The sequence below is a fragment of the Mauremys reevesii genome, linkage group 6 (assembly GCF_016161935.1).
Source record: "Mauremys reevesii isolate NIE-2019 linkage group 6, ASM1616193v1, whole genome shotgun sequence".
NCBI classification, from domain to species: Eukaryota; Metazoa; Chordata; order Testudines; family Geoemydidae; genus Mauremys; species Mauremys reevesii.
Window position 1 is genome coordinate 75,513,637 of NC_052628.1, and position 244,960 is coordinate 75,758,596.

At 42.2% G+C, this 244,960-nt stretch overlaps 3 protein-coding genes and 1 long non-coding RNA gene across 11 annotated transcripts; 2 read left to right on the forward strand and 2 right to left on the reverse strand.

The window, feature by feature from the left end:
* Positions 1 to 32,300: 32,300 nt before the first annotated feature.
* On the forward strand, positions 32,301 to 66,994 carry LMNB1 (lamin B1). Its single transcript, XM_039545421.1, has 11 exons — positions 32,301 to 33,541; positions 44,234 to 44,390; positions 46,251 to 46,376; positions 47,321 to 47,491; positions 53,371 to 53,496; positions 60,642 to 60,862; positions 61,477 to 61,702; positions 64,119 to 64,223; positions 64,618 to 64,737; positions 65,433 to 65,549; positions 66,258 to 66,994. The coding sequence occupies exons 1-11, from the start codon at positions 33,189 to 33,191 to the stop codon at positions 66,297 to 66,299; spliced, it is 1,764 nt and encodes a 587-aa protein (XP_039401355.1). The 5' UTR covers positions 32,301 to 33,188; the 3' UTR covers positions 66,300 to 66,994.
* A 13,680-nt stretch (positions 66,995 to 80,674) lies between these two features.
* LOC120408030 lies at positions 80,675 to 87,641 on the forward strand. Its single transcript, XR_005600375.1, has 4 exons — positions 80,675 to 80,897; positions 85,208 to 85,233; positions 86,068 to 86,157; positions 87,560 to 87,641. It is a non-coding gene; the product is annotated as an uncharacterized LOC120408030 (long non-coding RNA).
* Positions 83,884 to 210,088, reverse strand: MARCHF3 (membrane associated ring-CH-type finger 3). Its single transcript, XM_039544514.1, has 6 exons — positions 210,030 to 210,088; positions 195,048 to 196,204; positions 118,005 to 118,248; positions 114,851 to 115,055; positions 91,102 to 91,311; positions 83,884 to 84,319 (listed from the first exon to the last, which is right to left on the reverse strand). The coding sequence occupies exons 3-6, from the start codon at positions 118,190 to 118,192 to the stop codon at positions 84,161 to 84,163; spliced, it is 762 nt and encodes a 253-aa protein (XP_039400448.1). The 5' UTR covers positions 118,193 to 118,248; positions 195,048 to 196,204; positions 210,030 to 210,088; the 3' UTR covers positions 83,884 to 84,160.
* Positions 210,089 to 214,840: 4,752 nt separating this feature from the next.
* Positions 214,841 to 235,362, reverse strand: C6H5orf63 (chromosome 6 C5orf63 homolog). Of its 8 annotated transcripts, none has more exons than XM_039545305.1 (6): positions 235,146 to 235,362; positions 225,977 to 226,176; positions 224,276 to 224,350; positions 220,110 to 220,231; positions 216,352 to 216,408; positions 214,841 to 215,308 (listed from the first exon to the last, which is right to left on the reverse strand). In XM_039545305.1, exons 4-6 carry the CDS (start codon positions 220,221 to 220,223, stop codon positions 215,129 to 215,131), a joined length of 351 nt encoding a protein of 116 aa, XP_039401239.1. In that variant the 5' UTR covers positions 220,224 to 220,231; positions 224,276 to 224,350; positions 225,977 to 226,176; positions 235,146 to 235,362; the 3' UTR covers positions 214,841 to 215,128. The 8 variants fall into 8 exon arrangements, with proteins under 8 accessions (XP_039401239.1, XP_039401238.1, XP_039401236.1 ...); XM_039545304.1 differs by lacking the exons at positions 224,276 to 224,350; positions 235,146 to 235,362 and adding exons at positions 226,793 to 226,949; positions 234,940 to 235,113; XM_039545302.1 differs by lacking the exon at positions 224,276 to 224,350.
* Between the last annotated feature and the right edge of the window lie 9,598 nt (positions 235,363 to 244,960).

Here is a 244,960-nt window from a genome sequence, read left to right on the forward strand (position 1 = left end):
ATCAAGTGGACAGTCACAGGTTACCCTGCTCTGCTTTCAAAGCCTCCCTGATGCATAGCTGGGATATTCTCTCAGCACGGGTGTCTGGCTGATTGTAAACAGCAGCCAGGCGATTTGCCTCAACCTCTTGCTCTCACAGAGATTGTGGAGCACACAGCAAGCAGCAATAACTACGGGGATATTCTTTCGCTGATGTCGAGCGAGTCAGTAAGGTCCGCCATCTCAGCACACTCCACCACCATTCTGCACTTGCTCAGCCGGTAGTTGAAGAGTTCCTTTTCAGTGTCCAAGGCACCTGTATAGGGCTTCATGAGCCAGGGCATTAGCGGGTAGGCCGGGTCCCCGAGGATCACTGTAGGCATCTGCACATCCCCAACCGTTATTTTGTGGTCCGGGAAGAAAGTGCCTGCCTGGAGGCGTCTAAACAGACCAGAGTTCCTGAACACTGAACCTTGCCCGCCCACCCGACGTTGATGTTGGTAAACGTCCCCTATGGTCCACCACAGCTTGCAGCACCATTGAAAAGTAGCCCTTTCGGTTAATGTACTCGCTGGCCTGGTGGGCTGGTGCCAGGATAGGGATGTGAGTCCCATCTATAGCCCCACCGCAGTTTGGGAATCGCCATCTATGATGGCCTGGACATTTCCGACAGTCACTACCTTTGAGAGCAGTTGCTCAACGATTGCGTGGGCTACTTGAATGACAGCAATCCCGCCAAAGTGGTTCGCTACTGACCGGTAGCTGTCTGGCGTGGCAAGTTTCAGAGGGCTATGGCCACTCGCTTCTGCACAGTCAGGGCTGCTCGCATCCTTGTGTCCTGGCGCTTCAGGGCAGGGGACAGCAAGTCACACAGTTCAAGGAAAGTGCCCTTACGCATCCTGAAGTTTCGCAGCCACTCTGTGTCATCCCAGACCTGCAGCACTATGCGGTCCCACCAGTCTGTGCTTGTTTCCCCAGAATCGCCGTTCCACACCATGAACTTGACCCATTGCCACCATGATCTCCACTGCCTGCTTTGTGAGAGGTCTGCGCCACTCTCCTCACCGTGCTGCCCGGAGGTTTCTCAGCATCTGACTGTGGAAGAGGTGGGCGATGGAGTTGACAACGGCCATAAGTGCAGCGATGATCGCAGCGGGCTCCATGCTGTGGCGGCCGCGTGCGCTGTCGACCAGAAGAGGCGCAAACAGATTTCCAAGGAAGAGAGGGAGGCGGGATTGACGGTTCAATGACGACACATTTTTCCCCCAGCATGCATTGGGGTGAAATCCACAATTCCAATGGGCAGCGGGCGGGAACTGTGGGATAGCTTCCCACAGTGCACGCTGGCCCCGTGAATGTGGACTCAGAAGTTCGAATTTGTGTATTTAGTATGGATACACAAATTCGACTTATTAAGGTCGAATCCACAAATTCGACTTAAGTAGATTCGAAATAGTCCTGTAGTGTAGACAAGCCCTAAGGTGCCACAGGATTCTTTGCTGCTTCTACAGAACCAGACTAACACGGCTACCCCTCTGATACTTGACACCATGCAAGGCACTGCATTTAGCCGTATGGAGTGGAAATCCATCAACCTCATGAAGAAACTTGCACAAATACAGACGGATATCATCTTCCTTTCCAAATGTAAACGGATGGACATCATACCTAATGGACTAAAGGTAAAAAATCCACTGCTATCTACATACTACACAGACCACAGTGAGAGATTATGCCATACTCTATCTAAGAAACTGAGGAACCACCTGATCAGCATACTATACAGCAAACAGGAAAACATCAAAAAAGAGCTCTCCAACCTAGAGACTCTCATCAATAACCAAACTTCCATACAAACGGACTTCACTAAAATAAGACAGGAGATCTACATTACCCACTTCACCTCTCTAAAAAGGAAAAAGGACTGTAAGCTGTCTAAACTCCTACCTGCCACATGGGGCCACAACCGTGATACCCCTAACCCACCCAGCAATATCGTCAATCTATCCAGCCACACACTCAGCCCAGAAGAACAGTCTGTCCTATCTCGGGACTCTCTTTCTGCCCTGCCACCCCCACCAACATGATACAGTTCTGCGGCGATCTGGAAGCCTACTTTCGCCGTCTCCGACTCAAAGAATACTTCCAGGACAACACTGAACAGCGCACTGATACACAGTTACCCTCCCACCAACAGCACAAGAAGAAGAACTCCACATGGACTCCTCCTGAGGGTCGAAATGACAGTTTGGACCTATACATTGAATGCTTCCGCCGACGTGCACAGGCAGAAATTGTGGAAAAACAACATCGCTTGCCTCACAACCTAAGTCGTGCAGAACGCAATGCCATCCACAGCCTCAGAAACCATCCTGACATTATAGTCAAAGAGGCTGATAAAGGAGGTGCTGTTGTCATCATGAACAGGTCTGACTACCAAAAGGAGGCCATCAGACAACTCTCCAATACCAAATTTTACAAGCTACTTCCCTCAGATCCCACTGAGGAATACACTAAGAAACTGCACCATCTACTCAGGACACTCCCTACACTAACACCGGAACAAATCAACATACCCTTAGAACCTCGACCAGGGTTATTCTATCTACTACCTAAGATCCACAAACCTGGTAATCCTGGACGCCCCATCATCTCTGGCATTGGAACTCTCACTGAAGGACTGTCTGGATATGTGGACTCCTACTCAGACCCTATGTTACCAGCACTCCCAGCTATCTCCGTGACACCACTGATTTCCTGAGGAAACTACAATGCATTGGTGACCTTCCAGAGAACACCATCCTAGCCACCATGGATGTAGAGGCTCTCTACACAAACATCCCACACACTGATGGAATACAAGCTGTCAGGAACAGTATCCTGATGATGCCACAGCACAACTGGTTGCTGAGCTCTGTGCCTTTATCCTCACACACAACTATTTCAAATTTAATGACAATATATATCTCCAGATCAGTGGCACCGCTATGGGCACCCGCATGGCCCCACAATATGCCAATATTTTTATGGCTGACCTGGAACAACGCTTCCTCAGCTCCTGTCCACTCACGCCCCTTCTCTACCTACGCTACATTGATGACATCTTCATCATCTGGACCCATGGGAAGGAGACTCTAGAAAAATTCCACCATGATTTCAACAGCTTCCACCCCTCCATCAACCTCAGCCTGGACCTATCTACACGGGAGGTCCACTTCCTAGACACCACGGTGCAAATAAGTGGTGGTCACATTAACACCACCCTATACCGAAAACCTACCGACCGCTATGCCTACCTTCATGCCTCCAGCTTCCATCCCGGGCACACCACAAGATCCATTGTCTACAGCCAAGCACTGAGGTACAACCGCATCTGCTCTAACCCCGCAGACAGAGACCAACACTTAGAAAATCTCCACCAAGCATTCTCAAGACTACAGTACCCACATGAGGAAATAAGGAAACAGATCAACAGAGCCAGATGTGTACCCAGAAGCCTCCTACTGCAAGACAAGCCCAAGAAAGAAACCAACAGGACTCCACTGGCCATCACATACAGTCCCCAGCTCAAACCCCTCCACCGCATCATCAGGGATCTACAACCCATCCTGGACAATGATCCCACACTTTCACAGGCCTTGGGTGGCAGGCCAGTCCTCGCCCACAGACAACCTGCCAACCTGAAGCATATTCTCACCAGCAACTGCACACCGCACCATAGTAACTCTAGCTCAGGAACCAACCCATGCAACAAACCTCGATGCCAACTCTGCCCACATATCTACACCAGCAACACCATCACAGGACCTAACCAGATCAGCCACACCATCACCGGTTCATTCACCTGCACGTCCACCAATGTAATATATGCCATCATATGCCAGCAATGCCCCTCTGCTATGTACATCGGCCAAACTGGACAGTCTCTAAGGAAAAGGATAAATGGACACAAATCAGACATTAGGAATGGCAATATACAAAAACCTGTAGGAGAACACTTCAACCTCCCTGGCCACACAATAGCAGATTTTAAGGTGGCCATCCTCCAGCAAAAAAACTTTAGGACCAGACTCCAGAGAGAAACTGCTGAGCTCCAATTCATTTGCAAATTTAACACCATCAGTTTAGGACTAAACAAAGACTGTGAATGGCTTGCCAATTACAGAACCAGTTTCTCCTCCCTTGGTTTTCACACCTCAGCTGCTGGAACAGGGCCCCATCCTCCCTGATTGATCTAACCTCGTTATCTCTAGCCTGCTTCTTGCTTGCTTATATATACAAACCTGCCCCTGGAAATTTCCACTGCTTGCATCCGAAGAAGTGGGTATTCACCCACGAAAGCTCATGCTGCAAAACATCTGTTAGTCTATAAGGTGCCACAGGATTCTTTGCTACCTCAAAGTCTGAGTGCTTGGAGCAGGGGTTTGGTTCCATTTATTTCAGAGGTATGTCCCTTTGAGGTGTAACCTGTGCCATGCTTAGCCTCCTTCCCTCCCTCCCTGAGTGGAGGGAAAGAATAGGTGTCATATGATGGGGGACATCTGACTAAAAATCAGTTTTGCTGGGGCATATGAAGGTAGCCTGAGTTCATTCAGGAGAAAATACTCCATTAAAGAGTAGCGGAATAGCCAGGAAGGAGCCAGTGATGAGGTTTAGGGTGGCTAACTTTCCAGAGCTCCTAGGTAAAAATGTTTGGCAAGGGAGCAGGAGCCAGCTAAAAGGAAGGCTTCACTAGGGACAGGCCTATCCGTGGATCAAGGGTGTGAGCCATCTGGGAAGATTGGGTGGAAGATGGTCTCTGTTGTTTTGAACTTTATTTTAATACACCAGACTCCCAAAAGGGGAGCCGTACTGAGAAACATCTGCTGTCTGAAGTTTGATTCCCTGTAATGAGACAGCATAGGGACCAAAGCCAGAGTAGGTAACCCCGGTTATATGGTGCCTTAGGTGCTACCTGTAAAACCTAAAAAATCAAAGTTTAGGGGTATTGCGACTTGTCTGTATTTTTAATTTGTCACATCTACAGGAAAATGAAAAATAGCAAGACATACGAGAATAGAATAATGTTGAGAAACACTATTTCTCCTCTCCCTCCACTGAGTGTCACTCTTACTCCAAGCTTTTATTAGCTAAGCAGCATTCTGATGAAGCATGCAAACAGCTTCTTGAATAGGAGCGGGACTTGCTGGTCAAAGATTTTGTTAAATATTTACTAGGGCTGTCAATTAATCGCAGTTAACTCAAGTGATTAACATAAAACAAATTAACCAGATTTTAAAAATTCACTATTAATCAGTTTTAATTGCACTGTTAAACAATAATAGAATACCAATTTAAATGCATTCTAAATATTTTTTGATGTTTTTCTACATTTTCAAATATATTGATTTCAATTACAACACAGAATACTAAGAGTACAGTGCTCATTTTATATTATTTTTATTACAAATAATTGCACAGTAAAAAGATAAACAAAAGAAAAATTATTTTTCAATTCACCTCATAGAAATACTATAGTGCAGTCTCTTTATCATGAAAATGCAAATCACAAATGTAGAGGGTTTTTAGGTAACTTCACTCAAAAACAAAACAGCCAAAACAGACAAACATGTTTGTTTACATTTATAGGAGATAATACTGTCTGCCAGAGCCGTAACAAGGAATTTTTGCACCCGAGGCAAGGGCCTGCTCCAGGCTCTTCCGCAGCAATTCAGCAGCGGGTCCCTGAGTCCCTGTTGGAGGGAAGGACCTGACACCGAATTGCCGCCGCCACTTCATTCATTCTTCAGCGACAATTCGGCACGAGTCCCTGAGTCCCTCTGGGAGAGAAGGACCCACTGCCAAATTGCTGCCAAAGAATGAATGAAGCGGCGGTGGCAATTCGGTGGCAGGTCCTTCCCTCTGAGAGGGACTCAGGAACCCGCCGCCAAATTGCTGCTGAAGAAGCGGTGGTGGTAGAGCTGCCGCCAAAGCGCCGCCAATTGTGGTAGAGCTGCGCTCCTCCACTTTGTGCGCCTGAGGCAAGTGCTTCGCTCTTGTGACGACACTGCTGCCCACTTCTTATTTACAATGTCACCTGAAAGTGATAACAGGCATTTGCATGGCACTGTTGTAGCTAGTGTTGTGAGACATGATGAACATTTGTATACCCTTTCATGCTTCGACCACCATACGAGAGGACATGCTTCCATGTTGATGACACAGGAGACAGGCGAGGGGGTGGGGAGAGTTTGCGGCCATGAGAGAACACAGAAAACCCCCACCCTTATCTTAACGCTGTTGGTAGTGGTCGCCCTGGGCTCACACAGATTCTGAGTTCAACACCGATCCTGGCCAACCAGAACACTGGCATGTTAGGTAAGCCGTAGTTGAGGAACCCAGAAATTGCAGTGGGTGGTGGATCACATGCTCTATTATTTGCGGTATGAGCGCTTGTAATGAAAACTTCCACTGTCTACCGTAGGTGACCCTAAGTGATATCAGTCTCCTAAGGGTGACAAAGGCAGCAAGGGAGCAGATGCTGGAAGGGTCTGGGTACAGATCTGGTTTTTATGCTGCTCTTCTGTGCACCACAATGATGCCAGCAGAATTAATACTGGAGTGGTGTGGGAAAGTGTCCTACTGTGGTGGAAGAAATAAGGCAGCTCTCCCCCAAAACCTTCTGCAAAGGATTGCAGAGTACCTCCATGAAAGTTTCCTAGAGATATCCATGGAGGATTCCCAGGCCATCTCTGTACACATAAACAGTCTTTTCCGGGGGCCACCTTCTGCTTAACTGGAACAGCCACTGGGAAGCAGATACCCACTGCACTTCACTTTTTTTTCTTGATATTAAATATAAAATATAAAAGCATTCCCCAGCATCACACTCGGCCACCATGCTGTCCTGCTCCGGGATTAAAAATAGCTCTTGGCTCTCAGGGAAAATGGATTCCATGCTCACCTGTCTCCCATTCTCCTCCTCCTCCTCCTTGTTCAGAATGTCCTGCTCATTGTTGCCTGAAGTGGCCCTGGACTCAGACTCCTGGGAGGTGTCCACACTGCATTTGGATGTAGTGGTGGGTAGCGTTCCCTTTAATTTTTCCCACTCATGTATGGAATGAATTTTATGTGCACCAATATGGAGGTGATGTGTGACCTATATGTGTTGGTTGATCACACTAATGTGATGTGGCTGTGAAAAAGGCAAATGCAATACTAGGATGCATTAGGCCAGGCATTTCCAGTCGTGATAGAGAAGTATTAATGCCATTATACAAGGCACTGGTAAGATCTCATCTGGAATACTGTATGCAATTCAGATCACACATGTTCAAGAAATGTGAATTCAAACTGCAGCAGCTGCTGAGAAGAGCTACTAGGATGATCAAGGAAATGGAGAACCTATCTTAAAAGAGGGTGTCATAAATAAACAGATCAGGGTTAAGGTCTCTTTTCCCTGGAAAGGGTTAACAAGCTCAGTAACCTGAGAAACACCTGACCAGAGGACCAATCAAGGGACAGGATAATTTCAAATCTCTGTGGAGGGAAGCCTTTGTCTGTGTTCCTTGTTGGCTCTGTGTTCTCTTTTTGGATCTAAGAGAGATCAGACATGTCTCCAAGTTCTCCTGGAGTAGTTCCTACTATCCAATAGTGAGTATTAATTAGAAAGGCGGATTAGTCTTGTAATTTAATTTCTACATTTGCAATTGTGTGTTTGCTAAAGGAAATTCTTTATTTCTGTTTGCTGTTACTTTGCTTTTACTGAGAAAGAAAAGAGGGGGGATTCTCTCCAGAGATTGATAAGTTTAAACTCTGTGTATTGTTCCATCTGGGTATTACAGAGACAAGTTACTTTCTTTTTATTCTTTAATAAATCTTTCTGTTAAGGACTTGGTTGATCTGTCCTTGGGTAAATTCTCAGGGAAAGGGGAGGAGGGAAAAGGAAGGCATCCCTCTGTAGTTGGATCCCGGTATCTCTCCTAGGAAAAGGGACGGGGGAGGAAGCAGGGGGGAATGGTTTATTTCTCCTAGGTGTAAGAACTCCATGGATTTGGGGCTCTTGGGATCCCCAAGGATTTTGGGGAAAGGACTATTGGATAGTAGGAACTACTCCAGGAGAACTTGGAGACATGTCTGGTCTCTCTTAGATCCAAAAAGAGAACACAGAGCCAACAAGGAACACAGACAAAGGGTACGTCTACACTACGGGATTATTCCGATTTTACATAAACCGGTTTAGCAAAACAGATTGTATAAAATCGAGTGTGTGCAGCCACACTAAACACATTAAATCGGTGGTATGCATCCACGGTCCGAGGCTAGCATTGATTTCTGGAGCGTTGCACTGTGGGTAGCTATTCCGTAGCTATCCCATAGTTCCCGCAGCCTCCCCCGCCCCTTGGAATTTCCGGGTTGAGATCCCAATGCCTGATGGGGCAAAAATCATTGTCGCAGGTGGTTCTGGGTAAATGTCGTCAGTCACTCCTTCCTCTGGGAAAGCAACAGCAGACAAGCATTTCACGCCTTTTTTTCCCTGGATTGCCCTGGCAGATGCCATAGCATGGCAACCATGGAGCCTGTTTTGCCTTTTGTGCCTGTCACCGTATGTGTACTAGATGCCGCTGACAGAGGCGATTCAGCAGCGCTACACGGCAGCATGCTTTTGCTTTTGCATGACAGCAGAGATGGTTACCAGCCATACTGTACCATCTACCATACCATAAATTGGTAATAAGATGATCATGGTTACCAGTCCTTTTGCACTGCACCATTTGCTGCTGTCATAAGTGCCCCTGGCTGAGATCAGCCAGGGGCGCAAAAGCCAAAATTGGGAATGACTCCCTGAGTCAATCCCTCCTTTTTGGTATCTAAAAATAGAATCAGTAAAGCCTAGAATATGGGCAAGTGTACTAGAGAACCACTGTATCATAGAACCAGAGAGCACAGCTGCTCTGTGTCAGATCCTGCTGAAATTATGAGCTGTATGCTATTCACAGGGGGTGCTCCTGCAACAACCCCACCTGTTGATTCCGTTCTTCCCCCAGCCTTCCTGGGCTACCATAGCATTGTCCCCCCACTTGTGTGATGAAGTAATAAAGAACGCAGGAATAAGACACAGTGACTTGTTAGTGAGAAATGAGTGGAAGGCAGCCTCCAGCTGCTATGATAGTCCAGACAGGACAGTAAGGAGTGTGGAGAAGAGGAGCCCAGCATCCCTCTGCTAGACCAGGGGCAATTGAATCTTTTCTTTACACATGAAGGGTGGGGGCTGATGGAGCTCAGCCCCCTGTTGCTATGATGACGATGGTTATCAGCCATACTGCACCATCTACCAGGAAAAATTAGGGCCAGGCGCCCTTGATTGACCTAACTGATGCTAGTTGGCATGGTTACCAGTCCTTTTGCACTGCCCCATGTGCCAATAGGCTGATGATGAGGACGGGTACCAGTTGTATTGCACCATCAGCCACCCATGGCGGGGAGGGGGGGAACAAGGATGTTGGTGTTGAGTGCTGCAGCATCACATCTATCTGCAGCATTCAGTAAAGATAGGGTGACATGTTAAAGAGTCAAGAGAGGATTTTTTTCCCTTTCACTTCTGGGGGTGGGTGTGGGGGGTGTGTATTGCCGAGCTATGCCCTGACCCACCGCGGACAGTGTGTTTGACCCTAGAAGCATTTGGAGTTCAGCCAAGAATGCAAATACTTTTCGGAGACTGCAGGAACTGTGGGATAGCTTGAGTCCTCCAGTCCATGAGCATCCATTTGATTCTTTGGCTTTCCGTTACGCTTGTCACGCAGCAGTGCGCTGAGTCCCTGCTATGGCGTCTGTCTGGAGATTTTTTAAAAATGATTTTGAATTTCGTCTTCTGTAACGGAGCGCTGATAGAACAGATTTGCCTGCCCTTACAGCGATCACATCCGCATGGTCCATGCGGGAGCTCTTTCTTTATTTTGATTTTTAACTGCATCGCCACACGTGCTGATCGGAGCTCCACGCTGGGCAAACAGGAAATATTCAAAAGTTCGCGGTGCTTTTCCTGTCTACCTGGCCACTGCATCCGAGTTCAGATTGCTGTCCAGAGCGGTCAGTGGTGCACTGTGGGATACCGCCCGGAGGCCAATACCGTCGATCTGCGGCCACACTAACGCTAATCCGATATGGTAATACCGATATTAGCACTACTCCTCTCGTTAGGGAGGAGTACAGAAACCGGTTTAAAGAGGCCTTTATACCGATATAAAGGGCCTCTCAGTGTGGACGGGTGTGGCGTTAAATCGGTTTTACGCTCCTAAAACCGGTTTAAACGTCTAGTGTAGACCAGGCCAAAGGCTTCCCTCCACAGAGATTTGAAATTATCCTGTCCCTTGATTGGTCCTCTGGTCAGGTGTTTCTCAGGTTACTGAGCTTGTTAACCCTTTCCAGGGAAAAGAGACCTTAACCCTGATCTGTTTATTTATGACAGAGGGAGTCTAATAAGAGTTTGGCTTGTTTAGCCTAGCAAAAATAAGGGGATATGATTGCTCTCTATCAGTACATCAGGAGATAAACACTAGGAAGAATGAAGAGCTTTTAAATTAAAGGATAATTTTGGCACAATCACAAATGGATATAAATTGACCATGAACAAATTCAGACTGGAAATCAGAAGAAGGTTTCTACTAATCGGAGGAATAAGGTTCTGGAACGTCCTCCCAATAAGAGTTGCGGGGGAATATAACTTAATTAGTTTTAAGAGGGAGCTGGACAAATTTGTGTGTAGGACTGTATGATGGGGTTGCTTGTGATGGTGAGGAGCAGGGATCGGCCCTGAGGGTCCCTTCTGGTTCAGGTCAGATATTCCTAAAATCTCATGCTTCAGGGCTTTTGCTGGTCAACTGTAGGGATTAGGAAGGGATTCCCCACCAATGTATTCTGTTTTTTTTGTCTCGTTCCTCTGAAGTGTCAGAGAGAGCCACTACTGGAGAAGGGACCTTGGATGGGGTGGGCTAGTGCTCCTAGGTGGCACTGAACATTCTCTCTCTTGGTGCTTAGCTGGCTGGTTCTTGATCATGAGCAGGGTCTAACTGATCAGGAAGGAATTTTCCCCCCAGGTTGGACTGTCAGTGACCTTGGTGGGGTTTTGCCTTCCTCTCTAGCATGGGGTGTGGATCACCTGGCTACATCTCGCTTAATCAGTCCCTTGCCATTACAGGGGCCTCTGGCTTTAGTGCACTTCAGTCCTTTCTGTTCTCTGCCAGTGGCACATTGTAATTTAGTCTCCTGAGGGCTGTAAGATGCTTGTCTAAAAAGTTCAGTTGTTGGCATTAGTGTGTGGGTGCTGGGTGGTGACTTCAGTGTAGCAAGATGTGGAAAGCAATGCTACATTACTTAAGAAGTACTCCTTACTGTCTGAGTCACACACATAATTACTGTGGCATTAGATTTCAGGGAGACCCAGTAACTGAAGTTTAGTGGAAGCCATTATAGTAAATGGAAATGAGAGAACATTTGCTGAGTAGCCTCGGAGCAAATTGCAGCTCGCACAGTCAATCGTAGGATCCCCAGAACTACAGTTTGATTCTCTTCAGCATTACAAGAGTCATCCCCCAGAGGGTCTCTGCTTCTACACCGCTCCCAACCCAGCCGCATGGCAGCATAGCTTCCACAAGAATCTTTCTCACCTCAGAACTGCAGTAATTGGGAAACATCACATTGTGTTTGGAGTACTTGCATAAATTAACATATTAATTTATGCTGGGATTCCCTGCAGTTTGAGGTGGATATAGACAATGGCTGCATGAGGATCCAGGGGGCTGGAAGATAGGTCTGCTGGTCTATAGACAACGGCCTTATCCACACTGCCATCTCTAGCAGAGCACTGAGTGGGCGGGCTGTGGGTCTTGTGGGCCGACACACCACAGGCAGTGCCCAATTGCCCCCCATGTGCCCAATTGCCAGTGCTCCCAGGGTCCCTGATTTGTCCAGGTGCAGTACTTAAGCCTGGAGAGCGGACACTAGGAAGTTGTCTGTGCAGCTAGATGGATCCTCAGTTGGCTGTTACGATAGGTCTTGCTTTGGTTCCCGGCTTCTGATTCTGGGCTCTGGTTCTGCCCACTAGCCTGACTGCCCACTCCCTGGCTGTGACAAGCTGTCTCTTCTAGTCTTGCTCCTGTCCTTTCCCATTCCCCAGAGCCCAAACCCACAGAAGTTGGATGAAGGCATTTCCATCAGATCTGGAGGAAGAGAGGAACATGCCTCAAACAAGATTACTGCTAGATTATGAATCTTCTTACGTTATGGCTCTCCATTGGATGTGTTTTAGAGGGTACCTTCTAGCAGACCCAGTCATTGCAAACTTTATTATAAAATTATTTTCTCTTCCATTTAAAGTAATGTTCTCTTACTGAACTAAGCCGGATGTGCCATTCACCAACTAAAAGGTCACACTCAGATGGCTTTGGTTTTAAAAACTGATCAACTGGTGATTGACTTACATGAGTGAGAGGTAATGTGGATTTCTTAGTGAGAAGCTAATTTGTTTTTCTTATGCAGTTAGAGCATGAATTTCCATAGTAAATCCATAGATGGCAGTTGAAGCTGTGTTTAGCAATGTGAGTGCTGTGTTGATTTCCCCCGTTTCATTTCCTTCTTTTGATAAAAAGGGACTGCATTTAATTTTATTTCTGTTAATATCAGCTGAGAATAACAACTGAAACTCCTGCCAAGACCCAAGTGTGGGATACAATGTGTGACAAAGATCCATAATGAGGGACACAGAAAAAAGTCTGCATGCAGAAAACATAACTCTACTGAAGTCCATGGGTTACTCCATCTTTACAGTGGCATATACTCAGAGTAGCATCTGATCCACAGATTCTAACTAGTCTAAACAGGTTTTTCTTGGTATAATAACAAGTATGATGCTCTTCCCTCAAGAAGAGGTGGAAGAAACCTGTAACAAGGTGGTCTGCCTCTTCAAAGGTCAGAGAAGCTGGGTAGTAGCCAGTTCTGTTATGGAGAGGAGCCTGGCTGGCAGGTACTAGGAATCATTTGGCCATCTGAGCAGCATCAGGTGATTAGGTCTGATGATTACCAGCTATAGATGCAGGATCCAGGGACCAGGAGAGGGGTGGGAGAACATGCTTGTAATTGTAGCAGAGGACTGTGAGAGGCCCTAAAAGATTCCACTGAGGGTGGAAAGCCTGACCACAATCTGTGTTGGGAACAGGATTATTACCTTATGTTGTCACTTAATGTTTCCATTTTTGTGTGTGTGTGTGTCTGTGTGTGTGTACCTGTACCCGGGTTATGCCAATGTACTTCTGAACATATACATTGTGCATTACATTACTCAAATCAGGGTTGTGTGCGCAAGTTATTGCAAATTGTATGAGCAACTCAGGTCCAAACAAAAATGTAAGCATACTTAAAAATTAGGATGAAAGTGACTGGCTCATTTCTCTCACTCCCTGATCTCTAATTCCGTATTGGAGATCCTGACATTCTAAGCTTCTTTCTTCCTCTCATCTTTGACTCAGGAGGAATGCTATGTTGAAAATAAAATGTTTTTCATGCTATTTTTTAAAATATAAATGTCATGTTTGTTCTGCTGCTCTGAATGTGTTCCTAAATTTATTTTGATTAAGTTGTGCCAATATGCAACTTTCTTCCCAAGCTATTACTCACTGAGGATGAAATTCTTGCATTTGCAAAGGACCAAAATTAGGCCATTGTCCCATCTGAGTCCCACTTAACCTATTTTGAGGTTGTAAGTGGGACTTTAGCAGTGTTGCTAACATTCATGATTTTACCATGACTCTTGTGATGTTTTGTGTTTTTTCTTAAAGCGCTAGGTTCTGCAGTGAAGTGATTATGTGAGAAATTCTGATTTTTTTTAAAGTGTCTAGCTCTCATTATTGCAGAGGAAGTTTTGAAGATGAGACTCCACAAGGCTCAAAAAACAGAAGACAAATTTAAAAACACGTACAATGTATTATTTTTTAAATCTCTTGTTTTCGGGGGCCTGACCCATGATTTTTGAATGCTTGACCTGGCAATGCTGGTTAAATAGGGCATAGGACTTGTACTGGTCCTCTACACAAGGCTGAATTTCTCTCTGACAGGAAGAAAGGAGAATGAATATCACACAGTGTATCTCCACTGCTCTGTGTTGTTAGCAATTAGTAATTACAGAGGGATTGGAGGTGCTTTGGCACAGCAAGAGCAGTAAGAAACCTTACCATGTTTGGACAGGAAAACTAAGCTAAATGAAGAGAAAGGAAGAATGGATGAGAGTGAGCAACAGCTCTTGTTCTGGATTTTTTGCAGAGGTGTAGCGAGGGGAGGGGGCCCCTAAAAGTGGCAAAAAAAATGTAAGGTATAACTAGGTAAGTGACATTTATTGACGCTATTGCACAATCCATGTCGGTTTTACTGACAAAACTGTGAAGTCATTATGATACATCATAATGCTATTGGCTACATCAGTTGTCTGTCGGTCAGTTTCAAATTTTAGTTGGACCCATACAAAGAATGTGTATTTGCGTTCATAATGGCGGTCGGCGGATAAATGTTATTAATTTAGTTGTTTAATTTTTTATCGTTTCCAACGCAGAAGCGTGCTTTGTGATGTCTAAGAGAACGTATAAGAGCGGAGCTAGTAAACGAAAGGCAGCAAAAGATGCCGAGAAGGAACTTGAGAAAATTCCAAAGTTGTCAACGTATTTTGCGCTGCAATCCAACGTACAGGTACAGGCACATGAAACAGACAGCGCTAGCAGCGACGAATCGTATCCAGAAGTATCCAGAAGTGCTTCAAGTGAGGTTGAAGGTGAAGCCAGTTGTTCTACCAAACAAACTGTGACAGATATTCCAGCTGCTGCCGGGAAAGAAGTATCTGAATCTGAACCACTGACTGATGATCCAGGAGATTGGCCGTCTATAATATCAGACAGGCAAGTGTGTGACATTGTTGCACATGGCCCACCGCAGCAGAATGAAAGTTACGAATTTCCATTTAACGAGGAAAGACAGAGGTTCACAAGTACTCATTTCTATCGAGCCATGGCAAATGGCGAGAAAATAAGACGTTCATGGTTAATGTACTCAGTTCAGAAAGATGCCATTTTTTGTTTTTGTTGTAAATTATTTGGCACGGGTGACATACCGCTACGTCGTGGAACATCTGCTTGGAAAGCACTGTCAAAAAGACTTCAGCAGCATGAAACAGGCAAAGGTCATCAAGACTGTATGGTGAAATGGTTTGACCTTCGGTCAGGCATAGTAAACCCTACATCTATTGACCAACTCAAATTGCAGGCTTTTCTGAAAGAAAGAGATTTCTGGAGAAATGTTGTCAAACGCATGGTTGATGTCGTTATTTTCTTGTCCGAAAGAAACTTGGCATTTCGAGGAAGTAATGAAAAGCTCGGCGATCCTTCGAATGGCAACTTTTTGGGACTGTTTGAATTGCTTGCAAAGTATGAAACTGTCCTCAGCGAACTTTTACAGAGGATTAAGAAGGCAGAGACACATGTTCAGTCCTCAGCTGATTCAACTTGTTGCCAGTAACATTCAAGAGGCCAACATAGCGCAGCTTAAAAAAGCAAAATATTATTCAGTTATTTTGGACTGTACTCCCGACGTGTCACATGAAGAACAGATGTCTGTGGTGTTACGCTTTGTTGAATGCAACGGTGAAGATGGTGTCAATATTCGTGAAGCGTTTGTTGGTTTTCTTAATGTCATGATACAACTGGCGAGGGCTTATTGGAAGCGTTTCTTGAAAAGGCAAACAACTTAGGAATAGACACTGCTGACATGAGAGGCCAAGCTTATGATAACGGCGCAAATATGAGAGGAAAGAATAAAGGAGTTCAAGCCCACATGCTAGAAATAAATGACCGTGCCTTGTATGTACCATGTGGAGCTCACACTTGGAATCTTGTGATCTCAGACGCGGCAAAGTCATCGAAATATGCCATTGACTTTTTCGGTCTGATTAACAGAATATACGTTATCTTTTCTTCGTCACCTTCACGTTGGGATATACTTCAAGAACATATGCCAATATCTGTTAAAGGGTTATCGGACACTCGTTGGGAGTCAAGAATTGATGCTGTGAAGCCATTGCGTTATCACCTTGAAGAATTGTGCAATGCTTTGTCATCTTTGCAAGAATATGCGCTCGAAAAGAAAGATGGCAATACAGCAACAGAAGCCGGTGCGCTTTTAGACCATGTTACTACGTGGCCTTTTGTTCTGACTGTGTACACGTGGTACGATATACTATTTCACGTCAATAAAACCAGCAAATTAATTCAGTCACCAGATGTGTCAATTGACGTACTGCAGGCAGAAGTCAGTGCTATAATGAAGTTTTTGGAAGACTATCGAAATACAGGATATAACTCTGTGGTCACAAATGCATGTGAAATAGCAAAGCATATGGGTATTGAGCAGGTGTTTCTAGAAACCAGGGTGCAATGTAAGAAGTGAATGTTTGATTACGAATGTGCTGATGATTCGAGTCGTCTTTCTGCCGAAGAAAAATTCAAATCGCAGTTCTTTCTTGTTCTCACTGATCAGGCCATATCTTCTGTTTCTTCGCGATTTGACCAACTCGTGGAGTGGTATAAGTTGTTTGGATTTCTGTACAATGCTAACAGCCTGAAGCAGTGTCACAGAGAAAATGAACTGGAGAATCACAGCAAAAATTTTGAAAGCAAAATGGGAGACACTGATGCCAACGAACTCATAATGGAATTGAATCGTTTTATTTATGTCATCAAGAAAGAGAGAGGACTTGTCACGGCAAACAATTTTTTAATGTACATATATAAGAACAGCCTTCAGGAGATATATCCAAATCTTTGCATTTGCATCAGAATTCTTCTGACCACACCAGTTACTGTCGCCGGTGCTGAAAGGAGCTTCAGCAGAATGAAACTGATCAAGAATATCCTGCGCTCAACCATGACAGATGACAGGCTTTCTGCGCTTGCAGTTATCTCAATCGAAAACAAGATTGCCAGATCTCTGGACTATGACGCATTGATTAACCAATTTGCGGAGAACAAGGCTCGAAAGAAGCGCTTTGCGTAAATACGGAATACATGTACACTGTAGGCCTATGTATACATAATATGAACCCTGTATATTGTATAAAATAAATACCGCATTCCAGTTTCTGCATTGTAAGGGGCCCCGGACATATGTTCGGAGGGGGCCACGTTCTTTGTTGCTACGGCCCTGATTTTTTGGGATGTAGATCTATGGAATAGACATCTTTCAGGTCAACTATTGCACTATTATATTGGGTATTTTCAAAATGTTGATTCATTACTGTAAAACGATGACCCAGAGGCAAAATAATTTATTACAGATGTCTTTGAATTAATCTGGTGAATCAGTTGTGCAACTATTTAACAGTTTTAAAGGAAGCTGGAATTAGATCCTTCAAAAGCATTTAAATGTATTTATATACTGTAACAAGAGATTCCTCTTGCAACATCCTACCATCACCTTAACAGTTACCTCATTTACTACACAGCTTCTTTATACCATCCTCTGCAGGAGAAGAGAGTTATTTAAATAAATAATTTGTGAGTGGAAACTGTTTCCATTTTTCCATATGTGGACTATAAAAAAGCACATCTCATTTTGCTCATAAGATGAAGTTTCTGCTTACTAAATATAAAATGCTTTTGCAAGCAGAGAAATTGTTAACCCAAGTTATTATGCTTTATTTTCTTTGTTCTTTGTGGTTCTTGACATTACTTGCTGTTACAATGCCCTCAAGAGAAATACACAGTGTTTGCTTTTGCAAATGCATGTATATGCACCAAGAGCCTTTTATAAGAAACATTAAAGGCAAATTCTGCCCTCTGCTGAACAAGTGAAGATCTTATGGAAGCCAGTAAGAACCAAGCTTCATGCCTCCCAGGACGGAATTTGGCCCTTTGTTAGATATCATTTGAAATTAATACCCAGATCCATTAAACTATGAGGAGCTAATCTTCAGGATTCCAAAAATTCTTCTTGTGCTAGCCAGTAAATTGGTGAGTGTAAAATTTAATAAGTAGACAGGTAATGCTATTTCCCAGGAGAAAACAGACATAACTTGAATCCAATTTCAGTAATGCCAAGAAATTGCAATCAGAAACACAGAGCACTTAACCTTTTTTCATTGTAGAGAAATTGCTACGCATATGGGCAAGCATCAGACTCTGCAGGATGTAGATCAGGGTAGGCAACCTATGGCACGTGTGCCAAAGGCAGCACACGAGCTGATTTTCAGTGGCACTCACACACCCGGGTCCTGCCACCGGTCCAGGGGGCTCTGCATTTTCATTTAATTTTAAATGAAGCTTCTTAAACATTTTAAAAGCCTTATTTACTTTACATACAACAAAAGTTTAGTTATATATTATAGACTTATAGAAAGAGACCTTCTAAAATGTTAAGATGTATTACTGGCACACGAAACCTTAAATCAGAGTGAATAAATGAAGACTCGGCACTTCTGAAAGGTGCCAACCCCTGATGTAGATGTTGTACTTAAAGTACTGCACAGGATCTTTTCAGGGGGAATAAGGCAAATGCCACATTTATTGGTAATAAATGCATCAATCAACACTGTATCATATGCATATGATCTATATTACACTCATGCAAACATACACACACACACATACACACTTCGTCTTGTAGTTACCAATTAGTTGATCCCTGTAGCAGGGTGGACCCGGCTCCTGCCCGGAGGGGCTTGAAATGCTGCCTGCCAGGGCTTGAGAGGCGTGGCTCTGCAAAGTGGCCACAGCTGGGGCCACGCCCCAAACTGAAGCCCTGGGGCTTATAAGAGGGCAGGGAAGCCAGAGCCCACACAGTCTCTCTCTGGCCATAGAGAGAGATGGGCCTGGCTGCTCTGGCTTGAGAAGCAGAGCTGGGGGAAGCAGAGGAGGCTGGGGAGCAGGCAGAGAAGAAGGCCAGCAGCCCCAGCCAGGGGCCCAGCAAAGGGCCAAAGGTACTGAGAGCAGCAGAGGGCAGGCAGCAGGCAGGCAGGCACAGCAGCCTTTTGCCTGTGATGAGTGTGTGTGATGAGTGGGGCTGCTGCCCCAGGTGGGGGGCTAGCATGATGACCAGTGGCCACTACTGAGGCAAAGTGGGGATAGTAGTAGTGGGGTTCCCCTGGGAGGGGGAGACCCAATTATAGCGAAAGGGGCACCGGGTCCTGGGAGGGACACGGGGCCGATAGGAAAAAGGGGGATCACCGGCCTGCAAAGGGCGCTCCGGGCTGAAATAGAGCGAATTCCCCAGAAAAACCAGCAGGAGGCGCCGCGGCGGTGAGTAGCCCGTTTACAATCCCCTTAACTTCACTGGCCAGGTGAGTTAGATGGGGGAGGGGTGGAGCCGGGCTTCTGCCGATCTGGATCGATGCTCCCATGTTGACAAGACGAGACCTGGGGTCGTCTGCAAGAAACCTCATATTTATAGCAGCTTCCCTCTCATGCAAATCTATACCAGATTCAAAATCTGTATCTGTGTCCGTTGGTCTTTTGTACTTCTTTTTTCTGGGTGTTGTCCCAATGCTGTTCAAAGAAGATGTTTTCAAAAGAAGGTGCTTGCTTCTAACCTCCAAGGTCATCAGTAGGTCTGCTCTTCTTTAGCGAGCCCACTTGACTAATTTTATTGGTTTTGGGTCTGGCTTCCATCTCGTCTCCAACTGTTGCAGCTGTCTGGAGGTGCTTGCCTTCCATGCCTCGCTCATTCACACCTCGCTCATTCAAGAGGGCAATTGATTAAAAAGGGGAGTGAGGGGAGATTTTATTCTACTCCTACCAAAAATACTTTTTTTTTTAAAAACAAACCAAGGCTAATACAAAGTTTTCTATATAAGGATCTGATACAAAATTGTATGAAAATAGAGGCATAATACAAATTAATATGAAAATTATGTGAAGATGCTTAATGCAGAGATTTTTATACATAGATACTGTGAAAAGAATCCAACTAGTTGCACAGAGATCACATTTGGGTTGCTGCTGTTGGTGTGGCTTATTAATTGCCCATTCACGCTGAAGTAATGTGCTGTCTGTTTTGAGAAAACTTACTCACTGGACACTAGAGGTTAGAACATACACATGACTGCAATCAGTGGTGCCAAGTACATGTTGCAAACGGTCTAAGAGAGAACAATTCTTCCTTTACTCTCAGTTAATGGTACAAACTCCAACTTAATTTTATATATGTTCTAATGCAATGAACATGGCATTCATTATTTGCTATGAGCATTATTACCCTTTCCTGTCATTCTATGAAAGGCAGCAATTACTAAAAATGACAAGGGACAGGTCATTTTTATAGCACCTCAAAGAATCTGTGGAAGAGTTCTTGCAACCTGGGGGTGTGGAAGTCATTTCTACTGAATACTTTGCTAAATGCATAACAGTACCAGGAAAAAATACAGGCTGGCTTCTGTGAGACTGTTGGGAAGCTAGGGTGCATCAGAGGCTACCTGTGCCTGGTGTCCAAAGTTGCATCATAAAACAGAGGAGGATTTTGTTCTTGTAATGTTCATTTAAAAGGATAAAATCTGATGGGAGTTTATTCAATTAGATCAAATTCTAAGTCTAGATTCTCACATGCATATAATGCTTATGCAATAAACATTGTTATAATGATTTCTTGTTTTGGTGAATAACAAGATCTAGGATCCCTTGAGTTAAATATTAAGCTCTGCACATATTTACCTCCTGAATCAATAAAACTAGACATTCTTTACTACAAAAATTTAATAAATCCTTATTATTGTAACCCATTTTGCCATAAAGTGGTTGTCTACATAAGAGTCTGCTGCGGCTTCCAATAGCAGATTTAAGAATTGTTTAGTAAGCTTATACTTTTAGCACAAGAGGTCGTGGGTTCAATCCCTGCTGATGACCCACAGTGGAGATCATCATGTTATATTTTATTCACTGTACTTAAAGTTGTCAATCAGAGCACAATTACTACCTCATTAACGTTCTCTGTTTTCAGAGATGCTGAGCACCCATAATTCTAGCCAAAGTCAAATGGAACTGGAGGTGCTCCGCATATCTAAAAATTAGGCCCTAATTTCCCAGTTATATAGCTCTCTGCTTTCCAACTGATTTACATAATAACTCTCTGCTTATATATCCTAGCCATTCAATGTCCAGATCTCTACACTCTGACTGGCTGAGAGACTATAGCAGTGTTGCAAGATATATGACCCTGCACACAGATGCACAGCTCTTCTGTTGTCCCACACTCTAGGGATTATCATCCTTCATACAGCTTCTGAGCTTTTTATCAGACTGCTTTTTACATTGATTTCATTATTAAATTAAACTGTACTCCAGGCACCTGGCACAGCGCACTCCGTAGATAAAACTATTAAGATGATTTTATTTTTTATTCTTTATTTTACAGAAGTCAGATGAAGGAAGTTCCAGTGTTTTTAATCTGAAATGAATTCAGATATCTTGGGGCAGAGGTGTACAAGAGCGAGATATAATTTTACTATTATAGCTAAGAGAAAATAAAGGCAGTATGGGGACTATACAGCAACATGCCAAATTGATCTTTTGCATTTTGTTTTCAAAATTGTAAAATTGACCATAGTAGCTTGTTTTAGTTACATTGTGGTATTTATATACACTAATCAAGGATTAGAAATGTAGCTAATAGAGAGAAGTTCTCATGTAATGTTTAATAGAAAATTACATTTGAGAATCTTTTTTTGCTCTCAAAGTATTTAAAAAATGCTTTCATGAGTGGTGATATCGCTTGCCAGAAATATCCATAATCCTTTCTGTCTCATAATTCACTACCACAGTAACTGAACTGTGAGAAAAGATTATTACATTTTCTGACATGGTAGACTGCTCTAGACTGAAGAACAGGTGGAAACAGTTGATTCCACAGATGTACCGGTAGCTAAGGCCGTGTAAAGTACTAGAACAGATTTATAGTCTGAACTGGATATGTCTGAAGACTTTTGTCTCAAGCAAACCTCCATTTACTTTAGTTCTTCTTAATGTTAAACTGAATGGCAGAGAAAAAGCAGCAATCAGCCCATAGCAAATTTCCACCAAAGGGAATATACTACTTTAGGAAGCCATACCCTTGCAAAGTGAGGTTTGTTCTGAATGCTGCAAGCTACCGTGGCACCAAAAATGCAAGAGGCTATTGATGACAGATGGATTTTATTGCTTTTGTTAGAATTGCCTGTTTATGCACCAGGAATATTGAGAAGTTGTATTATATTTATGTGCTACTAAATTAGAGTATATAGTGCTTAGGAAACCGCATTTTCCAGATTAATTGGTATAATGAAGACACTAAAAAGATTAGCTATGACCACAATATCATTAAGCAGCCTCATTTTTATGACCCAAATTTAAATATTATTGTCCATTGAATTGTTCAGATTGAGACTGCAATGACATAAATCTTCTCAATAAATGTGTCAATAATAAGATTAGGGTGGAACAAAGAGCTCTTTATTATTGTGTTGATTGCCCTGATCTTGCTCCTAGAAGTCAATGGCAAAAATCTCCTTGGCTTCAAATGGAGCAGAATTGGGACCTAAGAGAGAAGGAAGTGACTGGGGCAAGATCCTCCTGATCTTCTTTTCAACTAAAATCAAGTTTTCATCTTGTATAAAATGACTCAGTAAAAAGCCAATTTTTAATTGCTTTAACATAATTTTCAGCTTGCAAATGCTTACAGTGCTTTGAAGTTGTTACACCGTGAAAACACTGACATTCCTTATCTACCCAAGTACACAAGAGAGGTGATATACAATATAATGCCTTGTCTATATGGAGGTTTCAGCCATTGGTAGCCAGCAAATGGTATAGCTCAACCGGTGCAAATCCCTTGGGTGTTTGCACCAGTTCAGCTCACCTCAGCTTGAAACTGAGGGTTTTTTCCATTGATGTAAGTAATGCATCTTCCCGACCTAGCTGCATCTATACCAGGGATGAGGTCAGCTTAAATATGGTGCTTAAGTAAATCAATCTAAATTTTAAGTCTAGACCAAGCCTGAGGTAAATTGTACTGATGAAAATCAGGTGTTATAGGTGCTTTGTATGTCTATATTAGGTATTCGCATTAGTGTAGTTAAACTGATGGCTGACCACCAATACAGTAACACCTCACTTAAAGTCGTCTGGGTTAATGTTGTTTAGTTGTTATGTTGCTGATCAATTAGGGAACATGCTTATATACAGTTGTGCAATGCTCCCTTATAAGGTCGTTTGGCAGCCGCCTGCTTTGTCCACTGCTTGCAGAAAGAGCAGCCCGTTGGAGCTAGTTGGTGGGGGCTTGGAACCAGGGTGGACCGGCAGCCCCCCTATCAGCTCCCTGCTCCCCTAAGTTCCCTGTCCTTCCCCCACTGCCTTGTGCTGCTCCTGCCCTCTGCCTGGAGCTGCTCCCAGGAGCCTCCTGCTTGCTGTGCAGGCGGTGGGGGTGGGGTAATGTCAGGGTGTCTCCCTCCCCCCTGCTCCTACACCCCACTTACCCCATCTCCATGGTGGTGGGGGGGACGACACAACAATGCTCAGGACAGAGGGAGCTTCCTGGGAGCAGCTGCTGTCTCAATTTGCTGTTCTACTTAACAAGGCAGTGTACTTAGACTGGGGTCAGCATACTTAAAGGGGCAATCTCGCTTTCTCACACAGGGTGTGTGTCTCTGCCATCCTGTTTCTCCTCCCTCCATTCGTGCTGCCTTGTAGAGTGTGAGGCTACATTAATAACAATGGGTTAACCCTTGAGGGCTCAGCTGAGTGCTAGTTCATCATTTAGTACTAGGGCATTCCCCAGGAAATATCCCACCCACTTCCACCCTCTGACTTCACCACCTCAACCAAGCCTCACAATCATCATCGCTGTATACAGTATTAAATTGTTTGTTTAAAACTTATACTGTCTGTATGTATGTGTATGTATGTGTGTATATATAGTGTGTTTTGTCTGGTGAAAAAAAAATCCCTGGAGCCTAACCCCCCCTTACCTATTTAGATTGTTATGGGGAAATTTGATTTGCTTAACATCGTTTCACTTAAATTCGCATTTTTCAGGAACATCTACAATGTTAAGCGAGGAGTTACTGTATTTGTAACCAGGGCAAATCCTCAGTTTAGATAATGCTAAAACTTCCCAAAAACAGTGTTCAGGACAATGGTGAGTTGCACACTGGGATACCTACCCACAGTGCATTGCATTCACAATGATACAAGCACTCCTGTTGAGTATGCATAGTGCTAACATAAGGAACCAAGTATACACATGCACAAGTGATAAAAACATAAGAATGGCCCTACTGGGTCAGACCAAAGGTCCATCTATCCCAGTATCCTGTCTTCCAACAGTGGCCAGTGCTAGGTGCCCCAGAGAGAAGGAACAGAACAGGGAATCATCGAGTGATCTATCCCCTGTCACTCATTTCCAGCTTCTGGCAAACAGAGGCTAGGGACACCATTCCTGTCCATCCTGGCTAATAGCTATTGATGGACCTATCCTCCATGAATTTATCTAGTTCTTTTTTGAACCCTGTTATGGTCTTGGCCTTCACAACATCCTCTGGCAAGGAGTTCCACAGGTTGACTGTGTGCAGAAATGCTTCCTTTTATTTGTTTTAAACCTGCTGCCTATTAATTTCATTTGGTGACCCCTAGTTCTTGTGTTATGAGAAGTAGTAAACAACACTTCCTTATCTACTTGGGGGAACCTTTTCTAATTAGCTGTGTGTTCACAGTGACCTTGTACACAGGAATTATCAAATATAGGGAGCAGAAATTAGAAACAGAGGGACAGTGCAGCATTTACACAGTCAGTTATCTAACAGATACATTTCTGCTTGATTGAGTTCAAACAGGGAAGAACACGGTCACTATACCATGTGCTGAAGTGAGGATTCTTCAAACCACTCTATCTTTTGCAAACAACTTCAGAGATTCTTTTCCTTGCTACAGTATCCCAGGAAAAAAACAACAACAACAAAAAACAACCATGATTCTACTTCGTAGCAACTCTGCTCCATTAGTGCTTTTTAGGCACGTACTATGCAGACACTACTCACAAGACTTGCATCATCTAGAGAAAGAAAAGAAATATGAACACATATATATCAACTGCTGAGTGAACTTTTTATAGCAGTGGTTCGCAAACTAGGGGTGCACACGGGTGGGGGCACAAAAGTTTCTCTAGAGCAGTGGCTCGCAAACTTTTGTACTGGTGACCCCTTTCACATAGCAAGCCTCTGAGTGCGACCCCCCCTTATAAATTAAAATAACTTTTTATATATTTAACACCATTATACATGCTGGAGGCAAAGTGGGGTTTGGGGTGGGGGTTGACAGCTTGCAACCCCCCCATGTAATAACCTCATGACCCCCTGAGGGGTCCTGACCCCCAGTTTGAGAACCCCTGCTCTAGAGGGCACAAAGAAATTTCAGCCTTTTGCCCTTTTACAAAACAAACATACAAATAAAAGCACAGGCTGGCTGATTTTCAACAATTTGGTAAGTTTCATAACTACAGAAGGCCTACTATGCCTTTAAAATTAATTTTGATTCTCATTTTTAAAAGTCATGTAATGATTAATAATTGATATTGAAAGACATAAACCGGCAACATATATAATAATAGTTGAGAGCTCGGAACCTCTTGAGTGAGTCAGATGCTCTAACGCTAAACCAAATGAATTGTCTCATCTCTGTGTTTCCCCTCCACCTTCCGTTGTGAAAAACAGTTTCAGATTACAAGTAATGAAAAAAAAAACAGTTTCAGATTTGCGGGAGGGTGATGACAAATTCCATGAATGGTAAAGAGGGGGTGCGACTAGAAAAGTTCATGCATCACTGTGTTATAAAACCATCCATCAGTACAACAGGAACATCATATCTGTTGGAAAAGAGCAATACCAATTTAAAAGTAATTGACCAAGAAATTGTGCAGAGTCACAGAGATTTGACAAACAGAGGAAGGTCAGTCTGCATCTCATAATTTAACGCCTTTATAGAGCCTGGATACAAATGTGCAAAATGAAGGGTATTCACAATTCCTACATTATCAGAAGAAGCAGCCGCTAAACCATTATATTCTGCACAAGAAACCTTTCCTATTACCTTTCTCAGCATCAGACTTTGGACTTCATTGGACTTTGGATTAGCCCCATAATGAGGTGAATGAGAGCAGTGCTGAACATGTACAAGCTTTTCCTATGCTCAGAATTTTGTTTAATGTTTTGTTATGGTGTGTTTTTTTTTGGAAAGTACTCTTTATCCCGTATTTCCCTTTTTGCTGTGAAGCAATATTATAAATAAGGAACTGAGAGCCTGATTCTCTTCTCACTGACCTCAGTATAAATTGAGAGTAGCTCAGTTGAAATCAGTGAAATTAGACTAGTTCAAAACTGGTGTAATTGGGAGGAGCATTGGTCCTGACGGGTATTTACTAGCTACTGCTGTTACAAAAAAGTTCTGCCATTTTGTTCCTGTGATCTTCTGCTCATTTAAAGCACTGATTGCAGCACTTTCTCCTCCAGCCTCATCTGTAGTTTTTCTCAAATGAAAATTAATAAAATACTCCCTGATAAAATTGATACTAACATTGGATTGTATAACATGGCATTTCAAACATCTGCCAAAACACACTGCTTATCTTCTTCAGCACATTTTTTCCTAAATATTTAACAAAGGCATGACCCATTTTCAGATCAAGTGAGCTATTTGGTTCTTTTAACTTCTTAAAAGGTAGATAGGAAAATATTATTTCCCATTTTAATTAAATAACTCACAGAGAAAACTGGCAAAAACAAGTATTATTTATTTACTGTAGATTATGACTACTGTTAATCTTACAAAACTTCCAGACTTGGCCTGATTCTAGAAATTTAATTTATTTACAGCAGCTTACAAACTAATAATTTAGTTATAAACAGCTGCATGAATGCAAAGCTGAGGTTTCCAATTAAAGATTAAAAGGAACAAACAACACAGAGTTTAGAAGGACATTTTGTAAGTTTAGAATAGAAGAGTATTAATATAGTATGGTTTAACCAGTACACAAGAATGTGTTTAGGAAATATCTGGCAAGTATGCAATGGTCTCTACAATTTATGATAACCATAAATATATTCAACTATGGATGCAATTAGAATGCTATTTGAGTATATAATGTATAACAAATTAATTATAAGAGTTGTAAAGTATGCCAAAGAACTCAATTACTTATAATAGATTGAGATAGAAAAAAAAGTTGTAAACCAACAGGATAAGCACAGTATTCCTTGGCTTTTCTCTACTAGTTAAGTGTGGGGGGGGGGGGAAGTTGGTGGTTCCCTTGACCAGAGGAGTCTAGAAGCTCTGAGGTGTCAGTGTCCTCAGCCCCTTTATGCCTTATAAAGTCACTCTTGTTGATTTAGGAGTGCCACTGATAGGCTCCAAAAGTAGTCTATAGTACAATTGATGTGCCCCATATCAGGAACAAAGAGGTGCAGTACAATGTTCAGCTTTGCAGAAAAATATGTAACGTGTCTAATAATGATCTAATAGTAGCCTGAGGCACAGCTTAAAAGTCTGTAAATGAGTTTCCTGTTTCTCCATTCTGACAGAAGAAGATGAACCAGATATCACTAATGGGACAAGCAAGAAGTCTCAGACCTGTGCAAGTAACATGTAAAAATATAACCCATGATGTGCTAATTTGAAGAGCTACCTGGTGTTCTAACCCACATACATGGAACAACTTTTAAAACAATGGGGTGGTGGTTGCAGGATTTCTTTTAGCAAAAGTCCATTGTCTTTGACTACATATGGAGGAAACATCACCTACTTTTGTACTATTTGTTTTTTATTAGGCTGAGTCTTAACCTCGGAAATGGGAGCTGGTAGATTTGGTGTGAAAAATCTTTGTTCTTTTACTATGTGGTGTTCTCACAATATATAAACTGATCTGACCAGCCCCACTTACCACCACAATAGTTTTTCGAAACCAGCTAACCTGATATTTCACACAGTACCCATATAGTTCTCCTCAGGTGGAAAGATGGGGAGCTAAAATGTGATGGTCTCAATGACAAGTTAAAGATTACAACTGGAAACAAATTGAGCATCATTGGGACTCCTTAAGGGTTAAGGAGGATACCCTGAAGAAAAATATATCAGATCTCAAATCTGACCTATATAATTAGGAGGTAAAAGGAAACATACCAACACAGAGCTCCCTTGGCAAACTAGCTATTCTCTGCTCCAGAAATACCAAGACCAAAGCAGAACCACAAAGTTTTGTGGGGAAAAATTACCTCCATGATTAAATGAAGACTAAAGGTTTTTAAAAAAATAAGAAACATTGAATCAGAGCCAACATTAAACACCTTCAGGGGCCTCAGCTTGTCCTCCTATAAATATCCCAATTTTCATTTGGATCTGAGGTTGCGTGTGCACACTGTCCCTTTCACTATAATGTCAGCTGCAGTGTAAAACTACGTAATGCTGTAATCCTACTTTGCTGTCAATTTTATGTTGCAGAGTGTGCTGCAGAGATGCAACCATGTTTTGGGTTTTTTTCTGGTGTTTTCACTTTGAAATCAGCAGAGCTGCTGATTTCAAAAGACTGGAAAAGATAGAAAAAAACAGAATAAAGTTTGAGAGAGAGAGAGAGAGGAATTAAACAACGAAGGTGCTAACTACTGGAGAACTTGTTTGTGATTGTCCTTGGGAACTATATTACCCTTTTAATCAAGGAGGCCCCCTGGGAATGGGAAATCTTAAAGTAGGGAACAGCCTCCTGGTGCAGATGTATAGGAAGTGGAATGAGATACCAGAGTCCTGAGATTGGCACAGTAACAAACAGACTCCATATGGGTGACCCATCTCCTGGGAAAAATCACTGGAATTCCCAAACAGAACTATGGCTCATACTAAAGTGGGGTAAACCTGTGAAATTATTAGTGAAACTCCAGCGACTAGAGTTTTTCTCTCACCAACCCCCTCCCACAGGTATTTCCATGCGAAGAGGTAATCTGGGTTGGAATCAGGCCTTTCAATTTTAAAGGTTGTTCCCTTTTACTTTCTCTTCCTCACCCACTTTTTAACAGGGGTCTAGAGAGAAAGTATTTTTAAGAGTGTTTTTAAAACCATTTTGTAATTAAATCATTTTATTATTACAAAAATACCAAATTGGTTTGTTATGAATATTTTTCATTAGGACTGTACAGTATATTGCTTGAATTTGTGTTCTGTTGCTGGTGAGAGGTGAAAACAGTAAGAATTGGAATTGCTGCTACTCTTAGGCCTGGTGGCTAAAAAGATAGAGTGAACAGAGCACAATGTGGGCAAAACAAACAAACAAAAAAACACTGTGGGAAGGAGATGAGAGTGCTGGCTGCACTGATTTAGCTGCAACACCTGTAGTCCCCATCCTTCCCCCCCTCCCCCCCGCACTGAAGTAATTTGATTCAGTCTAGGTAGAGGAATTAAGACTTGCCTAGAGGAGGTACTATCATGGTGCTGGCAATACTTCTGCAATGTTGGGAGTACTTCCTCCCCTCCGCCCCCCATGGACAGGGAGTGTATTACAAATGATGCAGGCATCTTAGTCAGTGACATTTTTTTCTAGTATAGACAGGCCTAAATAATATATGTACACCTCTACCCCGATATAACGCTGTCCTCAGGAGCCAAAAAATCTTGCCACATTATAGGTGAAACCACGTTATATCAAACTTGCTTTGATCCGCCAGAGCGCACAGCCCCGCCCTCCCCAGAGCACAGCTTTACCACGTTATATCCAAATTCATATTATATCGGGTCGTGTTATATTGGGATAGAGGTGTATTTAAACTTCCTAGAGGGAACACTGTCAACTCAATCATGGGCAAAATCCTCAGCTGGTTTTAATCAACACAGCTGAATTCAGCTGCCACAGAATTTCTCATCTCATACACTCACAGTGCTGTGGAATCTATGCTCTTTGCCATAGAGTACACATTTTACCCATCATAATCCTTCAGTGGCCAGATGCTGTGCTATTTCAGAGAACTAGAAAAGGGAAAATATAGTGCCCATATATAAAAAAAGGGAATAAAGACAAGCTGGGAAATTACAAACTAGTCACTTTAATGGAGTAAATAATTAAGCAATCAATTTGCAAACACTTGGAACATAAGTAAAAGCAGCAAAGAGCCCTGTGGCACCTTATAGACTAACAGACATATTGGAGCATGAGCTTTCTTGGGTGAATACTCACTTCGTCGGAGACCCACCTTGGAAGATAAGGTGATAAGTAACATCAGCATGGATTTGTCAAGAATAAATCATGTCAAACCAACCTTAAAGCTTTCTTTGATAGGATAACAAGCCTTGTGGCTAAGGGAGGGAAGTGGTAGATATGGTATATCTTGACTTTAGAAAGGCTTTTGATACTGTCTTCCATGACCTTCTCATAAACAAACTAAGGAAAACCAACCTATATGGAGCTACTATAAGGTGGGTGCAAAACTGATTGGAAAACCATTCCCAGAAAGTAGTTATCAGTGGTTCACAGTCAAGCTGGAAGGGCATATCGAGTGGGGTCCCATAAGAATCAGTTCTGAGTCCAGTTCTGTTCAATATCTTTATCAATTATTTAGATAATGGCATAGAGTACACTTATAAAGTTTGTGGATGATACCACATTTTCACTGCGCTGGGGTGGATCCCTTTTCAACTGGGTGTTCAGTTGAAAACTGGATACCTGGCAACCCTAATTAACATTCAAAATTATCTGAACAAACTGCAGAAATGGTCTGAAGTAAGCAGGATGAAATTAAACAAGGACAAATGCAAAGTACTCCACTTAGGAAGGAACAATCAGTTGCACACACACAAAATGGGAAATGACTGCCTAGGAAGAAGTACTGCGGAAAAGGGATAAGCGGGTCATAGTGGATCACAAGCTAAATATGAGTCAACAGTGTAACACTGTTGGGGAGAAAAGCAAACATCATTCTGGGATGTATTAGCAGGAATGTTGTAAGCAAGACACAAGAAGTAATTCTTTCATTCTACTCTGTGCTGATTAAGACTCAGCTGGAGTATTGTGTCCATTCTGGGTGACACATTTCAGGAAAGATGTGGACAAACTGGAGAAAGTCCAGAGAAGAGCAACAAAAATTATTAAGGGTCTAGAAAACATGACACATATGGGAAGATTGAAAAATGGCTTTATTTAGTCTGGACAAGAGAAGACTGAGCGAGGACATGATAATTTTCAAGTATATCAAAGGTTATTACAAGTAGGAGAGATAAAAATTGTTCTCTTTAATTTCTGAGGATAGAACAAGAAGCAATGATCTTAAATGCAGCAAGGGAGGTTTAGGTTGAACATTAGGGAAAAACTTCCTGCCAGGGTGGTTAAGCACTGGAGTAAATTGCCTAGGGAGATTGTGGAATTGTTGTCATTGTTTAACCTGCTCTTTAAAATCTCCAAACACCTGCCTGGGATGGTCTAGATAATACTTGGTCCTTCTTTGAGTGCAGAGAACTGGAATAGTAGACCTCTGGAAGTCCCTTCCAGTCTTACAATTCTATTCTATTTAATAGAGAGCTTTCAAATGTCATTGCTAAGAGATAGCTTGTGCTAAAACAGATTGAATGAGTTGGTTTTTGTTTGTTTGAAAAAGCAAGGTTTATTTCAGTGAGTGTACTCACTTGAGTAAAGATAAGTTAAGTGTTTTCAGTGTTTCTAAATATATGCACAGACTACAAACTGGAAAAACAAATATTGAATGGTGTCTCCCTGAGATACATATAGCAAAAACCTTTGTTTCACAAGAGACAATTTCTGAATGAGTGAATCTTGACAGGTCTGCTGGGCTAGTCATGGAAGTGTATGTGTGTGTGTGTGTGGGGGGGGACGATGTGTGCGTGGAAGGGATAGATTGTGTGGCTCGTGAAGTGATAGGATGTGGCTGTGTGTGCGGGGAGGGTCGTGGGTGGGGTGATGGGTCGTGTCTGTGTGTGCGGAGAAGATTGTACGGGTTGCAGGATGCGTGACAGGATGGGGCCCTGTGGAGGGGTGGGCGCGCAGAGGAAAGCACGACGGGGTATGGGAATGTGCAGCAGCCGGGGAGCGTGCAGGTGCGAGTGTTGCGGAGCTGTGCAGGCGAGGGCAATGTTTGCATGGCAGGGTGGGACGCTTAACAAGGCGCGTGTGGGACATGGCTCACTTTGTTTCCAGGTTCAAGCAAACCCCTCTCCTCCCCAGCGCGGAACGCAGCTGACTCAGACCGGCATTGGCGGTATAAATAGCGGGGAAACTACCCCATGACGTCGCGCGCCTCCCACCCAACCCCCTGGACTGGAGGCGTGCGGCGGGGGCTGTGTTTGGGTTTGTAACTCGAGGGGAGTAAGACGTGCAGGGATGCAGCGGGACCCCGTCACGCAGGGGCACCCACCTCCCGTCACAGCCCCTAGCACCTCAGTTTGTACAACAGCCTCTCTCGGGGTGGGGACAAGAGAGGAAACAAAGACACGGCCAGGCTGCGGCAGCCGAGGCGGCCCCTGCTCTGTGCGGGGTCAGGGCCCCCTGAAGGGAGGAGCGTCTCAGCTAGCGCGCGCAGAGGCGGAGCCAGGGGGCGCGGGGCGCGCGCCAGCCATTCGCACGCCTGCTGACAGTTGCAGGCGCTGGCGGCTTTTGAATTTAGTTTCCAGTCTGCGAAAAAGAGCAGAGCCCGGCCCGTCTCGCTGCCTCATTGGGCAATGACGGGTCACGTGGGGGCCGTAGTTGTGGGCGGCAGCTGGGAGGGCTCGGCTGAGCGCGCGCCGGCCATATTGGAGGGGCGCGGAGCCCGCCGGTTTTGTGTTTCATTCTGAGCCCGACCCGAGGGGAAGGAACCGGCGCGCGCGGGCGGGCGGGTTCGGTCCTTGCAGCTCCAGGCGCCGGTCTTTCCCTCGGCGAGTTGCTGGGGCGGCTTCTGCTCCCCTGTTCCCGCTCTGCGCTCGTTTAACCCGGGAGCGCCCGGGGCCCCTTTATTTTCCCTCCTTTTTTCCCTTGTTCCAGCCTCGCTGCGCCCCCCCCCCCGCCGCTTTTGCACCGTCCGCTGCTAGCGCTGCAGCTGCCTCTTATCCCTCTGAACGGCTTTGGGGAGCTTAGATCAGCCCCCGCATCTCCTCTCGCACCCCCCCCCCCGCCAGCCTCCGCACCCTCGGCCCCCGCCGCATCGCCCGCTCTTCGCCATGGCGGCTTCCACGCCGGTGGGGCAGCGCTCCCGGGGCAGCGCGGCCAGCACCCCGCTCAGCCCGACGCGCATCTCCCGGCTGCAGGAGAAGGAGGAGCTGCAGCACCTCAATGACCGGCTCGCCGTCTACATCGACAAGGTGCGGAGCCTGGAGACCGAGAACAGCGTGCTGCAGCTGCAGGTGACCGAGCGGGAGGAGGTGCGCGGCCGAGAGCTCACCGGCCTCAAGGGGCTCTACGAGGCCGAGCTCGCCGATGCTCGCCGGGCGCTGGACGATACGGCTCGGGAGCGGGCAAAGCTGCAGATCGAGCTGGGCAAGATCCGCACGGAGCACGAGCATCTGCTGGGCAGGTGAGTGACCCCACGGGGGGCGGAGGGAGGCCCCAGGCTGGTGCCCTCGTGGAGGAGGGGAAGCCCCCATATCTGTTGTCGTGCGGTAGCTCTCGGGCGGGGGATGTAGCGCGGCCTGAGGTGGGAGAGTTTGAACGGAAATGAATGAATCTGGCCTTCCTCTGTGCCTTGTGTCCTGCATCGTGTAGCGGGGAAGCTGCCCCTCCCCCCATACAGCGAGAGGGAGGCGGGGCGCAGCTCTGTGGAGGGAGTTGCCCCATCCCGGAGAGCACTGGCTGCCCCGGCTCTTTCAGTCCTGGCTGGGGGCCTCGGGATGAGCCCGCAGATATCCCTCCCCGCAGCACTCCGGGCTCTTGTCCCACTGGAAGGGCTGACCGGTCTCTTCCTGGGCTATTCCTCCATAGTAGTGCTTTGCGAGGGAGTCGTCCTATTATTGCCATGCTGCCAGGCCCTCCTTGCCTGCACCCTAAATCTTTCTATTCCTCTATTGGCATTACTTCTGGCCTACGTTACTGTGGGGAACAGATCTTGGTCACGCCATAAGGAAGCTCTGCTCCTTCTCCCCCATTTCGGGGGCTTGATCTCCAGCAGACGAACAGTGCATAAAAATATTGACCTTCCCCTTTGCAGGAGACAAGGGAGCAGGCCTGCTTTGAAGGGATTGTATTCTTTCTTCCCATTCATTCTCTAGTTGTGAGTACAGTAGCCCGTCTGCTCCAGCTGCTGTCATGCGCTGTAGCTAATGACTGTATATGAATGAATGGAGAGGTCCCTGTACTTTCCTCTGTCAGCCCTGCATTCCCGTCTGTTGATGAGCCTCTAGCTCTCTTGGGGAGGAGGAATATTGTATGGAGTATGAACCTTCCTGGAACAGGGAGGGAAGTGGGTTCAGCAGTGCTAAACATAGCCATTCAGTGCTTCTGTAACCTTTCTAGCTACTTGTGGTACTCTAAAACACACTACAGACTTTTCTGGGTACCTACAACTGTCTGCTTTACAATGTATATGTTGTTTAATGTCCTTAATACATAGTATCATGAAGCATTTGAGTCAATCCTAATACATGGTATCAGTAAGCAGTATAGTCACTTTTTTAGAGGAGAAAAGGAAGGTTCGGTTCCTAGGCTAAGAATTCACATGGCGAGGATTGCCATTAGCTAGGCCTGTAGAGTGTGGGGAGGGCTCTGTGTTAAATCAGGAATTTAAAAAAAAAAGTATATTGCCAATTGTATTTTAGTTGGGGGAGGTATATAGTTCAAATAGTAAACATAATGTTAAAATTAAAGTTTTGGGAGAGAAGTGTCTAGGATTCTTCCTTGCTCTTCTGGTTGTAAAACTTAAATTAGAGCTTTAATTACGCATTTTTGGTGATGAAGGATGTATGTTTTTCTATTACAACTGTCATTTTTTTTAATAGTGGGTTCAGGGAAAATAAATTTTAAATTGGACTTAAAAGTCATGTAGCCACTAGGTTCAAGATGGTTATTTTTTTCTTCCAGGGTGCTGATCATTCACTCAGAGGAGTGATGGATAGTGTTTCTTTTTTTTAATAACTTTGTACATATGGCTTATTAGAAAACAGAAAAATCCACCTATAGAAAAATCTTTAGAATGAGGCATCGTGGTAGGTGATTTCCATGGTGAAATCTAGTTTTAAGGGGATGCTTTAAAGACTAAAAATCTTATGCAGCCTTTTTTTCCCTTATGAATCTCATAGGACAAATCATGCCATGTCCTTTTGTAGATAATTGATTTGTGCAACTTTCTCTTCTGTATATTTTTTGTTCTCTTCAATATGAATCCTTCACTTAAGTGTTTGACTCCTAACTTACATGTCATCTGTCTTCTGTTACCTGAAAGAGAGAATCTAATTTAATTTTAAACATTTTTGCAGTCAGTTGCCTTCCATTTGGTTTGGCCTGAAACAGTTAGTTTATGAACTTTTTGAGTGAATATCTCCATTTGTTTCTGCTCTAGCATGATGGACACATGCTATAGCAGACTCACTTTCATTGCAAGGAAGTCTTTCTGCTCAATTTGGGATTTCACTTAAAAACTATGTTTAGTCTTTGTGAAAATATTTTCATATGTAAACTGCTGCACTTGTGTCTTCCTTTGACTGCAGACAGCTCCAGAGCCTCCACTGCTCACAGCTTTGTCAAATAGCAGCAGTGTGTAATTAATAAGGCTAGTCAATGTAACTGCTAGTCCTGTGGACAAGCTGTGAAATAGTTAAACTGTCAAGATTATTGGCATTCATTGGCTGGGAAATCAAGGAGCCCTACAGTGAAGTAACTCCTGGATAGGACTGGCTCCCCCCCACCCCCCCAACAAACAAAAAAACCCGATGATGGAGAGTAGAGCAATGAAGACCTTCACAGTTTCCCTGGTGCTGGCAGTCTGAAGGGGCAAAGACAAGCCAAGGAAGCTTTCTTTTCTTGCAGTTTGGTGGGTAAGAGTAATTTTTTTTAGAGGCTGATACAAAAGTTGTAGGGGTCAGGGGTAGAAGCTGCTTAGCAGATGCCATAACTCCTTCCTCATTTGCTGAGGGCGCCACTGGGACTGGGCTTCTTATCAAAGCATACTTCTGGACTTTCAGGAGATGTGCTTAAGCTGTCCATCCTCATCTTCTTCAGGCCTTAGTCCTCCAGCTAGTTAGGAGCCTACTGAACTTTTCAAGTCTCATGTACTGTATTCTCTTAGGAGTTGTGTATACCTCAAGAAAGGTTCCCTTAGTTGTTTCTGATCTAAAGTGTGTATTTTTTCTTACGACTGAAGACCTTCTAGCAAGTGTATAGTTCCCTAGAGCCTCGTTAGATATTTTAAAGTACAGGCATCTGTTCGAGCTCAGATGTATTTCTGTTCCCAAAATCTTAAACTAAAGTAGAGGCTCTGTCTGGAGAGCACTTTCTGGTAGTCTCTGGAGAGTTGGCTGGCCATGTGTTCCTGGCTTCTTTTCAGCTGTTATGTTATAACCTGGGTTAGACTAAAGCATCACAGTTATTGGGCATCATACAGGATAATGTGAGGTTCAGTGCCTGTGATGTGCAGGCGGTCAGGCTGGGCGTTCTGATGTTCCCTTCTGGCTGTTAATTCTAATATTAAAAGATGGCTAAAATACTTCCTTAAAATGGTCTGAATAATAATGAATGGGAGGACTGGTGGTTCCACAAGATCTCAAATTGTGGTTCTCTCTGAAAGTTGGACATATCCTTTACAAGAGGTATCCTAGTTATCGAGTACTACATTTTATACACTGGTCCAGAGTGCTCTTACTGGTCATAAGGTGCAGGTTTCCTACTTCTTTGAGCTCTTCTACATGTTATTACATCCTCTGTTCTCACCACAGACATCTTTAGTCTATACAAAAAGCTGCCACTATACTTTTCTTCCTTGCCTGCTATTTTATTGTATAACTGCCCTCTTTTTGAATTCTTCCATTTGGCTTTCCATCTGAGGATTGTCAAATTCAAGCTTTTTGTCTCTTTGAAAGTGCTGTATAAGTCGGCTCCTGCCTATTTATCCTCCCTTGTCAAGCTTAGTTTTATGCCTCCTAGTATCCATCAGTGCTCACAACTTCATCCACCTGTTTATCAGATTTTCACACAATTGCCTTTGTGTAGTCCTCTATGTATATGACATGACTTCCTTGAGCTCATCTGCAAGGGCCCTGTCCTGTCTACGTTTAAGATATTCATTGCTCAATTTAAGCATTCTCTCTAGGAAGAGTGAGCTGGAATAAAATAAATGAGATTTCATAAATGGATTAGCATTTGTTTTCATGACAGGCTGAGATTTCACTATGGCAGTTGTCCAGTGGCTAGGCACATCATGGGAGTTTATGTGGTGAAAGCAACTTTTAAGCAAATGACATAGCTGAATGAAGATACTAGTAACGGTGGTAATTATCCAGAGGCACTACTATAGTCTTGTGCTTTGATTGTGGGTGTGGTGGTTTTTTTACTAAACGTTACCATGCAATAACAGTACCTTTTTTTGCTTCATATCTTAAACCAGCTTTCCTTCCAGATTCTTTGTTTTAAAGGGAGGAATTTCTGAGCTGGAATTAGACAATGAAATAGACTCAATGTGGGTTTGATAGATGGGGCTTGAGTGACTAGGCATGTGTTAAGCACAGTACAGCTGGTGTACAGGGCAACTGCTCAGAAGAACCCTGCTGTCTCAAGGCAAGCAAAGTTGAAACAGCTGTCCCAGCATTTCCTGAGTTGCCATGTGGTATGTTATGGATTGGAGGGCCTGGTTAGGGAAGTTGTCTTAATATGCTTTAAAAATAATATTGAAAAAACTGGAAACATATTGCAGGCAAAACAGATTAATTGTTCTCAATCAGATGTAACAATGCAAGGAGCTATTCAGCCTAAGGTGGCTGGCTAAATAGAAAAAGGATCTGATTTTCAAAGCATTAAGCTTCTGTAGCTCAATAAAAGACATTTGGAGCAATGAGTGCTTTGAACAGGCTCTCATCAAATTTTTATTTAGTCATTACAGTGGTATTTCTACTGTTGTTACTGTTGCATATATATGGGAAATAGGGGAAGGCCTTGATTTGATCTTAAGTTTGGGATCTAGGACTTCCATCTTCCTCACATGAGTGCCTGCCTCTGCAGCAATAGTGTTCCCAATAATCATGCCAATTTGCTGCTAAAAGTTTCCCTGTGGTTTCATGGGGTTCTGAATAGCAGCAGTGAAACTGACCTGAGTCTTGTTAACAGTCACACTGTTGCTGTTTGCTGCTTTTCATAGCTTTACCAGAGATACTGGACCTATCTGAGATGTCAGGATGATAAGTCAGTTAACATGTTACAAGCGTCTTCCATATATTTCTTCAAAAATATATTGCTTGGCATTACTCTCTAGCAGAAGTTTTCTACTTTTGGTGCATAAACTTCTTAAGTTCTGGGTTTGCATAGACACTCGTAAGATACAGGTATATCCAACGTTTGTCTAGCTAGCACAGGGGTAGGAACTTATGGCACGCGGGAGCTGATTTTCAGTGGCACCTCACACTGCCCGGGTCCTGGCCACTGGTCCGGGGGGCTATGTATTTTAATTTAATTTTAAATGAAGCTTCTTAAACATTTAAAAAGCTTTATTTACTTACAACAATAGTTTAGTTTATATATTATAGACTTATAGAAAGAGACTGTCTAAAAATGTTAAAATGTATTACTGGCACGCGAAACCTTTAATTAGAGTGAATAAATGAAGACTCTGCACACTACTTCTGAAAGGTTGCCAACCCCAATCCAAACTTAGTGGTTCAGAGGAGCTTTGCTTGAGTAAGGAGTGCTGAATAGGCCTCTTGAGTAGATAAGGTGGATTCAAGCACTTTTATTTCTGAATAGTTTAACAAATGAGACACATCTTAGCCTAGGTCAGTGGGGCCCAACCTCATTACCCAGGGTTGCCACACAAACCTAAGCACAATCTTCTGTGGGCCAAACAGATTCTACATGTTAAGATTTAAAGTCACCTGTATTGATTTATATTTTACGTTCAGCTTGTTTTGCATCTATTTAGGTAGAAACAACCTCTGTACAGTAGTGTGTGTAAACTAAAATGATGTAAATATGATGACAAAATGCTAATGAATCAGCCATTCGTTAGTATATTGTGTTGAAGCAGGCTGCGGGCCCTATGAGATGTCTGGTGGGCCGTTGGTGATTTAGGATTTGAATGAGGGCTCATCACTTAATTCTAATATAAGTTGCTAGCTTTGATTTTGTAGTTTGCTCTAATAAAAATATAAGTTGTGAGAGTGAGAACCAGAAACAAATTACCATATGAAAGCTACAGGAAAAGTTTATGGTGAGGAAGGAATTGGTTTATATGTCAAAACAGCAGTAAAGTTGCTCCTACAAACGCTAATGATTTTACATGAGAACCTCTCATCTGATCATTAAGTTAGATATAAATGTTTCCCTACTAAAAGTTGGCTTTACTGTCTTACTACTCTAGAAGACAAAATCTGGAAAACAGATATTACATATTTCTACTTAGGGGAACATGGTGACTCATTTACTGCATTGCCATGATCTTATATAATTGCAATGGAAAAAGAGTTCAATAAGTTTGCCAAAACAATCTATTAATCACTGTACCAAAGCAGTGAATGGCCAAGTGATTGGTCAAAAGTGGCAGTTCAGAACGCTTACTACTATTGACATTATTCCAATGTAGTGTGAGAATTCTGGTGAAATATGGACTGATCCCATCACTTTATGATGATACACCTGTGCAGCTGTGTCTACTCCAGTTTTATCCTTAAAATATACCTTCTGTGCAGTTCCACGGTATTTAGCAAAGTTGGGAGCATTAGTTCAGATAGGGCTTTGGTATCGTATTGTTTAACAGCACAATTAATAATTATTTTTTTAATTGTTTTACAGCCCTAATAATGGATAGATGCCATTCATGGCAGTTTCAAATCATCTTATTTGAGAAGGAATTAGACACTTGAGAGCCAAAGTACATGAAGGAGCACAGTTTTGAGCTAATCTATGAACATATTAGCAAATGGGTATTTACTTAAATATGTACTTTCCCTCTTTATGGAGGAAAAGCTCGATAGTGTGGACAAACAAGAAGAGCTTTTGCTGTTAAATAAGAACTATAAATATGCATACTGTGTATTGTCTTGTTTTATTTATATATATATATATATATATATTATAGTTTTTCTTGTGCCTGCAAAACTCAAACAGTTTTACTGAACTTGTTGAAACAAACTCTCAGGTCCATTTAGAGCTGGGGTGAATAACACATTTTTAATGGTTACAAAGATTTCCACTGGAATAGTTCTTTTGCAGTATGTTGTGGTGTCACTCTAGCAGAGCAACCAGGAAGTCTGCAGCTTTTTTTTAAATATAGGTATTAGCTATCCAAATACAAATCGACATATAGTTAGACTTTTTAAAATTAATTATACTTTTTTCCTTCTGATTTTAAATTTAACCAAACTCGTTAGAAATGTGAATTCTTAAAGTCACTCTTCTGAAATACACCTCTACCCCAATATTATGTGGTCCTCGGGAGCCAAAAATCCATACCGCGTTATAGGTGAAACCCCTTTATATCAGGGTAGCGGTGGCAGGGCTCCAGCAGTGATTTAAAGGGCCCGGGGCTCCCTGCAGCAGCCAGAGCCTTGGGCCCTTTAAAGTGCTGCCCGAGCCCCGCTGCTGGAGCCCCGGGGCTACCACACTATATGCAAACCTGTGGTATATTGGGTTGCGTTATGTTGGGGTAGAGGTGTATGAGGTGCACACGTGGATTGATACCATCAGTAGTATCAGTTGAAAAATAAATATGGATATTTTGCAACTGAACTTTGGGTTCTGGTCATGTTGTTGTCCTGTGGCTGAATCTATTTTTTTTTCCTTTCCACTGTTATGGCAACAGTTGGAGCTCTAATTTAAATGATCTCCCTGTAACTTACCATCATTTGTTTGTTCTCAACAAAAGGTGTATCAGCACATGTGGATTTGCATTGAAATAATTAAAGTTGAGTTATAGCTGGTGATAAATATTCTGGTTCCAGTTACTGTGTACACCGGCCCTAACTCTGCTTAAAGCATGTTTAAATATATGATTAAAATGCTGTGGCAGACTACTATATTTATTTACCCCTACTGATGGATCTGCTGTAGTGGTTGCAGTGATGGACAACTGTGGGGTGTTTTTTTTAAGTTTAAAGAGAGTTTGAAATCTCTGCATGTGTGCTATATTCTTACAGTGTTAATATTAGGCTGATGATAAACTGCAATGGTTCACTCTGTGTATACCTAAGATAGCTCAGATCAAAGTTTTAGTTGTACAAATAGTGACTTTGATTGCTAAATCTCTTAAATGAAAGCCCGCCATCTTGTGGTTGTAGTGAAAATGTGTTTTTGAGCTTGCTCTGTGATTGACACAAATCTTTTAGCTATTTGATGGCAGCAAACTGGGCTACAACTAAATGTGCTCTCTCTGGTGCCAGATCATCTTTCTTTTATTCCCGCAAGAATGTGTGTTCTTATTACTAAATAACCCTAATTCCTGTGTTTGTTCTTGCTGCTGACAAATACTGCTTATTGTGATCTTCAAAAGATTCTTTTTAATTGGATATGGCCTTTTTATACTATATAAAGAACAGGTCTTCTAGGTTTTTGTACTTTAAAAGTAATTCAGGAATATCAAATGTGCTTTTCTGGTTTTGCTGAGAAACTTTTTTTGCGCTTTTGGGAGCTCAGACATCTTAATTAAAAGGAGTACGAGTTATGAATCTTCAGCACAGATGTCCTTTGTTTATGATATGAAAAATAATTAGTTACGCTTTCAGAAAGGATGACTAAAATTACCTTCCTCTCTCTCTCTCTCAGAGACAAGGTGGATGAAGCAATATTTTTTTATTGCAGCAGTTCTCAACCGGGAGTCTGTGGCTCTCTGGTCCATGGGCAGAGTTGGGGACATGGAAAGCATTGCTCCACCTCCACCCGCCATACTACGCCTATGTCCAAGGCCCCTGCTCCGAGACGCCCCCACTGGGCCTTGGAAGTTTTTTATGTCAAGGGGGGCCTCAAAGAGAAAAAGGTTGAAAACCCCTGTTTTATTGGACCAACTTCTTTTGGTGAGCGAGACAAGCTTTCGAGCTATCTCACCCATTTTGTCTCTAATATCTTGGGACTGCATGGCTATAGAAACATTGCATTTCCTCTCACCTTTCAGTCTCTTTTGATGTCATTTTATGAGTTCTGTGTTCACTGTTTAGAAATTCAGGTCTTGTCCACTCTGAAAGACTAATGTAAAACAAAACTAAATCAGAAGCCGCCTCCAACTATTTTTTTTGAAGTCTGAATATTTTTTCTGATGGTACCACTCAATTTTTATTATAGCAGTTTGAACCTGCCTTCTGTGTGAAGCTATTCTAGCCAGTGGTTTGTTACTTGCTTCCCTCTTCTCTTGGGCACCCATGGGACAAAGGTGATGTGCTACTTAACTGTTTTTAAAAAAAGCTTTTGTTGAATGCAGCAGACAAATTTTAAAGGAAGTCAATTTAAATCATATTTGTCTGAAACACTTAAGTACTTTACGTAATCTGCGGCAATACTTGTAACTGAAAGATTAAACATAAACTGAAAGAATCTTTTTACTTTGTTTATATGACAGAAGATTGTATAATTTCTTTTTCTTTAGTCATTCCCCTGAAGCAGAATTGGAATATTGTTTACATGCTAGCATCTACTGGACAAAACTATCTTCATTACTGTTTCAGAAAGCATGACTGGCTGTGTCTACTTTAAGAAAATGGGGAGACCCATAGTTCTTCACCAGTGCAGTTCCATTTGTGGTAGTAACTGTAAGATCATACCATAGATGGGAGCTGGATATCTTTATCCCCATTTTGTCTGCTCAGATGTGTTTAGGCAGCATAGTGGCAAAGCTAGTTCTGTCTAGGCTACCACCTCTGTTGGTGGATACTTTGGATGTGGATAGTTATTAAAAGAAATCTCATCAGCAATTCAGTCTCTTAATTTGGACAGGTCTAGTTTGTTAAAGCCAGTACAGTGGGACAGGGAACTGCCCCGAATTCTGCAATTGCAAAATGGAGAGGCTAGTGTGTGTGGGAAAGAGCCACTGGACCAGTTATTTCTCTAAAGCTGCTCCAGGTAAGGAGCTGGCTTGGGCTTCTTTGGAGCAGGGAAGTTGCCTCTGAGCATTTTTGAGGTAATGGTCCTGGGCTAGCCTGTCTTGTCACTATTTCCGACCAGGGAAACTGGCAGAGTTAACACTCTCTCCTCCCTCCAGAAAGGTGCTCTCTCTCAGGCGTCTTACGGATGAGAGTTTTTTTTTTTTAAATTTGAAATTGAAAACTTATGTTAAAGCCTAAACTTGTAATTTACATTAAATACAAAAACAATTAAGCAGGGTATATTTGCTGCAGCATTTTAAGGAAATTCCATCTGATGACCTGATGGAAGTCATGAGCTGAACTTCTGGAACCAGGTTTAGTTAAAGTGCTAAACAAGCTTTTGACACTAGTAGCCTTTTTTGTAGGTGCAGAAAATATTTTCTTCACCTCATTTTAATTGACTGGTTCAGTTCAAAGACTAGTTAGTTCAAAGTTAAGCAACTAATTGGGAGCTGAAAGGGCAGAAAAGCTTGGAAGAGGAAAACAATCTGAATAAAACTAGGTGAGAGGATGAGATCTACTAGTTGTTCCTAGTCGTCATGTTCTTCCAGATTTTAGTCAGCTCAATTTACTAATTAAAGAAAGTACTTCATTTCTTTACACCAGTTTTATATGCAAAACATGTTTTGATCATATCAAACTTTTTTCTTCTGTATCCAGTATGTTTAAGGTATTTTTAGTTAGTAAAAAACCTAAAATGCTGTTTTTTGTTTTAAATTGAATTTCAATTTCCATCCAAATAGAGCTCATCACAAATTACAAAGAAAAAATATTTACCATTTTCTAACCTATTAATGTAAAAATTAAGAATCTGAATAAACTTAAATTAAGCTATGTAATTGATTAAAAGTGTATTCTCCTAGTTAGCTCAAAAGACCACATTTAGTGTATTTAGTTGCAAATCAACATATTTTAATGGCTACTCAGACAGCCTTTTATTTAATTTTTTAATTTTTTGGATATTTCTAGACATTTGTCTCACCAACTTCTCTGGTTTGTTCCAGCTATGCAAAAAAAGAATCTGATCATAATGCAGCCCAAGTCAAGCTTCGGGAGTTTGAAGCAGCCCTAAATTCCAAAGAAGCTGCCCTGGCTACAGCACTCGGTGATAAGAAAAGCCTGGAAGGGGAACTTGAGGATTTGAGAGATCAGATTGCACAGGTGAGATGACTGGATTGTGAATCACTTCTGCTGAACAGATTGGCTCTTTAGCCAGCAAACCACTCCTTGTGAAAGAGCTAAATTTTACTCTAACCAAAACTGAAACACACAATGCTGCGAACAGAAGTTGTAAATCAGTTATTCCTCTCCAACTGAATGAAAGCAAAGTTCTAGTGTTCTTATTTTTAAACTGAAAACACTATTTCTGGCACATTTGCTAAGCTGACCATGTTCTCCCCAGTCTTTCCCTCCATGAGGGGACGGACAGTAGATTCTGGTCTGAGAGAGTTTTTTGTAAAGGGTCATTTTCCTTGAAGGAAATTAGTTTCCTGTTTTTCCCCCCGTAGTTTGGGGGGAAGGGGAATGGTTGAGTTTGACACCCCCTTGTGCATCCTTCCTCCCCTCCCCTCCCCCCATGGCCATCAGTTGATTGCTCCACCTGGTCCCAATATCCCAAGAAGGCCCTAGCATCTCCTGGCTCAGTCCTCCTCTCTCCTATATTTTGGACTGCTTAATGAAATTCTACTCTTTGGAATTAAGTTCAGCATTTGAGAGGGATTTCTTCAGCATCAGAGGGGTCATCTATACCTTTTCTTCTGTCCTCCTGTCCTGACACCTCAGCACCACCAAATCTGTTCAATTTTTGGATGATTGTGGTGGTCTAATCCTTTTAGTAAACTGTGCCAATATTTATACACTTTCACTTACTGCTGGTAATTTTCCACAAATGCATATAATAGTGCTTGTCCTTTTCTTAAGTCACGGCAAAGCAGTCGTTGGTATAGCATGAAGTTCTAATAAAATAGTACATCACACTGATAGATGATCCACAGCCGTTAAATGACCAGAAGAGATGCCAGTCACAGAATATCTTCTGACTTTTCTTGTCCTCCCTTTAAATTTATTGATGCTCTTGTCCAGTTAAATCACATCTTATCTACTTCCTTCTCCCTGCCTCCTTCAAAAGAACCCCAAACAAACCATACACAAAAACACTTCACAGGGTCGAAATCTAGACAATCAGCAGTAGTGCCAAACAAACTTCTTTCCAGGTGCACCTGAGATGCATCTGTGCTCCCTTAAGATTGCTCTAAAGAGGGGTAAATCAAGACTCCCTGCATGATATGTGTATGCGACGTTCTCTACAAATATTTAAGAACCACAGTCAGGCTGTTCATTTGCATCTTTTTTCTTTTTCTTTTTTTTTTTTTCTTTTTCCACTCTCCCATTTACCACAAACTATTCTTATTCTCAGGCCCCAAATCTACTTTCCCATGATAAATATTGATTGACAAAATTCTGGAGGTGAGTAGACTCTTGCAAGTTTACTTTAGAACACAGTAAGTTATTAGACCACAAACAGTTTTACTGTGTTGACATCTAATGGCTCAAACTCTTAATTGACCTACCTTAGTTGTTTTCCCACTGTCTAACAAAGGGGGAAGAAAAGCTATGCACTAGTTTGCAGACGGTACAAACAAACTATAGGCTCTGCAACAGCAGTTGGTTGATGTTTTCCTAGAGCTGTAGTGATACTGGTTGCTGAAGCTACCCCAATTAGTCTTTACCAAATAGAAAATCTTGACTGCAGTCTCTCAACTAACTTCTGAGTGGATTAAAGGAAATTAATTACTATATTTGAAAATGATAGTCCTTATTAAGGTGAAGTACTCGGACTGTATCTGTAATGAACTACAAGAATTGTATAAAGTGATGGGTAAAACAGACTTTCTTGATGTAAATGGTAAATTTAATGTTTTTTATTTCAATGCATAGTTCATTCTCAACTGCTGCTTAAAAATGTCAATAAGTGATGTGTGAGAGATCTACTTAAGCCTAACTATACTGATATTTTTTTAGTTGGAAGCCTCCTTAGCTGCTGCCAAGAAACAGCTGGTAGATGAAACTTTAATGAAGGTGGATCTCGAAAATCGTTGTCAGAGTCTGACTGAAGACTTGGAGTTCCGTAAAAATATGTATGAAGAGGTAATTCTCTTTAATACTAAGTTTTTAGTTCTAGAGGAAGCAAATTTTAAACATTCTGAACCAATTCAGCTTGCTTATTGCGAATCCTGGTATGTGTTTATTTGTATATTATGGAACCATAAGAACTTAACCAGGAATGTGACATGACTGAAATAGCTGTTTTTAATATGTGAAATAGCTTAATTTTTTTTACACTGTACTCTTTTAAATAGTATAATCTGAAACTTGTTTAAGTATTCTCCTTAAGGTAAGGCCTTTTCAATTCCCTGTTATGTATGAGTGTTCAGGAGGAGCATGAGAGCAACAAAAAAATATGCTTGAGTACAGCATCCCTTTCTCTGTGTATGCATCTATTTCCTTTCCAGTTTCATTTTCAGCTTTGCTGCTATTAGTAGTGAACACCCTTTTGCAGAGTTTAAGGAAGAGTGTGCAAGTGTGCTGCCTCTCCTCCCAAGCAGTGATTAGTGAAAATTTATCAAGTGATGTCAAATGCACAAAATAAATGGTGAGAGACGCATACATTTTCCTCTCTAAACTTTAAATCCTAAAGTTTACTTGTAACAAAAGTATACAGTCCTCAGAAATGTGATATTTCAAGTTGAAGGTGCTCCTCTAACACTCTTGTGACTAGTTAATCTCATAGGATGTAAAATTCAGTTTATGGTGTCAGATATGGAATCTCTGTGAAATTTTTAGGTGTTTACCATAGTATAATTTATAACGATGTGCAGTGAATATGCTACTGGAAATATTCTTCTGAAATATCCCAACATTTATTCAGAACACTAGCTGAAAACGACATTATTTCACGTTCTAATTATAGCAGCTTAAAATTGGACTCTTTTGGCTGTTGGTCTAAAGCTCATCTTGGCCGAAATCACCAGAATATTGTTAATGTTATTCCCATGTTTTATTGAAAATTTTGCTATTTCTGTTTTTCTTAGGAAATCAACGAGACCAGAAGGAAACATGAAACTCGCCTGGTTGAGGTGGATTCTGGGCGCCAAATTGAGTATGAACACAAACTGGCTCAAGCACTTCATGAAATGAGAGAGCAGCATGATGCACAAGTGAAACTGTATAAAGAAGAGCTGGAACAGACTTATCATGCCAAAGTGAGAGCGTCTCTCTTTATACTGCTGCTTGACAGATTTTCTCTTGGGGGATTATAGTAATTCCAAATAACTATAAAACTATTTAAACTTCAAGGTGTATCAAGAACCTTGGGCTGGATTTAAAGTTTCATGTTTCTGGGTGTGAATTTAAATTTCTAGACACAGGTAAAATCTGATTTCCACTGGAAATAATTGTCAGGAAGTACCAGAATGTAGTGTCTTGGACTGCACTTGTGATATGTAAAAAAATGGGGAATACGACTAGTACTGTGGATTCCAGAAAATGTTTTACATGTGGATTTATATTAATATTGGTGGGCAGGATTTCCCAGTTTTATAAAAAAAAATATAGCTCTAATAGGTCTTGCTGAAAGGCTAACGTCCCTTGTGACAACACACAAAACATGGTTAAGCAGGAACTCTACCACACTCACCCTTTTCTCTACAGGAGGGGCAGAGTGGACCTTACTTGTACAGAAATATATCACTTTATACAGTTCAAGTGCTTACTCATGTTCATTCCGTTGTAGGTGTGTGCACGCCTACATGCACAGTCATCAGAGATTTTTGCCTTAGCGGTATCTGTAGGTCAGCTGCCCCCTTGAGTTCCATGCTCATGCGCTGGTATATTAGGTGCTGCTGACTCTATGTCCTCTCAGTTCCTTCATGATGGTTGGTCAGAGCGTCTCATCTTGAATTGCAAGAGCGTTAGTGGTTCTTTACAAGTTCTATCTTTTTATATAGTTTGTGGGTACTTTGTTAGCCATTAAGTTAAATATTAGCTTAGTTTAGTAGTTAGTCCCAGCTGGGACTTTGTCCCGGAGCGGGGCATGCTCTGTTCCCCCGGCTTCAAACCATGCTAGTGATGCAACAGGGCAGTGCCTATTAGTGACCCCCATGACAGTTGTTTGAAGTGCTTTGGGGAGTCCCTTAGAAAGGACAAGTGCGGGATCTGTAAGAACTTTTGCCCTAGTACCCAAAAAGAGCGGGATATCTGCCTGAGGGCCCTCCTCATGGAGGTTGCACTTCGTCCTGTGTTGGTGCCCTCCCGCTCGGATGCCACACTGAGCACCTCAGCACAGATGCACAGTGCACCACTGACACCTGGCTCCGCCCGGCACCATTCCACCTTGCCAGTGCCTAAGAAACAACAAAAGAAGAGCAGCATCCCAGCACTAAAGGGCAAAAGGGGCTTTGGCCTGACGTAGGTCTTTTGCCCAAGTGCCTGCCCCGGGGCTTCATGGAGATACTGCTTAACTCTGACCTCCCTCCAGCCCAGCCAGGGATCCGACTCTCAGGAGTGACAAGGGGACTCCAGGTTCTCTTAGGGCCTTTGTTGCCGAATCAGCCCCGGGGGCTAAAAAACAAGCAGGACAGCTAGCACCACAGATGCTGCACCAGACTCAGCTAAGACGGTAACACCTAAGAGCAAGCCGGTGATGGGACCCACTCCATAGGGCAGTGAAATACCTTTGGTCCCCGGATCACAGGCATAGATCCCCATCTCCGTGGTCTAGGACCCCAGCACCGCACCCTTGATCTCTGATCAGAAGGCCCCAGCTCCCTGAGGCTGCGCTCTCCCTCTGCAAGGCATGAGATACTGGAGTTGAGGCACCAGTCTCTGGTACCTGCAAACTTCCTGCCAAAGATTGCCATGGTGTAGGTCACCTTCACCTAGACAGTCTCCCAGATGTTGGTCCCCACCGGGGCTGGATTGCTCCCTATTATGGCACTGGTCTCCACCTCCCCGGTACTGCTCGTCAGGCGGGCACTGATCCTCGCCCTCATCTCACCGGTTGCTGATTAGGGTCAGTTGGCAGACTCAGGCCTCCATGGCTCCACCCTGGTCTCTGGAAGGGCAATGGCCACCGTTGGACTGGGACTTCAGCCCCTTGCCAAGGAGGGTTGATTTGCCACCAACCCATGAGATCAGTACGAGTCTGAGTATGGCATCTGCAGCGGCAGCAGGGACAGTGGCCCGCGTAATGGCCATACTGGAACCAGTGGGGTATGCCCGTAATGCTGGTCCTATATTTCCACCAGTCCTCCCTTGCTGCATTGGACAAAGCACCTCCGGCACCGGGGTTGGAACACAGTACTGAATCAGGTGCTGGGGAAATGCATCGGGCTCCAACATCGAAGGAGCCGTCCCGGAAAGGGAAGGGGATCCTGCCTTTCCCCTGGCGGTGCAATCGTTGTCTCCAGACGAACTGGTGGCGGGTCCCTCCCAAATGGGCAGTATCCCCAATGACTTCAAGGAGCAATGCCTTCCTTAAAAGGATGGCTACCAATTTGAACTTAAAAATTGAGTCTGCGGAGGAGTCTGACATCTTTAATGTTTTATATCCGCATCCACCCTGGTCTGGTTCGTGCTGCCTGTCCACCCAGGGGGCCTTAGGATTCCCAAATAGCTGTGGCAGACCCCCTCTTACATTCCGCCTACTTCTAAGAAGGCGGAAAAGAAGTAATACGTCCCTGCAAAAGGGTTAGAATATTAGTGTACACAGCCTCTAGCAGGGTCACTGGTTGTGTCCGCTGTTAATGTAAGGGACAGGCAGGGCCAAGTCAGTGGCATGCCAAAAAACAAACAAAAAAAAAAAAGACCCAAAGAGACTGGATTTGTTTGGCAGAAAAGTTTATTCGATGGCCAGCCTGCAGTTTCAGGTGTGTAACCACCAGGCCCTGTTAGGCAGGTACAATTTTAACCTGAGAGAGGGCCTCCTTGAAGTCCCACAGGACTGAGTCCAGGAGTTTGCTGCTTTAGTGGAAGAAGGCACAGCAATGGCTGACAAGGGCCCTCCAGATGGCTTGGGACACTACGGACTCGACAGCCATGGTGGTTGCCTCTGCAGTGGTCATGAGGCGCAGCTCCTGGTGCAGTCCTCTGGGTTATCCCAGGAGATGCAGGCCACCATTCAGGACCTTGTGTTTGAGGGGGCGGGGCTCTTCTCTGAGCTCGCGCACGGAAAGCGCTACAGCCTTAAAGACTCCCATGCCACCCTCTGCTTCTTGGGCCTTAATGCCCCATAGCAGGCCAGGAAGCTGTTCGATCCTCTGCCTCCTCAGTGTAGGTCTTGCGGGATTTCCCGGCTGAGTACCTAAAGTAGAAAGGATAGAGACAAGGGGTCTGAACAGCGACACTTGTGGTCTTTCCGTTCATCTGCTCAGCCAGTTCCTTCCAGGAACCAAGGAGGCCAGAAAAAGGCATTTTGAGGATGCGCTCGAGGATAGTGCCCCGGTAACTTCCCAGGATCCATCCTCCCACTCTTTCCTCAACTGCCTGTGCCCCTTCTAGTCAGCCTGGTCGTGGCTGACCTCAGACCATTGGGTGCTCGATATAATATCTAGGTTACACCCTGCAGTTCGTGTCCAACTCTGCCTCCCACCCCTCTTCAGGGACCTGTCTCACAAGCAACTTCTTGTCCAAGAGGTCGAGAACCTCCTGCATCTGGGGGTGGTGGAGGAGGTGCCTCGGGACATGAAAGGAAAAGGGTTCTCTCATACTTTCTAAACCCGAAAGCAAACATGGGCCTCAAACGCATTTTGTACCTGCGTCGCCTTAACAAGTCTGTCAAGAAGTTGAAGTTTCTCATGGTCTCCCTAGCCTCCATCATCCCCTCCCTGGATCCGGGAGACTGGTACGCCGCCCTTGACTTGAAGGACATGTATTTCCATTTTCCAAGGGCACAGGTGCTTTCTCCGTTTTTGTGCTGGGCCAGCGCCATTTCCAATTCATGGCACTGTCCTTCGGTCTCTCGTCAGCCCCAAGGGTATTCAGAAAGTGCATAGCACCAGTGGCCGCTTACCTGAGGTGCCGTATTTACCCGTACCTTGACGACTGGCTAATAAAGGGCTGGTCCCAGGATTAGGTTCAGCATCTCGATCTGATTTGCTCCACCTGTCGTGACCTGAGGCTGTTAGACTTTTCCTCGTTTATTATCTTAAACTATATGCATTGCACTGGAATTATTGGAGCGGTTCTCGACTCAGGCCAGAGCCTGCCTTCCTTCCACAAGGCTTGGTTCCAAGCCATGGCGGACCTCATCTTGTGCATGCAAGTCTACCCTCTCTACCGCTCATTCGTGCCTGCGATTGTTGGGCCAGATGGCGGCCTGCACTTGTGTGGTTCGGCACATGTGGCTCCACCTCAGGCCCCTGCAGACATGGCTGGTGTCTACGTGCCCAACAGACACAGTGTGGACTGTGTGGTCAAGGTCCTGGACCATGTATTGTTATCACTCACCTGGTGGCAGAATCCTGAATCATTGTTGGAGAGAGTTCCCTTCGCGGCTCCATCCCCATTAGTGACCCTAATCTCAGATACCCTAAACCAGGGGTGGAGAGTCCACCTGGGCGATCTCAGCACACAAAATTGTTGGTCAAGTCACGATTGCTCCCTACACATCGTCAGCTCAGAATGGTTTTCTTGGCCTGTCAAGCCTTCCTACCTCACAAGCCTTCATACCTTAAGAGTGGGTTAGATAAATGTCTATCAGGGATGGTCTAGACAGTATTTGGTCCTGCCATGAGGGCAGGGGACTGGACTCGACATCTCGAGGTCTGTTCCAGTCCTAGAGTCTATGAATCTATAAGAAGCAGGGTGGTCCAGGTCCTGACGGACGATGCAGCGGCTATGTTCTATATCAACAAGCAAGGTGGAGCCAGATTGTCTGTCTGCCTTTTGCCAAGAAGCAGTCAGGCTCTGGGGCTTGGGTACAGCACGACATCCATCTCATAGTGGCACACCTCCCAGGGCCAGGAACGCTTTGGCAGATTGCCTCAGTAAGACCTTCTAGTCTTGCCATGAGTGGTCGCTTCATTCAGAAGTGGTCAGCATCATCTTCCAGAAGTGGGGGCCTCCCCAGGTGGACCTGTTCATGTATAGGCAGAACAGGAATTGCCACGTTTCCTGCTCAATTCGGAGATCGATAGAGGCTCCCTTTCAGACCCTTTTCGGCCCCCGTAGATGGCAGCTTTGTTGTATGCCTCCCCCCCCCCCCCCCCAGTGTTATTAATTCACAGGGTCCTCATGAAGATCAAGCAGGATAGGGTGAAGGTGATCCTCATACTGCCGGCTTGGCTGCGCCAGCACTGGTTGAGCACGCTTCTAGTCCTCTTGGTGGCTGCTCCGTTACAGCTACCGCTCAGGCCAGACCTGCTGTCCCAAAACCATGGCAGTCTTCTGCATCCAAATCTGGTGGCACTGCACCTGATTAAATGGTTAGGCAGCATCACAAATTCAACTTTAAACTATCTACGTCACCTCTTTTGAAAAAAATAATTTCCACAGTTGCTAATATATTTTTTAAATAGCAAATTACTTAAGGAAGGTGGTGGTTGTAAAGAGAAGGAACGTGATGGCTCAAGGGACTGGTAATGTGGTATGAAGTCTTTTCTGATTTGGGACACCCCAGTATACTGATTGAAAAAGTAACACTAGATAGCTTGTGTAAAATCAGTTGGTGATCTTGGTCAAATGCTTGCACAGGCAGCACCACAATAGGCACCTTTGTTTGGCAGTCTTAGGTCCAAAAGAATGAAGGCCTTGAAAACTGAATTTGCCTCTGGATGAAGACTTTTTTTACAGTTCCAATTTGGGACATGTTGATGGGGTGAGTGGGGAAAGCTTGTACTACTGTTTGTTCCTAGCACTCCACCAGATTTTGACTTCTGGGAAAGTGAATCCAGCGCGGTAATTGAGCACTACACTTCCTCAATTATGATTACAAAAAAGGCAGCATGATGCTTTTCCTGTATTACAGTCAGGAACTTTGTGGTTTATTAGTAATACTACATGAAATTTCTTTAGGTGACCCAGGCTTGCTTACTTATTTAGTAGCAAGTCTTTTGAGACTGATGTGCAATTTGTTTTGTTGTAGCTTGAGAACGCCAGACTCTCCTCTGAGATGAGTAGTTCTGCAGCTAACACAGTAAGAGAAGAACTGACAGAAAGTCGCATGCGGATTGAAAGCCTCTCCTCCCAGCTTTCAAGCCTACAAAAAGAGGTAACAAATCACTTGGGATTTAGACTTAATCCCTGTAATAGAATTTGATTAAAAGTTTATACCTTTTTCTCTATTTTTAATTGCATGTTACATGGATTTTGTTACTCTTCCTGTTTTCATCTTACTGACCCTTTCTAAATTCCATAACTTCTGAAAATAAAGTTGATCTGTTCTACAGTATGTATTTGAGAAGCATTATCTAAATTTAAACTCCTGCCTGAAAATGCTTCACTGTTGCACGTAATACCAAAGATGATTATAACTGAAAGATTGGAACAAAATACTTTTTTTCCATTTGTTTACTTCATATATTTAACAGCCGTTTAAGGTCTTTTGCACTGTTTCCCTTGCATATTCAGTCTTTGTTCATCAAATGGGAAAAGAAATCTTTTTAAAAAAGGGTATTTTTTTTTCAAATACTCCCTTCAATCTTTTTGTAATTAAGTTTTTACATTGATATCTTTAAGACACCTCTTTCACTTTTCTCATTCTCCAATGAATCGTATATTAAAAATATACTGAATTAGTTTTGTTCTCTTTCCATTTCTCTTGTTCCCCTGGTAGCTAGCTAACTTCAGTTGATCTATTTCTCCATCAAATCATTCTGTTAATGACTTGTGAAGTAGTTTTCTGTTCTGCTCAGTCTGCAGTTTTGATCATTACAAGCAAAAAACTGAACAGGTTTTAACAAATGCATGTTCTGTGGTATTGACTTAGAAATGGCCGGGGCCCTGGTGTAGGTAGTGTTCCGCTTCAAGAATTACAATGTTTTATTTTCATCTCATGTCTCTACCCCGTTGTACTGTTTGTTCTCTGTGCTATATGGGTTCTTCTGCACCGTAGTATTTGAGCGGGTGGGCATTAAGCAATGTGATATTTGTCACATTTGTTCTCACTCTACATGCACTTGCAAGAGAATGAATGTTCTGTAAACTTGATTTTAAATCCACACACATTGCAATATGCTTGTTAGAAAAAGCAAGGTCAAATAAATGCATCTTGCACTCGGAGCAGAAGATGGTTCTGATGTTCTTTAGTTCCTGTCAGAATTCATTTCACCATCTTCGTCTGGCCCCTAAGAAAGTTCAGTCTCCTGATAGATGAGCTTTACCTTTATTTTGTGCAGTTCTGTTGTGCCAGAGAAGCAAAGTTGTTTGATCCAGGTTTTCATTCCAGTACTTCAATGGAACTTTTTTAGATACCTTGGGCCCAGGCCTTTAAATATTTTGAAGATAAGGACTGAGACATCAAACTCGATTTAATAGTCAGTCAGGAGAGGTGCATATATTATGGTGTGTTACTGTGAGAAACTACAAAATAACGTTTGAGGTGCGGTTCTTAAGAAAGCCACAATGAAACCAAAAGAGCTTTTATTACTGTAGAGCCTAGGATCCTTGGTCATGAACAAGGAACCCATTGTGCCAGGCCATCTACAAACACAGAACAAAAACATTTATTAAGTTTCTGTTTTCAAGGTAGGTGAAACAGTATTAAGCAAACAATAATATTAAGCAAATAGTTATTCTATATATAGAGGATTTCAGGTCTTGCTTGGTAATTCTGTAGTATTTACACTACGTAAATATTATGTCTTCAACTAAAAAGAATTTTGCCAACTCCCTAGAAAAATTCACCTGGCTCTCCTACCAGCACATACCTTGAAGTACCATTTAAAGCAAAAGCTTGAGTATATAACAGGCCTTCAAATTGTCAACTTCTCTTGAACCAGCAGGGAAAGAGTTCATGATTTGAGTTCCCTCCATCAAGAACATCCTGTGCATATCTAGAATTCTAGAAGCTGTTGATAATCTTGTCTGTTGGGATGAAATGTGAGAATATAAGCAGACCCTAAAATAACCAGAATTCATGAGCTTTATGGTGCAGAATCTTGAATCAAACATATTGAAAATCAGAGTAGCCTACTGAGAAGAGGGGTTGTATATGCAGAAGGGTTGTATATAACAAACACCACAGAGGAAACTACACATTCTGTATTAGCTGAAGGTTGGTCCTCCCAGGAGAGCCTCATCTACTTGGTTACATAATCCCGACTGAAACTATCAGGGGCATTGATAACAAGCAGAGTTTGCTTCTGAAAGGAAAGTTTAACTTTGCCAAAGATGGAAGAAAGCATTTGTGGCTATTCATAAACTTTAAGGCCAGAAGGGATCATGGTGATCTAGTCTGACCTCTTGTAGGGGGATTGCACAGAATCTGCAATCCCAATGACCATTTTACCTCTGTGTCCTGAACTGCTTTCTCTTTCAAAATTTGTTCCAAGACCTTGCATACAATTGAGGTCAAATTAACAGGCCCGTAGTTTCCCAGATCACCCTTTTCCCTTTTTTAGAAATAGGAACCATATTAGCAATACCATCATAGGGTATGACCCCTGAGTTTACAGATTCATTAAAAACCCTTGTTATTGGACTTGCAATTTAATGTGCCAGTTGCTTTAATATTCTTGGATGGAGGTTATCCAGGCCCCCTGATTTAGTCCCATGAAGTTGTTTAAGTTTCACTTCTACCTCGGATGTGGTAATTTCTCCTGCCATATCCTTGTTCCCACCAGTCACCTTGCCACTACTCATAAGATCTTCATTTGCCTTATTAAAAACAGGAGGCAAAGTATTTTTTAGGTGTTGATCCATGGCTAGATTATCTTTAATCTCCGCCCCATCATCAGTGTTTAATGGTCACACTTCTTCTGTTCTTGTTTTCTTATTTATATGGCTATATAATCTTTTAATATTGGTGGTGTGTTTTTTGTTTTTTTTTTGTTTTTTTTAAATGCCCTTTGCAGGGTCCAACTCTGCTTGGCTTTTAGCAGTTCTCACTTTATCCCTAGATTTTCTGACCTTCAAAAGTTAGCTTTCCTTGCTTATCCATCCCACATTCTATTCCTTGTAGGCTTTCTGCTTTCTCTTAATCACCTGTTTGAGATGTTTGCTCATCCAGCGTGATCTGCAAGCCTTCCCTATGAATTTTTTCCCCTTGCTTGGGATTCAGGTTTAGGATAGCTTCTGCAACTTTGACTTGACTTTGAATTACTTTGGTGCCTCCACATTCACATTCTTGAGTTCTTCAGTTCAGTCCTCTTCCCTAACTAATTCCCTAATTTTTTTAAGTTATCCCTTTTGAAATCAAGGACCCTCATTGCAGATCTATTTTTGTTTATTCTTCCATTTAGTTTTAAACTGAATTAGCTCATGATCACTTAAACCAAGGGTGTCTCCTGCAACTGGCTCTATGAGGTCCTTACTACTCACCAATACCAAATCTAAAATGGCATCATTTCTTGTTGATTCAGTGACTATTTGGTGAAGAAATCTCTCATCTATCACATCCAGGAAAATTTGGGCCCTACTATTATTAGTAGCGCTTGTCCTCCAATCTGTATCTGGAAAGTTAGTCTCTCATCACACAATTCCCAGTAGTATTTATTTCATTAAAGAGGTCTCTATCCATATCCAATATCACTATTGTTGACTTAATGCAGAAATAATTGAGAATCTGCCAAGACCTCCAAATTGTGTGCCTTGTTAAAGTATGGGAAGTAGGCAGTGTCCATATCTTACCAGTGCCTTTTACTTGGAAGAATTGTACAGCATTTCACAAACATCACGTGGCTTCTTACTGTAATTGCTTGTGTAATCTATCCTCCATTCCATCTGCAAAACTCCTGAAGACTTCAGCTGGAGTTGGTGACAAGGTTTGAGTATAGAACTCACAAGAGATCCTTGTTACCCAGATACATCACACTATAGGATAGGACAAGAAGTCAAAATACTTTCTGTAATAAACAATGGAAGTGGAGGGGAATGGGAATTTGCAACAGATAAATTCTATTTTGGGGAAAATCAGTTTAACCATAAAGCTGCTGATCGTGCTTACTGTTGTATTAAAAATTTCATGGAACTCTTCATATACAAAAGTGGTCAGTATTTGTGTCCTCCGGAAGGTAGCACCCATGGCAGCATGCTTCTTACAGTACCAGACTACTAGCAGTGGTTCTAGCTACACCACTCAGTGGAAATCCTACTTCATTTTAAAGATCCCTTTGAAGGTTTTTGATTGAGATCTTTAGCGAATTATCTGTAATGAACACCCTAACAATGGTTGCTTGGGTAGGATAGACTTCTTTGTATTAATGTCGTTTAAAACTATGGCAGATGCATTAGAGTTCTGCTGAACCATCCAGATTTCCATCAAGGAATGCCCATGCAAGGTAGGTGAGCAAAAAGTGGATATTTTTAGGACATGCTGTATGCTTGGCCACACCTGTCACTTCATTCTAATTCTCTCTTATGTTCCCTCTTTTTTTGTTAGAGAAGTCTGGGTCTCTTGGGGCCATGTGTATCTCAGCATTATTCGGGGGTTCCTTTGTATTGGCATCCTTTTGGTGTGGCAATGGTCTTATGTGACTCTTGGACAGTCTGGCAGGTGTGGAAGGGGGAGATATTGAGTATTCATCCTCGTGGGGGTGTGTGTGTGTGTGTGTGTGTGTGTGTGTGTAGTGTGGGGTAGGGCACAGGGATTGCTTCCTTGGTGATTCACTGGATTTATTCCTGCAGAGTCAGAAAATGTGTACTCTATAATACTAATTTGCACTTATCTTTTTGAGGCACTCAACGAGCTTAACAAACACTGATGAATATAGCTTTACAACTTTTCATGTTAAGTAGATCGGATGACACTGAAGTAGAGAAGTTAATTTACTGGCACAGAAACTTATTCTAGGCTTTGCCACAAAACTTCTAACTCCTAGTCCTGTGTCTTAAGCACCATGCCACCTTTCCATGTTTAAAGATGTTTGGAAAGATGACAGGCATAGATTTGGTTGTGTGTCTTCATATTGTGTGAGGCTGCTGATGTAACGCGGAAACGTACAGGCATGCTGTTGTAGCTGCCTGGAACTAATGAGCCACGAGGACTTCCTGAAATCAAACTTCAATACAGTATGAGCCTTTTCTCTCCCCTCTCCTGCCCACCCTGTAGTGACATTGCCTAACTTTGCATTGGTGCAATAATGCAATTAATTCCCCCAAAAACCCACACACATTTCAGCATTCTTTAAAGGGAGAAGCTGCTCTGAAGAGAAATTGTTTTAAAAAAAAAAAAAAAAAATCTTGAGCAGATCAGTTGAATATGTATAATTATATATGAGTATATGACTACACTCACTAAAATAAGTCTTTAATACTTTTTTTCCCCGCTCTGTCTTCCTGCAGAGCCAAATGCAGATTTTGGGATAGTGACTACGCTTGTTTGTTTTGTTTTTTCAGTATCCCAGTATTGCATTGGTATCAATGCAGTTCAGTCACTTCAAGAAGTGATGAGCCTACTCATGGACTGCCCAGTGGTGTGTTTTTGCCATATTGTATAATGCTACTCAGAGCAGATCTAGACCAGATAGTGGCATATTGCCAGCAGCTGGGCTACGCTACTGTTCCCTTAACTGCTAGTATTAGTGCAGCTGAATCCATGCAATTACAACGGGAGATTGAACGCTTAATGTCGACATGATTTCAGAGAGTAATCTGGATTCTTTTCTGGCTTGTGCATCAACAGAATTGTCGAGTTTTTATCATTAGGGATGCGTGAGCCGGAAAAAATCCAGTTTTGTGTCTGATTCCAGGGTGACTTGTCAGGGATGGCAGCTAGGTTTTTAATACCTGTAAATGGAGCAGACTTACTTTGGAAGATATTAAGGTACACAGGAGAAATTCCATGAAACACTTAGTCACTATTCAGAGTAGAATTGTCTCTTTTTTTGGATCATTTAAATAAACTGATGAGATGCTGGATAACCATGCTCTTACTATCTATTATTGCCAGGGTGTTAGTGAAAGAATGTTTTTCTAGGAAACACTTCAGATATCATCCCAGAAGGATACATTCTAAAGCCTGTTGGATATTTCATGTGGCAATAACCAGACTGCTTTTCTAGCTCATAGCTGTTTTTATAGCAATATTGTTGGAATTCTGGGAACATGTTGGAAAGTTTGATATGTGCATGAAGTTCTTAACATGTAATGCAAAAGAAAATTGTGGTAGGCATTCTTCCCATGCCGTTGGCCTTTGCTCATTCTCAAATGTAAATTCTGTGGAATAAGAAGCAATAGTTGTCCTTTTATGGCCAAAGTCTAATCTGTGTTGCCAGTTCCTGGGACCCCTGAACATTCAAACTTGTGCTTGCAAATGATATTTGTGGTTTTGAGGGATGGGGTTGAGGAGGAGCTGGGGGTGGGATGAAACATAAAGGTTAGATTAGCAACTCTTTGAAGAGTAGCCCCAGATGTTACTAACTTGACACTTGTACAGAATATTAGGAATACAATACTGGCTCTAAATCTTATTTAAAATGGCTACTGGAGTCCTAAGCATAACTTTAAAGTCCCAGTCTTTTTCACAGTGACTCTTCATCTTCTTGAACCTTCATTACTCAACTTGTAGGAATGAAGTGAGCATTTGATGCTGGGTACATGTGTGGTTCAGATGTCTTCCAGCTCGCAAAGTTGAATTTTAATCTCTGAATGATTTAAAAAGCTGCAATTTAATTTCACTTCTTAGAAATCTGCTCTTGATTTTTTCATCACTTGCATGCCAAAGTATTGTATAGACAATTGCATGTGTACAGCAGGTGCAAATGTGTACTCTTCAAAAGTTTTTGTAGGACAGGAAATTGGAGAGGGGTGGGTTGGGGTTCAGTGAGGGTAAAACACTGTCTAACCCAAGGGTAGGCAACCTATGGCACGCATGCTGAAGGCGGCATGCGAGTTGATTTTCTTCAGTGGCAGTCACACTGCCTGGGTCCTGGTCACCGGTCCGGGGGGCTCTACATTTTAATTTAATTTTAAAATACGCTTCTTAAACATTTTTAAAACCTTATTTACTTTACATATAACAATAGTTTAGTTATATACTATAGACTTATAGAAAGAGACCTTCTAAAAATGTTAAAATGTGTTACTGGCACGCAAAACCTTAAATTAGAGTGAGTACACACAGACTCGGTACACCACTTCTGAAAGGTTGCCAATCCTGGTCTAACCGAATGTTCAAAATCTAGGTTTCTTGACACACTCAAGAAGTGAATCCTTTCCCTGGATAGCTGCTAACTTTGTTTTTCTGTTTTGTTCTAGTCTAGGGCATGGCTGGATAAGATGCAGGAGCTGGAGGACACACTGGCTAATGAAAGGGACAACTATCGCAGGATGCTGTCTGACAAAGAAAGAGAAATGGCTGAGATAAGAGATCAGATGCAGCAACAACTGAATGACTATGAACAACTTCTGGATGTGAAATTGGCTCTGGATATGGAAATCAATGCATATAGGAAATTGCTGGAGGGTGAAGAAGAGAGGTAAGAAATTATGTTCCATTGAATATTGTTGGTGTTTTTTGAGATTTATTGAATGTCTGTCCTTCAAGAGAAAGGTCTTTTGTTGGGAGACTTTGATTAAACACTTCAGGGTCTTTTACTACACATGTCCATATTTACCTTTCAAAAATAAGAGGCCCTATATAGCCCCATGTAAGGTGTGGGGCTTTTTATATTAATATTCTCAAAAGCTAATAGGTAGTGTTAAAGGCAAGATGTGGTAAGAAGAGATGAGCAAATCCGCAGGGCATTTCTGCAGAGCTTTACTTTTTTCAGCAATCTTTAACAGTACACCTATAAAGGGAGAGAATCCTTAGTATTAGCAGTTTTTTAAAATATGGAGGTGAGGAACCTTTATTTAAAAAAAAAACAAAAACGGGCGGGGGGAGGTAAGGTATGAGTATTGCTTATTTTGTTAGTCTGACTTAAGTGGAATAGTATGTAAACTCTTGGGGAGCCAGATATAACAAGAGTATTGTGGCAGTTGCAATGGTAGCTTGTTTCGTCAACCCAGCCATAAGGAAATTAAAATGATGTGCTATGTAAGTGAGCATTGAAATACTTGAAGTGTGACATGTTTCCTTCCTCAAATCCAGGTTGAAGCTATCTCCCAGCCCATCTTCTCGGGTGACAGTCTCTCGGGCATCATCAAGTCGTAGCATGCGCACAACCAGAGGAAAGAGGAAGAGAATTGATGTGGAAGAATCTGAAGCCAGCAGTAGTGTCAGCATCTCCCATTCAGCTTCTGCTACTGGAAATGTTTGTATTGAGGAGATAGACGTGGATGGGAAATTCATCCGCTTGAAGAACACTTCTGAGCAGGTTTGAAAACAAAATGATGTGCCATCACTTTGTGATATACTGATTGCAAGAAGGCAGCCTCAGGCTGCGTTTGTCTTTCAGGCTCTGTATCGTGTGCCAGAACCCAAGAGTGCTGTAGAAAGCAAATGGCTCTAGGATTCGGTATTAATTTAATGATCCAGCATGACCTCTTACCCAGCATTCTGGCATCGGAGGTATTTTCTTCCTGATAACGTGTACAGCTGAGGTTTCTAAACACTTAATCGTGTAAGATGATAGTCCCATTTCTAGGCACTGAGCATACACGTAGTAAGAGGCAGTCCTTGCTGCAAAGACCTTGCTATCTAAAATGACAAGGCTAAAGGTAGCAAAAAGAAAATAGCCTTAATTTACAGATGGGGAACTGAAACACAAAGTTGAAGGTGCTGTCTGTATAGGCATTTGCCTCAATTTTTACCCATCCAGTGTCCAGCTTTCAGTGCAAAACCCTAATTTAAATGTCTAAAGCCACTTATTTGCACCAGTGGAGTTTACTGCTGCTCAGAACTGTGGAAAATGGCCCCAGTGTACGACACACCATACAGTGCCTTGTCCTGTCAATACTCGAGGCTTGCACTGATCCAGCTACACTGGCTATCCACAAATGATTGAAATCATGCCAGATCCACAATGTAGATGAGGCATGCTCATGGTTGTGCAGAAAGTCTGTGTCAGAGCTGGAAACTGAACCTAGATCTGAGTCCCATTAGAATGCCATGCCTACAAGACCATGCTTCCTCTCCTCAACCACAGTTGCCAAAATGGTGCTGAGAATGTCTTGTTTTTGACTGTTTGCAGCTAAACTGTGTTCAGAACGAGTTTATGTGGATCCAGCACCTGATGCCAGCAACGGATAGACATTTCAAGTATAAACAACTCTTGTCCCTTCACTTTTCCATAAACTACAAAACTTCGAACCCTAATTGTTGCAGCCTGGCTCAGTGTCCCTTTCTCCACTTTCTGGGTCCTACATGCTTTCAAGTCACCTAGCTCTGGGGAGCATCTAGTCACTTTCTAGCTCTGGATATGTATAGGGCATGCTCCCAGGCTCAGACCTCTTGTCTGAAGCCCTTCCTTGGGACATGGAGCACCTCTCTGCCCAGCTTCCCTAGAACCCAAAAGTAGAGTCTGAGACTTTTGAAGCCCCCCTCAGAACTCCACTTAAGCTGTGGGTGTACCTGGCTTCTAGTTTCTGTTTCAGAACAGTGTGGTAGGACAGCAAAGAAAATTTCTTAACCATAAACTTTACTCTCAAAGTAAATTCCTGATGCTCCCTCCCTGTGTCTGTTGTCACCCTTCTGAGAGTCCAAGGTTTGTCAGAGTTTCAAGCTGGGCAGAGTCCCTCCTGTCCTCTTTCTCCTGCAAGTCCTCCTTACCCTGCATAGAACAGAACCTCACTGTCAAGTAGGCCCTCTCTCTTTTTTTCATGTGTTCCACTGGGATGCTCCAGCCCCTCCTGCAGGCCAGTGTGTAAGAAATCCATTGTTTCATAGTGATGGGCCTGTGGTTGTCATTCAGAGTGGATATCCCCAGATAGTCCTTCAAGAAGGTGTCCAGCATCTTTCCAGAGCAGGGCACTCGCTGGAATGCAGTGCAGTACGAAGTGTGCAGTTCAACACAATACAAAGTAGACTTCATAATTTGGTACAGATATATCCCACTTTGTCACATGACTACTTGGTTATCTTATTGAGGTTTAGGGTTGATAAATAGGGCTGCCCCATATGTCTTAGTGTCTTCGGACTCAAGACAGCATTGCACTCACATTTGGAAATTTATATCTATATTCAGAAAAAGCAGTTTTCTTTCAGAATTAAATCTTCAATTCTACATAGAAAATGTTCAGTTCTTCATTGGAAATATTCAATCTGCAGAGACTATAAATGTTTGTGTTTCTTTACTCTTGCCATCACTTATAAAAAGCCATGTTACACCATGGAAAAAGCATTTATCACAATAGTGCAGTCACAGAGTTTGGTGTTCTGAAAAAGAAAACTGACAGTGTCCTGGTTTTCCAAAAGATTGGACATAGTTCATATGCAAAAGTTTGAGTCTTAAAGAGTACTAAATATTTGTAATGGGGTTCATATTCTGTATTTCACGAACCAAGTGTGGTGATAGCTGTCACATTTAAAAATAATAAACCCTTCAACCAATTCAACATCAGAATTATAAATTAGATATGGGGCAATGTGTCACATGGTGTGATGTTTCATTCTGGAACATGAGAGCTCATCTGAGTCTGTTCAGCACTGTGGTTATGTGGACTTCAAGGACATGGTGACAGCAAATATTACAGAAAACTTTCCAAAGCTTTATGATGAGTTCTATTTATCTTGTAGGAAATTATACTTGTTGGTGTAAATTGAATCTTAAATTCCTTTCCCTTTGTCCATAGGATCAACCAATGGGAGGCTGGGAGATGATCAGAAAAATAGGAGACATTTCTGTCAGTTACAAATATACCTCAAGATATGTACTAAAGGCAGGCCAGGTTGTTACAGTAAGTGAAATTAGCTTTGATAAAGATGTGAAATTGTTTGAAAGCAATGTAAACATAATAGGATAATGAGTTTTCAGTTTTTAGTCATATTTTCCAATCACTTAAGATATTAGCATCTGTATTGACAGCAAGTGCATCTTGAGCTTTGACCATGCACTTGCACATGAAGATATACATTTAAACTGTCCAATCTGCATGCACAAAAGTGGGTTTTTTGGTACACAGGTAAAACAGATGCATAGAGACTGGGCAGAGGCATCCACTTTTAATGGGGTAAATTAACCAAGTTTTCGCACCTAACCCCTTCTCTTACATACTAGCCGTAATCACAAATGTATTCTGTGACGGAGACTCATTTCATTAAGGTCTCTGTATGACTTCCTTTCTCTTCCAGGTCTGGGCTGCAAATGCTGGAGTTACTGCCAGCCCTCCCTCTGACCTCATCTGGAAGAACCAGAACTCTTGGGGCACTGGCAAGGATGTGAAAGTTATATTGAGAAACTCTCAGGGAGAGGTAAAGTAGATTAGATATAGTTAAACCTTCCTTGAAAGATTGCTCAATGGACTGACAAATTAAGTGCTGGACAGAGGTTGCGTCCTAATAAAGATGAAGCATTTCAAAAAAAATGTTTGAAGATGGTTTTAAGGCCGATTTTCCAGTAAGGGAATACATGCCTCCTGGCATTATGGTGAAATGCTTTTACTTTCTGCTTGAATTAAATTTCCAAAACTCAGTAGCATTTGCTTATAAATACAGTTCTCTGAAGAATAAGCAGGTATTCAGCTGAATTAAAGTGTCTCTTCTAGTGACAAGTTATCTACCATAATTCAGGTAAGGTGCAAGATATTGGAACTTTGGGAACACTAATCAGTTGAGGAACCATCAGTTGACTTCCAGGGGGAGAGAGAAAAATTCTTAGAGCAGGAAATGTCTAAAAAAAACTTAAGTTAGACCAAAGTCTCTGACAAGAGTCTGTTGAGCCACTGGAGGAACTTAACAAAAACAGTATGAAAAGCGCATTTCTTAGTATGTGTTGCTAATGTGTGTAGTATAGGCATGTGAATAAAGTCTATTCAGGCTGCAGATGAACAAGCAGAAGTTCTTTGTTTCAGGGTAGAAGTAATATTGGCACCTGGATTAGAAGGATTAGGTCTCTAGACTCATGGAGTGTTAGGTTATAGATAATAAAACAGCAACTCTTATTGCAGGAGGTTGCTCAGAGAACCACTGTCTTCAAAACAACTTTACGTGAAGGCGAAGAGGAGGAGGAAGTTGAGGAAGAAGCAGTTGAAGCAATTGAAGAAGAGGATCTTTTTCACCAGCAGGTATTTTGTTAAGGGTTGATTAGTCAAATTTTTATTTAAAAAATAGAAGCCAAGCACACAAGCACTGAATTTTGGGAAAATATCAGTCCAAGCTCATAACCAGAACACCCCTATAGAGGCATAAGTTAGTGCACGAGATACTACAGAATTCTACATATTACCATAAAGAGAGTTGTGGCTGCTGTGGGAAATATTTTCAGTTGCCAGACTTTTTTGGTTGAGAGCCAAGTCTCCATAACAGTGTTTATGGAATTAGTATGGATTCAAATTTTTGTTGAACAGTAGTTGAAGTACTTCATTATTTGCACAACTCTGTTTCTGGGCCTCTACAGTTCAGTACCTTAAAGAATCCTAGCAATTTAAGAAAATATAGCTATATCTTTAATGTACTCAGTTGGAAAAACTAATTGTACTTCATGCCCATTCCATAAATTTGATGAAATATTTAGCTTCACATTCCAAAATAACAATTAAACTTGTGTTTTATTGGTTCCCTTTTTTCACTACCTCTCCCAGGAGAAGATACCTAGCATTCCTCTGGCTACAGAGGGTAATCTATTTTGAGTTAAAGCTCTGTAGTAATGACTGATTTTGGCTTAGACTATGCCAGGTATCACATGTTATAGTGGTTTGAAGTGGCATTTTTAAGATGCTGAATCTTCTACTACAGGATTTTTTTTCAGAGCTAACTTTTTCTATTCCTAATAGGGAGACCCAAGGGCAGCCAACAGAAGCTGTGCAATCATGTGAATTTCTTCAATCAACCAGCTTCCTCAGATTATGGTAAACCTGGCCTATAGTGCAGAGCCTTCTCAGAAGCACAATATTTTTGTATTTCTTTTATGTGAGTTTTTAAGCTGCAAGTCTGATGGCCTTAATTTCCTTTGTTACCGAAAAGAAAGTTTTGTAAAAGAAACCATATCTGTAACTCTTGCAAGATGTGAATTGTTGACACTGAACTATGTACTGTCTGAAAATGACCCCTCAATTTTTTAAGCCAGTCTTTTTTTATTCTTGTTAAAAGGGAAATATGCCACTGTGTTGTTTTTGTCTTTTAGACTACATCACTTAGACTAGCCATCTGCTGTCAGTCCCTTTATATTTAGGTGCTGTTGGGGAGTGGAAGGCATTTCCAAGATAATGAATTCTTTTGTACTGAAGACTGTTTTTGTACTACGCAATCAAGGTTACAAAACTTTTTTTATAGAAAAGACAAGCTTTTCTTTTTTTTAAAGAAACAAAGCCTAATCACGTAAGCACTCATAAGAGGATGAAGGAAGCAGAAAAGCTTGTTTTATTGGTACCTTTTTCTTTACTTAGTTTCTTAACCAAGGGTGGGAGGGGGATGTTTCATGTTAAACATGCTAGTTGTGTTTTTAAAGATAGTGTAACTTGCTTAAATTTTCTTATGTGATATTAACAAATAAAAAGTTGTTTTAATATGACATGTCTTGTCTCCAAATTATAGGAAGAAAGCTAAAATTCTTTAAAAAGGCTAGATATGGTGGAATCTAATCATAGATCCCTCTGCATCTGAAATATGTGGTCCTCAGCCATCTGAAAGCTTCTCATTCTTGCTGCGCCCAGACACCCTTTTAGAAATTTACTGGGCTAGAAACTTTCATTCCTTTATCTAGACTACAGAAAGCCCAAATGAGGGTTTGGAATTCAAGCGTTCTGTCTGTGGTTCACTCTTTCCTGGAAGAGAGAGCCATAAACTAGGTATGAGCTGGTTAAATACTTAACCTAACCGCAATCTATTTTAATATCTATGCTAATAAAATTGTTACTTGGCTTGTTTAAATTTATGCGACTACTTTAGGTTGGTTGTTTCTTAACATGCAGAGAAGAGAGTTCAACTGGCCTTAGATATCCATGTAAAAAGTGATTACTCTCAAAGGCTCAAGTGGCAGTCATAGCTCTTGCCAGTTGGTCTTGAAATCTTCCTCCAATGATGAATGTACTCAATGGAATTATTTGGACTGAAAGGTCCTTATATTTGGTCATCTACTCAACACTTCTTTATTGGGGCATGCATTATCCTTAACTGTTCCTGAAAGTTGCTTTGCCTTGAATATGTCTGGTAATTCTCATTGTTCTTACAATTTAAAAAAAAAATTGACATATTTGTGATGGGGGAAACACTAAAGTTTTCATTTGGATAAAGCACTACAAATTTGCATACTCGTAACTCCTTAGAAATACTATGAACAACTTTTCCCATCGCAGTTAAGAATTTCTTCTTAAAACTCTGGCCGCAATGAGGAAAGCAGAGGAGTGACCTGAAAACAAAATCAACTAAGCTTTTTCTTAAAAACCCAAAGTTTGGGTTGAGTTTTGGGTGAATTTTGAAAAAATCAGTTTGGAGTATTGATTTTTTTTTTTATTTGAACGGGTTTGCCTACATCAATTTAAATATTCCTTGCTAAATCTTATAACTTGTCTAATACTTCCCTATGTTTGACCAATGGGGTTAATTGATTGCTGTTTATATTAATCTCTCTGCTGTCTGTGGCTTTCTTCAGAATTGAACACACCCTCTTCACTTACTGTTTCTATGTAGGAAACAGTCACTTACATTCTTCATCTATACTCTCTATTTACAGTTTTAAAGCTGATGACAGAAACTAGAAGGGTATTCCAGTTAAGGCCCACTCAGTGTCAAAGTAGAATTTCATTCTGTACTGTCACTATTACGCATGACCATATTCCACATGTAGCCATCGGTGCTCTGTTTGCAGAACTTGAAAAGCCCAAATCATAATTAAATTTCCTTGGTTTCAAGTTCATAGAGCTCTGCTATTTGCGCCCCTGGGAATTCTACATGAACAGGACTGTAGTTCTGTTTGCCAGCTAAACATATGGATAGGAGTTGGTATTTGAAAATAACTTTCTATAAAGAGAGCTTCTTGTTGAGTACATTGCAAGTTTATTGAATGCTGTGGTAAATCAGCATCTGTGCTAAATTTAAAAAAAAATAAATTTAAATTTAAAAAAATGCTATCTTAAGATATTCAAGTGGTTTTTTTTTTTTTCCTTTAAACTAGCAGGGTAAGTGCTAGTGAATTTAAATGACCTTTCTGTGGTTATGTGCTGCTGAACTTCACAGTGAAACATCCTACCACAAGATGGGAGTCTTGCTACCAGAATGTTCCCTATAGATTTTTACCAGTGCCTTATAAGATTCATAATGACTTTTAAAAGCGTGTGCTTCACTTTACTGAATGAACATAGTGAAATAAAACATAGCCTTTTTAAGCTTAGGAAGTAAACTTGGATTTATGCCAGCTAGTCTCTTTTTAAAATATTAACTTCTTTCTTACCATAATAAAAAACTTAGGTTTGACACCAGCTCAGTGGTTGCAGGGTTGTCATATTTATATATACCAAGTGCAACTTCTGTTTTGTGAAAAGTGGTGATTCTTTCTCCCTCACACACAGTTTTTGTGTGTAATCCTGGAGTGGAATTGCATTAAAATCCACTTGACTACTTCGGTTGCTGCATTAAAGTCTTTTAACGTGTGCAGATCTACGTGAGAGTTAATCCTGATCAGTAAATTAACTACTAATAGCACTATGCAATGTTGCATTGACTGTGGTTCTCAGGACTATTTCTGAAGGTCATTCCTAGTTTATTCCCTAGCTTCCTAACATAATCTAGCAGTTAGCCTTGCAGACATGTTCCACTTGTGATGTGTGTGAACACATGAATGATTTCTTTTGCACTAATGTGTGAAGACTTTCTCCAGTACATAACAGGTACAGTAAATCCTGTCCAAGGCTGCCATTTCTTGACAGCTGTAGATTACCTCACAATATGAGGAACTATTCAGTGGTTTAATCGTATATAAGCAATAAAATATTATACCAGATTTGGGCTCTGTTAATACAGCCAGGATCCTATTTGAACCAGAACAGCATTCTCTGTTAAATAGCAGCTGATTTTATTTTTCAGAAATAAGGTTTACAGTTCAAGTGCTTTTTAGTCTTTGGGTCTGTGATTCTTGAGACAAGTTGCATGCTCTTTTTTGGTTGGTCCTGTAACTTCTATAAAACAAGTTGCATTTGTTCTGTTCTCGGCAAAATAATTAACCCTTTAGCCTTAATCATTTTAAATACAATGGATGAGGTACTAATAAATGGTAATAAAACCAAATATACCTGTGTACTCACTCCTGCTTCCACTTGATTTTCCTCCCAGCTGCATGGAGAAGGAGGGAACTAGCCAAACCTGTCTGACTCAGACTTGTTCAAGCATCTGGCATAGTATAAAAAAACCAAACCATACCTTTGCACTATTAACGTGTGCCCATTGCTTAAAATGAGTGTCAGCTTCACAGTTTCAAGGATCTTTAAGTGCTAAATGTACCAATTTTTTTGTGGCTAAGATTTTTTTGTCCTGTTCTTTGAAAATGTTATTTCCCCTGTTGCATGCAAGATCTCTCCAGCCCATTGGAATGGAGGCAGAGGTTTTTTTTTTTTTTTTTCCCTTTGTCTTTGCTTTTAGTTCAACAAAGCTTCTAGTTTAACACATTCACTGATTCTTCCCTCCTGCCCCCCATTCTTTCCTCACACTCTCCCTCAGCCGAGTAGAGTAGATGTTTCCTTTGGTTCTCAGAGACCCTTTGCAAAGGATTCTTTCCTCTGAGAAGTAAGTTTTCTTTTACCTTCTTATTTACACCCTCTGCCCTGTGCAGTTTTCTCCCTTACTTGCACTCCATCTGGAGAGAGGAGGAGGATCTTCACAGATGTTCCTTTGGAAGGGTTGGAGACTCTCCTCGCTTAGCAGTAAATTCCTGAAATCTTATCCACACCTGCATTTTGAAGCCCTAGTGGCAACATTTTAAAGAACTCCTGATTCCATGCTCAGAAGAGTAATTTTGCATTTGGAACAGACTACAGTGCTTGGAGCAGGCAGTTAAGACCAGATGTTCTTCCCTATACCTAGCACTCTACTGAGACATAGTACGGTGCCTACTTCTGCAGCCAGTGGCTTAGCTTTTGCTGCTGCTTCGAGCAGTATTCCTATGGGTACCCTCACATCTCAGATTTTAGGTAGCAGTGTTCATTAGGCCTGTCTGTGCATGCCAACGGCCTCATGTCCTACACTAGGGCTAAATAGAGCTGTGTGGCCCTGAGTTCCATCTCAATTGTGTCTGCTTACGACAGACCCTCAGCAGCCTCCTGAGTTGAGTTTACTGTGTTTTTCTCATGTGCTTAATAGTTTTAATTCTCCGTTTCCTTTGTGGTGGTTAGTTTTGTTTTTAAAAGTAATTTTTTTGGTTTTTTTTTTGGTTTTTTTTTAAAGCACCATTGTCGTCCCTCCACCTGTTTGTTTGTTCCCCTCAGGAGAACTGGTTTAAGTTCTCCTGAAGTTTAAACATAGCCTCTCGGCACCATAGGCAATCTCGAGCAATGATGGACACTTCTGATGTCTGCTGTCTTGGGGAGTCACATGTTCCAAAAAAATTGTAATTTCTGTCTGCAACTTAGTCTGGCTAGAAAGAACTGACAACTTAAACTCTCTTCATGATGGAGAGTTCGCTCGAGCCAGCTTCTGATCCTGGTCAGGGGACTTCCCCCACAGTACAGCGGTCTCTCAACAGGTCAACTGTTTCAACCTCCTTGCTGCAACATTCCCCTAGAGCACTGAAGAAGAAATCCCTTTCAAAAAGACTCTAGGAAGCAGTCTTCAAGTCTTTTGTGTAGAGAATCCGTCCCTGGAGAGAGGGGTAGCCGGAGGCATTGGGGCATGGGTCATTCCCTGGAGTGAGGGGCTGGCGGGGGGCAATGGGGTAGGGGCAGGATCGCTACCTCTCTGGGATAAGAGCCAATTACTCCTCTTCCTGCCTTCTGGTGTTAGCTTGGGTTATTGTACCTGACTGGGCATTGTCTGGTTCCTCTGCAGCTGATGCCTTCCTCCCTGCCCACAGGCATGCAATGAATGCATTAAAAAAAGCATTAGTTTTGTTTTCAGTCACTGTAAGGCATTAACTGCGGTTGATCGACAGCCCTACATCTGGGTGTGCAAAACACCACAGTGGATGCCCTCAGCAGATGCTTCTCACAAGATTGCAAATGGGAGATAGATCCCACTGTACTCCTGAATATTTCAATGTTGTCATCCTACAAATAGGCCTGTTTGCCACAGCCAAGAACAAGAAGTGCTCCCAGCTCTGCTTGATGGCCTGGGAGATGCCTGGACTCCAGTGAAGGAGAAAGGCCTGCTGTATGCATTTCCCCGGATATTCAAGGTGCTGTTGAAGGTAAAAGAAAGCCAAAGTTATTCTCATAGTTCCAACATGGCTGACACAAACATGGTTTCCTTAATCAGCTCACTGTTTTGTCAACTGATTTTTTTTTCTTTTTTTAATGGAGATATACCTATCTCATAGAACTGGAAGGGCCCCTGAAAGGTCATCAATTCCAGCCCTCTGCCTTCACTAGTGGGACCAAGTACTGATTTTGCCCCAGATCCCTAAGTGCCCCCCAAGGATTGAACTCTCAACCCTGGGTTTAGCAGGCCAATGCTCAAAACACTGAGCTATTGCTCCCCCCCTCCCCATTTGCTCTCTGGACTGTCCCCTATCTTTTCTCTCAAGATGCTGGTGAAATCCGTCACCCCAACCTTGGGGTTCTCCAGCTCAAGGAAAGGCTGATTGATGGCTTGCATGGTTAGAAACAACCTGTTCGGAGGATGTAAACAAAGTGCTGTTACACGGCAGGAAACAATTTACCCATGACACATCCCCAAAACTGAATGAGAGTCAAACACTGGTGTGACCTAAAATGTCTTTCACCTACATCTTTGCCATTATCATATGCATTAGATTATATCTTAGAACTAAAAAGTACAAGATTATCTTTAAGATCTGTAAAAGTGCATTTGGCAGCTATTACGGTCTTCCATCATATAATAGAAGGTTTTTCTGTCTTTGCTCATCCTACAACAGGTTTCTTAAGGGACTGGACCTCTTCCCATAAATCAAAAGCCCTACACCAACATGGGACCTCAACTTGGTACTTGAGTGTCTTACAAGGCCTTCCTTTGAATCTATGGCAAACCTACTCCCTTCTACAGCTGTCTATGAAAATGGCATTTCTATTAGCCATTATTTCTGCTCGAAGAGTGGGTGAGATAGGGGCTCTGATGCTATACCCTGCCTTCTTTAAGAATAAGGTCTCACTCTGACTGCATCCCAAGTTCTTGCCAAAGATATCTTTGGACTTCCACATAGGTTAATTTATTCATCTTACAGTTTTCTTCCCTATGCCACACTAGGATAAAGGAGATGCAACATTAAATATACTTGATGTTAATACCCTCTCAACCTTTTACTTAGGAGCAAGCCCTTGAGGAAATCTCCCAGGTTTTTTTTCCTCCATTTGTAGACAGTGGTCTCCAATTTCCAAGCAGAGACTCTTGATGGATATCTGGCTGCATTGCCTACTGCTATCACTCTCATGATCTTCAACCTCCCTCTAGAATATGAACTCACTCTACAATCACTCTGTATTTCAGTATCCTTTCTTGAGAACGTTCTCATCAGACTTACGTGGAGCTGCAACTTGGACTTCCATTCATACATTTGAACTCTGAAGTATCTAATGCCTCAGCTTCTGATGCTATATTTGGCTCTTCTGTTCCATCTTCAATCTTAGACTTGACTCCAAAGTCCCACCCCTGTGTAGAGGGTACTGCTTGATAATCGCCTGGAGTGGAACTTCCATGGGAAACTGCTTGAAGAAGAAAAAAGGTTACTTACCCTGTTCTGTAACTGTGGTTCTTCAAGATGTCCCCTATGCGTGCTCCACTACCCTCCCATCTCCCCTTTGCTTCGGAGTTCTTTACAACAGACTCCACAGTAGAAAAGGAACTGAGGGTGGTTCATCCCTTCATGTATATAGCCTCGGTGCGTGGCAGGCGCATGCAAGGGCCGAATAGACACTATCTAAAATCTCCAATCTGAGGTGCATAGGATTGGAGCACTCATGCGGTGGGGAAGGGGACATCTTGAAAAACCACAGTTACTGCATAGGTAAGTAACCTCTTCTTGCTTCATTTCACAACAGATTGAGGACACACTAAGTGCATTAAGTCTAAATGGATTTCAGCACTAGATGCTGCCTTGCCCTATCCTTTAGCATCACCATCTTGAGCTAACTTTCTAGTTTGCTAGCAAATATCTTGTGATCATCTTGGGAACAACATACATCAACACAGCCAATCTGTTCAGCACCCGAATCAGCATTGTCACAAAGCTTGCAAGAAGGTTCTGGTAATGGGAAGAAATTCTGTTCTGATACATACATCATCATCTCTTCTCATTTTCTGTCCTGCTGCAGTACTGCACACACATGCTCACAAATTTTACAGCATCTTTTTTTAACTCAGGCTAATTCTAATTTAGAATGGTCTCTGACCCACAGTGCCCTCTGTTGTGCATAGTTTGGTATTTGTTCATTTTCCCTTTGTGATGGTTGAATGATTAACATTGGTTGCTACTTCCCATGAGTTGTGCTTTCCATCCGAAATAATGGATCTGTCACAGGGGTAAAGCAAAACTTAGCTTTTTTTAATCTGTATTTTTAGCTTATTCCTAGTGTGACTTAACTGATCTGACCAGCCTGTGCTCCTCTAGTATTTTTCTCTAGGCTTGGCTTATCTTCCCTCACAGGTAGAAAGCAAAGGAATGTTACATGGGGCTAAAAATGTCCCTCTGCTTGTTCTCTTCTTCAGTTCAATGGGTAAGTGTTGGTAATTTTCTTAGATACTAATTTGCTTCATGAGACTGCTGCACAGATCTTTACATCCAGAAGGGACTGCTATGATCAAATAGTCTGACTTCCTGCCTAATGCAGGCCATGAATGTTACAATAGTGTTTTCCTGTTCCGATGCTGAAATGTTTTGCTCTTCATTGTGACTAATTATAATGTCTAGAATACCAACATTGCAGCTTGTATTCCTGTGTTCAGTAAACCTGTTTTTGTTTTTGTTTATATATATATATATATATATATATATATATATATATATATATATAGTCACACTAAAACCAAACTAACCTGTTAAGAGAACAAATTCTGTATGTTTTATACCTTATTGATGTCTTTGATAGGGCTTCTTATTTATGTGAAGCAGGCAAGGGTTGACCGGCAGGTTTGTTTTAGGTAGGTTCTAGATGACATACATAATACAATACTAAAAAAACCCAAACTTTAACTGAACTTTCACTATGTATCCATTCCTTAAAGGGGATGTCAACTGGCAATCCGATTTGGCTTAAAAATTTAAAGTAGTTTCAAGTCCTAAACTTGCCAATTTTTGTGGCTAAAGATCAATTTTTTCTAATTTTGAAAACATTTTCCTTTCTCTCTTGCTCCAAAGGAAACAAGGGAAACTAGCAAAGTAGGAAAAACAGTGAAACTGATAATGCACAAGGTGCTGTCACCTTTGCTTGTTGGGTCATGTCTTCAATTAAACTACTTGCATGCATTTAGTTATATATATGTATAATTGTTTTATGGGTTTGGGGCCCTATATTGTAAGCTCTTCACAACAGGAACCATATTCTTGTTTCTGTAAAGTGTGCAGCACGCTTTTGGGTATGCAAAACCAGTGCCTGTGTTCCTCTGTCATATGATGCCTCCTGCTATGCTTATAATGGTCAGATTTTAAGAAAAAAATGCTATGGTAGGCAAGCCCATAGAATATATGCAATTCAGGCAATTGTTGCTAAATTTAATAAAACAGATTTTGGACCTACATTCACATGATGAAGTCAAAGGCTAGATGCAGAAACAAGACATTCTCAGGCGTAAGTGGTGCTTATGGCTTTTCATATTTCACTTAAATTGGCAGTTCTCTATATGATATAAATGTCTGAACAGTTTTGTATCTTAGACCCATTCCCCATAGCATACAAAGTTGTCAACCACCCCAGCCACATTGTGTGTGAAAAATGCAAATTTGTTTTTATACTAAAAACTTCACTAGCAGTCTGTAGCCTTATTTTTATAGAATTTCATATTGGAATATAAAAACCTTCGAAATCTTAATCATATTGTGCAACTCACTTCCCTTTCAGTGAATCCAATGCAGCTTTAGAAATATTTGATAACTACTGTTAGACTTCCTCTTTCCTTACCAAATTCCCCCTCCATTGTAATCTTTTTGTGGTGTTAGTCTTCCTCTCCTGCCAAGATTTGTTTATACTCACTTATTTTTATTGTATCTTACTGATTTCCTCTTCATATTCCTGGGAGGATTATAGCAAATTCCCACTCTTGCACCTCTAATGCTAGTCTTCCATTAAATATTTATTGGGTGTAACAGCTAATTACCATTTGGATATTACATGGATGTTTGTTTACATTACGCTATAGACATTTTGTCCTCTCAAAACTTTTTGAAACTTGTTTCCATGCTAGCCTAATTCAAATTTTATTTTAGTATCTGTTCTCCTACAGTGTACTTTCAAGAACCACCTTTTTGGAGCTGCTTCTAGTGGAGAGAGTTGCTTATTCCATTGCTGTTCAGTTCCTGATCCCTATGTTTAGTGACAGCTGTGGCGATGAGCCTTATGGGTCTGCTGTAAGCATGACTGAAACAACCAAAGCACTTCATACAAGACATTGAACAGCTATCCAATGGTATTTTGTATTTCTGGCTACTTATGTATATATAAGTGGCTGTTTGTTTATAAGGTAGAAGCTAGAGTTTGACTTCTCTAAGAGAGTGCATTTCTTGATTACTGTGCCCACTAGATTGTGAAATGGTTGGTGAGAGTCAGACCGTGATTTTTTTAAAATGGTATCAGTGAAAACATATAAAAGATTCATCACTCATCAAGATTCAGTGTTTTAAGGCCATTTCATAATTAGGGCATCTTTGATTAAATCATCAGTTTCCCTTAATCCTTCCCTCCTACCCACCAACTTAATGGCTTTCTATTAGTGAGAAACAATGTTGGAATTTTAAGAAATATTTTCAAAGAAAGGAGGCCAGATTGGGCACAAAAAGAAATTACACTGAACATGCCCATGCAACTGGGACTTAACTCTGGTCTACACTACAAGTTTAGGTCAAATTTAGCAGCATTAGATTGATTTAACCCTGCACCCGTCCACACAACGAAGCCATTTTTGTCGACTTAAAGGGCTTTTAAAATTGATTTCTGTACTCCTCCCTGATGAGGGGATTAGTGCTGAAATCGACATTGCCAGGTAGAATTTGGGATAGTGTGGATGCAATTTGACAGTCTTGCAGCATGGGGCACGGGTCACTTGCTGGAGGATTCTCTGCAACTTGAGGTCTTTAAACCATGATTTGAGGACTTCAATAACTCAGACATAGGTTAGGGGTTTGTTCCAGGAGTGGGTGGGTGAGATTCTGTGGCCTGCATTGTGCAAGAGGTCAGACTAGATGACCATAATGGTCCCTTCTGATCTTAAGTCTATGAATCTATAAGCCCCAGGAACTTTTGAATTTCATTTCCTGTTCGGCCAGCGTGGCGAACTCAGCAGCACAGGTGACCATGCAGTCCTCCCAGAATGTTTCTACTCTCCCCATTATCTCTGTCCCTGAGTTAATCACAGATTAGAAGGCGAAAAAAACGCACTCACGATGACACGTTTTCCGAGCTCATGCAGTCCTCCCACAATGATAGGGCATAGCGTAATGCATGGAGGCATTCAGGGGCAGAGGCCAGGAAAGAATTGCTGTGTTTGCTTAACGGCAAAAGTATCATGCCTCGCTAGTGATCCTGCCCGAGCCAGGTCGCTGTGTCAGCCTTGGGCAGGGGCATGACCATTTTGTGAGCAGGAAGGCCTTAGATATAGACATTGCATTAGGTAGCTTCTGTAGGTAGAGAAAACATTCCTGTGCATTTGGCAAAGCGTCTGGCAAAAAAAAGAGAAGCCCTGTAGTGTAGTGGTTATCATGTTCACCTAACACGTGAAACATCCCCGGTTCAAAACCGGGCGGAAACAGGACACTGTTCCTTTTTCTGACTCCCCTCCTGCATTTTTAGTCTTAGAACAGACCGTGCTCTGAAATTTTACTTTGAATTATATCAATTATGGGTTAAATAATATGGAAACTCTCTCTAAGTTATAGTCCTGGGTTCCTTATCCTTTCATCTGCTCTGATAAATTAACATTTTTGTTAGGGGCGGGGGGAAATTTTCATGAAGCCTTTTATAGGGACTAAATGCTATCTAGGACTCTGAAATAATCGTAACGTGGCCCTTAGAGTGCAGTCCCTTGTTCTGGATTTGTCATTCCACAAGTTGAACTGCTCCTTGCTACTGTCCAGGCTTCATGAGCCATGGGAGCAAGGGGCAGGCTGGGGAAGGTGCGACTGCGCGGTGTTGCTGGCTGGGAGAGCAGCCTGAGGCAGAAGCTTCCAGCTCGCATGATATTCCAGGCAGGACTGAATATCCATGAGATGAAACTTAGAGAATGACCTGGAGTCACTCTCATTCGGTGCTCTAAGAGGAGGATAGCCATATCTGTCCCGGCACCCCGATCGACCTCACCGAGGTTTGCTGGCTGAGCGGGACCCTGGCTAGCAGGAGCCAGCGGATGGAGCCCCAGACCAGCAGCGGGCTAAGCCGCTCAGCCTGCTGCCAGTCTGGGGCTCCGTCCACCGGCCATGCTCAGCTCGCTGGCTGCCTGGGGTTCCGATCATCCAGGCACGCAGCGGGCTGAGGGGGTTTGGCGGACGGGACCCTGGAAAAAAGGCATGAAATGATTGTCTGCCGGTCCTTTCATGGAAGGAGGGAGGGAGAGGGGGCCTGACGACATGTACCCAAAACCACCTGCAACAAAGTTTTTGCCCCATCAAGCATTGGTAGCTTAACCCAGAATTCCAATGGGCTGCAGGATAGCTACCCACAGTGCACTGCTCTAAGTCGATGCTAGCTGCGGTAGTGAGGATGCACTCTGCTGACTTAATTCACTTAGTGTGGTCATACGCAATAGACTGTATAAAATTGACTTCAACTTCTAAAAAATCAACCTAATTTTGTAGTGTAGACATACCCTTAAAATGATAGGCCTCATTTTTTAATTAATCACATTCTGTAAATTGGGAGTGATACTAAGATACCTCGCTTATAAACTCTCATTACACAGAATAAGGGGATCAGTTTTACTTTAGATGTTGTCAGCAAGTCTCTGATCTGTGCTTTGGCTGGCTTTTAAAACTGGAGCCTTTAACCACTCCAATCCCACAAGTTGGTTTTTGTTTTTGTTTCTGCTAATAGGGTTGTGATGTATGTAAATTCAGCAGTAAGAGATACTCATTTACTGTGGACATGTGAACACAGATAAACATCCTTCAGTCTTTTCTGGGGCTAAATACATGCTAAAAAGTTAAGATAAACAATGATGCTTCAGTTTAACTTTTTTTTTTTTTGAGGGGGCAAGCTATGAAAATGATGAGTCAACAACAATCATATCCATGTGATGCTCCAAGACACTGAAGCTAACTTAATTAAACCTTTTATTGATTGCCAATGGAATGCTAAACACACTCGCCTTCACACCACAGCATATGTAGTATTAAAACAATAGGAGACATGATCATGACTAGACAAGTCAGTCAGCCATATAAAAGCCTATTTTCTCCAAGCACTCCTCTTCCATTATCTCCAAACTGCATATCAAAAAAGGGAATTAGACCTGACCCTGAGGCTATCTCTACAGTGCAAACTATCCCCAAAACAAACCAAAACCCATGCTACCAAGTCTCGGAGCCTGAGCCTACAGACTTGAGCTCATGGGGCTTGAGCTACAGAACTAAAAACAGCAGTGTGGACATATCCACTTGGATGGATTGATTGAAAGTGTCCTGGCTAGATGACATTCCATTTGTAATAATTTAAGAAGCCTACAGAACAATCTACCCACCCTCTTGTATTCATAAGATCTTTGTGTAAACTTGCTGCATTCATCCTAGTGGTGTCACATAGAGATTAATTCTACTCCTAGAACTGGAGATGCTAAAGCCAGCATTTCTTTGGTGCTCCCTGCTATTTGAGAACTGAGAGCCAACCTCAGCTGCCCAGTGCCAGATAAGTATTTACAGCCATAAAAGCATAGTGTTTAAAAAAAACAAAATTTCAGAGCAGTCTGGCTGATTTGAGACAGGACAAGGGATATGTTTGCCCATGTTGAATCTCCTAGTTGGAGGGACCCGTCTAGATAACTACAAGGCCCACAAGAGAAAAGGAAAAGCAGTCATCTGATAGTATGATAGGAATTATGGGGAATTGGAGTGTTTTTTCTTTTTTTTGTCAACCCCCTTCCTTCTCCCTTTGGACACGTTGAGGCCTTCCTTTGTGTCTTACCCTTAGACAATTCCTACTTGAGTTATGCAGGAGGCTTTCTTCCCCAAATGGCTGTTGATGGAAATGAATTCACATTCTCCAATAGACAAGGTTATATCTCTCGAGCTCTCAGCTGAGGCTGGCTCACAGATCCTTCAACTCTAAAACATAGGCCTCTAGTACTTAATGGAGAATGCTAGTAGCAGGGTCAAGCCACTAGACAGCAATATTATACTCACAAAGGCACCATATTAGTGGTAGCAAATGGTCCCACAAAAGCCCTGTTTCTTGAAACAGGTATGAGTAGTAGGGGACAGGTGTGGTTAATTAAAAGGGAATCTCATATGGAGCAAATTCCTATGTATATTGTTTTTATATGTACTAGGAGGCAATATTAGTTTATAAACCAGTCATGTCTGGAGCCCAGAACCAACAATATTTTAGTTTTAGCTTTTAGTTGCCTCCTTCTGGACCTGTAGAGACTGGTCATCATCAAAGAGCTGGCAAGGCACCTGTTGGTAAATATCTCTTGTTTTCCTCCTTCGTTAAATTGGAGAGATCCTGAAACTGAAAAAGTGAGACTTACAACTCTTCCACTCCCCCCACCCCCCCTTTCAAAAGTAAACTCCATATAAACACCATGCTGAAACCTGCTGAAACGTGGACCGATAAGTCAGCTTTCAAGAGACCTGAAATAAAAGCGGAAGAGAGAGAGAGAGAATTATCTAGCAGCCCTGCAAAAAGAGGCAGACTGGGTGTGGAGCTGATTTGAGAAGAAATTGACTGCTTGTCAGTCTCTGGTAAAGGAAAATACTGAAGAGAGGGGGAATCTTCCTAGTGTCAGAGCCCTCTGATGAAGACCGCTTACTCCACATCCCTCCAAAACAAACTATCAGCCTTATAAATATTTCTCATCTCATGGTTTTTCTTTGAAATACCATCCAACAGAGCATCCTCTGACAGGCTGACAGTGCTGAGCGTTTCTCTAGAGTCACAGATTTTTGCATTCAAAAGGTCAGTGGTGTTATATGTACCTTGCTAAAAGTGAAGTTCTCATAGTAATTGCTGGTTTACAGAGGTCTCACTTTAATAAAATATAGGACTATGGAAAAATAAGTACTTAATGTCATGAATAGTATAATTTAGTTCCTAGAATTCATTCTCTTTTTAGAAGAACAAAACATAGGATGACTTTAGCTTGTAAAGTAGGGTGACCAGATAGCAAGTATGAAAAATTAGGACGGGGGTGGGGGGATAATAGGAGCCCATATTAAAAAAAAAAACAAAAAAAAACCCAAATATGGGGACTGTCCCTATAAAATCAGGACATCTGGTCTCCCTATTGTAAAGCATAGCTGCATAACATAGTTTTGATTCCAGTATTTAAAGCTATTTAGCATCACAGCTGGAATAAATTTAGTCTTTTTTTTTTTTTTAAGATGCATTTTGTCTGCTGAAATTTCAGGGCTGGCATTTGTCATATTCCTCATGGTCATTGTGATGTGACAAGCTAGGCTTACACCAAGGAGAGGGTCTGGCACAAAGAATGGAACTTCTTTCTTCTCCTTTTCCCACTGATGCTATTAATACTGAACAGAAATGGCTTGTATGTGGCCCAAACAGTATCCATTTGAGACAGCAGTCTGTCAGAAGCCTAGAATGTGTGCAGGAGTAAGACTGGGTCTAAGAGCAAGAAATGAAGCTGACTTGTGCCTGCTGCTTTCTAAAACACATCATGTAGGATTGCATTATTGTTTGACTTCTGTTTTCAGTTCACAATTTTAAATCAAGTACCTTTCCCCTATCAGCTGAATTTTTACTTGGAAAATGAATGAGAAGCCTAACTCCAGGTGTGGGTGAAAAATCCTTTTGAGGACCACGGCCAAGCTGCTGCCAGCCAAAGGAAAGAATGAGATTAATTTAACAAAAGGAATAAAGCCACTCATTCTTTATTAGTTGTACAGTACTTAGCATTTATTTTTTACTTTACTGGATCTGTTGCGATAGCACAATAGAGCCTTTGTCATGTTGTCATTAGCTCTGTTAAGTGTAGCTAGTGCCATAGACGTTTACTACCCTTAACGCCCCTTCAGAAGCAAAAAATTGAGTTTGTTGCTATTGTTCAATAACTTTTGTTTTAATAGACAGCAATTTTGAATTTACATCAGTCCAAACAGTGATTCAGTATGAAAAGATCGCTCATTCCTAGAGAAAGAGGAACCAGAGCTGGTCAATAGGATCCTTCTGACTGCCAAGTCTTTGGTCCAGAGAGGAAGGTGGGAATGTGACATTAGTAGCACTCACCTTACCATCTTGCTGTCTGGAGAAGAACAAGGCACCGTAATGCTGCTTTGGCACATGTAGAACACTGATTCATGAATATGGGGTGTGGGATATAAAGCCGCCACCTCCTCCAAAGATCTGTTCCACTCTTGTATGTTAGGCACAAAACAGAATAATATATCTGCATGATAGGAACCTACCTTCTTGGTACCATTGTGGGAATACTGTATCCCAGCTACATCATTAATTGTGCTGTCTCTTTTGTGCTAAAGTATTAAAGGTAGACTGCACAGCAAAAATGATTGTCAAGTGAGAGTTTATCATGCTTCTCTGTGAAGGGTAAAGTGACACTGATGGACAAAGTTGGTATTTGATTATAGAAAAGTTAGGCAATGATGGCTGTTTGTAGTTCTAATACTCCTAGAGGGCTGATGACTAAATGGAATATTAGCTACTTGTATCACTGGAATTAGTGTCAAAAGGAAACTCTATTATTACAACTCCAAATACATGTGAGCTGAGACAGCATAAAGTATGGGTGATGGGTTTGTTTTTTGCTAGAGCTTTGTATTTAAATAGCTCTATCTTGGCTGACAGAACACCTGCATCAGCTTGATCCATCAGAAATATAAAACATTACCTCCTCATTATACACACACACTACCATTTTTCAATTCCTCTGCAGGGTGGGAAACAAGGTTCTGGAATTACCCTCTGTCATGTTCTGGAAATCCTTATTTTAAAATGGCAAACAAGTTACTTATCTCTAGCTTGCCAGCAGCATTTAATAGGTTTTAGCTGTAGAAGCATTCAGTACCAAATGAGTCTTCCCACATAACTACATATCCCTTATATTGCATAATGTGAGAGCCAAAATCTAAGAGTCAGTGAATGAATTGATGATTTAAAAATATAAAAATAAAAGGGATGGTTAAAAGCAGAAAATAATATTCAGAATCAAAATTCAGTGTGGTCATAATAGCATGTAGTGTTACATTTTATAAAGAGCCTTAGTCTCAATGCTACAATGAGAGAATTGATATACTCCGCAAAATTTACCTGTCAAGCTGAAAATTCAGCATTTCTAGAGTAAGGCTAATTGTTATGCAAGACATGTTCAGGCTTCCTAGGAAATGTCTAATGATCTACTAATTCATTATGTATGCAAAGCCCCCTTACAAAATTAATTAATAGGGCCAAATTTAGCTTGGGGTAACTAAAGAGTAACTAACTAGTTACACCAGTGTAACTTTAGTGCAGAATTTGGGGCTAATTTGCTCCTTCCAAATGAAAAGGAAGTACCCCTGTAACTGAGTTCTTTTTTGGGAACTGCTTTATGAAATATTTTTGACTCGGAAGATTATTGCAATCTGTAAGATGTTTCACACATTTTGCATTTTTCTTATTAGAAAAATATTTTCTATCAGGTTTTTACTACCAAACAACAAATGGAAGAGAGTGCTTTTTAAGGGGTTATGTTGTTAAATAGAATGCCCATTTGCAGAACTCGCTTTAAAAATATTTTTAATAATCCAAGATTAGTATAAGATGCCCTTCAAATAAAACTAAAGTAGTACAATTTCCTTCTTGTAATGCCAACTTCTTTGAGTCAGTAAAATAAAATATTCAGCATTGGTTCCTATCCAGATAATACTGTAGAAATAAAGAAAGCACTCAAATTTTTTTTGCATTGTTAATTATCATAGTTTTAATATTTTTAAACAATTAAAAAAAAAGAAGGGTTTGCATCACTGACAAGGCAGGTATTAACATGAGTTTGTAGAATTCCATACAGTATCTGCTAAATAAACATGTTTGGCAGCTTAGCAAATATCATATGATTGCAGCATCCATGATTTTAATTAACAGTGATTTCTTCCTCTGTAAAGAGTTTGTAAACCGGAATAGCACTGTACCAGGTTTTGGATGGAATCAGAGCCCATGGGTTTAAGAAAGTATATTTAGTGCATGACTCCAGTACAGAACTGCCAAAATCAAACGATTGTCTCCTTTGAGTTCCTTTTGACTGAATGAAGGCCCAGCAATGACTGCTGGTTAGAAGGAACACTGACAGATTTTGGAATTAGGAGTATCACCCTCTGATTGGTCCGACGCCATTCGTTGTATAATCTACAGTGGTACCTAAATGACACCTGGTGGAAGATCAAGAGAGAATAGATTATAAATTTAAAAATGCTTGGTGTCCTAGAATGAAATAAATTAGAAACAAAGAATAAACACCCCTGGGGGAAATTAGAAGTCAGCCTGGGAGTCTGTGGAAAAAATTTAAATAAAAAGGGGGGGTTGCTAAAGTTTGAGAACCACTGTTCTATCTGTAATGAATTGTACTGAATGCTACTATGTTATTTTCAGCTCCCCTGTGCTACCAATCCCCATTAGCTGCTGTCCACTCATTCCCATGTATTACCAGCCTAATGGTTGGATAAAAACAGTAGCGAGATGACAATCTCAGGCTAGAGACCACTGTTGCACAGACTGCATCACAGGTTTTCAGCAGCAGGGAAGTGGAGTTACTCAGGACAAAAACTGGGCCAGAGTCCATTCCTATCTCCCCACAGCTGGAAGCACTCACAATCTTACAAACTAGCTATCTCCCCTATCTGGGAACAAGCCACTTTCATAACTGTTAAAATTATTGGCAGCAACTTGGAAACAAATGAATCTGACATATAGCTTAATGCTGACAGTTGAGACACTGATAGTAACTTCATTGTGAAGATCTGCAAGTAGTTCAGAGGTAGGCACATATATAAATAATGACTGAGGCTTATGCTCTCCTGCTTCTAATCCCCCCCACCATTTTTCTTCCAATTAATGTGTCAGACTCAAGACTCCACAGAAGATACAGAAGTTGAGCGCCATGTTGCAGAACTACCAGTTCTCACCATGGCAGCATGAGTGTTTCAATTTAGGGAGCTGTGTTTTTGTTTGGTTTTTTTTAAGTTGCTCAGGATCTCCAGAAAAGCTGGTGATTGCTTATGACTTTTACTTGCGCTAAAAAGGGCCATCTTTGTTTTCAGTGGAATTGAAGCCAGACTGCCCTCAGGTAAGATGGCCAACGTTTCCCTTCATATTTTGCAAGAGGAAGTGGGGTTGCCATTGTAAAGCTAGGTATTTTGAATGAGTTTGAAGCCAGATTAATGTCAGTGCAGATGACCACTCTTATTCACTAGGTGTGGCTTAGGCCTGAGACAGTGAGGGGGAACATGGTACAAAGAATGTGGGGGTGGAGGAAGGCTATGGGGATGAGGAATATATGGGAGCCGGGCAGCAGACTGGAAGTAGCGGGAGACTAGAGAGGAAGGCACATGCAGAGGACTGAGTGGCTGCCAGGAAGCAGGTGAGTGACAGCAAAAAAAAATGGAGATAGAAAATGGCAGTAACTCACCCCAGGGATAAGAAGAGAGTAAGTGGAGGTCCCCTCTGAGAAGGGAGGGGAAAGGCCCACATTTTTGTGTCTATCCATTTTCAGCCAGAAATTAACAAACTGGGAATGGGGCTTCTAAACATTATCTAAAGACCCACTAAAGTTTCAACTGGATGCAGAACATTTCACCTCCTGTCTTACATACATGTTTAGCAATAACTGTGTGTTAAAAGCTACTGTATTCCATCCCTCACGTGGATGCATTAGCAGTAGTGAGAGAAGTGATTGCAGCGTAGATACTGACAGCTGAATGCAGTTTTTGCACACACAATTACCATTGCCTTCAGTGCTAAATGCATATAAGGTATCAGACCCTTTATTTGTGAAGTGTATTGGTAATACATGTCAATAATATAGTACTCTTGAGCTGTGGGTGGGAACTGCCTGTGCACTGATGACAGAAACCTTGTCATTTGTCATTGATTTTTTTATGCAACTGCACCACTTCTGTAGGTCTGCTATCCAGGAGATATGGAGTGAAATGAAGACACTATATCTGGAGATGACACACAGAGTCTGGAGAGAGGGAGGGACAATAGGAAGGTACTGCTGTTTATTTACACAGAGCTTGCAATACACTCAGTCTATGGCTGCGTAACTGTCAAAGGAAGCTACTCATGTCCTTACTCTAGGAGCTGCAAATAAGCATCCAGGACAGATTGCCAGGAGGATTTGGGGAACATAAATGATAGCTCTTTTATTTCAAGTGATGCAAATGTCTCCCTCAAAGCTATCTCAGTATAAAATCCTAGTGGAGCCAAGGTATACACAGCATTTATCTCAGTATAGCTAGTCAAGGTCAACCCTATATGCCCCAGCTGTGGTTTACCTCAGCTAGCTACTATGTCTGTCTTCTCTCCACTAGGATTTTACACGGAGTTAGTTATCTAGTGTAAAAACACAGCTTTTTGCAGTGGAGACATAGCCTATTATTTCCATTTTCACTGAACACATGAACACGTATGAGGTCTCTAAATGGACGAGTGTGCTAACAGCAGGAGAAAGCACATTGGAATGAGGTAAAGAACTTTCTTTGAAATGAATGGGCATAAATTCTGGACAGAAAACACAAGAACAACTCTAGATATTCTGGATTTTAACTCTAGTTCTCTGCAGCATCAAGCAAGTCCTTTCTGGAATAGCTGCATTGTTAATCCAGGCTGGAACTGTTTTAAGACATTTTCACAAGATATCCTAGTTAAGCTTGACAGCTTGTTTAAGATGGGTTCTTGCCTTAGGGCAGTTTCCAAGTGATGTTAGCTAGTGAATTTCAGTAACAGTGAGGGCTGCTCACCATTGCATTTCTCAGAGAAGCCATTTTATTAGACACGAAACTCCTGAGGTGCTACATAAAATGTATGTTTTTTTACATCAGTCACTGGCATAATAAGCGTCTTTGGACTTGGAGAGCAAGAGTTGGGGAAATCCATCTTCAAAGCTCACTTAGGTACTTCGTGAACTCATTCAGATATGCATTTGTTTTTAATATTTTTAAACAGCAATTACATAGTTTTGCAAACTAGAGGATTAAAATAATGCTCTGATATACACCCTATCCAATCCCACAGAAGTCAGAGGCACTACTCAGTGTGCAAGTCAAGCCAAGAATTTAGGGTCAAATTCTGCTTTAAATAGAAAGCTTGCAGATCTTCCTACTCAAGCAGACAACCATTTTTTGTGTATAGGAGACGGATATATTGTCTAAATTCAGAAGAAAAGCAATAGTCTTTCTGGGACACTTTGGCTGTTAAATTTGCAAGGAAGCTATTTTACCTTATCCCTAAGAACCTCTCTACCAAAGAAGTGTCTCCTGTTGGCAGCCCATTAAGCTCTTGGTTCACTGAGGTGTAGTGGTGTGTAAATAACCCATATGCCAGTTTTGGATTATAGAGAAAATTAAACTGATTTGTTGGAAGTAAAATGAAATTTTGTTTACTTTTTCCAGAACCTTAAGGAGCATCACTGTGCTGCACATATACTTTATCCTGAAGTGATAAGAATATTCCTTCCCTGGCTCTCTAACAGCAGTGCAGATTCTCCTATGTTCCTATCTTTCAGATTAGAATGGATCTGCTGATGGCACTTTTTATTCTGGCACCACAAAGATTTGCTATATAGAGGTGCATAGAGCTCTGTAGCAAGAGTAAAGATAATCGGGCCAAGATTTTTCAAAAGTTATGTGATTTTTTTTTTTTTTGTGTTCCCAACTTCACGCACTTGGGATGGGCTTGATTTTCGGAAGTTGAGTGGCCAATACCCTCTAAAAGTCAAGCCCTTTTAAGGTGCTTTAGTTAGGCAGCCAAAATCATAGCTGCTTTGAAAGTCTTGGCCTTTCCAGAGGAACTTACTCTCTTGCTGATAAAGTATTCTAAAATGCTTTGCATACAGACAGTGCCTTTCAGCTAAGCATGTCAAGCCATCTTACAAAAGTATTTAAGTCTTACAACCTGTCTGTACAGAAACATTACAGCCATATTGTAGATGGGGAAAACTGATGCACACAGCACCTAAGTGATCTGTTCAAACTCATTCTGTGTAGCAGTGCTTCAATGAGATCCCAGTCCTGGCTACTTGGTTTCGTTCTTCTAACCACTCAATTCACTTCCTCCAAAATGGGAGTTGTGACGTTGCACTCTATATGATTTTATGAAAATATGCTAATGAGTGAATATAATGCAACTGGAATATGCTTCATGCAAAAGGTCTCTTGTAAGGTATCATTACAAAGCTTATAATCTACTGAGTGTGATCATCCTATTTGTATGAATGTATCATTCTTGTATCTGAAAGTAGGAATATAAAATTTAACTCTGAGGTCCTACTGTAGTTATGCAAAGTGTGGGCCATTAATGGTGGCTTGGAATCTTGATGGCTCCTATTAACCAGGACAATTGATTGTAGATGGCTCTGTTTACTTGTAAGTCTTCTTGTATGTGTGTGTGCTGGCAAGTTGGCAATGAAGTCTTAGTGACAGGTGATCATGTCACCTCAACTGGAATCTATCTTTAACCTGGTGGTTTTCCATTGAGAAGAGGAGGGGGGGACCTAGAGAGGGACAAAGGATTCCTGGCTTGTGCATAAGGGGCTGGAACAGAACCAAGGGGGGTGCAGTCATGAGAAATCCCCTAGCTAGCACCTGAGCTGCACCGGGGAAAGGATTGGGCCCAGACTAGAAGGAGGCTAGTCTGTCAAGCTTATCAGAACAACTGAGGGTGAGATTTACTTGCATTCAATTTTTACGGTATTAGGCTTAGACTTGTGTGGGTTTTGTTTTATTTTGTTTGGTAATTTACTTTGTGCTGTCTGTTATTACTTGGAACCACTTAAATCTTACTTTTTTGTATTTAATAAAATCACTTTACTTATTTATTAACCCAGAGTATGTATTAATACATGAGGGGGAAGGAGGAGGCAAACAGCTGTGCATCTCTCTCTATCAGTGTTATAGAGGGCGAACAATTTGAGTTTACCCTGTATAAGCTTTATACAGGGTAAAATAGATTTATTTGGGGTTTGGACCCCATTGGGAGCTGGGTATTGGAGTGCTGGAGACAGGAGCACTTCTTAGGCTGTTTTCAGTTAAGCCTGCAGCTTGTGGGGGACGTGGTTCAGACTTGGATCTGTGTTTGCAGCAGGCAAGTGGGTCTGGCTCAAACAAGGCAAGGTACTGGAGTCCCAAGCTGGCAGTCCCAAGAGGGTTTTTGTGATCTAACTTGTCACAGGTGTGGTTGCTGTTCTGCAAGGTGAGATACTTTGCCTCCCTTGCACATCTACCTCCTGCTGCCTTGAGTAATATAGTGAACTGGATATAGATTTCTTCCCTCCTGTTCTCCCCCTCCCCGGTTGAAAAACCACAACTAGGGGGGGCACTGTGCAAAGAAGATGGTGTATTTGAGTTAAATTGATTGAGCTACATATTGATATCAGGCTCATCACCATAATAGCTAAGCACTTACCAAATTTTTGAAAGACACACACTTCTCATTCCATACTTCTAAAGGAAAGAAACCCTTTTTTAAAACGAATAAGTGATTTTTAAATGTTGCTGTTGTTAAGAATGGCCCTACCCAAGTAGTTTTTAGTAGTTGCAGTAGTTATTTAATGGGCACCCACAGGAGTCCATGCACCAAGAATAATGAAATCTAATTATTTAGCCAAACTATTTTTGCATAGTTCCAAACCGTACTAATAATTCTGAAATTAAGAAACAAATCAGGCCCCAGTTGGGCTTTCAGGGTGACTTGGATGTATAGTACAGAAGTATCTTAGTGATCATCTGAAATCTACAAGCTCTGTAAGGTAGCCTGAGGGGTAGCATCAAATACAAAAACACTCTGCTGCCTAACTTCTAGTGTGCTTCCAACCTAGTATGTTTACAAACTGAAGAATTAAGCCACACTTGCCACAGGGAAATGTTAGCTGTTTCCTTTGGTGAGTTGCTGCAAAGTACAGCACCAAGGGCAGAAGGGAGAAATTGCAGACATTTTGGACAAAATTTCTGAGCTGCATGTGGTTTTTTTTTGTGAGAACTCCCAAATTGGCCTGCAATCATGCCTACTTAGGGTGACCAGATGTCCCGATTTTATAGGGACAGTCCTGATTTTTGGGTCTGTCTTATATAGGCTCCTATTACCCCCCCCCCCCCATGTCCCGATTTTTCACATTTCCTGTCTGGTCACCCTATGCGTATTGGCAACACTGCTGCCAACACCACAAATGGAATGAATGAAGCAGGTCAGTCCTTGCTCAGAGCTATTGCTTGCTTCAGGTTGCCTACAGCCTCAGTGATGCAACCTGGTGTTGGCTTAGGGCTTGTTGGCTGCACTGGAATTTTTTTAGCACAAGTGTGGGTGCACTGCGCACGGGATGACTATATTGGTTCAGCCACCTTCCAGCACAGCCAAACCCTTGCATTCTGCTCCCATTTGGAGGGGTATCACAAGAGCTCAAAATGGGGCTATTTTTTATATAAATGAACGCTTAGATTCTGAAGCACCATCCTGCAGCAAGGTGTGGATTCTGTGGCAAAGTCCACGGCATAATACAGGGGGCCTCAAGAAGCAGGGATGTGAAAAATATTCTACTAAGGTTACATTTTTACACAAACTCAGCACTTTGAAAAGTGTCAGAAGTCAAATTAGAAGACCATTCTTGTGCCACGGCCATGTGGCAGCCATTTTAAGGCTGCCAGGATCCCTCTTAAATCTCCCTTTTCTCCTCCCCTTAGCGTCAGACAGTTCACTCCTGCAACATCTGTCTTGAACTCTTCTCCCCTCGAGCTTGCTCATTCCCTCCTGCCATCTCCTGTGGTGTGCTGAGTCAGTTATTACCAAATAAAGGCAAAGTACCTTTAAGGAAGAGTTCTGTATAGTTTAATTGGGATGAAACCTATAGGTCCTCTACAGACATTACTCTAAAAAACTCCTATAAAAAGGTAATAGAATGACACATACCCTACCACATGATAGTTAGATAAACAGTACTTACTAGTGTCCAAAAGAGGTAAATAGTGAAGAGTGCGACAGTGAGTGCAATGAGGCCAACAGCTTCTAACCTACTACTAAAGTGCAGATGGTCCACTGCTCCCCGCAGACACAACCAGCCAGAGATGGTCGCCAGGGGAGTTATAAACAAGAAGCACACCATGTCTCCAAACAGAGTCCGTTTCTCATGCTGCGGACCTGGGTTTCTTAGCCACTGCAGAAGGGAATTGAAACAAAAGAAGTGTCAGTAAAATCTTGTTAGAATGGTATAGAAACATGGCTGTGGTAGCAACAGTTTTTATGGCATCTAGTTACCACATCTTGGAGAGGTAGATTTTACTTCAGCAATAGAAGAACCCTTTCCATCACTGTAATGTATACTCTACAGTGCTAGACCAGTGCAGTATTTCTAATGTAGATATACCCTTAATGTCCTAGGGTGGGTCTATACTAGAAAATTAGATAGACCTAGCTATGTTGCTCAAGGGTGTGAAAAAGCCACACCCTGGAGCCACAGTTAAACTGACCTAAATCCCCACATAGACAGCGCTAAATCATCAGAAGAATTCTAGCTAATGCCGCTTGGGAAGATGGCACATCTATACCAATGGGAGAACCTCTCCTGTTGGTGTAGGTAGTGTCTACGCTGAAGCACAACACCTGTGCTGCTGTAGCATTTCAAAAGTAGACAAGCCCCTAATCTCAAGGTCACTTAAGCATTAAAATGTTGAGATGTCTTTTGTATAAAAGATATTACAAAATAAGAGCCTATAACTACATTAAAACAGTTCCAGATTGTTTTGGTTGCTTCTAGAAATGATTGATTATAATTGTCACCTTGTTCAAATTTCCATGGATCCCTGTAATGAGAAACTATAAGGAGAATGCAAGGAACTAAAGGGAACAGGAGTGGGGATTCTCCTTTTAAAAGGTGCCTATCGAAAGATTTTTGAAAGTGTTTGTTTAAAAGGTGACCTACACCGAGAGTTGCTGAGCATCTGCAACTCCTATCGGTCTCAGTGGCACTGCTGATGTTCACACCCTCACCTCTCCAAATAAGGGCCTAAAATGGTAAAATCTTTTTATTTCAGCACCGTGGTCTAATGGTATGTCCACACTGCAGCTAGATACCTGTGGATGCCAGCTGACTCAGGCTTGAGAGGCTCAGATTAATTGTGATGCAGATGTTTGGGTTTGGGCTGCAGCCTGAGCTCTGGGACCTTCCTACCTCACAGGGTTCTAGAGCCTGGGTTCCAGCCTGAATCTGTCTACACTGAAATTAAACAGTCCCTTAGCCCAAGCTCCACGACCCTGAGTCAGCTGGCACAGGTCACTCATGGGTTTTTAATTGCAGTATAGATATACCCTTAGTGTCTGCAATTAACCATGCTGTGAGGGGCTTCAGGTTAGGCCCTCCCTGCCCTAAGATGTAGCTGGCCAACTCACTATGTGATGATGGTTTTGGCATGCACCATACTGGGACATTCCATCAGAGCAGGATGTGGCTGGCTGTGGTGCTGGCATTTGGAGAGGAGGCCTATTCTGAAGGAGGGGGGTGGCAGGGGCGCACGCACACACTTTACAGTGTTTTCTCTGTGCAGTGTAATTTTTGTAAGGTATAAAAGACCTACACTTGAATTAACAATTGTATTTTATGTAAGTCAATTAACGAGTGAGATCAGCTACTGTACATGGCCTTGTAGGGAGTCTCACCATACCAACCCCTCGATAAACTTATCAAGCACAGTCTTGAAGTCAGTTAGGGGTTTTGCCTCCATATGTCAATGACACCCAGCTTTATGGCTCCATCTTGTTTGACCCAGCTGGTCCAGACTGACTGAATAACAAAGATTGACTGAAACTGGGTATTGGATGAGGAGAATATGGAAAGGGCAATTATTAATTTAGCAAAAACATTCCAGGGACTGTTATAAGCAGGTCTTATAGCATAAATGCTTTATATTTCAGAAGTTAGTTTTCAAATATGAACCCAAAATTGCAAATGTGTAATCCACTGTATTGGTGGCATGAATTCAGTCACTGCGTGTTTCCTCCCAATGTAGCACACCATTGTTCCTAAATATGCTTCTATTTAGAATCTAGTTTTCAGTCTTTTGTTTTAGAAACATGCACGGTCAAACTACTTTACAGCTGAAAAAAAAAATCAAGCCAGCAAATTTTCATGAAACTGAAAGTCTCAATGGTTTCTACAGTAAATTAAGGATGGTAGATATCGCCACCCTTGAAAAGGGAAAGATTCCACAGAAATGGTCATGTTTTAACCAAAATATTTGTTTAGTTCAAAGAAATATTCACACTTATCTATAGATCTCAAAGTGGACATGTATTATCATCCCAAATTTACAGATGGGAAAACTAGGGGCTTGTCTACATTGGCACTTTACAGGGCTGCAACTTTCTCACTCGGGTGTGAAAAAACACCCCACTGAGCACAGCAAGTTTCAGTGCTGTAGAGCGCTAGTGTAGACAGTGCATCAGCACTGGGAGCCGCACCCCTCATGGAGATGGTTTTTTCAGAGCGCTGGGAGAGCTCTCTCCCAGCACTCTGCCATGAATGCAGCAATGCTTTAACGTTGGCAGTGTAGACTAGTCCTAAGTCACAGAGAGACTAAATGACTTGCCTAAACCAACAGAATGAGTCAATGCAAACTCAGGAATAGAACACCCAACCCAAACTCTGCCTGATGTGCAATCCAACATTAGATCACAACTGCTACAAGAAATGAAAATCTTTATAACAATTATAACAATTGTGTCTGGAAATTGACTTTAGAGTGTGCTGTGGTCATAAGAAAAAAGTTTTTTCTCAGTGGCAATGTCACAGATTTAATGTAGGATAGCATTTCCTCAAACTCAGGGTCCGCAAGGGTACTCCAGGTGGGTCTGTCGGCCCTGCTGATCAACTCATCTCCCTTCCTTCCTTCCTCCCTCCCAGCACCTCCTGCACGCTGCTGAACAGCTGTTCCCCAGCATGCAGAAGGCACGGGGAGGGAGGGGGAGGGGGCAGGGGTGGACTGGGGGCAGGAAGAGGTGGGGTGAGAAAGGGGCCTTGGGCTGGATGGGGGGGGGGGGTTAGGGGCTGCAAAAAAAATTAAATCAAGATGGGGGGCCTTGGGTTGCTAAAAAGTTTGAGAACTGCTGATCTAGAATATGAGAATCAAACTTTTTTCCCCCTTCTTGTACATCATGTACTGGTAACAAAAGTTCAGCAGGGCAAAGGACTGCCTGAATGATACATAAACACAGAATTATAAAACAATTAGATGGATATGATAGGACCAAACTGGATGGCTTCCATAAAGGAAAACATTCACCTCTAATTCTAGTAGAATTATTGGAGTTTGTCAGAAAAATAATAAAGAAGCAGCTCATATGATACTGACTTTCAAAAAGCCTTTGTCCAAGTCCTTCCCAAGAGGTTATTAAGGAAACTAGGTAGTCATGGGGGGAGAGGTAAAGAACTTTCATAGAACTAGCCTAGAAACAAAACATAAATCAGGAATAAATGATCAGTTTTTAGCCAGGCAAAAGATTAAGAGTAAGATGCCCCAACTTCAGTACTAGAACTTGTGTTGTTTAATATAGTGATTATCTGAAAACAGTGAAGTGGCAAAATCTGCAAATGACACAGAATAATGTAGGTTTGTAAAGACTATGTGGAGCTTTAGATGGTCCTAAGGAGGCCACGTGAATGAGTAGCATGATAGCACATGCAAATGCAATGTTGACAGGTGCAAAGCAGTGCAGACTAGAAGGAATCATTTGAAATATTTGTACACATTACTGGGTTCCAAAGTAACTGAAATCACTCAGGAAAAAAAAGACCAGGAGTCAATGTAGACAATTCAATGAAAACTTCTGCTCAGGGTGCAACGACAAATTAGAGAAGCAAACAAATAGGCTATATAAAGAATGAGTTAGAAAATAATACTGAAAATATCACAGTGCAGTTTAATAAATCAAGTCTTCATTGGAATACAGTTCTGAGTTCTGGTCACCCTATCTCAAAAAAGATATAGTTGAAATAGAAGAGGTCCAGAGCCATGCAATAAAAATGATCATTGGCATGGGGAGAGGTCCACATGAAAAGAGACTCAGAATGCTGGAATTGTGTAAAAAGGAAAAAAAAGTCAGAGGGGATAAGATAGAAATACAGAAAATAATGAATGTTAGAGAGAAAGTCAATTGGGTGCTCTCATTTACCTATTCTTATACAAGAACCAGGGGATAGCCAAGCAAAATACATAAATTAAAAAAATAAAGAGGAATTTTTTTTCATACAACACAATTAACTTATGAAACTTCAGTGCCACAAAATATATTTGAGTCAAACAGCCTAGTAGGATTCAGAAAAAAATATAATATTTACATGGAAAATGAAAACATCCTCTATTATAGTAAAGAAGATTATACCGTATATACTCGTTCATTAGCCCATTTATAAACCAACCCCCCAAGACGGATAGGCAAAAATAGCAAAAACTGTACAACCCTTTCATAAGCCAACCCTATATTTCAGGGGTTGGAAAACTTTAGCTCCTGGCCTGCCAGGGTAAGCCACTCGTGGGTCAGGACGTTTTGTTTACCTGGAGCGTCTGCAGGCACAGAGCCCCTCAGCTCCCAGTGGCCACGGTTTGCTGTTCCCAGCCAATGGGAGCTGCAGGAATTGGTGCCACTTCCCACAGCTCCCATTGGCTGGGAATGGCAAACTGTGGCCACTGGGAGCTGAGGGGCTCTGTGCCTGCAGACGCTCCAGGTAAACAAAACGTCCTGACCCACCAGTGGCTTACCCTGACAGACCAGGAGCCAACGTTTTCCAACGCCTGCTATATTTTAAAAGTTGGCGTCACAAGAAACACTCAAAAGTTTTGCTAGAATTATTTTAATATAATCTAATGAAAAACCTGTTATAATAATAACTGAACAATTACAGTCAATATTTAAAATCAGTAAATGGATATTTAAAACAAGTAACTTAGAACAATATCAGACTTTAAAAAGTCTTAAAATCCTTCAAAGTCTGAATCACTCTCTGATTCACCAAACAGTTCATTAAACTGTACTTCAGTCACAGCTGCACCTGCATTGTCATCATGGACGTCGGCAGTGTCGTCTTCAGACTCATATTCCTTCTCATCCTCAGCCTCTGTTGTGTCATCATCAAATATGGCATCATTTGCTGACCTGTCGAGTGCATTGCTGATACAGCATTTCCAAAATGATTTTTCTATCATTTCCGAGGGAATGGACACCCAGGCATTCTTGACCCACTGGGCGACCAGATTGATTTCGAGCTTCATAAGATTCCCGCCTTTTGTCAACTTTGCCATACCTTAGCACATCCATTCAGACCACATTTTGCAAAGCCTGTATTTAAAGGATTTGTTCAGGCAGACATCAAGCGGTTGTAGAACTGAAATTAAGCCTCCAGGTATTACAGCCAAAGTAGTTTTCATATTTTTGGCCACATTTTTCACTTCATCTGTCTTGTGTGCCCTGAACATGTCCCAGACGAGCATAGCCTGTTTCTTGAAAAGTGCTCCTGATCTCTTATTCTACATTTTTTCCAGCCATTCAATAATCCCACTTTCATCCATCCATCCGTCCCTTTTCGTGTGCATGTACGATGACACCAGCAGGAAATTTCATGATTTTTGGGCAAGGTTTTTCTTTTAAAAATAAAAACAGGAGGAAGCTCTGATTCATGTGCCAAACACGATAAAACCACCATAAAATGGATTTTTTCTTGGCCAGCCATTTTAATTAAAACTGCTTTTTCACCAACACCAGTTACCATTCTGTTGCTCGGAGATCAAATGTCATCAGTGTTTCGTCCATATTTCCTATTTGTGACAGCTCAAATGCATATTCCTTTTGATGTTTTATAATAAACCTTCGGAAAGATTCGATTTTTTCTTCCAGATCTCTCAGCAGTTTTTGCGTTATCTTTGTTCGCTGATGAAGACCGAGACAATGATGGTTCATGAAGCAAGTACACCAACCCGCTGATGTGACAAACACTGACGGCTTTTCTGACTTGTATTTGTCGTCTTTCGACATTTGCAGAGCACGCAGACAAATTCCAGTTCTAGTGACAATGTACCCATTTTGTCCACATTCAACAACCCAATTATCGAGATCTTTCTCCAGCTCAGGAAATGAAGCGGACCTCGTTGGACATTTTTTTCTTGCTTCTTGGCATGTCTTGTAGTGTTGTTTTATTTTTTTGCCATTCTCTTACTTGCTTCTCATTGATAGAGAATTCACAAGCAGCGGCGCAATTATTGTTTGCTTCTGCATATTCAACAACTTTAAGTTTCAACGCTGCATGATAAGCAGACCGTTTTCTTTTGATTTCACCATTGTTCATTTTAAATACTAGTATGAAAATAGATTATTGTTATAGATTTTGTAGGACTTTATATAGGAATGTCATCTGCTTTATCACTGTCAAATTATTTTTGTTCTTTGTTTATTTCAAAGCAGCACTGTAGATTGGCATGTCTGTGGCGATAATAGGCTATTTAAATTTTATTAGAGATTCCATCAGTTCTGTGCGTTATTTTCATATTGGCTCGAGACTTACGAGGTCCATTTGTAGACATGCATGAAGAGATCAAATTACACAGTAGCGGACTGACACCAGTGCTATAGTACTATCGTTCACTGTATTTGTCTGATTGGCTTGTAAGGTGTAGCATTTTGTGAACTGCATGGGTCAAATGTCATGTAGATCTGCAGCACTGCTCTTTTAGTACTCATTTCAAGCCAATCTAGTCCACTAAACAAAGCCTTTGCAACTTTAAAAGGCTGCAGTATTGAGATCAATAAATGGGATGGCAAACTTTGGCTCCTGGCCCATTAGGGTAAGCCACTGGCGGGTCGGGAAGTTTTGTTTACCTGGAGCGTCCGCAGGCATGGAGCTCCTCAGCTCCCTGTGGCCACAGTTCACCGTTTCTAGCCACTTCCCACAGCTCCCATTGGCTGGGAATGGCAAACCATGGCCACAGTGAGCTGAGGGGCTCCATGCCTGCAGTTGCTCCAGGTAAACAAAATGACAATGTATTAGATATTCAATTCAATTATTCCATAGAGTTTAAAATCATAAAATTTTGGTGTAGTCCCATTTATAAGCCGATCCCCACTCTTTGATGCTTCACTTTTTTACCAAAAATATTCAGCTTATGAATGAGTATATATGGTATTTTTTCTTTTTTTAGAAGGGATCTAAAGCCTCATACTTTAGATCATATGCCAACCATTAACTGACAAGGTTTAGGAAGACATCTCGCTATGGGAAGGTTATTTAATAATGGCCTACTTCAGGATTTCTTGTACCTTCCTATAAAACATCTGGTACTGGCCAGTCTCAGAGACAGGATACCGGATTAGACGGACTATCACTCTATTACGCTATTGCAGCACCTATAGTCTTATGCCCCCAGTTACACATGTAAAAGCTCTTACGCAGCACAGGTGTAAGTGACTGGCATGTAGTAATCAATTCTGCTGATGCACAAGAAGGACCAGAATCCAACCCACTCCCTCTTATCTCCACAGTGCGAACAGGAGCAAACATTTATATACCATCAGTAGGCACACTGACTGACGGAACAGCCAGGGATCTGCTGTGTAAGAATGTGCCATTTTTCCATAGTTACTTTTCAAAGCAGAGTTGAATTTTAAGCTGTCATCTACCTTAGATAGATTAAACTGAACTCTTGGTCTTCTTCAAAGCTGTTCAATTAACATAGACTTGACTGGCTTCATGTGACTCCACATATTTCAAGTAATTTAAAGATCCAAATACAAACTCCAGCACTGACGAATCTGTGGATTTGTGACACGCCTGGAAGACTTTGTCTACAAGCCAATTAATGGATTACAATGAGACAAATCTTTGACCAGCATAATTTTGCTCCAAAACCATCCTTGGTATTTAAAAGGAAAACTTCACACATGCACAGCTAACAATTTGAAATTTCCAGAGATCCCCTTTCAACATAAATATACTGAGAAATGATTTGACCTCATCAAATAATTTGAAACTTCAGACTCCTGAGATGAACAAATGAGCAAAGTTTCCTCTTAATTGGTTTACTTCATCATTGTGACAGGTTGGATCACAGAAACTCTCTTGGGAGCTGTCACCCGATGTGCCAAGACTACTTCTACCCCTGCCTTCCCTTCCAGCTCAGGGTCCCAGCACCCTGTCTTGCTGAGCCAGACACTCCCGTCTGTTACAACAAAGACCCAAGGTCTGAATTACTTGCCCCAAAGCTGCAGGTTTACCTGAAAACAGCTCACAGAAGTGTGCTTGTCTTTAACACACAGATGCCCAACTCCCAATGGGGTCTAAACCCAAACAAATCCGTTTTACCCTGTATAAATGCTTATGCAAAATTATCAATTGTTCACCCTCTATAACACTGATAGGGAGATATGCACAGCTGTTTGCTCCCCAAGTATTAATACATATTCTGAGTTAAATAACTTCCCAGATATAGACTGGAGGACAAGTGCTAGTAATAATAATAGGGCTTAGATTTTTCTGGATGTGATAGCTGATGGATTCCTTCACCAAGTAGTTGAAGAACCAACAAGCGGGGATGCCATTTTAGATTTGGTTTTGGTGAGTAGTGAGGACCTCATAGAAGAAATGGTTGTAGGGGACAACCTTGGTTCGAGTGATCATGAGCTAATTCAGTTCATACTAGATGGAAGGATAAACAAAAATAGATCCGGGACTAGGGTTTTTTATTTAAAAAGGGCTAACTTTAAAGAATTAAGGAAACTAGTTAGGGGAGTGGATTGGACTGAAGAACTTGTGGATCTAAAGGCAGAGGAGGCCTGGAATTACTTCAAGTCAAAGTTGCAGAAACTATCAGAAGCCTGCATCCGAAGAAAGGAGAAAAAATCATAGGCAGGAGTTGTAGACCAAGATGGATGAGCAAGCATCTCAGAGAGGTGAGATTTCCCCCCCTGAAAATTGTATATTGGTAAACATTTGATTAGTATTGCTTATAGACTGAAAAGTTTACCATTTATAATAGCCTTCCTAAATTACAAGATACTTTTTAGTTACACTTTAATGTTTTTCTTTAATATAGCTTATCTTCAATATGCTTGCATGTGTTGTGCGAAGAAGTGATTTGATTCAAAAACTTATTTTACAATATAAGGGCCAAATTCAATTCTGTCATAAGTCTTCTAAAGTCACTGGAGTTGCATTCTCTAGCTTTATGGCTGAATATGGCCCTGAATATCAGACTGTAAAACTTTTGGAAAGAATTTTACAAAGTGTTACTCGTGAAAATGGCTAACTTCACATTTAGTCACCTTCGCTTGCATTCCTTCATATTTCTTTACACCTATTTTTTTGTATGGGAAGAAGAATCTAGACACATTGTGTGCAGTCTCAGAAAAGGAGTGAGCCTTCCCCCAGCATTGGCCTGCTAAACCCAGGGTTGTGAGTTTAATCCTTGAGGAGGCCATTTAGGGATCTGGGGCAAAAATCTGTCTGGGGATTGGTCCTGCTTTGAGCAGGGGGTTGGACTAGATGATCTCCTGAGGTCCTTTTCAACCCTGATATTCTATGATTCTAAAAAGCAGAAAGCCTACAAGGAGTGGAAGATGGGCAGGATTTGCAAGGAAAGCTACCTTATTGAGGTCAGAACATGTAGGGATGAAGTGAGAAAGGCTAAAAGCCATGTAGAGTTGGACCTTGCAAAGGGAATGAAAACCCATAGTAAAAGGTTCTATAGCCATATAAATAAGAAAAAAAACAAAAAAGTGGGACCGCTAAACACTGAGGATGGAATGGAGATTAAAGATAATCTAGGCATGGCCCAATATCTAAATAAATACTTTGCCTCAGTCTTTAATAAGGCTAATGAGGAGCTTAGGGATAATGGAAGGATGACAAATGGGAATGAGGATATGAAGGTAAACATTACCACATCCGAGGTAGAAGCCAAACTCGCAGATAGTTAAGGTCTCTTTTACCTGTAAGGGTTAACAAGCTCAGTGAACCTGGCAAACACCTGACCAGAGGACCAATCAGGGGACAAGATACTTTCAAACCTCAGTGGAGGGAAGCCTTTGTTTGGGTTCTTTGTTTTGGGGGGTGTTCTCTCTTTGGATCTAAGAGGGGCCAGACATATATCCAGGCTCTCCAAGCTTCCTGAAATATTCTCTTCTATTTAGTATAGTGAGTATTAGAAAGGCGAATTAGTCTTTTGATTAATTTCTGTATTTGCAAATGTGTGTTTGCTGAAACAATATTTTACCTCTTTGCTGTATTTGTACTGATGCTAGCTCTCTAGTTTCATAAGCTGTACCCTGTAAACTTCCATCTGGATTTTACAGAGCTAAATTTTACCTTTTCTTTTTTTTTCTCTAATTAAAAGCTTTTCTTTTTAAGAACCTGTTTGATTTTTCCCTTGTTTGAGACCCCAGGGGATTAGTCTGACTCACCAGGGATAGGTGGGGGGAAGAGAGGAGGGGGGAAGGTGAATCCCTCTGTTTTAGATTCAAGGAGTTTGAATCAAAGAAGTTTTCCCTGACGACCAAGGGAGGGAAAGTCTGGGAGGGGGAATGGTTTATTTCCCTTTGTGTTAAGATCCCAGGAGTTTGGATCTGTGTTCCCCAGGGAAAGGTTTGGGGGAACAGAGAGTGTGCCAAAACACTATATTTTTGGCTGGTGGCAGTGTTACCAGATCTAAGTTAGAATTTAAGCTTAGAAGGATCCATGCAGGTCCCCAACTTTTGGACGCTAAAGTTCAAAGTGGGGAACAAACCTATGACAGAGGAGCTTAGGGATAATGGAAGGATGACAAATGGGAATGAGGATATGAAGGTAGATATTACCACATCCGAGGTAGAAGCCAAACTCGAACAGCTTAATGGGACAAAATCAGAGGGCCCAGATAATCTTCATCCAAGAATATTAAAGGAACTGGCACATGAAATTGCAAGCCCATTGGCAAGAATTTTTAATGAATCAGTAAACTCAGGGGTTGTACCGTACGACTGGAGAATTGCTAACAGTTCCTATTTTTAAGAAAGGGAAAAAAGGTGATCCAAGTAACTATAGGCCTGTTAGTTTGACATCAGCAGTATGTAAGGTCCTGGAAAAAATTTTGAAGGAGAAAGTAGTTAAAGACATTGAGGTCAATGGTAATTGGGACAAAATACAACATGGTTTCACAAAAGGTAGATCGTGCCAAACCAACCTGATCTCCTTCTTTGAGAGGGTAACAGATTTTTTAGACAAAGGAAATGCAGTGGATCTAATTTACCTTGATTTCAGTAAGGCAATTGACACGGTTCCACATGGGGAATTATTAGTTAAATTGGAAATGATGGGGATCAATATGAAAATTGAAAGGTGGATAAGGAACTGGTTAAAGGGGAGACTACAATGGGTCCTACTGAAAGGTGAACTGTCAGGCTGGAAGGAGGTTACTAGTGGAGTTCCTCAGGGATCAGTTTTGGGACCAATCTTATTTAGCCTTTTTATTACTGACCTTGGCACAAAAAGCGGGAATGTGCTAATAAAGTTGGCAGATGACACAAAGCTGGGAGGTATTGCTAACACAGAGAAGGACCGGGATATCATACAGGAAGATCTGGATGACCTTGTAAACTGGAGTAATAGTAATAAGATTAAATTTAATAGTGAACAGTGCAAGGTCATGCATTTAGGGATTAATAACAAGAATTTTAGTTATAAATTGGGGACGCATCAGTTGGAAGTAATGGAGGAGGAGAAGGACCTTGGAGTATTGGTTGATCACAGGATGACTATGAGCCGCCAATGTGATATGTCCGTTAAAAAAGCTAATGCGGTTTTAGGATGCATCAGGCGAGGTATTTCCAGCAAAGATAAGGAGGTGTTAGTACCGTTATATAAGGCACTGGTGAGACCTCATCTGGAATACTGTGTGCAGTTCTGGTCTCCAGTGTTTGAGGAGGATGAATTCAAACTGGAACAGGTTCAGAGATGGGCTACTAGGATGATCCGAGGAATGGAAAACCTGTCTTATGAAAGGAGACTCAAAGAGCTTGGCTTGTTTAACCTAACCAAAAGAAGGTTGAGGGGGGATATGATTACTCTTTATAAATATATCAGAGGGATTAATATTAGAGAGGGAGAGGAATTATTTAAGCTTAGTACCAATGTGGACACAAGAACAAATGGATATAAACTGAACACTAGAAAGTTTAGACTTGAATTAGACAAAGGTTTCTAACCATTAGAGGAGTGAAGTTCTGGAACAGCCTTCCAAGGGGAGTAGTGGGGGCAAAAGACATATCTGGCTTCAAGACTAAGCTTGATAAGTTTATGGAGGGGATGGTATGATGGGATAGCCTAACTTTGGCAATTAATTTGGCAATTGATCTTTGATTATTAGCAGGTAAGTATGCCCAGTGGTCTGTGATGGGATGTTAGATGGGTTGGGATCCGAGTTACTACAGAGAATTCTTTCCTGGGTGCTGGCTGGTGAGTCTTGCCCATATGCTCAGGGTTTAACTGATCACCACATTTGGGGTCAGGAAGGAATTTTCCTCCAGGGCAAATTGGCAGAGGCCCTGGAGGTTTTTCGCCTTCCTCTGCAGCATGGGGCGGGTCACTTGCTGGAGGATTCTCTGCAGCTTGAGGTCTTCAAACCACAATTTGAGGACTTCAATAACTCAGACGTAGGTTAGGGGTTTGTTATAGAAGTGGATGGTGAGATTCTGTGGCCTGCGTTGTGCAGGAAGTCAGACTAGATGATCATAATGGTCCCTTCTGACCTTAAAGTCTATGAGTCTAAGTAAAAAGTGATTTTATTAAATACAGAAAGTAGGATTTAATGGTTCCAAGTAGTAACAGACAAAACAAAGTAAGTTACCAAGCAAAATAAAACAAAACGTGCAAATCTATGTCTAATCAAACTGAAGACAGATAATCTCACCCTCAGAGATGCTTCAAGTAAGTATTTTCCTCAGACTGGACACCTTCCAGGCCTAGGCACAATTCTTTCCCCGGTACAGTTCTTGTTCCAGCTCAGGTGGTAGCTAGGGGATTCTTCATGATGGCTCCTCTCTCCACTTTGTTCTCTTCCACTCCTTTATATATCTTTTGCATAAGGCAGGAATCCTTTGTCCCTCTCTGGGTTCCCACCCCCTCCTTCTCAATGGAAAGACACCAGGTTGAAGATGGATTCTAGTTCAGGTGACATGATCACGTCACTGCAAGACTTCATTGCCCACTTGCCAGCATACACACATACAGGAAGACTTACAGGTAAAACACAGCCATCTGCAGACAATTGTCCTGGTTAATGGGGGTCATCAAGATTCCAAAGAACCATTAATGGCCCACACTATGCATAATTACAATAGGCCCTCAGAGTTATATTTCATATTTCTAGTTTCAGATACAAGAGTGGTACATTTATACAAATAGGATGATCACATTCAGTAGATTATAAGCTTTGTAATGATACCTTACAAAAGACCTTTTGCATGAAACATATTCCAGTTACATTATATTCACTCTTTAACATTTTTATGAAACCATATAGACTGCAACGTCACAATCATGTCTGAGCAAACATCACAAAACACAGAACTGTGTTCCTGAAATGTCAGATTGGGCTTGAGGCATTTTGTGGTATGTGTCATGATCTTGAAGTCCTATACTTAGGAAAAGGAAATCAGCAGAAACTGGAGACATATCTGGAAGCTGTATTTTAGGCATACTTTGGTGAGGGGGCGGGCAATAGCAAACTAAATAAATACCAGCTGCCAGTAGAAAGAGCATTGATAGTAGCCTCTCCAGAGTTAAGGCCCCCAATGGGCAAACATTTACTCACATGCTTAACTTCAATTAGATGACTCACTTGCTCAAGTTAATGACATGCCTAAGTGTTTTCAGGATCAGGGCCTAAGGTTGCAGTCAGCTTCCATTATAAAGCTCTATTTTGGTTCCCCTATAACTTTGGCTTGGAATATTGCCAGACATACTCTGGAGGCAAAGAAGATCCTACAATCTTTGAGGAAAATCCACCAAGCTGAGTTACAGGTACTTAAATATCTACCCCGAATCTTTGCCTTTTTTTCCTGAAACTTGTTTCCCTTCAGCTAAAAAGTAGCTCATGCTCCTTGAAAGCTGAGACACTAGCTATACTTGTAGAAAGCAGATTGCAATCAGGCAAAGTTAACAATTTTTTGTTGTGGTTAGTCCCTCCTTTTGTCAAGGTAAATGGGAAGGGTTTTGCCTTTAATGTAAAGATTGACACTAGGTAGATCTGTGAACATGTTAATCTCAATGGGATTGTTTCACTTTAGGAAGTGTGTTGGTGACAACTAACAAACAGGTCCCTTTAGTGCAGTTAATAGAGGGCCTGTGCTTCTGGAAGTGGAGGTAAGGGTTTAAGGCTTTGCAGCTGTATGTAGTTTTATTATGGCAAAGCAATAGTCTCTTCAAATATAAGTCTGCAACTATACTTCTGTTATAAGGCTGTGCTTCAGTCTAAATCCAACCCGCCCCCCCAATTTAAAAAACCTCATGTTTTCATATTTTTAGGTTTGTCTTATTCCCAGTGAGAACGTTTTCTGTGTATTTGGAGGGAGCTGAGTAAGAACACTGTGGAGTTACAAGACAATGTGATCACTAAAAATGTTTTCTTTTGGAAATATTTGCAAAGTGTCAGTTTATTTGTGCCTATCTGCCCAGTTAATTACAGCACAAAAACTGACACATTGGTAAATTCTGACATTGGCTCAAGCAGGAGGCAGTTTTAAGAGAAGGAAGAATAATATATTTATGAAACTGCTTTTTATCTGAAAACTGGACTGGATTATGTGTAGATGAAGTTGATGGAGACTAGCCAAGGCAATAGAGCATATTTTCGTTGCTGAACTGTGAACAAACCACGGCTACTTCTCTAAAGGGGAAACAAATGCCATTTGCATTTTTTCTCAATTGTTGAGAATTTTTTTTATTACATGGGTAGTGTAAGAGCTGATGTCCTTTACTCTGTTTCATTTCTTTAAATGCCTGAGCCTTGTAAATGACAAATAGTTAACTACACTGCCCAGCTCCAGTTCTGCTATGAGCTTCACATGGGCAGCCCATTGAGCTCAACACAGGCATATTGCAAGCTCTGGACCTTAATGACCTTGTTTTTTTTTTTTTAAATAAAGTCACTTTCCTTTTGGAGTATATAAAGGGATAACATGCAGAGCTAGTAGTATCACTCTACATAGCCCTAGTGTGTATACACCTGGAATGATATGCCTGTTTAGGAAGCACATGAGAGAAGAAAAACACAAAGAATGGGAACAAATTTGATACAAGGATCAGTTCACAGGAATCCTGCATGAAGAGAGATTGAGGGAGCTAAATGTATAGAATTTAGAAACTACTTAGACGGAACGTGATCATAGTCTATCAAATACCATCAAAGTAACTATTGATGAAGGAAGGGAATTATTTATGGCCTCTGTAGACAGATGGAGCAATGGCTTGAAGTGAAAGGTTTGTGCTAGAAAAAATACTCTTTATAGTAAGAGCAACTGAGAAGTGCTCTAGCCTACCAAGGGAGCAGGCTGAAGCATCTCGGTCGGCTGCAGAGCCTGACCTTTTGAAATGGAAGTTTTATCAGGGACTTCAATGGCAGCCGACCCTATGATTGTATGTAAGTAACTAGCTCTGCAGCTGCAATGCTGCAAGGTATTAGTGTCGTGGCACAACTTAAAAGCTGACATGCAACTCACTCTGCCAACATACGGCACTATAAAATCTCAGGTGTGTTCTATATCCTAGTCCTAGGTTACAAAATTTGTGTTTAGAAGCACTGTAATGATAGAATAGGGAAACCAACAGTGGGTTACTCAACAGCTGCATAAAAATCTATGCAGCTTCTTCCAGCCCTAAGAAAACAATATTATCTTCCCTAATTTGCTGCTATAAGCAGCCTTCTTATTCTCCACTCTTGGTTCATATTTGAGGTGACAATTGTAGTAAATAAAACGTTTCAAACCATATCTGGGGGAAAACCCCTTTGATTACTTTGTTGGAACCACTGTTTTTTTTGGCATAAGCAAAAATACAGTTTGGATACTGCTATTCCCAGCTAGGAAAACAAAAGTAAGCACGTGGGCTAGAATTGCCAAGAATCATGTTTTGTGTTTCAAACTCAGATCGTGACAGACTAAATGGGATGCATCTAGCTCCACATCTGTGTATGGAGCCAGCTAACAGATGAACTCTCTGTGTTATGCAAGTGTGATCTGTAAACTCAGATCTATAGAAACTAGTAGGGATAGTTGGATAGAAGTTGGGCAACCAGCAGAGACAATACAACTGTCACCTTCAGCACTTTTTTTTTCCTAGCAAAAGGAAACATCTGGCCCCATGTGATAGGGCAGTAGCAAACATTGTTTTGGACACTTGCAGTGTCCCATTTGCAACCTAGGTTTTTATTGGAGAATCATAACATCTGGAGAAAACATATTAACATAATAATTTCAAACACAAGGAGTTGTGCCTTTGAAAGCCCACTATCTTCCAGCTCAATCCCTAATCCTTAAAGAAAGGCTGCAATCCCTTCTATAGGAGTTGCTTTCTCTGCGATTGCCTGGTTGGGACTAAATGCTTCTTATAGGAGTTGCTTCTTACAGGAACATTTCCCAGCATTCATTTCTAGTAGTTGTCTCTCCCAAATTTAAAAGGCAAGCAACTGTAGCCTTAAGGGTCACATTTTGCCTCTCCCTCTCTGGTAAGTATTCTGAGCCGTCCCCCCACATTGGCTTTTCCTGTCCCTCATTCATATCCTACACCCAAGTACTACAAGAGGGCCAAAAAGGGGTTGAGGAAAGTCAGAAGAGAAAAATTCTGTAACAACAGACTTCTGTAACTAATACGAGAGTTACTTTTTCTGTTGTTCCAAGTTGCCTGAGCCTCTGACTTGTTTAAGATTTATCTAGATTACTCCCCATTGAGAGTGACTAGTAAATGGTATACACACAACTAAAAGAGATGTGTGTGTGGGGGGGAGTTAGGACGCTGAAGCGTTTATTACCTTAGCAGTAAATGAAAGCTGTATGTTGAGCTAGATTTCTCTTAATAATACTCATAAATTAAACATGCACCTTAAATTAAGACCACTGAAACTGCAATGCTGCTTGAAAATATGCCTAAGGGGCCATCCCCATAGGTGGGGATGACTGGGACATAAAATCACCCCTACCACACCTTTTTCCTCTGTCATCTCTTTGTGGCAGAGGAGTCTGGCGGGAGGGAAGGTGACAAGGCTGTTACAGTGGTACTGTACCTCTCATTCTTTTTATTTCAAGGGGAATTCTGAAGTGTCCAAAGCACCAGGTTTACAGCTGCTTTACACTGCCTGTGTGGATTCAAGAATCAGGCCCCTGGGGTGGAATCCTGGTCCCACTGAAATCAAACGCAAAATTTCAATTGAGTTCACTGAGCCAGGATTTCAACCCAAGTGTCTTATTACTGCATAGTTACTTAGCGCAGGTTAATCAGGGTTAGCTGTTATACCCCTCTTTGCTTCTTAGCACACTGAGTCAATCTCTGTTTCAAGCAAATACATTAGTTGTCCATGATCATTTTTTCTCTTGCCAGTTCTTTCTGTGCTCCCTTTCCTTCTCTTTGAAAGGAGTTCAAATAATCTTGCAGCACATCCTTTATTCCCTTTAGAACTATGTAATGAAGTTATCTGCTCTCTTGCCCTAATGCTGTGTTGCCAGATACAGGTTCTTTGACTTTTCAGACTGAATTGAATGCTGCTTGTTGTAGACCATGCATCTGAAATATTTTCCTTCTGGTCTTGAGAGTTATCCTTTTGCTAACTTTGTTAAACAACTCCTGGTGTTCCTCTGTTCCAAAAACTGAATACTAACCTTCTGCTTCATTGAGCAGCAGAGAGATAAAATGCATAGAAAGAACCCCAAAGGATAAAAAGAGAGCAAGGCTCAAAGCCCTGCACAGAAAGTCAATTCACATTTCAGCGCAAAGCTTCTAAAAGTTTTTAATTATTATGCAAACTCATCTTAATCCTTTCATGCCCAGAGCTAGTTTTTTCCTATCACAAGCTCCATTGCTAACGATGGGCTGGCAGAGAATAAGAAGTTCACATCCATCTAATATTACTATGTTAATGTTATCTTTACTTGATTCTTCACTAGCCCACACTGTTTACTTATGTTTCTTTTTTTTTTAAATTAACCAATTAATACCAATATCTAAAGTGCTATTTCAACTGGGCTGATTTAAAATATGGCAATAGTTTCTAAGTCCACAGTCAAAGTGTAGTGTAAATTTAAATTCAAGAGGGAATGTAGCAAATAAAACTGTAAATCAGAATACATCATTATCCTAATTTCTGTTGTTAAGATGAGACATACTTTCCAGGGCTTTAAAGGCAATGCTACTCAGATCCATATGGTGCACACAAAATGCTTTTAAATTTCCAGTCTCCCCATGTTTATGCACTAATGTGTCTGCTTTCCTTGCACCCTCCTACTGTATTTGGATGCATTTTCAGTATTTTATCTATTGCTGTTGCCATGGTGGGCATTAAACTGACACAAGAGGAAAAAGATGACATTACATATCCTCAGCGGAACATAGCTGGAGCTTGACTGAGCAGAATCTCGATGCATTATACTTTTTGTTTAAATACAGGTAACAATCTGTTTGAGGTGGCTCCCTGTATTATCTTCTAAACTCAGTCTTTCTTCTGACTAAGGCTTCACTATCATAACATTGTAATAGTTAGGTGTAAAAAATGCTAGTTCTTTGAACAGATGCCTGTGCCCAGGGTGCTCCCTTGAATTATTAGCTGTCTGTGCTGATGGAAATACAGCATTGACTATTCTGTAGGCAGGAAAATACTACATGGATCTGATTTAAGTATCAGAAGGTGTTAGCTAAGTCCTGGATGTTCTACAGAACAACAGATAAAAGGGCACAGTCATGGTGTGCTTGTCCAGTGAGCTGTAATTTAAAAAAAGGTACAAAGATGTTTCAGTGTAGCAAGATGAACTCTGCAGTGCTGCTGTATAGCGCTACATAAAACATGCTGGGTCTTTGGCACTCTTTAAAAAGTTTTCTATATGATAAAACAAAAGCACCTTAAAAATACTTGTCCATCAGGTAACTTACTGTTTCTCTCACTCATTTTTATAACTGAAATATGTGAAAACAGGTCCCAGTTTCAATTTGGCTAAAACCTTCACAGCCTGTAGAGAACAAATTCCTTTTAAATTGTTCATACAATTCTTATCAAGCAGCTGGGTCTGTTAAAGGAAAAAGAAATGAGGAAATCTAATCTCTCTCACCATGAAAAATACTCCCGTGCCTTTTTGATCCCAAAGGAAGATCAAAACATCACGTGAAACTTTTCTTCTGAATTTGTTTTCCAAATCTTATTTCTTAATAACTTATTGCACATTTCAGCTGACCCTATGGCTCTCTTCTAAATCTACTGTTCAACAAGCTAAGAGAGTCAAGCATAGAGCAGGAAATGGGGAGGCAGCACATATGTTAAAATCCCTACTGGGTAGGAAGCCATGTGGCTAGGGCATTCACCTGAGAGGTGGCCAATCCCTGTTCAAATCCCTTTTCTTCCTTAGGAGTAATGGGGACTTGAACCAGAGATCTCCCACATTCTGAGTGAGTACCCTAATTCACTAGGCTAAAGGTTATAAGGGAGGGTTTTTTGCCCTGGCTGCTTTGTGTGAACTCTCCGAGGGGCCTGATCTAATAGGTGTGCTTAGAGGCAGCCAACCAGATTAGGCTCCCACACGTGACTTAGGTGGCCAAACACCTACCTTCCCTAGTTTGTGCATCGCTCTGGGGCTTACGCTGTAGATAAGCACCCGGGCGTTTAGAGTAAGGCAACAGTGAGCCCAGTGGCAGGGGTGGATTGGGGGTGGGGCCTGGGGTAGAGCCGGGGGTCTAGTACCCCCTGGCACATAGGAAAGTCAGGGCCTGTGGCACCAAGTGAATTTAGGGACCTATGTGGGTAGGTGGCTGCCAAGCGGGAGTTCTGCAGATCACAGTGGTACCTACAAGCAGGACTCAGGCACCTAAGGATCTTTGAGGATCGCACCCTAAGTAAATTTACTTTTGCTTTTGTTCTATTAGATCAAGGGTGGGCAAACTTTTTGGGCTGAGGGCCACATCTGGGTGGGGAAATTGTATGCAGGGCTGGGGCAGGGAGTTGGGGTGCAGGAGAGAGTGTGGGGTGTGGGAGGGGGTGTGCAGAAAGGGGCTCAGGACAAGGGATTGGGGCAGAGGAGAGGTGCAGGGCGTATGAGGGGGCTGAGGGCAGGGATTTGGGGTGCAGAGTGGAGGAAGGGGCTCAGAGCAGGGGTGCAGGAGGGGTGCAGACTGCGGGAGGGGGCTCAGGGCAGGGGGTTGGGGTGCTGGAGGTGTGCACGGTGCAGGCAGGGGGCTTAGTGCAGGTAGTTGGGGAGTGGGGTGCAGGAGGGGTTTGGGCTCTGGGGTGGCAGTGGCACGCACCGGAGCCAGGGCAGGCTCCCTGCATGCCTGCCATGTCCCCAGCCCCATGCTGCTCCAGGAAGTGCTGCAGCCCCTGAAGGAGTGGGGATGGAGGGCTCCGCATGCGCTGTCCTTGCCTCCAAGTACCTCCCCTGAAGCTCCCATTGGCCATGGTTCCTCATTCCCGACCAGTAGGAGCTGCTGGGGGCAGTGCCTGGAGGCAAGAGCCCGGAGGCTGCGGGGATGTTGGGCCGGCCGCTGCTGAGAATGGCGTGGGGCCTGTGGCACCACGGGGGGCAATCCCGTAGTTTGCCCACCCCCTCATTTGTTTGAGATCCCTCCAGTTGGTCACAAAATACATCAGATCCACACACATCAACTATCACATAATGGATTTCTTCTATGTCCAGAGTAATACTAGAGTTTCAGCATCTTAAATCTGACAGTGTCTGGTATCAGGTGTAGCATGGCTCTTACTTTTCACTGTGAGAAGAAATGTTTTTCAAGGCGAAGCCAATCCATCTTCTGACAAATGAGGGAATTTTTGTTTTGGGTTTTTTTTGTTTTTTTTAAGAAATTACTAACAATACTGAAAAATATAGTGAATCCTGTTCTGATCACATCATTAAAATGCAGAGGAATCTTCTGGAGCTAGAATAATAAAGTGCACAGGGGAGCAATCTGGTGGAATGAGCAGCCAAACCGCTTGTTGCTCAGTTCTTCTCTAGGGTGTTGAGAGCTTGAGTAGTCTTCAGGTGTGCGAAAGTTTCAGCTCAGGCAAGCTAAATATCTGTTTGTTTTTGTTAAACCATTTTCCTTCCATGGTTAAGCAGTATAACAGGCAGTGCTCAAATTGGGAGTGGGATGAATACAGAGGATATAATCCAGGCCCTTTTCTTAGCTTCTTTCTAAGAAAATGGTTTAACATTTCTTCTAGTGGGAAGAAGATTCAGTTTTTCTTTATGGAAAAATCGTTAGGTTAGACTAGGTATGTGCACTGTTTTCAAGAAGCAATATATTAAACTTTTAAGTTTAGATTATACTCATGATAATGATATTAATAGAAATAAAGGTAACTTGTGATATATTCTATTTGGATTTGTCCTTTTGCTCAAAATCCACATATATTTTCCCTTTTTATTACTTTGTTCCTTCCAATTTTAATTCATAGGATCTTGCATCAAAAAAGTGGTTTGAGCTTAAGTGAGGATTTAAACTATGGTGCATTCATTATGCTCTTTCCTTCACGTCACTGTTGATCACCCTATAAAAACTTTGGGAGGTGGTTGTTAAGGATCAAGTAAACATTGCATAGTAAAAAGTAAAATGGTAACTAGCAACATGTACTGTTTTGAAATGTGCTTGGACCTGATTCTTAGTTCTCCTTTAACTGAGAAGCCAAAGACTTTTTTTTCCCTCTCTCTTTTTAACAAAAAGTAACAATTTGAGAGAGAGGGGTCACTTCAGCATGGAAGATTGAACAGCTAGCCTCCTCCAGCTCTGAAAGAATTAGATTTCACTGTCAAGTTGTGCTATCATCATTAACTCTGAAAAAATGTCACGCTCCATTTGTACAAAGAAAATTTCATGAGCAGTCATTGTGAGGACAAAGTTGAAACAGGCTGGACCCTAAAATCTAGCTGTTTATTTCACACGGTCTCAAGGTCATTCATCTTGTTCCTTAGGAGGCAAATTCACAATGGTAGGGACCTCAAACCACAAACAGATCTATTTTGTTGCACCTTGCTTGATTCAGGATCAGAGTGGGTTGATAAGAAAATGTCACCTTTATTGAGTATAGCCCAATTATGATGATTTTGCTAATAGTCATTGTTAGTCTGGGAACATCCAAAATCAGCATTTCTCAAACTGTGAGGCTTGAGTCTCGTTCAGTTGCTCAGACAAGCCACTGGAAAACAGGGGATAGGATTGGGCCAGAGAAAAGGATTTCCTCCCCCTCCCATTATAACTTGACAACACCATAGCTCCTAGTATTCAGTACTGAACATATACAACCTAGCAGAAGATCTTTGCTTTGCTGAACCCAAGAAAGACTAAAGAAGCTGCTGTTTAAAACTGGTCCAACACAAAGCATCACTGGTAGTCCCTGGAAAAGATCTCCCACTCCCACCCAATTGGCCCGATGTAGTTTTTTTTCAACAGATAAATGATGGGATTGGTGGATGCAGAATCCACCTCCTGCTGCTTATGAATTAGATGAAAATAAGGATTTGTTTCCATTTATATTGTCAGTTTTCCATGTAAACATACAGTACCAATCCAAAATCAGCCCCCCACAAAGCACATACAGCACTTGATCGAATCTCTGTGTCCCCAATCAACATGAAATAAGATGTTTCTCACTATTCTCATAAAGAACTCAAAGACTTTGCAGCTTCACTCAAGCAAAAGAGAGGCTGTGAATTTTGGGAGGTAGGGGCAGAAGTGCAAGAATAACAAAACCTTCATTTTGAAGCAATTCAGTTTAAATTACAAAAGGGATTCAAATTTCACAATATTTTAGAAGTCAAAATAAGGGAGAAGCAAGCTTATCAGCCACATCAAACCCATATCTTGACTGCTTTTTAGCACAAGAAGACCAGGCAATTTTGTATGTTAATTAAAGCAACTGCAGTAGGCAATAGCCACATTTTAACTGACATAAGGGGGAAACGATTGCCCAATATTACTCTGTAGTCTGGTGCACAGGCAAGGAGAGGTAAAGGGGTCATCTGAGAAGTGCTAAAATGTAAAACCTCCAACAAGAACAATTCCTTTCTAGGTGCTAAAAACAGAAGCCAGATTTTGGGGGGCGGGAAGTGCGTTAATTCCTGACCTATATTCATTATCCTAAGTAACGTTTGTCTAGTATTCCATAGATTATTTTTTTTGGTCAGTTGTTTTCTAGATGGCTCTCTCCCAGCCTAGCCAAAATGATATACTCTGCATTTTCTACTTGAGGCAAACTGTTCACAAAATGATGTTCGTTTAGATGTTTACAGTGAAGCAAAACCATCCATTTCATTCTTCTCACTCAAGCTGATTGCTTCAAAATGAAGGTTTTGTTATGCCCTCACCTCCCAGTGTCCAAAATTCACAGCCTTTCTTTTGCTTCAGTGAAGCTGCAAAGGCTTTGTGGCCCTACTGTAAAACACACATCACTTGCTCATTAAAACTAAGCTTTTGAGGACATGGCTCATTTACTGACCTCTACTAATGGCCTGGGTTTGCGCTCTACTGCAAACCTGAAGTGGCAGAGTTCACAGTAACTGGTATTCGAAGAGGACAGCCAATGCTCCAGGCAGCTGCGATGAATAGTCCCCAGGGTTCCTGTACATTCACATGGAGAGAGCAGGTCTTCCTGACTGCTGCCTTCGTGGCAGATCCTGCACATTGGCCTGTCATTGAAAGGGCTGCCAAACAAGAAAGGGAAGTTGCTGGTCAGTATATTAGGTTGTAAAGCACCTAATTTCTCTCTCTCAGCCTATGTTCCAATATAACAAGATGGGATGTTCACAGCGTGTATATAGTTCATCCTTATTTATATATTAGCATACAGCATGATCCCCAGGCTAAAGATTGAAGGCACTTTGATATTCTTGTTCAAAAGTACTGCTACTTCTGGTCTATACAGTGACAAGCTGGAAGGAAGTCCTTAATAATTGGAGAAGGGAATATACAGACAATTTACTTACACTGACAAATGTATCATTTCCCACAATGTAGAGAAAGACATACACCAGGAAAAACTTGGTGGGGAGGGGGAGTGAAGTACACTACAGGAGAAATCTCTAAGTGGAGCAGCGTATCCCAAAGTGGATGCCTGTTACAGGGACACTAGTCATGATTTAGAATTTTATCATGGATATTTTTAGTAAAAGTCAAGGACAGGTCATGGGCAATACAGAAAAATTCACAGAAGCCCCTGACTTTTACTAAAAATATCCATGATACTATAGGAAGAGACTGGACAGCTGCAGGGTGGCTGGGTGTTCTGGGGCCCCCACCACCCACGGGGGCTCAGAGCTCGAGGGTGTCCCTGCCACCAGTGGCAGAGAGGATCTGCAGGGTCCCCTTCCCTCCCCCCCCCCCAGCAGCAGGGAGCACTGTGGGAATCCCCCAGCTCTCCCATGGCAGCTGGGAGCTTCCGGGTATCCCCGCTGCCCATGGCAGCTGAGAGCTTGGGGGCCCTCTGCCTCAGGCAGCGAGGGTATCTTACAGATCTCTGCTGCTGCGGGAGGCGGCAGGACCCTGCAGCTCCCAGCTGCCAGGGATGAAGTCACTGAGGTCTTTGGAAGTTACGGAAGTCCGTGACCTCCATGACAAAATCATAGCCTTAGTCATGATCTGTGACACTGAACTACAGGATAAGATGCGCGTGCGCACACACACACACACACACACACACTCTAATTTAGCCTGAAACAATAACCCTGTGACACAAACTGACCTCCAGGCAGCACCAGGCACCGCCAAGTATATGAGCAGAGTCTCTAAGCCAAGTGTGACGGCACTAAAGAGATCCAGGATGCTCTGGTCTGGTGACGGCAGCACCACACATCTGGAGCAATTCCTTATGGCCAGCTAAGGAGCACCAGTATTGGGTTCTGAAAGGAACAGTGTGATTCTTCTCAGCCAAAAGAAGGATCGCTTTTGATGGGGCACAGATGGGGGAGAGGAAGAGGACCTCTTCTTTACAAAAGGCTTAAGGACTCAGTTCTCCCTTCTACAGACATGTGTAACTAAGAGTAGAATAAATCCCTGAAATGCTAGAACTGCAACATGCTAGAGGGGCAGATTAAGTATCAGCCTTGAAATGCTTGGACTCCCTGGACCCACAATTTAAAATCCCAGCAGGATTAACATAGCCGTTCATCCGGCCAAGGCAGATAAATTGAATAAGTTGCATTTTCATGTGTGTGGATCTTTTGGCTGAGACCTTGAAAACGCCAACTCTGTATGGATGCTTTGGGTTCACAGGGCTTTCTTATAAGAATAGTGCCTTTGTCTCTGTCACTGACCCAAATTTCCCCCCCTCATTATTGTGCAATGTGTTGCTGCTGCTGCCCACTACCCCTGCTCTGGCTGCTTTTCAGTGGTGCCCTGTGTATATGGAGCCAGGTTCTTTCACTACACGAGTGTAAAATCCAGTGAAGTGTAAAGGTGGCCTAGGCAAAGGGACAATCTGGCCCACTGTGTATTAAAAAAACAAAACCCAGTGGTGTTTGTGATGACTTTATGTGCAGATCTGAGCTAGTAAGTTCAGTTTGATAAAAAACTGAAAGGAATAATTGTTTCACTCCAAAAAAACACACACACACTTTTACATGACACCCCAGCAAGTTAACAACATCCCCCTTTAAACAATGCAGGGGGCTTGATTCTGTGCTCTGTTACACTGATGTAAATCCAGAACTACTCTTAAGTCACCAAGGAAATAGAGTAGAATTTTTCCCAAAATCTCCTGTGTGAATACTGTCAAACCCTTATGGATTCTCTTACTAAAGTGTTAAGAGAACAAAAAAGCCCACCCAGCTTGCGGTGTCAAAGTATATGACAAATATATATTTTGCCACATAATCTCTCAGTGTGCATCAACAGCATGAAAAACTGCTATCAATAACATGAGAAATGGCTCCGGCAACAAAGCCTGCATGTGAATCTTCATGAGAGACAGATTCTTTGCCGGCTCAGTGAGTTAGAGCGTGTGGCATGGTTTAGGAATGGCAGTCTGAACAAAATGTGTTACAGCAGTATTAGCAACAGCTCACAAAGAGGGAGGGAGAGGAATGCTGTATGCAATATTCTGTACCCTGACAGTGCACGTTTGAGATGAAACCCATGTATGAAGCATCACTGGAATGAGTGTTCTCATCAGTAAGTAATGAGTAGCATTCACAAGTCATCAGGAGTAACATTCTGAAGTTTCCTTTTACAAATTGGGAGAAATTATTGAAACTTATTCACTTGACCATCTGCATCTTCAGACAGCACTGCCACATTTTTTTTGCATCAAAATATAATGAGAGTTTAATTATAAAAGGTGAGATGGTGATGATGATAAAATTAGAGTGAGTTTAATTATCACAGTAGTAAATCTTACACGAGCAGCAACACAACTATCTTCTTCTTCTTCTGTATGTGACTTAAAATAGAAAACTAAACATGATGAATTTTAGCTTTTTACTTAATTGTCATAGAAACAGGTATGACTGAGTCTGTACGTGTGCTTCGCTTTTTTTATATAGGTCTCATCTGACACAGACTTGAATACTGTAATTCTAGCCCCTTTCTGCACTTCCAAGCTAAAAACAGTTTAATGATCAATGATATGTTTTGTTTTTTATTTGGTACTACTGTACCTCTGTGTGGCAAGAGTCCTTACTACTGTTGACAGAAGCTGCCCGTCCTTGGCTGAAACTTGCATGACATACTGCGGCTGTCCATTCACAAGACTGCTACACTCCTCCACCGTCTTTACTAGGGGAGCAGCTGAGCTGGTGCAGTCTGGTAAGACTTCAGGCAGGTGACTGCAGCGGCTGGTTGTCATGGTAATAGACAGCAATTACTTTGCTAATGGTTTTCACATTCATACAGGATTTCCATCTAGGAACAGATCAGAAAACAATTTATTAAAGCAGGGCTGTTAACAGTGAATGCAAAATTACAGGCAACCAACATCCCATTAGTTAAAATGAAATAGGGTTGGAGTAGCACCTTATCTTCTTACAAATTTTACACACAAACACACACAAAAGAACCCGTGGCATTTAATAACAATGCAGCAGGCACATCTGTGTGTGTAACTGTCCTATTGATCTCTATGAAATGAGAGAGATTTTTTTTAAAAGAAAAAAATAACCCCAACCTATCTACCTCTTGGTATTGAAAGAAAGCTTAAAATACTACTTATAGTTGAAAAATAACTTGTGAAATGTGCATATCTAGGAATCAGCTGCACGTACTGGGTTTCCTTTGTTTTTCCCTGTTGATTTTTAAAGTCATGGTGGTGAGAAATGAAAAGATTGGAACCTTTTGTCTGTCTGTCTCTTTAGCCTGTGTTGTAAATGAATGTATTAGGTTCATTTTAACTTGACACTTGCCTCTGACCACAAACTGACAAGATTATGTCTTGAAAGAGAAAGCATATGATAATCTACTCTGTGAAATCCCTCTGTGAAAATAATCCATTATTGCTAAGCGCATTACTTCACCAACACAGCAGAATAGAGAAACAACAAATACCAAGCATTCGTAACACACACCCACCTAATGATAGCTTGCATGCAGTAATAATTCATGCCACAAGGAGAGGTAAAAATCATAGCATGCACATGGCTCTCTCATTTGTTTGACTCATTTTCCCAACACTTAGACTATATTTTATATGCTGTCCTGGATAGTGGTAATTGCAAACCAAAGGTTACACTAGCAATAAGGGAAGAAGACAGAGCCTTTGGACACACATTCTTTGCAGCTTCACATAATGATGATCATTATGTCCAGGTGTGATTTTTTTTTTTATTTTATTTTTTTTAAAGGCAAGGCGGTGTGAGTCAATGTATAGCACATGGGCACTGTGCCTGGAAACTTGGTTTCCAACTCTGTCACTGAATCAACATAGCACTGGGCAGGTCACTTGGGCCCTGATCCTTTTGGGGAGTTAGGTGCCTAAATACCTCTTGAGGCTCTGGGCTTAACTTTTCTAGACCTTCGTTTCTCCATCTATAAAATGTGAATGGTCCCCATCTTCCTTTGTAATATGCCTTGAGATCCATGGATGTAAAATACCACTTTAAGTGCTATGAATGATTATTATTCTTTGTGCAAATTGGAGCCAGACCTATATTGTGCCAAAGTGTTTCTGTCTGTGCACAACATTTAGTCTATTTAAAAACTCAAAACTTAATTCACGTTTCAGCCATTATTATTTGTATAGTACTGCATGCTAGGAATCAAACCATGCATTTAAATATTAATCATTACTTCTTTTAAGAGCCCTTTAGAAAGGTGTGTTTAAAGAATGAATTAATGCAACTGGATCTCGTTGGATTTGAATAGACACTGGAATGTCACTTTTTTTTTTTTTTTTTTTTTAAAGTTTTCTGACTGGATCTCTTTGGGAGATGCAAGGATGTGATGGTGATGCCATGTCATTTGTACAATGCAAGCTTCAGAATGGATGCAGGCCTTCTTAGACAGGTTTCTAAGAATAGGAAAGAATGCCTGGGAACGTGTGTGTTTTTAATGGGATCGTTTTCAGCTACTTTTCAAACTCTGTACCCCAGAGAGAAGTGGATGCTGATGAGCCAGCTTACAGTAGTTTCAATGTTCAGAGAACAGGGAAAAGAAAGAAATCACATTCTGACCCTCATTTACAATGAAAATGAAGCAAATGACTAATTTCAAAACCATTAGCACATAAAAGATGAAGACTTCTTATGAGAATAGGACCCACAGGATTTCCAAGGAGAGTGTGCAGGGACATGATTACCAGTAACACTTCTGTTTTAAAATACATGCTGAGACTGTTCAACAAGAATATGCAGCAGCAGAGTAGCTGCTTCATTAAACTTAAATGGTCTACACAATACTGTGCTTACAGACCCATGCTACAGAATTATATATTTCCTTTCTGGTTGCTTCACTGACCTCATTATGTACAACAGCAAATTTATTGTTCCATATAAAGTGACCATCCAAGCCTTTGCAAACACATTCATCAGCCATTTGATAAGTTTTTAAGAGCATTTTCTGAAACACCAGATGATGCAACTAACTGCAGACTATTAAAGCACACAGAACTCTTAGTTGTAGCCATCTCCCATCTGCGATGTTAATTCAAATCCTTGTACACAGCACTGCCTTGACATTCCAGGCTAGTGGAGCAACCTTGCCCTATTCTTTTGTCTAACTTAATAATTTTCACTTCTCTAATGGAAAAAAAACATTTTAACAAAATCGATAATGACATTAATTTAGGCCTCGAGAATAATTTTTTTTTTAAATTTTGTTTCAATTCTAGCATAGATGTAAAATGTAACTAACTTGATTCCAAACATGGTACCCCTGGGAATGTATTTCATGCAAACTGCATCCCACAGTATATGCTTGGAATTAATACAATTACAGGCTTAAATAATAAGCACATATCATACTCTGAGGTGAAGACCAAGATTAATTGTCCTGAGAGGTACACACTGACTAAGGCAAAGCTGAAGTCAATGTTGATTCTGAAGAACAATAAATCTTTATAGCCAATAAAACTCCAAATTAATTCAGAATGTTTTCCATCCAAAATATGTGGAAATCTCACCATTGTGGTCACAAATATCTTAGCAGAAGAGGAGAGATTAAGAGCAAAGGCAAGGAAGAAAATGTGTCTTTCCATCTGGCATTTAATGAGAGATATAATACTGAGGAGGTCGGAGGACTATTTCAGATGCCAGGAGTTGCAGAGAAAGGCAGCGCTAATACAAAGTGACAAGACCATTTGAAAAGAGCGAGATGAACAGAAAAGGTACTAGGGAGATAAACTTGCCCCAAACTTTGAAATTGGAAACCCCAGGAGGGCAGTCCTAGACTCGATCCTGTTTCTAATGAGAGCTGGCAATGAGTAGGTAGTAACAAGGGGATACTTACTGACACGCTTCAGAAAAATTTTATAATCTGTCGTTTCCTCTCTCTGCCTTGATTACTGCAACCGTCTCGTCTGGACTCTGATTCCCACCTTGCCTCTCTCTTATCTAACCAAAATTCTACTGAGAAAATTATCTCCCTATTCTCCTAGTGCCCAGTGACTACCATGTGCCTGCTGAATGATGGTAGTACTTTGCACTTACATGTCACTCTTTTTTTGAGAAACTTGAAGCATCTTACAACAAATAATATAGTACATCTCAATACACCCCTGTGAGGCAGAGAAGTGGAGAGTGGAACTGAGGCCCAAAAGCGTTTAAGTAAATTGCACAAGGTTATTCTGGAAGTCTGTGGCAGAGCCAGGACCATATTTCCTGAATCCTAGTCTTCTGCTTTAGCCAGAAGGCCATATCCTTCTCCCCATAATGACTTATTCAAAATTACAAGATGCTATTCCAGCAAAGGTCAGCCCCAGCTTATACGCACTCTCTTCCTTCCTGATCTGCTTGCTCCCACCCAATGTGGTACAAAAGAGCTCACTGGTGGTATAATCCCCCTCCCCTTTTTATTTTAAAAATTATTATTCCAAGCCCCTTTCTGTGGGCTTTTCAAACATAAAAGCAGACAATATACAGATCAGGAAGCCTGTCTGTCTGTCTGTCTCTCTTCCCTCCTCCCCCAACAAAGGGGCAACATGTGATACAGGGGCTATAAGTAGGCCCTTAGACACAAGTGCCACCAAATGTTGGCAATCCACAGTATGAAAGGAAGTTATAGGCCTTTGTTTCTTGGCTACACCAACAGCTGAGTATTCCTAACAAACAGTTACTTAAATAGCTTTTCTTCATAGAAGGATTTTCCTCCTGTAAGAGACTTGTAACTCTAGGATTAAGAGAAACTACAGGACTCCAGAAATAACTGTATGCAAGGCACCTGGACTCTTATTAAGTTATATTCAAACATATGAAGATGTCAAAAACCAGCCTCAACAGCCAGGGAAGGAATTTCAGCAGCTCACCTGAATTTACAATGGGCACATACATTGAATCTTCAGTACACTTTTGACTATTGTGCATAAATGGAATTCATTTCTTAAACCCATAAAGCACCATCATGCTAATGAATTCAATTACAATAGTGGATTTTCAGTTTAGCCATGAGGGAATCTCTTCAGAGCTTCAGTAGAAACCCTGAGTGGTTTGGAATGGAGTCACAGGAGACAAAAAAGCTCTTATACTGTAAGGCAGGAGGAGGCAAAAGTTATACAAATATTGAAGTGGAGCTCTTGTGTAAACTGTCCATTTGTGCTTCTTCAGCACCCTTATTAAAAACAGCACATAATGTATCTGTTGTATTCATATGCTTGGAAATCCATTCTCTTTTCCCATTCTACATTCCCAGAAGCCTCTGATTCATTTCAAGAAATGCAACTCAAACATATCAATAAGCTTTGAGACTTTAGAACCAACGGGGGGGAAAAACCACACTAACTTGTTAGCAAGAGAAGGTTTCCCTAAGGAGTGTTATAGTCATGGAAAAACAAAAACCAAATCTATGGGGGAGCTTTGGTTCCTATTAATTTATTTGTACATTCCTTAAGAAAATTTATCTGTCTCTCCAGAATCTTTCCCCCCAGTTTAACATTACCTGTCGCTCACTGTTTTTAAGTTATCATTAAGCATCAGGGAGAAGTGTCAAGCTAGTGATGTTCAAGGCCAAATGGGAAAGCAAGGCACATATTGCTTTTACCAATCCTTACGTGACTTGATAAGGTCATGTTTTCTAAGGACCTCAGTGGAGCCCCTCAATTTGCCTGACAAATTTTGCTGGTGAAGATGAATCCGTTTTGCCCAGAAGTCTTTATGAAAATATGGCACACAAAAAATGAGGTTTGTGTTCATATGCTTTTGCTATTATTAAAAACTGCATATTTTTATTTCAGGACAGTTTAATGTTTTTTTTTAATATATATGACTGTGTATTGCAGAACAGGAGTACTTACCTATGTCAATGTCATTCTGAAAAATCATTTGAGGACTGCCAGAAGGTGGGCTTGTCCTTTCAAGGGAGTTTTGCTCAGCCCTACCTGTGCTAGTTAATTTTCTCCTCAGGCAATGAGTATTTAGGTTTCCATTAAGAAAGTGGAAGCCTGCTCATCTCACTGAGAAGGGAGATGGAAGACTCTCTTGCAGAAAGGTCAGGTGGGTGATACAAAGGGCAGAGGGAGGCTGACTCTCTGTAATGAGCTTGAAAAGTGGGTCTGGGGGACCCTGAGCCTTGACACAAGGGTAATTGGGAAGCCCTGGGAAAAGGTACTGCTGTAAGCAGTGTTGAAAGGAATTGATGCTTGCAGTTTGCTTAGAAGGTTGAGGCTGGGACTTCAGTGAGGGTGGGAGGAAGAACCCCTATGACGACTTTGTGCCACCAGGGAAAGTGAACTGCTGAACTCATGAGGGAGCTAGAACAGTAACCCAGGAGGGAGCTAGAATAGGAACTACTACCCAGAGAGGATGAAGATGTTAGGTAGCCCTGGGAGGATGCAGCCTGAGCAAACCGTGGAAGAGCTCTGTAGTCACAGGTCAGCTAGGAGATGGCTTTGTTTCCATTAGACTTGTTCTATTAATTCTTGAAAGGGTGGATTTGTGTGATATACCTGGAGGGCTTAGTCATGTCACTGATCCAGCAGTGCTGGAAGCTGGAGGACCACTGTGGGGAGACAGTAAGTTTACCAGAGTGGGGAGATAAAGGTAGATACCTTACCTACCTTGGCTTCTGGAAAGGCAATATTGTCACACATGGTGGGCTCCACAGCTCAGATTAGAAACTAGCATAAACCCTGAAGCATGAGGTTTAATATTCTTTCAAAAAATTCTTATAACTGATAACTCTGGATAGTCTTTTCATATAAATGTTCAATCCTCTTGCATGTTATTGGCCCCAGTGGCTTCCTGGGGCAATGAGTTACACAGTCTAATTATAAACTGCGGGGGGGGGGGGAGTATTTCCTTTTATTGGCTTTGGATTTCCTATCCTATTTTCACTGAAGATTCCCCTGCTCGTGCGTAAACACAGAGAGCAGAAGTTCTTCCTCTAATTTCTACCATTCATTATCTTCCCATAATTCCTCTCCTCCCTTATCTTCATTCTAAGGTAGAATCTTAATGTTTTCAATCTCTTCATATGTTTTTTTCCCACACTCCACAACCTTCTCTGACACTTTTTGAGATTGGTATTGCAGACAAGTATCAGGGGGTAGCAGAGTTAGTCTGTATCCACAAAAACAACAAGGAGTCCAGTGGCACCTTAAACACTAACAGATTTATTTAGGCATAAGCTTTCGTGAGTAAAAAAACCACACTTCTTCAGATGCATGGACCTATGCATCTGAAGAAGTGGGGTTTTTACCCATAAAAGCTTATGCCTAAATAAATCTGTCTTTAAGGTGCCACCGGACTCCTTGTTGGTATTGCACATACTATTTCAGATGATCTTCTATATCTTTAAAACATAATCCCAACTATACATATAAAATGATGGGGATCTAAATTACCTGTTACCACTCAAGAAAGAGATCTTGGAGTCATTGTGGATAGTTCTCTGAAAACATCCATTCAATGTGCAGCAGCAGTCAAAAAAGTGAACAGAATGCTGGGAACCATTAAGAAAGGGATAGATAAGACAGGAAAATATCATATTGCCTCTATGTAAATCCATGGTACGCCCACATCTTGAATACTGCATGCAGATGTGGTCGCTTCATCTCAAAAAAGGGCAACAAAAATTATTAGGGATATGAAACGGCTTCCATATGAGGATAGATTTATAAGATTGGGACTTTTCAGCTTGGAAAAGAGATGAATGGGGGGGGAGGGATATGATTGAGGTCTATAACATCATGACTGGTATAGAGAAAGTAAATAAGGAAGTGTTATTTACTCCTCATAATACAAGAACTAGGGATCACCAAATGAAATTAACAGGCAGCAGTTTCAGAACAAACAAAAGGAGTATTTCTTCACACAACGCACAATCAACCCGTGGAACTGTTTGCCAGAGGATGTTGTGAAGGCCAAGACTATAAGAGGGTTCAAAAAAGAGCTAAATAAATTCATGGAGGATAGGTCCATCAATGGCTATTAGCCAGGATGGGCAGAGATGGTGTTCCTGGCCTCTGTTTGCCAGAATCTGGAAATGAGTGACAGGGGATGGATCACTTGATGATTCCCTGTTCTGTTAATTCCCTCTGGGGCACCTGGCACTGGCCACTATCGGAAGACAGGATACTGGGCTAGATGGACCTTTGGTCTGACCCAGTATGGCCATTCTTATGTTCTTATTATAGTATTCTCCATATTATTCACCATCCCAGCCCACAGGCACATGTGGGGCTGAGCACAACTCCCTTAAAGCTCCAGGCCATTCTGTGACTTTTTTCTAAAGCCTGGTCTACACTAGGCGTTTAAACCGGTTTTAGGAGCGTAAAACCGATTTAACGCCACAACCATCCACACTAGGAGGCACCTTATATCGATTTTAATGGCTCTTTAAACCGGTTTCTGTACTCCTCCCTAACGAGAGGAGTAACGCTAGTATCGGTATTAACATATCGGATTAGGGTTAGTGTGGACGCTGATCGACGGCATTGGCCTCCGGGAGCTATCCCATAGTGCACCAGTGACCGCTCTGGACCGCAATCTGAACTCTGATGCAGTGGTCAGGTAGACAGGAAAAGCCCCGCAAACTTTTGAATATTTCCTGTTTGCCCAGCGTGGAGCTCCGATCAGCACGGGTGGCGATGCAGTCCGAAATCAAAATAAAAAAAGAGCTCCCGCATGGACCATGCGGATGTGATCGCTGTAAGGGCAGGCAAATCCGTTCTATCAGCGCTCCGTTACAGAAGATGAAATTCAGAATCCTTTTTTAAAAATCTCCAGACAGACGCCATAGCAGGGGCTCAGCGCACTGCAGCGTGACAAGCGTAACGGAAAGCCAAAGAATCAAATGGACGCTCATGGACTGGAGGACTGAAGCTATCCCACACAGGGGCGGCTCTACAAATCACGCTGCCCCAAGCAGCGCGGAGCGCTGCGCCGCCCTTCCCCAGTCCCGCGGCGGGTCCCCTCTTCCCGCGGCTCCGGCTTCCTGGGGAGGGCGGCATTTGGCTCCGGTGGAGCTCCCGCCGGCATGCCCGCGGCTGGTCCACGGGAGCCGGGGACGCGCGGACCTGCCGCAGTCTGGCCTGGGGGAGCTCAACCGGAGCCGCGGGAAGACGGGACCCGCCGCAGGCATGACTGCGGCAGGTCCGCTCGTCCCGGCTCCGTGGACCTGCCGCCGGCCTGCCGGCGGGAGCTCCACCGGAGCCAAATGACGCCCTCCCCAGGATGCCGCCCCAAGCGGGCGCTTGGCCCGCTGGTGCCTAGAGCCGCCCCTGATCCCACAGTTCCTGCAGCCTCCGAAAAGTATTTGCATTCTTGGCTGAGCTCCAAATGCTTCTAGGGTCAAACACAGTGTCCGCGGTGGGTCAGGGCATAGCTTGGCAATCTACTCACCCCCCACACACACTCCCAGAAGCGAAAGGGAAAACAATCCTCTGACTCTTTTACATGTCACCCTATCTTTACTGAATGCTGCAGATAGACACGATGCTGCAGCCGTCAACACCAACATCATCACTCCCCCCCTTCCATGGGTGGCTGATGGTACAAAAGGACTGGTAACCGTCCTCGTCATCAGCCTATTGGCACATGGGGCAGTAACCATGCTGACTAGCATCCGTCAGGTTGATCAAGGGCGCCTGGCCCTAATTTTTTCTGGTGGTGGATGGTGCAATATGGCTGGTAACCATCGTCATCATAGCAACAGGGGGCTGAGCTCCATCAGCCCCCACCCTTCATGTGTAAAGAAAAGATTCAGTTGCCCCTGGACTAGCAGAGGGATGCTGGGCTTCTCTCCTACACACTGCTTAATGTCCTGTCTGGACTATCATAGCAGCTGGAGGCTGCCTTCCACTCATTTCTCACTAACAAGTCACCATGTCTTATTGCTGCATTCTTTATTACTTCATCACACAAGTGGGGGGACAATGGTATGGTAGCCCAGGAAGGCTGGGGTAAGAACGGACTGAACAGGTGGTGTTGTTACAGGAGCACCCCCTGTGAATAGCATACAGATCATAATTTCTGCAGGATCTGACACAGAGCAGCTGTGCTCTCTGATACAGTGGTTCTCTAGTACACTTGCCTATATTCTAGGCAGGACTGATTCTATTTTTAGATACCAAAAAGGAGGGATTGACTCAGGGAGTCATTCCCAATTTTGGCTTTTGCACCCCTGGCTAAGAGCAGCCAGGGGCACTTATGACAGCAGCAAATGGTACAAAAGGACTGGTAGCCATGATCATCTTAGTTCCAATTTATGGAAGGGTTTGGATGGTGCAATATGGCTGGTAACCATCTCTGCTGTCATGCAAAAGCATGCTTCTGTGTAGCGCTGCTGAATCGCCTCTGTGAGCGGCATCTAGTACACACACGGTGAGAGTCACAAAAGGCAAAACAAGCTCCATGATTGCCATGCTATGGCATCTGCCAGGGCAATCCAGGGGAAAAAGGCACGAAATGCTTGTCTGCCGTTGCTTTCCCAGAGGAAGGAGTGACTAACGACATTTACCCAGAACCACCCGCGACAATGATTTTTGCCCCATCAGGCACTGGGATCTCAACCCGGAAGTTCCAAGGGGCGGCGGGGGAGGCTGCGGGAACTATGGGATAGCTAGGGAATAGCTACCCACAGTGCAACGCTCCAGAAGCCGACGCTAGCCTCGGACCGCGGACGCACACCACCGAATTAATGTGCTTAGTGTGGCCGCGCGCAATCGATTTTATAAAATCTGTTTTACAAAACCGGTTTATGCAAATTCGGAATAGTCCCGTAGTGTAGACGTACCCTAACTCTCCTACAGCTCTGGGCAAGTCTGACCCCAGCTGCAGTTTGCATGCTGCATTTGACTTCCCTGACAGTTCTCAGAACCGGAATTCCCTGATTGCTACCTTTCACTTATCACCTTTCCCCTTACTTGAGCATCCAGATGGCTCTGATATGCAGTGAGAGACTAAGATGATCATGTGTCTAAAACACAGGCACAGGAGTCAGGAGGCCTGGATTCTGTTGTGTGACCCTGGACAAATGACTTAACCTCTCTGCCCCTATTTTCACTTAAAACACAAAATAGGGACCAGGATTCTTAGCCACCATAATATTGTTAAAGTTGCAAAGTCATGTATTCGTTGGCACACAGGAGCTGAATTAACTGACCTGTGGGATTTCTGAATGCTTGACTTTGCAACCATAATGTTCTCTCAACATAGTTTCTGTATGTATTTCCCCAGGATTTTTTGTAAAAATCAAAACTGAACTGCCCCAGAAATTCTGTCATGTGGAATCATAGTGAAACTCACATGGCTCCAATCCTGCCGATGAATCTTTAGATCCACTGCACAGACTTCTGCCACTTGAGCTAATGGAGTAAGTGATGGCAGAGGCAGTAGGTTGTCATCCTATATGTCACAGACCAGTTCTATAGGGGGATGAGACACTTTTTGCGACTGGGTTTCACAGATATCATCTGACAGAAGAGGAACTGTGAAACTCAGGAATCCTGGGTCTATTCCAGGCTCCTGAACGGAGTGGTCGCTAGTAGTCAAAGACCCTTCTTCCCCTGTCCCCTCCAGTCTATGTCTATCTTATTGCTGTCTAACCCACCCCAGCTCCTCATCTGATTTCAACTGCCACCCACTACCGCTCTGGATTCCTTGTCCCAGTTTCCTGGTCCTATCTCACTCTCCCCCCTCATTCCTCAAATGGATGTTCCAGACTGGCAAAACTATAAGGCTTCCCAACATTTCAAACACTTCACATTCTAAATTTTTGGTTCCTTAACTATAGGCTAGCTCTGCCTACAACAAAGCATATTCAGAACCTCTGATTAAAGGGATTATAAGTGCAGCAACCTCCATCGTAGCTAGTCACCAAAGTTTGAAACCGAGCCATCCAGACTTAAAAGCATGAGCTTCTACTACTTGAGTTCAAGATATAACTCCCTTAGCTGGTAGCTATACAGTTATCCTCTAAAAATCCACCAGAGGAGGGCACAAAACACATGTTGGACAGTGAATTACAAAAGTTCCAAATATTATTATTAGACCTTTAATACTTTTCACAATGAACATCAGCGGGGGATCAACTGGGAGTTTAAGAATATTTGGAAAACAATTTTAGAATAACCTTCAGTGCTGTGGTTTAAAAGAAAAAAAGCCTGTTAAAACTCATAACTTAGCAGCATTCAGTGTTGAAAAAAAAAACTGCTTCTAGGAGCTATGGGATACAAGTTGAGAATGTTGAAACAGGAAGATGTTATGCTTAGTTACCACTTGGGCAAGACATGCTATGTAATACTTGCAAGATTTCACTGCAATGTTTTACAATATATAGTAGCGCAATGCTGATTCCATTGATATTGTTGAGCAATTCATGCTGATTTTATTTCAGCCCACATCTTACTAGGTTTTGAATACTGTAGATCACAATTTTCAGCTCAGTTGATCTGAACATGCAGAGCTTTAAAATTGCTAGGCTCTAAACTGTATATTAACTACAATTTTATAAACCTGCATGTCCGAGAACTGAGTGCCACTACTACTAGACAGTGGCACAAAGCAATTCAGTGTGAATCACAGAAATGTAGGACTGGAAGGGACATCAGCAGGTCATCTAGTCCAACCCCTGCACTGAGGCAGGACTGAGTAATAACAACTAGACCATCCTTGACAGGTGTTTGTCTAACCTCTTAAAAAAACTCCAATGACTGCTATTCCATAACCTCTCTAGGTAATTTGTCCAGTGCTTAACTACCCTTACAGTTAGGAAGTTTCTCCTAACGTCTAACCTAAATCTCCCTTGCTACAATTTAAGCCCATTGCTTCTTATCCTTTCCTCAGTGGTTAAGGAGAACAATTTATAAACAAGCTTCTCTTTATAAACAACCTTTTTATATACTTGAAAACTTATCTTGTTGTTCCCCATTCTTCCCCCCCCACCCCATCTTCTCTTCAGACTAAACAAACCCATTTTTTCAATCTTTCCTCATAGGTCATATTTTCTAGGCCTTTGATCATTTTTGTTCTTCTCTGGACTTTCTTCAATTTGTCCATATCTTTTTCCAAAGTGAGGTGCCCAGAACTGGACACCTCACTTCAGTTGCAGCCTTATCAATGCTGAGTAGAGTGAAAAATTATGTCTCATGTCTTGCTTTTAACACTCCTCCTAATACATCTGAGAATGTTTGCTTTTTTGCAAAATTATTACATTATTGACTCATAGTTTGTGATCCACTATAACCCGAGATCCTTTTCTGCAGTATTCCTTCCTAGGCAATCATTTCCCATTTTCTATTTTTGCAATTGATTGTTCCTTCCTAAGTATAGTATTTTGCATTTGTCCTTATTGAATTTCATCCTATTTTGTTTCAAATCATTTCTCCAGTTTGTCAAGATCACTTTGAATTCTAATCCTGTCCTCCAAAGCGCTTGCAATCCTTCACAGCTTGGTATTGTTCACAAACTTTATTAATGTAGTTTCTATGCCATTATCCAAATAATTTATGAAGATAATGAATAGAACCAGACTAAGGACAGATCCCTGAATGTTCCTTTATTCGTTGTATGTTTTCAAAATGTCTGCCCATCCATAAATCAACGCTCCTATTTGGATGCCCTGAATTTCAAACCATTTTCAATTAGAGGATGTGACTACTTTTTTTTTTCCCCTTGGCATAGTAGAACTGTATAAATAGCAATGTTCAAATTGAATAAATATGAATGTATGTATAAATCAAGTATAAATAAAGTTTTCACTTGTGGAAAAAAGTTCATGACATTTGCCAAATGAATAAATACTTAAACTAGCCAAGCTTTGGGCCACATTTACAAAGGCAGTTAGGCTTCTACGTCCAATACTTTGGCCCCACTGACATTTTCAAAATCATAGCTCAGCTGCTACCTAATCCAGTAAGTGCCTAAGTCTCCTTTGCATTTAATTTTCCATCAATAGGCATGCATGACGACACTCCGCAGCTAACCAGCAGCTTGGAGCCCTCGCGCAGGCCAAAGCCGGGGAGCTGCCACAGTAAGCTTCTCAAGCCATATTCCCCTGCCCATCTCATCAGTGGGGCCTGATCCTGTGGGCATGCTTTGAGAGTGCCCATAGCATCAGCAGATCCTGCACAGAAGACAGTGAGTGGGCTAGCGTGTGTGTCCAGAATACCCAATAGCCCAGTGGTTAGGGCACTCCCTTGGTGTATGAGACTCAAATTTGAATCCCCACTTTGACTATATGAAGCAGGACCTTGAAGCCAGGTCTCCCACAACCCAGATGAATGCCCTAGACACTAGGTTGTAGCCTCTCTCTCTCTGGCCCAGTGAATATTTAATGGTTTATACAACAGCAACAACAAGGAAGATTGGGAACGCTCCCACACCACTCCAGAATAGCCCAGAGCTACGCTTGGGCTCAAGTTCAGAAGAGAAGGGATTTGAATCTTGGTCTCCCACATCCCAGGCAAGTGCCCTAACCACTGGGCTACTGGGTATTCTGGGGTGGAGTGGTCTATTTCTCTAGTTTTTCAGAATAAATGTGCCTAAAGGCAGCTCAGTCCTAATGCCAGGAGAGGTTTCATGCCTGAGAACCCTGAACAGAGAGAGGGGCCTATCTCTGGCCTATCAGTCTAGTGTCTAAGGTTCAGATCACTGGCGATTAGGCATATAAGTACCTTTTGAATTTGAACCAAAACCCTTTGCATTTGGCCACCTGCCTAGCTTAGGTGATATCCTGTTCAATTTGCTCACTTTTGAGTATCCCTTTCATAGATGCCCAACTCTCTGTGTATAATGCAGGTAGCCTGAGCCAGCTAACTCGGAGTTGAGAATTCCACTATACAGCTAAGGCACATACGTATCTTTACGAATCTGGCCCTTCAGTTTTATTCATAAGTATTCCATTAACAGAAATAAATACAGAGTTAATGTAAGGCTGATCTGAAAAGGGGGTAGAAAACAGAGGTTGTGTCTGTCTGTCTTTCTTTCTTTAGATGTATAAAGGGGTGCTATGTTTTTCTTAGCACTAGAAAGTCAGGACATGTGGGTCTTGTTTTTCTCAGAAGATTTTCTGGAACACTGGACAAATAGGAGGAGGAAACCATGACTCAGCACATCCTCTGTTCTGACCAGATTTTCCCAGACCAATCCAAATACTTCCTGAACTGTGCCAGCTGTCTCCAGGCTCCTTTGTGGAGCAGGGGATTGCAGATACCTTGTGTCACTGCAATGTGTCTTTGAGTGGATGGACTTTCTAGTGCCTGGGTTTCTGCCAGCAGAAGCTGGTGGAACACAGGCGTGAATAAAGTCCCAGGAGTCTATCACTTAAGCACAATCTAGAAAAACAAAGTAATCCATCCTATAACTTATCTAGCTTAATCTTAAAGTCATGGAGGTCCAACATTAGCACTGAGCTGAATAATTCCTCTCCTTTCCTGGTATTTATCCTCTGATATATTTAAAGAGTGCAATCATATCTCCTCTTATCCTTCTTTAAAGGCCTTTTCCTCGGATCATCATTCTAGTGGCCCTTCTTTGTACCTCCAGTTTGAATTCATCCTTCTTAAAACATGGAGACCAAAACTGCACACAATACTCCAAATGAGGTCTCATCAACGCCTTATATAGCTTATAACTAAAGTTCTTGTAGACATCCCTAAATGCATAACCTTACTTCTCACTATTGAATTTCATCCTGTTACTAATACTCCAGTTTACAAGGTCATCTAAATCTCATCCACCACCTCTTTTTTCATTTGATCCCATCTTTTCCAATTTAACCAGTAATTCTTCATGCTGAAATCATATATTAGATCCACCACCATTTCCTTGTCTAAAAAAATGTTACTTTCTCAAAGAAGGAGATCAGGTTGGTTTCTTCTTGATATAGGAACTACATTAGCTAATCTCCAGTTCTAGAAGATTATCCGCCCCCCCCCGACTTTACTTTAAAGTGTTCAAAGTTTTTTGGCTACCCAGATACCGAATGTCTACCCCCCCATATTTTCATTCCCATCGGTCTCTCTCACTATATCCCCTGCCCCTTCATTAGCCTCATTAAAGACCGAGCAAAAGTATCTGCTCAGATATTGTGCCATTCCAAGATTATCACTTCTTGGTTTTCTTCCTATTTATATGGCTAAAAACCGATCCACCTGTCGCTTGCCTTTCTCACAGCTTCCTGCACCCATGCCTCTGACAACTCCTGCAACTTCAACCTGAAGTAGATCCTAAATATGTTAGCCCAGTCCACTTCTAACTAGTCGCCTTAATTTAGTAAAGTTATCAGCACTATATTGATTATTATCATTTATTATTGGAAACGAATTAGCTCATGATCATCGCCAAGGTTGTGTCCCCTACAACAATTTCCTCAACAAGGTCCTCCTCTCACCAAAATCAAATCTAAATGGCATCCCCCCCCGGTTCGTTCAGCACTTGATGATGAAGAATTTCATCATTCATCACTAGGAAAAAAAGAGCCCTATTATTATTATTACTAGCATTTGTTCAATCTATATCCGGGAAGTTAAAGTCCCCCATGATCAAGCAGTTCCTATTAGTGTTTACCTCCTTAAAAACATTAACTCTCCATTTTGTTACCTAAGACACAGTACTTCCAGTATGACTTATAGATCTAGTATCTGGCTATATCTGTTGTTATCTTGTTGTCCTCACTCCCAATGTATACATTTAGTGTCTAGTTAAAGCTCTTTTAATCAGATGAACAGTTGTGTCCCCCAAAAGCCCTCCAGTGTCCATACATCCCAAAGCCCTCCTTGTAACACCAGATCCTTTCAACCTCAGGTCCACATCCCCTGTCAACCTTTGCACTATGGAATCCCCAATCACGTAGACCTGCTCTTTTTTTCTTTGGCCTCCCACTGTAGCTACCACTTGCTGTACCTTCCTCATTTCTCAAAACCTCAAACTGCTTGCCATTGCTCCATATCAGGGTTTCTACCTGCAGCTCTAGCCCTGGATCTTTTCCTCCAGCAGCTCTATTAGAATATGTGCTTCCAGTTACATTCTGCAAGTTCCTGACAGAATGTTGTTGTTGTAACCCAAGTCTTCAAATAGGCTACTTAAATTGCACCTTCTTATTGCACACATAATATGTGATTCAGCTCCACTGAAGTCAATAGGAATCTTTTTATTTGTATACCCAACACAACCTTGTAAATTTAAGGCCAATAGACTTGCAACTAGCTGGCTGACACCTACAAATTTTATAGCTTTGGGTCTAGATGCCATTTGAAAAAGTGGTCTGACTCCTAGGGCTGATCTACACTACAAAATTAGATTGACCCAGCTACATCACTCAGTGGTATGAAAAAATCCACACTCCCAAGTGATGTAGTTAAGCTGATCTTAGTCCCCGTGCAGACAGCTCTAGATCGATGGAAAAACTGTTCTGTCAACCTAGCAACTGCCTCTCAGGGAGGTGGATTTACTACGGTGATGGAAGAACCGCTCCCGTCACTATATAAGCACAAAAATAATAGTTTAGTGAGATTGTATTGGAGAAACTGACAACACTCTTCTTCAACTCTTTCCCCAACCCCCTTTTTACTGCCTACTGCTCAAAATTTAAACAAACTTCTATGATGACTGGCGTCAAAACTGACAAAAGTAAGGACATTCAGAATTGAAGTCCGAGGACTCATCTCTGTTGGGGAACAGAGATTTTTTATTTCAGCCTGCCGTAGATAGGCAAACTTGGTATTTACACTGGTAGAACTTATCCCCTCCTCCTACAATTAAAGTAAGCAAAACGCCACTAGCGTAAATACTACTGGCTACATCAGGTACCTGTACCAAAGTCTGAACTCAGGACAACCCCCCAGTCTACTGTACCCTTAATTCACATTACTGTGCCCAGATATTTCAGCAGGGATGGTTGTACTGCCAACCAGGCAAGTTCAAAAATTAGCCTGGTTTGTAAGCTGCTCTCTGTTCCTATGCTCATCACAAACAGGGGAGCAGACTTACTCTACTGGGTGCAGCAGAGTACTGCAACCCATAGCTTGCAGCGGTGTCCAGCAGAGACTTCTGACTGCTGCAGCATCAGGTACAGCTCTGGCAGAAACCTAGCAACTTCACACAAGAGGCCAGTGTTAGTGTTCCAAAACTGCAGCACTGACAAAAATTAATGTGAGAGTTGGCAACCTTGGGATGGTTCACTTTTCTTTTGATTAGGTCTATATGAATTGGGAAGTGCCATTTTTCACCATAATAGTTTCATAACTAAATATAGCTTCTTAGCATTGCCTGATGAGGGTGAAGTGGAACTGGTGGTGTCTTCCCAAAGCATGTGGTTCTACTGTTGCCAAGAACTAGGTCACTTGGAATATGTACATAGCACATTTTTGATATTTAAAGGCATATTTTAAAGGACAAAATTTTCAAACTGGAGTGCCTAGACTCCAGTGACTAAATCATCGTAGACCCCTAGGCATACGTGGGCAGTTTTCAGATGGGCTGGTATTCACAGATTTCATTGTAGTAAATGGGAGCTAGAGGTGGTCGTCTTTCCTCTAAATCAGATCACTTACATGGGTGCCTAAAAAGTGGCTTTAGGAACCAAACATTAGACACTCAGCTTTAATTTTTGGCCTCAAGGTGCTAAGAAGAGATTTAACCATGACACCCTTTACTTCAATGGGAGTCACATGGCAAACCTCCATGCACCACTTTTGGTAATGTTAAAATCTTCAAGTACTCGATTTAGTAAATATTCTTGTCTGGATAAGAGCAACCTTCTTTGTACAGTATTTATTATTGCTATTGCACTTCCCTTTAAGGGGGAACTGATGTCAGCCTGCCGTAGGGGGGTATGGGAAGAGGAAAGGGATGCATACCAGAGTCACAAGAAGGCGTGTTTTGCTGGGACTCTAGCTCTCTCTATCTGGATAACAGACCCTTCACTTGCAGTGAAAGGCATAGTCTGACCCTGTGTGACATTCTTTCCATATAGCGTGTTTTCTCTTGTTTTGTGAAGCTGACCTCAGATTGTCTTTCACATTTATAAGCTGAAGGGAGAGATTAAACCAGTGCACTTTGGAACAACTAACAAAACAAAGACAACCAGCCCACCAAGAAAAGGATACAAATTAACTTCTTATACCACACTGTTTTATAGCTGAACGCTTTCCTGCTTACCCTACTTGGCTGTGAGGCTGAAATATTAGTTAAACAATTATATATTTTAAAGAGAATAGGTCATTCAAATCTTGTTGAAGTTTATATGGAAAGATTCTTATTGTAGTCAATGGGCTGTAGATCGAGCTTAGTTAGGGTTTGTCTACACAGCAAGTTAGTGCATAGCAAGCCAGCACATAATCTACAACATACCAGCCTGCCACGTACATGTGGATGCTGCTACAGTGCAGTGTCCACAGGGTAAATTAGTACATGACGTGCTGGAGAGTCACACCCTGCCCACACAGTCAGTGTGCGGCAAGCCACGCCCTTAGTTTACATTAACTGTAGGTGGAAATTTAGGGGATAGTGGTCAGAGTCAAATCCCTCATTTAGAACTACAGCCTTGTCTACTTAGGGAAATGGTTGTGGTTTTGTTTTTATTAAAGTCTCACCATTGTTACCACTAGGCCAACCAATGGACTGCTGCCTGCTGCCACCCTTTTAATCCCTAAAGTCCCAGTCCTGCAAACACTTAATTTTACAAACTGTGGGTCTCATTCTCCATTCATGCTGGCTATGAACTGTAAGAGAGGACTCCCACACAGACCCTGATCTTGCAAAGGCTGCCTACCACATGTGCTTAACTTCATGCAATGTGTAACTCTGGACTATTCTCAGTGTACAAAGTTGAGCACATTTGAAAGCCTCTGCAAGTTTGGAGCCTTGGTCTTCTAATGCTGCTCAGAGAAGGTCTAATCAATATAGTGATTCAAAGTCAGGCTAGCAGCCTCTCTGTGTTAGGGCTCACAATGATGCTAATAGTGGTGGAGCAGGTTAGCAGTGGGGGGTAATTTTTGAAAACAAAATTCTCTAAGGCAAAAAGGCCTGAGTTGGCAAGTGACTTGAAAAACTAAAAAATTCCAAAGATCAGACCCAATGAATAATACGGTCCCAATCTTTAATTTTATTCCTTAAATTATATCATCTAAATTCTCTGCAGTGTTAGTAACTCATGATTTTATTGAGTCTTTTGTGATATTTGGGGCTTTTATTAAAGGCCCAGTAAGTTTCCAGTCCTCATGGTTGAAGAGAGAAGCTTGAAAATGTGAAACCTAAAGTTTCACAAATCCGAAGGCAAATAAAACACAATACCCACCACTCAGCATGAACTGTATTTAGTATTTCTGGATTTTGAGGGGCCTAATTTTTTTTTAAACAGATGATTTTACCAATTTCACACAGACATCAAAGGCTTTTTTACAAGCCTATTAAACAGCCTGGACAATATTTTTGTTTGTTTGTTTTTTAAAGGTTAAAATTGACTTTTTTGAAAGCCAAGTGAATGCAGTATCTAAAATTGTTGTTTTTATCCAAATCATATCACCGTTTCAATGCATACTAATATAACTTGATATTGTCAATGTATTTTTCATTAGCTTCCTTTCCATCTCTCAATCTACATAGCCATTTCATATTAAAATGATTTTCTATACCAACCACCTCTCTCTCATCCTACAAACCCCAAGCGCTTTATTCCATGAAGCCTTTCAGTAGTGACCCATGCATCTGCATCATCTGGGGTTGAATACTGCAGTTTGTGTGCACTGAGGTACAGTGGGATTTTAGGTGCGGATGGAACAGATAGTGCCTTTTCTCCTTATATTGTTTGTCTAGTATCAGGACTAGATTATCAGCCCCTTGGGGTGGGGGCCAGCTCTTTTAATGTTTTATCCAGTGCTGAGCCCACTGTTGGTACTCAATAAATAAATAAAACATAGCATGTATATAGTACTTTATTCCCTGAAAGCACTCTCTTGCATTAACTTATTTATATATGTGCTGTCTCAAAATAATGGTGTGTAATCAGCCTATGTAATCTTGTGAGCTTGCCAGCTAACCCTCCCCACAAAGAGAACTTACTTTGCATTTTATCCTGTAGTGATTTAGCTGGCACTGGTTTAGCATCTGGTGTTTATTGGCAAATGAATTAAACGATATTTTGGAAGATTAAAAAGCCATTTTTTCTTTAAAGAAAAAAGGAATATAAAATTAAGCTCCTTTCCTTTTCCCTTTCCTCTCTTACTCTCCAGACAAAAGTGACTAAAAATACTCTACCATTTGCTTCCACACAGGAAGATGCACTAATAAAAGAACAAAAAGAGTTCCTTTGTCCCAGTGAGAATGAGCTGTAAATTCTAAAATCCGTCTTCTATAATTTTTAGACAGAGTTCTATCTTGAATTTTGTGGAAAGCTACCTTATACCAAACTCAATTATGCTGTGTGTTTTCATAACAAATAGTTCCTAATGCCAAAAAGAGAGTGCATTTAAGAGGATTCTATATTTAAAAATGTGATCATGCTGGCTGGTCCTATACTCCGCTAGTGTTGCTGTGCACGGCAATATGAGGGGAAATCTGAGATTGCTGTTCCTCCCATCTGCCAAAGGTGCAGTCAGGGAGGATGTGCTCGTAGTTTTCTGCAGTGAGCATGCACAGTGGCAGTGATAATGGGAAGCCTCAAAGCTACATGGAATACTTTTAAAGTAGTCTTCTATTATTAATCATCGGAAGGGCGAATGCTAAGTAAATTAGGGCCAACATTTATATGTGGGGTATGGGGGGCGATATTTTGTTAACAAAATTAAGTAAAATAACTTGCTTTTAATTACCTGTTTAAATGAAAATGGCTTGTCTGAATTTAAACATTCTCTTCCAATGCTTCCAAGCCAAATATTGCAGCATTGTGCTAGATCATGAGAAGCAGGAAGCAAACCTTACTAGAAGCCAAATAAACACAAACTGGAGAAGTTTACTTTTATTATCTACGCTGAGAGAGGTGCCAAAAGATGATAAAATGGCAGTCAGATTTTTAAAAAAATATATTTATTATTAGAATGAAATGTAAGGGAATGTGACTGGGATAGTGGGATAGATTTTAGTATGAATTTCAACCTGATAGTGTTCTTTTGACTTCTACCCAGAAATAAACATTCTGGGGCAGATTATCTTATGTGCCATGTTCTGCTTAGTACAGGACTGAGAAGCTGTCAGATCTCATTATGCCATCTGTGTCAGCCCTACACATGCAATGATTTAGAGTAGGCTAGGGACTGCTCTAACTTATGCCACCGGCAAAGGATTTCTATGGGATTAGCTGATGACTGGTGTACCATAGCTTTGCCTTGCCTCGCCTCGCCTCCTTTCCACTTCTGACACATCCCATCTACCCTCAATGTGCCCCTTACTTTGGTGAGGGGTATTTGGTGCAGGAGCTTTATGCTAGTAGAGAACTCCCTCCTAGCTTTGGGAATTCTCAAAATGGCAAACTATGGCCAGATCCTGGTTCCTTTGTGGTACCTGAGAGGTATCCACAAAAATACTGAGTGTCGCCTAACATCTGTTATAAGAATTCAGATCAGTGGTCTCACTAGCCTGGCATCCTGTCTCCCATAGTGGCCAGCATCAGATGCTTACGAAAAAAGCAAATTAACCCCCAGAAGGAACCATTATGAAGATCAGCTGAAGAGAGATGCAGCTGGCAACCCTGGCTTTAGAACATTTCCCTTTCAAGTCCTCCTTTCATTTGAGGGTGAAAGAAACAGCATGAAATGTCTCAGAAAATGCTCTCCAGTTCACACTGTTTAAACGGTTCACTTACGTTTACATTCTACAACCTTTTAAAAAGATTAACAGAAATCCAAAACAATTGTGGTTAATATAAGGTTATGAAATCTACCTCTCTCACACACACACAAACCAATCGTGTTTACAAAAGCTACCTTTTCACTAACTGAAAGCAAAACATTAATGACATTAACAGGATCACATTAAACACAAGCTTCCTGAGCTTCACAGGAACAGTTGCATACTGAATGTAAATTATTTTCTTTTTAATGCACTATACATTTTAGAAACAATTTGCTGATCTCCTGCCTCTAAAAAGAGATGCATACTAACCCCAAAATTATTCACTGTATGTCCATGTATTAAGGAAATCTGGGTTGTTACTTGAGATTCATTCTCCTTTTATAAATGTGAGGAAGGGACTCAGGCCAAATTATTCAAAGGCCATCAAGTTCCATTAGGTCTTAGGATAGGATTATGAAATTTCTTTAGTTATTCTCTTAAACCAATATCATCTTATAGATCCATTTAAGTCTCAGAAAACACATCTGTGTGCACCATTCTGTGTATCGCAAAGCCTCATTAACCCTGCCTAAATTATCCATGGATTTAGAGAGTGAAAACACTAGAACTTGGCTGTAGATGCTGGCTCTGTGGCAGGCAAACCTATAAAGGGGGTGGGGGTGGGGGGGAGGAAGTCAGCATGTTGCAAAAGGGCAAAATAAATAAAGGAAAAAATGGCTCAATCTCTGCAACTCCAAGGCTGGGAGTTGCAGTGGGCAGGAGGACGGCTGGAAAAAGTAATGTAAATTACTTCCCTGCCTCTTGCAGCTCTCTATGCCACACCTAGTCCTCTCCATCCCTCCCCATCTAGAGATCCTGCTTCCCTAGAGCTATTACCTGGCACTGGTGTGAAGTAAAGAACAACCTTCTACTGGAGGATGGCCAAAGGGTTTTTTGGTCCTGTAGGTTCTGAAAGGGGTAAAGCTCATTCATCAAGCCCTATCCTCTTCATTTCCCCCAGAAAGTAGAGTTTTTTGTGGGCAAGAGGGATATATGTCCTCTCTCCATCCCTTTAGGAAATTCAGCCAGGGTTAGCCTGTTTTGAGGCCATGCAGATCCTCAAGAATGTCGCTGGATAACAATGTAAACCAGCCAGGCACAAATCCATCCCCATGTTAAGATGTTCTGGAGACTCCCTGAGTGTACCCTATTGTCATTCTGATGATCCCACATGACAATTAAGTGGGGTGTAGGTAAGGTTCTGTGCTACTAATAGTACAATCTGCAGCTATTTGCAGAAGCAGGACTGGGACACAGTACTTCAGCTGAGGCCTTACCAGTGCTTAGTACATTGGACAATTCCCTCCCATGTCTTACATACAACACTTCTGTTAATACACCCCAAAATACTAGCATTTTTTGTAGCTGCATAATATTGTTTGACTTGAATTCACATCTCCGAAACCTCTGGCAAAAACTGACAGTACAGCTGATCCAGCTTATTATGGCACCCCAAAAGGACTATTTTTTGTCTCAATCTTTTTCTATGAGTTTAATGGAATATTGAATTTACCTAGACACTGAATCCTTGCCTTGGCCTCTGTTTAGTCAGGAGGAAAGCATGCCTTTTTGCCTTGTTTTGAGGGACCATTGTAATAACTTTTTCCATCAGGTAGTGTACACCCTACTTTTTCTCTATTGCCAAAAGTATTCTTTCCTCACCCCACAAGTTTGATAATTACAGGCTAGCCACCTTCTAGTTTTGAATTAAGCCTCATGAACATGCCCTTCCTCCTTGTTTACACTTGCAATCTTTGGCTATGTTTAAGTGGTTGACTTTTGGCTTTCAGAAATCCCCCAATCCATAATTTGTGAAATCTTAGTTTGTACTTAAGGGGAAACTGTGTTTTACAATCATCTGTTTTCCTCCGTAAGTGCATTTTAGTAGTCTATTGAATTTCTCTTGGTTAATTATACTTCTCACACCATTTGGGCATTGTCATCTGTTATTCATACATGTCAATTTATTTGGGGTTCTTTGGGGTTCTGGGGTAAAATATTTCTTAGTGATTTGATTTACTTTGTCACACACACAATGATGCTACAATCTCATCTCCAATTAACTCCTAACCCTAAATGAAAAATATTGATGCAGAGTGGTGACTAAATCAACTAGAAATAGAATCTGATTCACACAATCTTGTTCAAGCCTTTCCTCAACATGGAGTCCTTCTCCAAAATGATGTTTTCCAATTTTCATGCAATTAGAAACATTATGTGGATTTAGTGCTTGTGAAACATGGCTGCTTGACAGCCCTGCTCATGAGGTGTCTTCATTCCCATTAAATTCTTGGATCCTGCTGAAATGCCCAATAAGCATGCTAATTAAGTTATCAGGTATGTGATGTGAACAAGTGCCCACTGGGAACTGAACTGAAATTACCTGTCTCATCTAACATAATTACTGACACAATCATCTGATGATGATGATAGCCTTTGGTTACTGATGACCTGGATTGAATTAGGAAAACTACGGTGGAAAGCACCATATTCCAGTATAAATTTACTAAACAATTTAGTCTCCCATGAAATCTTATTATATTTTGTTTTAAGGAAAACTGAAATCTATACCTCTTTAGAGAAAAAAGTGCGTAAATTGCAAGAGTCCCAAGGGGAAAAAATCCTGAAGGCAGAAAATATCTTCTGGTCAATTTCTTGTGCAACTACAGGGCGGTTACTGCACCTATTGTTTATCAGGTGACAGTTGACTGCAATTCCAGGTTAAAAGGGTAATTCCTGGGTAAAATGGGCACTTTCTTATAGCCCTACAGGTCTAACCCCATGTTTTGCTTTGAATTTATTAACATCAAAAACCTAAAATATCCAGTCACATAACAAAACTTGAGTCACAACACTGCGACTCTGTAATCTTTCACTTAAGGGTGCAGATAGCTTAAGTGAGAACTTCTATTGATTTACAATAGTTTCTATCTGGCTATAACCACTACTCTCTGAACCTTCTTATAAAGAAACTGGAAGGACTGTAAGTTTCCGTACAGCTGATGTCTCACCATAGTTGCTATTTTAGTCACAGACTCTGATATAAAACCAAATGAGCCATTTTCACTTTTGCCTCTCCCCACACTCCACTTTCATACTCTCAATATCAACTGTAATCCATTCAACTACCTTAATATCGTATAACTTGCTGGATGTTCACATAGATGGGACTGGGATATCAGGCATCAGAGAAATAGCCAAATGTCTTAATGCTACACATGTTACAATTTAAAAACCAACACCACCTCAAGGACTGCAGCCAGCAATTACGCCCACTTCTTAAAAGCAGGATTAGTGTACCTCTGTAACACAGCACAATAACCGAGTGACAGCTGCTGTGTAAGTGAGGACAGCTTCAAATCCCTATTGATGTGCTCCTCTCACCCTATTGAAGACACCAGTTATTCAGGTTTTAGCAAAGACTAAATTGTAGATCACCTTCTTATAAGGAAAAACACCCCTGTGGCTGAGGAGGGGTCTTGTACTAACAAAACTGCTGCAGCTCTGCTGCATGGGGTAGGGATAGGATCTGTCCCCATCAGCAATCTGTCACGCGCACGTGTGTGTGTATATAAACTATGTAGTCCCAATACAAATGCTCCTCAGAAATAGGCTTTTTAAAAATATATCAGTTTATGTACAAACTTATGTGAGAAACTGATTACCTATGCATGCTATAGAAAAAGAATGACGTAGACAGCAGTATTCTGTTTAAGAATGTTTAACTCGGTAATTTTAGAAACAGGACTCTAGAAGACAGTTTTCCAGACAGCTCCATCTGCACCTGGATTATTTATTTTGCTATACTGAGATAAGAGCTCTAAGTGGTACAGTTCCTAAAAGCTACTTTAATGGTCACAACATCCAAGGGGACAGTGGCACTTTAATATTATGTTGGTGTGAAAACAATATGACAACTCTGAATACTGGGAGCCTTACGATGTGCCATGTACATTTATTAAATCTGGACATAAACACTAAGGCCTGGTCTACACTAGAAATTTAGGTGGTTTAACTTCGTTGGTTAGGGGCATGAAAAATCCACACTCCGAGTGATGATGATAAGCTCATCTAAGTTCCCATGTAGACAGTGCTAGGTTGATGGAAGAAGTTGTCCACCAACCTAATTATGCCTCTTGGGAAGGTGGATTACCTACACCAATGGGAGAACCCCTCCCGTTAGCATACGTAGTGTCTACACTGAGGGGCTATTGTGGTGCAGCTGTGCTGCTGTAGCATTTTAAGTGTAGACACGCCCAAACTATTTCTACCGTTATTTCACGACATTTTGTAGATTATTTGATCCTTTCATGAGGAGCCTAAGGCTGATAAATAAACAACACTGATCTTGTGCCACTGTTGTGATTAAAAAAAACAACAACAAAAAAACAAAAAACTTCAGAAAACCAATACCTTCCCCTGAGCTACTTATGAGAGCAGCGATCTTCCAGTTTTCAGCTAACCAGGGCTTCTAGTGCAGCAATGGGAAAACACTGCTCTCCAATATCTTAACGTGACAAAGATAGGATATACTCATTTTGTTTGTCACTATTGGCAAACCCACCACTAAACTACAAAACCCATAATCTTTATCTGTCAATTGTAGCTGCTAGTGCAACATTATGAATGAGGAAGAATACTTAATCCTTACACTGTGGCTTACTTTTTCAAAGCATGGTACCAACATTAATAGTAACAGAATAAAATTATGGGCCAGGTCCCGATGTAAATCGATGTAGCTTTATTGACTTCAGTGGAGCTACACGGACTTACACTAGCTGGAGACCTGGCCCTAAACATGTATCTTCTGATTAAATAAGATTAACATTTCAAAGACTACTCATAATTAAGCCAAGGCAAAGTGAACTTTCTCACTGGGCTAATGCTCTGCTGAAATGATACAGGCTATTGCAGCTGTGACCTCATCCTCTCATTTGTCTCTCCAGAGGTAAGCATTCAACTAGACTTGGAATTAGGGCACTAGAGATCTGTTTTGATGATGAAGAAAGAAAAATGTATCTTGCATTTTAAGTGAAAACTAAACTGAAGCTTCTGTGTTAACGCGCCTTCCCCGACTTTGCTAACGACAGTTTAGAGGAAGAGTTTCAGCATGTTCACTCTCATAACTGATGAACATTGATGATCTTCACTCAGGCTTTGTTCAAAGGTTATCCAAATACAAGGTTCTCCATGTCTGAGTGTGCAACTTTACACCCCAAATGAGAGATGCCAAAACTCAGAATCACACATCTGTTTTTAAGAATCCTACTACAGGTATACTGGATTTTTTTTTTTAAATATCAGTACAAAGGACAAACAACTGCAGTTACTATTAAAAATAAAAAAGCCCTGCATCTATCATCACTGCTAGTATCCCAGTCTTGTCTGTGCCCAGACCTTATCCCTGGCAGCTGTTTCTCCCTCCCTCCCCCATCAATCATGAGTTCCTGCAGCACCGCCCATCAAGGCATGTGATTCTTTATTGCCAAAGCACTAGCTGTAAATATTGCCCCTCCACAGGAGCCTGTCTGGAGGAAATGCTGAAGACAGCCATAACAAGAGCAGCAGCTATCACTCAATGCTGCATCCTGATCACAATATAAAGTTTAAAATGCAGGATATAATCCCATCACAAGTGTGATATGGTGATTTTCCCCTTTATTTATTTATAAACTGCCAACAGTAGAATATTTTGTTTGAATTGTTTGTAATATAAAACCAGCTTTTTCACTGCAATAACTTCAAGTACTTTGTTTTCATTTAATAATAAATACCTTGGGCTATTAAGGTCTCAAGGCAATTGCTTGAGTCCTCTGGCCCACCCTAGGTGGGGCTTGCATGTCAGTAGGCACAAATTTGTGTCACTGCTGATGACAAACAAAAACAACAAAACAAAAAAAAACCCAACAATCAAACAAACGCACCTGCCACTTTCACTTGTTTTTTCCAATCACAGTATTTCCATGCAGACCACACTTGCAATATTTATTTTATGGATTTATTTCCTATTAAGTATACCTATCACAGTTGTTCTGAAGTGTGGGTAGCATTACACATTACAACAGAATGCAGGCAAAGGCAACAGTCATATGTATCAAAAGGGATCCCCCCCTCCCACCTCCATGGGAGGAATTTCTCTGTGTTGCTGCTTTCTCCAGCATCAAGCATTTCAAGTCTGGGTCAAACAGCTCCAGTGGCCATTGTAACAGATATGGCAAATTCCTGCAACCCCACCGGGAGATCTTACTGTGTTAAATTTATGTATCACTATGGGCCATGGATTATATGTAATCCCATGGGGATGGTGACCATAGCTCCTCCAGGAACTATGAACAGTGAGGGGAGTGATCAGGCAAATTCTCTCTGACTGTAGCACCTCTGGAGAAGGACCACCACGCAGAGAGGCTCGTATATACCAGTTCAAACTGGATTTTCCAGAGAACAGACGACAAAGAAAAGGACTCAACTCAGATAAATAGCATGGGTTTTAAATGACTTGGGGCCTGCTTTCTGATCCAGCAAATGGACAGGACTATCTGTCAAAGGGAGGCCCCAATCCTCCCTGAGAAGGATTTTGGCTGCTTAGGTCCCATAAGACTGATGGAAGCTTTTAGCATGCATCTAGGAACTTTTATTGTTTTAAATACATTTTCTCTGTCATGCTTTTACCTTAAGAATAAATGTGCTTGTTTCTAAGGTAGTAACTTGTGACTGCTGGCAATTACAGCTATTTATAGCCTTTGGTGAGAAAACAGAGCAGATGCTGTTTAGGCAGTCTGACTTGCTGGGGTTATTTCAGTGTAGCCAGGGAACTGTAACACCTGGAAAAACTCTGGTCATGAGGGAAAGAGACTCGTGTCTCTACCCAAGAAAGGTGATGGCTGAGGAGCTGGGAACCAAAAGGAAGTGCCCTCTAAGGACCACAGAGGAATACAGATACAGTTGCCTGGAACTGTGACAGCCATCTCTGCCCTTCCCTCTCTCAGGAAGTCGGAGGGAGCGAGGAAGACGACTGCTCTTTGCTGCTGCTATTTTCCTAAACTGTCCCTTTCTAAAAGCCAGGCTTAGAATTAACACTTGATTATTGAGCTCTATAAGGCCCTTCAGGCATCCATCCCAACCTGTAGGGATTAATCACTTGGCCTAGCCCATTTCCCTAATCTCCTGGCAATTGCCAACCCTGTATGGATTGCTCGTAGGCCTATCTCACGTTCTCCCAACTCAAAATCCTGTTGTACTGAATGTGTCAACTTTTAGACTAATATTTGTAGCCAAGACGGTTAGGAAAAAACTGTTCTGCTCTCAGAATCCAGCAGTACAGCGGAACAACAAAATCCGGATGCAGGTACTCAAAATGTCCAGGATTTCCTCACCTGATAGGCATTGGAAGATACAGTACAAAGAGATCCATTCCCCTGCAGGGATCAAATAATGGGCACTTTCTGCCTGCTCCTTTTACTTCACATGTGCCTATTTCTCTAATGGTCAGTCATCTGAGACTCTCACTCCCATAGATCAGTGAAACAGCAGTCCGGAGAGAAAGAAACATCTTTCATGAGCTGATCTCAGCCAAGGTGCCTGACTTGTGACACTGTGTAATGGTTAGATGACTCCAACAGTACTGTATTGGCACAGTTCACTCCTGCAGGCTACTTGGTAGATCACAAGCACAAAGAGAGTGAAGAGAAGTGGACTGGTCATGATGTTTGCCTCAGATACAGAAGAGCCTGCACCTTGAAAATGAACTCTGTCAAATTCATTCATCTGATGTGCAGTTCCATAGACAGAATCAATGTGGGACTCCTAGTGGTATGTAGGTTGTTAGCTTCCTATCATTAAGGAGGTTGGGGTATTTTAAAATGTTCCCCCCCCACACACACACACACCATTTTTTAAAATGTATTTTAAAAAAATGAAAAATTCTGAATGAAAAAACATTTTTCCTTTTTTTCCCCCACACTTTTTCATTAGATGCAGATCTGGTAAAATAATATTTAACCTACCCAGACCGCCTTCATCCAATGTCAGATCCAAGTTCCTCCCAATGCAAGGGGCCCCATCCTATTTCACTGAAAAGATTACCAAATCCAAGATTGTCTCATCCTCTCTGGGAGAACTGCACCTGAACAGAACATGGCAAGCATGCCTTGACAGTTTGGCCCAATTTGGTCCAGTTTGGCCCTCAGAAAAAATCTGAGGGAAGTCTGTGCCACCCCATCTGAGGCTAAAGTGGTCATGGGGCCATCTTCAAAGCTCTTTGAGGGTATGGGAGTCATCCAGTCTGAGAGCAGAAACAGGGCCGTGTTTCTTAGCTGACCAATTACATAGGCCAACAGTGAGTTGGGGGAAATAGCTTGTGAACATTCCGTAAACTGAAATACGTTTGCAAAAGTAATTCATGGCATTATTTTGAAAAGTAACACAATGGTGAGAAGTTAGAGGAGGAAAGTGATATGTGGTACCAAGATAACTACTATTGTGGCTGACTTCTATTGTGTACATACCTCAGTAAGAGGCCTCCTTTTTGGTAGCAAAATTGGTGGATCCCTTAGCAGGGATCCGGAAATAATGGAGAAAGAAAAGGAAGCAAAGACAGAAACCTAGACATATACATTTCACAAGACAAATGTTCTTAAACCAAGTATTTTTTTGACTCTCCTTTGGTAATGTCAGTCATGATGATTAATCAGTACTAACTGCTGTTCAGTACTAACTGCTGTTCAACTGATTTTTAATAATCACATTTTTATAATTAATATAAATTTTCTATAGTTTTTTTTTTTCAAAACAAATGTGCGTGGTATAGGTGCTGGATCCAGGGGTGCTGCCACACCCCCTGGCTTGAAGTTCCACTATATTCAGGGTTTTACAGTTTGGTTGAATGGCTCTCAGCACCCCCACTATACAAATTGTTCCAGCACCCCTGGAGCTTGGGATCTTTGTGAAACAACCAGAATTACAATAACTTTTCAGTTCAAAGTTACTTCTTGAATAACATGCCCCCAAATAATTTCTGATTATTTTGTCCTTATCAGGTACAGTGTTAAAATGACAATTTACAAGTAATTAGAGGTCATGTTAACAAGTCTCTTCAGTTACTGAATTCTGCTAACAAAAGCTCATAATTCCATTAAATGAAATTGAGTGGGGATTATCAGCTTTGCTTTTCTCCCCCAAAGCAAAAGTCCCATTGATCCTGAGATATAGTACTCAGTTCAATGAGCTAACAATCATTCCAAAGAGTAAATGCCATTACATCTATGAAACCTATAATGCTATACATACATATCTGCTCTATTCCTGATGCTGAGTTAGCCTGACTAGATGTCTCCAGCAATTATTTCAAAGTAGCTTTCTGTGATATATATATACACACACACACACACACACCCCTTGTTGACACAAGAAAGATTTTTGGTAGAATAAAATGTGTAAATGTAACCTGATAAAGCTATAAAGGTATATCTCACCCTTCCGCCCATGTAGACATTAACTCTGGTACGAGTGGCTTCTTCCAGTTTAGTTTGTCATAAGAGAAAGGGTTAAAGCTAAACCAAAAAAGTCTCTTTTCCACTATAATAATGTTCTCAAGGGGAGAGAGGATTTAAAACTGATAACGATATTGGAATAATTGGTAAAACTCTTATGTAGACACCCACAGCCAAAAAAGTACATTTAGAATGTTTCTTTGTTAGGCCCTGATCATGCAGTGATCTCTGCACAGGTGCCCCATACAATGCTCATTGTAGGATCAGGGCCACAGTCACTAATTCATTTCAGCAAGTATTAAATTTTTTTTCTTTTCCATTCTAAAATGCCACTACTTCAGCAATGGTCAGGATTTGAAATGAACCATCAGCTGCAGTAGCTGCAAATCTCAATCTCATTAGAAAAGGCCGATATTAGATGCAGACTTAACAGTGGCCTGGTCTACACTACGGGGTTAGGTTGAATTTAGCTGCATTAGGTCAATTTAAAAATGAACGTATCCACACAACCAATCCCATTCCGTCAACCTAAACAGCTCTTAATCGACTTATATACTCCTTCCCCAGTGAGGGGAGTAGTGCTAAAATCGACTTTGTTGGGTCGAATTTGGGGTAGTTGGACGCAAATTGATGGTATTGGCCTCCGGGAGCTATCCCTGAGTGCTCCATTGTGACTGCTCTGGACAGCGCTTTGAACTCCAATGCACTAGCCAGGTACACAGGAAAAGCTCTTGGAACTTTTAAATTTCATTTCCTGTTTGGTCAGCATGGCAAACTCAGCAACACAGGTGGGAGCTTAACCCAGAATTCTAATGGGCGGTGGAGACTGCGGGAACTGTGGGATAGCTACCCACAGTGCACCACTCCATAAGTCAATGCTAGCCATGGCAGTGAGGACGCACTCTGCTGACTTAATGCACTTAGTGTGGACATATGCAATCAACTGTATAAAATCGATTTCTAAAAATTGACTTCTATAAAATTGACCTAATTTCATAGTGTAGACACACCCAGTACGATATATGCAGAGTGGCATTTAATTAATCAAATTAATCAAAAAGGGGATTTTCTTACACGTCATCCCTACCACAATATTTGAACAAATTACAGCATTGGTTTCATGCCTGTAATTTTCAGAAGTACTTTCCAACTGGCATATGAGAGAGGATATTTGGTAGACAAATGTCCTATCTAATTTTAGCTCTCTTGCTCTCTACTATATGTATGTGTCTGTTCAGATTTGGTCTGACTTTTGAAGAGATGCAATTGTTTGGCAAGATAAGGTACATCATTAATTATATGTATATGTAGAGAGTTCACTATAAACAGGGGAGAAGAGTAGAAAGGGCACTGAACTTCTGAAATCAGAAGGGTTGGGTTCAGGGGTGGCTCTAGGGATTTCGCCGCCCCAAGCACAGCGGCACGCCACGGGGGACGCTCTGGCAGTCGCCGGTCCCGCGGCTCCAGTGGACCTCCTGCAGACGTGCCTGCGGAGGGTCTGCTGGTCCTGCGGCTCCTGCGGGAGGTCCACCGGAGCCGCCTGCCGCCCTCCCGGCGACCGGCAGAGCGCCCCCCATGGCATGCCGCCCCAAGCAGGCGCTTGGCGTGCTGGGGTCTTGGAGCCAGCCCAGGTTGGGTTCTATTCCTAGATTTGTTACTCATCTTGTGTGACCCTGAGCAGCTCACTTCACTTTTATGCCTCTGTTTCTTCTTCCTCTGTCTATTTAGATTTCTTGCTCTGAAAGAGTTTATATTCTCAGTTTGGTGCCTCCTAAATGCTACTGTAATACAAATAATGAAGTAGCTGGGTTTTTAATGTATTTAATGGATGAGTTTTAGGATCAGCACATTTATTTTGTGCTGCTTTTACACATATACGGTACTGAATTCTGCTACTGCTCTGGGATGGAACTTCGACTAAGGTAAATGGGAGTTCCATATGCAGACTCACTAGACATTTTCTTGCTATGCAGAAAAAATTACCATTTGTGTTCATTGGCTAACTGATGTAAATTAGCATCCTTTTAAAATCAGAAAATAGATAAGAGAAAGATGGAGAGGCATTTTTTTATGGAACCAAATTGTCTTGTGCTTCATTTCCCCAAACCCTGCTTAGAATTTCTCATAACTAAAATTGGAAGTGGAAGAAGCTAGGATTTTTGGTCACATTAAAGTGGCATGTACTTTGCTTCTGTTTTTGTTTTGGAGAAGATGGGTTATTGGAAAAAGCAGGATAGTGTCACCTTCAGCCTCCTCGACTTATTGCTATAATTTAGTCTTTCCCTTTGCAACTGGAGGAATCAGTTGATGGTTGTCATGGAAGAGGCAATGGTGACTGGTCTGATCACTAGTTCTTGTTTTAACTTAGCCTTGTGATTCAAGTTGTTAAACTATTGTTGTGCCTTGAAAAATGTTAGTATTGCACACGTGGAAGTGCCTTCCGGTGGTTAGATCAGACTTGGCCCTGCCACCAAACCTGCTTTGTAACCTTCAGCTAGTCATTTAGCATCCCTGTACCTCAAGTTCTCCTTCTATAAGATGAGGGTGATAATACCTATTTCATGAGGAAGTTGCAAATCTAAACTAAATGGTTCACATTAATTTCTTGAAAACAAAAGTGTGAAGGACAGAGCAATAGCAGCATCAAGTCTTTTTCCCTGAAACTCCACAGGTCTGAGATTTTGCAGTTTTAGGGGATACACAGGTGGGGGATAGTGGTAACCACTCTCCACTAAACTGCCCTCTTCTACCAGTAGGGAAAAAGCCATGAAAATAACATTGTCATCATCTTGAGTGGTGCCTCTCCGTGTAAAACATTCCCTCAGCTGTGCACAGGCCCCTTCTGATGAGAGACCTGTGCTGTCATGGAGAGTTAGATATGAGAGAGAACTCATCCTCTGCCTTTCTGCTCCCACCACCTTCCCAGGCAACACTCTAACGCAGACAGTGTACACACCTCAAGTTCCCAGGGAATGCTCATGTCCTCCTATATCTGTGATAGCCTTTTGAGGCCATATTCTTGACCATGCTATATAAGGGAGGGAGGACTAATTTCCCCACTTGTTTCTGCAGTATACTAAATAGGAAATACTACCAGTTTATGGGCCCTACCACAGTTTTTCCCCCATACAGGATATGATTTGGCCCTAATTCTAGGGGGAAAAAACCCCCACACACTTTGGAGTCCTTGGATAAAAAATGCTACGTAAATACAATGCATTCTGTTTGGCTATTCCAACACATGCTTGTGATTTGAGAGTGTAGATTCAAGAGTTAACTTATCGGAGTTACTTCTCCTACATTGCCTTCCTTTAGTACCTGGTGGGGAGTACTAGCTTTGCTCCCTTGTTGATAAGACTTGTAAGCTATTGTTATTATTAATAAGTACTATTTATGTTTGGAGGTGAAATCTGTCAGTGGCTTAAGCCATCACTACAGTGTGATGCCCACTAGGCAGTTTTTCTTTTACTTTTTTTTATTCTTACAACCTCCTTTTTAAAAAAAAAAAAAATTAGCCGTATGTATGTATTTATATTTGACCTGTTTACATATATCAGTATTTATTTATGCTTTTCCACAAAGGCTGCAATTAACAGAAGTACTATTTTTATTTTTTAAATAATTGCATCCCAAGACACGTTAGAATAAAAATACAATACGAAGTGCAAGACTTACATGATGCCGAAGTCTATTTCAAGTTTAAGGGAATCTGTTAGCTCAGCGCTACCTACTGCAGCTGGACTGACCCACCAGTACTGGAGATGAATAACACCTAAAAAATAACCACTTTTTAGAGCCCCCATGGTTGAGAAATCAACCAGTAGGGTGAGCGAGCAGAAACAAGACCCAGCAACAGGCAGTGAGATGCATTCAGCAGCAGAGAGTTTTTTATAAAACACACACCAAGAAAGGTAACATAAGCAAAAAGAGGAACAAACAGAAGTTTCCCAGCCTGGTGATCAATCGAGCACTCAGAAGGTAGGCAGGGACCTCCACCTTCCCCAAGTATACATCTCATCCGGTCTCTCCAAGCAGATCTTCTTATAGCCCTCCCCATGTGCACAGATGTTTGAGAGGGGAAATGCAAGGTGCCAGGCATTTGTTCCACTCATTTAAAATAGTCTGAGCTGATATTATATTCTGACATTACTACTGTAAATGGTCATTGCTGGCTCAATGGCCAAAACTAAGGTTCTCATTCCCTCCTGCACGTTCCGCCTCCCTTTTTTTCAGTCCTCATAGACACCCTCACCTTCTTCCCTGTCACTCAGGCTCATAATCTGGGTGTTGTTCTGACTCTTTCCTTTTGTGCAGTGAGACACAGTCTCAATCTTGCTGCTGCTTCATACTCCATGTCACTAAGATCAGCCTCTCCACCCACCCAACTGAAGTTTCCATCCAAGCCCTCATCACGTTGCATTTCAATAACTGCAACATCCTCCTCTCTGCACTTAAAAAAATTTTTGCCCCACTTATACCCATTCAAAACTCTGCCACAATGATTTGCATTCCTGGCTCGTTGCTTCTACTGCATCACCCCTTCTTTGCATACCTCTACTCAGTCCCCCTTCTGTAATGTATCACACACAAACTATCTTAACTTTTATGACCCTTCTGTGGTTTATCCCCACCCTTATCTCTTACATGGTATTCAGACATCAACCCCCACATCCACTCTGCCAGTGATACCAGCCTTCATTGTCCATTCGCCAAAATTGTGCAGAAATGTTTGTGGGAATTTCCTATACTGCTCATAAGGAGTAGGTTCCTGTAAAAATGCACAAAATCACATTGTCTTCCTTCAGATCCCTCCTTACAATGCATTTCTGCCATGATACCTAGAAAATGCTTACAAAGGGCATTTGGAGTAAAACCTCTGCTCCACTGAAGTCAATAGGAGGTGTGCCATTGATTTCCACAGGACCAGGATTTCACTGCCAGTGTTATGTGATCACTTATGGTGATCTGAATCAGCTCATTGTTATCTTTTGCTCCCCTGCTTATGTACTATAGTCTCTTGTCTCTAGTCTGCTTTAGATGGGAAAAGGAAGGGACTGTCTTGTTGTGTTATGTTTATATGGTACCTAGCACAACAGCCTTGGACACTCTACAAATACTAATAATTCTGAAATTAGAGTTTAAGCAACTAAACTTGGGTGCTATGTATTAGCTCTCAACTAGGTGAATCAAGTAAACTTTTCAGTATGGTAGCCTTGTTAGTCTGTATCAGTAAAAACAACGAGGAGTCCTTGTGGCACCAAGGACTCCTCGTTTTTGCCAGTAAACTTTGTTTGTCTTCATTTGGTTGTCATACTATTTTGTGTCAAAATATTTAAAACTTTTTAAAATCTGGTGTGCACATGTATTTACAATGTTGCAAAACTTATGAACCCCTTTTCAAGTTTACTTTAAATCTGTGAGCTAAACTCAAACTTTGCCACAGGTTGCATGTTCCAATCTTGAGGCAGATACTGCATTTAAAAAAAAACAAATTTGTATGGTGGGGGAGTGGCAGATTGCCTACCACGTCTCCCTAAAAGGTAAGGCCTGCAATAAGAATTCAGCTAACACTTTGGCTGATCATGTAAGAGACTAAATAAAATCCAGCTCTGTGTTCCCTTGCTGTACTGACTGCAATAATTTCAGTAGTACTTAAACAGCGAAGAGTGCTTTAGAGATGGTTAAAACCGATAGCAAACACTTGTTTTTAATCAGGAAAATAATCCGGTGCCTCTTAAAAACTAAAGAACACCAACCTGGGTATCCATCCACTATAGTGATAAACGCCTTCCAAGGAATGCTGAGTACCTTTAAAAAGAGTTGAAGTCAGTGCGCCCAATCCTGCTGTTGTTGACGTTAATGGGAGTTTTTACTTTCCTTTCTAAGGGGCAAATGTGGGGTAAGTAGGTGCTGAGAATGCTTGGCTCATCCCAAGAAGCACTCAGCATTGCTAGAGGATGGGCTCATATTCCCTAAGAAGGATTAGTTAATTTTCTTTACTTCTACAGTGACTTCTGCATGGTGACTCTGCCATGATTATTGCACAGTAAGCAACACAACACTGAGCGTTTCTGGAACCTTTGACAGAAGTTTGGACATTAGTTTTGGTGGCAATTATGTTCAAGAGTGGTGGGGAGAGTGACTTCAGGGATAAATTCCTACTGCCAGGTTAAAAATCTCAGCTGCATGGTCAACTTCAACTACGGATCTTCCTATGGGTACTAAGATTACAGTAGAGAATTTTGCCCAGATTGTCTAAAAACCAGCACCAATTTGATCTCCATTAATGTGGAAACAGCACTTCCTCCTTGCCTCCCCCACACAAGCCGCAGTGGCTCACAAACAGCCTGGCATACAGGAAGTCAGCATTTACTACATCAGTATTTCTACATTTGATAACAATAAAAGGGAACTTTATCATTGCTTCAGACACACATCCGCATGAATAAAAAACTGCATGTTCTCAAAATACAGTGGGGAACTAGTCACAGGGTTTCCTAGAAGCCTGACAAAGCTTACATTTAATAAAACAAAAGAAAGACATAAAATTCTCCTTAATGGTCAATTCTTCAGCATCTAGGCCAACATTTCCAAAGGTGGATACCAAAAGCTAGGCATTTAAATACTTAACAAATGGCACAGTCATCAGAGGCGCTGAGTACCAACAGCACTCCTCTTTCATTGGACTGTGCAACTGCTTTTCCAAGGACTCTTCAAATAATTTGTTTCCTGAGAAATTAAAATGACAGTAACTGCTGTGGGTGTGCATCATTTCTAAGTTCTCAGCCAAAGATGTCTACATGAGACAGAATTACAAGATAAATCCCTTGGTGAGAATGTAACTGTATTGAAACAATCATGAAGGAGGAAGCCAAAGAGATTTGCCATAGACCTGACTTTACATGCTGACCCTTTGAGGTGCCTCCTAACTAGTTTGCCCAGGTAATCGCACTCTGGTAAAAAGAGGTTGCTGAAATAGAGGTTTACACTAGTGCAGTCAATGCAACAAAGATTCTCCACATTGAGACTTCGATCTCTCTTCTGGTCTGGTTCAGGTGAAGAAATCCCCCTTGGATGAGGGAGAGAGAGGACTTTTCTTGGAAAAGGCCAAGAGGTGACTTTATCAAGGTCTAAAGGTGCCTACACAGGAAGAAGCAATCTGATTTTAGTGGGCCCTTTAATCTAGCAAATAATGTCCTAACAAATCCGATGGCTGGAAGCTGAAGATAAAAATATGCAACTGATTTCTAATTTGAATTTTTCTAACAGTGAAGGTAGCTCACCCTTGGAACAGATTCCCAAGGGATGTGTTAGATTCTCTATCACTTGAAATTTTTAAATGACGATGAGATTGCTTTCTAAAAAGATCTGCTCTAGTTCAATCACAAGTTACTGGGCTTGAAATTGTTCATTTATGTAGCAGGGAAAAATAATTCCCTCCATTGCAGGAATTACTAGGTAAAATTCTATGGCCTCTTTTTTGCAGTCAGTCAAAATGCTGATCAGTGTAATTCCTTTTGGCTTAAAATATCTGAACTTTCCAGTGAAAACAAAACTTTGAGCGGACTAAACCAGCACATTTGGCACTAGAGTTCAGCACAGATTACTCACAACATAGAAAAGTGAAACAACATTTTCCAGAAAAATGTTTTGGTAAAGATGCTCTGGAAAAATGTGTGAAAGAAACAGACTGTGAGGTCCGCAATTCAGAATCAAGATTTCAAATCTCAGTGCTGAACGTTTTATTGTGACTTGATCTAGTAATAGAATAGCAAATACAAGAAAAGGGTTTGTTACCCTAATCCTTTTTAAACTGATAAAATATTTAAAGACAAACCCTAGAGTTGGTGGTTTGCCTGGCTTGTTACCTGCCTAGTTATCTTTAGGATTTTATAACTGTATATACAAACACACAATACAAAATTAAAATCTGACCTTAAGGAAAACTGATATACAGCATGATGATTTTTTGTCCACGAATTATATAAAAAAAATTTCAATGCTAGAATTCAGAGTCCAACATCGTTCACTCAAATGACAGACACACACATTTTTAATGTTCTCTTAACATCTTTTTCAAACACATTCTGATTTACCAACAAAATCAGAGTAGTGCATAATATAGCGTTAGAGAGGACGGAGACTATAATACAAGAACACTCAAGCATCCAGGCTATATTGGGAACATCTCAGGAGAAGTGCTCCACCCTACTTACATAACAAAAATAAAAACCATTTGCATGCAGCTGTATTTGCTATAAATGGCTTCTTTGAAAAATATGCAGGTGATCTACTTTGCACTTTGCAGAGAATTAGATTTTGTTTGCAACATAGTTTGCGGAGAGCCACACTTGGATAAAGGCCCTTTGGGGCACTGCTTTTTTTAAATCAGTGTGTTCCAAAGTGTATGGGCAAAGCTCTGAACAGTTAGACTTAATTTTGTGAAAAGCCAAAATACCAAATATCCAGTGGATTGTCTGAAAGGAAAAAACCAACAACCCTAAATGACTAGTAGAGGTGTGTGCGTGCGTGCACACACATGTGGTTCCGTTTATATTAGAGCAGTGTGAAAACAAGGACCTGATTACACAATTTTTTGCACACAATTTCTCCATTTTGCTTTGTGTGATTTCACACTCCTGATATTTCACTCTTCCATTGTGGATATCTTTCACCACTAAACATGTTTAAGTACAATTAGGTGCTGTTTGTACAACTCCAAGTAGCCATCTTTGACTTTTCTCTCTTTGAGAGGAGATAACACTCAACAGAGGAGCAGCAGTGGACTATCATCTGGTGAGAGCGAGAGAAGGAAGAAGACATCTGGTTTGGTTTGCTACATTCATCTGACCTTCTTGGGTGGATGGCAGGCCCCTCAGGAGTCTTTGGGGACGTACCTCCTCCACTCCTTCCACACAGGTCTGAGAAATGAGTCAAAGTGGCTGCTCTTGATCCTCCTCGACACATAGAATAGGCATAGAATATGGACTAGACTTAGCCTGTGTGGGCTCCTACAGAAATACCAGGTGACAAAAGACCATTCAAAATTGGAAAATGCACCTTGAAAAGCTGAATTTAAAATTGTTGCTGACATTCAAAAAACCAAAATGTTTCATGTCCAAATTGTTTTTTCTGTGAATTCAGTTTAATGTGTTTCTGTACAAACTCCGTGAACTAAAAATCTAGGATAGCGAGGCTTTTTTCAGAACCTTGTGTGTATATGTGACAAGCACAGTGCTTTAAAAAGGATTCCTTTTCCTACAGACTGGGAAAGTCAACGCTGTTTGTGATCCTAAGAGCATCCTTATGCCGGAATATAAGGGGCTCCCTAATATCTTAGTAATGACTTTCAGCTGGCCTGACCACTCAGTGCACCCCAACTCACTCCTGTTATAATCTGTATCTAAAAGGTGTCATGTAATGTGTCATTGGAAAACTAGTAACTCACTTGATCATTAGTATTTCTGCATGATGTATGTATGGTCAACCCACAAACAATTATGCAGATGTGCTGAAATTATAACTAATGTGTATTTTAGGTATGTCAGGGGAGTTGATAAACAGGCTTTCTCCACACAAAGGAAAAAGGCCAACACCTCAAACCATGTGTCACCAAATTCAAGTGGCTATTCATCTGTATTGGAGGTTGTAGGAAGAGATAAAAATCACCAGTGGGGGAGAAGACAGCATGGAGTCTAAACCAGGGCAGTCTGGCCTCCACACCCAGCAGGGAAAAGGAACTTCATCAGAGGATACATTTCAGAAGAATACATTTCAAAGGTTTACAGGATGGGAGAGAACCCCCACGTTATCCTTCACCTGAGGAGACACAGAAAACTAGCATCTTGGACTTCATGGGGATCCTGACTAAAAGTTAGTCAGCCAGGGCTGGAAAAGGAAGATTGACAAGGAAACTGCCTTGAACAAAGACTATAGCTTGTTCAATTAGATTCTAGCCATTAGAAAGCGTGCTTTTTACTTTTGTTTGTTTCTACCCCTTTCTATTTTTATCCTGTATGTTTAAAACTCACTTTTAGTTTAACTAACATATATTTAACACATTATTTAAATAAAAAGAAAAACAACCCAGTGTTTTGTTGAAGTGATTGTTAACGCCAGTCAAGATAGTAAGCTCCTGCTTCTGCTTTAAAAAAAAAAAAAAAAGGAGCAGTGAACTTACTATCTTCTGTGAATGTACAGTGATAGGGACTGTGCATTGCAGAGAGAACCCTGCGGAGCCCAGTGGCTGGAGTTAATGGATTGTTACCTGCTAGGCAAGGTTTAAGCTGGGAGAGCCTTGGGAAGGCAGATGTCAGGCTGATGTATCAGGGAGTTGTCACCAGGGGCAAGTCTAGCAATTTCGCCGCCCCAAGCAGGGCAGCACGCGGCTCGGGTGGACCTCCTGCAGACGTGCCTGTGGAGGGTCTGCTGGTCCCGTGGCTCTGGTGGAGCATCCACAGGCATGCCTGCGGGAGGTCCACCCGAGCCGCCTGCCGCCCTCCCGGCAGCATGCTGCCCCAAGCACGCGCTTGGCGCGCTGGGGTCTAGAGCCGGCCCTGGTTGTCACACACAGCTGCAGCAACATTCCCATTACTTGAGAGAGGTGCATAGTGTCTTACAGGTCTGGGTATCCTTAGCAACTTGTCACACACTGTAATGGAGATTTTAATCTGTGTGATGGCCAGGGCAGCTCCAGGCACCAGCGCACCAAGTGTGTACCTGGGGTGGCAAGCTGTGGGGAGTGGCCTGCCGGTCACTGTGAGGACAGCAGTCAGGCTGCCTTTGGTGGCATGCCTGCGGGAGGTCCACCAGTCCCACGGTTTCGGTGGCAATTTGGCGGCAGGGACGCCGAAGGCGTGGGACCGGCGGACCTCCCCTGGCATGCTGCTGAAAGCTGCCTGACTGCCATGCTTGGGGCGGCAAAATACATAGAGCCGCCCCTATGATGGCACAGGTTCTCACATTAGCCAGGAAGGGGTTAAAAGAGCTCACCTGGGCACAATCAGCTCTAACCTAGCGCAACCTACCGGTATGTCTCTACTGCAGTTGGGCGTGAGCCTCCTAGCCTGGGTAGATGGGTGTGTGTAGGCTGGAACAAGGGCTGTACCAGGGGAAAGGATTGTGTCCAGACTAGGAAGGCATCTAGTCTTTGAAAAAAAACTTATTGAAACATCTCTGAGGGTGAGGTTTTATCTGTATTCAGTTTTATTACTGTACTGGGCTTAGACTTGCATGTTTTATTTTATTTTGCTTGGTAATGCTTTGTTCTGTCTGCTATTACTTGGAACCACTTAAATCCTACTTTCTGTATTTAATAAATTCACTTTTAGTTATTTATTAGCCCAGAGTATGTATTAATATGGGGTGGGGGTGGGCAAACAACTGTGCATACCTCTCTATCAGTGTTATAGAGGGCAAACAATTTATTAGTTTACCCTGTATAAGCTTTATAAAGGGTAAAACAGATTTATTTGGGGTTTGGACCCCATTGGGAGTTGGGCATCTGAGTGTTAAAGACAGGAACACTTCTTAAATTGCTTTCAGTTAAGTCTGCAGCTTTGAGGCACATGGTTCAGACCCTGGGTCTGTGTTGGAGTAGACTGGCATGTCTGGCTTAACAAGACAGGGTGCTGGAGTCCCAAGCTGGCAGGGAAAGCAGGGGCAGAAGTAGTCTTGGCACATCAGTTGACAGTTCCCAAAGGGGTTTCTGTGATCCAACCTGTCACATCTCCTCCATACATGTAAGGTCCGTGCTAGTGCCATGCTGACTCCCAGCACAGCCATGGCAAGGGAGGCAAATGCAAGAGACAGAGAGGGAGGGGAGAAAGGAGTTAGCTTTAGTGAGGCTCTGTGGCTCCCAGGACAGCTGTCTGGAAACAGGATGGTGGCACAGTGCCAGGTGTGCTCTGCAATGGCAATGGAGCCTGAGAGGGCAAGGGGGTAGGGACTGCAAGACCAACCTCCACACACCTGTCCTGCACCTGGGCATAAGTGGGTGGGGCTGGGCACCCGATGAAATCAGACCAGTACATAGTGCCCCCCCAAAGAAACTCCCAACCACTCAGATCCTTGTGCCCCCCCAACAACCATCTCATGCCCCCCCCATGGGGGTACATTGTTTGAAAACCCCTTTGCTAGAGCACAGGCCACAGCTGTTTGGTATTTATTCATATGCCTTACATCACTAATATTTCTCAATCTGGTCTTCCCACTTGACATTCTGAATTCTACAATTATTATAACTTGCAGCTCCTGTCCTACAAAGTCACTACATATCTTTTCATGGTATGTCTCTACTTTTGCCATAAAAACTTTTAATGAGACTTCCAACCTTCTAATATTTCATACTTCACTTTCTACTTCTCAGCAAAAGTTTCTTTTCTCCCAAATAACTTGCATTCTCCTTTACTTCGTCCTTTTTCTATTCCTGAAAAGTTTTAAAAGGACATCTGCACAGACTCAACCGGTTGCTGTTCCTAAAACACAGCCACATGCTTAGTCTTTGACAATTACTGTCATTCAAAGCTAATCAAGATCAGACCTTAGTCTGGATTTGATCTTTCCTAGCCTCAACCCACACTATAGCCTCTTGTGTAGCCTGTTAAGCTAGTGGAGTAAAAAAGGCAATAAAACCCCCAAAACATTTTCCCTCAACTTTTGGGGCATTTTTCATACTGTTTTTAATACATAAAAAGCATGTCAAATGTTTTGTGAGGCATATGCAATGACTATGTGAGCACATAATGCACAAAACTTTACTTCATGTAAACCTGTTTCCTCAAATGTCCTCAAACAGAACAAATTAGACAGGAGCCAATCATAGGTTGTGCCTCACTCTTCCAAATAACTCCAGCTTTTTAAACAAAGTCTAATTACTGCCCAAACTACTTTACCATCTGACTACTTTTAATTTACAGGTGTCTTGTTTAATAGCTCAACGCACTTAGTTATGAGGAGCTACAAAAAAAATCTGAATAGAGTAACAAAAATAAGTAAATTCTTCTGAGCGGGAGTGTAATTCTCTTCAAAGCTAACACAAGTCAACATGGGCATTCAGAAATGGCTACACATAAGGTCTGTGCTGCAAGTATATGAGGTCAAGGAAACACAGAAGTAAACTATAATTAATAATTGCACAAGTGTTTCAATTGTTTCCCATCTGTGTAGATTTTTCCTCCTGCTGATGGAAAACCATCCAAGTGTTTTCAGCTACCCACCATGTTATCCTGGAGGCCCCTCACTTCAGTGGGCAAAGCCACCTTAACCCTCATAGCCATTAACACAGCAATTTTTCTTATAGCTGAAAAGGGTTAGATGTGAGGCCTCCATTAAGACAACTGCTTTGTGGCATGGCTAGCAAGAGTCCTATTGAGAACAGAAAGACAACTGCAGCATTCTCCACCCCAGACAATAAGTGCGCCCCTTACATTAAAGGATATAACTTTTTAATGTATTGTCTTTTCTAACAGGAACGAAACAGTGTCTGTCCAACAGCGCTAGGTGTCCTGTACAGCAGTTAAAATATCAGATCAGACCAAATTTATTACACAAACAGCTGTCCACTCTCTCCAACACCATAACAAGCCCAATTCGATGATAAAATCAAGTCATTCAGTCTGAGCAACTGACTAAAGCAATATCCCATATTACCTCAAAACTCCACTCTCTTCATGTCCTCACTCTTCCCAATTTCCCAGGAAAAAGCAAGCTCATGCTGCAAAACATCTGTTAGTCTATAAGGTGCCACAGGATTCTTTGCTGCTTCTACAGAACCAGACTAACACGGCTACCCCTCTGATACTTATTTTTGTTTAGTATTCTATACTGCAGTTGCAGCCAGAGTTCTCAGTTACAATCTGGGCCCATTGGGGTAGATGCTGTATGTCACAAAGGTGAATGCCTGAGGGCTACAACCATGAAAAAAGTATATAATGTATTTAAATTGTATACTAGCTCTTCACTGTGTTTTGTTTTTTTAAAAATCCCAAAGCCTTTCTAAGTGAGGCACCGCAAGCCACAACAAAGTGAATGGGAAAGACTTCTTTGCTATCTGGAGCATATCCGCTATACAGGTTGGGCAAAAGTCAACATGGTTTCTGTAAAGGGAAATAATGTCTTACTAATCTATTAGAGTTCTTTGAAGGGGTCAAACAAACATGTGGACAAGGGGGATCCAGTGAACATAGTGTACTTAGATTTCCAGAAAGCCTTTGACAAGGTCCCTCACCAAAGGCTCTTACGTAAATTAAGTTGTCATGGGATAAGAGGGAAGATCATTTCATGGATTGAGAACTGGTTAAAAGACAGGGAACAAAGGGTAGGAATAAATGGTAAATTTTCAGAATGGAGAGGGGTAACTAGTGGTGTTCCCCAAGGGTCAGTCCTAGGACCAATCCTATTCAACTTATTCATAAATGATCTGGAGAAAGGGGTAAATGGGGAGGTGGCAAAGTTTGCAGACGATACTAAACTGCTCAAGATAGTTAAGACCAAAGCAGACTGTGAAGAACTTCAAAAAGATCTCACAAAACTAAGTGGATAATGTGGATAAATGTAAAGTCATGCACATGGGAAAAAATAACCCTACCTATACATACAAATATGATGGTGGCTAATTTAGCTACAACCAATCAGGAAAGAGCTCTTGGAGTCATCATAGATAGTTCTCTGAAGACGTCCACGCAGTGTGCAGCGGCGGTCAAAAAAGCAAACAGGATGTTAGGAATCATTAAAAAAGGGATAGAGAATAAGATGGAGAATATCTTATTGCCCTTATATAAATCCATTGTACGCCCACATCTTGAATACTATGTACAGATGTGGTCTCCTCATCTCAAAAAAGATATACTGGCATTAGAAAAGGTTCAGAGAAGGGCAACTAAAATGATTAGGGGTTTGGAACGGGTCCCATATGAGGAGAGATTAAAGAGGCTAGGACTTTTCAGCTTGGAAAAGAGGAGACTAAGGGGGGATAAGACAGAGGTATAGAAAATCATGAGTGGTTTGGAGAAAGTGAATAAGGAAAAGTTATTTATCTGTTCCCAAAATATAAGAACTAGGGGCCACCAAATGAAATTAATGGGCAGTAAGTTTGAAACAAATAAAAGGAAGTTCTTCACACAGCGCACAGTCAACCTGTGAAACTCCTTGCCTGAGGAGGTTGTGAAGGCTAGGACTATAACAGGGTTTAAAAGAGAACTAAATAAACTAAATAAAAGAGAACTTCATGGAAGTTAAATCCATTAATGGCTATTAGCCAGGATGGGTAAGGAATGGTGTCCCTATTCTCTGTTCATCAGAGGGTGGAGATGGATGGCAGGAGAGAGATCACTTGATCATTACCTGTTAGGTTCACTCCCTCGGGGGCACCTGGCATTGGTCACTGTCAGTAGACAGGATACTGGGCTGGATGGACCTTAGGTTTGACCCAGTATGGCCATTTTTATAGCCTTATAGGTTTGTCTACATAAATATCACTGGTTGGTAAGTTAATGTAGAAAATTAATTTATGGATTGGAACTGCAGGCTTCACTTGCTTCCCCTTTCTTGCTTTAAATCTAGCATCTGAGCCAGCACACATGCTGGTAACTTATATGAAATCTACAGCTGCATGACCTAGATTCTTGGCCTAACAATATTGCTTTTTTGTATGTAAGAGCATAAAGACCTGCTTAACTTATTCTCTCATACACCCAAGATTGACTTGGGGCAGCGAAGGCATCAGGAAGCTGGTTTCAGCTCCCTGACTTCGAGGACAGATCTGTGCTGACCCCAACAGGACAGCAGCTAAGGAACTACTCTAACTTCTGACACTAGAACAGACCACATGCCAGTGGAGGCTAATGGTTCTCTCCTCCCACAATGTGTCCCCAGGCTGTGCCAGCTTTCCATTAATAGGTGAGAGTCCTGTGCCAGGGGAATTCCCTGTTGGCCATTTGCAGCCAGAGTCTTACATACTCAAACATTCTTCAACAGCACATGAAAGGGAAAATAGTTAAAATAGTACAAAGTAATTATATGACAATAGTACAAAAAAAGGGACAGGATCTCAGTTAGAATCTGGTCCCAGTCTTCTGTACAACCTTAAAATGAGTTTCCATGTGACCTTTTCCCAAAGATAAATATGAAACTACAGATGTTAGAACACGGATCTCAGGTGCTCATTAATAGAAACCGCAGCACCCTGTGTCCCATCTTACAAGGTAGGCTGAGTTACTTGCTCGATGGGAGGCTCCCCCATCTCAGTGGCAAAAAGGAAGTGATGGTGGAAATTCAATCTATGGAACTCTTCTTTCTGTCACTACTGACCCAATACTCTCACATAGCCCTAGGAGGCAAGGTGCTGCCTGAGGTCTTGGCTACTAATGGACAAAGATCAGGGAATTTTTCATATGAATAGGGGTGTGAACCCTGGTGTTGTGCCCAACCTTCAGTTTAGACAATTACTTTCACTTACCACAATTCCCCTGGAACTAAAACTGGATATAATATTCTTAATCATTTTCTATCCTAAACTGCTGAGTTCTGTTGCTGTGAGCTGTTAGACAGTTCTTGTGTTTCACACAGTGGTGGCCGAATTTCAACAACAGGCAATTCTAACACAGCATTTCGTAAAAACTTTGGGGGTTTTGTGGGTTGAAAAGGTGATATATAAATGTCATAGTGGTAAGAAAACAGGCATATCCTTCCTTTACTTTTAGTGAGTGCCTGTGCTATTCAGTTCTTTGAGAAAGAATGGCAGATCTCCAATACACTGTTGATACTGTTTGGCTTGCATCATGCAGGAAGTTTTTCTTTTTCTGCTTGTAACAGGTCAATATTTAGTGACTGGCAACACCTAATTCTAATGGCGAGCAAGCCTAGCACTGTCAGATCGAGATAAGCCTAGCACCTTTTCCCTTCTTGTAGGAAGGGAAGGAGAACTTGGTTTATTTTGTCTTAGCCCTTAAAGGGACGGGATTTAAAAGGTTTTGTTTTGTTTGTTACTTTTAATGAATAACTGCAGTCGGCAAGGCGTTTTACAGTTTGTTTCCCATGTCCAGTCAACTAGGCACCCAAAACTGGAGGTACCTAAAATCAAACACCACTTTTGAGCATTTTGATCTTAACCTTTCTATGCTTCATTTTACATATCTGTAATTTGGTCTAATATGTAGCGCTCTCTCAGTGGGAGTCAGAGGCTTACATAATTTTTGGTTGTTATACAAATGTGAAGTGTTGTTTCTTTCTGAATATGAAGTGGATATGCCACTGATAGCTTTGATCAGCTATTACACTTTGTTCAAGATAAGACACTTACAAAAAGCCAAGAAAGAAAAGACTAGCTCAAACGCAGGTATACAATATCTAAAACTACCAAAAGGCTAGTCTTTCAAATGCTCAAATTAAATAAAGACAACTGGGGCTAACTTACATCCCTAATCTTAAGGAAAGCTTAGAGAGACAAATTAATCCAACTTGTTTAAAAGTGGCTGTTTAAATTACTAATAAACTTACCTAGTTGCTTTTTCATAAACAAATAGATACAATGAGCCAGATTCTCCATTGTCCCTGCCCTGTGTGGCCATTTAAATATAAGTGAAAAGTAGGTGTAGGGCACTACTAAAATCAGAAGGCAGTTTCTCTCACACACGTGGCATATGTGTAAATACTATACAAGGTGCAGAGTAACAGTGGATTGGGCTCCACATCTTTATTTTGGTGCCTTCCCCTGCTCCCAATTTGGCTACTTTTGGTCCACATGAAATATTTTTTACTCAGATACATCTGAGTAAACAAAGTACTCAGTGGGGATAATCTACAGATATTAAACTCTGAAATTTGAGCCTATAATTAAGTTTAGTTCCTCCTATATACTTCAATTATGATTGGTTGGTTTGCATTTCTGCAAGCAACATGTCTTCATTTTAAAAAAAAGTATAAAGACCATATGCTGCCTTTGATCCATTCATATAACTCACTGATTTTGACAAGAGTTGTGCTATAGAGAGAGAACAGGATATGGCTCAGAGTTCCATGGTGGTTTGTTTATCTGTTTTTTGTTTGTTTTGCTAAGAAGGGAAACAATGTACAGGTCAAAATTTACACTTCAAGTGAAATTTACACTTCAAATCAAACAGCAGTTTCAAAATCTATTGTTTCTGAAAGCAGAGATGGGCAGTTAGGAGCCACACCTGGATCTCAACTTGGCCCTAGTTTAGGGGGCTCAGGCCTAGGGTTTTGGTTTGTGCCCATTTTTGTTCTTCATATTAAATGCAGACTAAGCAACCCAACTATGAATGTCAGTAAATGACTGCTTGCTAAATACTGTAAAAACTGAACAAACCAACACTGCATTAGCCATGACATGGCACAGATTCATCTTGGCTTCTTCCTTTTGGTTTGAGTGAAGGATTTGGTTAGTAGTACTGATCAAGCAAATTAAACCATAAAACATTACACGGGGGGGGGGGGGGGAGAGAATACTATTGGCATGAAAGTGTTGTTGGCAATAGCACAGCATCCTCATATATAATTTTAAACAGCCTTTATACTATTGCCTAAGCTTTTTATACTCTAACATAGTATAAGTTTGCATTTATTAAATAAAAAAATTAGCAGCACTGACAACTTCTTCCATTATTGTCTGTTTCTTTCCCCTGTATTCATTAGCTCTGTATTATTTTCCTTGGTAAACATATTCCCCAGTGACAAAATGTTTAGCACTGTGCACTTTCAATACACCAGGCTAACATAACTACCATAAGATTCTTCAATATACTAACTTCCATTCAGAATTGCTCCACAGATCATGCAAGTGGTGGGGTTTTTTCATGCCACGTGGAATATAGAGACACTTCACTTACTGTGTAAACATTGATGGTTCTAGGAAAACTATTTACTAGGCATAAAAGAGAAAGGGGTCCTATACTGCACCTACCAAGCAGTAATGAAACTGTTCAAATCTTATCCTTGCATCAGACTAGACAGTCAATACAAGCACCCAATTATTTTTAACTCTGAGTGTTGTGCAAGATTAATCATCCTATTTGGGCCTTTTTATAGATTGACTCTAGAACTTTAAATCAGAGATCCATAATCAATCATAGGGGTTGGAAGGGACCTCAGGAGGTTATCTAGTCCAATCCCCTACTCAAAGCAGGACTAAGCCTCAGACAGCTTTTTACCCCAGTTCCCTAAATGGCCCCCTCAAGGATTGAACTCACAACCTTGGGTTTAGTAGACCAGTGCTCAAACCACTGAGCTATCCCTCTCCCCTCAAATGCAACCCTCTCTTTACCTAACCCGTCGTGTGTGCCGGAGACTAATTAGTCTTTAAACTGGAATTCTAATTCAAGGACTTATAAGCAATACTATATTTCTGATTCTGTATGCAAGTCAAAGGTTTCCATAAAACTCTACTGTTCTCTTTTGTACTGGTAGTGAATCATGTACTATGGTCTGAATACCACGGAGTAGAAAATACATTAGCACCCACCTAACTTTTATATTTTTGTTCAGGTCTCCTAAAATTTTGGTTAGTCAGCACCTGCTCCCTTTTGATGCTTCAGCATGCACCATGTTGGTGTTATGATAGGATATGACAGGACCATAAAGTTGTTTTGAGGATCAGTTAAGTTACTCTTTTAAAAAGGATTCATTTTCCAAGTTTCTTTATTAGTTTACACCCAAAACACTGAAGAAAAATAATAGTTTTTGAAAACATGCCAAGTATTGTTCGTTCTTGCCTAATTCCCTGTATGCTAGCTCCAGTGAGGACAACGGATTTGTTTAGTTTGATGTATTTAACAGTGTGCCCATCTGGAGCTCATCTTGCACATGTGCTAAGAGGGAAATAATAAAACCTACAAATTAGGACCAAAGTCCTAAATGTGAAATCCTCTCAAACTAGGACTTCCCATGCATCCAAGACAGCCTGGGGAAAGAGCAAATGTCTAAAAAATGCTTACTCAACATTTCCTTCCTTCAAGTAATAAGGTCTATAAATCCAACTATGAATCTGCAGACTACGGGCAGCTCTAGGCAAAACTCAGAGCTTTCAGTCACTTGTGCAGGGGCACACCCCTCCTGCCAAACTTCCATGGCTATGAAACTGTCCTTTCTAACAGACTAAATTCTTATTACGAGTAAAACAGTTTTCACTATAAAAAACAAGAGGAAGAGAACTTTATTATTCATTTAGCAGCTGTATAGCAACCCCTTATCATGGGCAGGATGAGTTAGATCTGTGGACCTAATAGCTGAAGAAAGGAAAATTTTCCAGGAAGCATGCATATATTTTCCAATTCATCAGCCCCATAAAGGTCCAAAGATCCTACAGCAGGATTCTATCAGCAGCACACAACTAGGGAGATAAAACAGTTTTGCCGAATATATAATGTAAACTGAAAAATTCTTAATGTAAATCATTTCTGACTTGCTGAGGCACTAGCACTTGCAATCTTGTTCTCCCAAAAACAATGGCTTGAGCATCAGCTCTGAAGTATTGTATGACGGAAAGAATACACTGAGGATGAGATGGCCACCCTGCAGTGTTGTTTTTGAGTGTCTATCTTTGTGTGTCCGCCCACATGGCAACTACTTCTCATGGGGAATGTTGTGCAGGAGACAAGCTCTTTACCTTTGATATCCTGAATATAAACCATCTGATCTGCCTATCAAAGGCTTTGAAAACTTTTTTTTGCCCCTTTCAGCCAGTTGATAGAGCATGAGCATTTGTCCCCTAATGCTTTAGTTTTGTGCAAGTATATTTTTAGCACTGTGGATATCCCAGGATGTACCAAAACTTTTGGGTATGATGGCTTGGGACAGGAGTAATGCTGTCTACTGTAGTTTACTGGATATATAGCTGACTTTACATGCTGCATTCATCTTGAGAGCCTCTTTGTCAGCATGAAAAATGCAGTAGTAGGGCTCTATGGACAGCTTCTAATTCCAGCACTCATCTGACTGACATGAAATTACTGGAGTTAGACGTACTAGTAGCATGTGATGCTAGATGCCCTGAGGTTGCAGAGAATGTCAAAGATGATAGAGTGAGAAGATAGGGAGACAAAAGAAAAATGAGAGAGAAAACATGCAACAAGATAAGGCAGACCCCTAAGAAAAGCAGGACAATGACATTTTACTCAACCAACAACAGAGTCTCAGCAGAAAAGAAGAATGGCTTCAAAAAGGCCAAAATCGGGAAATAGTAGGAATGAGTGCAAAGAGAAATTATCTTTAAGGTAATAAAATAAATTGAGACCCGATTTAGTTTTGAAACTGACCTCTGTTTTTCATTGGATCAACAATGACTGCTTCAGACCTGTTTGCAAAATGAAACTTGATTATACAGCCATGTTATGCAAAAGTCAGTGATACAGCACAGAGTTTGTTTGACCCATCCAAATATATACCAAACCATTTATTTTCGAGAAATGTCAGCTGAAGAGAGAAGGATAGACATGAGAGGAGGATATAAGGGCAAAAGAAAAAAAACAGCTGGTGTCAGACTACATCACTCCCTCAAACACATAACATTGGGCAATTTATTCATCTCCAAATGCCTCTTTGCTAGTGACCATTCAACATGGCAGTGCTTAATTTCTATAGGTACATCATATATCCTACCAAAATAAGAGTTTGCAAAGTTGCCCACAAAGAATCTGATCCAGCACCATTGAAATCAATAGCAAAACCAATGGTCAGGATCAGATCCCAAGTGCCCACCAACTCCTCAATGCGGTGGAAAAGCGAGTTTCCACAGTACAGTTTTACTGGGCACTGGTAGTGCCTGTTACTGTTAAACTCCTTCTAATTCTTCCTTTTAATTATTCATAATTCCTTTTGTGTTTAAATTTTCTATGCTTGCACTCAGCCCTTTTTCATGGGGAAGTCTGAACCACTTTTAAGTTTTGAAATTGACAGATTAAGAGGGAAAAAATTCTTAGTTTAGTTTGCTCACTTTGGGGTCAGTTTCACTGTTGGCAATCTCTCTTGTAATATGTTTTGGGGTGTTGTACACAGGAACACAAGAGGAAAAAATATATATATTTTAAAATAGGAAACTGTTTGTAAACCCACAAAAATTGAAAGGATAGTGCATCTGCCCTTGAACATCTGCATTTACCACTAACTCATTTTTAAAAAAGAATATGTTTCCAGTTGACAATGTCCCATTAACAAAGGTTATTGTGAAGGACAAATTTCCCCAAGTCTATTCTAATGGAGGCTTCCTGTCCCACTTTAAAGGTCTGGTTCTGGTTCTTTGGTTACCTGGGCAGCTGCCCAAATATAAAGAGGTGAAATGCCATAGAGGAGGAGAAGTAACAATTTTTGTAATAGATCATCTGGACCACAAACAAAAACTGCTCACTTAATGAGGCACTCTGTATTGCTGACCTTACTTGTATTCTAATACACCGCTGCAGACACACACATTTGAAACTCTGGTCGCTCACTGAAGTGTCATTACTCTGGTCTTTTCCCAGGCATAAGAATGTTTTGATGTGTGAATTTGTTAATCTCCAGGAGTCTGCTACATCTTAAAATTTCTTTTGGAAATAAAGAGCTCCTCCTTATCAACCCTACAAACTCTCAGGAGACAGTGGACCCCTGGGTGGGAAACCCTGCTCTAGGTCACCTGGATGCAATTAACTGATGGTAAGGACTCTGCTGAATAAATCCTGAGAGGTGCTGAGCATCCACAAATCCCACTGAAGTCAAAAGAACTTGCAGGTACTCTGCACCTCTCAGGATCGTGCCTACATCTTTCAGAACAGTATTTTAACCTAAGTCTGGTTTTAACAATTCATTACTATGGAATCACCTTGTCTTCGATGATTCTAGTCACAAACACGGGGACCAAAACTGTTTTTTGTGTGTTACATATAGATAATTTGAGAAGTAAAATGACTGAACAACACGCTGTCAATTTCTTAGGATTGATTAAAAATTGTTTACTATATGAAGCAAAAAAGAAAAAGCCATGACTATGGGTTTAATGTCATGATTTGATCATCTATGCACAGGAAACAACAACTCTCACAGGAAATAGTTGTGAAAACTTGGTCTTAGCCTTTTGCAATTATTATACTGGAAAGCACTCTGACACAAATCAATAGTGCCCATTTCAATGTACTATATCCTTTTATTTTTAGAGGTAACACTTTGTTCCTGCAAAGATGTGTGTCACCACATAGACAGTCTCAGACAGTTAACATAATTCAATGCACAGATTACAAATTAGGAAGAATTAACAATATTCTTTTTGTAATAAGAAAGCTGACCAAGCCCATAGTCTATCTTAAAACACAATATACTTCTAGTGAATACACGAGAAGTCTCTCTTCCCCATGTCCTGCTCTTGCTTTGCTCACCCTCACTTCTTTGATTTTTTCAAACTTCTGGATGGTATGAGCAGGTTTTTCTGTTTCCAGACCTGCACAACAGCCTTCATTAGCTTTTGGCATTCCCTTTTAGTAGCATATTAAGTTAGAGTCTGAGAATACCAAATCTGTTTGAAGTGGTTTGTTATCTGACACTGTAATGAGTAACAATGCATATGCACGCCTTTACCCTTTGTTAGCTCTGAAGCTGCATTTTGTTCTTGTATTTCAAAATCTAGCAGCATTTTAGGAGAAGGTGACATCACTGCATGCAAAATTACCACGGAACCACTACAGAATTACTTATCTGATTAAAGTATTATATATTAGTAATGTCATTAGAATGAACTATAATTTCCCTGCTTATTCCAGCTGACCTAATAATGTATTGAGTGGCCTCGAATAGTGGCCTTGTGGATGAGTTCAGGAAAGGCTTTTGGTGTATGGCATCATGGAAGAAGACCTAGAAATTGCTGTGTGAGATGTGGGCAAACAGTGTAATGAGTCAGGCATAAATAGCAAGGATGTGAGGCTGATGTAAAACAATACAAAATGAAGATAAGTAAGGAGGAAGAGGCTTTGATGGAAGTTTAAACTCCATCAAGTGGAGGAATCCAAAGAGTGAGATGACAAGATCGAAGCAACGTGTAGGGTCAGGGAAACAGCGAGAACAAAGTTGGAGTCATCAAGATGGGAAATAAAGGACCGAGCAAGCATTTTAACTGTAGGGTTAGAAAGAAAATGGGGAGTCTTAGAGATGTTGTGGAGGAAGAACTGGAAAGATTTGGGCACTGCTTCAATGTTTTGGGCAAGGAAGAGGCATAAGTCAAAGTGAATTCTTAGTTATGGGTCTGTGACAAAGCTGTGAACTGTGAGAAATAATGGGGATAATGGGGAAGGCTTGAAGGGAAGATAAGGCGTTTTGGACATGTTATGCTTGAGTTGGCAGAGACATCCATTCTGGTGCTCTGTACCTCGGGGAAGGGGGAGGGAGGACACCCAGCACCCCCATGTTCATCCTTGTAAAATGATTGTGTGGTATCCAATGCAAAGTTTGTCATGTCGGGTGTCTTTGGAAGGCTCATGATGCACTGAGCATTGTTGTTATAGTGATGTTATAGTAATTGTTGTTACAGTAATGTTCTAGGTTATAATTTCATGTATATAGTTATGAGGCTGAAAATGTGTCTTCAAGGCTTAAAATAAGCCCAGGCAAAAACTCTCCAAGAGCAGAGGGGCAGTTCACACCTCATCAGGGCATGTATGGGGCAAACCCAGCCCAGCCTCACTGGAACAAAGGACACTGGCCTAGGCATGGACAAAAGGAACTGTTGGACTTTCAAGTGAGTCTCCCCTCTTCCTTTGGTCAGTTTGGGACTGTGATGAGGTAATGCTCACCTGACTCTGAAGGGGGCGGGGAAAAACCAAGAGGGAAGAAAGAACATGATAAAAGGGAGACACATTTGCTGTGCGCGCTCTCTCTCTCTCTTCCGCCTCCATCTACAGACATCACCATGAAGTGACTGAAGTGCTGAACAAACGGGAGAGCCTGGCTGAATCACTTAAAATCTATCTTTTATGGTTAATAAATTTGTTTGTTCATTCTACCTGAAGCAGTGTGTTTGGTTTGAAGCGTGTCAGAGACTTCCCTTGGGATAACAAGCATGGTACATATCAATTTCTTTGTTAAATTGACAAACTCATATAAACTTGCAGCGTCCAGCAAGCATAACTGGACACTGCAAGACGGAGGTTCCTTGTGTTGTATCTGAGACTGGAGATATTGGCTTGTGTCGTCTGGTTGCAACTAGCTGGGAGCGGCTTATATGCCAGATGCTGTGCATGAGCAGCCCGGGAGCGAGGGTTCTCACAGCAGAGCAGGGTAAGGCTGGCTCCCAGAGTCAAGGATTGGAGTGACCTAGTATATCACTGGTCTGGATAACACCAGAGCGGAACGTCACATCCGGACGTGTCAGAGAGATGGGCATTCTGTGTAATGCAGTTTGGTGACACTGATGGGAGATGAACTCCAGGGAACATGTAACTAGGACTGGGTGACTGAAATACTAGATAATACTAACTCCATACTCAATTTGGTAGAGACCAGGGAGAGGGTAAGACCTGGAAAGAGGCTCTTCGCCAAGGGAGCTGGGAAGGCAGCCCAGGAGGGACTATGGTGAAGAGACTTAGAGATGGGTGAGAAAAGAAGGAGCCCTGAGGGTAAGAGATGGTGAAGAGATAACTGGTGAGCTGTGGAGAAGAGTGAAGATTCTGACATGCAGTAGTAGGGACTGGCCCGGTGAATTATGAAACTAGTCTTTAGGACCTACTGTGACCCATGGTTTAGGGTCCCAGAGCTCCAGCCCTGAGTACAGGGAGGGCTGGAGCTCCCTGATGATCCCACCTAGTGGTGGTGACTGGTGAGAAAAATCTCCTGCAGGAAGAGGGAAGGACTGAGGGACTGCTTAGCCTAGGAGATTGTGTTCTGGCAATGGCCAAGGATGTTCTTTGTTTTGGGATTTCTGTTTAACCTGAGAACATGTGAACTTTTGCTTTGGCTGGAAGGTCAAAAGCACTGAAACTGCTGGATGTAAAGAGAGAACGGTTGGGTAAACTGAGGCAGTTACACTGGTGAGGTGATGCTATGGAGAGGTCAGGGGTGGAGGGTGGAAAGAAACTGAAACAGAGTTGCTAACAGGACTAGAAAGGGACTGGGAGAGAGGCTGAAGGCATCAAGAGTGGGAGAAAAGAAGTTTCATGTCTCCCATGTAGATCTTTGGGGACTACTTGAGCAGGGGTATGTATGTGAAAAGCAGCGTGGTAAAGTGTTGCCCAAAATAAGCTTCTACAAATATGAAAATATGAACAGGGTTTGTGGATGGATTATTGGAATTATTTCCATTCATCTTTGGTGGCTCTGAGGTTGGAAGTCTGGTATTGGGAGATGCCCTACTTCCAAATACTCTGATCTGATTTAGAATCCCTCATCTTAGCACATACCCAAAGCCAGAAGTGCAGAAGTGTTCAAATTTCTAACCCTTGCCTTCCGTGAGGGAGCAGAGCCTGTTCCATCATTTTAACAGCTTTTCCTACTTTGTCACCTTCATCCATTGTGGCACAGATTTTTCCAACACTAAATACCTCCAGCCAACAACAGCAACTGTCTGTTTTTATGACTGGGGACAATGTCAGAGGCTGTGGGAGGTCAAAAACAACTAATCAGCTATTAAAGAAATATTTCCCTGTTGTAAAAGTTTGAAATGACAGCACTAGTGTAGTTTAAAGAAAAGTTACAGCATAAGTTACAGATGGAATTAGTTACTCCTATGTAGCAACTTTTATATCACTTATGGCTGATAAAAATGTGAGTATGACAGGCATATTTGTACTATCGTTCATAAAAGGAAACCCCAAAATACAAGTGGATAAAATACTTAAATAACCACAGTTATTTCAAATAGCTACATTATATGTAGACATTAGATATTAATAGGCACGCTAGGGCAGCCATTGACATTATGGATTAGGAAACCCTTATTTACACTATGTAGGCCAGAACAAATATTAACTAATCTGTGCAACTATTAGTCACTCATTTATTTCATTCTCACAGAACAAACAGGCTTTTTAGCTATTTGTTAAGTAACTCTGTTTTTACTTGCTAAAAGTAATAAAGCTCTTTCGAAGGATGAAATCTTGGCCCCACTCAAGTCAATGAATCTTGCTGTTGATGCCAGTGGAGACAGCATTTCAGGTGTGCTTTTTGCACTGTTTCACTCCTGAGCGGTTTCATTTTATTATCAGGTTTGAGGGTGGTTCACAAGGATTTTTCTTTTCTTCAAATTAAACGACATCAATGCTGCTCCCTGCACCACGTAGCAAAGGATGCTGAAGGGCACAGAAACGGATATCCTCCCAGAAGACCAATCACATTACCCCCCATAATGTGCTTATTCTCCAATTCTTTTGCATAGCATCAGAGAGAATGTGGCAAGGCAGCATACAAACTCAGGGCAGTGGAAAGGTACAGTACAATAATAGCATACAAATGAAAGCTTCATGGGCAGAGCAGTGCCAGCCCCACCCTTCCTATTTTCCTCCAAAAAAAACTTGTGTGCTAAAAAGTCTTCAAGACAAATGAGAAGTAAAACATCACTGCCTCTCTGTGATCTATACCAGAGTCTAATGCCATGCTGGTTTCTGTGAGAACTCAGCCCACTTTCTTTTTTTTAATTCAACCATAAAAAAAGGATCGGGCTGAGTTGGAGGTCGGGGGGGGGGGGGAAGAGGAAATCTGGTCATGTGTTTAATCTTATAAGATTATGGATTTGAAAGTTAACTATGAGGTCACTTGCCCCAGGAAGCTTTCCTACTAGTAAAATGTCCTCTAAAAGCTTCTTTAAAAAGGATATAAGAGAATAAAGCATTTAATCCATATAACTACCTCTGAAAATGGGAGCCTAGAAATTTCTGTAAGTTACTGCAACAGCTACCAAACCAGCTGTGCAGAGTACCCTACATTTATGAGCTTAGGTTACTTCTGTTCAGGACTTTGTTTAGTGAGTGAATGAATACTTGCTCTCATAACAGATTCAAATTCAATCATCACTGCATGCCTCCATCTACTCATCCAAATAACCCCGGGCTTTTTGGGCATGTATTCAACTGCTTCATCTAGCACGAGGAGATGGTTTCTATCGGTATCCAAAGTAAGCCTCAGTCTGGCACCAGTAAATGTGGTATTAGAAGCAGATCAGATTCAGAAAAACTCTGTTTTGCTCCAGCATTTTGCTTAGCAGTTACAAGATTCATGTTTATTTTGGTTTTTCTTAATAACAAGTCTTTCAAGATGCACATTTCTCGGTTTCTTTTCGGCATTCCTGTAAAAATTTGGAGATACAGTTCTGTGGAAGTGTATGCTTTTTCCTTTCTCTCTGACACACAGGCCAACTTACAATCCATGATAAGTGAAAATTTAAACACCATTTTTAGCACATTTTATTTCCAAGGGTCACACATCTTCTTTAAAAAAAGGAGAGAGAGAGAGAGAAAAAAAAATCTGGTAAATAGTCAGGGGGATACAATCATTAAACAGTGACAAGGAACTGTTTACATTCAAAACACTGGAATTCATTATTACACTTGGGCTGCACATTCAGGAGGGAACAGGAAACATTGCAATAAAACAATGTGTCAGTAAGATACAAAAACCAATATGCTGGGCCATCTGAGTCAATATGGTCAGTAAAGGTAGCTAAATTGGAAAATATTTTATTCTGTTTCATGCAAATAATTGTTTTTCCATCAACAGTAACATAAAGCCACTGATTCTGTAGAGTATGCGTTAAGTAGGAATTACATTTCTAAAGGGTATAGCAATGATTTCAGATGATAATACCATGCACTTATACAATGCCTTTCATCTCCTAAGCACTTCACAGCACTTACTAATACATCCTGACAGTATTCTGAGGTAGCTCAGTTTTATTGTCCCTATTTTAAAGATAGGTAAACAGAGGCAGAGAGATGAAGTGACTTACCCAAAGCCACAAGGAGAGCTGATGTCAGAGCTGATTACAGAACCTTGGATTCTCTAACTCTTCTGCTTATACCACTAGCCCATCCCTCTCTATCTTATATAATATCTGTAAGTAATTTTTGTACAGGCAATTGTTCCTGTACAACACAATGAAAATATTGCTGTCTAACTAAGATTTTAAGACATTGGCAATGAACAAGCCAGGATGACTTACATTTTCTGATTGAGGAATTGAGTTGTCTAGACACAACCGGGGATGATGGACTGAAAGGGTGTTCTTGCTAACACTGTGAGAAACTCAGTCCATGGAGTCTTTCAGTTACTCACAATGGACAGCAGAGTAGAGGGTGGCAAGATGTATCAGTTTGGCTTCTAATCTTAACTGTGACATTTCCTGTCTTGTGTTACACCATTAAGAGTGACTTCCTTGTTCAAGTCGAACATGGGATTTTTCAAAGCTCAAATCTGAAACTTGAAAACTGCATTCCATATTCGATTACTCTTTGCCAGAAAAGTGTTCTGACAAAGGTTAGCTAACTCTGAATCCAAGATACAGGCGTCTTTCTGAAAGAAGTGTTTTGCTTTTGCATTACTGAAACTTTATATATGGTTATAAATGATTCTCTGTAATCAGACACTCACTCTCTCATTATTTCCTTTTGTTTGTTTGTTTACATTTACTAATACATTATTTCTCCCTTATGGAAAATCCTATAAAATATAATAGAGAACCATAACTCTTTGAAACAATTCTGTTTGGTTTAAAACAAAATGCCAACCAAAAACAAACAAAACCCATTGTAGAAAGGAAGATCTCCTTTTCCCTTTTCCAGTTTAGATTTTTACAGTACTGTAGAACCCTATTAGTTTCATTCCCATTACATTCTAGAAGATTTTTCTATAAGGAATGTTATCCCAAAGCTGAAAACCAAGTGGACACTCTGAGAAGATCATATCTCTGCTATTTCTTTTCACTTAAATAGTGGGTTTAAAATGACATGTGATGGATACAATACATTACAAGCACGGTGTACAGGTATAGATTAGCTATTGTGCAGTCACTGAAAACTTCCTGATTTGACTGACTACCAGAGGAATAGGTAGCAAAAACGTTATACCAAGAGACAAAAACGTAAAACACACATTTAGCAGTTACTGAAAATCGAAATGAAGACCCTAAAAAAACTACTTTTTTTTTTTTTACTTAATCACTGGAATGAAAAGACTTTGTATTGAGTGCTAACATCTGAACTATTACTATTAGTGGAGAAGTCTAGCTTAGGAATCGTCTTCAACATTTTTAATGCAAAGTTGAGCAAGAGCTACCTTTTCTGAAGACTTTACAAAATTTATACTGATTGCCCAACTAAAGCCAACTCACATTTTGAGTAGACTTTAGTAGGTATTCTTGCTAGCTTTGATCCAGCCCTTAAATGAGTCGAGAAAGGACTACTTCACTCTGAATGAACCACACTGTGTACTTCCTTGTCACTGCCACTGGTGAACAAGTAAATTCCTCAACTCTCCCAAATCTTCAAAACAGATGGAAGCAGCCTGCCATATACCTATTAAATGAATTGCAAAAACTCTGCAGCCACTCCAGCTCTAAAGCAGCTGCTTTTGTGAATCATAAAGGAGCTTACAAAGCACAGTATTCACACACAGAAAAGCACATGCCCAGCTCCGGCTGTACCAGAAGAGCCTCACTCATATTACTTGAGAAGTATTTCAGCTATGCATGTATAACTATTATGGATTCTTTCTAATTGCAACTGCTTCTGCTATACATTTTCTATACACTCTTGCTGTTTCCCATTCACATAGCCTTGGGAGAATTTTTCTCTGTTGAACCATATGCGGCTCTCTTACTGCATTCACCCATATATACACACATACATACACACCCATATATATATATATATATATATATATATATATATATACACACACACACACTCTATATATATAGAGAGAGAGAGACATCAGAGAAGTGGTTAAAAACAATTTGTTTTTGCTAAAGATGGCTTCAGCTTGCACATTTTGTGTGTGTGTGTGTGTGTGTGTATGTATGTGTATACATACACAAAATGTGCAAGCTGAAGCCATCTTTAGCAAAAACAAATTGTTTTTAACCACTTCTCTGATGTCTATATGTCTTTTCCAATGTCATTCAACAGGAATATAGGAAACTATATTTTAAATCTGTGTATGTTACAAGTATTAATGGTAGTGAATTCTCCCCAGGAAATGTATACAAAGAAAACTGTGTTCTAATAACCTTTTATTGAACTGCCTCTAATATGACATGAATATACAATAAAATATTTAAAGTACACCACTACCTCAATATAACGCCAACTGATATAACATGAATTTGGATATAATGCGGTAAAGCAGTGCTCCAGGGTGGGGGTGGGGGGTAGCGCTGCGCACTCCAGTGGATCAAAGCAAGTTCAATATAACACAGTTTCACCTATAATGTGATAAGATTGTTTGGCTCCCAATGACAGCGTTATATTGAGGTAGACGTGTATTTTGAAATAAAATAAAACAACATGAAGTCTCTCATTATATAAACTAACTATGGGCATTTGAACACTGCATCTCTCAGAAGTTGAAGGTCTTATCCCACTTCTATTGAGGTCACTGAGAGGTCTGCTTTTAATGAAGAAGAGGGTGGTTCACTAAGCACTCCCATCGGGGGTGCCCTGACTGACATGGGTAAGACACTGCTAGTAGTTTGTACAGCCCTTTTTGGCAACTCACCCAGAAGGGTGAGTGGGAACAAGACGACTCAATTTCTGTCAGGGTTTTGGAAAAACATATTTGCTCGTCCATTATTAAAACTGATTTTAGGCTCCTAGTTTTTGTAGAATAATTAAGTAAGAAATCAGCTTATCCTTCTAAGAAAAAAAGATATTTCCAGAAGAATAACTTGTGAGGAATATGACCTCTATGCTCAGAAAATAATGTTAGCTTCTTACCCTCAATTTATAGAACAGCTCTTTTAGCATTACTGCTAGATTCAACTGTTCAGCCCTAATTAAGATATTAGAAAAACGAACATTACAAGTGAGCAATAAGCTTAACATTATTGGTATTTATTCATGTAACCACATGACAATGTGATGAATTGAAGCTATCAGTACAACTTTTGAATTCTGACTGACATTGCGAAGCTGTATTTTGAAAAACTGCTTTATCATCTGTGTCTATATGTATGTGTCTGGCCCTAGAGCAGATACACCAGACAGGGACAACAGGAAATATTAACAGTTAACATTTGTGAGGTCTAAGTACAGTTGTTATGCTAAAAAAGTTGGTTGCTCTGGAGGGAGAGGGGAAGTTATGAGCAGTGGAAACTTACCAGGAGGAGAATAAGAGAGACCAAGTAGGGTTGCAATAAAGAAACAGAGAAATAGGGGGAACCAGATAGGAAAAGGAAGTGTAGGGCAAAAGAGAGAGCAGGGTCACAGAAGCTGGCTGAGGGGCTCAAGCAGGGAGAGGTCACCCAGCCTGCAGTAGCTTCATAGGCCAGGGAAGCCCTGACCCAAGGGACTCAGATCCCAGCCCCAAGGGTGCCCTGGATTGGTGAGGAAACTGAGGCAGGAACATGCATTTTGTGTTTGTTGCTTTGTATGATCTGAACTCCTCTGTACTTGACATGATTAAGATTAAAGATATTAGATGGAGCAGAGTGTGTGCATGTTCACTGCTTCATAACTGCTGCATGCCCCTGAGGGAGTTATTCTGCAACCAGAAGCTTTGGGGTGGAGTTTTGGGAAAGAGATGTATTTAAGTAACTGGGATATCTTGGGTATCAATGATGGGTTTTGGAGGCTAAGGAGCCCCATTTCTGTGATGAGGTAACAGACTGAGAGTCAGTGCCCAGGAAAGGCACCAGAAAGACCAAGGGAGGAACCAGTGAGGCAGCCTGCTGAGGCTTCAGAAGCTTAACATGCCCCAAGGGATCCACAGCACAGAGGCTTGTATCCCCACCACCCCCTCCCCAGCAGTCCTAGAGGGTGCTCAGGAGCAGATGCTCACTAGGATCCGTGACAGGCAGTAATCAAGAGATTTTCTTGTAAATTTTGCATTTATAGAAACAAAGAATGCAAGGATCAAAAAACTTAAGATGCTTTAGCTCAGGGGTGGGCAAACTTTTTGGCCTGAGGTATGGAAATTGTATGGCGGGGGCATGAATGCTCACAAAATTGGAGGTTGGGGTGTGGGAGGGGGTGAGAACTCCGGCTGGCGGTGCAAGTTCTGGGCTGGGGCCAGAAATGAGGAGTTCAGGGTGCCGGAGGAGGCTCCAGACTGGGGTAGAGGGTTGGGATACGGGAGGAGATGAGGGCGCCAGCTGGAGGGGTGGGTCCAGGGATGAGAGGTTTGGGGTACAAGAGGGGGCTGGGGCTGGAGCAGAGGGGTTTGGAGTATGGGAGGGGGCTCTGGGCTGAGGCAGGGGGGGGGCATGGGGGAGGGGGGATGGGCTCTGGGCTGGGGGTGTGGGTTCCAGGGTGGGACCAGCATGGGAGCGGTTCAGGGTGCCCGGGGAGCCGGGGGGTGGGGTGGGGGGGAGGGGGCTCCGGCTGGGCTCAGGGGTTCAAAGTGCAGGAGGGGGCTCCAGGTTGGGGCAGGGGGTGAGGGGTCTGGCTGGGGGTGCAGGCTCTGGGGTGGGGCTAGGAATGAGGGGTTTGCAGTGCAGGAGGGTGCTCCGGCTGGGATCAAGGGGTTCGGAGGGCAGGAGGGGTATCAGGGCTAGGGCAGGGGGTTGGGCCACGGGAGGAAGTCAGGAGTGCAGGCTCTAGGCGGCGCTTACCTCAAACAGCTCCCAGAAGCAGCAGCATATCCCCCCTCCAGCTCCTAGGTGGAGGCGTGGCGCCAGCCAGGCAGCTCTGTGCACTGCCTCATCTGCAGGTGCCACCCCTGTAGTTCCCATTGGCCGCAGTTCCCGGCCAATGGGAGCCACAGAGCCAGCACTAGGGCAGGGGCAGCGTGTGGAGCCCCCGGCTGCCCTTACGTGCTCAAGGGGGATATGCCGCTGCTTCCAGGAGCCACGTGGAGCCACAACATGCGTGGAGCAGGGCGAGCCCCCGACCCTGCTCCCTGGCTGGAGCTTGAGGGCCAGATTAAACAGTCTGATGGGCCAGACATGGCCCGCTTGCCGTAGTTTGCCCACCCCTGCTTTAGCTCCTTAGTACATACAGTACCATAGCCTCTTTCACGTATCCTTGTTCTCTTTCCCATTCAGTGCTGATTATCAAAATATTTGGGTGTAATTAGGAATATATTTGATGACTGGTGCACTCCTCCTGTCTGCTTTCTTCAGGGATGCTAGAATTCAATGTCAGGCATTATATTTCACAGCTGGGCAAGAGAGTGTGATGATGATAATGCTAGCTTGTGACATAAGTGAAATCAAACTGACTGACTTCAAGAGGAGAAAGCTGAGATTTGGGAGACACATATGTTGGTAATCAGCAATTACAAGAAAGGAAATACATCCAGTACCCAGCTAAATAGGAGTTTGCAATAACATATGTATTTATTAACGTTTATGTAACTGTGGTCTGTATTTAAAAGTTCAGAAATGGTTTATAATAAATTGCCTGGCAGCAGCAAAGCTACAGTACCACAGCAAAGTTAAACTTAAACAAAACTTATTGGCATTGGTATAGGGCCTAGAACAGTGCTCTAAGTACTAAGCTATTTGCCACTGATGTGGGAATTTTCTTCATGCTACTCCCATGATGTCAAGTCTACTCTCAAATCCTGCAAACAGAATGCCAATCCTCACTCTCCTTTTTCTATATGCTTAGAGGCAAAGATAGCAATAGCTGTGGACAGAAAATCATACATTAAAGATTGTGAGTGCTCAGATACTAGATTAATGGGGGGGGATTATACCTTTTATTTGCGGAACAGGTAGTTTACATGTTTAAAAAATTTTGTTGTGGGTTTTGTGATTGTTTTCTTTTTTAAGCATCCTTCTCTCTCCATACTCATCACCACAAGAAACTCAAAACCCAGGCTCTCAAACAATAATCCCACTCCATGGTGCCCCGTATCCCAAGGTCAAGGTTGTGCTGATCAAGTGTCTTTGTCACCAGAGTGGATTCTGAAGGTGTATAGCCTGGAAGCAGAGCTGAATGGTTTTTGCGCTGAGATATGTTTGTTTCGTGGCTAAGAGCAATTAGATTCAGACTGGACATCCAACTTTGGGTGGGACCGATCCAATTTAAGAGGGGACAAATGAACGTCTCTTTGACTTAGTCCAGTTTCACTCATTCTGGCTCTAAATGTACTGGAGGAGACTAGATTGTAATATACGAGATGAACATGGGAGAAAATTTCCAGCTCATTCAATAATAGGTAAGCTTGCCTCTAAGTGACACAGCATGATATGGACACATCACCTAGTGCTCTAAACACGATGTGAGTTGCTCACTGAATACTGGAGTCTCTTAAATCTGTCAGCTGTCTTGGAAACAGTTAGTTAAGAGACTTGTTTGAATACTTGGCTAGAATATATGGGGGGGAGGGGACATTCAGTCTAGAGTACTGGTGTTAGAGTTCCTAGAGGGTGATGTTGGCTAACTGTTCACTTGCCTCAATGATATGAGAGGGAAGCTCAGAGAGAATGCAACTGAGATTGACAGACGGCCATGGGATTAGGAAATCAAATTACCACAAAACAGCAAATTGGTCCAATCCCTGCAAAAAATAGCTATCAGGAGAAGAGACCAAAGGAGAACCTAAGTCTGCTGTTGTCATAATAGTATAGTAGAACCTCAGAGTTATGAACAACCTCCATTCCCATTTAACACAGTACTGTACTGTATTTGCCTTTAAAAAAAAAAATCTCTGTTGCTGCCTGATTGTGTACAGTGCTTCTGGTTCCAAATTAGATGCGTGGTTGACCACTCAGTTCGTAACTGTGATGTTCCTAACTCTGAGGTGCTACTGTATCCTCTACTACACCAGTTTCATCTGCCCATGTCAGTTTCTCACAAAAGTATTTCTGACTTTTTCCCTGCTGTCTGTTACATATCAGATGTGCCCCCCGCCCCGTAAAGCCATTACCCCTCTCCAAGTCCCATCTTTACCATGACACCTGGTAACTGTAATGACTGTGTGGTGTTTTTCTCCTCTCCATGTGGCACTTATCTTTTTCAACTGGAAAGTCTGGGGGGCATGGACTGCCTCCTCAGATGAGTTCACAGTATCTAGCACAACAGTGCTTGCTCCTACTGGGCCTCTGTATGTTATTGTTTATTATATATAAAGACGTACAAAGTATCACACTGCTGAAAGGAGAAAATGATTAAGAAAGACAGCTGTGCAGAAATAAAGTGGGACAGGGGACATAAGAGAAACAAGGTTTGCACAAAAATTCTATTCACATCAGTGGGGGGTTATATTGTGGGTAAAGAGAGATGGCCCGAACTCTGTAGTCCAGCTCATAGACTAAGTAAGAGAATTAATTTGTCCCTCTCTCTGGCATTGATGGGGTTTTCCCTAGACCAGGGGTTCTCAAACTGGGGGTTGGGACCCCCAGGGGGTTATCACCTGCAGGGTCACGGGCTTTCAGCCTCCACCCCAAATCCCGCTTTGCCTCCAGCATTTATAATGGTGTTAAATATATAAAAAAGTGTTCTTAATTTATTAGGGGGGTTCGCACTCAGATGCTTGCTATGTGAAAGGGGTTACCAGTACAAAAGTTTGAGAACCACTGTCCTAGATGATCCTATAGGAATTTTGGATCCCAGCTACTCCTGTTTTCCCAGGAGGTGGCCAAGAGTGCCTCACTTCATCTAGGTCTAGTAAGGTGCTTGCATCCGGGGCCGCCCCAAGCAAGCGCGGCGCCGCCCCTTTCTCCCAGCGCGGCGCGTCCCTTCCCGGTCCCGGGTTGAGCCCCTCCCTCCTGCGGCCTGCCTTGGGCCAGGTGCCCGGGACCGGACCTGCGCGACCTGCCGCAGCCGCGAGCAGAGCGGAGCGCGACCGGAAACAGACCCGCGCGCCGTCATGCCTGCGGCGGCGTCCCGGCGTTCGCGCTCGGTGGACCTGCCGCAGGCATGCCGGCGGAGAGCTCCGAGCCAGCCGCGCGCCCGAAACGGGGCCGCCGCGCCGCTGCTTGGCGCGCTGGGGTCTAGAGCTGCCCCTGGGTGCTTGCAACTACTTTTCTCTGATGTGGACCTAGCTATAGCAATTTAACATTCTGTAACCTCCAGATTGGGCTGATGCAGTGCACCCTACATGGAACTACCTTTAAAGACTCTTTTGATGCTGCAGAATACAGCTTGGTAGTGGTGGCCACAGAAAGTGTATTACAATACCTCTCCAAAAATTGTACTGACTTCCTATTTGCATTCGTGACTTGTTTCCAAGTGCAATAAATGAGCTGACAGTGATCTATAAAATCCTAAATGGTTTGGGTCAAGGCTACCTGAGGGGCCCCCACTTCCCTTTTTCCTATGTGCCACCATAAACCACAATCAGGAGACCAGGCATTCTCAATGGTAGATCATTGGCTCTAAAATTTACTTCCCTCTCACTGCTTAGATCCTGGGTGCTGACCTTCGGGTTTCCGTTCAAGGCCAATCCCTTTGCATGAGGTGGGGGTGACTGCAGAGTAGAAGGGATATAGTCTATGTTGTGAGGCTGGAGTCTTTTTCTTTATTCACACTAACAGTGCGTTATTAGCTTTAAATATTTTATATGCAGCTAGAGACCAAGAATTAACTATGCACTGGAGGTAATTTAGCAAAGGGCTTTGGTAGAGTCACGAGTGTCCTGCTAGTAAGTGATGGGAGTGAGGCTATACTACTATACTTAAACCAAACCAGTTTTAGGAGCGTTAAACCGGATTACACACACACACACAGAGGCAGGCCCTTTATATATATAAAGGGGCTTTAATTTGTCTTTCTGTACTCTCCTCTCAGGAGAGTAGCGCTAATCTATCGTACCATATCGGATTAGTGTAATAAACGGAAAGCCAAAGAATCAAATGGATGCTCTGGAGGAGGGGGACAAGTACAGTTCAGTTCAGTTCCTGCAATCTGCATTCTGCATCTCTGCTCTGCTCCCAATGCTGTAGTCAAAGACATCATCATGGGTTTCAGGCAGGGCTCATCAATCTATCTCCCCCCCCCACCCCGGAAGGAAAAGGAAAAAAATCATCTGACTCTTTTAAATGTCACCCTATGTGTACTGAACTGAATGCTGCTGGTAGCGTGATGCTGCCGGCACTGAGCTGCACATCCTCGCCTCCCTCCTTGGTGGGTGATGGTACACCTGTCATCAGCAGATGGGTGGTGTGCTGTAACACATCCATCCATCCATCATCATCATACATACTCCTGATGGCCTCCCGGTCATTCCCAGTAGACGGTACAGAACGGCTGGTATAACTCTTCATCATCAGAACAGGGGCTGAGCTCCATCAGCGCCCGCGCATGTGTAAAAAAAAAAAAACTGTACTGCTGCCTGACTATCATAGCAGAGGCTGCCTTCCCCTCATTTATTTCACTAACAAGTCACTGTTTCTTTTTCCTGCATGCATTTTATTACTCAGCACACAAACGGGGACACTGCAACAGTAGCCCAGGAGTGGGAGGGAGGGAAGAAGCAGTGGGGTTGTTGCAGGAGCACCCTGTGTGAATGCACGCAGCTAGGACTGATTCTTTTTTTAGAGATACAAGAAGGGGATTGACTGGGAGTCATTTCCCCATTTTTGTCTTTGCGCCCCAAGCACACTTATGACAGCAGCAGAAGGTATAGTGCAATAGGAGTGGTAGCTCTCATGCAAAAAAAAAAATGCTGCTTGTGTAACGCTGCTGAATCACCTCTCCGCGGCATCTAGTACACATACGGTGACAAAAAGGTCCCATGGCCATGCCCACGCCACGCGCCTGGGAAAAAATCAAAAAAAAGGCACAAATGCTTGTCTGCCGTTGCTTTCCGATACATTTACCCAGAACCCACCCGTGACAATGATGTTTGCCCCATCAGGGTAAAAATCGAAAAATCCCGTAGTGTAGACGTACCCTGAGATGTAAAACCTAACAGAGAGGGCTAGAGTGATGAGAAAACTGATTAAGACCAACAAGTGTTGCAGAAAACTAGAGGGAACAGAGTAAGGAAAAAAGGAAAAGGGAAAGCAAGGGGGAGAGTGGGTAAAAGAGGGAAATGAGACTAGAATGATAACCATGCAGAAAAAGGAACAAGGGAGGAGCAGGAGAAAAGTGAAAAAGGGACCGTGGGGTCAAGGGAACGGAGGGCAAACAAAAACAGGCAAGAGAGAAGAAAATCCATCCTACCAGAACCTCCCACCTTATCACTCTAACCCAGAATCTATTAATGGATCAGGAAATAAAGAAGAGGTTCAAATAGCATGCAACCACCTCGATTCACATTTACATTTAATAAAGAGGCCTACAAAAAACTTTCACTTTGAAAACTGACCTCACCACATTGCTTATTTCATTCTTACCTCTCACTGAATATTGTGTTTTTTCCATTGGGAACTGAACACTATTAAAAAAATCTGGCTACTTCATGTAGGTACATAAATGGGAGCAGAGCTCTTTCAAAAGTGTTTGGGTTTTTTTAATTGTTTGTTTGTTTTTTGCAGGGGGAGGAAAGGCTGAATATTTTGGAAAAAAAATCAGGCATTTTGCTATTAAAAAGTGGTGGTATGAAGACCAGTACGAAGTCTACTCTCTTTCCTTCAATACACTTTGAAATCCAGGTTTGGAATTCATATAAATTACTACTTCTCCCTTTCCTGCAGCAGATATAATCAAACTCTTTCTAAGATATACATTTCATCTTTAGAAAGTACATATATACTTGAAAATATGGTTGCTTGCGTGCAAAGATTAGATATAATATAACTAGTTTCCCCTATCCCTTTTGATGCAAACATTTAGAATCTTACTCTATTTCTTGCCAATATCTGAATAGCGAGTAATAGGTACATCATTAGATCAATGGCGATCTGATGACGTATTACTCTAAAGATGGCTCCAACCAAGAGAGTAAACCCAGGAGACTCATTGTAGCAAACTTCATAAACATATGTATTTTAAAAATAGAAACAAAAATTATGAGGCAGGAAAAAGAATGAGAGTATAGCAGAGGAACATCGATCTGGATTGCTACCATTGAGAGTTTTCCCTTAATTCTAAAAGTCGACAGGATGTAGTTCTGTTGCTGCTTCTTAGACATTGTTCAGCTAGTTAGCCCCAGAACACAGAAGAAAAATATACGTATGTATTTACAATATGAAGTAGAACATGTACCAATGAATTACAGCCTAGCACACACCCACATGCATCTTGTTACTTCAGCTGACATATTAGTTATTTCTCACCTTCTTTGTATTAAATTTTCCATCTGCTGTACTTTTCCTGCAGACTAGCACCCACAATCCTCCTTTGCTTTTCTTACTGAACTTAAATGCATGCAAGTGTAAAGTAACAGGTGACGGAAAAAGGGCTAGTGGCTCTCACATCATTGTTCGTTAAGCTACATACATGGCACTCTTAGTTAACCATAGTTAATTATCAGTTATAATTATATAATGCCATCTATTTATTGACTTGAAAACACTGATTTTTTTTTCAGTTCCAATCCAATCTCCCTTTTTACTGCAACATCAAAGATTAAGGCCTCAAGCCAGCACAGCACTTAAGCACATGCTTAGCTTTAAGTATTTGTGTAGTCCCACTGAATGCATCAGAACAAATGAGTGCAATAGGGCAGGCACTTAACATAAAAATATACTGGCTTGCTTGGTGGCAGTCTAACTATTTTTAAAAATATCCTGTTTCTTGCATAAGACTTGAGAATTTCTTTTCCCCAGCTCTGATATGTTAATTCTAGAAAGAAAAACCTGAAGTTTCCATTTCATAGGGCATTCCAATATTTTGACATCTGTTTTCTTGATAGTGAAATTTTGGGTGGAATGAAACGTTAAAAAAAAATTCAACTAGGAAATGTCAAAACAGTTTTCACTGCAACTAAATGTTTTGATAGTCCCAAATTGAAACATTTCAGTTGTTTGTTGACCTGGAACAAAACCTTTAGTTTCAGAGCAACTTTAATTGCTGTGTCTGTCTGAGCCTTGCAGTGCATCATGAGATTTGTAGTTTCAAGTTCCTCATGTCTTCATTCTCCCCATGTGCTCAGCAGCCGGGCAGGACTACATCTCCCATGATGCACTAGGGTGGCGCAGCAAACTGGAGACACCATGAGCCTAATTTTCAAAGGTGTTGCGCATTCACACCACTGAATTTAACTGGAGTCTGGGGTTAGGCACCCAGAAGCAGAGGCCACTACAGAAAATGTTTGCCTTGAGGTACAATTGTATAGTCAATTTTATTTTACAGCCTCAGCTTTCTTTTCCCAGTTGATGGCTGGGGCTGTGACAATATCTGTGGCAGAAACCATGAAATACAAGGATCCTGACTCTCCTCTCTCCTGAAGCAAATCAAGAGTAATGCCATAGACTTTTACCAGTTTTACACATGTGTGAGATCACAATCAGGCCCAAGGTGTTTTCCCCTCCTACTTCCAAAAGTACCAGCCATGAGAAGTCAGAAAGACCCCCAGAATCTTACTGCTACTCAGTGATGGGCAGAATTCAACAAGAGTGGAAGGAGTGGCATGAAAATCAAAGGCAGGCAGCTGGGTGCCATTTCAGAATTGTGGATTGGGACAGTGCTCTAAGAGCGGAGTCCTCCTATCCCAGTTCCAGGAGTCACTTCTTTCCCTTCCTGGCAGTCCTAGGCTTTGGTCCTCATTCCTGAGGTGGAAGCAGGAGGCTCTCTCCAGTGTACATCCCACAAGAAGTGTAACTTTGTTCATACACTTTAATGGGAGTTATATGCACAGTTATGATATGCCATAACAGCTCTGATTGAATGACCGATCTCTCAAAGAGTGGATTTTTAATACTCATTTAGTGCTCAAACCTGCAAAAGAACGGTGTGATTCTGAGCACCCTTTAATTCCCACTGACATGAGAAGCAAGTGAGGGCACTCCTTAAACAGAAGTTATGAGCCCAATGCAGAAATTACTGGGTAAAACTCTGTGACCTCAGTGATGCAGGATGTCAGACTAGATGATAACAATGGTCCCTTCTGGCCTTAAAGTAGATGGATTTTTGAATCCACATCTTGCAGAACTGGGCCCTAATGGAGTTAGAGTGGGTATTGCCTAAATTAACTCCAAACTACTCCACTGAGGTCAGTGAAGTCCATCACTTGGGAGTTTAAAGACTTATCCATCCATATTATTTTGACTTTTGCTAAAATAGCCACTTACTCTTTTCATGTATCAGAGGGGTAGCTGTGTTAGTCTGGATCTGTAAAAAGCAACAGGGAGTCCTGTGGCACCTTATAGGCTAACAAATGTATTGGAGCATAAGCTTTCGTGGGTGAATACCCACTTCGTCAGACGCATGAAAAGAATAGTTACAAGTGGATTGCTTGAGCTATGTGACAGACTGTAACGGACAACTTTCTGAACACTAAGCCACTACAAGTTGTATAATGGCTAATACTATTTACAGTGTCCAATTGAGATGTAATGGCATCTCAAAAACTAATCCTGTTTATCGCACAAGTACATTTAGATTAGGCAGACCCCGATCCTGCAACAAGCTCAGTGCAGTCAGACCCCTTGCATCAACACAAAGCCCCAATGAAATCAGTGAGGATCAGCACAAGTGCAGGAATTTGTCCATATCAGTCTCTTTACAGGATTAAATACACTTAGAATACCAGAACTAGGTGGGTTCTGGTATTCTAAGTGTATTAACAGCCTGATCCAAAGCCCACTGATATGAGTGGGTGTCTTTCTACTTACTTCCATGGGCATTAGCTAGGCCTTAAATAGCCTCATGAAAAAAGTTACAACTCTGCTTCTCGTAAGGCTATGCCTCCACTGCGCACCTTAAAGCAGCACAGCTGTGCTGCTGGAAGGTACACAGTGGAGCCACTCTTTGTCGGCAGGAAAGTGCTCTCCCACCGACAAAATAAACCACCCACAATGAGGGGTGGTATCTTGGTCAGTAGATGTGCTGGCTACACCGGTGCTTTTTGTGGGTAAAACTTTTGTCAATCAGAGGTGTGTGTGTGTGTGTGGGGGGGGGGTTCACACCCCTGACCGACAAAAGTTTTACCAACAAAAGTGCAGTGTACACATAGCCTTAGATAGCTCTTGCTTTACACAGCTTAGGGATTCTTGAAGTGGTAAGATTTCAGCATGTGCTGTAGTTACTGTTTGCCAAACTATTTTCCCTTAACTTTTTTTTAAACATCTAAACCATTTTTAAAGGTGAGTGCAAGAGAGTGTTAAACTGGTACATTTAAAACTTGTTGAAATTTAAATCAAACTATTTTTTAAAATGTCATAGATAGCAATATTTAACACGTACATAGCTCTTTACATCTTCAAACACTGTATAAAGATTAAGTCATAAAAAAGGACACAGTGTTGCTACACTGAGACTCAGGATATGTAGGGTATTTTTAAGTGTGTGAAGAATTGGTTTTGCAATGGAATTGCTGAAGAAGCCTTAACTGTAGTTGCTGGAACAGTCACTTTAATAAACCCTTGTTTATTTCTGTTGCAATTTTTTCTGGTAATAAAATTAAAATTACACATCAGTATATTATGAAAAAACAGAAGCAGAAATCAATCTTGATATAGATACAGCATTCTTATCCAATTAAAAATTAAGTTGTGTATATGTCAAATTATATTTCATGTGGACTCCCAATTCTCTGCCCAAATAAACCCACAACAGACCAGTCACTAATTCAAGCCTCTAATAAAATGCAATTTGGCTTATACTCAAAGACTTCATTTTCCATTATGGTACATCAAGGCAGAAGTTAATACACATGCCTTGTGTTAAGATAACACATTATTTCTTATTGTTATTTTGTTGCTTTTCCAAGTGCTTTGACTGGAATGGACATGTTATATTTTAACAGGTGGGGTGGCTGGCTGGCTGCTTGGCTGGAAACCAGCAACTGGAATCTGCACTGAATGGTATTGAACTGAATGCTTGTAAAGTTCATGGACACAGCGTGACTCAGACAGACTCAGATGCATGCACACACAGAGAGAAGAACACACACAATATACATCACTAGCTTGCCTCTCCTTTCCCCTCTGTCCAGGGGTAGTTCAAGACTGACTTTTCTATCACATTTTCATGCCCACACAACCAAAAACCACATTTGTATTACATAATGCTCCTGTGAAGTTAATGTGATATGTACACAAAACAAGTTTTCATGCACAGAGACATATATACAGATAATGATCTCTATATTTAAAAAGAACAGTGAAACTTGCGGTCAACAAGAAACTATACAGGAATTCTAAAACAGAACCACTGTGCATATGTATAATATCACATATGAACATAGAAATACTGTAGACCCACACAAAATCATAAACAGAAAACAGGTATGAATATTGTAGCCATATTTTTCCATAAAAACTGTATTCATAGCTCTCCCTATCCTAGGGGGAGAAAAATACACAAGTATGAGATTAAACCTTGAGTGCTGTAGCTTTTATTTTGTGTTGCAACTTCAAATGTTGCAATATTATGAGTTTTATTTGTACATTTCAATGACTTAAATATATAAATTGTGTTTGTAGCATATGGTTGTGTGTACATGTTTTGTGTGGGTACATATGTATATGTAGTGTGTGGCTATAATATACATTTGTTTGTTTCACAGTTGTGTGTTTAAATAGTTTCCTTGATTGTTGTTGCTGTTTTAAATTGGTAAGTTACAAAAGGCAAACTGTAATAATTCCCTAGGAGACTAGACTGTCATTAGAGAATCCTACCTGGTCTAACGTATTTGGATGTGTCCCTACTACATATAACTCTCTGCTAAAAATCCTCATTAAGCATAATTATCTGTACAGAAGTTATTAGCTTCATTTTCATGCTGCGACTTTATTTACATTTTTATTATTTATCAAAATCCAATGTACTCCATATTGTCATTGCTTGTGGCTTGGAATATGAACTACATTGTTTTGAGTTACCCGTGGGCAAAGGGGCAGCCAAGAAAACAAACAGGTAATTGTTGGTTTAGAGATGGATCATTTAAAGAGAGACCTCCAGACATTTTCACGCATTAGTATTTCAAAAAATACTTCAGCTTGTATTGCCCACCAAGTTTCAGTGGGGGCCACCTTTCACAGGGGCGAGTTCTACCATCCTCTAGAATTTACTCCGGAACAACTGAGCTCACAGAGCCTATACCCCGAGGGACAGACGCACACACTTCATGCCCACCGAGAACTCAGCCTAGGTGGGAGCACAGCTCGCTGCACACCGTGCACACTCACCCTCCTTTTGTAGCTCCGGATTGCTTCACACGCCCCTGTGAGTCCTTCTGGTTTTTCCAACTTCTCAAGCAGCTACGTTCCTGGCTGGGGAATCAGAGAAAGTGCGGAGGCGCATGTTTGCTAGGCAGGGATTCAAGGATGGCTCCAGAGCCGGGCTCCTCCAGTTCCTTCAGCCTCAAGCCTCTGGCAATTCATTGACCTGCTAAGCGAGCGAGGTGGAACAGCAGCGGGGGCTGGAGCAGCCCGGCCGGCGAGGCAGGGGAGGGAGTCGGGGGCGTGGCTCTGCTTCCTGACTGGCGGCCACTTGTACAAGTCGGCAGCGACCGCCGCCTCCCTCCCCCGGCTCCAGCCGCGGGCTCCGAACGGGATGGGGAGGCGGGCTCGCGGGGGAAGCAGCAGGACAAAGAGCGGCTGGGAAGCGGCGCGTGTCTGGGACCCCTGGTGGCCAGCGAGCGGAGGTGCATCCGAGAGAAGTCGCCAGGTCAAAGCCTCCAGAAGGCAGAAAACCAAACCCTGCCTTGAAAGGACCTGCTGCTGCTGCAGCATCTCCATCTCCATCTCCGCCGAGCAAGCAATAAAAGGGCCAGGCATGTAAACAGATCAATGTATTATTTACACAAATCCATTTTGTAGCCTTTCAGGGGCTGGTTTGGCTAGCGGGTTTAGTTGCAAAGATGTGCAAGGAAAAGCAAGATATAGGGCAGTCAAGCTATTCTGCAAAGAAACAAAACAAATACCTAACACAAAGCAGGGTGGGGTGGGTGGGAAGAGGATGTAAATGTTTTTTAAAGAGATTGATCTCTTACACCTGTGCAAGAAAAAGAGCTTGGTAGTGCAGTTCTGCTCTGTAATGCAACTGTGCAAATGCTGCCCTGGGGTTTTGCAGTCATTGTCTCTCAATACCCAATCTTGCAGTAAAAACAAGTGAATATTTTTCTTTAACTCAGCCTGGCCTCCGAGATTCAATTTGGGTTTTTTCTTTTATTGCATCATCACTTGCAATAAAGCTTCTGCTAGTTAAATTATGCCCTAAAGTTGCATCTGTGCAGTTCCACTGAATTCAAGCTAATTGGCCTCTAGTAAACAGTTCTGTGCATGATGCTCAAGAAAGAAGAGAATCCAGTTTACTCCATTTTTTCCTGTGTGGTTCTGCAGCACTAAGAGAAATAAAACAATAGAAACGTGTGTTACAGAGATGACTAAATACACTAAGGGAAGCACATCTGTTAAGTAAGAAGGTATTGTTTTTATAGTGTTAAATTTCACAGTGGAATTGCTCCTATAAATATTCTCCAGAGGGCTAGGAAGAGGAGGAGTGCCTGGGGAGGGATAAACTGGGATCTAGGAACACCTGTGGTCATGCACGTCCCTTTGTGACACGGCACAAGTCACTTAACATTTCCAGGCCTGGCCAACGAGAATAACTACTCGCTGGTGTGTTATGAAGATTAATGAATTCATGTTTGTAATGAAACTTTTTCATTTTCAAAGTGCCAATTTATAACACAAATTGTAATCAAAGCAACCAGATTCATCAGAAGCCGGGATGAAGGAAGGGTTAGGAGAGAAGAGAAACAATTGCATGGAGAGAGCGTTAATCTTTATTTGCTAACATTATGGCTGTGTCCGACTTTGGACATAAAGTTAACTATTAAATTGACTAATGAAATGTTTAATTTTTAATGTAAGTGAACAATTATCTATTTAAGACATTTATCAGTTTGCTGGACACATTGAACCCCTGTAGCAGTTTCCCTGCTAAAAAAAAGTCACCAAACCAAAGCCTGCTCTCAAAGATTCTAGAGGAAAGCACATCTAGAGCTTGGTGGATCCTTTGTGCGCATGTAACTCCCATTGAAGTCAATGAGAACTGCAACATGTTAAAATTACATTTAAAAAACCACAGTCACAAGTACCTTGATTCCATCCCTCATAAAGGGACTTCTTATTGAATCAAATTCACCACTGGTGATCATGTCTGTCAGTCCCTTGACTTCACTGGAGTTGTCCCTGCTTATGCCAGCAGAGAATTTTCTCAAAGAAATATCTACAATTATAAGGCCTTAGACAGATGTGCCCACCTAAAATACAAGCTTGGTCACTAATGTATAGTAGTTTTTAGCATCTTTGTTCTGTTGCTTTTCTACACACAGAAGAATACTGGAAACAAAAATGAATTAGTTACCAATGTTGCTGCAGATGTTTATTTTAATTGCTGGGTTTTGCTTTTTGTTTTTCTACTAGCAAAAAACAATCTTTGCATCTAGATGTATTGTTTAGCACTAGGCTTTTTAATAACCCCCATGGCATGAATGCTCTCACATGTGAAATTGGGGGCAGCAAAGGTGCCAGTTAGGTATTTAGATTGTAAGTTCTTCAGGGCAAGGACTGTCTTGGTGTTCTGTTTTTGTACAGTACCTAACACAATGAGGCTCTTGTCCATGGCTGGCATTCCTAGGCATATAGTAATACAAATAACTAATATACTTGGAAAAAATAGATACAATTAGACCCCAAACTTACACACCTGTCTAACTCTGCTCATCTGAGCAGTCTCATTTGGCTGCAGCAGCAGTACTTGTCTGAGTAAAATTAAGCATGTATTTGACAAGATGGGACCTTAGTAAAAATCACTTCTAAGACCTGATCCTGCAATCTGATCTACATCAGCAAATGCTTAAACCCTCATCGAGTCCCACAGAAAAGGCACTTGTGCCTCAGCTTGCAGGATTGAAGCTTAGGTTTTGATACATATTGGTGTGGGTTTTTAAAGCATTTGATTCCTGAAGCTGGGCCCCTACCTCAATCCTAAAATCAGCACTGTGCCCTTAATTTAAAGAAACCTCCAACACTCTAAGACAGGCCTTCACAACTCATAAAGCGGCGAGGGCCATATTACTCCAAAGAAAACAGCGGAGGGCCGAAACACTCCCCCCACCCCCCCCAGCACCGCCCGGCCTGCGGAAACAAACCCTCCTCCCCCAGTGCCGCCCCACCAAAACAGCTGTGGGCTGAAAAGGAAGGGGGGGGGGGAAGAGAGAGAGAAACAGTGCGCATAGGGTGACCAGATCACAGCAGTACAATAGGACCCACCCCTCCCGCTCGGCCCCCATCACACCCCTCTTCAACCCCGGGTCACTGTATTACTGCACACAGCAGTACCAAAAATTAAAATACTGAAAATGGATGCCACCGACTTGCCGCTTGCCTCCTCACCCCCCCCCCCCACCAAGTATAAAGCCTCGCTGCCACTGCCCGCCTGCCCGCTTGGCTCATCACCCCCCCCCCATGAAATAAGGGGAGGGGAAGGACAGTTTGAAGCAATTTTCTGGGGTTATGAACTAAGGGGAGGGAAAGGGGGGCAGTGTGAAGGGATTGGATGTGATTGTACAACACACAAACACAGGGGCTGTAGGGAGCTGGGGGTGGGGGGGAAAGGGGGCAGCAGTCGGGGCAGGGCAGGTGCAACACACACACACCCCTACCTCCCCCAGGGATTTCCTAGCTGCCCACAGACAGTTCAACCTCCCCCCCCACCCCCCTGATCACTACGGCCACCCTGGGACCAACCAGCGCAGTAGCCGCCCCGAACCCCAACCGAAGGGGGGGGGGTTGGGGGCCGGGTCTTGGCCCAGTCTCTCCCCCTGCCCTCGAGCTGCGACTCAAGCCCAGGCCAGGCGCCCCTCCCCTCGCTCGGCACTTACCGTCTCTGCCTTGTGCCCAGCGCTTCCCGCCTCAGCGGGCCCCGGAAGTGATGCACCCGCTGTACACCAGGCGGGGGGGAGCAGGAGACGGAGACACGTCCAGTTCTGGCTGTTAGGGTGGTTGGAGCATGGTGCGCGTGCAAGGCTGTGAGGTGGGGGCCCCCCCAGCAGGGGGCGAACACAGCAGCCCCCCACCCTGCCGCCTGCCCGCAAGCCGCACAGTGAGCCCACGTGGATCTCATGTTGTGCAGGTCTGCTCTAAAGTAATGGCCCAAGAAATATAGCCTCACACTGGTGTAACTACAGTGTCTGTAGGCTACTGTTGTATTTTTTGAATAAAGATGTGTAGAGTCTTTTTTGTTTGTTTTTTATCACTTTATTTTGTACAAAAACATTAAAGTAGTTGCCACAGCAGCCGCCTGGGTTCTCTGCACTGAAACTCTGGTGTGGGTCTTAGCCAGATGATCAGTGAATTCCTGATAAGGAGACTTGGTGAACACAGTCTCCTTCCAGAGGTCAGGGGTCAGATAACTGTAGGTCTTGGAGATCGCATCAAAGGTGGCTTTAGCAAAGTTGCCCAGTGTAGCAGTACAACCCCTAGCTGAAGTATAGCAGTCATCAATTCCAGCCATCATCAGCAGTTGATGTGTAGAGACTGTTGCTCTGGGAGAGTCAAGGAGACACTTAAGCCCCAATCCTCTAAACATTTACAGCTGTGGTTACCTTTACTCACATCTGTAGTCACACTGGGCTAAATTCACATAGGGTCTTAGGTCCATAAATCGAAGATTTAGGCACCACTGGTATTCACAGAACTGCTGCTTAGCTGCTGCCAAACCCTGTAGGTAGTAAACTGCCTAAGTTTTTGCAGTGAAAGTTCCCTCTGTGCTTATGTTTCTGCCTCTGGGTACGTGCATTGCAGCCTTGCTCTAGACATCTAGACACCTCTATCCAGTCTAATCTCCAGTGCAGTGCCTGAACAGGGGGAAAACAGGCATTGCTCCACCTAACTCGTCTGTAGGGCATGATCCGGTAGGTGTGCTCAGAGAATGCCTAATTCCACAAAAAACAGCTTGGGGGTGGAGAGCAGGTGCCCTAGTGGTTAGGATTCTTACTGGGATGTGGGAGCCCTTGATTAAAATCCTCCTCTACCTGATGAGGAGAAGGAATTTGAAGAGGGATATATTACCTCTCAGATGAGTGCCCTAATCTCTGGGCTATGGGATATTCTGGGAGGTGGCTCCCTCAGTCTCTCATGTTGAGGCTATTCCACCTTGGAGAAATAATAAAAAAGCCATTGGGCCAGTGAAAGAGAGAGATGCCTGAGAATGACTCTTTTGACTGATGGTTAGCATGCTCACCTAGGGTGTAGAAGGCCTGGAACCTAGTCCCGTGGCTCCAGTGATTTATCATTTTATCCAAAGTGGAACAGCTGCAACAGGAGAGACTGAGGGAGCCTCACCTCAGAATATCTCATAGCCCAGTGGTTAGAGCACTGACCTCAGAGTTTGCAGATGCCTGTTTAAATCCCTTTTTCTCATCAGGTAGAGGTGGGACTTGAACAGGAGGTCTCCTACATCCCAGGTGAGCATATTAACTACAGGGCTAAAAGTTAGAAGTGAGATGCTGGCAGCAGCAGCGCTCCACTGCCACCAGCCTCCAGGAGAGGGCTCGCAGCTTAGAATTCCAAGCACAAATAGGTGCCTCTTTCCAGCCTGGTCTTAGGTGCTAAACTCCCTGAAAGGAGCCCTCTCTCCTCACTATATCCCATTGGCTAGCTTAGGTGGGGTGCCACCTAGCATGCTGGCTGTTGTGAGGCCCATTCTTAACATGTATTTCTCTCCATTCAAGGTATAGGAAGCCTGAGCACCTAACTCAGGCTTTGTGAATCAGAGGGTATGGCTACACTTGCGAGTTGCAGCGCTGGTGGAGGCTTTCCAGTGCTGCAATTAGTAAGTGGCCACACCTGCAGGGCACTTCCAGCACTGCAACTCCCTGGCCGTACACCTCACTCAGCATGGGGAATAAGGATTGCAGCACTGGTCATCAAGTGTGGCCACACACCAGCGCTGTTATGGGCCTCCAGGGTATAAGGGTGTATCCCAGAATGCTTTTAACTAAATTACTCCCTTTGTTTTGTTGCTACCGGAGCTGCTTATCAGCTCCTGTTTGCTGTGATCAATCTGTGAACAATCAAATGAGATCCTCCTCCCTGCGTGATTCACAGGGGTTGAGTGTTTGCTTTGCTTGAGAGAAACAGGGGGAGGGGGCAGAGAGAGTATGTTGGATGCAGGCTGTTTGCAGTTAACAGTAAGGGGGTGGGAAAATTTTCTGATTTTGCACAGTGTCAGTTCCAAAAATCCACTCTCTCTTCCCCCCCCCCGGTCCCTGTCACACTGCCCCACACCCCCCTCTTTTGAAAAGCACGTTGCTGCCACTTGAATGCTGGGATAGCTGCCCATAATTCATCACTCCCAACAGCGCTGCAAATGCTGCAAATGTGGCCACACTGCAGCGCTGGTAGCTGTGAGTGTGGCCACACACCAGCGCTGGCCCTGCACAGCTGGATGACCAGCGCTGCAACTACCAGCACTGCAGATTTGTAAGTGTAGCCATACCCCCAGTGATTTCTAGGTGCGCAAGTCCCTTTGTGACTCTAACCACTGTGTCAATGTGGCTAGTCATATTCTTAAAGATAAATATTTGCATAAATGTTTGCATAAATGTTTGCAAGACTGGGGCCTAAGCTAAACAGGATTTTTTCCTCACTTTAATTCAGAATTGTATAAAAAGCTCAAATATAGCCTTTGTCTTAATTCCCATTTTTTTTTGGTAATGAGAGATTAAAGAAAAGGTGGAAAAACTCTATTTAGAAGTGTGGGTGGGGGAATAACTATTAGTAAATATTTACATTTTGCTTGGGTCTAAAGGCCACAGTTAGGATTGGAGTCACATTGTGCAACATCCAGCACAAACACAGAAAGGAGGCAATCCCTGCTTGGCAGGGCTTACAACCTAATGACACAAACAAAGGGTAGCGTATAGGGATTCAAGCAAATAATCATGATGAAAAATTGGCACATATTTGTTAGTTTTAGGTATGGGAGGGGGAGGAAGGAGGGAGTTGTGATTTGGGTTTGTTTTTGTTTTTTAAACTTGGGTATAAGTGGCAAATAAGTTACTAGATATGTCTACTATGCCATTCTACAATACACATTGTTGAGGGATATCAGAGCAGATGCATTCTTGCCAATCTCCTCTGCCAAAAAAAGTAGCTCTGCAAATTTTCACAAATTTGCATAAATTTAGCTTCAGCAGGAGCACATGCCTTCTAATTTTAAAGTTATTCTTTAACAAACATCATGGTGGATTACTGCATGCATTTTCGGGGAGCTTAATATGTTTACAAGATGTCATATGCTGTATGTACATCAAAATAAATAATACAAGTTACCATGCAATATTTCCAGTATTGTTCCTTTTTCTCTTTCATTGTGAGAAGTCCAAAAATGGAGGGAGAGAAGGCCCTGTTAGTGCTATCTCAAGATGCTAGACCAGGGGTGGGCAAACCACGGCCCACGGGCCGGATCCGGCCCCTCAGGGCTTTGGATCCGGCCCGTGGGATTGTCCCCCGTGGTGCTGCAGGCCCCACACTGGTCTCAGAAGCGGCCGGCACCACTTCTCTGCAGCCCCCCAGGGGCGGGGGGGCAGAGGGCTCCATGTGTTGCCCTTGCCGCCAGGCACTGCCTCCCGCAGCTCCCATTGGTTGGGAACGGGGAACCATGGCCAATGGGAGCTTTGGAGGAGGTACCTGGAGGCGCGGCAAGAGCAGCGCATGCGGAGCCCTCCACCCCCCTTCCCCAAGGGGCCACAGCGCTTTCCGGAACGGCGCAGCGTGGGGCCAGGGCAGGCGTGCAGGGAGCCTGCCCCGGCCCCGGTTCGCACCGCTGCCACCCCAGAGCCACTTTAGGTAAGTGGCACGGGCTGGAGCCCGAACCCCTCCTGCACCCCGCCCCCCAACTCCCTGTCCTAAGCCCTCTGCCTGCACCTCCCACCCCTCCTGCACCCCTACACCCTGCCCTGAGCCCCCTCTCGCACTCGGCACCCCTCCTGCACGCCAACCCCCTTCCGAGCTCCCTCATATGCCCTGCACCCCTCCTCTGCCCCAATCCCTTGCCCTGAGCCCCTTCCTGCACACCACACCCCCTCCCACATCCCATACTCCCTCTTGCACCCCAACCCCCGCCCCGGCCCAGCCTACAAATTCCCCACCCAGATGGGGCCCTCGGCCCAAAAAGTTTGCCCACCCCTGTGCTAGACTATCACTAATTAATTCCTCCCCCCACCCAAAAAAAAATAACACCCACCAACAACAAACCCACAGCAAGTCAAGACATTTAAAATTCTACATCTGACACACATTCTGGCTGCACTAAAGTCAATGGGAGTTTTGCCACTGGAACCAGGATTTCACACCTGGTGTTCTTAGAACTGGTGATAACAGGGAGACAGAAGATGACACTGAAATGTTTTTGTGTGAGGGCTATTTCTTAAAACATACAACTAATTCTGTGTTTTCATATGCAGTTCTTTCCATTGTCCCCATGATGAGCCAGCATCAGGTTGGTATCAGAAGCTTGCTCAGGTTTCTCTTTAGCAAATCTGTAGTCAGCAGTTAAAACCTTGGATCTGGTAGGTCTGCAAAAGTGCAGTGATGGTGCCTTGCAGCCTGTGCTCTTAGAACATAAGAATGGACCTACTAGGTCAGATCAAAGGTCCATCTAGCCCAGTATCCTGTCTTCTGACAGTGGCCAATGCCAGGTGCCCCAGAGGGAATTAACAGAACAGGTAATCATCAAGTGATCCATTCCTTGTTGCCAATTCCTAGCTTCTGGCAAACAGAGGCTAGGGACACCATCCTTGCCCATCCTGGCTAATACCCATTGATGGTATTTAGGGTTTTTTGTTTTATTAAAACCCTCTTATAGTCTCGGCCTCCTCTGGCAAAAGAGCTCCACAGGTTGACTGTGCATTGTATGAAAATATACTTTCTTTTGTTTGTTTTAAACCTGCTACCTATTACTTTAATTTGGTGACCCCTAGTTCTTATGTTATGAGAAGAAGTAAAGAATACTTCCTTATTTACTTTCTCCACACCAGTCATGATTTTATAGATCTCTATAATATCCCCCCCTTAGTCGTCTTTATTCCAAACTGAAAAGTTCCAGTCTTATTAATCTTTCCTCATATGGCAGCTGTTCCATACCCCTAATAATTTGTTGCCCTTTTCTGAACCTTTTCCAATTCTAATATATTTTTTTTTGAGATGGGGTGACCACATCTGCATGCAGTATTCAAGATGTGGGCATACCATGGATTTATACAGAGGCAATATGATATTTTCTGTCTTATCTAGCCCTTTCTTAGTGATTCCCAACATTCTGTTCGCTTTTTTGACTGCTGATGCGCATTGAGTGGATGTTTTCAGAGAACTATCCAAAATGACTCCAAGATCTCGTTCTTGAGTGGTACCAGCTAATTTAGACCCCATCATTTTATATGTATAGTTGGGGTTATGATTTCCAATGTGCATTACTTTGTATTTATCAACATTAAATTTCGTCTGCCATTTTATTACCTAGTCGCCCAGTTTTGAGAGATCTGTTTGTAGCTCTTTGCAGTCTGCCTGGGACTTAACTATCTTGAGTAGTTTTGTATCATCTGAAAATTTTGCCATCTCACTGTTTACCCCCTTTTTCCAGATCATTTGTGAATACATTGAATAGAACTGGTCCCAGTACAGACCCCTGGGGGACATCACTATTTACCTCTCTCCATTCTGAAAACTGACCATTTATTCCTACCATTTGTTTCCTATTTTAATCAGTTACCAATCCATGAGAGGACCTTCCCTCTTATCCCGTGGCAGCTTACTTTGCTTAAGAGCCTTTGGTGAGGGACCTTCTCAAAGGCTTTCTGAAAATCTAAATACACTACATCCACTGGATCCCCCTTGTCCACATGCTTGTTGACCCCCTCAGAGAATTCTAGTAGATTGGTGAGGCATGATTTCCATTTAGAAAAACCATGTTGAAGCTTCCCCAGCAAGTTATGTTCATCTATGTGTCTGACAATTTTGTTCTTTACTATAGTTTCAACCAGTTTGTCTGATACTGAAGTCAGGGTTACCAGCCTGTAATTGCCAGGGTCACCTCTGGAGCCCTTTTTAAAAATTGGTGTCACATTAGCTATCCTCCAGACATACAGAAGCTGATTTAAATGATAGGTTACAGACTACAGTTAGTAGTCCTGCAATTTCACATTTGAATTCCCTCAGAATTGTTGGGTGAATACCATCTTGTCCTGGTGACTTATTACTGTTTAATTTATCAATTTGTTCCAAACCTTCCTCTAATGACACCTCAATCTGAGATAGTTCCTTAGATTTGTCATCTAAAAAGAATGGATCAGGTTTGGGAATCTCCCTCACATCCTCAGCCCTGAAGACCGATGCAAAGAATTAATTTAGTTTCTCCACAGTGGCCTTATTGTCCTTGATCTTGTAACAACACTCAGTAATATCAGAGACGTAGCTTCTCTCAGTCTGATATGACCTGACCGCCATTTGTTGTTGCTCAGTCACCTTGTCCTGCAGTGTTTCCTGTGATGGAAAGAACTTTAATTCTGCTATTTCTCCTATGCCAGCCCCCACCCTCTAATTTGAAATGTACCTCAGTCTTCATGCCTGTACAGCCAGACAAGGGTGAAGAGGTTTTTTTCCCCTCAGAGGAGAGATTAATAAGATTGGGACTTTTCAGCTTGGAAAAAGAAATGACTAAGGGGGGGATATGATAGAGGTCTATAAAATCGTGACTGGTGTGGAGAAAGTAAATAAGGAAGTGTTATTTACTCCTTCTCATAACGCAAGAACTAGGGGTCACTAAATGAAATTAATAGGCAGCAGATTTAAAACAAACAAAAGAAAGTATTTTTTTACACAACACACAGTCAACCTGTGGAACTCTTTGCCAGAGGATGGTGTGAAGGCCAAAACTATAACAGGGTTCAAAAAAGAACTAGATAAATTCATGGAGGATAGGTCCATCAAAAGCTATTAGCCAGGATGGGCAGGGATGCAAAACCATGCTCTGAAGTGTCCCTAGCCTCTGTTTGCCAGAAGCTGGGAATGGGCGACTGGGGATTAATCACTTGATTACCTGTTCTGTTCATTCCCTCTGATGCACCTGGCATTGACCACTGTCTGAAGCCAGGATACTGGGTTAGATGGACCATTGGTCTGACCCAGTATGGCCGTTCTTATGTTCCTTTCTCTGGTAAGAGACTGAGTCTCAGGGTGAGAATAGGGAGAGTAGCAATGTTTTATCAGGCAAATGTGGAGTGTTTAGCATTATATCTCATAAATAAAATAACGTCTTTGAAAGGAGAGGTTTTTTCCAAAATAAATGGATGAAAGTACTCTTTTTCATTAGTCAGCAGGGAAATCTACCTCTCAAATCTAGGAGGTCTGCGTGCTCAAACCCATGTTCCTTGCATCCCCAACACTCCTATTTAAGTCAACAGACAGACAGCTGCAGCAGCACAGGAGCCAGCAAACAGAGCTGTAAAAAGGGGAGTTTGAGTGGGACTTCTATTGGAGGAGAAGGTATTTGTAGCTCTTTGTAGTTGTATTTGTATGTGTAGAGGCTGGTAGGGGCAGTGTGCTGGGAGAGAAGCTGAGCCCTGATTAGGGGGCGGGGCTTCTCTGACTAGGGGTCCTATAAAGGTAGCCAGCCAGTCAGCACAGGAGGCAGCAAACAGAGCTGTAAACAGGGGAGTTTGGGGGGGGAGACCAAGAGACAGGCATAGGAACAGACAAGCTAGTGAAGGGAGTGTGGTGTTCTAGCAGTGTTTTGGTGCTTGTTGGGGGTTTGTTTTGCTGTGGGTGGTGTTGTGGTTTGTTTTGTTTCCCAGATTTACAGGATTTAGGTGGGAGGCCTATGACAGATACAGAGGCAGCAGTGGTAGTGACCCAAGCAGTGGAATACACAATGAGGATGACTGGATGTGGAAGCTACGGCATGTACGTGATCCTGGAGGGGGTACCTGAAAAGAGTTTTGTCTGCATGAAGTGCCGCCTTATAGAGCTGATGGAAGAAAAGATCTGAGGATTGGAGATGCAGGTGGAAACTCTGGTTGAGTTTAGAAGGGGGTTTGAGCAGATGATGGAGCAAAGACATGAGGCGGCTGAAGGGAAAAGCTCAGACTTGCAGATGGAAACAGGACCAAAGAACTCTGAGGGGAGACTGCTGGGTGAGGAAAGTGGGCAGTGGAAGCATGTGACTAAGAGAACCAGGCAGAGGAAAAGACGGGTCAATGAAGGAGAAATCGAGCTCAGGAACAGGTTTGCGGAGTTGGAAAATGAAGAAGGGGCACACGCTGAAGGTGAGAGAGCAAGGAAGAGGAGAAGAGCAGCTAGTCCTATAGGAAGAGGGGAAGAGTCAATGGAGATAACAGCACCAAATATGAGCCCCAGGAGGATACGGGATGGGTTGCAGAGGATTGCAAGGGTGAATAGGAATCGAGAGGACTTGCAGCCAGAGCAAACAGGGAGTAGACCGGAGAATCGCACAGTCACTAGAAAAAGGCAGGTCTATGTGATTACTGAGAAAAATAGATAGGCCTGTAACCAGAGCTGATCCAGAGAACAGAAGGGTGTGCTGTCTGCCAGGTGCTAAGATACGGGATGTAGACCTGAGGCTGAAGAGGATCCCAACGGGAGCGGGAAAGAATACGCTGATTGTCCTTCATGTGGGAATGAATGATATGGCTAGATTCTTGCTGGAACGTATCAAGGGAGACTATGCCAGGCTGGGGAAGATGCTTAAGGAAACTGAGGCTCAGGTGATCTTCAGTGGGATTCTGCCTGTTCCTAGAGAAGGTGTGACAAGATTATGACGCTCAACAGATGGCTCCGGCAGTGGTGCTATAAGGAGGGCTTTGGGATTTTGAGAGGGCCACTGGGAGGCATTCATGGACACAGAACTGTTCTCTTGGGATGGACTTCACCTGAGTAGGGAAGGAAATAGACTTATATGATGAAGGCTGCCACAACTGATTAAGAGAGCTTTAAACTAGGAATTAGGGGGAGATGTCCAGGTAATCTCCACTCCGGATTTTAACATTGAGAAGGAAGAAAATGAGTAAGAAAGGATACAGCCGTGGGTAGGAGAATGGACATAAGGAGGAAGGGTAGTGTAGATACCAGTCTAATAGGTGATACTAGCAGTAGAATGTCAATGCCTAATCGGGTAAAGAACATGAGCGAAGCCAAACAGCAAAAATTAAGATGTTTGTACACCAATGCGAGGAGCCTAGGTAACAAAGGGGAGGAACTAGAGTTACTGGTGCAGGAAGTGAAACCAGATATTATAGGGATAACAGAAACATGGTGAAATAGTAGTCATGACTGGAGTACAAGTACTGAAGGCTATGTGCTGTTTAGGAAAGACAGAAATAAAGGCAAAGGTGGTGGAGTAGCATTGTATATCAATGATGAGGTAGACTGTAAAATAAGAAAGGATGGAATGGATGAGACAGTGTCTGTCTGGGCAAAAATCACATTGGGGAAGAAAGCTACTAGAGTCTACCCTGAGATAGTGCTTGAGGTGTGCTACAGACCACCGAGATCTGATTTGGATCTGGATAGAGACCTTTTTTAATGTTTTTAATGAACTAAATACTAATGGGAATTGGGTGATCATGGGAGACTTTAACTTCCCAGTTATAGACTGGAGGACAAGTGCTAGTAATAATAATAGGGCTCAGATTTTCCTAGATGCAATAGCTGATGGATTCTTTCTCCAAGTAGTGAACAAGAAGGGATGCCATTTTAGATTTGGTTTTGGTGAGTAGTGAGGACCTCATAGAATGGTTGTAGGGGACAACCTTGGATCGAGTGATCATGAGCTAATTCAGTTTAAACTAAATGGAAGCATAAACAAAAATAGATCTGTGACTTGGGTTTTTGATTTCAAAAGGGGTAACTAAAAAAAGTTAAGGAAATTAGTTAGGGAAGTGGATTGGACTGAAGAACTTGGGGATCTAAAGGTGGAGGAGGCTCGGAATTACTTCAAGTCAGAGTTGCAGAAATTATCAGAAGCCTGCTTCCCAAGAAAGGGGAAAAAATTCATAGGCAGGCATTGTAAACCAAGCTGGATGAGCATCTCAGAGAGGTGATTAAGAAAGAGCAGAAAGCCTACAAGGAGTGGAAGATGGGAGGGATTAGCAAGGAAAGCTACCTTATTGAGATCAGAACATGTAGGGATAAAGTGAGAAAGGCCAAAAGCCATGTAGAGTTGGACCTTGCAAAGGGAATTAAAACCAATAGTAAAAGATTCTATAGCCATATAAATAAGAAGAAAACAAAGAAGAAGAAGTGGGACTGCTAAACACTGAGGATGGAGTGGAGGTTAAGAATAATCTAGGTATGGCCCAATAATCTAAACAAATACTTTGCCTCAGTCTTTAATGAGGCTAATGAAAAGCTTAGGGTAATTTAATATAGGGAGCTATACCTATCTCATAGAACTGGAAGGGACCTCAAAAGGTCATTGAGTCCAGCCCCCTCTGCCTTCACTAGCAGGACCAAGTACTGATTTTGCCCCAGAGCCCTAAGTAGCCCCCTCAAGGGCTGAGCTCACAACCCTGGTGTCATAGGTCTTCTCCCCCACTTGGAGCTTTTGGGTTCCAAGATGGGGACCTGCATGGGCTCCTCTAAACTAATCCTAGTCTAGATCCGGTTCTGCTGCCACCAGTTAAGTTTAAAGTGGGTAACACCCTGCCTGTCCCCCAAACTTCCCCTGGGGAACCCAGATTCAAACACCTTGAATCTCAACACAAAGGGAAACAACCCATTTCCCCCCCCCCTCCCCTCTCCTAGTGCTTAGGAGAGATACCTGATTCAAACTCCTTGAATCAACCAAAGAGGGATTTACTTTTCCCCCTCCCCTTCCCCTGAAAATCCAAACAAGGGAAGAAATCAATCAAGTTCTAAAAAGAAAAGATTTTATTAAAGAAAGAAAAAAAAAGTACGCTCTCTCTGTATTACCAGGATGCAAAAATACAGGGTCTAACTTATAAAAACTGGAGAGACTTCCCCTCCCTCCTTCTCAGCATAATCAAAGTAACAGCAAACAGAAATAAAGAATTCCTTCAGCAAACACACAATTGCAAATGTAGAAATCAAATTATAAGACTAATTCGCCTTTCTAATACTCACTATACTGGATAGTAGGAAATACTCCAGGAGAACTTGGAGACATGTCTGGCCTCTCTTAGATTCAAAGAGAGCACACAGAGCAAACAAGGAACACAGACAAAGCCTTCCCTCCACAGAGATTTGAAATTATCCTGTCCCTTGATTGGTCCTCTGGTCAGGTGTTCCTCAGGTTACTGAGCTTGTTAACCCTTTACAGGTAAAAGAGACTTTAACCCTTAACTATCTGTTTATGACACCTGGATTTAGCAGGCCAATGCTCAAACCACTGAGCTATCCCTCCCACATTAGGGATAATGGTAGGATTACAAATGGGAATGAGGATATGGAGGTAGATATGCCCACATCCAAAGTAGAAGCCAAACTTGAACAGCGTAATGGGACTAAATTGGGGGGCCCATATAATCTTCATCCAAGAATATTAAAGGAACTGGCACATGAAATTGCAAGCCCATTAGCAAGAATTTTTAATGAATCTGTAAACTCGGGGTTGTACCATATGACTGAAGAATGCTAACATAGTTCCTATCCTTAAGAAAGGGAAAAAAAGTGATCCACCTAACTCCAAGCCTGTTAGTTTGACATCTGTAGTATGAAAGGTCTTGGAAAAAAATTTGAAGGAGAAAATAGTTAAGGACATTGAGGTCAATGGTAATTGAGACGAAATACAACATGGTTTTACAAAAGGTAGATCGTGCCAAACCAACCTGATCTCCTTCTTTGAGAAGGTTACAGATTTTTAGACAAAGGAAACGCAGTGGATCTAATTTACCTCGATTTCAGTAAGGCATTTGATCCGGGTTCACATGGGGAATTATTAGCTAAATTGGAAAAGATGGGGATCAATATGAAAACTGAAAGGTGGATAAGGAACTGGTTAAAGGGGAGACTACAATGGGTCGTACTGAAAGGTGAACTGTCAGACTGGAGGGAGGTTACTAGTGGAGCTCCTCAGGGATCGGTTTTGGGACCAATCTTATTTAATCTTTTTATTACTGACCTTGGCACAAACAGTGGGAATGTGCTAATAAAGTTTGCCGATGACACAAAGCTGGGAGGTACTGCCAATACAGAGAGGGACCAGGATATCATACAGGAAGATCTGGATGACCTTGTAAACTGGAGTAAAAGTAATAGGATGAAATTTAATAGTGAAAAGTGCAAGGTCATGCATTTAGGGATTAATAACAAGAATTTTTGTTATAAACTGGGGATGCATCAGTTGGAAGTAACAGAGGAGGAGAAGGACCTCGGAGTATTGGTTGATCACAGGATGTCTATGAGCCGCCAATGTGATATGGGCATGAAAAAAGCTAATGCGGTCATGGGATGCATCAGGCAAGGTATTTCCAGTAGAGATAAGGAGGCACTGGTGAGACTTCATCTGGAATACTGTGTGCAGTTCTGGTCTCCCATGTTTAAGAAGAATGAATTCAAACTGGAACAGGTACAGAGAAGGGCTACTAGGATGATCAGAGGAATGGAAAACCTGTCATATGAAAGAAGACTCAAAGAGCTTGGCTTGTTTTGCCTAACCAAAAGAAGGCCGAGTGGAGATATTTATTCCTCTGATATATTTATAGAGAGCAATCATACCAGGAGGGAAAGGAATTATTTAAGTTCAGTACCAATGTGGATACAAGAACAAATGGATATAAACTGGCCATCAGGAAGTTTAGACTTGAAATTAGACGAAGGTTTCTAAACATCAGAGGAGTGAAGTTCTGGAACAGCCTTCCAAGGGGAGTAGTGGGGGCAAAAGACATATCTGGCTTCAAGACTAAGCTTGAAAAGTTTATGGAGGGGATGATATGATGGGATAGCCTAATTTTGGCAATACATTGATTTTTGACTATTAGCGGTAAATATGCCCAATGGCCTGTAATGGATGTTAGATGGAGTGGGATCTGAGTTAGTACAGAGAATTCTTTCCTGGGTGCTGGCTGGTGAGCCTTGCCCACATGCTCAGGGTTTAGCTGATCGCCATATTTGGGGCTGAGAAGGAATTTTCCTCCAGGGCAAATTGGCAGAGGCCCTGGGGTTTTTTTGCCTTCCTCTGCAGCGTGGGGTATGGGTCACTTGCTGGAAGATTCTCTGTACCTTGAAGTCTTTAAACCAGGATTTGAGGACTTCAGTGGCTCAGACATAAGTTTGATACAGGAGTGGGTGGGTGAGATTCTGTGACCTGTGTTGTGAAGGTCAGACTAGATGATCATAATGGTCCCTTCTGACCTTAAAGTCTATGATTCTATTAACAGAAATTTAGTATGGGAAAGCACAAGGAATGCAGAATCAGCTCTGATCCTGCCTAGGGGGAAAGGTTGGAGAGAGGCAACCTCTTATTAGGCTAGACTGATTTTATTTTAGGAAGTCAATTTGGTTGATCATTGTGAAGCTTCCATCTCCTCAGTACAAGTTAGCCCCAAGATAAGAATTTCATGTGTGATCCATGGAAATAATGCTATTATAAAACTTGTTACTTAGTATTTTAATGTGAATGCTATTAGAAAAATACCAGGTGTAGTTAACAACAAAACTCCCCACCCTCAGTGTTAATGAATAAGGCATGGACAAATCATTATCTTCTGACCTGATCAGAAAGGTTTACTTTTGCTCCTGAGATTTCCCACACACAAGATATCATAAAAACAAGGGGAAATACTGCTATCTCAGGGATAGTTATGACTTGTTGACTATTCCAAGCTCTGCCACTGACTAATCTTGTGATACAGGGTAAATCTCATAACTTCTCTATGCCGTCTGTAAAATAGGGGTAACAATGCTTTGTCTTTGTGAAATGCTTTGAAATCTACTCATGAAATGCACTATCCAAGTGCTGCTATTTTATCACAAAAAATTAGTAGGGAAAAACTCTGGCTCTGTGAAATTTTCTTATATTATGGAAAGGAGCCAGTTAGCACTTGTGTGCTGACATAGAGGCAATTCAGACCCATGTTTTAAAGGCACCCGCTCAATATGCTTCTTTAAGGGGTAGCCTAAATGTTATAAAGTCTCCCTGGCCTTGCACAAATACAAGGAAATTACTTCCCTTCTGAGAAAACCCCCTCGGTGGTTGAATATGACTATTGGTGGGGCAGATCTGTTTTTCAACATCCAGTGCAGGAAGGGTGCTTTGATACAATGGGTGTTGAAACCGGTTGTGGATTTGGTTGGTTGGTGTTGGGGTGTGTGTTAAGACACAATGCCTTTAATTTGGTCCTGGTGCAATCATTTACACCTGTGCAAAGTTCTGATGTGCTCATATTTTCCATACCCTTTGTACTTGCTTTGCACAGGTGTAAGTGGTCACGCCAGGGGCAAGATAGCTGAGAATCAAGGCCAAGGAAGTGGCAAAGTGGACCTAAGAATAAAAAGGGGAAGAAGTAGTTTATCAAAGGCCAGGGTGATAGGGTGTTATACAGATGCAACAGCTGGGTATACTCTCAGACTCATGAGGTAACAAGCCCTTCTGTTACCTTCTATGTCAAATGGCTAATCTGAGTTGTTGAGGGAGAATTTTTCAAAACAAGCCTACACAATTGGGTTAAGTTGATGGTTTTTACTGTGGGTTTTTGTTAATTGAAATATAGTTTGTTATATTCCTGCCTCTTTCATTAATGATGCCCACCTTTCTGCAGGACTCAGAGAGGGCACAGGTTTCTGAAGTTCTGTGACTCTGAAAACTAGTGTGAAATTCTGTAGTGAATGCTTGATCTTAATTTGGTAAGTCTGTCTGGTGTTTAGTGTGTGTCCCCGTGTTTGGAATTTTCTAAGGATTGAGAATGAAGATGATCCACCTTTTGATAGACAGGCTTCTTGTTTAATTTCCTAATTTTGGAAAGTGCTCAGATATAACAGTGCTGAAGAGAACAGAAATGTAGTAATTGTGTTACTTTTGTTTGGACAAATTGATTAAATAGACTGAAAAAAGTCACTTTTCCAATACTATATAGTTAGTACTATACACTGTTCAGCCTAAAGGACAACAGTTAACTTTCTCAATTTATCCTCCTCCTTAAGTATATTTAAGGAGTTCCATCTACCCACATTATTCTTTTCTGCTCTGTGATGCAAAAATGCACTAGCAGAAACTTGCCAGTCACTAAATTAAGATACAGTGAAGTCACAGATGGGACTAAAATGTCATTTTTTCTGTGTTCTGTCAGAGAACGTAAGGGTCAGTCTACACTACCGAAAAGACTATTAACCCTAAATCCAAGTACTATTCCTATAATACGATTAGAGAATCATGTTTTCTGTGCCCCCTAGCAAATTAAGAAAAAGCCCTAGTGTGACGGGGGCATCCCTAATTGTGGCAGAGAACCGCGTGCTAGCATGTTTTCTTTTTAATAGTGTAGCCTGAGCCTAAGGGAGAAGCTACCTTATCTCATGCCAGCAGATTTGCAAGGAAACTCTTAGGGTGTTTTAATTCCAGAGAGTAAAATGAAGATGGCAGCTAGCACAGAAAGGCATGTTTGCAGTGTTAAATCTTGTTTCAAGGAGAAATTGGGCCCTCTTGGTTCAATTTAACTTTCACTTATACTTTTACTTGAGTACTAAAGAGCTCAAATCTCCCTGTTTAACATAAGCGGACATTTTAGGCTTAGTGTAACATGTTCATCCCATTAAAAAAAAACCCACTCAGTTTTCATGGGTGAATAACAACTAAATCCAGGTGTCTAAAAGGTATGATTCTATGAAGAGTATTAGTTTGATTTTTTTTTTATCCCCCTCCCCACTTAAATAGCTCTCCTCTCTACTTCAAAATGAGCATTTGGGATGCACTGTGAAAGTCTTACAGAAAAAGCTTCATACAGACATAACAAACATTTCTTTATTGTCAGTGCAGGGTGTATTAATGATCTGAAAGTGCATTTCATTTTATCTGCTGCTGTGGAATAGCACTTACTCTCCCATTGAAAAACAAAACCATCTAGGATAGCAGATGAAGATGAGTTGCTATTCAGTCAGATGGGCTTCATCATTACTACAAAATGGAATATAAATCAAATAACTAAAATGTGGTTTGATAATGTATGCAACAGTTTCAAACCATTTGTTCAAAATCCCTTCAATCCAGTCTCAGAATAGCTGCATTTCCTTCATTGGTTTTCATCATTTTGAAACTCTAGCTTCACAAGCTGGTTCTCAAATTTTTTAACATCTACCCGATGCTTCATTAGGAACTGCCCATTTAAATGGAAGACAGGTATGTCATACTTATATTTGTCATACCACACTGCATTCTCTGGAAGGGTGATATCCACTTCCTGCAAAATAAACTTTGAAAGAAAAGAACTAAATGTTAAACATTTTATAACACTGGACACTTTAAAAAAAATAGCTGCTGTCTTTCATCACATTTCAGATTTACTTTAGCAAAATGGGTCACATTTTCAGCAGGCCTCTATATTTGCTCTGGCATGGAAACATAGATTTTGCAGGCAGAAAATGGATGTAGCCACAAACTTTGCTTGTGTACTTCCAACAACCATCTGAATGTTTAGCCCAGCATGGTTCCCTGGATTCCCAGTGAGAAACTGTACCACACATGATCTTAGTCATTTTCTTTCTGCAGGTGGGTTGCCAGGCATTTCCTGTTTTTGCTGATGGGTGCAGCATTTCTTTATGTCTACTACTGCTGGCACCACTTGCTCTAAATTCAAGCAACTGGGGTTCAAAAACTGGTCAAAGTGCACTATAGGCAGTTGACAGAATATTAGTTGGGGGAGGATGGTGGGCAAGTACTCTCAAGTGACACAAGGCAAAGGATATTTGATGGATCTGCCTCAACAGTTTTGCTGCAAACTGCATTATAAACGTGAGATATATGTATATTCTAGTACAGTGGATCTCAAACTTTTGTACTAATGACTCCTTTCACATAGCAAGCCTCTGAGTGCGACCCCCCCCTTATAAATTAAAAACTTTTTAAATATATATTTAACATCATTATAAATGCTGGATGCAAAGCAGGGTTCAGGATGGAGGCTGACAGCTCACGACCCCCCACATAATAACCCCATGACCGCCTGAGGGGTCCCAACCCTCAGTTTGAGAACCCCTATTATGGTAGCAAAAGCTTTTAAAATAGCTGCAACATTGTATTCATTGGTTTAGTTTGCTAACATTTACATCAGCCACAGAGTCTGAAAAACCTTTTGAATAATGAGTTTTAGGAAATCAGTGCTAAAACTTTCTTGAAGAGGTTGCCCATGACAGACTAATGGATGCAAATAAAATCAAGCAATTTTTCTTTTACAAAGAAAAGGTCCCATAGAAACTATTCTTTCTATATAATATACACAGTATTGTATTTCATTACCCTGTTTTTATATGGCTCAAGCACTTCTTTTGCTTCATCACACAGAGGGCACGGGTTCTAAAGGAAAATATGCAGATCATCTTAAAAGAATAAGACATGCAGATTATTCTGTTAACTTGTTTCTAAGTATGTTACATGCTATCATTACTCCAAATGCTGGTTCTCTCCTCACTGCTGCATCACTTTCAAAATCTCACTTTAATCTGCACAGCATAGATTGCAAGAGTGTAAATTTTTTTATATAAGTAATAAAAAGGAAATCTCCCTTTTTATCCAGTCAACACCTCTAAGATTTTTTACTCTACCTTTAATTTGTGACCACAAAAAAAATATTTTTGAAATGTTGCAAGTTCTAAAAGCTGACACAGCTGCATGGTTCTGAAGGCAAGTTATAGGATAGTCATAGGGTTGATTTCTACAGTCACTTCCCCAATGTATATCTGGAAAACTTTATTGACTTCCCTGGAGTCACTCCAAATATACATCAGTGTACATTATTTGGCATATAGTAATTTAACACAAAATATAGTCAGGAAAAACATGATGGTTCTGTCTCTTTGCCATGAAGTACTGTTCACAGATGGAAAATGTCTATTCCTTTCCTCCCTCCCCAAAGCTTTCTTAGGGTATGTCTAGCCTCTGCACACCTTTTGCTGTGTAGTCTACCAGAGCTAGATTGAATTCAGCTTGTGTGAGTAACAGCAGTGAAGACAATGCAGTATAGGCTTCAGCGCAGATAATACAAATGCAGCATGGACTCTACCTAGATACACACTTGGGTCACTTGCCTGTGCTGTGCTCTCTTCACTGCTGTTGTTACCCGTGCGAGCTGGAGTCAAGCTAGCTTGGGTCGGGTCGGGTAGGCTTGACTGTGAAGACACACCCTTAATGTTTGAAACCCTATGCACGGTGCTAAAGGACAAGTTTGGGGTGCAGCTGCTGTTGTTTGTAACTTGTGGAAGAGCTGGTGATGGTGAATCAGCTGAGCATACGTGTTACTGAAAAGGGCTGACAGAATTTTGTTGCATGTAATCTGTTGCAACAGACTAGACTCTTCAAACTAAACCTACGGGATGCTCAACTCTTTATGGCTTATCACTGAAAGAAAGATTGCTAAGGTAGTAGAGATGGTAAAAGAGCTGGTAGGGGCAGAAAGGCAGACAGAGATGCACCATTTCTCCTTACTAAGGGCTTGTCCAAGCATGCACGTTGCACCATTAGAATCTGAAGTGGTTTAAGACCTGACTTAGTTAAAACAGTGCAACTTACTGCTTGGATACTCCTCTGTCAGTGTAGCTATACATTTAAAGGCACAACTTAAACCAGGTTTAAACTGATATAAGATTGTCCACACACAAACCTGCACCAGATTAAATGCAGAATCGCACCTTTAAGTTAACTGGGGAAACTGTGTATTTAGACCAGGCTTTTATCAGTTTGAATTCACACTTTCAGTTATTTTGATGCAAGTCTGTGTGGGGACACTTATTTTGGATTAAGAGTTGAATTATTTTGATTGAACAACAGTTAAATAAACCAAGCCTTGTACTGAAATAAGTAAAGGTTTGGATCTAAAACTATCTAGCTATTTCATTTCCAGCCTGTGTGTGCGGACAAGTGCTAAGTAACAAAGCAAGTCATGGCACTTTACTCCTTTAATAAAGCCAGCATTGAGTTCCAATGGGAACCATGCCCAGAAATAATTCTGTGCTCTGACTAGCCAAGAGTCTCTGCAAACAGACTTTAAACTGCTTTAATGGGACATTCAGCAGCTTGCATATATGTTCGATTGCCCTGGCTGCAAACAGAATTTGAATTTAATACAGAAGAGAGATCCAGATGTGCTGGGCAACAGAAGAGGCTGAAAGGAGTTTTTATTTATACAATACATTCTCACTTATGCTAAGCCTCATTCATACTTACTCCTGTCCTTACTTAAAAAACAAAACAAAAACATGAGCCTGGGGTGAATGGGGATAAACTGAGAGCACAAATTGGTCTATTAAAAGCAGCCTGCAGTTTAGTGAGATCTTGTTTTGTAAATGCCAGTGACATGACACGTTCTGTGAGACGTGAAAAGTACTTTACCTTAAGCATGTATTCAACAAAAGAGGCCAGTTTAAAAAACGGTTTCAACTTTGCTATCAGAAATTTGGTCACAGAATTTCAAATTGCTACTGAGTATGTATGCACAATAATCATGCAAAAGAGCTTTTTCCAATTATTAATCTCTAAAATGAATGCCAATACTACCTACGTTATTGCCCTTTGGATTATGAAAAAGCACAGTGCTGGATCAGATGGCAGAGACAGAGCTGGGACTTTAAAGTATGTTTCCTCTCATAACACACATTCTACTGATTAAGAAACAAGTGCTGACTTTTCTTTTTCTAGAAAGTCTGCACTTTTATAATATAATTTCACTTTTTTCCAGGTTGGGTAGGAAAAAACCAAACATTACTCGATGAGGGAGCCTCTCCAGTCTCATCTTCTCTCAGCAAATTCACACTTTTTTCATTTTATTTAAAATTCACAACAGTTTGCATTTACATAGAAACTTTTTCATCTTTGAGCATTTTGCAATCTGTATACGTGCACCAGTATCGGACTCCTGAGTAATCTCAGGACCTATATGTAAATCCGTGGTAGAGATCATCCTTGAATCGAGGGATCGCCAATCAAAATCAATAAATAACATGCTACAAAAACAATGTGCAGAAGGTAAAATTTTAGGCAAAAGTACCAAATGAAACTCCTTCCTATGAAAAGTAAAGTAGGATCATTAATACTTCTGCAAAGAACACAGGATCTCAGTTAAGGTTCTACATTGAAATGTGAGACTGTATACAAATAGCCCCCATTCCTGCTTAACTGATGTGCTTGCTGGGTGCATTCGGAGTCCTATCTGCTCAATCTTCAGACAAAAACTACTTATTGCTTTTTACCCCTGTTAACACCGCAGAGCCACCAAAACAAAGAGGGAATGGTTGGATTTTATTTCTCCTGGTGCATCATTGATAGAACTAATGTTAAACCTTTCTAGCCCCATTGACACGATTTTGCCCAGGTGTCATTGAGGGCCTAATTGGCCATCAACACTTCTGTTAGGACAGTGATATATGATAAATAAGTAACTCACCTTTATCTTCCAATCTCAGGTCAAGCCACTTATGGTGTACTCTACGCAGTAGCTGGGAGGGTGCTTCCCAATATGGGCAGGCACTTGTTCTAGCTCTATTCGAACTCATGTGCTAAAGATAGTGTGGCCGTGACAGCACCGGCAGTAGCTCGGGCTACCCATCCAAATATGTATGTGGGGGTTGGGCATGATTGTACTTGGGTAGCTAGCCCAAGCAGCCTTCCATGCCACCATGGCCCCACTGTAATTTCAGCAAGCTAGCTTGAGCAGAGCCAGCATGCCTGTCTGCCTATGCTGAGAAGCACCCTCCCAGCTGTTGTGTAGACATGCTCTTAAAGAAAAGAACTTTTAACTTGTAAACTGGGTCCACAGGCTAAGGATTCACTGAGCCACAATAATCCTACAGCTCCCTCTTGCCACTTCTATAGAGTCACAGAATAGAACCAAACTATAAGGTCTCACCCAAACGATACCCACACAGTAAGCTGCACGGAACTAAATCTCTCTACCTCTAAAAGATGAAGGGCTGAGCCTTTCCGTCTAGGATCTATTGAACCTACAGTTCCTGGAAGGCTGATATTTAGGCCCTCCTGTCTGGCTTTACAAACTCATGTTTTACCTTGGTGAACAAAGTTAATACTGGTGTATTTGTAGTGGCTGCACATAGTCGTCTCCATAGTGGCCTAGAAGAATATTTTGCTAGCTGCTTTGCCGTACTCTCAAACCAAAGCATCTTTTATCCTGTTAAAACAAAAATCAGAAATTACATGCAGAGTACAGTTTAATTTTTCACTAAGCTATAGCTCAGAAAATCCAATAGTAAGGCAGAAGTGGTGGTTCCATGGGAGTTCTGAAATACATACTCAAGCAAACCATTTTCACAACACTTGTGTTCACAGCCTCCACATATTAATCTTAAAAAAAAAAGTTTACGATGCAGAAGCCATATTATCAATTTAATGTAATCCAAGAAGCTCTATTTAAAATTTAGATTTCATTTTCTTGCTGCAGTGCCTTTGCTAAATTCTCTAACACAAATGCTGACAAAAATACATTACAATGTTTCAACTAGACATATGCCAGTAAGAATTACACAATACTAACAGAATGCAAAGTGCTATGCTTTGAACCGCTGTAACCTTGCTGATTTGCTTGACACAAAATATTCTACTTACTCAAAATTATTCCATCAAACTAGTTCTGTGTCTAATCAGAATGTTAAAATAATGTTTCCTGCAGCAAGTAAAAAAACAACAACAAACTACAGACAAGATGATTTAACTTTAAGAGCATGCAAATTGTCTCGTTCTTTCTGCAAGAGCAAACTAATTGATGAATACGTTGATGGCTTTAGGGCCTGTTTGGTTGTGTTTTTTTAAGTGAAGTTAGTGCAGGTGCAGTATGCCATATTGGATACTGAAAACCTTCACCCATACAAGAGCATGAATAGCAATACTGCTTTCTCCGTAACAGCCTACCAATGAGTGTTAACCTTGGCTTCTAAGGATCACCTGTAGGATTGAGAGACTTCTTTATACTCCATGCCTATTCATTCTTTGGCCTCTGTGTTACGATTGTCAGCAAAGATGTCAATTCTGATGGTGGTTATTGTGGATATCTATTCATTAGAAACTGCACTAGGACCACCCACCCAGTTTACATAGAGTCAAATCCTACTGTTCTTATTTGGACAAAATTTACATTGGTTTTTGCTAACTATAGATGACAACTTTATATTTCATTTGAATGTATTTGAAAGCTGTGTTAAGTGTGAGGCACAACACAGAGCAAAAGGAATACTGAGCTCTGTATGAAAAGCATATTCCAAGAACCCTATTAAATAGAATTGAGTTGAACTGTGCCCTGAATTTGGAGCATTCATAGTGTAAAGTAGGGCTCAGTCAATGTGTTAGGTGAGTTAAGAAAAACATGAAGTCCAGCTTCTTAAAGCTAAAGGAGCAGTTATTTCAAAGAAGAAAAGACTTTACAGAGATGCAATTTGGCCAACAGACCCTCCCATCACACAAGAACAAAATAATAGATTGGAAGAACTGTGAATCTGAACTTTATATTAACTTAGTTCATTTCCTTCCTTCCTAAATGAAAAACCATACCAATAGTGACCCATCATCCTGACTGGCACTGTCTAGGACTTTTGTCTTTTTTTGGGAAGCAAGGCAAGAACAATTTGCCATGCTCCCAGGAGAGTCTTAAGCAGAACATGTGCCACAGATGAGTTATATCTGCTAAAAAGGGGAAGTTATGTCTAATGTACTAAGTCACAACCTTGCAAAAGTGGTTTATCTGCAACTTGATGGCCTACTTTCAGATACTGGAAAATAATTTGGACTTGTCACAAACACACAAAAAAAGGAGTTTGAAATGAAATACATTGTAATGCACAGGCTGTTGCGATTGTGTCCCACTACTTCTTCAGGATGGAATCAGCTGCTCAACTGTGTGTCATATGCTCTATACTGCTAACAGACATTCTCCTGTAATTCAGCTGGCGAGGTCTTCTGGAGCAGGAGGATCTGAGTTGTATCCTTGTTCTCACCATGAAGTTCCAGGTGAATGTGATACACAAGACAGTGCCATTAGTGTTGACTAGAAGTCCTTAGGCAGTGTGATGGGGTGTTTATCCTACACCAGCACCAAAAGGAAGCTGAGAAGGACCAATTAGTGTGATAGATCACACATGAGGGGTTCAGGCTGAAGAAGCAACCCCTGCTTGGTGGAAGAAGCTCAGCTGAACAGGTGTGGGCTGGACTAGTATGAACTCAGGAAGCTGGCAACAGAAAAGGCTTCAGCCAGGAAGTCTGCAGTCACTCTCTGTGTACTAGAGGGGAAACGGTAGGAACCTAACCCTGAGAGAAGGGTGGACCCAGAAGAGAGAAGGGTGAAGGGGAAAAGAAAGGCACTGGAATCTTTGTAGAAAAGAGAGGAGGCAAAGCCAAAATCAGATTCCTGTGGCTCTTCTCCCCTAACTCCTGCATTCCCTCCCCACCCCGTTTTGCACTGTCCACACCGGCACGATGTCAGCAGGAGACGCTCATGTCTTCACCAGACGTGCTACAGCTGCATCAGTGGAGCTGCGCTGATGTATCACTGTAGTGCACACTTGCCCTGAATAGTATCTGGAGTCCATAATGTGACCAAGCAGCTCCCTTTTTTGTGGGTGTTGGTCTGCTACCTCCAGCAGTGGCACATAGCTCCCTAGGAACTAGCTGTGCAGCCCATCCTCCTCCTGGTCTTCCCACCAGCTGCTATCCAGCACCTGCAGCACTGTGATCAGCTCCCCTGCTGCAAAGTGCAGCCCCTGCTGGAGCCACTCTGCACTTTCCCAAGCCTTGCAGTTTGGATGGGCAATGCCTCTCTGCCTCCCCAAACTATGTCCATCTTAAAAAGGGGGCATGGTCCCCTGACCTGCCCGATTCTGGTGCTGGTGGAAGAAAACCTGTGGGAGGCAGAGTAGGGAGCAGCAAGATTGAAAATTGATTAGCGCTTGGCTGCATATTGTAGGGTCCCTGGGCTGGAACCTGGAGTAGTGGGTGGGCCTGAGTTCCCTTATCAGCCACTGACAAAGTGGCAGATCTTGGGCAGCAGGTCCAGTGTGACTCTGTTTCCCCAGAAGGGGAATCTCCATAGTGACCTGGCTGGCTGGGTCACAAAAAAGAAGCTGCAACTCCTGGAGCGACAGAGGGGTTGCAGAGAGAGAAGAAAATGGAGGAGAGACCACAGAGGGAGGCACTGGACAACTATTCCCCAGGGCAGCTGGGAGGAGACACCACTGGCACTGAGTGAGTACCCCATGATAGGCAGCCACAAACTTGTTCTCATGAGCCATATGGCAATCTGTTTGTATGGGGTTTTACATAACTGAAGAGGTGAGCTTAGCAATGTGCAAATCTGATTGACAATAACTGACCTCAGCAGTCAGATTTAGGAATTTTTATGTCCACAACAGCAATGAAAGTCTACCTAAAGCTGGATATGTTTGGAATGATAAAATGCAGCATGTGGACCTACTTGCATCCAAGATAAAAATGTCAAATTAAATAGTTTGTATTAATTTTATAACTTGGCAAAATACTTCTGCTACCAACCCAACAGCCAAGCTTGTCATTAAAAATATTTAAATCTGTGTTTTTTTAAAGTGAAACCAAGAAAGTATTTTCTGAGTTCAAGAATAGGTCTTCATTGACCAGAATTATTATTGATGCTAATGAATCACTACACTGCCAATTCCTCAAGCCTATGAGTTGTGGTTTCCATAACATCCAATGCACAAGTAGTAATATTAACTTATGTGCAATTCAAATATGAGTGAGCGTAAATGTCATTACTTATTAATAGATGCTAGACACAGCCAAAAATGCTAAGGAAATTCAGCCTTTACATTGCAAATCAAACTTGCATCCCACATGCCTTCCATGGAACTTACAGCCTTATAGCCTAAAGAAGAGCAGGAGCCCTGGACTCTGGCTTATTTGCTTGTGTGGTGTGAGATAGTGGGGCCCTACTCAGCAGTTATACTTATATAAATTGGAAGTAACTCCATTAAAGTCAATGATCCCAATTGTGGGCTGTGTTCCACCCATTCCATGCTGCTCTACTGCCACACAGCATCTCTAAAACCTAGATGGGGTTAGGGGAAGATGTCATCAGATGGTATAGAGCTGCCACAGCACAGAGGACTCCTGAAGTCCCTGGTTGCCAAAATAGTCCCTTAGGGAAGCTAATGCAGGTTACAATAGCTGCCCCAACCTGTGCTAGGGAACTGACCACAGCTCCTGAAGAACAGTTGAGGATCTGGCCCAGCGGAGGCTCTCTGTATTGGCTTCTGAGTTAATTCTCCTTCTGGTGAAATAAAACAAAGTTTTGGATAAAACCAAGTAATAGCTTATTGAATGTACTGAAGGATAGATGGGGATGTAAAGTCTAGTTCCTGTCAGCAGCAAACTAATAAAAGGTAATTACCCCAGATATTATCATCAATCACTGGGCCATATATATTCTCACCAATTCACACAAGAATTCAGGTAACTCTTGGGCAACTCTACGGTATCGCTTAAGTCGATCTAACTTAAGTCATGCAGGAGTGTGAAACCCCCTCCCCACAAGCAACGCAAGTTTTGCACTGTCCACACCAGCACTATGTCGGCAGGAGACGCTCTTGTCTTCACCAAACGTGCTACAGCTGCATCGGTGCAGCTGCACTGATGTATCACTGTATTGCACACTTGCCCTGAATAGTATCTGGATTCCATAATGTGACCAAGCAGCTCCCTAAGCCTGGTCTGCACCATTGGTAGGTGGAATGCACTGGTTCCACTGATATGCAGAGTGCAAACATCCAATCTGTATCGATCCTTCCCCTACTTCAGTTTACAAGAGGGAAAGGAAAATGTTGTGCATATGCCCCACAGATCCCACTCAACGTGGGAAAAAATCTGTGGCATGTGGGATTTTGTGTGTGTGTGGGGGGGTGTTTAATGATGAAATTAAACTGCTAACAATTAGTGGAAAACCTTTCAGCACAGTCATTCTTGGAGCACTTTTTGACATTTAAAGATCCTTCTCAGGATCAGCAATACCTAAACAGGAAGCAAAGGAGCTTGCTAACGCCAAAATCCCGTTTTTCTCCATACTGTAAAGAGATGTTAATAACTTGACAAATATGATGTTTGGAAGATAAACTTGGCCTCTACTACATTCCAGAAAGAGAAATTGGACGAATCTATAAATAGTCTCCTCCAGCAAATAAATCCTAGTTTTCAGCATAAACTGTAATGCTGAAACTAACTTTAACTAGTTAATTAGCTGTTTATAAAGCTAAAGAAAAGATACACGTCTGACTTTTTTCAACTTATTTTTAATAATGACACTTTCTTAAATAATCTCAACTTCAAAACACTGATGTACTCTACCTCCATGGCTCTGACTGTATTGTACCCATAATTATGAATATATTTGGATCTGACTAGTAAGGTCCACTTTTTCATGATTCTCTGTGCATAGCTGAGTGCGCAGTTAATTACAGGAGTTGCATGTGCAGTTGCAGTGTTTGTGAATAATGTGTGCACATATAATGATTAAAATTTAAGACCGAGGATCCCGAGACACATTTGACAGAGCAACTGAGATTCCCTGGACAAATCACAAGTACCTTTATGCAAGGGACTGCACTGGTAACCTGTCAGGATCACATAAACTATGTTAAATTTGAATAAAAGAGCAGATTGCAGCTGATCTAATCTAAATGTCAAATATGGATGCATGGCCAAAAAGAACAACCGTGGAGGTAGATAAGCAGAAAGAGCCTCTCTTCACCTCTTTATTGCACACTAGCATAGCTGTTGGCACATTTCAGAAATCCATGGGCCACAGGCCAAACACTATTGCAGCTTTGTGTGTTTGTGACTGTTCTAGAAAACAGACCTACACAATGACTGTTACAGAAATTATGGTATAATGGTTACATACTTATTCTCCATTTGATCTTCAGCCTGGAAATCTAGATCCACATGCTGAATATGGTAAAAAGATCAGAAGTGGGGAAGAAGGTGCTATCTAAGCAGTAAGGTAAACATGCAGTCATTGAATGTAAGAAAACAGACTGGTGGCTCAGCTGGGTGCTGGATTAGAATAGCCTTTCTTCTGGAGTTCCTCATTCACACCTAGCTCTGGTCACAAAGGAAAATGTATTTGCTGTTAATCTGGTCCCTTTTACATGATATTTAACTTGTCAGATGCTGGTATGAAGGACAGTCCCTCAAGCAGAGACAAAAAGCAGTTCTGGGATGAGGAATCCCAGTGCCCAACAGTTGGAGTAAATGGGGGTACTGGCGGGATCCTCATAGGGTGCTGAGGGACCTTACTTAGGGGTTCTATCTTTTGTATGGTGTCTCAAATTGAAGTTGCTGGTGCTTTCTCTCGCTCTCTCTCTCTTTTGCTCTACAACAAAGTCTCTCTTGGCGAAGGGAAGGGAAGGGAGAACTTCTTCTATACTCCCTTCCTCATCCCCAGTTCTAGATGCTTCTCCCTCCTACCCCCATGTTTTCTATTCTATTTGCATTAGCCTCCTCCATCCTAACTCCCTCCCCATCGTTGTTTTCCTTTTCTCTAGCCCCATTTTTGGGAACCTCCTTTTCTCATTTCTGGGGACTCTTCCTTTCTGAATCTCTCTGCCCAGCCTCTGCTACTGCTCAGTTTTCCAGACCAGCAGCTAAGCAAAATTTACACAATTTGGTCAGTTTTACTCCTATCCAACTTATTATGAACAGCATCAGTGAAACTTACCAGACTTATCAGGTTCACTTTGCTGATGCCTCTGCTCATGAAAGGAACTTGCCAACTGACCATTTGTGAGTACATATTTAAAGTCTTGCCAGTGATCCATTATTTGATCCCCAAATGATGTCCTGACTGGTAGTCTTGGCTCAAAATTTGCATGGTACTGGATTAACAGAGGTATTGCATGTTAGGCTTGGTAGAGTGCTCTTTCCTTTTCAGACAGAAGATTAATAAATAGTAGGGGTGGAGTATTTTTCCTGGAATTCTAAACAAGTTAAAAGATCCTAACCGTACTGCTGTTCATAAGTCTTGAAGTACTACTTTTTCCATGGGCACACAGCATACTTAAAAAAAAAATAAAAAGTTTTCAGAGAAAAACCAATTTTTCTTGTCAGAATTGATTCATTATAAGCATATTCTGTAACACCATTTTAATATTCACTTCAATGGGGGAATGTTACAAAATCTGTGCACACTGTTACAGAAAATGTTCTGAGAATAAACTATCAGCACAATCTCCCACATCTCTTCCCTCCTGCCCTTAATTATAATACTTTAAAAAAATGCTACAGTCCTACAGCACTCCATCCTAGGTGAGATTAAAGATATTATTTCATGGTAATGCACAGGGACCTATGTTTAGTTGCAGACAATGGAAATACACCCCTAAAAATATATTGAGTCAACATTCTTGACTTTGACCAGATATATATTACAAATTCAAAGCATACTGACATACAGTATATTGCTGTAATAGCTGTGAAACACAGCTGTCTTTCTGAAAGACATGCAATCTTGTATATAATAGCTAGTTATCATAAAGTAGGATTTATGAGTTTAAAAGCACATTTTAAACAGCTTCATTTGAGCTATCAAAGAAAACTCCAGAGTGAAGTGATCCATTCTCCTGCGGGGGGATTCCTAAAAAACTTTGTTTCCCATTGTCCTCCTTTCTTTTTGAAGATATTTTCTGAATTCTCAATATCCTCTACAGATTGGAAGTCAGATTTTATTAGAAAAGTTTCTCAGTCGCTGTTAATAACTTGGCTAGCAAATAATCTACATGGGTTTGAGGCTTATACTTTCTGTTAAAGGAAAGCATAGGTTAAATATATAGACATGCCAAAATGCCTACTTTGCCATTTACAAATGACATTTACGCTACTTCTTGCTTAATCTGAATGTCCATTGCTATCACTTTGATTGCAATAAGTAGAGGATAAAGTTATCTAGAAGACCACTCAAGAGCATAATCAAAGCATATATAATTCACAGAAAGTCATAGAATTTCAGTAACCACTTCTGAACAATACAGATGAATTTCAGTCATGGGTTTTATTTTCAGGGACAAATTTTGATAACTTATCCAAGTTCTGCACAGAACTGCAAGTCTACTTGTATATGCAACTCCCACAAATACACATTGAACAATGGATTGCCAAATGGCTAAACCTCTGTCTGCACACACACATTGCTTGAATGTGTGCAAAACCATGCCACACTCATCTTTGTGCCCATCAGTGGGCCTCTACTTCTTAAAATACTTGGCCTCCAGTGTCAGTCTTGCCTGAGGGCTGTGTTTTTTGTTTTTGTTTTTTCCCCCCCTCCTTTAGAATTGTGATCTTCCTGTTGATCAAATGGTTCTCTCCCAGGGCCAGTGATCAAGTTATGTGACCATAGCTGCTGAAAATCAGAAATCAATTAAAGGCAGAAATTGCAGTACAGTATTGGGTAATCTAATTTTATATTTTAATACAAATTATTTGTTTTGTATGGATATGATCACATTGACCAGTGAAGGTACTTTATATGCTTACATACAGAATATGTATAGTAGCTATCTTATTAGCAAAAACAGAAAGGTGGTTGTTTTATAACTAATGACAAGGGATTATAAGTGTGCTGGAAAAGGCTAAGATTTCTTTACGTTAATACTAAGTATATTTGCAAACATCTAGATTATCAAAACTGTTATTGTATAAAATATTTATTTAACATTATTTGCAACACTAAAATGCATATTGTAGCATGTACAATTTCATTTACTGATATGCTATGTGCATCATCCTTAAATGAGGTTAGAACAAGTACTGGATTACAGAAAATGAATACTGTTCTACTCTGAAAAACAAGTTTACCCGACAAACAAGTTATCTGTTTATGTCGTTGGTAAAAATAAGGGCCAAGATTTCCCATTTAGGGCACAATGGTAAAATTGTATGCTGCTGGTATACAACAGAGCTCACCCCATGGCTGTCACTGGTGGAGCTGCACCAGTGCTAGACAACTATTGGGAGGATTTCTGATAATGTTTATGAATCAGTTTTCTCCTACCTCTCTAAACACTCCTTCAGTGTCTCCCCTCTGTTTGCTCTACACCTTATCTCTGGATAATCTCATCCACACACACAGTCACCTACCATCTCTGTGCAGATGATTTACAGATCTATCTTCTACTTCAGAACTGTCTCCTTTTGTCAGAACTAAAATCTTAGTCTGTCTCTCCCACATCCTCCTGGATATCCCTTTCTTGATCACCGTGGTCAACATCACCATTTTGGCCTATAACCTGGTGTCAACTTTGCCTCATACCTCTCTCTAAGTCAAGAACATAAGAATGGCCATACTGAGTCAGACCAAAGGCCCATCTAGCCCAGTATCCTGTCTACTGACAGTGGCCAATGCCAGATGCCCCGGGGGAATGAACCCAACAGGCAAGGATCAAGAGATCTCTCTCCTGCCATCCAGGAGTCCTCATGCCCAGGCTATATCTAAGCATTGCAGATTCTTTCTACATAATATCCCTAGGATACAGCCTTTCTGATCCACCCACACAGCTAAATCACAGGCTCTCGTCTTGTGTCTCAGTTACTGCAACATCCTTTTCTGCTTTGACAAATGCAATCTTAGCCTGCTCTTATCCAGTCAGAATGCTACTGCAAAGATGATTTTCCTAGCCTGTCACTTTGACCATGTCACCCCTCTCTTTGCAACCCTCCACGGGCTTCCCCCTTTTCTATCATATCAAATGTAAACATCACACCTTCCCTTTCAAAGCCCTTTACAGACTATCCATAAGGCTGCAAGTCTGTCATGGAGTCTGTGACTTTCTGGAACCTCTGTGACTTCTGCAGTTGTGATGCAGCTGGCCTCAGGGCTGAGCAGCTGGAGCAGGCCTGGGGCCAGCCGCACCAGCCACTGCTCAGGCAACCCCAGGCAGCTTGCCCCAGGGGATGCCGGAGCAGCCGCAGGGCCCCAAGGCCACCCATCCCCCAAAGCAGCAGTGGCACCCTGGAGCCCCCCAAAGTAGCAGCAGCAGCACCCCAGAGCACCATCAGGGGTATTTATAGTAAAAGTCATGCACAGGTCACCAGCTGTGAATTTGTTTCTTGCCTGTGACCTGTCCACGACTTTTACTAAAAATACCCATGACTAAAACGTAGCCTTAACTGTCCCCCCTCTACCTATCCACTCTCATTCAGCATTGAAAGGCCATCTCCTGTTTCCAACTGGCCCACCGTATTGGTCTCCATTGCTCACTTGTTTAATTTTCAAACAAGCACTTGCATTCTTTCTTCCATTACATGCCCTCATGCCAGTAAAGAACTCCCTACAAACATCCCCAAAACTAACTCATTGACGCCTGGCTACGCTGCTGGCGCTGCGCTGGCTGGGCCAGCGCAGCCTGCACCTGTGCCCAGTGGGCTTCTGGTGACACCAGCTGCTGCTCAGCAACCCATGGCTGCTCACCAGCTGTGCGCACTCACCAGCCACTCTGCCAGGCTGAAGGCCAGGAGCCATCCCAGAATCTCTTGTCACCTGCTCTACAAGCTTTACTGCCAGCTGCAGCTGCCTCAGTCAGCCGCCCCTTAAATGCAATTGCCAATAAAAAATCTCCTTCCTTGTTGCTGCAATTGGTTGAAGCAAGCTGTGTTTCAGTTTGAGTTGTTCATCAGTTGATGCCAGGAGTGCAGGTGCCAGCACAGTGGAGCACAGGGGCAGCAGAGTTGCCACAGTCTTTGGGCAGGCGGCAACACGCATGCAGCGCAGCAGGCTGGGCGGATATCCCAGATGGGGTATATCAGAAAGCAAAGGACAAGCTGGATCCGGGAGCAGGACGCAAAGGCAGGTACAATGCAGAAAGGGACATGCTGCGATACAAAGCCATGGATCCGCGATCCGAGGTGATCGATGATCATCCGCCCAATCCCAGGGTAACGATGGACACTGGGGGTGACCCCCGGGCCAATGGAGCCCCCTGCGAGGGAGGGGAAAGGAGGAGGGGACTGGGGGAGGAGGAGGAGGAGATGGAGAGGAAAGGGCAGGAGAAGAAACTGGAGGGGAGAGGGGGGCAGGGGAGGAGGGGAGGAGGAGGAGGGGGGCATCCAGCCAGAAAGAAGAAGCCAGGAGGAAAGCACCCCAGAGCAGCAGCAGAGCCAGGCACCAGGGGACAGGAGGAGAGCAAGTACCCAATGTGGGCTTTTCTGCAATGGTGTGGATCTGGCGAGGAAGGAATTATGGTGTGGCAAGCAAAGATGTGGAATAGATGGATGTTGATGTGGTCTATCACGTATGGTCAAATGTTCATGCTTATCTCAGCAAAGAGCTGCAAGGCGTGCAAGCTATTAGCTCTGCGGGGGTGCGTTTATAGGCGGGTCCACTGTGTCTCCAGCGTCTGACCATTGGTCAGCGCGCCGGGCCTGTCCCAGGGCACTGCCCACCTGTCCATTTGGCGACACCACATTGCCGCATTCCACATCCTCAGAAGCCCCCCCCTGTCTGTTCCCTAGTGACTCTCTTTAAGGAAACATCTTCCAAAAATGTTGGGAAAACTCTGTAGTGGAGATAGAAGAGGGAAAGAGATCCTAAGATAAGATCTCTTCCCTCCTGAACCTCTTCAGATAGCCGCCCCCTCCACTCTCCCCTCACTCTCCTCCCCACCCTCTCACCATTCTCCACTCCACACTCTTTTCCAATGTTTTTGTGTTTCCTATTTTCCTTGCTGCAAAGCAAGTGTGAACTAACTTGAGTGTAACAGTTGTAGTGGATACAATTGGATACAATGGAGAATGTGTCAGTTCTGTGTCATGTGTAAAAACTCAGTGTAACAATTCATGTAACACAGATGTGACAACATTGCTTGTCATTTTCAAACATGAAAAAAAATTCAAAGAGAAAAAAAACCTAAACTCTTCAAAAACTGAGCTTAGAAACTGTTCTTCAGAACTTTGAGAGAGAAAAGAAGAGAGGAAAGAAAAAGAGGGGAAGAGAAAAAAAGCAGCAAGAGGAAAGAAAAGAAGAGCGGGAGAGAGAAAGCTGGTGCGCCAGAAAATCCTGGTATGCTAAGCTCGTTGCCATGCAAGCAGACTACCACCTCCCCACCCCACCTGTCCTGCACCCCCCATGCCAGCTGCAAGCAGAGCAACACCCCCCATCCCCAGCATTACCACCACCCACCCCCACCTGCCCCTCCAGCAACCACCCCCTCCCCCCCACCACCCTACCACCACCCACCACCTAACCCACCCCCTCCAACCCCATCACCACCCTGAAGTGCACCCTTAAAAACAACCATCCAGACATGGCATATGCAAACTTGTGACTACCCACTTGTGACTGTGTACAGTTCACCCTCTTGTTGCCTGAAATGTGTGTTAATATGTTGTGTGTCATCTGTCTGTTTTGTTTCAATATCTCAATTTTTTCTTTATTCTTGGCTGTCTGTGAAGTCTTTAATCTGAAAAGATCTTTAAAACACATAAAAAAAGAAAGAAAGAAAAACAATATTATTATTATTATGGATAATAGAAATTAAGGCTAGCAATAAGCACTCAAATGCAAGGCAGCAGGCATACAATTGGCTTTTGGCAGCAAATTCCCTCCCAAGCTTCCTCCCCCACATCCCTCCTCCTGGCAGCCCTCTCTCTCTTAGCCCCTCTCTCTGTGCCTATTCAGCTCCTCCTTGAGGCCCTGAACCTCACATGCCTCCAGGCCTTAAACCTCTTCACCCTTCCCCTCAGAGGTGCAACAAGCCCTTATCCTTCACTCTGCTTTTCACTTATTTCCAGCTCCTAATACAACCATAACCAGCTCCTTTCCCACGCACTTAAGCGCCAAACTAGCATCACAGTCAGCTCACCAGCTGCTCTCCAAAAAGCACTGCTCCCCTTGCTCCTGTCAAGCTTGCTCCCTTCCACCTTCGGCCTGTCCAAGTGTCACTGTCAATGCGGGGGTCCATCCTGGTCCAAGTCCAACAGTACAAACATTGGTCTGGGGGATCTAGGGTGAAAAGTCCTCCCTGACTGCCCCTCCCTTCCTGCATCAAAAAAGATCTTGCGTGCATCCTGCACACCAGGCTGCTGGCCCTGTGTAAATGTCAAAATGCATAAAATCCACGCAGCAAGCGCCTGGAGAAAAGAAAATACCCGTTACAATGCGATAGATCGAGCCCCAAAATACCCTGGAAGATATAGGGCGTCCATCTATCGGTGCCGTGCAGTTAGGAAAACCATTTGTGCCCATGCACCCCAATGTCCTGCATCCCCCCAGAGTCACGGTCTTTCAGTATCTGCAGCAAGCTGCATGCGATCCTTGCGCACTTGCGCGAAACGGCATCGATTACTTGCCCCAAGCACCAACACCAAACTGGTTCCCCGACCTGTTGGTGCTGTCTGGATTTGCCATCTTCCAATTGCCAATAGCCCCCATTTTCCGCCATCACAGCTCTCTCTCTTGTCCTGCGCTGCGGCTGAGCTCAGCTCAGTCTCAGCCAGCGCAGAACAATGAGTCATTTTTCTCCATCTGCTGAAGCTGCTCCCATCCATCAGCTCGTCACTTCCCACATCCATGTGATCCCGACACGCCCACTCACCACCTCCTTCAGCAGTTCCCGAGCCAGCGGTGTTGAGCATTGCCGAGCTGCTGAGTGAGCTAGTGTCACAGCTAATGTGTCTGCGGCATACAAATCCATCATCGGACCTCCTGTCACTTTGGGCTTGGGGAAGAAGCGCTGCTGGCTGGTGTCGTGCTGGTGACGTGTATCAGCAGAAGTCTCAGCAGAGTCCTCAGCAGATCGGGCTCCACAATCCCACATTCGCGATTCACAGAGAGAGAGACACTCACAATGGCGCGCGACGCTGGAATGAATGATGTGATGGGATGCGATGCACGCGGGCGCTGGCAGGCAGGAATGGAAATGACCCGACCACTTCCCCCCTTCCCTTCCCTCTTCCAGCCCAAAACAGCGCACGGGCGCAGCAGTGTGTTCTGTGGAGGGCTGCCCACAATGCACCCTCTCCTCTCTGGCTGGTGCTGGCTGTGTGGCCAGTGCCACACTGCAGCGCTGGTAGCTGGCAGTGTGCCCCAGCTGGCCCAGCCTTACACAGCTGCATGAGCAGCGCTGTAACTCCCAGCGCTGCAACTTGTAAGTGTAGCCAAGCCCATTATCTTTTATCCTCCTCCTTAGCCAGCTGTAAACTCCCTTTTCCCATGATGCTTATGAAAGCTCCACAGGGGTTAAGCTGCTTGAGTACTGAGACCAAGGCCTGTAATACTGATTCCTTGAATTTCCCCAGCAGTCCCTCTGTATGCAGCTATCGGCTGCTGTCTTGTACTTAGATTGTAAGCTCCTGGGGGCAGGGACCCTCTTTGTGTTCTGTTTGTATAGTCCCTACCAGTAGGGTCTTGGTTCAAGACTGGGGCTCCGGGTGAACAATACAACTAACTCTGAATAATAAATTCTTAGTGGAAACAGGGTGTAGATGTGTCAGTCGTGGGGAGCCTATGAAATCAATGGTGGAAGGACAAAGCACCTCCAGACAGTCACTTCTGATTTTTTATTTATCACTTTGTGGCAGTTAATTAAACCAGGCCTGTTCTCTATGGGGAGAAGACTGTAAAACTGCACACGCATGTTGGTCACCGAGTCTGTGGTGGGTTTTCTTTGAAAAAGAAACCTCCCTGTCTTTTGTGGAGTCGTTTGTCAAATGCTCTTTTGCAGTATCCGCTCTGTAGCGTCCCACCAGCCCCGGTCTATCGCTAGGTACGTCAAGAGGACCTCTCTTGCTCTCCCTGCGTGGGCCAGGCTCGGGGCGATTAAGTTTACACCGGATTTGTTCTGGGGCTATTCCACTGCCTCTTGCACCGACACCCACCCGCTTGTGCAGACTCCGCTGCGTGCCGTGGTGTCCGGCCCCAGCGCCCTGGTGGCCCCAGCAGGAAAGCGGGCGCTGCTCACTTCAGCTGCGCTGCCGCTTCAAACCTAGTCCTCTTCTAGACAACCCAGCGCCTGGCCCCAAGCGAAGCGAAGCAGGGGCACCGCGGAGCTGCTAACACACCAATCCCGCGCCGGGCTACTCACGCGGCTGCCGCTGCCCAGGGACAGAGCCTCAAGCTCGTGCGGCGCTGCCCGGCCCGGCGCTGCCCGCTCCAACAGCGGCGACTGCTCCGCCTCAGCACTTCCCTCGGGCACAGGAACGGACCAGCAGCAACTTCCTGACACTGCAGCTTGCACTGCACTCTCCGCCCACCGCCGCCTTTCGCGCTGTCCTCGGGAGTTTACACTCAAATCTCCAGGCTCGCCCCGCCTCCTACCCTGTGCTAAGTTGTTGCTCCTTAAATAAGTTCTTTGCTCCGCTTTGTTTTCCTGCCCAGGGAAGGCTCCAGTCAGCTAATAAAATAAACACAAAGAAAGTGTAACCTTCACTCTGCATGGATTATTTGAAAGCAACCCCTAAAGGTTTCCCCAAATAGTGCAGTGTCTGGGTCTATTATTTAAAAATAATGGTTGGACCATTTAAGATTTTTCTAAAGCAATTTTGTCAAAGTGTTGGCAAGGCCGTATGGCAGTGCTAAGGACTGTTATTAAACTAATATTTCCACTTAGCTGTCAACATTTAGATCTCAGTCCTGCAAGCTGATGTCAGTGGGACTAGGTGATAGGCATGGGATCTGGCCACGTGGAGCAGCTTGGGGAATAGGGGCCCTGTTACAGGTAGAGCTAGTAGTGCAATCTATGATAAGGTGCTGTTTTCAGTTGCTTAGAACTCTGTCAAACTTTAGTGCTTCAAGGTGAAATTTTGCATGCTGGGTATCTGCCACAGGAAATGGTTGTTTTTAGAAAAATTCAGCAAAAACAGTTCAGCTATTTAGGTTGTCTTGTATTTAACAAATTGTTAAAACGGTTACACTGAGAAGCGCAAGCCATCCCATGCTTTGGGATAAGCATTTGCAAGTTTTCAGGGGACGACCTGGTGTCAGGGAAGTGACTGATGACGCCCTCTGTTTTCTTAGGCAAACTTTCCCTCATGTTAGGTCCATAATCAGCATATCAAGAGCACAGACGTGGAAAAAGAAACTTTCCCTTTGGCTTCTGTTTTGTGCCAAAGGTTCTTAGAATACTTAATGGTAGAGGTTATTTCTTCTGGTGTGTCCAGTTGTTTGTTGCATTTATTGCTATAAGCTTCTAACTCAGTTTCTGAAACTTAAAGTCATCCTCAAAGTTATTTTAATAATGGTATTTGTTATGTGAAATGGCTCTAACTGAAAGAAAAATGCTTCGTCTTTTGAAGCATAAGCCTTAATATCCTCCACCATGTCAGGGAGATGACTGAGTGTGAGGTACCTAGATAATCTTGGCAAATGACCCACACCCACATTCTGCAAAGGAAGATGGGAACACCCCTCCCCTCCCGCCCCCCGGTCACTGCCAATGGGACCTGGGGGGAAAATTCCTTCTTGACCCCACATATGGCAATAAGTTAGACCCTGCACAGGTGAGCAATAACCAGCCAGCCAAGCACTCGACAGCCCTGTCCTCCCTCCTGGCCCAAACCACTGCCCAGTCTCAAGCTGTGGCCATTCCTGATGCTTTAGAGGAAGGAGGTGATGCTTAAAGAGAATACATTTGGAAGGGGGTGGGGAATTCCCTTCCTGACTCCTGCAGGTGCCTGGCTGAAACCCTGAAGCATGAGCTTTTAAGAACATAAGACATAAAAAGGAAGTTCCGCCCCCCCCAGCCCCGGATTGTTGAGCTGTACCGTCACAAGCAACCCTGTCATAAAATTGTGCCGTTCTCTACTACATTAGCAGTAGATGCAACCCCAGACCCCCAAAACTTGTGTAAATGCTCCTGTGTTTGAAGAGGTTCATTCTGCCATAAAGAAACTGCAAAGTGGGTGTGCTGCCACACTTGACTGCATAATGCCCAAACTTCTTATGTGCACCATAGAGCATATAAGTGTAGCATTACAACAGCTTTTTGTCTGGGCTTGGACTACTGGGAAGGTGCTAGTGGAGTGGGAGAAAGGGATTACCATCTTACTTCATAAGGGGAAAGGTCCATACACTAAGTACAGTAACTATAGTACTCTGCTCCTGGAAAAGACTTTACATGCTATACTTGTCAAGCTCCATCTTCTCCTTGTAAAATGCCATTGCCTTGAGCAATTGGGCTTCATGGCCAGGTGATCCATAATGGATGCTATGCTTACTTTCCATCTTTTATCTGAGATCCAGCATGAATTTAAACAGCCTTTGAAAGTAGCATACGTAAACCTAAAGGCAGCCTTTGATTCTGTTGACAGAGCTGCCTTGTGGAAGGCCCTACACGGCATCAGTGTTCCTGATATGCCCCAGAGGCTAATTCAACATCTACATGACTCAGAGGCACAGGTGTATTGGGGGCAAGATTCACACTAGTTCCAGGGTGAAGCAGGGATGTGTCCTGGCCCCAGCCCAGTTCTGCTGTGTAATGGATTGGCTCCTTAGCATATCTCTGCAAATATCAGTATAACTGTTGGTTCAGCCTCTTTTACAGACCTGGATTATGTGGATGATGATGTCTGCTTTGGTCAGGACACAATCTCAAAGATGTACTAGACCACTTCCAGCCTAAGACATCTGCCCTAGCGCTAAGGGTTTCTTGGGCAAAACAGGAAGTCCAGAGTGTCAGCGCAAAAGTTGGATACAAATCATTTGTGCTTCCGGACAAACTGTGGAAGTAGTGGATGACTTCATCCATCTATGCAGACAAATTGTCACCAAATGGGTGCAGCTAGCCAAACATCCTAAGGAGAATTAGTTTAGTAGCCTCAGCCATGAAGGACCTGCGTAGTGTCTGGAGCCAAAAGAAGGAGAAACTATATACAAAAGAATGTATTTATCAAACCTGTGTACTTCCTATTTCTTACCTGCAGCATGGATGCTGCCTAAACAGGACATCAAGAGGTTGAATGCTTTTCATAGGTGTTGCCAACAGCAACTAGTAAGTGTAAGATGGTCTGACTTTATCAGTAATAGGGATGCATCATTGAGAAATGGCATAGAGAGGATTGAAATCATTGTTGGCTGCTGCTAGCTGGTTCTTTTTGGTCATGTTGTCTGCCTCAGAGACAATATCCTCACATATCAAGCCCTCAAGACTGGACTGAGGTCAGGAGGGGGAAGTGCCCTGTCACGGACTGGTGGTGGTCACACAATTGCCTGCGATTAACCTGAATGCATCAGATCACTAATAACCCTGTGGAGCTCTTAGATACTTGGAATAAAGGCCATGCAGTGTGGTCCTGGACACTAGGTGCTTCGAACCTCTGATGTCTAAGCGTGGTGGTGTTTGTTATAGTTGCCTCTTAAAACTAATTACGTTTGCCTCCACAACTCCTTTTCAGATCTTTTTTTGTACATATTTCAGTTTTATTGAGATATTTAATAGAATGAGTCTTGCGGGTAAACAAGAAATACAAGATTGTTATAAAAGTGATACACAACTGGTTTAGAAAGTGTCAGGCAGAGCACAAATATATTAATGGTTGAGTGTGAAGTTGAGAGGAGGTCTGAGGTGGGTCTGCCATAGGGGTCAATTGTAGATACGGTACTCTTTGGTGTTTTCATTAACAATTTGGAGGATTAAGTGACAAATATGATAACCAAATTAGTGGATAATATGAATCTGGGAGCAATCAAATACTTTGGAAGATAGGATTAAATCTTCATTAAATTGGCTCAAATTAACAAAAATGGGGTTAAATTAAAAAAAATCTATAGGAGGAAATTATCAAAGAGACAATACCATGGAGATAGCTCTCCTTTTTCCCTTCCACCAAATACCACCTCCTGGCCCAGATCTGCCAGCTTTTAGGCCCTTTGCCAGCATGGGGGATGATTTTGCTCTACTGAAATTTATCTCAACACAGGAATGTTCTGGCTGCCTGTTGCATTTGACTGTGCTTTCGGTACATTCAATATCTGTGCAGTGTTTCATTTGCTGATATATGTTTAGTGCCTTTGTTCTTTCAATAAAAAAATGTGCTCTCCAGTGGGCAATAGAAGTTGTAGGCTTATATCCTTTCTTTTTCTCTCTTCCTTTGCTAGTTTCCGCTCTGTAGTAGTCATTCCTATTCTGGGAGTAGGATTTATATCTGCATGGGTATCAACTCAGCCCAGCTCCTGCTCCTCATCTGAACATTGTGTAGCCAGAAAGGCCCTCCAGGAAAGTGGCCTAATCCTACCTCACTGGCAAATGGAATGCATCAAAAGAACAAACTAATGTCTACTGAGGATTACTCTGATCTGGATCTCCCTGAATCTCTGTCATTTTCTGTGCTTGAACAGCACAGATGTAATGTAGGTGACTGACATAGGCTGGTCACTTTGTGTCAAGGTGACGAACAGAATATTGGACTTTGTCATTTTAGGTTTATTCCATGGTATCAGCATACTCCAAAATAGAGAGAGCACTTGGTATTTTGCTTTTCATACTTGTAAGGCGTAAGCATGCCTAAGCAGGGGTGGTAAGAAGGTTTATTTGGAGGCCTTTTGAATTGTAACATGGGATCACAACAGAACTTATAAACAAGCATTCTATTTATAGAGTGTTTATATTTATTTAAACATATAAGATGGTGCTGGAATTTGGGGGAGGGATGAGGCATATAGGAATGCTTCAGGTTGGGAAGAGAAGGTTTAATAAATGTTCAGTGTGGATTATAGGCTTGCCGAAAAAGCTAAGTAACATTTGAAATCAAGCTCCTTTCTTGGGAGGCATGGCATTGCTTTATTCCCCTTGCTCCAAGAACTACTCTAGTTAAGGGTCTAGCACACTTTTGGCCCTATGACTTGGATTTCCAAAGGAAGCTGCGGGAATTAGGCACACCAATTCCAAACTAGTCAATTTATTTCAATGTATGCTAAAGCACAACAGTGCTCTGGTCATTTCCCCTTTTTGTTCCCAGTGTTTGTCATTCTTCCACCCCCTCATCCTCCATGCCAAGGATTGGCTGGTGTATAGTCATGAGAGCCAGTTTGTACATCTATTGATGTCTATTTCATCCTAGGAAAATCACAAACAAGGGAGATCTGGTCAATTTCCAGCCCCTCTATGCTACCTGAGAGAACGTGGCCTTTTGTCTCTGTGGTAAATGACCTGAAATGTCGTTGACAAAGTGTTGCCTTAGTGGCTAGATCAAGGAACTGTGATTCAGGGCCACTTGAGTGCAATTAAATGTTGCCCAGAGGAAGTAAAAGGCTCACAAATCAGAATGATAGCATTTTGCTCCCATTGTATACTGATGGAAAAACAAGGTGCAGGGCAACAATGAATTAGACCTTTAATTTCTACTCCCAGATTTGCCACTGACTCAGTGTGTGGCATTGGGTAAATCATGTAACATCTCGGTGCCTCAGTCTGTTCGTGGTTGTAACATGGTTGTAATATCTACTGCACCGTGACATTGTTGTGAAGCTTCATTAACGTTTGTAAAGTGATTTGAGATCCTTAGAGGGAAAGTTCTAAAGAAGCAGAAACACATGTATGTTTGTTTGTTTGTAACCCTTAGGAATAAGAAGATCTCTAAGGTTTACTCTCTTTAAACCATGTCCTTAAGATTTGAAAGTAGTGTGACTCCATATTATTTTTCATTCTGGCACATGGGGTGCCTTTGAAAATTAAGGGAAATTATGACTCAATGGCAGAATTTGCTGCATAGGCATCTTGATATGTCCATCTGTCCATATACCTGAAATAATATGTGACTTAAATTCTATTTTGAAATAAGGAGGAATTCATGTTATGGTTTGAAGACTATATTCTATATTATGTATTGCTTCTGACTTTTGTGTTCATGTATAGAAAAAAATAAAGCAGTTCTTTTAAGGATGGAGTATATTAATCTTCCCTAGAATTAGTCATTTACTTTAGCCCATTTTGGTACTACATAAATCACCTCTGTGATGCTATGAGAACCTAGCAAATTATCCAGGCATTAATAAAAATTAATAATACCTAGCTCTCATATAGTGAATTTCATCAGTATATCTCAAGTGCTTTACAAAGGAGATAAGTATCATTATCATTACTAAATGTGTAAGAAAAGCATTTACAATGTATGAGGAAGCCATATAGAGGTATGTCTCTAAAAAGAAACATGTCCAAGGTATGGTGCACCTCCAGCAGTGCACATGTGTACCAGAACCATGTGTGTAAATCTAGTAATTGTACATTAGAACAGGCAGCTGGGATTGTATTGCAGAATTGTGGCCGAACAACTGACCAGTCTTAATGCAGTCCCCTTATGCATTATGATACTGTCTTTAATTACATGTTCATGTACTTTTTTCCCCCCACAGGATCCCTCCCTCATTCAGGGCACTGGCTGGCCCTGCTCTGTGGCTGAATCAGGGTTGTGCAGTGAAGGAGATTGTTTGTTTGTAGGGCCCCTGCCTTACTTGTTCAGAAGTTGGAAAGGGTCTAATGAATGAGACAGGCGATTGCACGAAGCGAAAGGAGGGTCTCATGGTTCAGGAAGTCAAATGCCACTCTAGAGAACTGGATTCTATCCCTGCCTCTGCATTACTATGTGATGCTGGGCAAATCCCTTTCATCAAAGTTTTCAAAGTTGGCCATTAATTGTGTGTTCCTCATTTTCTGGGTGCCCAGCCTGAGACACCTGGAGCTACACACACAAAGGGACTTGGCTTTGCAACACTCAGTGGTACAGTGCCTAACTGCGCAGTGGAATCTTCAGCCCTGAGTTAGGTGCCCTATACAATGCCTGGGAAGAGTTAGGTACCTAAACAAGGGATTCACAGAAGCCAGAAAACTGAGTGGGGAGTCATCTAATCTAAGCCATCTTGTAGGAAATGCTGAGGAGCAGGGACTGGAATCCAGATCTCCTACATCCCATGTGAGTGCCCTAGCAACCAAACTATACAGACAGTCTCTCTATTTCTTGATGAATATTTAATTATGTGTACAAAGTGGAACAGCTCCAACAGGAGAGATTGAGTCACATGCCAGACTACCCAATAGCTTAGTGGTTATGGCACTTGCCTGGGATATGGCAATTCGAGTCCTTGCTCCAAATCAGGTAGAGTGGGGATTTGAAAACAGGTTTCCTACTTTCCAGGTGAATGTCCTAACCATGGGGTTACTAGGTATTCGGGGACACATGCACACTCCAGCCCAGACCATTCCTGACCTGATTGCCCCCTAGAAGTCTTTTGTGTGACGCCAGATCTGATAGGCATATTCTGAGAACACCTACTGGATTGCTGGGGTTTAGGCATAAGCTAAGGTGCCAAGCAGCTCGGTGTTGTCAAGACTTAGGTGGTTTTGCACATGCCCACCAGTGGAAACTTAGGTGCCATGGAGATTTAGGCACCTACAGGTTCAGGCAGCAGCTGACTGGGGGGGTTGACCTCTGTGGTGCCTAAATGTTGAACTTAGGTGCCTAAAGTGGTATCTTTGCCTCTTTGTGGTTCTAGCCCCAGTAGTCTGATTTGCAGAAGTACAGAGTACTCACAGCTGTAACTAGTCAATGGGAGCTGTGCTTTGAACGTATGAGGTGCTATCAAATGAAAAGTGCTTGAAAAATCAGGTGCTAGACTTCTCAGATTGGGCATCCCAAATTACAGGATATTTTTTATCATAATCTCTGTACCTCAGTTTTCCATCTGTAGAATAGGGACAATATAGTCCTTCCCGTCACAGAGGCATTGTGAATGCTTGTGGAGCACTCAGATTCTATAGTAATGAGCACCAAAGAAAAGCCCAGGAAGAAATTAATAATTCTGACTTCAGAGCAAGATTTGGATGGTATGCAGCAAATAAGGAGCAGGGCTACACAGAGATTGATGAGGCTAAAACGAAGTAGTGAGCAGCTATCCATTCCCTAAGCAATGTCCATCCTATGCACTGAATGAAGTAGGGGGTCTTGTGGAAAAAATAGCTTGTGATAATAGAATTAAAGGCTATCATAATGCATATGTGGAGGGGAGCTGAAGTAAGGTTGCACAGGCAATCTTAATTCTAGCATTTTCTAACTTTTGAATCCTTGACTTCGCAGCCTTAATGTTCTTTTAATGTAGGTTTTGTTTGTTTTCATATGTAACTTGGAATAGCTGAGCTATGTAAAAAAAAATGTAGGTAACAAAGTTTGTGATTGTGTGGGGTTTTTTTTGGTTTGTTTATTTAGATGAGAGATAAATAAACATAATGGCATCAGTATGTCCTGGCTGGCCACCAGCTGGAAATCTATAGTTTTCTGTGTTCCTACAGGACATCTGGATGCTGGGATACAGAGAGAACAAGCATATGGTGTTCCCTCTTTAAACTCTCACATTTACTCAACAGCTCCTTTTACTGGGAAGCCATTGCTCAGGTTATGTCTACACTGCGCACCCTACAGTGGCATGGCTGTGCCACTATGGCCGCACCGTTGTAAGGTATGCAGTGTAGCCGCTCTTTGTCACCAGGACAGAGCTTTTTTGATGACAAAATAAAACAAGGGGCGGTAGCTTTGGCAGCAAGAGAGCGTCTCCTGCCGATGAAGCGATGTCCACACCAGCACTTTTTGTCATTAAAACTTCTGTCACTCGGGATGTGGTTGTTTTTTTCCCCAAAGTGCAGGCTTCCCCCATTGTTTGAATTTAAAATTACCTCACTTTAGGAGCCCGGGATGCTAGTGGGTTACTTAGATCAAAAGACAGTTTCTCCCCCAATCTTGGGAGTCAAACAATGTCCTGTGTTGGAAAACTGCAGTTCTATACACTATAGGCCAGACTCCCAGACCCTGGTTGGGCAGAACTGGTTACCTGGGGAGTCCTCCGGCATAGTTGACTCTGTTATTGACTCCCAAGATGCCTTTTGGGAGTATGACTGGAAAGAAAGGAGGCATTGCCAGAGAGTTGCTGTTTGCTTGAGATCCCTACCTGGCATACTGGCCCCTTGGGAACACATGCAGCTGCCCTAGGAATGCTCTAAACTATGCCAGGGCTAGGCCCAGCATAAAACTGTCCCCACAATTTGGAAGCCCCAAATAGCTCCTTTGCACGCTGTGATGGGTTGGATCACAGAAACCCCCATTGGTTGTACCCCTGCCTTCCCTGCCAGCTCAGGACCCCAGCACCCTGTCTTGCTGAGCCAAACACTCCTGTCTGCTCCAGCAAAGACCCAGGGTCTGAATTACTTTCCCCAAAGCTGCAGGTTTACCTGAAAGCAGCTCACAGAAGTGTGCTTGTCTTTAACACTCAGATGCCCAACTCCCAATGGGGTCTAAACCCAAACAAATCCGTTTTACCCTGTATAAAGCTTATACAGGGTAAGCTCATAAAGTGTTTGCCCTCTATAACACTGGTAGAGAGAGATGCACAGTTGTTTGCTCCCCCAGGTATTAATACATACTCTGAGCTAATTAATAAGTAAAAAGTGATTTTATTAAATACAGAAAGTTGGATTCAAGTGGTTCCAAGTAGTAACAGACAGAACAAAGTAAATCACCAAGCAAAATAAAATAAAATGTGTAAATCTATGTCTAATCAAACTGAATACAGATAAGATCCTCACCAATTCCAGAATGCTCCCTTTTACAAGGTAATCTCCTTTTAGCCTGGGTCTAACAATCACTCACACCCCCTGTAGTTACTGTCCTTTGTTCCAGTTTCTTTCTAGTATCCTGGGGGCATGGAGAGGCTCCCTCTTTAGCCAGATGAAGACAAAATAGAGGGGTTTCACAGGGGTTTAAATAGATTTTCTCTTGTGGGTGGAGGCCCCCTCCTCACTCCTATGCAAAGTCCAGCTCCAAGATGGAGTTTTGAAGTCACCTGGGCAAGTCACATGTCCATGCATGACTCACTGGTTTTTACATTGTTTACATGCTACCTTGAATGTCCTCAAGTAGA

Excerpts from the sequence above, each read along its gene's own strand:
- MARCHF3 (XM_039544514.1), bottom strand. The coding sequence starts at position 118,192 with ATGACAACCAGCCGCTGCAGTCACCTGCCTGAAGTCTTACCAGACTGC. Across the intron at positions 91,312-114,850 it reads AACCCAGGCCATTAGTAGAG|TGGCTAAGAAACCCAGGTCC; the intron begins GTCAGTAAATGA and ends TCCCTTCTGCAG. Across the intron at positions 84,320-91,101 it reads TTTACCTCTTTTGGACACTA|GTGTCATTTAGGTACCACTG; the intron begins GTAAGTACTGTT and ends ATCTTCCACCAG.
- C6H5orf63 (XM_039545300.1), bottom strand. The coding sequence starts at position 220,223 with ATGCTTTGGTTTGAGAGTACGGCAAAGCAGCTAGCAAAATATTCTTCT. Across the intron at positions 216,409-220,109 it reads TATTAACTTTGTTCACCAAG|AACCCGTGCCCTCTGTGTGA; the intron begins GTAAAACATGAG and ends ATTTTCCTTTAG. Across the intron at positions 215,309-216,351 it reads TTGAGCCATATAAAAACAGG|TTTATTTTGCAGGAAGTGGA; the intron begins GTAATGAAATAC and ends TTTCTTTCAAAG.
- LMNB1 (XM_039545421.1), top strand. The coding sequence starts at position 33,189 with ATGGCGGCTTCCACGCCGGTGGGGCAGCGCTCCCGGGGCAGCGCGGCC. Across the intron at positions 47,492-53,370 it reads AACAGACTTATCATGCCAAA|CTTGAGAACGCCAGACTCTC; the intron begins GTGAGAGCGTCT and ends GTTTTGTTGTAG. Across the intron at positions 65,550-66,257 it reads AGGATCTTTTTCACCAGCAG|GGAGACCCAAGGGCAGCCAA; the intron begins GTATTTTGTTAA and ends TATTCCTAATAG.